The sequence below is a fragment of the Symphalangus syndactylus genome, chromosome 23 (assembly GCF_028878055.3).
Source record: "Symphalangus syndactylus isolate Jambi chromosome 23, NHGRI_mSymSyn1-v2.1_pri, whole genome shotgun sequence".
NCBI lineage: Eukaryota > Metazoa > Chordata > Mammalia > Primates > Hylobatidae > Symphalangus > Symphalangus syndactylus.
Genome location: NC_072445.2, coordinates 13,785,171 through 14,073,528, shown reverse-complemented (window position 1 = coordinate 14,073,528; position 288,358 = coordinate 13,785,171). Strand labels below are relative to the sequence as shown.

General features: G+C 45.3%; 2 protein-coding genes, 2 long non-coding RNA genes and 2 pseudogenes across 19 annotated transcripts; 4 read left to right on the top strand and 2 right to left on the bottom strand.

Annotated features, from left to right (window-relative positions):
- Positions 1 to 66,601: 66,601 nt before the first annotated feature.
- Positions 66,602 to 73,779, bottom strand: LOC129473772 (tubulin beta chain-like; annotated as a pseudogene).
- Positions 73,780 to 107,983: 34,204 nt separating this feature from the next.
- Positions 107,984 to 108,439, top strand: LOC129473335 (large ribosomal subunit protein uL14-like; annotated as a pseudogene).
- Positions 108,440 to 128,193: 19,754 nt separating this feature from the next.
- MOCS1 (molybdenum cofactor synthesis 1) lies at positions 128,194 to 168,330 on the top strand. 10 transcript variants are annotated; one of them, XM_055263312.2, is made up of 15 exons: positions 128,194 to 128,382; positions 135,227 to 135,353; positions 139,382 to 139,549; positions 149,660 to 149,824; positions 152,037 to 152,098; positions 152,465 to 152,576; positions 152,889 to 153,001; positions 153,519 to 153,629; positions 155,913 to 156,033; positions 156,596 to 156,643; positions 158,580 to 160,181; positions 165,748 to 165,874; positions 166,627 to 166,678; positions 167,203 to 167,413; positions 168,214 to 168,330. In XM_055263312.2, exons 1-11 carry the CDS (start codon positions 128,260 to 128,262, stop codon positions 159,338 to 159,340), a joined length of 1,911 nt encoding a protein of 636 aa, XP_055119287.2. In that variant the 5' UTR covers positions 128,194 to 128,259; the 3' UTR covers positions 159,341 to 160,181; positions 165,748 to 165,874; positions 166,627 to 166,678; positions 167,203 to 167,413; positions 168,214 to 168,330. The 10 variants fall into 10 exon arrangements, with proteins under 10 accessions (XP_055119287.2, XP_063488218.1, XP_055119290.2 ...); XM_063632148.1 differs by lacking the exon at positions 168,214 to 168,330 and having other exon boundaries at positions 167,200 to 167,292; XM_055263315.2 differs by lacking the exons at positions 166,627 to 166,678; positions 167,203 to 167,413 and having other exon boundaries at positions 168,217 to 168,330.
- DAAM2 (dishevelled associated activator of morphogenesis 2) lies at positions 160,798 to 274,027 on the bottom strand. 5 transcript variants are annotated; one of them, XM_055263307.2, is made up of 26 exons: positions 273,688 to 274,027; positions 208,530 to 208,753; positions 204,002 to 204,091; positions 200,544 to 200,618; positions 199,961 to 200,055; positions 197,202 to 197,535; positions 196,121 to 196,231; positions 194,619 to 194,722; positions 193,489 to 193,555; positions 191,769 to 191,886; positions 189,663 to 189,801; positions 187,334 to 187,392; positions 187,010 to 187,194; positions 186,117 to 186,416; positions 181,522 to 181,629; positions 179,183 to 179,209; positions 178,046 to 178,152; positions 176,877 to 176,961; positions 174,143 to 174,249; positions 173,867 to 173,955; positions 168,633 to 168,801; positions 168,330 to 168,437; positions 166,702 to 166,762; positions 165,414 to 165,545; positions 164,155 to 164,325; positions 160,798 to 163,811 (listed from the first exon to the last, which is right to left on the bottom strand). In XM_055263307.2, the coding sequence occupies exons 2-26, from the start codon at positions 208,695 to 208,697 to the stop codon at positions 163,587 to 163,589; spliced, it is 3,234 nt and encodes a 1,077-aa protein (XP_055119282.1). In that variant the 5' UTR covers positions 208,698 to 208,753; positions 273,688 to 274,027; the 3' UTR covers positions 160,798 to 163,586. The 5 variants fall into 5 exon arrangements, with proteins under 5 accessions (XP_055119282.1, XP_055119283.1, XP_063488217.1 ...); XM_055263308.2 differs by lacking the exon at positions 179,183 to 179,209 and having other exon boundaries at positions 273,688 to 274,025; XM_063632147.1 differs by lacking the exons at positions 179,183 to 179,209; positions 273,688 to 274,027 and adding an exon at positions 246,149 to 246,355.
- Positions 174,209 to 175,509, top strand: LOC134735674 (uncharacterized). Its single transcript, XR_010119020.1, has 2 exons — positions 174,209 to 174,284; positions 175,427 to 175,509. It is a non-coding gene; the product is annotated as an uncharacterized lncRNA (long non-coding RNA).
- LOC134735673 (uncharacterized) lies at positions 252,758 to 263,422 on the top strand. 3 transcript variants are annotated; one of them, XR_010119018.1, is made up of 5 exons: positions 252,790 to 253,029; positions 256,220 to 256,409; positions 256,696 to 256,925; positions 259,682 to 259,919; positions 262,465 to 263,422. It is a non-coding gene; the product is annotated as an uncharacterized lncRNA (long non-coding RNA). The 3 variants fall into 3 exon arrangements; XR_010119019.1 differs by lacking the exon at positions 259,682 to 259,919 and having other exon boundaries at positions 252,758 to 253,029; XR_010119017.1 differs by lacking the exons at positions 259,682 to 259,919; positions 262,465 to 263,422 and having other exon boundaries at positions 252,800 to 253,029; positions 256,696 to 258,898.
- Positions 274,028 to 288,358: the final 14,331 nt, after the last annotated feature.

Genomic DNA, 288,358 nt, shown 5'->3' with positions numbered 1-288,358 from the left:
CTCCTGTGTTCTGCCAAAGGTAATACCATGCTGTGTCTGTCTGCTCAGAGGGGCTTAGCATTCTTCAGAACTTAATTCACTTGGTTGCCTTGCAACCTCAGCTCTGAGGACTCAAAAGATAGAATTGTGTAATTACCTGGCCCTTAAGGGAGGAATGTTCTCTTCATTCTGCAGACTTTCTACTTTCTAAACAGAAGTAATACCTCACCCCAAAACATTTTCTTTCACTGAGTTTCTTTTTGACCTATGGATTACTTTGTAAGTGGGACCCTTAATTCCCAAGTATAGGATGATTTTTTAATTGCTTGCATTTCTAGCCTATTTTCATTTAATCAGAGCTCACTTTGTATAACTTGCCTCCTGAAGTTTTATTTCTACCTGACCTTTTATTTTGGCGAAAGCTCCACATTTACTTGAATATAACGTGGTATGCATTTACTGGGTGTAATGTTCTATGTATTTGTCCATATCCATTATGGTCTTCAAATCTTCAATATCTACCTTAGGGGGAAGTATATTAGTGACTTAGTATGTTTAAGAATTTCTTTCACCTTAAGCTACACATTTTGGTTTATATATCTTGATCAAGATATTACATGTATCCAAACTGAACAATTTATCATTTTGAGGGAACTATCTCTAATTTTTTGCCTCTGTATGTCACCTGACATGTTAATATAGCTATACTGTTTTTTGGTTTTGTTTTCCAACTTGTCATGTTTTGGATATCTTAGATAACTAGATTTTCTGAAGCCTGACAGTATCTTAACTAGCCCTTTGTTTGAAGTTATTACTGATACTTGGATTTAAGACTTAATTCCACATGGTCTACATTTTCTTCCCCTGCCTGCCTCCTTTGATTACATTTTTGTCCCATTTCCTTTTAATAGGTTTGAATATTCCAGTAATAGAGAAATATAGTAAACACTAATAGTATCAATACCTTAGAGCTCTATCTAAATCTAACATTTAAAGTTTGCCTCATAAGGTTATAATATCAAGATTATCTCTAGCCAGTGGGAGTCTCTGTAAGTAGATGAGATTCTGGAATCAGATTATTCACTCATCAGCTATCTATGGCAGCAAGACCACAATGCAGATGTCAAATGGAGTAATAACTCCCAGAATACTGTAGTGATCATTCTTGAATTTTGGTGCATATCAGAATCACCTGAAGAACTTGGTGAAAATATAAGTCAGACACTGTTGCTTTATCCAGCCTGGGCCTCTGCCTTATTGGTACACCAGGTGACTGCTCGGAGTCTGAGAATCTCTGTATCAAAGCATCGTGATCGAGATTTCTCCCCTGTGGAGAATGAGGATGACAGAGACGGAAGATGTACAAGTTCTCTAGCATTTGGGAGAGAAGCAATAGAATCAGGACTGAGAAGTTGGTTAACTGCCAGACTAGCACTAAAGAGAACATGGAAGCCCAGGCCAGCTACTTACAAGCTATGATGTCATTTAAAGGAGTTCTCATCTCCTACAACCAAAGTGCAGATGGTGCTGAAAGTCGAGCCTAGTTATTACTAGAAAAATTAGAGGCACAAGGAATATTAAATTGTCCTACCTGGCAAGTCTCCTAAAGTCAGGATCTGATGTGGAAGGAGTAGGGTGATATTGACATCTGGGTAGATACTCTAGATCCTTGAGTCTCCCAGAATCTACTGTTCCTCTCCCCTTAAGGATAATACAGGCTTCACCTGAGACATATGCATTATCCTCTTGAGCTATGCCCCCATCTCCCTGTGGGGCTTCCAGGACAGTGGTGGCAAGTCACAGCATGACCCAACGGGGGCAATCTTCCTGCTACAGGAGGGGAAGGGATTATTCACCAACAGATCTATGGGACCCAGCTATTCTGAGTAGGAAGAGAGACCTAGGAATGAGCCTTGAGGGTGCTGGAGCAGGGAAGGCAGAATATAAGGCCTAGACAATGGATAGCCTAACATAGGGACCCTCATGGGACTGATGGTCTAGAGAGGATACATGGAACTAGTCCTAAAATGCTGCCGGTATGGGAAACTTTAATTGACCTATACACTGTAGTAAGAATAAAGTCCTCATCCAAGTTAGTCTTAGTCCAGTGAGTCTCTGGGTCTACTCTGAACACTTCACTGGTCTCTGAATGTCTGAAATGAATGGACCTACTTAGTAAAGCCCTCAATTTGTTTCCTTTTCTGAAGACTAAGGGTTGTAATGGTTGCAAAGACCATAAAACTGCTCTAGGGCCAAGATAGTAAATCAGAATTAATATCACAACTGGGTTGGATGGTAGAGATGAATGTTCCTTAATAGTCTCAAAGGATGCAGAAGTAGTGGTCCCAATCAATCATATCCCTGTTCAGTTTACCTGCACAGCCCCTGCAAAAGTCACATGGGCTCATTGTAGATGATGATGGAAGAGAACAATGAACAATAAATGACTAGATTACTACGGTATACTGCAGAGCTCAGAGGCGGCTGGCCTGACAACCTCTTGTTCAAAGTTGATGCATTGGTTTTAGTGCCTCTGATACCAGCTGTCTTGAAAAATGCATGTATAACTTGAACAAATAGCCATTACTTGCTGTGAACAATAGGCACAATAAAAGCGTATTCTGTGATTAAGGTGCTATAAACAGGAGGGACTCCTCTCTATCTCTTTTGGGGACCACTTGGAACATGTATTTCACCTCACCACAGCTTTATGCTCTAGAATAGACTGTTACTGGAAAGGGACAGAAAGAAACTTTCCTACCATGGGAGACACAAGAACTCCACATCAAACTTAGCTATGGGTGCCACAAGGTCATTTTAGACCAACAGGTAAAAGATTGATCATGAGAGCAAGGGCAGTTGCTCCATAACACAGCCAGGCGGTGGCCTCTGTGGGATTCACTGGACATCCCTTGGTAATCCCATGACTAGCGACAATCAGGAATGTCAGCAACCATGGCCTGATAACCAGTTTGTAACCTTAGAGGGACTCAGACCCTCTAAGGACGAATGTATGGATTACCCCTCTTTGCAAGTACCCTAGACCACACAAGTAAGGGTTTAGGGTAAATGATTTCTAATATAGGTGGTTGATAAAGAATATAATATCAGCACTGACTTGTTGCAGGTTTTGGGCCTCCTAAAGCAGCAGGTACTCATCTAGTTTGGGGTATAAGACGTTTATACAATCCTCAGATTGGGTAGATGAGCAAAGTGAAACACTGGAGCAGGCCAGAGAGCCTCAACCAACATGAAATGGGGAAGCCGTAGTATGAGTGTTGCTCATCAGTGTCCCATGCTGGGCCCACAGGGCCAGGCTTGTTTCTCCGCTTCACTCGGTTACAGGATACGGGCAGCCTCAGGAACATACCTAGAACATAGGAGATTCTAACAAAGCTAGTGACCTTGTACATCCCAGGCTAGGTGATAGGTGGAAATAGCCACATGTGCCAGTTTGGGTTGCCAGAGAGTAGACATATGGATCCCAGGGTTGAAGAAGCTCTGAAGCCACGTGGAAAGCCTAAGAGGCATCCCATCAGCAGCCTTGGCCATGTCCTTACACTTATTTGCCTGATTTCCTGTCTGCTCATGTGGCCTCTCTCCTGGGACACCAAGATTGCCAGGTTATTTCTGTACTTTTTAAATAATCTGAGTGAAGTCACCTACTGCTTCTCCTTTGAAGTCAGTATTTGGTATTTTTGTCCATTCTGCAGCTCATCTCATTCGTTGGTATGGCCTGTGGTTTCCTGTTGCTATCTTCTCACCTGATAGTGGTGGTCCTATTCTTGCTACCACATGTGTTCACTCCAGTGCCCAGAGTTAGAATTCCTGGACCCATCTGCAGTGGGTCTTCCTGATCAGTGTGGGGGGAGGGGAATGACTGGTAGGTGGCTTGGGGAGCTTGTGTAAGTAGGGACTGGGGTTCATGCTTCCTCTGCCAGGACCATTCAGAATTGAGGAGTAAATAACCCAGGCACCCCGAGGGCTGGGAGGGCTGAGATAAGCACTGAATGAACTATAAGCATTGTGAACCCTGTGGAGAAACCTTAAGGCAGACTTATTGGAATCCCTGTACCACAAATGAGTGATTGGTTCTAGAGAATGATCATCAGTCTTCTGACCTCAGAGACATCCTGGTGCTATGTGTCTGAACAAGTTCACATCATAGCAGCTCTGGATTCAGGTATGTTTTAGATTTGCCTGCCTTGAGTTGTGGCTCTGGTGGCTCTAATATTTTGTACCTTTTCTGCAGCCTTGGGAGAAAAGCTGCTACTTCAGCTAGTACCATAGAACAAGGGAACTGCAGGACCTGCCTGGGAAGCCTCCAGTTTGCTCACGACATTGCCCAGTAATGTTCCACCCTGTGGACGTGTGGTCTTTGGAGACCCTCTAAATGCTTGCCAAATATACAGGGGAGTTAACCTTCTCCAGGGCAGAATTTCCCAATGAGAAAGTGGCTAGCAGATGAACTTTTTCTGACTCATTCAGGATTATTGGAGATGACTTTGGCCTCTATAAAGACTTCTGGGCAGACTGAGCAATCAGCTTGCTAGGAAGCAATGGCTCACTCAGGATACCCTTTCTCTTATTTACTATTCCTCCTTAACTTCTGCCTCTTGTTTTTGTTTGGATTCTTCACTATACTCAAATGTCAGCAAACATGTTTTTGACTCAGGATCTATATTCTAGGACACCTGGCCTGAAATAGCCTCCTATTATAACTATACTTGCCAAAATTTAGATTTTGAAATGAATCTGAATCATAGGAGATAAAAGAAACAACATGGGGGAATAGGAAAATGATGGATAGGAGGCAGGACTAACTTGCAGCTCCCACTCGGACAGAGAGCAGCATGTGGAGACTCGCATTTTGAACTTTTGTTCCAAGAACTGTCACAAGAACATACCAGGCAAGCTGAACATATCAGACAAGTCTGAAATAAACGGCTTGCCACTGCAGACTCTGAGATAGCCAAAAAACTGTGTCCAAAGTGTGAGGGGAAACATCCACCTGTGAACACACATCCTCACTGGGGAACCTGAAGGTCTAGGTCATAGGAGGAGGATTTGACCTTACCTGGAGCTGAGATGAATTTAGAGACCCTAGTGAAATATAGGGGTAAAGGAAGTAGCAGGAAGAGCCCTGTGGGCACTCTCTATCCCCAGGGAAACCATTTGACTTCGTCTTGCAGGGGTCCTTGGGGAGGGCTGCCAGTGGAATTGGGGAAAGACCACAGAGGAAGAACTTCCAGCTGAACTGGGTAACAATTTCAACTAAAGGTGAAATTTCCTGGAAAGAATTTGGGGGAGAGGGAAAGCAGGGAATATGGATACGAGCACAGAAGCTGTGGCAGGTGGGGGAGACATGAAACCTTGAAAGCCCTACTTGCTTTCTCAGCTAGGAAGCTCGTAGTCTGGGGCAAGTTCTCAGCCCTGCTCACTGGCTGCCTGGAAATAAACTCAGTGCTATTAGCGGTGGGCATAGTGGGAGTGGGACTGGCATTTCTGGCTGTGTGGGGAGCTGGGTGAGGCCTGTCACTGCTGGCTTTCCCCCACTTCCCTGGTGACCTGTATGAAGCAGCAGAGACAGCCATAATTCCTCTAGGAACATAATTTCTTTGACCTTAGAACCACCCCCCCGCCTCCCCATTCTCTGCAGCAGCAGCAGCAGCAGCAGCAGCAGCAAGCTTCACCCAACGAGAGTCTGAGGTTAGACACACCTAACCCTTGCCCCCACCTGATGGTCTTTCTCTACCAGCCCTGATAGCTAAAGACAAAGGACTTAATCTCTTGGATCCAAATGGGTAAAGAGGAAGTCAAACTGTCACTGTTTGCCAATATGATCGTATACCTAGAAACCCTAAAAATTCATCTCTAAAATGCTCCTAAAACATGATTTCAGTAAAGTTTCAGGATACAAAACTGATGTACATAAATCATTAGCACTGCTGTACACCAACAACCAAGCTGAGAAATAGATCTCAACCCCTTATACAATAGCTGCTAAAATAAAATACTTAGGAATAGAGCTAACCATGAAAGTGAAAGACCACTACAAGGAAAATTACAAAACACTGTTGAAAGAAATCATAGATGATGCAAATGGAAACACATCCCATGCTCATAGGTGGGTAGAGTCATTATTGTGAAAATGACCACACTGCCAAAAGCAATCTAAAATTCCTTGCAATTCCTATCCAAATACCACCATCATCCTTCACAGAACTAGCAAAAACAATCCTAAAATTCATATGGAACCAAAAAAGCTTGCATAGCCAAAGCAAGACTAAGCAAAACGAACAAATCTGGAGACATCACATTAACCAACTTTAGACTGTAAGGCTTATAGTCACCAAAACAGTATGATACTGGTATAAAAATAAGCACACAGACCAACAGAACAGAATAGAGAACCCAGAAATAAAGCCAAATACTTGCAGCCAACTGATCTTAGAAAAAGTAGGGAAAGGACACCCTATCCAACAAATGGTGCTGGGAAAATTGGCAAGCCACATGTGGAAGAATGAAGCTGACTCCTCATCTCTCATCTTCTACAAAAATCAACTCAAGATGGATCAAAGACTTAAATCTAAGACCTAAAACCACAAAAATTCTAGAAGATAACCTCAGAAAAACCCCTCTAGACATTTGGCTTAGGCAAAGACTTCATGACCAAAAACGCAAAAGCAAATGCAACAAAAACAAAAATATGTGACAATTAAACTAAAAAGCTTCTGCACAGCTAAAGAAATAATCAGCAGAGTAAGTGAGAATACCCACAGAGTGGGAGCAAATCTTTATATATCCAGCAAAGGACTAATGTCCAGAATCTACAAGGAATTCAAATCATCAAGAAAACACAAATCCCATCAAAAAGTGGGCTAAGGACATGAATAGGCAATTCTCAAAACACAATATACTAATGGCCAACAAACATATGAAAAAATCCTCAATATCACTAATTATCAGGGAAATGCAAATCTAAACTACAATGTGATACTGCCTTACTCCTGCATGAATGGCCGTAAAAAAAAAAAACTGGGTGCGGTGGCTCACACTTGTAATCCCAGCACTTTGGGAGGCTGAGGTGGGTAGATCACCTGAGATCAGGAGTTCGAGACCAGCCTGGCTAACATAGTGAAACCCCATCTCAACCAAAAATACGAAAATTAGCTGGGCATGGTGGCAGTTGCCTGTAGTCCCAGCTATCTGGGAGGCTGAAGCAGCAGAATCACTTGAACCCAGGAGGCGGAGGTTGCAGTGACCCGAGATCACGTCACTGCACTGCAGTCTGAGCGACAGAGTGAGACTGTCTCAAAAAAATAAAATAAAAAATGTTGGTATGGATGTGGTGAAAAGCGAACACTTCTATGTTGCTTGTGGGAATGTAAACTAGTATACCCACTGTGGAAAACAGTGTGGAGATTCCTTAAAGAACTAAAAATAGATGTATCATTTGATCCAGAAATCTCACTACAGGGTATCTACCCAGAGGAAAACTCATTATACAAAAAAACTTGCACATGCATGTTCATAACAGCACAATTCATGAATGCAAAAATATAAAACCAGCCCAAATGCACATCACCAAGTGGATAAAGAAAATGTAGTGTATATATACACCACGGAATACTACTCAGCCATAAAAAGGAATGAAATAATGGCAACTGCGGCAACCTAGATGCAATTGGAGACCATTATCCTAAGTGAAGTAACTCAGGAATGGAAAACCAGACCTATGTTCCCACTCACAAGTGGGAGCTTAGGCTATGGGGATGCAAAGGCATAAGAATGATACCATGGACTTTGGTGACTAGGGAAGGGTGGGAGGGGCATGAGGGATAAGACTCCACACTGAGTTCAGTGTATGCTGCTCAAGGGAATGGGTGCACCAAAATCTCAAATCACTAACTTATCCACTTAATACCACTTGTTCACCATAAACCTATTGAAATGATTTTAAAAAGATAAACATGACAAACTATTATACCATGGAGACAAAATCTATAATATAAATAAAAACAAAAATGGATTTTCTGTTTACAGAGCAGATGACCAAATCTCAAGGAACTGAGTTAAAGAAACTATGGGGGTTGAATTTTTGGATCCTGATTCAAAAGTAGGGGCTCCAAAGGTAGTAAAACTCCATTTTTTTAAAACCAAAACAAAAAACTGTTTATTAATGAATTGTTTAAACACAGGGGTTTGTTTATTCAAAATTGTGCTTTGAATACTTTCTATAAGAAAATTAACAGACTAAAATAATTGGATGAGCAAAATCAGATGGGGCAGTACTTGGGGTCTTACAGTATATCCTCAGGAAGATTCAAAGTAAGATTCCAGGGGTTGGGAGAAACATATAAAACTGGTAAGTAGTTAAGAGGTGACCTGTGGAATATTAGAGAAAATGCTCATTTCAAGAGTGACTCCAAGGTTCACAGAAGTGCTCAGATGATACTTATTAAAGTAAGGGGCAAGATAAGGGGAAGAAAGTTCATTCTCTTGGAGCTTGAGATTCCTTATGGGTCACTCAGGTGGAAGTAGATACTAGCAATTAGAGGTTGCATAGAAATGTAAAGATAGGGCATATGTAAGTAAGGAGGGTATATAAAATGGTTCATGATTGAGATGACCCCATGTCTTCAGACCCTGCTTTTGGGGAAAGTGATGCTGAGGCTAGCATGCAGGTAGTCTATTAGGAACACAGCAAGAGTAAGGGAGCAAGAAATAAGGAAAGACAAAGGTGCTTTGAGTTAGCCTCCACTGTGACAACTGCCTGCCTCATCCCACAGAAACTCCAGGAAAGGTCTCAAAGCTATGCAACAGGAAGAAAAGAGGAAGCATTTACCCAGAGGCTTTTTTGCCCTCCCCCCCCCCCCCCAAGATCGTGTTTTCAAGTGTGACTCCTTGGGCTTTCTGGTTTATACATGGGAGTGCAGTGCAGGTTCCCACGGGCATCTATGCAGCAATGTCAGAGGGTCCAGGAGAAGGTGCCACATGAGGAAGAGATTGGATTGCTCCTGGGTGAAACTGGTCCCAGTATGGCTCAAAGGAAAGGTGAGGTCAAAGGGTTTGATTGAAGTAGTACTTAAATGTTTCCAACACATTTGAAGGCAACATAGAAAATACAGTTGAGCCCCTGAGGAACAAGTTGCTACAAGCCTCAGAGAAGAGCTCTCAAAAAGGAAGGATTAGAAAATAAACATAGCAAAAATCAAGAGGTCAATTGTGACCAATAGATTTGAGAAGTCACTAAAGTCAGGTCCCTAGGATGAGAAAAACAAGTTTGCAAAATACTAAGTAGTAAATGAATTGTGATCTGGGTAGACCAGTGACATTAGTATTTGTATACTTCTGCCACATGTATATACAATATTGCAATATATGTTAAACATTCTCAAATGTCACAAAATAATGTTTGCAAACCTTTTTCCTCACTAATTTTAGTGCTGTGAATAAAAATGCTGTTCTAAAGTTTAAGATCCTGTAAAACAGCATTTTTGAAGATCAACTAAGTTTGTTTTGATTCTTGGTCTTAAGGGTTGTCATAGCTGAGAAATATTTTGTGAAGATTGGTAGCTCCAGATGAAAAAACTACACCATTGGCTGTTCTTATTAAATCATGAAACTCAATGTGTAGTTCCATTTTACACAAAACTGAGACTGTTCTGAAATTCCCATGGTGTCACTGTTGTTGCAAACTAATTGGAAGGTGTTGCACTTCTACGCTTTTAACCAATTAGTCCAAAACCTCCTGAAATCTTGAAAGCCACTTTCTAACCTGCTTAAAACACCTAGATCTTAACATGCAGACATGACTCTTTAGACACTGTTCTCCAGAACACAATTACAATATTGGAAACATTTGAAAATCTGCTTTTATAGTCTCTTCATAGTATGAATTTATTCTCAAAGCAGTTTTTTGCTTTATTGTCACTTTGCTTTTATCTTGAAGGGAAAGATTTCTCCAAGGGTATCCAATTGTGTTAAGGTTAGCAAACATGGAACATTTGACACTTGAAAAGATAAATGCTTAACTTGCCTTAATCTTTATTTTTGAGATAGGCCATAATGAAAAATTCTCATACCACAGATATTCATTCTAACTGCAAAGAATCGCAAGGCTTCTATGGTCTAAAAATCTTTTTTTCACTAAATTAGTCCCTTCAATGATGACATCTAGTACAATAGTACACTGTTTTCAACTTCTTCCTGGCAACTTCCTGTTTGTGAATGACACAATGGATGAATTGCACATCCTGATACATCTGTAAACTCACCCTGGTATCAATAGTGATTACTTACATTTTCCTTGAAGGGGTTATTTAATGTTGAATATGGCTCACAGAAGTAATTTTAGGTTTATATCATTTTTGAAGTAGAAACTGGCAGATATCACAAACTGAGACATGTTCAAAACATTTATACTTTCTTCCAACCGTATAGCAACCTCCCACACTATAATTTCTTCTAAACCTCATTTCTTCAAATCTTCAGTATTTGCTGTTTATCTGCCAACAGTGTTTGATACGTATGGTTCTATCGTTCCCAGTGTATTGTAGCAATTTCTATCATAGAACCAAGTGTTTCCTCAGTGGTAAACGGATCTTTGTCTTTCACTCCTCAACATATCATTGCTAAATTAGTGAAGTCTTAGAGTATTGGAGTAAGAATTACATAACTCTACAAAACACTAACAGAATTGTAGATACATGCTCTGTGTACTTAGTATGAAGTTATCAGGATTAGCAAGATGTCAGAAACATTAACATATCAAGTCATTGTGTATATACTTATGGAAGTCATTTCTATGCTAATCTAGAAAATCTTACCCTAATAGTCTCTATAATTTCAAAGAGTCCCTTGGCAGATTTATTGGGAGAGCTAATGTTTTACCTTATATGGCTATTGAAGAAAAACATACTAGAAGTAATTTGTCAGCTCTTGCTCTCAGGTGCTTATACCAGCTTCTTCAATCTGTAGTTTCACTGTAGCAGTATGTTTTTTGAGATGGGGGTCTCCATTGCCCAGGCTGGAGTGCCGTAGCATGATCATAGCTCACTGCAGCCTCAAACTCCTGGGCTGAAGTGATCCTCCCACCTCAGTCTCCCAAGTAGCTGGAACTACAGGTGCATGCCACCACACCTGGCTTCCCTGTAACAATCTTTCAATCACATGCTTTATTAGTCTGTTCTCACATTGCTGTAAAGAAATACCTGAAACTGGGTAATTTATAAAAGAGGTTTAATTGACTCACAGTTCTGCTGCAGGCTGTTCTGTAAAGGAAGTTCTGTAGAAGTAATAGTGGCTTCTACTTCTGGGGAGGCCTCAGGAAGCTTCCAATGGCAGAAGGTAAAGGTGGAGCAGACCTTACATGGTTGGAGCAGGAGCAAGAGAGGGGGGGAGGTGCTATATACATTTAGAGGACCAGATCTCATGAGAACTCACTATCACAAGGATGGTACAAAGAGGATGGTGCAACAGTTATTCCTGAGAAACTTCCCCCATGATCCAATCACCTCCCGCTAGGTTCCACCTCCAACATTAGGGATTACAATGGGACATAAGATTTGCACAGGGACACAGATCTAAACCATATTCTGCCCCTGGCCCCTCCCAAATCTCATATCCCTCTCACATTACAAAGTACAATAATCCTTTCTCAACAGTCCCCCAAAGTCTTAACTCATTCCAGCATTAACTCAGAAGTCCACAGTCCAAAGTCTCATCTGAAACAAGACAAGTCCTTTCCACCTATGAGCCTGTAAAATCAAAAACAAATCAGTTACACTCAAGATACAATGGGGGTATAGGCATTAGGTAAATACTCCAGTTCCAAAAGGGAGAAATCAGCCAAAAGGAAGGGGGTTACAGGCCCCATGCAAGTCAAACCCAGCAGGGCAGCCATTAAATCTTAAAGCTCCAAAATCTCCTTTGACTTCTTGTCCCACATCCAAGGCATGCTGGTGTAAGGAGTGGGCTCCCAAGACCTTGGACATCTCCACCCCTGTGGCTTTGCAGGTTTGATCTCTATAGCTGCTCTCATAGGTTGCTGTTGAGTATTTATGGTTTTTCCCAGCTCAGGGTGCAAGCTTTCAGTGTGGATCTATCATTCCGGGATCTGGAGGACAGTGGCCCTCTTTTTACAACTCCATTAGGCAGTACCCCAGTGGGTACTTGGGGGAAGGCGGGGCTCCAACCCCACATTTCCCCTCCAGAGTGTCCTAGTCAGATATTCATGAGGTCTCTGCTCCTGCAGCAGGCTTCTTCCTGGACATCCAGGCATTTCCATACATCCTCTGAAATCTAGGAGGAGGCTTTCAAGCCTCAACTCTTGTAGTCTGTTCACCTGCGGGCTTAACAGTACATGGAAGCCACCAAGGATTAAGGCTACAGCCTGTGAAGCAGCAGTACAAACTGTACCTGGGACCCTTTGAACCATGGCTGGGGCTGGAGCAGCTGGGACACAGGGAGCAGTGTCTGAGGACTGTGCAGGGTGACAGGGCCCTAGGTCTGGCTCAGAAAACCATTCAGTACTCCTAGGCCTCTGGGCCTATGATGGGAGGGGCTGTTGATCTTCAGAGGCAGCTGACAGTGTAGCCTGCCCCAGCCTAAGCTCTGTGTCAAATCTTGAGTCTATGTGTATTTCAAAGTCTAGTAGTTGAGGGTCAGTAACTCATATATGGAGTCTAAGAGGTAACCTCACACTTATGAGGGGAGGGGGAGTTCACTCCAAGTTCTCAGTGGAGTCTGAGACCTCACCTTCCCAAGGTGGGTGGGGAATACACTCCAAATTCTTACTACAGCAAAACATACATTTGCTTAAACTGTTTGGCATCCCTTCAAAACTACATAGCCCATTCCCTCTGAAGCCAGAGGCAGGGATCTATGCTGAAAAAAGAGCTGATATAGATTTGTTGTGGGAGGTCTGCAACAGCTGCTGTCTACAATAACACCATTAACAAAGGGTAAAAGTTTCCCCTCTGTTGCAAGATATTCACCTTGTCCCTCTAAGAAATAACTGGTTCATGGAAATCTGTTTGGAGAAATCAAGAGGTCCTGAAACCAGGAAAGAATGGCAGAGGAAGGCTCTAGGCCCAATACAGGCAAACAGGTACCCTCTTGCCCGAATACAATACCAAAGGCAAGGCACTTCCATCTTCTACTGAATTGCAAATGTTCTTTGCATATCTTAAATATACAACTTCCAGGGCTAAAGAAAAACTGTCAAATGTCTCCCAACTGGATTAGTTATATATACATTTTTAAATGTCTTCATGATTTTAAAACTTGTGGTTTCATTTTATACAATTATTCATGCATTTATATATAGCTTCAACATTGGCATTGTCATAGCTAGTGACAAGCTGAGTCACCTAAGTTTTCCAGAGCTTGTGTGCTCTTAGTCATATAACAGATATTAGTTAAATCAGATACAACTGCAGGAAACTTGAACCCAAACCACAAGGACCTTTTTTATGATACAAGTATCAGTCTTTACCCCTATTCCTCCAATGGTCATGGGTTTGTTTCCTACAATGTAACTCCATTGCTTTAAAAAACGTATAAAAGGCCTATTGTAATAACATCTAAAATTTGACTGAGACATAGGGCATACCCTCAGAAACAACTACTGAATTGGTGTTAATGTGAGAGAAACTGCTCACTTTCCTGTATTAATGTGGTTGAGACCTTAGCACAGTCTTGAACCAGCATTGATTGAGGTCTCTTCCAGTTAACATATCTTCCCCAAATGGCATTTTGTATTCAAAACTTGAGACTATACCAAAATGGAGTTTTTGTAAATACTTTCACTTAATTTGACTTTCTCTCTCCTAAGGGATGTTTTTTGAGGGAGAACTAATATCCAGGCATATGCCACATGTTCTTCATAATTCAGTCCATGCAGCATGCTGCATGACACGTGGCTAACTTTGAGCAATTAGTCACTACTGTAGTAGGGTCAAATGACAAATCCCTCCTTTATCTCTGCCATCCCCCAAGTTCCTGGGCCTATTCAGATTTGGGCATTCAGAAGAAAACACCAGAATGATGGAAGCTGTATTTAGAAAGAGAAGTCTGCAAGGAAAAAAACTATTGCAGAATTTAAAAGGGGAAGAAATACTGGCAAGAATAAGTTTGAGGTAGAACAATTTCCGAGGAGCTTCCTCCTTTCGAAGAAAGGTGAAAGGGTATCAGTGGGGAGAATGGTTAAGGTCTTACTGAACAAAAGACTTGTTTACTCTTTGAGATCTTCCTAAGTTAAGAAAGCATAGTACTTTTGATGACTTGTCAGATTCTGCTCCTTTGAAAAGACTCAAGCAGAGATTGGGCCCTCAGGATTTATGTAACAGTAAGATTTATTGCCCATTGAACAGAAAGTCAATATACCAAAACACCAAGGTTGAAGCCAAGAAAACTTAATTGTAGAGCCACTAAATGAGGTAGGTGGAAACCTCAAATCTTACCTCCCCGAGAGGTTTGGAGAATAAGGTTAAGGGATCTAGAAGGGATGGTGGGATAGATGGTGGGCTGAGGTGTGAGGGGATTGCTGATTGGCCCTAGACGTGAAAGGTAAAGTCATGGGACAGAAAGATGAAAAAATGGCATTCTTAGGCTGAGTCAGTTCCTTGGTTGGATTTTCAGATTGTCTGGCACCAGCCATCCTGCTGGAATTTGGAGGTCTGAAAAACCAAGCAGTGTTTGAGCAAAAGTCTTATTCTAGCCTGAGCAGAGATGCTCTCTATAGGAACAATGAAGAAGCAAGTGATCAGCATATTACATGATTCTCAATTGGCAACTGCAAGGAAGAGGGTCAAAATACACCAGTGTGCCCTGGTTAATGCCTAACTATAATTCTGCCTAAAGCCTGGCTTGTTAGTGTTAGCCCTGTGAAGGGTGGTCTTGGTATCCCTCAACTCACTTATTTTCTGAATCCTGAGGCAGGAATCAATAAGGAAGGATTCAGGGTCTGACTGCTGTCAGCTTCCTGCTGAATGGGATACACATGGAAGTACCATGATCAGGATTAGAGAAATGAAACTGTTTTGCAACAGCCTATAGGTACTAATGCATGCCAGGCCTGGGGCTCCCACCCTGCATAATGAAAACATTAGTCCTCTCATCTATAGTTTCAGCACAACGTTTAATGGAACACTGAATTATGAGGTAAATTATGAGCCCTATTAGTGAAAAGGAAAGCTCTAATTTCAGGAGCTCTTGTAAAACTGATAACAAGGCCTGGGGCATTCATGAGAAGTCCAGAAAATCAATCAGGTAATTCTGGGGCTTCTGGAGAGAACTGCTGTAGCCAGGTGGCCTATTGTCTAATCTTGTCCACATGGGTTTTGACTTCAGCTGAGGCATTGTATGTACACCAGTTGTATTAGCTATTGCAGACTCCACCCTGTCCTGCCAAGATAGTCAAGAGCAATCTCATCTAACAGAACCCAAGCCAATGGATTAACTTCTTTGGGTGGCTACTGCAGATGCAGTTTCATCAGCAATAATTCCTAAGGTAAGGGAGAGATTTCTAATCATATTCATGGAACACTACTCCATACCAGTGGAACAGTCCGCCCAAAGAAATACTCTGCTCCATCTTTGTACCCAGGCGAGTTCTGGCTTATGAATCTCCAAAGCAAGTATGAGGAATCTTTTAGTTCTTCTAACAAATTTCAGGGCTAGTCTAGTGCTTAGTCTCAGCAGATCTACCTATAGAAAGAAACTAGCCCAATAGGCAAGTTCCTTATATATACTAGCTGTCAATGCATTCGTAAGCCCAGGGAGGGAATTCTCTGGGAACCCCCACAAAAAATAGGCATACTGTAAGCACACAGGACCCTAGACAAGTTGTATAGGTTAAGCCTGGAGTCTTAAGCGGGGCTTTGGGGATTGGCCTAAACCAAAGATCTGTAGCCAGGGAGTTTATTTCCAAGCACAGCTTTGTAGTAAGGAACTACTGAATTTGACAAGACCCAAGGCAAGAGTTCAGAGGTATGACTGAGCAGGCCTTTAGGGGATGATAGAAATACAAGAATATGGATTACTAATATTCCTGTCAAGCTGATAGTAAACTAAACAGTGGGGAAGGCTATAAGTATTTCCTTGGCAAAATTGATCAAGGTAGTTCCAAGAAGCAAGGGCATATAATGGTGTCTTTTTTCATATAGTATTAGGTGGGTCAGAAAACAAAACAAATAGATGATTAGTGGTATCAACAGGCTTAGAACAGTTAATAACTTTGGGGTATAGAGAAAATCAACTCTTCAATAAAGGAGTTAGAAGCAATTGGAGAGAGAGTCTTGGATAGCTACCTTTACTATATAGGTCACTTGGTGGGGGTCTCTTATATTCTGTGACAAAGTTAGGAAAAGCCATGAAATTACAGGCATAACTAAAGGATTATTGTCATGAATCAAAAGATTTGGAATGATATTCAGCAGTCAGATTTCCCAAAGAGGCCAAAGTCTGGGAAATTCTAGTCATGGGGTTATCTCCTCAAGCCAGCACAAGAGTCAAGAGTGATTAAAAACCAGAATCATGTTGATCCTTTTCCAGAAAGACAAGATAAAAAATGACATGTTCAATTCTATTCAGGCTATTAATCGAAGTTCTCATATCTTGAGTAAAATAAAGATAGCTAATGTGCTGAATGATTATTATAGCTCAAATACCAAAACATAATCCATAAAAGTTCAAAAAGTAACATATTTTATTCCTAATAGCCATTTAAAAATTCAAACGAAGGGGAAAGCATAAATCCAAACAAATTCAGGGAAACTGCTGCTCAATCTCTGGTGTTTGCCTTTAAGGTAGTAAAGTATTTGACTCATCAAAGTAAAATAGCAATGTCCTCTGAAGAAAGTCATAACATATGGATGTCTAAACATAGGAATACATAAATATGTAAAATGCATAAGACTCCTGCCACCGTGATCAAAGGAATTATGAAATAAACATGCAATCTAGGCACTTAGCAAGGCAGAGATGGGTAACCTGTTTTTCCCCCCAAAGTCTAAAAATACTTTTTTTTTTTTTTTTACTTATTTTAAGTTCAGGGGTACATGTGCAGGATATGCAGGGTTTTTTTACACAGGTAAATGGGTGTCATGGGGTTTTGTTATACAGATTATTTCATCACCTAGGTAATAAGCCTAGTATCCATTATCTTTTCTGGTCCTCTCCCTCCTCCCAACCTCCACCCTCAAGTAGACTCCAGTGTATATTGTTTCCTTCTTTGTGTTCTTAAATTCTCATCACTTAGCTCCCACTTATAAGTAAGAACATGCAATATTTGGTTTTCTGTTCCTGCATTAGTTTTCTAGGGATAATAGCCTTCAGCTCCATTCATGTCCCTGCAAAGGACATGATCTCATTCTTTTTTATGGCTGCATAATATTCCATGGTGTATATTTACCATACTTCCTTCACCCAGTCTATCATTGGGCATTTAGGTTGATTCCATGTTGTATCAGTCTATCACACTGTTTGGGTAATCTATAAAGGAAAGAGGTTTAATTGACTCACAGTTCCACATGGCTGGGGAGGCCTCAGGAAACATTCACGGCAGAAGGTGAAGGAGAAGCAAGGACCTTCTTCATATGGCAGCAGGAGACAGAATGAGGAGTGAAGCGGGAAGAGCCCCTTATGAAACCATCAGATCTCATGAGAACTCACTATCAGGAGAACAGTATGGGGAAAACTGCCCCCATGATCCAGTTACCTCCACCTGGTCTCTCCCTTGACACATGAGAATTATGGGGATTATAACTTGATTTGGGTGGGGACACACAGCCCAACCATATCACATGTCTTTGGTATTGTGAATAGTGCTGCAGGGAACATGTGTGCATGTGTCTTTATGATAGAATGACTTCCATTCCTCTGCACATATACCCAGTAGTAGGATTGCTAGGTGGAATGGCAGTTCAGCTTCTAGCTCTTTGAAGAATCACCATACTGCTTTCAACAACGTTTGAACTAATTTACACTCCTACCAACATTATATAAGTGTTCCCTTTTCTCTGCAACCTCAAAAGCATCTGTTTTTTTTTTTTTTGACTTTTTAAATTAATAGCCATTTTGACTGGTGTGAGATGGTATCTCATTGTGGTTTTGATTTGCAATTCTCTAATCAGTAATATTAAGTCTTTTATGCTTGTTTGCCATGTGTGTATTTAGAAAAGTGTTCATGGCCGGGCACGGTGGCTCACGCTTGTAATCCCAGCACTTTGGGAGGCTGAGGCGGGCAGATCACGAGGTCAGGAGATCGAGACCACGGTGAAACCCCGTCTCTACCAAAAATACAAAAAAATTAGCCGGGCGTGGTGGCGGGCGCCTGTAGTCCCAGCTACTCGGAGAGGCTGAGGCAGGAGAATGGCGTGAACCCGGGAGGCGGAGCTTGCAGTGAGCCGAGATCGCACCACTGCACTCCAGCCTGGGTGACAGAGCAAGACTCCATCTCAAAAAAAAAAAAAAAAAAAAAAAAAAAAAAAAAAAAGAAAAATAGAAAAGTGTTCATGTCCTTTGCCCACTTTTAAATGAGGTTTTTTTCTTGTAAATTTAAGTTCCTTAGAGATGCTGAATGTTAGACCTTCGTCAGATGCATAGTTTACATTTTCTCCCATTCTGTAGGTTGTGTGTACTGTAATTGTTTCTTTTGCTGTACAGAAGCTATTTAGTTTAATTAGATCCCATTCGTCAATTTTTGCTTTTGTTGCAACTGTTTTTGGCATCTTCATCGTGAAATCTTTGCCTGTGCCTATATCCTGAATGGTATTGCCTAAGTTGTCTGCCAGGGTTTTTATAGTTTGGGGTTTTACATTTAAAGCTTTAATCCATCTTGAGTTGATTTTTGTATGTGGTGTAAAGAAGAGGCCCACTTTCAGTCTTCTGCATATGGCTAGTCAGTTATCCCAGCACCATTTATTGAATAGAGAATCCTTTCCCCATTGCTTGTTTTTGTCAGGCTTGTCTAAGATCAGATAGTGGTAGGTGTGTGGTCTTATTTCTGGGTTCTCTATTCTGTTCCATTGGTGTCTACGTGTCTGTTTTTGTACCAGTACCATGTTTTCGTTACTGTAGCCCTGTAGTATAGTTTGAAGCCAGGTAGCATGATGCCTCCAGCTTTGTTCTTTCGCTTAGGATTGCCTTGGCCATTCGTGCTCTTTTTTGGTTCCACATGAATTTTAAAATAGTTCTCTAGTTCTGTGAATGTCGATGGTAGTTAGATTGAAAATAGCATTAAATCTTCAAATTGCTTTGGGCAGCATGACCATTTTAACGGTATTCTTCTATCCATGAGCACTGAATGTTTTTTCCGTTTGTGTAATCTGATTTATTTGAACAGTGAGTGGTTTGTAGTTCTCCTTGTGGAGATCTTTCACCTCCTTTGTTAGCTGTATTCCTAGGTGTTTTATTATTTTTGTGGCAATCATGAATTAAAGTTTATGATTTCATTGTTTGACTGTTGTTGGTATATAAGAATGCTGCTGATTTTGGCACATTGATTTTTGTATCCTGTGACTTTGCTGAAGTTATGTATCAGCTTAAGCTTTTGGGCTGAAATGATGGGGTTTTCTAGATACAGGATCATGTCATCTGCAAAGAGGAGATAGTCTGACTTCTCTCTATTTGGATGCCTTTTATTTCTTTCTCTTGCCTGATTGCCCTGGCCAGAGTGCTAATTTGATTGGCCAAAACTTCCAATACTTCGTTGACTAGGAGTGGTGAGAGGGCATCTTTATCTTCTCAGTATTTAAGAGGAATGCTTCCAGCTTTTGTCCATTCATTATGATGTTGGCTGTAGGTTTGTCATATATGGCTGTCATTATTTTGAGGTATGTTCCTTTAATACCTAGAGAGTTCTTAACATGAAAGGGGTGTTGAATTTTATTGAAGCCTTTTCTGCATCTATTGAAATAATGTGGTTTTTGTCTTTAGTTCTGTTTATGTGATCATGTTCTCCAAGATTGAAATCAATCCAGATACTACTTTGGCTTTTCCTATGGTCTTCACAACCTACAGACCAGGAGATTCCCCCCGGGTGCCTACGCCACCAGGGCCCTGGGTTTCAAGCACAAAACTGGGTGGCAGTTTGGGCAGACACCGAGCTAGCTGCAGGAGTTTTTTTCATACCCCAGTGGTGCCTGGAACACCAGCAAGACAGAACCATTCACTCCCCGGGAAAGGGGATTGAAGCCAGGGAGCCCAGTGGTCTAGCTCAGCAGATTCCACTCCCATGGAGCCCAGCAAGCTAAGATCCACTGGCTTGAAATTCTCGCTGGCAACGCAGCAGTCTGAAGTTGTCCTGGGATGCTCGAGCTTGGTGGGGGGAGAGGTGTCAGTCATTACTGAGGCTTGAATAGGAGGTTTTCCCCTCACGGTGTAAACAAAGCTGTGGGGAAGTTCCAACTGGGTGGAGCCCTCTGCAGTTCAGCAAACCTTCTGTAGCCAGACTGCCCATCTAGATTTCTCCTCTCTGGGCAAGGCATCTCTGAAAAAAAGGCATCAGCCCCAGTCAGGGGCTTATAGATAAAACTCCCGTCTCCCTGGGACAGGGCACCTGGGGGAAGGGGTGGCTGTGGGTGCAGCTTCTTCAGACTTAAACATTCCTGACTGCCAGCTCTGTGCAGCGGATCTCCCAGCACTGCATTCAAACTCTGCTAAGGGTCAGACTGCCTCCTCAAGTGGGTTCCTGACCCCCATGTCTCCTGACTGGGAGAAACCTCCCAGCAGGGGCTCAGACACTTCATATAAGAAAGCGGCAGCTGGCATCTGGTGGGTGCCTCTCTGGGACAAAGCTTCCAAAGGAAAGAAGAGGCAGAAATCTTTGCTGTTCCGCAGCCTCTGCTGGTGATACCCAGGCAAACAGGGTCTGGAGTAGATCTCCAGCAAACTTCAGCAGACCTGCAGCAGAAGGGACTGACTATTAGAAGGAGAACTAACGTAAATGAATAGCATCAACATCAACAAAAAGGCCGTCTACTCAAACCCCATCCGAAGGTCACCAACATCAAAGACCAAAGGTAGATAAATCTATGAAGATGGGGAGAAACGAGCACAAAAAGGCTGAAAAGTCCAAAAACCAGAATGCCTCTTCTCTACCCTCAATCGTTAAGGTTGTTGACCTTTGAGTGGGTTCCTTAACAGTCTGGCAACTTTTCCATAGGGCTGCTGTATTTTCCTGGGGGTCTGTTCTAGTCCCTAGTCATCTTAGATTTTCTAGTACATAAAGGCATCACCACTGAAGGCTGTGAAACAGCAAAGATGGCAGCCTTGCCCCTTTCTCTGGGAGCTCAGGCCCGGGGGGTTACAGACCTGTTGCTGTCCCAAACACACCTGTAGGAGGTAGCTGGAGACCCTGGTTTGAAAGTCTCACCCAGCCAGGAGGAATGGGATTGGGGATTCAAGCAGTTCAGTCACACCTTCATAGAGCAACTGTGCTGTTCTGGGGTACTGCTTCCACCCCCAAGTGCCTCAGATACTCCAAAGTCCACAGACTGAAATGTCTAAGTTGCCCAAACAGCAAAGATGGCATCCCATCTCTCCCTCTGGGGGCTCCATCCCAGGGAGAATTCAAATCTCTGTCCATCAGAGAACACGGGCAGGCATGGCTGGAGGCCCCAGTTGGGAAGTCCTGCCCAGTAAGGAGGAAAGGATCAGGGATCTGCTTAAAGAAGCAGTGTCTGGCCACGTTTTGGTAGAGAGCTGTGCTGGGGGATTTCTTCCACTCCCAGTCAGTGTGGACTCTTCAAAGCCCGCAGGCTGAAACAGTTGAGTTGCCCAAACAGCAAAGATAGTGGCCTGCCCCCCGCCCTCCCCCCACCCCTGGGAACTCCATTGCATCCCAGGTAGGTGTTGTAACACCGTTGCCAGTGGCTGGCTAGAATTCCAAACCAGTAGGTCTTATCCTGTGAGGCGCCATGGAAGTAGGGCCTGCAGACCATTGCTACTCAGCCCCCTTCCTAGGGGTATGTACAGAGGTCCAACCTCCTGCCTTGCCTAAGTTGCAGTTGCCTTTGCCGGGGAGCCCAGAGCTGGAATATGTAAAGCTTCTGGGTCTCCATGTATGCCTGAGGAGCTGATCTATCAAGATTCCACACAGCTCTGCATGTCAGACCGACGGCCCTGGTGAAGTGGGTTCGTGAAGAGATCGCCTGACTCGAAAATTGCAAAAATCTGTGGGAGAAGTGTGGGTTCCCGGGGTCACACATTCACTCACTTGAGGGGAGTGTCCCTTGGCTCTGTGTCATTCCTGGGTGGGCCATCATCCTGCCCTGCTTTTCTCTATTCTCCATGGGTCGAGCTGTTTTTCTGATCAGTCCCACTGCAAGTACCTGGATGTTTCAGTTGAAGATGCCATATTTACTTGCCCCTTTTGTTCCTCTCTGTGAGAGCCACACACTGTAGCTGTTTCTAGTCAGCCATCTTGGCCCCCTCACCTAACTTCTTACATAGGATAATAGTAATGAATCCAAAAACAGTATAATCAAGGTATAAGAGGTTAGGCTATTCATTAGCAGAAAACAGATGGAAAGCTTAGGCTCTGAAGTCTGGTATTATCTAGTTGGTTGTTTTTCTTAGAAAAACTTGAGGTCAATCAGGCTTGCTCATCCATTAGGTGGTGTTTAGCAGCCTTTGGATGACTCGGCTCTGAGTGTGGGTCAGATGGGACAAGCTCTACACAGCTGTGGTAGACTCAAGCCTTAATTCCCATACGTTTCATGGAGGAGCAAGTCACCAGCAACACTTCATATGGTCCATTCTATTAGGGCTTCAGTTGATCATCAGGGTGCTGATTTCTAAACAACCTGCTAGAAGACTTATGACAGTCAAACCTAAGGATTGCACATACCTGACAGTGTCTAGCTCTTTTACACATATGCTTTTGCGGCCTTTCAGTTTAGAGGAGAAGCACGGAAAGTTTCTCCCATGTAAAATTTCAAAAGGGCTCTGTTTGGACCCAATTGTAGGGACCACTCTTACTCTGATCAGGGCAATAGGCAAAGCCTTATTCCAGGTCAGGTTGATTCCTGACAAATCTTAGCCTTTTCCAAGGTATGACTCATCTTTTCAGTGTTTCCTCTGTACCGTGGTCTTCAAGCAGTGTAGTTTCCAAGTTGTGCCAAGGTCTTCATAAACATCCTGAGTTACCTTGGCCACAAAGGCAGCACGACTGTTAGGGTAGAAATGGGCAGGCCAAACTGAGGGACAACTTTGAGTAAGCTTTAATAACTTTTTCACAAGGGAATGCTTCAATCCATCCTGAAAGTGTCTACAAACATAAGCAGATAGTTTCCCATGACCCTTAGCATCATGGTGAAGTCAACCTGCTAATCTTCAGTTGGCCTTTCATCTCATACCTGGACTCCTTGCATCAAGAGTAGAGGACTAGTTTTGAAGTTGTTTCAGGCACAAATACACTTTGAACAGCCATATTCATATGTGGGCTAAGATATTTCTGAATCCATTGGAGAGTGACATCCCAGTCATATTGATGTCATGAATGTCCCGTGCCATCTGTGAGTTGTCCAGGACTATTCTTTTATATATCTATCTGTCCTAGGTTTGTTGATTGGGGTCAACCCCAGTCAAGTGCTCTTTTCAGATCATTCAAATACAGTATATAGGTGATTCAAGGTCTATTTCAGGCATTAATAAAGTTTTAGACCTTTTCTCTTGCTGCTGTCTTTGCAACCTTGTGTGCCCAATTGTCTTTTGCAACCAAACTGTCAACTGATGCCCAAGGCAATGAACTATTGCTACTTCTTTAGGGACCAGGGCTGCCTTCAACAGTTTAAAATCCTTAGCATGTTTAATTTGTTATCAGAGGTTAAAAATCCCCTTTCCTTCCAAACGGCTCCATGAGCATGAACCACAGAAAAGGCTAATCTTGAATCAGTATAGATTGTGGCTCATGGGTCTTCATCTAGTTGAAGCACCCAGGTCAGGATGATGAGTTTGATGGCTGCTGTGAAACCTTGGTGGTTCTTAGTTTACGAGAATCTAAACAAGTCATATAGCAAAGGAAATGCAACATAGAGTAATTTATTGCAAAGGAGAAAGAATAGGTTGAAAGTTAGGTACAGAACAGATAGTATACCCTGAGATTCAGGGTAGGAAGCTCATAAGGATAAGACAGCAAAGACTGGCACTAGAGACTCCCTTTATGGGAGTCTTACATGATTATTCATAAGGGGGTGGGAAGAGCTATTGGTAAGCATGTTCTGGGTGGTTCACACACATGCAGTAGTGGTACCTGCTTGTTCAAAACATATGTCACATTAGCATCTTAAATATCCACCCAGGGGTGTGTTTTTTACTATTCAAATGAGCAAAGGGCCAGTCTGAGGACAGATAAAAATGCATGTTCTCTACAGGGGAAATTGCCTACCGGAGATAGCTGTGCTTGAATAAGCTTGACTACAATGTGAATGCTGGGGCTTATTGTGTTAACTGTACAGTAGCCATGTCCCAAGGACATGGTTACCTCCTTGACTACCCATCCTGCCTCAAGTTCATCTTTCCATCCTGACTTCCCATGAGGAAGTATTTCAGCTTCTAAAATTGGCCAATGTGTTATTGTGGCATATACAGCTTTCTGCTGTCCCTGGTCCATGAAGCTTCCATCTGAACATATCTCAATTGATCTTCAAAGGGTATGTTGGCCAAATATGGTTGGCTCAAATAAACTTGTTGCATAGTTTGTAAACAGTCACCTATAGGTTCAGATGCTATCTGCGGGAGTAAAGTAGCAGGGCTTAAGATAGAAACAGCTCTTAAAATCACATTTGGGTCATCCTGAAGGATAGCCTAGCCTTCCAGAGGTCAGACAATAGCCTCCTTTCTGTTCCAATAAAAAGTACACAGTAAAGGGTATACACTGTGGTAAGCTGGCCCAGGGTCCTCAAAGTAGATCACAGGTGACAGCAACTGCCCAAAGGCAAGATGGCCATCCCTTGGTGATGTCCAACTGCTTTTGAAAAGTAAGCAACTAGCCTCTTGGTGTTCCCCATGTCCTACATCAGCAGTCCTAAACCAACTTTGCCTTTCATATACAAAATAGGTCAAACAGCTTCCCTTCAGTCAGGGAGCAGGTTTTTCTGTCCTTGAGAGTTAAATCTAAGCTATCTAACCAAGGGCTGAGATTTGAGCCTTTTTCTTGGACGTCTTATAACCCCACTTAGCCAGAAAATTTCAGTATGGTGTTTGGATTGGAAGCCTCTCTGGTTGTGCTAGTAACTAATGTCATGAACATATTGGAGCAGAGCCCCATATATTAATTGCTAACCCTGGAGGGCCTTAGGGAAAACTTCCCCAATAGTGGTTGGAGTTTGTAAAGCCCTGGATGACAAATGACAATATTGTTTTCTCCTTAGTTATATGGATCTTCCTTCCAAATAATTCTCTGGACTCTGGACTTGGAATGCAAATGAAAGCATCTTTCATATCTAAGACTATAAACCAGCAAGGCTCACCAATTAAGGTTGTGAGTAATGTATAAGGCTGGAGACCACTGGATAAATGCCTTCTATAACTTGATGAATGACTCTCAAATCCCGAACAAACATATCTTCTTTGGTCTAGAGTTTCTGAACTGGGGGGATAGGTTATTAGACTTTGCCAGTCTCCATATAAGTTCAACATGTAGGAAAGTGGAGAGCAAATGGTGAATGGTTCATCACGCTTGTTCTCTCAAAGGGTGTTTCAGATTGGTACCATCCCTGTGTACACCTTTACCTATACTAAGGTTGTGGAGTTGGCCCTCCCTGGCCTCCCATCTGCCCATGTATCAGGATTCATCTCTTACGGCAATTCTTCAGAAATAGGCACAGGCTTTTAAGCTGCTTATAACAATGAAGCTCGCAAGGTGCAAGCTTGACGTGTGAGCATTCTGATACTCAGCCATCCCAGAGAAAATGTAACATTTGCATTCAGTTTAGTCAAGAGATAATGTCTCAAAATGGGTCATTCAGGCACATATAAGCTGTTTTTAACTGGACTTGTCCCAGTTGATCCAGGGGTTGGAGGAATGGTCTTCAGGGTCTCCCCTGAGGCCCTAGTCACTTTCATAGTTTCTGACAACAGTTTGGATATGCATGTACTTAACACCAAATAGGTGACACCAGTATCTACTAGAAAGTCCAGAAGTTGACTTTCCATGGTCATAGTGACCCAAGGTTCCATGTGGGAAATATGAAGTGTATTAGTTGGGTTGGAGGGAGATCTTGTACTGTCATTTCTAACCCTCAAAATCTTCAGCCCTCTAGACCCTTCAGCTATTTTGGGCATCTGTTGAACAGGAGACTGATTCCCCTCTTAACCCCCTACCCCCACCCCCATATTGGCCCTTTTGAGGTATAGGTAATCTTTTTTCCAATGGACCCTCCTGTCTGCAATAAACCCACTGGTTAGGACCCCCAGTGGGGTATTTCTTCTTGTGGGGAGCATGGGGCCCAGGGAGGCCTACCTTAAGGGGAATTCCTGGGGAGTACCCTCAGGGTGGTCTAGAGTTTCCTTGAGTCAGAGCAGCTACCAGCATGGTGGCTTGCTGTTGCATTTTTTCATTGTTCTGACATCGATCTTTGCTGATGAACACTTTGAAAACAATCTTCACTGATTGGGACAAAGACATGGCCAATGCTCCTTTTTGCACCTTCCTCTGAATATCAGAGGCACTTTTGCTAATAAACATCATGTTTATTATCTTAATTTTCTGGTGCCTTAGTGTCAATACCAGTATATTGCCTGAGTGCTTTAAAAAAAGTGTTCCAGGATTTCTGAAGGGCTCTACCTGGGCTCTTGTCCCACTTCTTGAAACTTAAGGCTTCTCTGCTTTGGTATTCCTTCATGGTGTCTGGCCAGAGTGAAATCATGAGCACAATAATGCCCAAGCTTATCCTACCTCCAGTGTTAACATTCTACTTAGGGTTGGCTGTGGGCACTGTGACCCGGGCAGCTGCCCACACTGGGTTACTGGGGGAATCAGCATACTAGGGGGATCTGCCTCTTCTCTAGCCTTTTCTAAGACCATTCTCTGTTCCTCAGAAGTTAAGTGTGTTTAACAAGCTTTAGACATTGATCCTGGTGGGGTTGTAAGTTGCAAAGATAAAGGAGAAATTTTTCATTTTGGATCATCCCAGTAGGTGGGCATGTCATTTTTCCAATTAAGTCAGAAGTAGATAATGAATGGATCCAAACAAGCCCTATGGATTGCCCTGTGTCAGCATCAGTCCCACTATGGGTAGCTATTAATGGGGGAATTGCCCTGCTAGAGCTAAAGTGGTGCCCTGGCCAAATTTGGTTCTCTGACAGTAGCAACAAGGGAAACCATTCCTGTAGCTCCAGGTTCCTGCCCTTTTGAAGGCAGGGAGTCTGATTCAAGTGTCTGTGGCATGGTCACATCTCTCCCATGAAGTGGGGGAGGTGAAACCCATGGCGCATTCAACTGAACTAGCCAAAGTATTGTGATCCTTCTCCTGTGATTCCACTAATACAAAATTATTTGCATTAACATTGCATTGTACCACGATTTTGCATTTTTCTGTATCAGCTTTTGTCAAAGCAACACAAAACATTGTACATAAGGGATTTCATTCCATTTTTCTTTCTTACACAACAGGTGTAACTACAAGATGGTATTATAATTAAGGAAAACATTTTCTGGCCTCTTTCCCTGTATTCTAATGAGTGCTGGGGCCAGGCTGTATTACAAAGTAAATCAGTTTCTATAGGTTTGTAGGTAAGAAATCCAATTTTGGAGGATACAGCCCAGTGGACTGCTTGGGGGGAATCAAATTAGTGTTTTCCACATCAACCAAGACAAAACTCCACTGTACACACAACAAACACGAGCTGCTCTGCTCAATGCCCGAGTTCAACCCAGCAAGGCTCACATTTGCCCCAGCTAGTACCTGACACTATTGATCCATACAAGGTGGGGGAGACATGACCCCCAGCCAGTAATCTAGCAAATGGTCACTCAGTGTGATAGAGCAAATGGCCACTCTGAGTTAGGCTACCAAGCTGCTGACTACTCCAGGGCTCACTAACTGCAAGTAGTGAGACAGAACAAGTTCCAAGTCAGGCCAACTGAGCTTTCACCAGCAACTCCTTCGGGGTTTTCATACAAACAAGACACGACGAAACATAAGGTCTCACAAGTCGGTTCCGTAATTTGATTTTGAAACTAAGACCCAGACAAGTCTAAGAGTACCTCTCCCAGAGAGGTTCCTTCCCTTTTTGGTTGGAATAAGTCCCACCCACTGACCCTCGCCCCCAACAAGACTTTTCCTAGTGATAAGGGAGGGTCAACAAGACCTCTGGAGAGGCTACAGGACCTCCAAGGAGGTAAACAAGTCAGAAGGAAAAGTAAGTTCTTCCAGGCCCAGATACCATATTTCTGCTGGAAACAAGTATATGCACCAATGCTGAGCAATGCCCAGCCAGCAGGGAAGGCTTCAGAGATAGTCCATGGCTTTAGGAGCCAGGTGACCTCTTGAGTTTGTCTCTGAGCAGACTGAAATGACAAGTAGGGAAACCGAGCCATGGACAGATTCCCACAAGGGGTCTCCTGGCTAGATTGCCACTAAATGTCATAATTGTTAACAGATTCATTGCCTGATGCCTGGCAAGTCAATATACTGAGAAATTGAGGGTTGCAGCAGTGTTTAATCACAGGGCCAGACAAAAGTGAGAGAAGGAAACCTCAAATACACCTCCCTGAGAAGTTTGGAAATAGAGCTTTTAAGGACTCTGGACAGATGGCAGACTGAGGTGTGGGGGATCACTGACTTGTCCTGAAAATGAGAAGTTAAGTCATGTGACAAGGAGATGAAGAAATGGCATCCTTGAGCTGAGTCAGTTTCTCAGGTAGTCTTCAGTCTGGTTGACACCAGATATTCTGCTGGAATTTGGGGTTCTGGAAGTAACTTAAGCAATGTTTGAGCAAAAGTCTTATTCTAGCATTAGAGAACCTATGTACAGGAACAATGGAGAAGTAAGTAGTCAGCATGCTACATGACTCAGTTGGCAACTGCAAAGAAAGTGGGTCAAAATGTGCCAATACACCTTAACACCTAACTAATTCTACCTAAAGCCTGGCTTGTGCTTCTTGTTTACCCTATGAGGGCGGTTCCATATGTTCTCTCTAGGGCCGTAATATCACCTGACAGCTCTGTGTGCTTGACATAGTATGGTATAAATTAGATAATTGGTCTTTATCCCTGTTTTCTAATATACAGGTCCTAAAACTTCTGAAGTGATGATGCTAATTACGACTAGTGTCCCCTAGATAGCTTCAGGATGGGAGCTGGTCACTGGAAAGACTAAAGCATGATTAGGAGGGTTGAGACTTGCAGCCCCACCCCCCAACCTTGGGTTGTCAGAAGAAAAGGCTAAAAGTTAAGTTGATCACCAACGGTCAAAGATGAATCAATCATGCCTATGTAATGAAACTTCCATAAAGCTCAAAAGGACAGGTTCATAGCTTCTGGATAGCTGAACACATGGATGTGCCTGGAAGGTGGCATGCTGAAGAGGCCATGGAAGCCCTGCAACCTTTCCCACATGCCTTGCCCAATGAGTCTCTTCCATCAGGCTGTTCATATGTGTGTTTTGTAATAGCCTTTATAAAAAAATGGGTAAGCATAAGTAAAGTGCTTCTCTTCTGCACATGTATCCCATAACTTAAAGTAAAAAAAAGTGCTTCTTTGAGTTCTGTGAGCCATCTAGCAAATTAAATGAACCCAAGGAGAAAGGTGTGTTGTAGAACCCTTGATATGTAGCTGGGAGTGGTATCTGCACTCCAAAAAGGGGGTCAGTGTCCTTGAGGGCTGGGGTTAAGTTTATCTGACCAGCTTGTCGCGGGACGGACTAGAATACTAACCACTGAAAGTGATTTTGTCCTGAACTTTGGCTACTTATATAACTCAAATGAGTATAAAACAGGCCTTATCAATTACTTCCTCTAATACTCACTTTTGTTCCATATGTCCAATATCTACCTCTTGAAGATAATCCCCGTGGCTCTCAAAATATGGGGCTATGTTTGGCCTTGGAGAAAGTTAGCCCTGTTTGACCTGTCCACTTCTGCTAGTTATTTCTACTGGCAGGGCACTCTTAAACTATCCTGGATGCCTTTCAGTTCTACTGATCCAAATCCAGTAAAAGCTGCAATGGGATCCCACATTGGAGTGACAAAGTTACAGCTGACTAAAATTCATTTCCCCTGTTCACGGTTTCTAAAATACAATGTTCATGTTCAAAAGAGAACCCAGCATTCATTCAATGTTATTTTGACCCCAGACTATGGGCCCGAATTTCCCTTTCTCTGGGGAATCCTATTTCAGGGACTCTTTCCCCTTTTAACCTAGAGAACAAATAGTGACATTGTAAGAAGTCCAGAGACTTCCAAATAGCTCACCCTTATCTCTCAACTCTGCACACCAAGATAAGAGGTAGCAGCTTTGCTAAGTTCCCACTGCAGATTATTGTGTTACAAATGAATCCCAGGGTAACAGGTGATTATTTGTCCTTAACCTTATTCTAAAGGGTGTTTTGCAAGAAGTTTCTCCTAAGTATAGTGGACATTCTGTGCTCGATCTAGATCCTCCAATTCCTTTTAAATTAAGGTAAAATACACATTATCTTAACCACTTTAAGAATAGTTAATTGAGTACATTCGCGTTTACAACCTCCAGAATTCTGCATCTTCCCAAACTGAAACTTATATACCCCTTTGTACCTTCCCCCGCAGCTCCTGTAAGAACCATTTTCTTTATGAATGCGACTACTGTAGGTACCTCATAAGTGGAATAATGCAGTATGTCAGTTTGTGATGGGCTTATTTTGCCTAGTGTAATGTCCTCAAGGCTCATTCACGTTGTGACATGAGCCAGTTTTCTTTTTAAGGCTGAACAATATTCCATTGTATGTGTATACACTTTGTTCATCTGAGGGACACTTGGGTCGCTTCTACCTGTTGGCTATTGAGAATAATGCTGCTAGGAACATGGATATACAAACATCTGAGGCCTTGATTTCACCTCTTTGGGGTATGTACCCAGAAGTAGAATTTCTGGTTCATATAATTCTAATTTTGATAAACTACCGGACTCTTTTTCATAGTGCCTGTACTATTGTATATTCGCACCAACAAGGCTTCCAATTTCTCCACATCCTCAGCATCCCTTATTTTGTAGGGTTTTTTCTATGGTAGCCTTCCTAATGAGTGTTAGGGGGTATTTCATTGTGGCTTGGATTTGCATTTCCCCAATGATTAGTGGTGTTGAGCATCTCTTTGTGTGCTTTTTCACCATTTGAATAGACATCCCTCAGATGAGTCCTCTGCCCACTTTTTTAGCTGCTGTTGAATTGCAAGAGTACCTGGCATATATTCTGGATATTAACCCCTTGTAAGATATGACTTGCAAATACTCTCTCCCATCCCACAGGTTGCCTCCTCACTGTATTCATTGTGATCTTTGCAGGGGCATTTGTAACTTTATAGTCCAATGTATCTGTCTTTACTTTGGCCTATGCTTTTGTCATATCCAAGAAACTATTGCCAAATTAAATGTCAAACTGGTTTTCTAAGTTCCATAGTTTTATGTAAGTCTTTGATCAGTTGACTGTTTATATATGGGATGAGCCTTATAAGGTAAAGTTCCAACTTTTCTTTTGCGTGGGGACATCTAGTTTACTCAGTACCATTTTAAGAGGCTGTTCTTTCCCCAATTGAATGGTTTTGGCATCCTTGTCTAATAACTTGACCATAATGATAGGATTTACTTCTGGAGTACTCTTCTATTCTGTTGGTCTATGACTTTATGGCAGTATCTCAGTATCTAGATTATTGTAGCCTTATAACTTTGAAGTCAGGAAGTATAAGACTTCCAACTTTCTTTTTCAAAATTGTTCTGGCTATTCTGGGTATCTTGAAATTCCATATGAATTTAGTTAAAACTTTCTATTTCTACAAAAAAAATTGAGATTATGATGGAGGTGACACTAAATTTGTAGATAAATTTGGATAGTATTGCCATTAATAACACTCCAATCCACAAACATGGAATGTCTTTGTGTCACTGTCTTTCATCAGTGTTTTGTTTTCAGTGTAAGTTTTTCACTTCCTAGGTTTATTCCTAAATATTCTCTGTGGCTATAAGTTTTCCTCTTCTTAAAATTGCTGGTGTATGGAAACACAACTAATTTTTGTTTTCACATCCTGCAACTTAACTAAATTTGCTTATTTAACAGGCTTTTTTAAACTTAATTTTAAGTTCCAGAATACAAGTATAGGACGTGGAAGTTTGTTACATAGGTAAACATGTGCCATGGTCGTTTGCTGCACAGATCAACCCATCACCTAGGTAATAAGCCCCACACGCGTTAATTATCCTGATGCTCTCCCTCTCCCTGTTCCCTGGACAGGTCCCAATGTGTGTTGTTCCCTTTCCTGTGTCCATGTGTTCATTGTTCAGGTCTCACTTATAAATGAGAACATGCAGTGTTTGGTTGTCTGCTCCTGCATTAGTTTGCTGAGAATAATAGCTTCCAACTCCATTCATGTCTGTGCAAAGGACGTTATTTCATTCCTTTTTGTGGCTGCATAGTATTCCACAATGTACATGTACCACATTTTCTTTATCTGGTCTATCACTTATGGCCATCTGGGTTGATTCCACGTCTTTGCTATTGTGAATAGTGCTGTAATGAACATACACGTACATGTGTCCTTATAATAGAATGGTTTATATCCCTTTGGGTATATGCCCAGTAATGGGATTGCTTGGTCAAATGGTATTCATTTCTAGGTCTTTGAGGAATCACCACACTGTCTTCTACAATGGTGGAGCCAATTTACATTTCCACCAACAGTGTAAAGTTCCTATTTCTCCACAGCCTAACCAGCATCTGTTGTTTCTTGACTTTTTTTATAATTGCCATTCTGGCTGGTGTGGTTTTGATTTGCATTTCTCTAATGATCAGTGATGTTGAGCTTATTTTCATGTTGGCCACAAAAATGCCGTCTTTTGAGAAGTGTCTGTTCATGTCCTTTGCCCACTTTTAGAATGGGGTTTAACAGGCATTTTTGCTGGAATCTTTAGGGTTTTCTACATGAAAGATCATGTCTGAACAGAGAATTACTTCCAATTTGGATGCCTTGTTACTATTTCTTCCCTAATTGCTCTAAGACATCCAGTACTGTGTTAAATAGAAGTGGCAAAGACAAGGTATTCTTTAGCCTTTTTCAATCTTAGATCTGAGTTTCTAGTTTCTCACCACTGAGTATGATGGCTGTGGGCTTTTCATATAAAACATTTATGTTTAAAAAGTTTCCCTCTATTCCTAGCTTGTCTTTAATTATGAACGGGTAAATTGAAGTTCTTTCTCCACATCAATTTTGCTTTTCCTCCTTCATTCTGTTGATGTGGTAGACTACATTGACTTTTCTCTTTCATATACAGAATCATCCTTGAATTCTAGGAATGGAGCCCACTTGGTCATGGTGTATGATCCTTCTAATGTGCTGTTAAATTGTTAGTATCTTGTTATAAATTTGTCTCAATATTTATCACTAATACTGGTCTGGTGTTTTTTGTCTTGCTTTAGTGTCAGGCTAATGTTGGCCTTATAGAATGTTTAGAAGTATTCCCTCTTCAATTTTCTAGAAGAGTTTTGGGAGGGTTATTAATTTTTAAATGTTTTAGAACATACCAGTGAAGCCATCTGCTCCTGGGCTTTTAATTGTTTAGAGGTTTTAAATGACTGATTAAATCTCCTTGCTGGTTATAGGCCTGTTCAGATTTTCTTTCTTAATAAGTTGGTGTGTATGTTTCTAGGAATTTATCCATCTCATCTAGGTTATCCAATCCTTTAGCATACAATTATTCCTAGTATGCTCTTAATGTTTTTTGTTTTTGTAAAGTCAATTGTAATGTTTCACCTTTCATTTCTGATCTTAGTTATTTAACTTTTAAATCTAGTTGTCGATTTTGTTTGCAAAGAACATATTTCGATTTCTCTATCTCTAATTTTTGTTTCTCTTGGTCTGCTTGCTTTTAGGTTTAATCTGTAACGTGTCTGGGTTAAGTTGTGAAGTTACGTTGTTGATTTGAGACCTGTCTTAAATGTTTACAGCTATAAATTTCCCTCTCAGCATTGCTTTCACTGCATCCCATAGGTTTTGATATATTCTCTATCTTGGTTTATCAAGATTTTCTGTCGTCCCTTGTAATTTCTTTTTTTGATTAAAGGGTGTATTATCTAATTTCTAGTTTTTCTTGTTTTCTAGTTTTATTCCATTGTGATCAGAAAAGATAATTTGTAAAATTCAATCCTCCTAAGTCTATTAAGACTTGTTTTGTGGACTAATAATATGGTCTATCCCGAAGAATGTTCCATATGCACTTGAAAAAAATGTGCATGCTGCTGTGAAGAGTGTTCTGTACATGTCTGTTGGGTACAACTTGTCTGTAGTGGTATTCAGGACCTATTTCCCTATTGGTCCTGTCTGGTTGTTATATCCAGTATTGGAAGTAGGGTGTTAATTTGTGGTTGTGAAGTTGTCTATTTCTGTAATTTTGTCAATGTTTGCTTCATATAATTAGGAGCTTTGATATGTGGTATGTTTCTCACTGTATGCACATTTACCTTTAAACATGTTAAGAGCCTCACCCCTTCTCAGGACCTTTGTTCTATTGTGCCTCTCTTCCCAGAATCTCTCATCCTCAGGAGCTCATGGGTCTGCAGCCCCCTGAATCTCATGCTACAGAACCTGCCACTGCTTTCAGGGTCTTCCAACCTGATATTCAAACTATGCTGCCACTCCTGTCAGTGCTCAGTCAAGTGACACAGAAACCAATCCTTCAGGTTTTTCACAGACAAGTCAGAACTTGGCAAGTTCCGTTCTTTACGTGCCAAGGAAGGGGCCAGGATTTGGGCAGCTTTCTTCTAACCACCCACAGATGTGGTAAAGCAAGGCTGAGCAAAAATGCTGAGTAATTTCCTATCATTGAGTGTGGTTTCTTGGGTTGAGCATGAGCTTGATTGCTGCAGCTTCTAAATTGGTTTCTAGAGTTCTCACAATGCTACTCTGACCTGTATACTTCATGTTTCCGTGATGGGGGAATAAGCCAGTGTGTTCTATTCTGCCATCTTGCTGTCACTTCCGCAATTCCTTGTTACCTTTCCTGTGTGTCTCTTCCTGTCTTTGTGTTTTTACATCCAATAGCCTGCATATGTGCCTCTTCTTGGGAGAACTGACCTCAGGAATGGGACCACCTCATCTGTAGGCAGAGAAAGCCAGACATCCCTGGGAGCTTGTCTTCCTGGAACAGTTCTTGGCCAGTGACTGGAATGAAAATTACGCCTCTGACTTTGAGTGCAGAGCCCTCCTGTGGGATCAGGCTGCAGCTGGTCTCCGGAACCTTGCCTAAATCATATCCCCACTTGATTGGCTTTCTTTTCCCTGCCTGCTTTTGTGACTTCCTTACTAGATCCTCCTGGCAACCTTTCCTTAATCATTTGTACTTATCTTCACCTCAAGGTCTGTTTCTAGGATCTGTTTTGGGGCTGTTCCTAAGACCCAAAGTACATACTGTATTTCTCAATGCAAACAGCAGCTTATAGCTTCTCAGGGTTTCAAAAAAAAAAAAAAAAGGTATTCTTTTATACATGACTTTTCATAGTAGAAAAATAGGTTTTTCCCTAAACCCCTATCTGACTTGTAGAAAAGTTTGGATATTGTAAGGAATATGGGACGGGGAGAACCAGCAAGGAGAACAAAATTATTTGATTACTGGTCCTATTGGGTCCTCGGAGAAAAGAGATGGCATAGTTAATAGGCTTAGTGTTTAATAAAGGGACACTTTAAAGAAGTAGAGGCAGGGTGAAGGAAACTAACAATGGTGAAACACCAACGGAATAGCAAAAGGAGCACTTACCATCACCAGGACCTGGAGGGGTGTACAGGAGAAGCTGTTGCTAGAACCCAGTACAAGCTTCAGCCATGGGGGCTAGATCACCAAGCAGGAACTAAAGCTTTTTTGGTAAAGGAGCACAACCCTGCCAAAGATGGCCTTATAGGGAAAGGAACAGAGGGAATAATACCCCATCCTGTTCTCCTCATCCTTGGGCTCTTGTGAGTGCCTTCTAGAGGCTGAGTCCACTAAAAGCCACAGGGCAAGTATGGAAGACACAACTGTGTCACTGAGACACCCAACAAGAACAGGCTTGCTGCCCAGGTACAGGAAGCCACTTACCCAAGGTCATGAAGCCACCAGTGACTGAGAGGTGTGGCGGCAAAAGTCCAGGTGTGTCACCCACACACAGAACAAATGGAAAATATTTGCTTTGGAGCTCTCCACCAAGCTGGCCAAAGCTTTTCTGGGCCTGCATGGCAGTCAGATAGCTTTCTCTGCTTAATCCTGCTTCTTTCCCTTCCTTTCACAGGTGTCGATACCTAATAAACACCTTGCATCCCAAACTGTTCAACCTATAACAGCAAGAGAGATGAGTGATACAATCACACAGGTTAGCCTCCTGTGTGCAGAGCAAGACAGGATGGCTCTAGGGGGAAAACACGGAATAACTCGTAAGTCTACACGTAGAGGCCACTCCCTGTGCCCAACTCTTCTAACTTGTTAAAGGAAGAGAGGAAGTTAGCCTGATGCCCTTCAATCTGAGGGCCTGGACCACTTGGGGACATATGTAGGAACCTGGGGAGCTATGATTATCAGATGTGCATGCCTGCCACATAGCAGTGTGCAAGGCTGTCTGCAAATGGCTGGTGCTGTCTCCAGCGGTCTATGTGTGTGTCGGCCCTGTGTGAGACTCCCCTGAGTGCTGTCAAGGAAAACTTTACAATGGTGCTAAATGATGCAGCTCTAATGGGATGATTAAACAGTTCAGGGACAGGAGCATCCTCCCAGGGAGAAGAGCAACAGGAGGCTCCTGAGGACACGCCTGAGTATATCACAACAGGGTTCCAGTGAAGGAAGCTGGCTAGCAGCACAGGAAGGTGGTGAATGCAACTTGTTCCAGGAGAAAGGTGACCTTGCCCTTTTTGGGGGGAACAGTTCCCTCTGCACCAAGGTGCTCTGCTCAGGGGTGGTAGGGAGCTGCTGTGCTCCTCAGGCCAGAGCTAGGGAGCTGTTGGACTGACACAAGCTTAAGGCATAGTCAGTTGTCAGTACTGTGCCATTTGTTCTGAGTCCCCTCAGGCCCTCTTGTGTAATGCCGCATTTCATCCAGATTTTCTTGGATTTAGATGATGCAATTCTTCCATATGTTAAGTTTCTCCCCATTACAGGGAGATTCCAGGACAGACTTTAGGGTGCAAGGTATTGATTAGGGGTCAATGCCTATGAAAGCAGGGAGGAAGTAGAAAAGGGAATAGAAGTTGAATAATAATGCAAACTCAACAGAGCCTCAGTTGATCCTGTGGGGAACTCTGCAGCCACTCCTGCCCTCCAGTTTTGGGCCAAAATGAGCAGGCCTCTACACCTTACCCCTCTGTCACTGGGCACAAACTTCCCGAGGGAGGGATGGACTCAAGTCCTTTCTTGGTGGATCTGGGTGGCACATCTCCATGTTTAAAACACTTTCCCAGTTCTCGCTCTGGTAGCCTATAGGATAGGGCTGCTCTCTGACCAATGTGTACAGACCCCAGACTATGGATGGAAAAGATGACAGCCCCTGAATCCCTGATAAGGTGGAATAGGAGCTACTCCTGCACGAGACAATGGGGTTCTGTGATGGATCAGAGTAGTTCCTATTAGTCTGTAAAGCACAATTTGAATTTGTTTCAGAAGTTCAGCTTGAACCTACACTCAGCCTCCTTGGCACATCCTTGGTGTCCCCTCCTCCCTAAGACAGTCAGACTCAGACTGAGGGCACATAAGCCTACTGTAGGTATCCTCCTTAGGCATGGGACTAGTGATTGCAGAGCAGGAAATACGTTAAGAATCTGGATAATTAGATATACACTAGTAACTGAGTGTCAGCAAAACTGTCATTCCCTAAAGAGAGTGCTTTCCCTCTTGGCCCCTGTTTCCCCCTCTGTGATCATCTGGATGGTGCTTCTGCTTTGGAGGAACTGGATTATGCTGTCACCCTGAGCCCTTCTGATCAGGCTGCTCTCACCATCCCCCTGCTTCCTGTCATAGCCCCACAGACAAGGAATGGCTGTGTACTGAGCTCAGGAGAAGCTGCAGTCACCTCGGAGCTCCTGTAGTCTTTCCCCAACTTCCCCCATCTGCAGACACTTATTCAAGGCTATGCTGTGTGTCGGGATGAGACTGAGGGCCTATTTGCTTTTGTCCCCAACCACCTGGTATACAGCTACATGAGCACCATGTCACTCGTCTCCTTGAGCTGCAGTCTGGAAAGATGAGGCTTGCATTACCTACTTTTGTCCAGCTATAGCTGGGAGGGTAATCAGAAATGTGCCTGGGTAACCCTAGGACTGAGCTCTAAGCCCAGAGCCAGATTTCCCCAAGAATCAGTATCCTGCCTAGCTGAGGATTCCAAGCCTCTGTGGCCTAGATATTGCCCCTGAAGCTACTATTTCACAAAACCTGCAGTTTGTTATACCATATGCCACTCTTGGGGCATAGCCCGCTGGCAGGGGCTATTTTCAGGCACACTGATGCCACGAATCATTGAGTGGCCTAAAATGCTGCTTCTAGGGCTATTTTTTCCATTCCTAGAGGCACCTATCAGTTAAGTTGGGACTGACTCCCAAATCCCCCTGCCTCTGGAGGGGCTAGAGGGAGCTGTCTGCCAACGGATGCTGCTGACACTGAGGCTGGTGGAGCTCAGCAGTCACTCAGCTCTTGGAATCTGTCAAAGGGGCCCTGATAGGGAATTGATGGCTCAGTAAAATTTGAATCATTCAAAAAATGTGGACTTCCAAAAGAGCTAACTTTGAAGCTATGGGTCAGTGATAGAAGAACTGTCTTAGTCCATCTGAGCTTCTATAACAATACCATTAACTATGTGGCTTATAAACAGAGGTCTATTTCACACAGTCCTGGAGGCTGGGAGGTCCAAGATCAATGTTCTGGCATATCTGGTATCTGGTGAGGACCTGATTCATAGATGACACTTTTTGCTGTGTCTTCAAATGACAGAAGGGGTAAGGGAGCTCTCTGGGGTCTCTTTTACAAAGGCACTAATCCCATTCATGATAATTTTACTCCCATGACCTAATCACTTCCCAAAGGCTTCACCACCTAACACTGCCTTGAGGGTTAGGATTTCAACATGAATTTGGAAGAACACAAACATTCAGACCATAGCAGGAAGCGCGAAGAATGATCAAAAACATCAATGAAGTTGTTACCACACCTGAGCCCAAAGGTATTGGGGGTGACCAGCTGGGGAGGTCACCAGAACCCAGGGAGCCAGTTCAGAAGAAAATACAGCCTTGAGTGGAACAGCGACTTTTTGCCAAGGGTACACACAGCTGGAGGTGACCCTCCTGCCCTTCCCTGCTATTCTTTCCAGTTTCCCCATGAACTGAAAACAGCCAGGAGACAGGGCAAGGAGCCCAATTGATGCCATTCACACAACTCAGCCTTCCCAGGTAGATGGAGAGTTTATCTGGAGCAAGTGGGACACATGGGTACAGAGTTTTAGCTTCCTCTTCAAGTGTGTGTATCCCTATCAAAGCTCATTCCCAAGGGCTGGCTAAAAGGCTGGTCTCTTACGTGCTTGCATTTATGTATTGCTGAATAACAAATTACCCTAAAACTTAGTGTCTTAAACATTTATGACCTGATGGTTTCTGTGGGTTGGGCATCTGGGACAGGGTATCTGAGGAGTTTCATCTGCAGGCTTGACTGGGACTGGATCATCTGCTTCCACAGTGGCTGATTCACACACTCCTAGCTCAGATGACCCAACCCATCCTGGTTTGCCCAGTATTGTTTGTTTATGGCAGCTGTGGCAAGCTACAACAGAAGAATTGACTAGTTGACAGACCACTTGGCCCTCAGATCCTGAATACTTCAGGTTTGGCACCATCTGTAATTTGCCAAACCTTGACATAGACTCACGCTGAGAATCAACTCGAGGAAAAAAAAGCTTCTTGGCCCCTACATTTGTAGCAGATGCTCTACCTTGGTGAACACACATCTGTAGGTGCCACCTCAGGACTGAGCTAAGCCTGTCCCCACAGATATTTAGGGCCAGAGTCTCAGGATCCCACCTGATTGGAGATTCCAAAGCTCTGAAGTGTGGATATCTTAACACCTATTTGAAGTGCATCACAACATGTTTATCAGTTTTGGCATTATGGGTGAGAAACTCATTTAAGTAAGACAGTATTGGTGGCCTGCCCACATCCACTCATTCTTACCACTTCAGTGCCCCCTAGCTCAATTACTGACTAACACCTATGACTCTTCACCTGAGAGCTTTCTCTAGCTATTGAAATCTAGCACATGGTAGGCCAGAAAGCTAGGGAACTAACACCACTGAGAGAAGTCCTCAGCCAGTGACTTACCAGGAGTTGATGTATGAATACCCCAGCTGCCTCTTCCTTCCATGGCAACAACTCTGTGTCCTGTAGTGGCTCTCAGAATTCCCCTGTAAAGGTGTACTCCAGTTGCCCTTGGTGGTAAGGAGCTTGCTAACACACCAATTGTTGATTATCTTTCCTTTGTCTCACTTCTTCCCTCCCTTTCCTTGGCTCCCCTCTAAATAACTTGCTCAAATCTTGAGCTTGGGGCTCCTCTGTCAAAACCCAATTTAAGACACTGGACACTCAGACTTGAGGTGGCCTGAGGAAGCCCTCGATCTGGCTTAGATAGCTGATTCCAATGGCTCACTTGGCTGCTTACTTGCTGTATGACTTTCTGGTTTGAAAGCAGGATGACTCTGCCCAATTTTCATTTATAAGATGGGAATGCCACATTCTCGATATCCTGACTGAGACTAGTAAGAAATCCCCAAGAGCTCATTTGACATGAATCCTGAGTCATCGGAATGGAATGATTAGATGGAAATCTCTGCCTTTGCCCCTAGTGTGGGCACAATAACCACCACTCTTTTGGCCTTGTGCTGTCAACAGTGTGGTCAAGAGTGCTGCCCTACAGGTGATTCAGTGGATCAAGCAAGAGTGGAAAATGAGGAAAGAGCCCCTGAAAGTGTCCTGCTCCCCGAGGAGCCTCAATGGGGTGGAGGCAGAGGCTTACTCACCTCACTGGGGCAAGTAGCTGGAACTGGTGGTATGCCATGTTCTGAATGTGTCCCCCAAACTTTCATTTGTTGGCAACTTGGTCTCCAATGTGGCAGCGTTGTGAGTTGGGACCTCTGGGAGGTGACTGAGTTGAGGTCTCAGCCCTCATGAATAGATTAATCTGTTCATGGATTAATGGATTGGGTTCTTGAGGGGAATGGGTCATGAGTGGGTCTGTCATAAGCCGGTTTGGCCTTCTCTCACAAGCCCTTTCACCATGTGATGCCTTCTGCTATGGGATGATGCAGAAAGACCTTTGCCAGATGCAGCCCCTCAGCCTTAGACTTCTCAGCTCCAGAATTGTATAAGAATTTTCTTTATAAATTATTCTAACCTTGAGTATTCTGTTACAGAAAATAGATTAAGACATAGCACATATGATGGCCCTCTTGGATTCAAGATATTAATGGGTTCAAGCGAGGTCCTTTGGGTGCCCAAGCCTGAGGGCAACTGTCTGCCAAATCTGTCAGTTTTCCATGGATGACAATGCCAAATCTGATGTTGGCCCCTAGGAACAGGCATTCCATGGAATTTCAGAACACAATACATTACAAGCCAGGAAGTGGCACAGGAAGTATCTGGAATATAATGTACCTTGACTGAATTACTGAATTGTGGGGATCTTGATTTCACTGTATCAATCGATTCACAGACAAAACTATTGTCTTGGTGCTGAAATTAACATCCCATCCCAGGGTGAGAGCGAGAGAAAGCTGTTGGGAGATAATGGTCTTTTATGATAGACAATTTCAGAGCCAACATGGGAGGCAGGCTAATACTTTCAAAGGTGGTTGGATAAGGTAACAGTCCAGATGATGATTCCAGATAGGATATAGTCCAAGAAAGACTTCTGGAGGTGAAGGTACATTAAGCAAGACAGAGATAAATGGGATTCAGGGAGAAATGTAAGCTGGCAGGAAAAGGGGCTTATAAGAAAGAGCTTAAGAAATGGAAGCTTTCGGAAGAAGCTGGATGGTCGTGGAAGCCATCATATTGCCTTCAAGTCAATCTTGGGTTAGAATTTAGCCTATTTACAAGCTAAGAGCATTTGGGCAACTTTCATGATTTCCGCCCCAATCATCAGCTTTTTAATATATAAAATGGGGATTCACAACTATTTCCTAAGGGTGCTAAGAGGACTAAAGTACCATGTTGGTAGAATGTCTAGCGCACAGTAAATGGTCACCAAGTGGTAGTCACTGTCATCCCATTCTAACCTTAAGTATTCTGTTAGTTACAGAAAATGGATGAAGACATGGCAGAAGAGGGATATAAGTTGGACTACACGGCCCAGGAACTAGAAGTTACAGGGAGACACACTGGACATTCGAAGTACTGTCTGAATAACAGTGGATGCCCTAGGAGTCGGCAGACTCTCCTGTACTGAGCAGCAGCTGCTGCAGGATCATTGCTTGGCTGGGCTGTTGTAAAGGGTTTTGAGACAGTCTTGGATGGGTAGTCAGATAAGGTTCTAAAGTCACCTCAAACCCTGTGAGGGATGTGCACTAATCTTGTTTTTCAGACCCACTAGACTTTGGGTGAACCTTGTTCTGACCAAAAACTCAGTTTTGTTTCCAAATCTCTTCTGTTAAAACCTTGTATCTCACTGCCCAATCAGGGATTTTCATTAGCAGTGAGGTGTAGATAATAGGTATGAAAAATGTTTTGACCTCCTTCAAATCTAAGAAAAATACAAATTACATTCCAGGAAATTTATTACAAATTGAGGTTCTGCACATAGCCATGCCCACCCTAGACAAGTTCTTGAACCTACGCAGATTAAATCACTGTAAATGCACCAGGAGAAGGCTTGCTATTTAACCTGCATCACAGGATGATTCTCATGTTGGAGGATTCATGAGAGGAATGGATTTGTTTTTATTAAAGTGACTAGTGAAACCATTTTCCAATTACTACTTTTATTACAAAACGAGTTATGTTCTCAGAAGAATTTCTTGGATCATTGACTAAGTATGGGGGAGAGTTCAAGGAGCTATGCAAGTCCTATAGGCCTCTCTTTTTGCCATAGGCCTTGACCTTGCCTTTATCAGCCCTGCTTTTGGGACTCTTCTGGGTGTGTGTGTGTGTGTGTGTGTGTGTATGTGTATGCATATATGTGTATATATGTATATATGTGTGTGTGTGTATGTATATATAACTGGCTACACAGAATCTGTTAGTGACCCTCCTATTTTCCTTGGACCTTTAGAGTACTCAGGGCTGACTTTTGCCAGCATTTGCATCTGATAGCTTTTTTCTGAAATTGTAAGGCAATTGACATTACCTTAGAGCTGCCCTCAATCAGTAACTGGCAAGAACATAAGTACCCCAACTTCCTCTTAAACACACACCCGACCTGGGGGAGATAATTCTGAGACATTAACTCTGCACCAGTACCTAGGGTCTCCAAAAGGAAGTAAGTTCCTGTTGCCCTTGCTCTTTGTAGCTTTATTGGCCTCCTTCCCTTCTCTGTATCACTTCCTATGTCCCTACCAGTTCCTCTGCATCTCCCAAATAAACCTGCATTGAATCCTTTGAGGAAACATAAACTAAGTCCCTGGCTGTGTCAATTCCTTATCAGCCCTATTATAGACTGTTGAATACCAGGCCCCCTTCTCTGTGCACACCTACATTTTGTCTCCAAAGATCTCAAGGAGGAGCAGTGCAGCCCTCAAACCGTGCTGTAGTGGGGTCACGGGATTTGGGACTGAGGACCTGTTCTAAGGAAAGCTGCCAAGGGTCCATTTGGCTATTTGTTGAAGACTCAAGTCCCAGAACCAGGGCACAGATTGCCGCAGGGAGCAAGGTATTCTTAATCACCTTATCCTGAAATACCTATCTTAGTCTTAGATAAATTGACTTTTCTAGATTCTTAAGATGAATCTGGCATCTGTGTCCCTGAGAAGTCCATTTGATGGGGAGCTGCTGTGTGGATGTCTGCCACTGCCCATCTGAGGAGAGTTTTCTTGTTACCAGACAGTCCTGCTTTTCCCTCTACCCACAGGATCGGTGGGGAGAGGTATTCTTGGTTAAAGGCTTAGCAAAGTTCTTGGCATCATGTGGTGGTGCAGGCCTGTAATCCCAGCTGTTCCAGAGGCTGAGATGGGAATACTGTTTGAGACCATCCTGATCAACATAGCAAGATGCTTTCTCAAAACTAAATCAAAATACAACCAAGTGAAACACTACAAGATTTGCCAGGCACAGTGGCACATGACTGTAGTCCTAGCTACTTGGGAGGCTCAGGCGGGAGGATCCTTTAAGTCCAGGAGTTCAAGTCCAGCCTGGGCAACGTGGTAAGATCCCATCTCAAAGTTTAGCAAAATCCTGCCTACTTTTACTTTATCCAAATATCAACTTGAACAAAATATGCCTACTTTTATGCAATGATTTCCCCACACCCCTACAAGGGAGGATACAACCTATTGGGAAGATTTGAGGGAAACTGAGATAACTACATCTTTGCATAGAGGTTCTTATCAATGTCTTATGGCTACTGACATTTTCATATATAAGGTACCCATTTCAGCAGTTTACTTTCTTTATTAATATTGATTCAGTTCATTATCTCTGTCCACAAACTAATTTGATCTCTTGATTCAAATTCAGAAGGCATGTTAATTGCTCCTATCTTAATAGAAGTAAAACTCCTTGAGTAGCAAAATCACAATTTCTGAGTAGGGCTCGGGTTGAAGTTCAGGCGGAAAAACCTAGGATGGCTCACTGCCACTTCAATCTGGGCCTGGCTGAGATTTCATAGTGTTGACGGATTCTCTACTTCTCCTGCCCCTCATATTTCCTTCCATGAATATACTGCAGATAACCCAAGGGTATTTAGAATGTCATTGTTTTGGTGGAGGCGGGGAAGGTGCTTGTCCCCTAGGTGATGTGATAGGCCTGTTGCACAGGGCTCCTCCCTCTGTGTATAACCACTGATGCCAGACATAGGGCAGTTCAGTGGAACTGAGCTGGTAAGAAGGAGCAGAGGAGAGTCATGAGTGATGTTCACAAGGGAAACTTTGAATTTTTAATTTGAAAATGGTGACCAGTTTTTTATAGGTAAATATCATTTACAAATTGCTGCTACTGTATTACATCCAGTGGCATCACTTTTGTATCAGTCCCATTAACTTTCTGTTCATAGGTACATGGAAGTACCGCTCCACCTCCTCCCCCTGTGGGACCTTTAATAAGAGGTGGCACTTGAGGTGCCATCATGGATAGGAAAGGAGCAAGGCAGATGGCAAGGTGGAGATATGTGGCATAGACGGGAGGTGCTAAGGGTGTGATAAGATTCCTTAAATTTAGAGCCCCTTAGGACATCTCCCTTAGTTCTTTGCCTAGATTACTAGACTCCTGTGACTTCTGTGTTTCTAATTCATCCCCAACTTAAATAACTTCACAGCAATAATTGTCATGGGAAGAAAGGAAGAAGATCAACTTTGTTGAAGGTATACCTTGAGGACCTGAGAGTAAATTATATATGGGGACAAGGAGTTTACTGTTTTGCCCTAGAAAGGAATACAGATAATTCTTGGGGCACAAGGTGAATCTTTAGCATCGATGCCGTCATATGTCCCATTTCAGTAGAGCTGTGGTGAATCTTTGTGGGACCTAGTGGGAATGGCCAACTTTTGATAGAAAAGAGAACCAGAAAGGCCGAGGTGGCAAGCTTCAATGTAAGACTATAAGCTCCCTCAAGGGCAGGACTCTCATCTTTAGTCCCTAGTGACAAGCAAGATGTTTTGATAAATGTGATCCATGTTTGTGCTCAGAAAATGCATGTTTGAATGGAGGGACTCCTGGGAGCCATCTTGGCTGCTGGAGGTGAGCTTGAGCTCATAGTTGGGCTCTGTAAATGTCAGGGTCCTTGGAGGGGAGAAGTAATTACAGTTCTGACATTTGGAGCATAAGGCAGAGCTCGTGGAAAATGCCTGGCCCAGTGAACTATTACGGAAGCTACTGAGTAGAATGGGCATCAAATTTTATTGGGAAGGTGCAGGGGGATTCTCTCATCTTCTATTTATGCTGTTTTCCTCTCAGCCTTTCCACCCCTAGGATGGACCACCACACTGCTATACCATAAATACTTGTTAAAACCATGCTCTCTTCCTTCACAGGCTGCCTTGTTTGTGAAGGAAGAGTAGGGTGAATTCAAGGAACAGAACATTCAGGGTGGTTGGAGGGAGGCATTCTAGTACAAAATAGGTGTATTAGTCAGGGTTCTCCAGAGAGACAGAACTAATAGGATATATGCATAGATGAAAGGGAGTTTATTAAGGAGGATCTACTCACACAATCACAAGGTGAAGTCCCAGGGACAGGCCATCTGCAAGTTGAACAAGGAAGCCTGTAGTGGCTCACTCCAAGTCCCAAAACATCAAAAACAGGGAAGCCAACAGTGCAGGCTTCAGTCTGTGGTCGAAGGCCCGAGACTCCCTGGCAAACCACTGGTGTCAGTCTAAAAGCCAAAGAACCTGGAGTCTGATGTTCGAGGGAAGGAAGCATCCAGCATGGGAGAAAGATGAAGGCCAGAAGACTCAGCAAGTCAACTCATTCCACCTTCTTCCACCTGCTTTTTCTAGCAGCGCTGGCAGCTGATTGGGGCCCCCCAAGACTGAGGGTGGGTCTGCCTCTCACAGTCCACTGACTCAAATGTAAATCTCCTCTGGCACTCTCACAGACACACTCAGAAACAATACTTTGCATCCTTCAAGCAAGTTGACACTTTAATATTAACCATCACAATAGGAATATTCACCTGAATGACTGTATAAAATTAATTAGGGTCACTTTTTCATTTTTTTTCTGTTGTAGCCTGTCATTTTGTATTTACAGTGTTACCTGCCTACAGCAAAGAGCTGTCTTTGCCTAGCTCCAGAAGGCTCAGGGCACTCGAGCTACCATTTTTTCTATTAGCAAGGATGAAGATGTTCCAATGTCTCTTCTGCAAGATCATCTTTGGGTAATTTACTAGATCCCTTATATAGAGACTTATCTAAAACCTCCATCCCTTCCCCACCACCAAATGAGGGACAGCTGGATAGTCTCCATCATAATCTTATCCCCAATGAGGTGGGTGGTGGTCAGAGCTGCTTTTGTGCCTGAACCAGTTTTATAACAAAAAGGAATGGACTGAAGTTGTAGTAGGAGTGAACATACTACTTCAAACCCTAGGTCCCTGATTTTTTTATTCAGAAAATAGGGACCAGTGTTAAAGCTACTTAGTCTGACATCTGGAATTCCATGAGCTACCCCAGTCTTATCAATCCTAACTCCTGATGTCTGCATGGGCTTAAGCCCTGAAATAATTTCTAGAAAGGGCTCCATCTGAAATTAAGGCAACCAAATAGTCTATATTTTGTAGGGCCGTCCTTCAGACTAGAAATGGTGGTTCTTTTAGCCAGGGTTTCTATTCCTTCTTTATACCCTCTTCCACCCCCACAGTGCTGGTATCACAGCTATACCATAAATACTTGTTAAAATTACATTAGAAATCATAAGCCAAGAAAATAGTGCATCTTAGAATTTTTTCCATTGTGGCACTTTTGTCAAAGTATGTTGAGAAGCAGGAGTCAAATCCTAACTAGTGTATCACCCAAGCCATTTCTTAAATACCATGTGACTCTCAACACATTATGGTGGTTTGTCTCCATTAGCCTCATTTGTCTCTTACTTCAGCTCTCTATCTGGGTTCTATGACTGGATCATAACTTAAAGTAGAAATGTTCCTGGGAGGGGCAAGGGATTAACCAAAACATTCTAGACATAAGGCTTTAGTTCATAGGTACGACTGTAAAGTGGAGAAATGAGGCATAGTCTAGGGCACGAATATGTGTATTTGAGGGTATGTGGGGGTACCAGAGGCTTTTCCCCCTATATACTCCTAGCTCCTGAAAAATCTATCCCCAGTGTCTGGCATTTAAAACCCAATTAACTGAATGAAATCTTACAGCATAACTGACTCCCAAGTCAGTTGCTGCTAACCATAAATAGTTGGTCAAAAAAATGAATGATCCCCCAGAAAGTGCTTTTTCTAACTCCCTACTTTCCTCCACCCTCACTGCTCTATCCCACCTTGTGCCAGTGGCCGATGTCCCCTAGATCTGGTCTTGCTGACCTGATTGAGGAGGAGTTACAGCTGTGGCAGAGTCCACCAAATTACAAGTCTATTAAAAGCATCAGTTCATCAAAATCCATGAAGTTAACTTGCTGGGTAAGGGGTCCCATTGGATTAGATTTTTAATTGGTATGAAATGCAGCCCAGAAAACTGGGGTCTTGGGGAAACTTGATTCCTCAGCCTGGCAATAATTAACCAACCTCCTCCAGACTTACTGCCCCCTGGAGTATTGGAGTTGTTAAATCACCAGGCAGGGGGAAATTCTATTATCTAGAAGCCTAACCCTTATATATTCAGTTCTCTCCTCTATCCCTTCCCATCTTACTGTTGTAAGTGAGCTATTTCTGATTCAACGCTGCCAAGGAGACTCAGATCCTATAGAACTGCAAGACCATGAGTGAATGCCTGTTCCTTTGGGTATCATCATCTCTAACTTGTTGTTTTCAGGGGCAAATACATAGGAATCTTAACGTGTTCAAACTGCTGTACCAGAATATCATAGGCAGAACGGCTTATAAATGTATTTCTCACAGTTTTTGAGGCTGGGATGTTCAAGATCAAGATAATGGTAGGGGACTACTTCCTGGTTCATAGATGATGCCTTCTCACTGTATCCTCACATGATGGAAATGGCAAGGTAGATCTCTGGGGTCTCTTTTATAAGAGCATTAATCCCATTCATGAAGGCTCCATCCTCATGACCTAATCACCTCCCAAAGGGCTCTACTTTCTAATATCACGTTGGTGATTGGGTGTCATCATACAAATTTGGGGAAAATAGATGATAGTATCCCACCCCTGGCCCTCTAAAACTTGTCCTTCTCACATTAGATATTCATCTCAATAGTGCCAAAATTCTTAACTCATTCCAGTATCAACTTCAAAATTGAAGTTCAAAGTCTCATCTAAATATTATCTAAATCAGATATGGATGAGACTCAAGGAATGATTCATCTTAGAGCAAATTGCTCTCCAGCTGTGACCTATGACATACATTATAGGTACCCAAAACACATTGGAGGGATGGACCAGAGGATAGACACTTCCATTTTAAAATAAGGAAATAGGGAAGAAAAGGGTATTGGGGCCTAAGCAAGTCCAAAGCTCAACAGGGCAAACAACAAGTCTTAAGGCTCCAGAATCTTTCTCTGACTTGATGTCCCACCTCTAGACCCACTACGTTGGGAGTTGGACCCTCAAGGCCTTCGGTGGCACCACCCTCATGACTTTGCTAGGTACAGCCCATGCCACAGCTTTCGTGGGTTATAGTGGGTGACTGGCTCTTCTAGGCTGGAATTGCACACCAGTAGCTCTACCAGTTTTGTGGTCTTAGGAATGGCTTATCCCCCATGACTCTGCTGGGCATTGCCCTGGTAGGGGCTTTCTATGACGGGCCCTACCCCACAGTTCTCTGGGGCATCCTTGGCAATCTTAGGTAGAGGCTGCCATACCTCTATAGCTTTTCCTGGTACAGTGCACACTGCACCTAGCATGGACAATGCATGTGGCCATGGAGCTCAGGGAGTGGAGCCTGTGATTTGAGGTGGTGCCACTATAGCAGCCCCTCCTTTAAAATCATCCTGGCTCATAGACCGTTGCATTCTGGGCCTGTGATTGGGTAGTACCCTGATTTCTGAATTGTCTTCAGGGCTTATCTTCCATTGCCTGGGACAAAATAAGTCCTGGCTTCTCTTTAGATTACTGACTAATCTCTTTATCAGATGGTCATCCCCTTGTTTTCTCCTAAACATGCTTTCTCATTCCTGATAATTTTCCAAACTTAAGTTCTGCTTTCCTTTTGATTACAAATTTCATCTTCAAATTGTTTCTTTGTGCATTTAAGCATTCAAGACAAGCCAAGTCACACCTTCGACACTTTGCTTAGAAATTTCTTCAGCCAAATATCCTATTTCATTGTTCACAAATTCTACCTTCTGCAAAACACTAGAAGATAAACATAATTCAGTCAAGTTCTTTGTGACTGATTGCTTTTCCTCCAGTTTCTAACATTTTCTGCATCTCATACCTCATCAAAATGGCCTTTACCATTCATATTTCTATCAGAATTCTGTTCATGAGCACATAAGTATTCTCTAAGAAGACTGAGCCTTTCTCTATAGCTCTCCTACTCTTTACAAGGCCCCACTAGAATCGCCCTTTACAGTCTGTTCATCCAATGCAGGCTTTCTCTAGCATGGACCTCAACTCTTCCTGTCTTTACCTACTATCTAGCTCCAAAGCTGCTTCCACATTTTAGGTATTTGTTGCAGGGGCACCTATCTTACTTTTCAGCACCAATTTTGGGTCTATTCAGTCTGATATAACAATACCTTAGACTAGATAGCTTATTAACAGAAATGTATTTTTCATAATTCTAGAGGCTGGGAAGTTCAAGATTAAGGCACCAGTATACTTGCTGTCTGACGTCCCATTTTTCTGGCTTATAGATATACTTTCTTGCTGGTAGAAGGGGTGAGGCAGCTGTCTGGGGCTGGGGTTCTCTTGTAAGGTCAAAAATCTCATACAGGAAGGCTACACCCTCATGACCTAATCACCTACCAAAGGCCCTACCTCCTAACAACTTATTGATAATCAGGGTTCAACATGAATTTTGGGAGGACACACAAATTCTGATCATTGAATTGCCCTTTAGACTGTCATTACAGGACTTAAGAGATTTTCTACTACCCTCTGTAAGCCTGTAAGCCAAGATTGTGGAGCAGGGTCACAAACTGTGATACAGTCATACAATTTAGAAAATAACAGAAGGCAAACTGTGTCTGCCCTACAAGGAATAAAAACATAATACAAAAATACAAACTAATAAATTGCCAGTCCATTTCTTTGCTATAACAGAATACCTGAGACTGGGTAACTTTAGAGATTTATTATAGTTTTGGAGGCTGGGAAGTCTGTCAAGGGACCACATCTGGTGAAGGCTTCTTGCTGTCTCATAATGTGGAAAGCATATGGCAAGAACATGGAAGGGAGATGGGAGGGGGGAGCATTAGGAAGGGGTCCAAACTCATCCTTTTCATCAGAAACACAATCCACTGATAACCAACTCTATTCCATTGATAACCAGCTCTATTCCATGATAATGGCATTAATGCATTCAAAAGGGCAGAGTCTTCATGACCTAATCACCTCTTAAGGGTCCCACCTCTCAGCACTGTTGCATTGGGGATTGTCTCCAACACAAACCTTGGAGGACACATTCAAATCATAGCAAGAATGGATACATGTGACAAGATAGATGAATCTCAAAACTTTTTTTTTTCCAGTAAAAGCCAGGCACGAAAGAGAAGCTGTGATTCTGTGTAAAGTTCAAGGACAGGCAAAACCTGTTGTGATAGAAATTAGAATAGGATTTGCCTATAAGGTGTCAGAATATAAAATAACTACTAAGAGTGTGAGGGAGGTTTCTTGGGTAGTAGAAATAGTCAAGTACCACATGATGTTTTGGTCAACGACGGACCAAATGAGTTGGTCCTGTAAGATTGATACCATATCTTTTTCTATGTTTAGATACATTTAAATATACAAATACTTACCATTATGCTACAATTGTCTACAATATTCAGTAATATGCTGTACAGGTTTGTAGTCCAGAGCAATAAGCTGTGTCATATAGCCTAGGTGTGTAGTAGGCTTATACCATCTAGGTTTAAGTACTCTATTTGCACAATGACTAAATCACCTAATGCATTTCTCAGAACAAATCCCCATCGTTAAGCCACACGTGGCTGTAGTTTATATATTGAGTGTTTGGTGGTTAAACAGGCACATACTGTTGTTAAAATTCATTAGGTTGTACACGGAAGACCTATGCATTTCTCTATACATAAATTTTACCCCAATAAAAGAGAATTAGACTTGAAGAGAACAAATACACATACCTCCTTTAACTCAGCAAATTCTACTGAGAATTTGTCTCATGTCATTAAGCAAGTATATAAAAACTCATTGCAGTGCTTATAATAGAAAAATATAGAAATAGAACTTAAATGCTCAGCAGTATAGTTAAATTATGGTAGCTCAAAACAGCATGCTCTATGGCCATGAAAAAATAGTGTTGAAATGTACTTTGACATGGGAAAACACAAAATGTGATGAATTATAAACATGAGAGTACAAATCCATTTTTGCAAACACTAAATATAACTGGCTTTTTTGTTTGGCTTAATTACAGGCAAAATTTATGCTTTTCTGAGTCCTATAAAGTATGTAACAGTATATGTGTTCAAATTTGTGCAACTTAAATTTCTAGTTGTATTCTTACACATCTTTAATTAGATTTGGGACAGCTCCTACCACAGTGCCCAACTCTTAGAGTGCCAATGCTCATGGTCTGTTCTGCCTCCATTTCTTTCCCTTCTACTCAGGCTCTCAATCTTGTATTCCTTTTTTCTCTCTAGAAAATCCAGGAGCTTAGTTTTTCCATATCATTGATATACTGCCACCATTTAGTCCAGAGGAAGATACCCGTTTCTTCTTTCGGGCTTGAACTTTTTAGCCTCCTAGCAGTGGTCTGCTTCCACTCACAGCAGTCTAGTCCACACTCCTAGGTTTGTGCACTCTGCTCTTTCATGAAGCTGCAGAGCGACCTGGATGGGACCTATGTACCCTTGAGAGCTTCAAGGCCCAGTTTGTTGGTGCCTTGCTCCTACTTGCAGGCCCTGGCCTCAGGTTCCAGGTGAGGCATGCACACTTTGGGCATACCAGGCTGCTTCTCAACCTCTGATTTTGGTCACATATCCACACTGTTCCAGCTGTCTTGTCTTCCTCTAGCACTGTCTTTGGGCTCACACCTTCTTTTCACCTACCTTTTATTCTAGGTATTCAGATCCTGACACTCTCAGCTCAAAGTGCTTGGCTATTTTCATATTTTGTACAAAGAGGTAGTATAGTATAGATAATAAGTTTGAATAGCCGCCCCCCAAAAGTATGTAAAAGTCCTAACCCCCAGAACCCTGTGAATATGAGCTTTTGGATATGGAATCTTTGAAAATTAGATGATATCATCCTGAATTTAGGATGGTGCCTAAATTTGATGACAAGCAGCCTTATAAGAAAAGTGAGATATCTGACACACAAAAGGCCATGTGAAGGTGGAGGCAGAGCTTGGAGTTATGCCGCAACAAGCCAGGGTATACCCGGAGTCATCAGAAGCTGGAAGAGGCAAGGAAAGAATCCTCCCTAGAGCTTTGAGGAGGCATGGCCCTGGCCATCCTTTAATCTCAGACTTCTGGCCTCAACACTGATGGAATAAATTATTTTAAGCCACCCAATTTGTGGCGATGTACTCTAACAGCCAAAATATGGAATCAACGTAAGTGTCCATAAATGGATGAATGGATAGTGTTGTATATATATACAGTAGAATCTATTAAGTCATAAAGAATGAAATTGTCATTTTTAGCAACATAGAACTGGGGGCAATTATGTTTAGTGAAATAAGCCAGGCACACACACACACACACACACACACACACAAATACTGTGTATTCTCATATGTGGAGCTAAAAAGTGATCTCATGAAGATAGAATAGATTGGTAGTTACCAGAGGCCAGGAAGGGGGAAAGTGAGATTGATTCATGGATAAAAATAAACGTTCAACTAGAAGAAATAAGATCTAGTGTTTGATCAGTAAGGTGACTGTCAATCTATTATATATTTCAAATATTGTATATTTCAAAATACAAAATAATTCAGATGCTCCTAACATAAAAAGATGAATATTTAAGTGCTAGATATCCCAATTACCCTGATTTGATCCTTACACATCATATGAATACATAAAATATCACATGTACTCCCCAAATATGTACATCTATTTGTCCATAAACAAAAAAATACCTATAACTGAATGGTGATATAACAGCCTCTGTGATAAAGCTAATATCTATTAGATACCTTTTAAAAACAGGAATGTTCAAAAGGTCAAGAACTTAACAAAATTAGAGAATAAACTCAAACATGAATTAAAAACAAATCTTCAATAAGATAAGCTAAAGTGAGATTGTTGAAATGAATAATATAATAGACACCTCTGATATGACTGATCAAAAGAAGTAAGAGGAAGAGCAAGATGGCCAAATAGAAGCCTCCACTAATCATCCTCCCTACAGGAACACCAAATGTAACATCTACATAAAAATGTACCTTCATAAGAACCAAAAACCAGGTGAGGGATCACAGTACCTGGTTTTCACTTCCTATTACTGAAAAGAGGCACTGAAGGGAATAGGAAAGACAGCCTTGAATTTCCAAGAGTAAAAGGGACTTTGTCTTGCAACGTAGATACCAGCTCAGCCACAGTAGGGAAGAGCACATAGCACCCTACATCTATACCCTGGCAGCAGCCACATGGCGTGGAGAGAGAATCTGCACTTGGGGGAGGGAGAATGCAGGATTGTGGGACTTTGCATTGGAACTCAATACTGCTGACCCCAGGCAGAACTCAGCTGGTGCCCACAGAGGGAGCATTTACCAACCTTAGCCAGAGGGGAATTAGTCATCGCAGTGGTTGCAACTTGAGTTTCAGCAAGTCTTGCTGTGGAAGGCTAAAGTCTTCGAGTTCTAAATAAACTTGAAAGGCAGCCTGGGTCACAAGGACTGCAACCCCTAGGCAATTCCTAGTGCTGTGCTGGGCTCAGAACCAGTGGACTTGGGGAGCATGTGGCCTGGTGAGATACCAGTCCAGGCAGCTAAGAAAGTGTTTGTGTCACCCTTTCTCCCAACCCCAGACAGCACAGCTCACAGCTCCAAAAGAGACTTCTTTCGCTTGAGAGGAGAAGGAAGAGTAAAGAGCATTTCATCTTGCAACCTGAATACAGCTCAGCCACAGTAGCATAAGGCACAAGGCAAAGTCATGAGGCCCCCGCCATTCTAGGCCGTAGCTCCCAGATGACATTACTAGACATACCCTGGGCCAGAAAACAACCCATCTTCTTAAAGAGAAGGGCCCAATCCTGGCAGGATTAATTATGTGCTGAGTAAAGAGCCCTTAGACCCTGAATAATCAGCCATAACCAAGTAGTACATGCTATGGGCCTTGGGTGAGACTGAGACATTTCTCTAACCATGATGGAATAAATGTAGAAATCAATTTTAGAAAGTACACAAACACATTGAAATTAAATATACTTCTGGATGACCAGTGAGTGGATAGAGATTAAGAAGAAAACTGAAGTTTCTCAAAACAAATAATGAATTGACATATCAAAACCTCTGAGACAGTGAAACTTCAGAAAGTTTATGGCTATAAACACCTACATCAAAAAAAAAAAAAAAACTCAAACTTAAAGCTGCATCTTAAAGAATGAGAAAAGCAAGAGAAAACCCAACCCAAAATTAGAAGAAATAGGGATGAGAGCAGAAATAAATGAAATTGAAACAAAACAGTATAAAAGATCAATGAAACAAAGTTGGTTTTGTGGAAAGAAACAAAATTGACAAACCTTCAGTCAGACTAAGATAAAAAGATGACCCAAATAAAATCAGATGAAAATAAAGACATCACAACTGATAGTGCAGAAATTCAAAGGATCATTAGAGGCTACTATAAGCATCTATAGTAAACTTAGAAGAAATTTATAAATCTCTAGACATATAACCTACAAAGATTGAATCATCAAGAAATCCGAAACCTGAACAAACCAATAACAAATGAGATTAAAGCTGACGTAAAGTCTTCCAACAAAGAAAAGCTTGAAACCTGATGGCTTCACTGCTGAATTTTACCAAACATTTAAAAGAAGAACTAATCAATCCTCTTCAAGCTATCCCAAAAATAGAGGGAGTATCTTCGAACTCATTCTGTGAGGCCAGAATTACCCTGACACCAAAACCAAAGATGCATCCAAAAAAAAAAAAAAAAAAAATCAATATCCCTGATGAACATTGATGCAAAAATCCTTAAAATACTACCAAACCAAATTCAACTCATCAAAAAGATCATTCCTCCTGACCAAGTGGGATTTATTCCAGAGTTGCAAGAATGGCTCAACAAATACCAATAAATGTGATACATCATGTCAACAGAATGGAGGACAAAAATCATAAAATCATTTCAATTAATGCTGGAAGAGTATTTGATTAAAATTCAACATGTCTTCCTAATAAATTCTTGAAACTGAGTATAAAAGGAATATATATCAACAAAATAAAACCTACATATGTCAGACCCACATAGCTAGTATCATACTGAATGGGGAAAAATTTAAGTGTTTCTTCTAAGATCTAGAACATGACAAAGAAGCCTATTTTCAGCACTGTTGTTCAACATAGTACTAGAAGTCCTAGCTGGAACAATTGGACAAGAGAATGAAATGAAGGGCATCCAAATTGAAAGGGAAGAAATCAAATTCTTGTTTGAAGATATCTTATTTGGAAAAACCTAAAGACTCCATCAAACTATTAGCATTGATAAATTCAGTAAAGTTGCAAGATACAAAATCAAAAATTAGTACCATTTCTATGATAGTGGCAAGTAATCTGAAAAAAAAAGTAATCCCATTTACAATAGCTAAAATAAAATTAAATGCCTAGGAATTAATTTAACCAAGGGACTGAAAGATATCTATAACTATAAAACATTGACGCAAGAAACTTGAGGACACAGGAAAGATATTTCATGTTCATGGATTAGAAGAATTAATATTGTTAATGTTCATAATACCCAAATCGATCTACAGATTCAATGCAATTCCTGTCAAAATACCAATAGTGTTCTTCACAGAAATATAAAATACAATCTTAAAATTTATACGGAATCAGAAGACACCCAGAATAGCCAAAGATATCCTGGGCAAAAAGAACAAACTTGGAGGAAAGAATCACATTATCTGACTTCAAGTTATATTACAGAGCTGTAGTAACCAAAACAGCATGGTAGTGGCATAAAAACAAACACATAGACCAATGGAACAGACTAGAGAATCCAGAAACAAATCCATATATCTACAGTGAGCTCAATTTGACAAAGGTGCCAAGAACACACATTGGGGAAAGGACAGTCTCTTCAGTAAACAGTGCTGGGAAAACTGAATATCCATACACAGAAGAATGAAACTAGACTTGTATCTCTTGCCATATACAAAGACCAAATCAAAATGTGTTAAAGACTCTAAGACCTGAAACCAAAACTAATTAAAAAAACATTTGGGAAACTCTCTAGGATATTGGATGGCTCACAGATTTATTGAGAATACCCCACAAGCACAGGCAACCAAAGCAAAAATGGACAAATGGGACCACATCAAGTTAAAGCTCTAGCATGGCAAAGGAAACAGGAGACAACCCACAGAATGGGATAAAACATTTATAAACCATCCATCCAACAAGGGATTAACAGCCAGAATATATAAGAAGCTCAAACAACTCAAAAGGGAAAAACCCTACTAATCCACTTTTAAAATGGGCAAAAGATCTGAACAGACATTTCTCAAGACATGCAAATGGGTATATGGAAAGGTGCTCGATGTAATTGATCATCAGAGAAATGCAAATCAAAACTACAATGAGATAATCTCATTGTAACTTTGTGTAGTTAAAGTGGCTTTTATTTAAAAGACAGGCATTAACAAACGCTGGCAAGGATGTGGACGAAAAGGAACCCTCGGGCACTGTTGATGGAAATTTAGATTAGTACAACCACTATGGAAAATAGCTGAGAGGTTTCCCAAACTAAAACTAGAGCTACCATATGATCCAGCAATCCCAGTGCCAGATATATATATCCAAAAGAAAGGAAATCAGTGTATTGAAGAGAGATCTGCACTATCATGTTTACTGCAGCACTGTTCACAATAGCCAAGGTTAGGAACCAACCTAAGTGTCCATCAACAGACAAATGGATAAAGAAAATGTGATACATATATACAATGGAGTACTAGTCAGCCATAAAAATGAGATCCTGTCGTTTGCAGCAACATGGTTGGAACTAGGGGTCGTTGCGTTAATGTTGTCACTTATTTATGGGAGCTAAATATTAAAACAATTGAATCATCCATGGAGACAGTAGGATGACGGTTACCAGAAGTTGAAGTATAGAAGGAGGGGGAAGCGAGGATGATTAATGGGTTTTAAAAAAATAGAATAAGGTCTAGTATTTGATAGAACAGCGGGGTGATTATGGTCAACTTGTGTACACTTTAAAATAAGTATAACTTGATTGTAACACAGGTTACATGCTTGAGGTGATGGATACCCCATTTACTGTGTGATTATGCATTGTATGCCTGTATCTAAACAGCTCATGTACCCCATAAATACATATACCTACTATGTACCACAAAAATTAAAATTTTTAAAAAGACAACATACATAAAATAGGGGACATAGTTACACAGCAGAAGATCAAAAGACAACACATAAATACCATCAATTATGTGCTGACAACTCTGCAAATTTAAACAAAAAGGGTAAATTCCTAGAAAAAGACAACTTAGAACTGATACAAAAATAAAGCTCATATTTCTATTAAAAAAGAATTGAAAAAAAATCTCTCTAATAAAAAGACCTGTGTGGTTTTACTGACAAATTCTCTCAAATTGTCAAGGAACATATTCTATCTTATAGAATATAAGGCAATAGGAAAGGAAGCAGTATTTACCAGTCCTGATGCCAAATCTAGTGAAAAACATTATGCAAAAACAAAATTGTAGGCATGTTACCCTTATAAACATAGATGCAAAAATCTTAATGTTAGTATATCAAAGTGCTTGTTGGGGATATACAAAGATCTTTTACTATCAGAAAGCTCATAAACATAATCTGCCACATCCACAGATTAACAGAAAAACCAAATATTGAGAGAATTCTCCATAGATCTCGTTTCTTCACATCTGTGAGCAGAAGCTCCCATGGCATTTATTCCAAACTAACTTTTCAAGGATCATTGTATAGAAAATAGCCTTCAAAGATAGTGTCTCCTTCTGAAGCAGATGGCAGGTTTTTTACAGTTCAATATAAATATGATGTCTCACTTCAGGGCAAATGTTAGACAGGTCTGCTTCTTAGCCCATTTTAAAAGATTCAGGATTCCTCGGCTGTGATAAAATCCCCACTACATGTGCAGCATCCACCTAGCCTTCCCTTTATTGCTTTCATGGGGCGTGAGGGGCAAAGGGAAGTGGTGTGAACATCAACATGATGTTGCCTGCTGTGGCACAATAGTCCTTTTATCTCTTACCCATGAGTCTCATGTCTTCTCCCAACATCTATAAAACTACGGCAGGCTAACTCACTAAAAGTAAAATCTCAAACTTTTCATTTCTTGACAAACTTTTCGTTTCATCTCAAAATGTATAGGATAAAGAATGTAATAATACTCTACAACTATTTGTGATAAAAGTTCTTATATAAGAAAACATTAAAAGCATTCTTTTTCAAATCAAGAGAAGAATTTTTACTATAATTCAATGTTGTATTGAAGATCCTAGCCAGTATAATAAAACAAAAATATAGGCATAAGGATTGGAAAGGATAAACTAAAACTCAAACTCAATCTACAGACAAGTTATAAGAAAAAATACACATTAAGATGGCTATAAGAATAGCATTCAGATAGTGTATTCAAATTTGGTTGTATATCCATATGCTAGTAGCAAATAATTTAAAAATAATCAAGACTGTGTTTAGAACACAAGTACAGAATATCAAGGATATAAGAATAAATGCAACAAAAAATGTAAGACCTCTATAGGAAAAAAAAGCCCTAACTCTGAAATATCAAAAATGGAGAATTATAGCATGTTTATTAAAGGCTTAATGTTTAAATTTTTATAGAACTCAATACTGTCACAAACTTTATACTTAGAATATTTACTATTCTATATATTGTCCAATAAAAGAATAGTAGGAAGGGTACATTTCTGTATCAGAAAAAAATAACTATCATGCTATATTAAATTGGTTGATATTGACAGGGGTAGACAAATTGACCAATGTGATAGAATAGGGAGCCCCAGAAACAGATCCTGAAAGTGAGATGTCATGTCATGGGTGAGGGAATTTTTTCATATAGCTGGATTATTTTAACCTTATGAGAAACAATTTAATGCCTACCTCACACCACACCCAATAATGTCACATGAATTAATAATTCACGTGTTTTCTACTGAGGGTTTAAGAAGCTTTATTTTTTGAGCCTGGGAGTTAAGAAAAACCTAAGACACAAAAATATTGACTATGAAGGAAAATTAATAAACTCCATTAAAATTCACTTTATGAGCTGTCAAAAATTAAGAGAAATTATGAATTGATATTTTTGCAACATATACTAAAAAATGTGTTCAGAATATGCAAAGAAGTCCTACAAATAAGGAGCAAATGGACAAAAGACATAAATGGGCATTTACTGAAGGTGAAACAAAACCAATAAAATGAGATTTTTATTGGTGATAAAATGCCATCTCATTGTGATCTTGACTTGCATTTTGATATCCATTCAACTGGCAAAAACTTTTAAGTCTGACAATGCCAAGAGTTGAGAAAGCTGTGATTCTGTAAGATTTCTTATATCTTATGAACAATAACTTGAGAAGATAACATTAATACCATAACTTATGAAATACTTCACGTATATATATATATACAGGACAAGAATTGTTAGATTATAAAGTGTTTTAATATTCAGCTTAAGGAGATGCCACCAAATTCTTTTCCAAATATATCTGATCTTCTCTCCTCATCAAATATACATCCTAGCCTCTTTTGCTTAGGTGGAGCCATAGGTCTAGTTTTGACCAGTGAGTTGGGAGTAGAAGTGACACGTTTCTTCCATGCCAGGGCACTGAAATGTTGATTCCAGATTCTTCAGAGCTTTTTTCCCTCTGGCAGCTGTCAACCTTTGAGACAGTGACTGTTCTGTCAGCCTAGGTCCTTGATTCAGTATAATACACGTTCTTTCCTGTTGAATACAAAGGACATACAGCATAAGTAAGAAATAAGTCTTTGTAGATTTAAGCTGCTGAGATTTTGAGGGTTGGTTTTTACTACGGAATATCATAACCTATTCTAACTGATACATACACAATAGGAGACACGGACAAAACTGTTTTAAAGCACCAGTGTTCACAATGGCTTTGGAAACAACCCAAATACCTGTCCTCTGAAGGAGGATGACTAAACTGCGGCATATTTACTCAGTAGGTTATTCAGCAGTGAGAGTAAAATAACTACAGTGACATGTAACAATACATATGAGCTTTAGCAATGTAAATGAAGTGAAAGTAAATCCAAAAGATAATTTATAAATATAATATGTATTTTCATATGTATAACAAGATGCCCTTTTCAGAAAACTAAAATTCAAATACTAAGAATACGTATAGGCATCATAAAATTATATAAAAAGGAAAGCAGAAAAGTGATAATCACAAGTTTCAGAATGATGGATCTTCCTGCCTCAGGTAACTAAGGGGGGCGTAGGATGAAAACTGCATTGTTATATGTAGGCTATTATCAAGATCTCGATTTTTGAGGAGTAGCAGAAGTATTTTATAAGTATGATATTATTAAAAATAGCTAAATGGCAGTTTATTCATGATTGAATGCTTTATGAACTAGAATCATAGCTAATTCATATTCTAAATCTACGTACCTGAGATAGTTATACATAATGACAGAACTGGTCCTATTGTCGCTATCTTTGCAGAAAGAGGAGCATATATGTGGATGGGTTCTCAGTGACCCAGAGTTCAGTTAGAATACAAATGTGCGCCTTTTACCAGCATTAAATTTTGAGAGTAGGGTGACCTGTGACCAAAAGGATCTCTTTTTGATAGTATCCAAATCTGCCTGAACACTCATATATCATATTTCTTCTATAAGGTTCTTAGTTATATAAGTTCTTAGTTAAAGGCTGAGCAGGAGGTAATTTCTGCATGAAACAGGAAAATTAATGATGTAGTAATTACTTGTTGACCATCTTACTCCTTTGTTCCTATTCTGCCAGGCATTGCTCCAAAGCCTGGGGATAGGATGGTACACCAGAGCTCTCAAGGCCAGGAAATCTGCTTGTTGGGATGTGCAGGCAAACAAAATGGGCGTCATGGAAAGTAAAGGAAGGTCCCTAATCTAGACTGCTAATGGGAGGAGAGGTGACTCCTACCACCACCACAACTGAGGCCTAAGGTACAAATAAGATCTATCCAGATAAAAGGTTGAGATGGTGGGGGATTAAGGGTGGAAGATAAAAGAAAAAGAGGGGTATCTCAGGCAGAAAGCAGTATATGCAGCTTGAGGTTGCAGCAACAACCTTGAGGAGGTTTTGGTCAACTCTAAAGTTTAGTCTGGCTGGACAGAAAAGAACAAAGAGGATAATGACAAGAGGAAATGTGAGAATAAACAGATTATGCCGGGTCTTGCATGAGTTGGATTTTAACCTGAAGGCAGTTAGTCACACTGGTGTGTGTTAATCAGAGGTGTGATGTCAGATTTGCATTTCCGAAAAGTGGCTCTGGGCTGATATGTGTAAGGAGATCACTTAGAGGGTGGAGGAGGGTTTCCACAGGAAACAGCATACTTATGGGGTTCGATTGAAGAAAGTTTAAGGAAGAGCTACTTCTAAAAGTGTAGGCAGATCAAGGCAACCACACAGGGGACAGTACAGCACCCAGGAAGTGACAAGAGCAGAGCCTTTACCACACCAAGACCAGAGGATCAAGGTAGCACAGCTGTGTACCAGGGTTTGGTGAGACCTGGAGCCAGGTAAGTGGCCACCTAACAAGCTGTGGCTCTTGAGGAATGACACTGCCAAAACCATGCCCAGAAGGAAGAGGGAGGGATACCCCAACTGCCATGTCCTTCTAACCTCTGATTTCCTGCCCATGCCTCCCATTGGCCTAACCCAACCAGAAGACTGATGGCACAGTAGCCCAGGTGATGCAATCTGTAAAGGTCAGCCTCCTGGACACAGAAGGATGTAGAGGAGAAAACGTGCACAGGAGGTTTGTTATGGACTGCATGTTTGCATCCTCCACTCCCCAATTTATATTGAAGCCCTAACCCCCAATATGATGGTATTTGGAGGTAATTGGATTTAGATGAAGTCATGAGGGTGGGACCCATGATGGGATTAATATCCTTAGAGCAAGAGAGATTAGTCTCTTCCTCCCATGGGAGGAAAAAGCAACTTTGTAAGTTAGGAAGAGGGCCCTCACCAGGAAGAAAATCTGCTAGCACCTTGACTTTGGACTTCCCAGCCTCCAGAACTGAGACATAAATGTCCATTGTTTAAGCTACCCAGTCTATAGTATTTTGTTATGCCAGCTCAAGTTGACTAAGACAAATCTCTAGTGGTAATTCCAGCATTATGGTGGGCTGAACAGGGAGATGGCATAGCAGAGAAATGGGAAGATTTGAATGAGATTTAGTAAGTCCATCCAACTAGAGGACTTGTTTCCAAGGGGTGATGAGCACAGAAGTACTACAGACATGGTCCATAGAAGGGACCTCCTTTCCCCCTCCATGTGGGAACAGGAGAGCTCAGGAATATCTACCACCCTGTAGCACCTTCACTCCTCCTTAGGAGAGTAATGGTTAATGCAGTAGGTTAGAATCTGACGTTCACAGGGCCATGCTTCTCTGATGGATAGGTACACGTGTCAGTGCTCTTAGGCAGAATGACTTTCCCTCACTCTCTTCTTTTCAACCAGCATCCACATCCTATGATGGCCTTGGCCATGCGTAGAATTAGTCAGCTGAGCCAGGGTCCCTCATATCCTCTGGCTGTATATCTCACCCAGTGATCCGGGGCATGTGCTTCTGCTCTATAGGCCAGCTTTCCCCTCTAAGGGTATAATGTTAGACTTGCAGGGTTGTAGGAGGGGAGGATGTTTGGGAATTTGATCATGGCTTAGACCCAAGTCACATTTTTTGGGCCACCAACCCCAACAATAAAGTTTATAGCTTGATCTCGACTGAGATGTCCCTCGTGTTTACCTTTCAATTAGTTCTGAGATAAGACAGGAAATAGAGAAAATGAATATCTCCAAAGACATTAGCTGTGGGTTTTCCACACATGCTATGTGATACCAGAGTCATGTCGGCTTCTGACTGAACCTCCCAGAGGTTGAACATTTGTTCAATCAGCAAATGTTCACTGATGTCCTACACAACAGGTAAGACTTCTGAATGGTAGTTGGGAAGCTGTCTTTTTATCCAAAAAGGAGAGCTACATTACTGGGGGCTGCCATTCTTTTCACAAAGTGTATCAAAGGGAAATGGTTGTGCTCCAAATCAGAGGCATGTGGTTACCAAATTATATATGACTAGAATCATAAAAGCAGCTGAGTGTTAAATACATATTTGTGTGTGTAATCACTTGGATATGCAAAGTTTACCTTATACCTGTTTTCTTTACTGCAATAGAGAGGATCTAATACAGGCCTCTATGGGGTATGGAACAGCACGGGCCCAGAGGAAGATCAACAAATAGTATAGACCAGAATGGAGAAAAAAGTCCAGTAAGGGATGCAGCAATTGATGACACAAAGTTCATGCCATGCATCTGTAGCTTGAAATAATGTTTGTAAACTTAGCTTAATAAAGTAGCCTACCAGCCACTTTAAATTTATCCATGCCTACTTGTTCCAAAAATGATTGAGTATGCATATCATAAATTATTTGCAATTTGTAACAACCATTCTCTTTATAAAGTCTAAAGATCAAGAACCCTTTTAGTATTATTTGACAATTAAAGATGTTTAGTTCAGATATCTCAGCACCAGAACCTTCTCTGTAATGAAAGATGTGTATTTCTATCCCAGAGCATCACATTTAAATATTCACAAGTAGCTGATCTATAAACACTAGGGATTAGTTACAAGAAGCTAGCAATACCAATGTCTTTGTCTTAGCATCTTTTTGTGAAGGAACTCAGACTAAGATCTGAGTGCATGTAGTTTATTTTGGATGTGATCCCAAGAAACTGGTTGGGGAGTGAGACAAGAAAGGGAGCATCCAACAAAGGCTACCTTACTCACCACTGTAGCTCCTGAAGCTTATTCCTGTTGAAGGATTCTGGGAGCCACAGTAGGAAACAAGCTTTAGAGTTATCCCACCCAAGAGGCAAGGGAGCCAACACCAACTCCCATCAGTCATTAGTTGAGGACTCCTAGTGTATGTGTTAATCAACTGTTGTAGGATAGAGGAAGTCCTCAGGCTAAGAAGCAGGTGCTGGTGAACAGGAGTCAGGCCAGCATGCCCTGAAATAGAAGGGGCCGAAGAAGCCTGGGCAGGGTACCAGCAGTGTCTGCTACACGCAACCACAGACCTTTGGCCCTCTCTACCATTATTTAGAGGGCCTGGATGGAATGAGTGCCCTGGATGACACAGAAGGGCACTGGGTGATTATATTGGACCAGACCAGCAGGAGGACATAACCCGCTGAGTATCCTGATATGAGTCAAGGACACTGCACTAGAGACTTTACGGCAAGATGTTACTGAGCATCTTACTTATATTCAAATGTATAAGAACTCAGGATTATGAAGAAACAGGAAGCTAGAGCCCTAGACACCCTGGTCTGAGCCTGGTCTCCTGTGGTCATATCTAAACAGTTCAGACCTGAGTGTCTCTTTTACAGAGGATTTCATGTGTTTGAAAGGATTCTTTCTCCTAAGCCTGTTATCTTAAAACTGTCTTGATTTCTCAAGCAAACCTCAATTCGTAATATTTGGAAGGAAGAGCCTCTTGGCTCCTTATGCACTTCACCCTCCCAGTTTCCCAATGCTGGATCCTAATCTAGAGAATCTGTTCCTTATAGTGCAAGTTAAATGAAACCAGCCTTAAAGGAATGCCCAAAGATTGGCAACAAAACAATGCTTCTCAAAGTGTGGTTCTGAGATCCGCTGCCCCAAGAGCTGGAGGAACTTGTTTAAAAGGTGGATTTGGGGACTCCATTCCACACCCATTGAATCTGAATCTGAGTCTCTGAGAGGATAGCCGCACCTATTTTTTTTAAGAAATCCCATTTTTGGCTATTGGGGCAATGTCATCTTTTCAATATGAAAAACAGCAAGTTTAACACATTACAGAAATCTCAAATGTAGGATAGAACAAAACCAAGTGTAGGGGTAGGGGAAGCAACAGCAAAAGGAAGATATGAGATGTTGCAGAAAAGATGGAGGAGGGTTCCCCTCTCCTCTGGGGATTGATTCAAACACTGATGTGGCAGTATACACCGTTGCACATAGTCAGGGATGTTAATTCTTTTTCAGGGGTAAGAAAAGGTGGGGATTAGGACATTTCTGGAGGCTTAGGGACCAAGGATGGTCTCTTTTCCCCACTTGATCCCTTTCTCTGATCTGTGATGTACTTGAAGAGCTTCTGGATGACTGTGTTGTTGACAATGCCAGTGAATGACATTTTCAGGCCACGAGATGGGACGTCAGACTGTTCTTGATGTTGTTGGAGATCCATTCCACAAAGTAGCTGCTGTTCTTATTTTGCATGTTCAGCATTTCCTCATTGACCTCCTTCATGGATATCTGACCACTGAAGACAGCAGCCATGGTGAAGTATCAGCCATGGTGGGGTTCACAGGCCACCATCATGTTCTTGGTATTGAAGACATGTTGGGTGAATTCAGACACTGTGAGAGCTCAATACTGCTGGCTTCCTGCTGGTGAGAGGGGAAGAGCCAGGCATAAAGAAATGGAGATGTGGGAAGGGGACCATGTTGACTGCCAACTTGTGGAGGCCGTCATTGAGCTAGCCAGGGAAGCAGAGGCAGGTGATGACACTGTTCATGGTGGCTGAGACGAGGGTGTTCATATCCCTGTAGGTTGGTGTGGTCCACTTCAGAGTGCAGGAGCAGATGTTATACAGGGCTTCATTATCAATGGAATATGTCTCATCAGTGTTCTCTACCAACTGATGGACAGAGAGGGTGGCACTGAGGGCTCAATCTTTGTGTCACTTTGGGTGAAGCCACTACACTGAAGATGTTCACAATGTAATCAGGGTACTCCTTGCAGATCTTGCTAATGAGAGCGCCCATTCCAGAGCCTGTGCCCCTGCCCAGTGAGTGGGTCACCTAGAAGACCTGCAGGCAGTCACAATTCTCTGCCTACTTCCATACTGAAAGAGATAAAGAAAAGAAAATTATTATGATTGCCTAGAATTGCTGTTTAAGCTGAAATAGGCTTTTGATAACAAGACCCCCCACCCCCGAAGTTGAAGTTAAAGAATATTAACTGCTTCTCTGTGAAACATTAACCATATCTCTGCTCTGCATATTTTGTAAGCTCTGTAATTTCCTGTTTTTCTTGCTGCGTAGTGCAAGGTCACAAGACAGATAAGTGCGAGCTGCCAAACATGTTTTCCTTTTCTAAGATTTAAGACCTGTCACATGATTAATGGCTTTTGTTCTCACTTCTGTAAGCCCACTTTCTGCTTCACGTTTTTCCTGCCTCGAGATGCTTAAAAGGGCCTGTCCCTCTTTGTTCAGGGCTGGGACTTTCTGGATGCGAGTCCACTGAGCTGGTGTACACCTTAATCCTCCTGTAACCCTATCGGTCTCTCCAGTTCTGATTTCCTGATACATTTTCTGGGGGCTCGTCCAGGATTGGAGATGGCAGATTTTGTCTCCTTTGCCTGTGGGATTAGAGCCCGGGCTGGGGGAGACACAAGACCCTAGGCACCAATGGGAGAACTTCAGCCCAGAGAGGAGATTGGCTCTCCCACATCCCGGTGCCCTTCCCTGACAGTGCAACAGAACCAGAATAGGGGCTGCAGGATGATTCCAGGAGCAGCATGCATTCTTCAGAACCACAGTAAGGTTTGGGGCCCCAAGACAGGACCCCTCCCATAAAGACGGAAGGGGAGACTGATTGCCTCCCAGGGTGTAACTACTAGTTTGGCCCAGAGGGGCTGAGGGCAGAGAAGGTGGCTCACCAATTTGGATGAAGCTTATACCCCCACCGACACAGGATGTGAGAGACTCGCTAAGTTGACTTAGGAAAGGAAACTAAAACTGAAGGTGGTGAGAGTGGCTCACCACCCTAATTAAGGAACAGGTACTGGGGAGTGAGGAGGTGTGTGAAAGTGTGTGAAAGAGACAGTTCCAGGAGGGACCAATGCGGGGCATGATGTGGGGAGGCACAGATCTCTTAGTGTTGACATTGTGCTCCAAAACAAGTGTGTGACTGACCAGGCCTAGGGTGATCCACATATGGTTGATAGGAGCTGCCTTATGACTGCAGCAGTTGTAACAGGAATAAGGTACTCTCCTAGCTAAGTGGTGCCTGAAACTCCCATAATAGGAACCAGTCTGGTCAGGCCAGCACAAAAGGCTGAGTGAGTGTGCATCGTAAAGGGAGGAATGGGAGGAAAATTGTCAAAACGCACTCCATTGGAGTGTATGTTAAAGAATTTTAAGAAAGGTTTTGGAGGAGATTATGGAGTTAAACTGACCCCAAAAGGTTGAGAACTCTGTGAATTAGAAGGGCCTTCTTTTAATACAGGGTGGCCAGCTGAAGGAACAATAGATAGGGAAGCAATTGGCCATGTATTTGGGTGGTAAGTGGGGTCAAGGACAGCCTTGGCATCCAGATCAATTTACATACATTGACTCCTGGTTAAACGTGGTCCAGACTTGCCCCAAATGTCTCTACAGCCTTGTTTGGCAAACTATTGTAAAGCCTTGGTGGCCTGGGCTGAGCTTAAGGTGGTAGAAAAGCCAATTATGACAGGGACCTCAGAGGAAAAGAAAAAGTAACAGGAGAGCCAGGAAAAGCCAGTCCTACAAGCACCTCCCAGAGGAAAGAGTTTCCTCCCCGTTGTGTTCCAATATACCTGTCCTTGTCAGGGCTAGGACAGGGTACACAGCAAATGGCCCTTGAGGAATCAGGCTCAGAGGAAAGCAAGTCTCAAGCATCTCCCCACAGGGGAGAGCCTGAACCCCTGCCCAAGAAAGCTAAAGAGGAAAAGCAAGGCGATGTAGCAAGCCACCTCCAGTCTGGCCACACCCAAGCCTTACAAATGCCCCTCTGTGAGACTTGAGCACAAACTTACAATGAGCAAGGCCAGGTTGGGGGAAGACCATGGATTTTCATCTACCAGCCCTTCTCTATGACAGACAACCTAAATTGGAAACAACATCCTCCCTCCCATACAGAGAAGCCCCAGGCTCTCATAGACTTGATGAGGTCCATTTTTCTGACTCATAACCCCACCTGGCCAGACTGCCAGCAGCTCCTTCTGACACTGCTTAATACAGAAGAGCACTGGAGAGTGACCCAAGCAGCTCTCCAGTGGTTAGAGAACAATGTGCCAGACGGCACAAATGATGTCCGGTGTTATGCCCAGGAGTGGTTCCCAGAGACAGATACTAACTGGGACCCAAATGAGGCAGGGGAGCTCCAACACCTGAAAAGGAACCGAGAAGCACTCTTAAATGGAATGAAAGCCGGTGGGAAGAAGGCCATGACAATAGGAAAGATTTCAGAGGTCCTACAAAAAGCTAATGAAAGCCCAAGTCAGTTCTACAAGAGGCTCTGTAAGGCATACTAGCTCTATACTCTATTTGATCCGGAGGCTGTTGAAAATCAGTACATGGTGAGTACCTCATTTGTTGTCCAGGTACAAGGTGACATTAACCTTCAAAAACTGGAAGGTTTCGCAGGCATAAATGCTACTGAGCTTATAGAGGTGGCTACCGAGGTGTATGTCAACTGTGAGCAAGAGGAAAAGGAAGCTGAGCAGAGGCTTAAGAAAAAGTCCGAGCTATTGGTGGCAGCCCTGGTTGAAAGAGAGACTGGCGTTGTGAGGGGCCACAGTCATGGTCATGGAAGAGGTCAGGCTAGACCAAGATTTGAAGGCTGGATTAGGCTGGAGAGGGATCAATGTGCACTATGCAAAAAGGACACCAGAAGGATGAATGTCCAGAAAAAGATAAAGGAAATAGCTGTGAACAGGGAATTTGGCTAGAGCCACCAGCTGCCAGCCATTGTGTTCCAAAACCAGATGCTGACCTGATCAGCCTAGCAAAGGCTGCAGGCTATGAGGACTGAGGCAGACCAGGCTCCATCTCTTCAGGCCCCCAGAGGAGCCTATGGTCTCAGTAGAGGTAGGAGACCAACAGATGGACTTTATGGTAGATACAGGAGCTGAACACTCAGTAGTGGCCTGACCCATAGGGGCACTGTCCAAGAAGTATACAACTATTATTGGGGCAACCGGAATCACTGAAAAATAGGCCTTTCTGTCAAGGAGGTGCATTACTGGAGGGTGGGAAGTCAGCATGAATTTCTATACCTCCCAAAATGCCCAGTCCCCTTGCTAGAAAGAGACTTACTCCAAAAACTACAGGCATAAATTTCCTTCAGGCCATAAGAAAACATGTCCTTAAACTTCAGTCAGCCAAAGGCTGTGGTGTTAACCCTCACACTCCCAAAGGCCCTTGATGTTTCATTGGTTATAACTTCAAGAACAGCCTGTAACCATATGATAAAATTTATCACATAAATGGGGGTACAGTAGCTTAGACCTAAAAAAAAATACATTCTTTTGTCTCCAGCTAGCACCAATAAGCCAGCCTATCTTTTCATTTCATTGGGATGAAACACAGCACACTTGGACAAGGCTCCCACAGGGGTTCAAGAATTCCCCTACGATCTTTGAAGAAGTGCTGGCATCAGATCTCAGCTTTTGTCCCACCTAATGACAAATGCATCCTGCTGCAGTGCATAGACAATCTCCTATTTGCAGCCCCAACTTGAGTGGACTGCCTACAGGGCACCAAGAAACTCCTCCACATTTTGTGGAAAGCAGAATATAAAGTATCTAAGAAAAAGGCACAAATCTGTTCAGAAGGAGTCAAATATCTAGGTTTTGAAATAAGTCATGGGAAACATGAACTTGGCAGCGAATGAAAGCGGGCTGTGTGACTTCCCATCCCAACCACCCAGCATCAAACAAATTTTTAAGAGCAGCAGGTTTTTGCTCCATTTGGATTCCAAACTTCTCACTTATGGCAAAACCCCTATATAAAGCCACAAAGTGGGGGAAAAGGGGAGCCCTCCTTTGGGAGGCTGACCAAAAAAGGCTTTTAAGAAAATCAAAAAGGCCTTGATTCAGTCCCCAGGGTTAAGACTGCCAGATCAAACCAAGCGCTTCTTTCTGTATGTCCATGAATGGAAAGGAATGGCTATAGGGGTCCTAACTCAAATTATGCAGTCATGGCATCGACCTGTGGCATACTTATCTAAACAACTAGACCCATTGGCACTAGGCTGGCCTCCTTGTTTCAAAGCTTTAGCCACCACAGCTTTGCTGGCACAAGAGGCTAACAAATTGGCCCTAGGACAAAAATTGATTATTCAAGTGCTACACACAGTTATCACCTTAATGGATCAGAGAGAACATCATTAGGTATCATCAAACCCAAGAATGACTAGATATCAAGGACCATTATGTGAAAATCCTCACATAATGACAGAGACTGTAAATACACTAAACCTAGCTACTCTGCTGCCCATAGACCAAAAGACCCCCTACCTCAGCATTACTGTGTGGGCATAGTAGATGAAGTATTCTCCAACTGAAGAGACTTAAAAGACCAGCCCCTTGGTGGCCCAGATGTTGAGTACTTCATGGATGGAAGCAGATTTGTCTCAGAAGGGGTCCGGTGAGCTGCGTATACAGTACTGACATGGGATTCAGTGGTAGAGGCACAGCCTCTACCTTCCAGGACTTCAGCTCAAAAAGCAGAACTGATAGCTTTAACAAGGGCCCTGCTGTTAGCCAAAGGAAAAGTGGTCAATATTTATACTGACTCCATGCCTTTGCCACATTACATGCCCATGGAGCTATGTATTTTTTAAAAAGCTAAGAAAAGCATAACCACAAAAAAGGACACAAACATAAACGATATAGATATAGGAGACTGAAAAAATGAATGACCTCCTGAGAGAATTAAGTATTATGACCCAGCCATCTGGGCAGAGGATGAAACATGGGGCTACTGTACCCCCATTTATGTGATAAATTTTATCATATGGTTACAGGCTGTTCTTGAAGTTATAACCAATGAAACATCAAGGGCCTTGAATTTGCTGGCCATGCAAGCCACACAGATGAGAAATGCCCTTTATCAAAACAGTTTAGCACTAAAGTACCTCCTGGCCTCAGAAGGAGGAGTATGTGGGAAGTTTAACTTAAATTGCTGTCTAGAAATTGATGATAATGGACAAGCTGTCATGGAAATAACTGCTGGGATGCAGAAATTAGCTCATGTTCCAGTCCAAACCTGGAAAGGTTGGTCTCCAGACTCCCTTTTCAGAGGATGGTTTTCATCTTTTGATGGATTTAAAACCTTAATAGGAGGGTTTATCCTTATCCTTGGCAGATGCCTAACTCTCCCTTGTCTTCTGCCTCTTCTAATCGGAAGTATACAGTTAACTACAGAAGCAATTGTGGCCAGACATACTACCACCCAAATAATGGCCTTAACTAAATATCAGCCTCTACCCAAGGAGAAATATGTGCCAACCCAGGAAGAAACAAATGATAGTGGTGCCTTCTATTAAAATCCATTTATAAAAGGCACCAAAGAGGGGAATGAAATAGAGAAAATTATTATGATTACCTAAAATTGCTGTTTAAAGTTAGGCTGAAATAGGTTTTTGGTGACCAGCATCCCCCCTCCCCCAACCCACCAACCAAAGTTGAAGTTAAAGAATATTAACTGCCTCTCTCTGAAACATTGACCATATCTCTGCTTTGCTTATTTTGTAAGTTCTGTAAGTTCCTGTTTTTCTCGCTGAGCAGCTGCAAGGTCACAACACAGATAAGCATGAGCTGCAAAACATGTTTTCATTTTCTAAGATGTAAGACCTGTCACATGATGATTAACTACTTTTGTTCTTGCTTCTGTAAGCCCGCTTCCTGCTTCACATTTTTCTCGCCTCAAACACTCAAAAGGGTCTGTCTGTCTTTGTTCGGGGCTCAGACTTTCTGGATGGGAGTCCCCTGAGCCATTGTACACCTTAATAAATCCTCCTGTAACCCTATCGGTCTCTCCAGTTCTGATTTCCCGCTACAGTACCACATCCAGGACAGAATCAACCAGCTCAGCCCCTTCTGTGTAGTGACCTTTTGGCCCAGTTGTTGCCAGCCCCAGACTGACCAGAAACAAAGTTGTCTCATCTAAAGATCTGGCCAAACGGACCTCAGCAAACACAGTCCATGGTCCCAGGTTCTAGATCCACCAGGATGGCACAAAGAACGTATTTGCCACCTGTGGCTTCATTGTAATACAAAGAGATGCAGTCCAGCTGCAGGTCACTGTCCCCATGGTAGGTGATGGGCCAATGCCATGTTCATCACGGATCACTTCCCAGAATTTGGTACTGATCTGGTTGCCACAGTGACTGGCCTGGATATGCACGATTTCCCTCATGGTTAAAATTTAATTTTTTGTTCACCTCAAGGTGTCTATGGGGCAAGAAAACATGTAATTTTTTTCTCTGCTGGTCGCAGGTTGGAAGGCTGGAATGTGCCCCAGAGGCTGGAACAGCAAGGTGAGAACACAGTGGCAGGAAGTTTGAGAGGGAGAAAGCAGCTGTACCTTTAAGAAGCAACCTAGATGATTTTAACACATGACCTACACTTGTGGTTCTCAAATTTTGCTACACATTTGAATCACTTGGAGCACTCCTGAAGCTCCCAATGTAAGGGCCACACCCAAAGCCAATTAAACCTTCTGGCTAATGTCCAGATCTCACTCCTGGATTCTGGCTTAAGACTCCCCAAGTGACTTCAGTGTTCAGCCAACTTTGAGAACTAGTGACCTATAGCTAGTAAAGATAAAGCGGTTACATGATTGACTTTGAGAACCTGGGTTTTCTGAGACATTAAAGAATTGTTAAAAACAGACCCTTGTTTCCTTCTGGCCTTAGAAATCTTAGACAAGATTTTCAATTTGCAGGTGAGGAAGCTGAGTCCTAAAAGGTAAAAATGAAGTGGACAGACAGCTAATTAAACTGATATTTCTTTTTTTATTCAATATAATAATTGTTCTTAAAAGTTTAGTGCCAATATTCAGTGTTTAAGTCATTGTCAAATGGAAAATCAGATTTATGTTACCCTAATATTCCAAGCATCTCCATTGCAAGATTTAAAAAGTATTTTTAGGCTGGGCATGGTGGCTTATTAGCCAGGCATGGCTGTGCATGCCTGTAATCCCAGCTACTCGGGAGGCTGAGGCAGAAGAATTGCTTGAACGCAGGAGGTGCAGAGGTTGCAGTGAGCCAAGATAGCACCACTGCACTCCAGCCTGGGTTGACAGAGCAAGACTCTCAAAAAATAGAGTATTTTTAAGACTTTATTCTTGTACATTTTTCTCTTAATTTCTAAAAACATTTTAATATTTCAATGTCCTGACTAATCTCCTTAAACAATAACAGAACTTTTGGCAAAAATTTGAAAAGACATATAAAATCCACAAATAAGAGTTAAGTCCTCCAAACCATAAAATAATAAAGCCACAGGCTTTTAATAATGAGCAAAATAACCACACAAAATTTTGCATATACATACGTAGTACAAGGCTGAAGTATTTTGACATTTATCTCAACATTTGCAAGTATATAAAATATTGGAAGCCCTGGCCAGGGCAATCAGGCAAGATAAAAGGCATCCAAATATAATAGGAAGAGAGAACGTCAAATTATCCCCATATGCAGATGATATTCTGTATCTAGAAAACCCCACAGTTTCAGCCCAAAAACTCCTTGAGCACATAAACAACTTTAAAGTTTTGGGATATAATATCAATGTACAGAAATCAGCGGCATTCAGTTACTCTGATAACACCCAAGCCAAGAACCAAATCAGGAATGAAATCCTGTTCGCAATTGCTACAAGGAGAATAAAATACCTAGGAAGACAGCTAGCCAGGGAGGTGAAAGAGCTCTACAATGGAGAACCACAAAACACTGTTCAAAGAAATCAGATGACACAAATTGAAGAACATGCTCAGGGACAGAAAGAATCCATATTGTTAAAATGGCCATACTGCCCAAAGCAATTTAAAGATTTGATACTATTATAAATCTACCAATGACATTCTTGACAAAACTAGAAAAAACTATTATAAAATTCGTATGGAACCAAAAAGAGCCTGAATAGTCAAGGCAGTCCTAAGCAAAAAGGACAACGCTGAAAGCATCATGCTATCTGACTTCAAACTATGCCAAGGGGCTACAGTAACCAAAACAGCATGGTACTGGTACAAAAATGGACACATAGACCAATGGAATGGAATATAGAGCCCAGAAATAAGGCCACACACCTACAACCATCTTATCTTTGACAAAACTGACAAAAACAAGCAATGGTGAAAGGACTTCCTGTTCAATAAATGATGCTGGGATAACTGGCTGGCCACATGCAGAAAATCGAAACCGAACCTCCTTCCCTACACCATATATAAAAATCAACTCCATATATAAAAACTCAAGATGGATTACAGACCTAAATGTGAAACATAAAGCTATAAAAACTCTGTGAGATAACCTAGGAGATACCACCTTGGACATAGGAATGGGCAAAGATTTCATGACAAAATGCCAAAGCAATTACAACAAAAGCAAAAATCGAGAAGTGGGTCCTAATTAAAGAACCTCTGCACAGCAAAAGAAACTGTCAACAGAGTAAGCAGGCAACCTATAGAATGGGAGAAAATATTTGCAAAGTATGCATCTGACGAAGATCTAATATCCAGAATCTACAAGGAACTTAAACATACAACCAAACAGCAAACAATCCCATTAATAAGTGGGCGAAGGAAAGAACACTTCTCAAAAGACATACATGAAGCCAACAAGCATATGAAAAACTCCGTATCACTGATCATTAGAGAAATGCAAATCAAAACCACAATGAGATACCATCTCACACCAGTCAAAATGGCTTTTTTTTTTTTTTTTTTGGTGACAGGGTCTCTGTCGCCCAGGCTGGAGTGCAGCGGCATGATCTCAGCTCACTGCAGCCTCTGCCTCCTGGATTTAAGCAATTCTCATGCCTCAGCCTCCCAAGTGGTTGGGATTACAGGCATGTGCCACCATGCCCAGCCAATTTTTGTATTTTTAGTAGAGACGGGGTTTCACCATGTTGGCCAGGCTGGTCTTGAACTCCTGACCTCAGGTGATCCACCTGCCTCGGCCTCTCAAAGTGCTGGGGTTACAGGCGTGAGCCACTGCACCCAGCCTTCAGCATGGCTATTATTAAAAAGTCAAAAAATAACAGATGCTGGTGAGGTTGCAGAGAAAAGGGACTGCTTATACACTGCTGGTGGGAGTGTAAATTAGTTCAACCATTGTGGAAAGTGGTATGGTGGTTCCTCGAAGAACTGAGGACAGAACTACCACTTGACCCAGCAATCCCATTACTGGCTGTATACTCAAAGGAATATACATTGTTCTACCATAAAGACACATGCACATGTATGTTCATTGCAGTAAAATTCACTATAGCAAAGACACGGAATCAACCTAAATGCCCATCAGTCATAGGCTAGATAAATAAAATGTGGGACATTTACACCATAGAATACTATGTAGCCATAAAAGGAGATCATGTCCTTTGCAGGAACATGGATGGAGCTGGAGGCCTTTATCCTTAGCAAGCTGACACAGGAACAGAAAACCAAATACCTCCTCTTCTCATAAGTGAGAGCTAAATCATAACATGGAAACATACAGGGGAACAACAGATACTAGGCCTATCAGAAAGGGGAGGGTAGGAGGAGAGAGGTTAAGAAAAAACAACTCATATACTATGTTTAGCATCCAGGTGATGGAATAATCTGTACCCAAAACCCCAAAGTCACAAGTTTACCTATATAACATGCACATGTGCCCATGAACCTAAAATAAGTTAAAATATTAAAAAAAAAATTACTGACTATAATGCATACATTTTGGGATTTGTATGTTTATTACCATAGCTATGTATATTTTTCCCCACATGGAAATTAAAAAACTCTAGTTCACTTTTTTTTTTTTTTGAGAAGCTCATATACAATGGAATTGTCATAAGGTAACTCTCAATAAGTTTTTGTTTGCTTCCAGGAGAACTTGCTTATAGAAAATTGTTACAGTGAAATAACCTCAGTTATTTCCCTTCACTTCAGTGCATCACATCTTACCTGCAAATGAAGATGATCCCACTCCCAGGGAGGGGTGAGACCAACTCCTCCCTACAAGCAGCACAGACATGATTCTCCTCATGTGCAATATGGCCACATTAGAAACCCAACAAAATCAGTATCATCCAATCAAATATACCAAGGAACCATACATGGGTTTTAGTATTGGTATCTTGTTTTCAACTTCAGATTTTAGAAAATTAACATGAAAGAAAAAACACCTTTTTAACAAGAAAATTACAGGCTTCTCATAGGAAACGTTCACCAAAATGTAGAGGTGATTGGGTTGTGCTGAAACCAACCATTGCTTAGTTTGATTTTTCCTGGTGCCAAGAATTGTTTGCTTCATGTATTATAAATTCTTATTTTTCTTTATGCTTCAAACCTCCCAGGAAAAAAAAGTACTCAAGGTGAATCTGTATTCTTTCCATAACACAGGATTGGCCTACCTTAAAGGAAACCCTCTCTTGGGACATTGTAGAAACACTGAAGCAGGCAGGACAAGGCATTCTTGCAAGAGTTCAGCACTTTCTGCGTAAAGTGCTGCTTTTCTGAAACCATCTCCCAATTCTGGCTCCTATACTCTACCATGCAATGAGAGGGCAGATCTTTCAGACATATGCCTGTGACTTGGAGCGGACCAGGTTGGAGACTCAGGACAGGTGGCTGGAAGCCTAGAACTATATGGCCAGTATGTGCTCCTGGTAAGATGTAAAAGTTATTCTTTCAGTTCTATGCTACTTTATTCTAGAATCTCATGTTTATTAGCTTCATTTTCCTCCTCCTCTGATTTCCTAGGCAATGGGGTCTGTGTGAACAAAGGTCCAGTCAGGAAAATAAACACTCCAGGTACTTCAAGATGGGGGATTAAACTTGGGGTGGGTCTCAGCTGCTTTGCTTCTGGGGACTTACTGTGGCGGGGGGGTAGGCGGTGGTAGGGCATGCCACCTCCTGAGGTATGCACCCAGGGCATGTACACTAGGTTTTCCATCCTAGAGATACCCAAGTTCCTGGATGCTAGCAGGAAGGGGAAGAAGAAAATCCTCCTCTCCAACTCCAGAAGAGTTCTCCTAGGCCCAGAGGCTCAAAAGCCTTGCTCTGTGTATCAGTGTCTTCTGAAGAGCAGGTCTGACCTCTCTCTCTCTGTTGAGGCTGGACAGGACTTAGACCTCAGACTACCTTTGTTACACTTTCTTCCTGAAGAAAACCTCAGACTACCTTTGTTACTTTCTTTCCAAACCAACCAAAATTGCTCCCCCAAATTACAAAGCAAAAATTCCCATCCTGTATCTATGCATGTACATAGGTACATTTGGGAGAGACAGAGTGAGGCATTGTCTGTACAATGGGCAAGGCCCAGCTCAAGCAACAACAAAAACGATACAGAAAAGATCAATATTAGTATAGGTATATATAAAAATGAAAATCTCAAACTGCCTTCCCTTATCATAGATCCGTTTACATGCCCATTTTCTTCCTATTCTCTTGACCCCCAGCACCTGAAAAAGTTAAGCGGGCCATGCTTACTAGTCCCCAAGGCCATACCTCCCAGTCCCCAAGGCCATACCTCCCAATCCCAGATGCATAGCCAAGAGGCTGAATGTTGCTTCAAGCTCCAGTACAATAAAGCCATCAGAAGCTTGGGAAGGTCCCAGGATTCAAAGAGCCATTGGCCTTTTATTAGTTATCTATTGCTATGACAGAAAATCCTTCAACATTTAACAGGTTAAAACAACAATCACTATGTACCCCATAAATATGTATAATTGTGTCCATTTAAAAAGTTTTGTTTTTTCAGTTTCTAAGGATCAGAACTTCAGGAATAGCTTAGTTTGGTCCTGGCTCCAGAGGCTGCAGTCATGCCGTTGACTGGGACCGGACCTCAAGCATCCAGGCCTGGAGGATCTGTTCCAAGCTCACTCACATGGTTGTTGTCAGGCCAATGATCCAAGAGGGAGAGAGAACCCAAAACTGAAGCTGCAGCGTCTTTTATAACCTAATTTCATAAGTGGAGTACCATCACTTCTGCTGCATATTGGGGTTGCAGAACCAACCCCTGCTACAAAGCAAGAGGGGGCTACACAAGAGCCTAAATACCAGTAAGTGGGGATCATTGAGGACCATCTTGAAAGCTGGCTGTCATGTCCTCTGATACCTCCTGCCCAGCTTTTGCAAAGAGTAATACCAGAGCAGGGAGGTCCTATTCCACTTAACAATCAGAAGTAATTGCTTTTCATTCAGTTCCTGTTCCTTATCCTCCTCCAAGGATCATTGTGAACTGAAGGGATAACTGATATTCTTGGATCCCGTGGAAATACCAGTGAATGCTATAACTATAATCATGGCAGATCAAGTGAGTACATATGTAGAATTTGGGAGTTAAGCACTATATTGGAAAGTTGAAGTCTCTGATGTAGAGCTGGTCTAGGATCATAAATTGAGTTTGGATCTTGGCCTGCATTGGAATTTTTAGGGTCAGGGGAGTCTCACTCTGGGACATTAGACTGGAAGTGGCTACACCTACAATGAGGCCTTGCAAGCTAACCTCATTCCAGATAGAGAAGGGCAGGGCTGTCATCTGGGCCACAGCAAGTGTAATTCAAAATAAGTCCTTTAATCTTTGGTGGACGTAATGGCTTTTTGCTATCACAACTCCTCCTCCCTCCTCTCAAAAAAATATATATTCTCAAATGCTGCTCAGGAATTTTTTGCTTCTCCAGGGGAGGTATAGTTCTGATGTTGCAAGCAACATAGCAGAGGAAAGGGATTTTTATGCTTCCTTTGGAGTAGTAAAATCAACCAAGGCCTAGGGAATCCAAAGGCTAAAGTAAGACGAGATTTTGCAGCATGTGGAGTAGAGGTCCTGATGTATTTCACTGGGTTTTTGAAGCATTAACTAGGGGCAGTCTAAGATACCAGAAAAAGTCAAAGGTGTTTTTCCTATTCCTTTACTCAACAATCAACACAGAATACTTCACCTCTGGTCACTACAATGTGTGGGGATTTCTCCTCACACAAAACTAGTCAATTATCCAGCAGACACAGGCTGGGTGTCCTTTAATTCAATTCTGATGCTATCTATCTGGAGATAGCATCAGACACCACAGGCTGAGGGCTCAGTCCCACAAGACTGCCCCCCACTTCAGGTATCAGCTGCAAGTAGTAGGTTGCTGCCTACACTTCTGACCAACTGGCTATGTAGCAGGAGTTCTCATAAGCCCCTCCTTGGAGTTGATTAATTTTCTAGAGTGGCTCATAGAACTCAGGGAAACACTTACATTTGCCCATTTATTTTAAAGGATATTACACAGGGTACAGGTGAACAGTCAGATGGAAGAGACACACAAGGTAAGGCATGTGGGAAGGAGCTTCCATGCCCTCTCTGGGCAACATCTTCCAGGCACCCTCATGTGTTGAGTTTAGCTATCCAAAAGATCCCTGAACTTAGTCCTTCTGGGTTGTTATGGAGGCTTCTTTGCAAAGGCACGATTTATTACATCATGGTCCATTGGTGATCAACTCAACCTTCAGCCACATTTCCCTCTCAGGAGGCTGGGGATGGAGCTAAAAGTTCCAACCCTCTAATCCTGTCATGGTCTTTCCAGTGACCAGCTCCCAACCTTGAAGCTACTTAAGTGACTCAGCCATCGGTCATCTCATTAGTATACCAAAGACGCTCCAGAAACTCTGGAGGTTCCAAGGATTTTAGAAGCTATAGATGTGTATGTATATGTCTGGAAACTGAGAAAAAGAGCTAAATATATATTTCACAGAATCACAGTTGGCTTCTACAGTTATTCAAGTTGGGCTTCTGAAAGGCTTAAGAGAATCAAATGGTAAAGTTCAATGAGGTTACTGGACTTCTGCTATGTTAAAAAATATTTTATATCAGGATAGGCTAGATTGTACTGTAGTAACACAACCCCCAAATTTTGGTGGCTCAAAGGTTTATTTCTTTCTCATGCTTCATGTCCATAAGGGATTGGCCTGAGTGTTCTGCTCATTATCACTCAGGCTGGTGAAGCATCCACCATTTTGAACTTGCCAGGTCATAATGCCCCTAACGAAAGAACACTCTGGAGAGCCTCCCACCAAAAACTAAATCCTCTGTCCCAAATAGACATTGTTTCCAGTCATTTCTGCTCATCATTTTGGACTTCATGAGTTATATGATCCAAACCAACCAGGAACCAGGAAATAGGTTGTTTTTTTTTTATTAATATGTGCCTTGAGTGAAGAAGGTGAATATTGGTGAACAGCATTGTTAAAGACCACAACTGGCATCCTATAAAAGTGAAGTCCAGATTTTCTCTTCTTTTGCTTTGTCTACTTCAGTTCGCCCAGATAGCACTGCATCTGTTAGTGTCTGTAGCTGGCAACAGCAATGTGAGGCTAGAGACGGTAATATATGCTGTGTTCTGGAAACATTATGCTTGTTTAGGAAATGCTATGGTTGTACCTAGATGGTATAGGTAGAACTGGTGCTATGACATCCATAGGTTCTATCTACCATTTATTTGGAAGACTACCCTTAGGAAAAGTGGAACAGATGAGACTCAAGGTTGGAATTTAACAGTGAAAGTGCTAAAATAATTCCATCCCCTCCAGTGGAAGACATCCCAGGATGCTGCCATTGGAGAAGGGCCCACTCTTCCAAGGCTGCCTGGTGCCAGGTACTTAGGGAGTATGAAGTCAAGCTCCTGGCAGGGAAGAGAATGCAACTCAAATGGTTCAAAGGAAGAGGACTTAATGGAAGGATTTTCAGAAGTGTGGGCAGGATTAAGAGAATCAACCAAGTTGTTGAGGCACCCAAGGCTAGCATCTGTAGGAAACTGGTAATCCCTTGAATCGTAAGAGAAAATAGTGTTATCTTAGCTCATCAGAGCTAGAACTGGGGAATAGGGGCTGCTGACCAGATCTATGCTTATTGAAGTACAGAGCCACTGCCAGAAATATGGCCCAAAGCAGGAAGGAAGCTGGAAGAGAAATAGTTCATCATCTTTTCCCACCTGTCAATCTCCTATCATTGTCTCTCATTGGCTGAACCTGTTGAGAAAGAAGCCAGCTAGGAAGGGGGCTCCAGTGATGCACTTCACAGGCACCAGCTTCCTGGACAGAGAGGTGCAGGAAATGATCTGAGAAAGATGAGTGGGGCTGGGGCTGGGGCTAGGGGAGTAAGCAGACTCAACCCAGTGAGACTGTCCCTAGCTGAGGTTGGGCAAAATAAGAAAATTACAGTGACTTTTGGCCTTTAATTTATCTAGGATTTTAATTTTCCCAAGAGAAGGGAGATTTTATTTTCTCCATGGCAGCAAAGAAAGTGTTCATTACTGGAGCTTTAAATATCTGAGAGAATTTAATAAAAGGAGAAGATTCATATGGTTTGTTTGGGACATTTTTCACACTGAGCATTCTATGTGTGCTACTTTAGGTGCCCACTGTTCTAGTGAACCGGGTTTATCCATGGCAGTCAACAATTTGAGTTAAGAAATAAAATTGATGGGTCAATATCTGACTATGAGCTTGGGCCAGATGTGTTGGTTTATCCATTTCAGAAGCTTCTAGATTAGAGCCAACAGAAGAACTGCCCATTTCTCTGGGCTCAGGAATTTATAAAAGTCAGTGGTACTAGGAAGCAGCCTTAAGTGTTTACCTTGAAGGGAGGAACTTGCCCAAGTGAAGGAGCAGGTCTCATTCCTGGTTGACTATAGCCTTGAGTGAGGACAATAAACCTGAGCTCACAGTTCTGATAAAACACAAAGCAGGTAAATGTTGATGAGGAAACACTTCCACCACTCCCACCAACCAACTCTCTCCTCCTTAATTTCTACTCAACACACAAGGAAGACCTGTTCCACCTAAAGATATTGCTGAGATGTTGGTTGGGTCTCATTTACTAGTTGATGAAGGACTAGGCCTATAAGGGGGTCCCTGATTCAGTGCACTCATTCTGTCAACTGGAATGAGAGCTCTAGGAAGTTTTTCATGATCTTTATTATTTGAATGTCTTCATCAAATTCCTTCCTGCTTGCAGTTTGAAGCTCAGCTCTCTTTAGCTAAGTATCTTGGTTTCTAATCCATGGCCTTTGAGTGTGGAGGGTAGGTAGCAAGCTGTGCCAAAACCTCAAACCCCAGCCTTGTGTTTAATTCAGAGCTCTGTATTGAAGGTTACATGTCACTGACTGCTGTGGTTTGAATGTATCCTTCAAAGTTCATGTGTGGAAACTTAATCACCAATGCAACAGTGTTGGGAGGTAGGGTATAAACAGAGGTGGCTAGGTCCTCAGGGCTCTGCCCTCATGAATAAACTAATTCCATTATCAGAGTGAGTTTCTGATAAAATGAGTTATGCCCCCTTCTCTTCCTCTCTTTCCATGTGATGCCTTCTGGCATGGTATGATGTAACAAGGAGACCCTCACCAAATGCAAACCCTCAATCTTGGACTTGCCAGCCTCTAGAACCGTAAGAAATGAGTTTCTTTTCCTAGTTACCGAACCCATAGTATTCTCTTATGGCAATACAAAATGGACTAAGACATTGATCTGTCAAGTAATAAAGAGACACTCTGAGTTCTGACTTCATTTTTTATAAATGTCTCTTGGGGAGCAGAGGACTAGACGTCCACTATTCCTTACCCAGTGAAAAGAAAAACTTTTGGTAAGAGCACTTTCCTTTTGAAGAACTCTATTCTGACTTTAATCACGCAGTTTGAGTGAGATTGTCAATCACAGTCTATAAGGTGGGCATGTGACCCAAGATAAGCCAATCAGAGCAACAGTAATGATTGGCCCTGCTTTGAGCATATGCTCATCTTTTGCCAGTGTCAGTCCTTGTTGTTAAACTGAATTCTGGTTGGAAAGAACCTTTACCTTTCCTGCAGTGAAGTTGGTAAGAGATGAGCATAAAGCAGCCAGGACCCCATCTCCCACCAGAGAGAGTCAGTCTTTCACAAGAAAGAATTTGACATTCAAAGCAATAGAAAAATTGGTGAGAATGTTCCAGAAAACATAACTGTCACTCATCCAGTCTTTCCCAGCTGTATCCATGCCCTCCCTGAGGCCAAAAACATTTCCTTTTTGTCTAGGGTAGACTTAATTGGATTTCTGTCACAAGCAACAGAGTCCTGACTGATTTAGTACAGAAGATGTGTGGTGGTTCTGGGTCCCTGGCCATCATACAACCTCTGACCTAAATCCTTCACAGTATAGATTAGGTAAAGGAATGCCACAAAGTCAACGGTGACCAAATCTCCATAAATAGCCGGGCGCGGTGGCTCACGCTTGTAATCCCAGCACTTTGGGAGGCCGAGGAGGGCAGATCACGAGGTCAGGAGATTGAGACCACGGTGAAACCCCGTCTCTACTAAAAATACAAAAAATTAGCCAGGTGTGGTGGCAGGCGCCTGTAGTCCCAGCTACTCGGAGAGGCTGAGGCAGGAGAATGGCGTGAACCTGGGAGGCGGAGCTTGCAGTGAGCCGAGATTGCGCCACTGCACTCCAGCCTGGGCGACAGAGCGAGACTCCGTCTCAAAAAAAAAAAAAAAAAAAAATCTCCATAAATAGGTCAGGTGATGCTTCCCAAAGAAGCAATGCCTATTAAAGGCATACGTTTTCAGAACCCCAAAAGCACCATGGGAGAATTTAAGGAGCTTCAAGTAACAGACAAGTAAAAATAAGGAAATTCTGCAGCATGAAAAATGTCTCACAAGCCATGTTATGGCATTTCAACTTTATCTCACAGGCGATGGGGAGCCACAGGGTCTACCATCCAAGACCCTTAACCTCTCTATTCCATCAAAACAACTAATACGCCTCAGACTGGCACTTCTTGTTTTCAGTGGTAGAAGTAGAGATTAGAAGTTAAAAATAACTGGAAGCAGAATCTGAGCTCATTGCATTGTCCTTTGAAGTCTGAGGCAAGGGAGAATGGGACAGTGCTATTCCTTGGTGATCTTGAACCAAGTTACTGCCTCCCTGACCACCAACCCTACCCCTTACTCCCCATCCCCATCTTCTTATCTGTGACATTTCCCATTCAGCCCTTAAAAAAAAAAAAAAAAAAAAAAAAAAGGTTCGTTGAGAAACCTTTGCTGACTCATGTACTAACCAACACTTCCACCTAGTGGGAACCTTTGGAAATCATCTCACAGGATCAACACCCCTCTTCCATGCCGCCCACTGCACAGATTCTATAAAAGACAGAAACGTCCCATTCTCTGCTTGGTCTCTCAGTGACTGTCTCATTGACCCCAGTCTTCCACTGCCATGCACATGAACATAGTTCCCTACATGAGAATAAGGCTTTGTAACCTGCAAGCAGTGCTCACATATCAGCCTCTGTGGCTCTCGTCTAAAACAGTACATCCGTGCTTCCTGGCTCTGTTCGTCATCTTGGTATAAACATAGGATGGCAATAGTGTCCAAACATGGCATTCCTCTGTATCTTTCGCTGTCTATTTTGAGTGGCCTTCAGCCCCCTCATATTCCTCCCTAGTAATTTTAGAAATTGCCAATGCCAGTTGACAACTCCAGTCATCTGGGTGACGGTAATGTATGCCATGTTTATTTTTTATCAACTATATGTTCACTCACTGGAATGATGTGTTCTCTTGGCATTCATCTATAAATATTACAGCTCCTTGCTTAATGAGATACCAAAGCCCATGTAAGATACTGGAGACACTGTTATCTATGCTGAAAAGGCCACCATCACCAGATGTCCTCTAGTGTCTGAGCTACTAGTGTCATTGTCAAGGGTATTGGCTATTACCATTATCAGGACATCATCCCTACCCACCGCCCCTACCGTCTCCCCTCACTATCAGCAGTTGTTATCAATTGGCTCTCTTACATATTCAATGTTCTATGAAGACAAAAGTTTTCTGCTCTACAGTCCAAAGGCTGATGAAATATTTCTACTGGAGAAAATTATCCCTACTTCTAGTTCTACTTATTTCTATATCCCAACTTCTATCCACTTTTTTCAAATCCTAGGGTCAGAAGAGCAATATTTCTATTGCAACTTTGGATGAAGTTCCACCGAAGTGAGTTGTGCTTCTTCTCTTTTCCAGTGCTTAATTCTGAGACATGGCCAGGTTTGAGGCTGGGTAGGAGAAAAACTAGAGAGCCAAGTCTCACTACTTTGTTCCTCACTTTGAGAAAAGGGCAGATGATTCAGGATCCTCTGATCTGGACTCTGGGCATCATTCTTGATGGATTTCTAGACCCAGGAATTGCCTTGGACATCATCCACTTGCTGTATGCTATGTTCAGCCTGGAACATAACTGAGGGAGGAGGATGGGGAGGGGAAGGAAGAGTGGGCAGAAGGGAGAAAGAGATAGAAACAAAAAGAATTCAGTGAAAACTCTGTGAAAATGTAGAAAGTGTCCATATTTTTCTGGTCCCTTAGTGGACATGACTTCCTGTCTTTCGTGTAATATGGAATCAAAATTATTGAAATAGACTGATTTGGTCTCCCTTTAATTGTCAGGAGTGAAAGGGTAAAGGGATGTGTTTGTTTTGCCTTGGGTCTATATTTGGTCATGAATTTTGCAAGATTGCCAAGAATTATGTTTACTCTCTCTTGTTGGCTGAAGATTTCACCCTATTTTTCTGAGAGGCTGGGCTTGTCTTTTCCACCCATCTCCTGGGGAAGAACATAGAAAAGCAGGGAGTTGAATGGCTTCTGCAGAGGCAAGACTTGAGCTGGCCTGAGAGGAGGCAATGGCTCAGGTCCACAGAAGAAGGCCTGGCTTTCAATTCTCTACTTGCATCATGGTCCGTGTGTTAAATATTGCTAAGGTGCAGACTTCATGCACCCAGCAGAGGCCCTAGGACAGAGTAGGCATGCAATAAGAGCTTGCTGAATAGAACTGAACAGACAATGTCAAGGTTATGGGGAGATACCTAGAGGGTTAATCTGGATCTTCTATGCAAAACTGTAGGAACAATGAAGGAGGAAGCTATTTAGTAGTTGAAAAGAAATAGCAGAAACTGGAAAGTGCAAATTCAAAAATAAGTCCTGCAGAGACATTTAGAATAAGTCTAAAATCTTAGTATCAGAAATTGAGAATTTGAGGAAATCTAGTTGAGCCTGCTATTATAACCAATAAAGTGGCCGCGTCTTGATCCTGCCACCAGTTTTTGGGCAACATCAGGCAAGTTTTTCTATCCTCAGGTGGCCTGATTTACATTGCCCAGGATCCTGTAAGAGTAAGGGAGGTGTCCCCTGTGGCAATGAATGGAGGGGGAAAGCATTGACTGTGACAGGAACAGGGCATAAGAATAACATGTTCTCCTTGCAGCATTTGGGAAATACAAGGAACCAGAATAAAACTGTGTCCCCAGAGTCTGGTGGAAATAGGGTTTCTTCATTTACCAGTGGACTAATACTTTTTTGAGATAAGATCTTACTCTGTTGCCCAGGCTGGAGTGCAGTGGCATGATTGCAGCTCACTAAAGCCTGACCACCATGGCTTAAGTGATCCTCCACCTCAGCTTCCCTAGTAGCTGGGACCATAGGCATGCACCACCATGCCTAATTTTTTCATTTGCGGAGATAGGGTCTTGCAATGTTGCCCAGGCTGGTCTCAAATTCCTGGGCTCAAGCGATCTACCTGCCTCAGCCTCCCAAAGTACTGGGATTATGAGCATGAGCCACAGCACCCAGCTCACCAATGAATTATTGAGTTGTATGTGCCAAACTCAATACTGACCACGGAAGATAGATGAGGAAAATGTAGTTACCGTTCTGAGAAAATTCATAATCACTCAATTGGCTCATACTTCTTTTCTCTAGAATATCCAACTCCAGCATCCCTTTTACTACAAGTTCCTGTCTCCCATTCCTTCTGCTACACCCACTCATTGATTCCTTGACCCACCACCACCACTACCCATCTCACAGCTCCCAGATTACTCAGCCTCCTTACCTCCCTACCTTCATATTTTCCTGCAAATCCATGGCCAGCTATATTCTTAGTAACTTCCTCATATCCCCGATGCCCTTGATCTTTCCAACTTGTCAAGTCCCAGTTTAAATGCAACCCATGCTTTTCATCCATTCCTTAAATATTCTTTAAATACCTGCCATGGGCCCCAGACACTCTTCTAGATGCTAAGGATACATTAGTGAGGAATAAAATTCCTCCTGGGGCTTGTGTTCTACAGGCAGTAGAAAATGTTCATATAAACAATAAATATATAGTAAAAAATATGCAATAAAATGTCATAAGGGCTACAAAAACAAAGCAGAGTAATAAGAGGGGTCAGGGAAAGACTCTTTGACCTGAATGAAGTAAAAGAGTGAGCCAGGAGAATATCTTGAATAAGAAAACTCCAAGGGCCGGGCGGCCTGTAATCCCAGCACTCTGGGAGGCTGAGTCGGGTGGATCACGAGGTCAGGAGATCGAGACCATCCTGGCTAACACGGTGAAACCCCATCTCTACTAAAAATAGGAAAAATTAGCTGGGCATGGTGGTGGGCGCCTGTATTCCCAGCTACTTGGGAGGCTGAGGCAGGAGAATGGTGTGAACCTAGGAGGTGGAGCTTGCAGTGAGCTGAGATCACGCCACTGCACTCCAGCCTGGGCGACAGAGCGAAACTCCATCTCAAAAAGACTCCAGGAAGAGAAGCCCTGAGGTGGGAATACAGTGTGGCTGTGTGAACTAACGGAGAGGAGGAGTGGTAGGAAGTGGAAATCCAGGAATGGGTGCACATAGGGCCTCATGAGCTGTATTTGAATTCTAGTGTAATGGGAAGCCATTGGAGAGGGAATATTTCAGCAGGAGTGACGTGATCACTAGAGAAAAGAGCCTCCAATGCAGGTGCTGTTGCAGAAATCCTGGGGAGAAGTGGGGGTCCATGCAAGGAGGGTGGCAGTGATGAGAAGGGCTCAGGTGCAGGACACGGACTGTAGGTAGAACCCACAGAATCTGTGAAAGAACCGGGCATGAGTCACAGGGAATCATGAGACAGAATCCAGAGTGACTCCAAAGTGAAAAGTGTTTCCATCTTAAGAGATGGGGGATTAAAGGAGTAGGTTGGCAGAGTGACAAGGAAATTAGAAGTTGTTTCCTAGACATGTTTGAGATGTCTCTTAGACAGCCAAGTAAGCTATTAAGTAGGCAGTTTAATATACAATATAAACATGGGGTGGCCAGGTGCAGTGGCTCATGCCTGTAATCCCAGCAGTTTGGGAGGCTGACACAGGTGGATCGCCTGAGGTCAGGAGTTCAAGACCAGCCTGGCAAACATGGTGAAACCCCGTCTCTACTAAAAATACAAAAATTGGCTGGGCATGGTGGTGGGCGCCTGTAATCCCAGCTACTCAGGAGGCTGAGGCAGGAGAATCGCTTGAACCCAGGAGGCGGAGCTTGCAGTGACCAACTCCAGCTACACTCCAGCCTGGGCGACAAGAGCAAAGTTCCATCTCAACAAAAAGAAAAACAAAAATGGGGTCATCAGATTACCAATAATGTCTGAAGCCACAGTGCCACAGGAGATTTTCTAAGGAGTGGGCATAAATAAAAGTGGTAGAAGAATGGAGCCCTGGGGACATCTTGATGTTTAGAGTCCAGAGGGATAGGAAAACCAGCAAGGATGTTGAGACAAAGTCACCAGAAGGATAGAAGGAAACCTAGATGAACCAACGTCCTGGAGGCGAAGGAAGGAAGCATGTCAGAAGGAGCCCTTTGACTGTCTCCATGTGCCTGGCTGTCACTAAGATGGCCCAGGGGGCCGGGGAGTGTGCTCACCCTGCATAGCCATACTTTCCATCCCAACAGGGTCTTGGGGCTGCTGGGTCCTCTGCTCAGCCTTCGCTGGGTAATTTCCTTGACCAGGTCCCACAGTATTTCTTTTGCTTTCCCCATCCCTGACCCCTTCACATCCTACAAACAGGCTTTTCCTTTGTTAGAAAATGACAGAACTTCCTTTCCTTCACATCAGAATGACTTCCATTCTCTTTTTCTGTCAGAGGAGCAGAGGTGGAGCTCTGGTTTCCTTCTCTGGGCAGAGTCCCACATTTGCCACCTGGATTCTCAGTATCCCAGACTCCCTGTGGCCAAAAACCTGCACAGATCACCAACTACTCACCCTGCCCTCAATGGGCTGCCTAGTCCTGGCCTTGGAAACAGAAAGACTGGTTCATCTCTAATGTGGACAGGCTCCTAGCTTCCTCACTTTTAATTTGCCTTCCACTTTATCAAAGTCAGATCTGGTGGTCACAGTGTTTCCCTGTTCATAGACTTCAGAGGCTTATTCTAGAGAAAGTCCACATTTATTGCAGGGCATTTAAGACCCACTGCAGTCTGACTCCTCAGTCCTCCAACTTGTCTCCTGCTGTACACCAATGCTCCACTATGTGTGGGGAACATAAACCTCCCCAAAATACTGTGTATATTCTTGGCCATAGGCCAAACTTAATCCCTATGCCTGGATTTTACTGTGAAGGCTTCAACATGTCAGCTCAAATGCTATCGCCTTTGATGTTTTCTAGACCATATCCTCCCTGCCCCAGTTCCTCTACCAATCAGAATTCATTGCTGTGTCCTCTGTCTACATACATAGACTTTGTTCCTCTATTGTTGTGCCTGTCATTACAGTGCCCTTGTCTGTCACTCACACTAGACTCACAGCTAGTTCACTAGTGGTCATGTTCACTTCTGCTTACCCCACAGGGCCTTACCCTTAAAAGGGGCTCAAAACTGGAATTGGGTTTAAGCTGGGCTGGGGGTTGGCTGCCAGTTGCAGGAGGGATTTTACAACTAAGGAAATGCTTCGAGCTGGAGCCTTAGGTACGGATGGGTCTGGAATGTTTGGTAAATAATGGGCAGGCCAGTGTGGCTGGAACTGATGGTTCTGATGATGCTAGGAAAACTAAGTTGTTGGGGTCAAGGATTTCAAAGGACACTGGTGGTCAGGCTCAAGGGTCTGGACATCATCCTTTAGGCAGTATGCTGTGTTTTCCCAAGTTCTATTTCAAATGTCTATTTTTCTGTCAGACCATTCACTGCAAGTATCTTTCCAGAAATCATGGTTCTGTGGCAAAGTGATTCTGAGTAGGGTTGTGACGTGGAGAAAGGGGTGATTGGAGAAGCATGTATGCCACCATGAGTTGTGGAGGGATATGACATTGGATGTTTGGCAGGGAGGCGTTAGTGCAATGGAGGTGAGAGAAGAGGGCCAGGACCAAGACACTCGAAGTGGGGACAGGAAGAAAGCAGCCCTGGGAAATCCTGCACTTCACAGGAAGAGGGAAGCATCAGATCCACCCCTTGGGCAGACAAATGAGAGGTCCAAGAGCCTTGAAGGGAAACGAGTTGCCTAAGCTCCAGGATTAAAACTCATTTCATAGCTCCTGGTCCAGTGCTCCTTTCCCCTCCTGTGAGTGGAATGAGAGGCTATGAGTAAGAATGGGGCTCAGGAGATCCCAGTTGAGCGCCAAGAACTCTTGTCACAGTTCTTAGTGATATGTGCAAATTTAGTGCTAAAATAACCCTGGGCCACATATACATACTAGCTTTGCCGCTAGCATCCCAATAAACAGGGGTTGACTGGCACATTCTCTCTGAGGCCTGCCTTTTCTGAGCTGGCTCTTCTGGGTACGCACCTCTCCTTTGCCATCAGAGGTGGCCTGCTCTGCTCCAGACTCCGGGCTCACTGGGTCCTAGAAAAGGGGCAGCCAGGGTGACTTTTGAATACAGTGAATTTTCCTCATTATACAATTGCATATTCTCATCACTGTAAATCCAGAGAATAAAGACAATTTGTACTGAAACAAATGACCCATGACCACAAAGGGCATCAGCACTTTTCTAAGCACAGTGCCTTACCTGGCGAGAATCCACAGCCACATGCACCTGGCCTGGATCTGCTTTCCTGTGGCTCTCCTGGGGCTTCTCCTCCCAGGAAATCCTGCTCTGGCCTGCTCATATTTCTACCAATAACTACCACAAAAAACAAAATGCAACTCTTTCTCCAAAACATGTAGTTCTGGAGTTTTAAACGTGAAGGAGTTTAAAACTGAGGCAGTTTTAATAGAAGTCAAAGAGGAACAGAATGGAAAAAGAGTGGACCAAGAGGAAAGGAAATATTAAGATAATCACTAAGAATATGTCTTCAAACGAGCCCATCGAGTATTGAACTTCTAAGATGACATACACTTAGATATATACTGTTGACATTTCTGTGCCTCAAAGATAGAGAATTTTAAAAGCTTTCAGAGATGCAAAAAATTTTTCCACAAAGGAACAAGGATCAAAAAGTCATAAGACCTCATCCAATACCGGAAGCTAAATGACAGTGGAACAATGCCCTCAAAAATCTGAGAGAAATGGCTATAGAATCCCTGGGACAAAAATATCAAATCAAGTATAAGGAAGTATAAAGATGATGTGCTGGGGTAGGTCCTTTGAGAAACATTACAAGACAGGATTATGTGTGCAAGAAATTTATTAGAGGAAACACCTGTAAAGACACGAGGCCAGGATAGGCTCAGCAAGCTGTCAGTCAGCAATAATGATCTGACCCCCTATAAAGGAGAGAGTGAAGGAAGACAGGGCGGGTGGGCATATTTAAACTGCACTGCAGTCTTAGTTAGAAAAGTCTGTGGGAAGTCTTCAAGCCCCCGGGGAGTATTGTCTCCCTGTTCAGTCTTTGGCTGGGAGTAAGCTCTCAGAAGCCCCAGTGTGGACGTGCTGATGGATTTCAGAGGCAGCATCAGAGTCTGTGGGTCAATTATATGCCCTGCAATGGAACTTCTGAGGGACACATTCTCACAGCAGCCACAGATGTCTTCTGATTTACAAAGATTCAGAAAGTTTACAACCAACTAACCTTGTGTGTTAAAAATAAAGGATATACTTCATCACAAAAGAAACACATCCCAAAAGAAGAGAGGGAAACCTGAGAAATAATAGGCACTGAGTTCACCCCAGAACAGCAAAGGAAGCTGGAAAATTATGAAAGAAAGCCTATGTAACCTCAATGCCTGGCGCAGTACCCTTCAGGTGGCACAGGCTATAAAGCATCACACTTCCTTCCACCAAGGGTTCAATCACCCCACTTGGAATTCACTACAAATAAAAGCCAAATAATCATAATCATAAAGTTTTTGTTTCTTACAGAATTTATCTGTAGAAAAGCACAGTAGTCATTTTAGTTGAAGGACACAACAACAAAAAAAACTATCCTTTTCACTTCGTTAAAGTTTAATACAGTGAGTCAGATGGGGGAAGGGGAGAAGGAAAGTGGAAAGAAGTAGCAGCTCACTAATTTTCTCATCTTTCATGACATAGGTATGTCTAAATGTGAGCAGGTTGGAATACAATTCAAGATGAGATTTGGGTGGGGACACAGAGCCAAACCATATCATTCTGCCCCTGGCCCCTCCAAATTTCATGTCCTCACATTTCAAAACCAGTCATGATTTCCCAACAGTTCCCCAAAGTCTTAACTCATTTCAGCATTAACCCAAAAGTCCGTAGTCCAAAGTCTCATCTGAGACAAGGCAAGTCCCTTCTGCCTATGAGCCTATAAAATCAAAAGCAAGTTAGTTACTTCCTAGATACAATGGGGGTACAGGTATTGGGTAAACACAAGTGTTCCAAATGGGAGAAACTGGCCAAAACAAAGAGGTTACAGGGCCCATGAAAGTCTGAAATCCAGCAGGGCAGTCAAATTTTAGAGCTCCAAAATAATCTCCTTTGACTCCAGGTCTCACATTCAGATCACGCTGATACGGGAGGGTGGGTTCCCATGGTCTTAGGCAGCTATGTCCCTGTGGCTTTGCACAGTATAGCCTCCCTCCTTGCTGCTTTCATGGGCTGGTGTTGAGTGTCTGTGGCTTTTCCAGGTTCATGGTGCAAGCTGTAGGTAGATCTACCATTCTGGGGTCTGGAGGATGGTGGCCCTCTTCTCACAGCTCCACTAGGCAGTGCCCCAGTAGGGACTCCATGTGGGAGCTCCAACCTCACATTTCCCTTCTGCACTCCCCTAGCAGAGGTTCTCCATGAGATCCCTGGCCCTGCAGCAAACTTCTGCCTGGGCACCCAGGTGTTTCCATACATCTTCTGAAATCTAGGAGGAGGTTCCCAAACTCCAATTCTTCACTTCTGTGCACCTGCAGGCTCAACATCACATGGAAGCCGCCAAGGCTTGGGAATTGCACCCTCTGAAGTCATGGCCCAAGCTCTACATTGGCCCCTTTCAGCCACAGCTGGAGTGGCTGGGATACAGGGCACCAAGTCCCTAGACTGCACATAACACAGGGACCCTGGGCCTGCCCACAATACCATTTTTCCTCCTAGACCTCCAGGTCTGTGAATGGGAGAGGCTGCAGCAAAGGTCTCTGACGTGCCCTGGAGATAGTTTCCCCATTGTCTTGGGGATTAACATTAGGCTCCTCATTACTTATGCAAGTATCTGCAGCTAGCTTGAATTTCTCCTTGGAAAATGAGATTTTGTTTTCTATCAAACTGTCAGGCTGAAAACTTTCCAAATTTTGATGCTGTTTCCCTTTTAAAACTGAATGCCTTTAACAGCACCCAAGTCACTTTTTGAATGTTTTGCTGCTTAGAAATTTCTTCTACCAGATACCCTAAATCATCTCTCTCAAGTTCAACGTTCCACAAATCTGTAGGGCAGGGGCAAAATGCTGCCAGTCTGTTTACTAAAACATAACAAGAGTCACCTTTGCTCCAGTTCCCAACAAGTTCCTCATCTCCATCTGAGACCACCTCAGCCTGGACATCATTGTCTATATCACTATCAGGATTTTGGTCAAAGCCATTCAACAAGTCTCTAAGTTCCAAACTTTCCCATATTTTCCTGTCTTCTTCTGAGCCCTCCAAACTGTTCCAACCTCTGCCTGTTGCCCAGTTCCAAAGTTGCTTCCACATTTTCAGGTATCTTTTCAGCAGCGATCCTCTACTGGTACCAATGTCCGGTATTAGCCCATTTTCATGCTGCTGATAAAGACATACTCGAGACGGGAGAAGGACAAGAGGTTTAATTGGAGTTACAGTTCCACATGGCTGAGGAGGCCTCAGAATCGTGGCAGGAGGTGAAAGGCACTTCTTACACGGCAGCAGCAAGAGAAAATGAGGAAGATGCAAAAGCGGAAACCCTTGATAAAACCATCAGATCTCATGAGACTTAGTCACTACCATGAGAACAGTATGGGGAAAACTGCCCCCATGATTCAAATCATCTCCCACCAGGTCCCTCCCACAACATGTGGGAATTATGGGAGTACAATTCAAGATGGGATTTGGGTGGAGACACAGAGCCAAACCATATCAGTGTGATTTAAATAGATGTTTATGAGTAACTTTATCTGCCTCTGAATTGTTTGTTCTTAGCCGGTTTGCTTCTGATTCCCTGCCAGTAATTCTTGGAATATGTATACAGAGGACAGTCACATGAAGAACCTTCTGGCCTGTTTTTATCTAATGCTGGTAGCAGAATCCTAAAAAATAATCACAGATTAAAGCCAAAACTCATTCCCAGATATAAGCACCAAGTAAAGTGTCATTCTAGAAAACAAAAAAACTTTAGATTATGAAGTTTTATCTATTTTGATTGCTTTGTCTGAAGGACAGAGCCATGACCAAATGATATAGAGTAGATACGGCTGTCAATCATCCAAGGGCATAAGAGGAGGAGAAGGGGCTGAACCAACACTGAATGCTATTCTTTTAGAGTAGTTGTATTGGGTTGTCTATGTATTGGGTAGGTCAGCCATGCAAGCAAATATATGAAGGCTTAGGATCAAAACCTGAGCTGTTAAGAAAAAATGCATCTATTTGAGGGGAGAAAAAAAAGGGATAGAAGGAAGGTAGGGGCTCTCAGGACTGAGAAGGGATGGTTTGGCCAGAACCTAGAGGAGACCTCTTGTGAATGCACATAGACTTCAGATTCTAGAAGCAATGATATACAGTATCCAATATCAATTTTTTTCCTTTCTGCTTTGTGACCATCTTCTATTACTCTAAAGATTTCAGTAAGATACACCATAGCCTAAGTCTAACTGTAAAAAGGAAAGATGCAGTGGCCAGACTTGGCCAAAACGAGTGTGATAAGAGCAGCAACAGCCAGTAGAAGCAATGTGTAGATAGCAGAAAATGCCTTAAAGAATTTTGGAACTGCATCATTTGTATAGGGATTCTGTGAAATTTTGTGAAGAGCAGATAACATGATTAGAAGAATGGATTTCCCATGGCCAATTGGAAAGGTTTTATACCCTTATCTCTAAAAGGGAAGGCTGGCTACTTATGAGTGGAGAAATCAGGGATATTGGGATTAAATATTTTTTCTGCAAGTAACCATTAATTTTTGCATGTAATCTTTAGCTTCTCTTGAGTTTTTAATGAGGACAGTTATAACATATACAATTAGTAAAAGCTTTGCTTTTATCTTTCCAATGTTATTTCTTTTATTTATTTTTTATTGTACTGACTAGGATTGCCAGTTCAGGGTTAAATAGTAATGGTGGTAATGGGGATCCTTATCTTGTTCCTGATTTTAAAAGAATACTCATTATGAAGTATGTTACTTCCTACGGGTTTTTGGAAGGTACACTTTGTTGGACTAAGCAGTTGCCTTGTATTCCTTGTTAGCTGAGAATTTCATAGAATGGCATCCATTGAGATATATCATTTATCTCCTTTAATCTGTTTGTACAGTTCTCTATTCTGTTCCATTGATCTCTGCCAATATCACAGACTTGATTACTATCGATATAAGGTCTTAAAGTTGGACAGACAGATTCCTTCTATTTCATTTTTTTTTAATAAAATTGAATCATTCCAATTACTTTGCCTTCCTGTCTAAATTTTGGAACAACTTTGATAGAAATTCATTTAAACCTGGGGGAATTTGTATATTAACTGTTGACATCTTCTAATGCATGAACAGTGTATCTCAATTCATTTCTTTGATTTATTTAATCAGTGTTTGTTTTCAGCATACAGAATCCTGTATATGGTTTGTTGGATATTATTTCATTACCTTCTGAGAATGTCTTGATTTACCCTTCATTCTTGAAGAATGTATTGGCTGAATGTAGAATTCTTGGCTGACAATTCTTTTCTTTCCTACTTGAAAAATATTGTGCCAGACAGTTCTTTTCTTTCATACTTGAAAAATGTGCCATTTCCTTCTGGCCTCCAGAGCTTCTCATGGGAAATCATTGCCATTGAAGTTGGTTTTCTCATATAGTTAACGTATCATTTCTCTTGCTGTTTTCAAGGGGTTTTTTTTTTTTCTCTCCTTCTATAGTTTCTGCAAGTTAGAGTATATATGACTTGGTGTTTATTTCTTTGGGTTTACCCTGTTTTGAGTTTTCTTAGCTGCTTGAATCTGTAGTTTTATGTCTTTTGCCAAATTTGAGGAGTTTGTACCAGCCATTTCTTCAAGAACATTTTCAGACTCACCTTCCTTCTCCTTTCTATTTGAGACACCAGTGATGTAAATGTTAGATTTTTTATATATATTTCCACAAATCCCTGAGGTTCTGTTAATTATTTTTGGTCTACTTTCTGTCTGTTCACACTGCATAATTTCTATCTTAAAGTTCACTGATTATTTCTTCAATTTTGCAAGAAATAATTCAGACTTCAGATTCTAGAAGCAATGATATTCAGTATCATCCCTTAAGGGTTTTTTTTCTGACTACAAAGACCCAGAAGAGATAGTTTTAAAAAACTATTTAACTAATTGTATTTTTACTTCTAAAATTGTCATTTAATTCTTATATCTTCTATGTCTTTGAGACTTTTTTTATTCATTTCAAATGTGGTCGTAATTGTACCTTGATTTTTTTTCTTTTTCTTATTTTATTTTTATTTTGAAACAGTCTCGCTCTGTTGCCCAGGTTGGAGTGCAGTGGCACGATCTCAGCTCACTGCAACCTCCGCCTTCTAGGTTCAAGCAATTCTCCTGCCTCGGCCTCCTAAGTAGCTAGGATTACAGGTGCGTACCACCATGCCCTACTAATTTTTGTATTTTTAGTAGAGATGGGGATTCACCATGTTGGTCAGACTGGTCTTGAACTCCTGACCTCAGGTGATCCACCCACCTCGGCCCCCCAAAGTGCTGGGATTACAGGTGTGAGCCACCAGGCCCGGCCTCTTCTATTTTTTTTATTGTACTAAAATACCCATAATGTAAAATTTATCATTTTAATCATTAAGTGTATAGTTCAGTGGTATTAAGTACATTCATATTGTTACACAGCTCTCATCACTATCCATCTCTTTTCAAACTCAAACTGTCTATTCCCATTAAACAATAATGTCCCATCCTCTCTCCTCCCAGCCCCTGGCAACCACCATTCTACTTTCTGTCTCCCTAGTTTTGACTACTCTACCTCGTATGTGGAATCATACAGAATTTGATATTTTTGTGACTGTAGCAAAATGTCCTTAAGGTTCATCCACATTGTAGCATGTGTTAGAATTTCCTTCTCTTTAGAGGCGGAATAATATTCCATTATATGATATACCACATTTTGCTTGTTCATCTGTTGATGGACATTTGGGTTGCATCCACATTTTAGTTATTGTGAATAATGCTGCTATGAATATGGGCGTACAGGTATCTCTCTTAGATCCTGCTTTCAGTTTTTGGGTGAAATTGCTACATCATATGGTAATTATATCTTCAATTTTTTCAGGACCCACCCTACTGGCTTTCACAGTAGTAGTACCACTTTATACTCCCACCAACAGCACATAAAGATTCTAATTTCTCCACATCCTCACCAACGCTGTTATTTTTTGTTTTTTTTTTTTTTTTTGACACTAGCCGTCCTAATGGGTGTAAGGTAGTATCTCATTGTGGTTTTAATTTTCATTTCCCTAATGTTTAGTGATGCTGATAATCTCTTTAGGTGCTTACTGGCCATTTGTATATCTTCTTTGGAGAAATGTCTATTCAAATCTTTTGCCTATTTTTAAAAATCTCGTTTTTCATTGATTTTTATGATGACTATCTTAAACTATTTGTCAGATCATTCTAACGTCTCTGTCATATTGGTATGAGCATTTATTACCTCTTCTCACTCAGCTTGAGATCTTGGTGGTTGGTATGATGAGTGATTTGTGATTGAACCCTGGAAATTTGGGGTATTATGTCATGAGAGTCTGATCTTATTTAAACTTTCTGTTCTAACTGGCTTCCTCTGACACTGCACTGATAGGGGAAGGGGGGTTCCACTGCCAGGTGGGGCTGGAAGTCCAGGTTTCCTACTTGGCCTTTATTAACACCTGAGAGAGAGAACTCCTTGTTACTGCTGGGCAGGGGTGCAAGTTCCAGCTCCCAGCTAGGCCTCCCTGGTTGAGGGAGGGATAGGAGTGTCTCATGAGTGTTCTCCAAATAGCCTCCAGTGACACCATAGGGGTGGAGGGTAGCCTCATTATGGCTGGATGGTGGCGAAAGGCCCAGCTCTCTCCATAGGCTTCCTGACACCCACCCTCCAGCAGGATGGGAGAGATGTCTTATTATTGCCAAGGGGCCATGGAAATCGAGGCTCCCACATGGGTGGAGGGTGCCTGGTACTGCCAGGAAGGATGAATGTTCTCACTTGGCCTTTTTTGATACCAGTTTTTGGAGGACAGGAGATTTTCGTGCTTCCTTACAGTCTGGCCAAGTCTCCCCACTTGGCCTCTGCTGGACTGGGGACCACCAAAACTCTGCTTTAGCCAGTGGAATGTGGGTAAATTTGATAGGAGCAGGAGATTTAAATATGTTAGCACAGTTTTGTTTAATTTTTTTTTTTTTTTTTGACATGGAGTCTTGCTGTCGCCCAGGCTGAAGTGCAGTGTCATGATCCGGGCTCAGTGCAACCTCTGCCTCCCAGGTTAAAGTGATTCTACTGCCTCAGCCTCCCAAGTAGCTGGGATTACAGGCACATGCCACTACGCCCTACTGTTTCTGTATTTTTTTAGTAGAGATGGGGTTTTGCCATTTTAACCAGGCTGGTCTCAAACTCCTGACCTCAGGTGATCTGATGCCTGCATCGGCCCCCCAGAGTGCTGGGATTACAGGTGTGAGTCACCGTGCCCGGCCTAGTTTAATCTGTTGCTTGCCTGCCATTCACTAAGGGAAGAACGTGCTCCAGGTTTAAGGACCTGAACACAACCCGCAACTTGGAGGCTGAAACCCAGATTTTAGCTTATCCCAGCTGACTCATACACCCTGCAGTAAGAAATCAATGCTTGTTTAAATGCTGAGTTTTGGTGGTCCTGAGGCCAGCAGAGGCCAAGTGGGAAGCCTTGGCCTTGATAGTGAAGCCCTTTTTCAGTGGGGCAGGGAACTATATCTGCCCGGTAACTTTACAGTATCTTTCTATTGTATGTAGAGGATGTGGATGTATAATCCTATCATAGGAGAGTAAAAAAACTGAGTCCAATGCAAGATATTACAGTTAATTACTGATCTTATCTTTATTGTCCTCCATTTAATTACTTTGGACTCTGTTGTTTTTCTAATTTCTTGAGTTGGATGATTAACTCATAAATGTTCAGACTTCTTTGAGCACATGAGGCTGTAAATTTCTCTAAAGGTAGCTTTAGCTGTACTGCATGAGTTTTGATACATAGGTTTTCAATATTATTCAGTTGAAATGCTTCTTTATATCTCTTACAATATTGTCTTTGACCCAAAAACTACATGTTTGAAAATTTCCAAATGTATTTTTATAATGTTTTTGTTACTGCTTTCTAAGTTAATTATACTGTGGTCAGATAATACAATCTGTATGATATTGATCTTTCACTATTTGTAAGGTTTGTTTTATGTCTTAATATGTGGCTAATTTTCATAAATATTCCATGTGTGAAAGAGTATATATTTTTTTAATTTGTGATATAGGGTTCATTATATGTTCATTATATCATAGTCATTATGTTAACATCTGCTAAACATTTATTAATTTTTTATTTATTTGATCTGTCAATACTAGATTGTTTTGGAGTTGCCTGGAGTTGACCTTTTCCTTGTACTTCTCTTTTTGCTTTCTATGTTTTTAGGCTGCTTTAGGCACATAATATTTAGAAATGGCACATCTTCCTTAGGAATTGAAATTTTACAACTATGGAGAAGCTCTCCTTAAAGCAAAAAAGCATTTCTAGAGGTATTTTTCGATACCTAACCAGCTTTTTAGTTAATATTTGCCTGATATTATCTTTTTTCCATTCTTCTATGTGTGACCTTTGTGTTCTTTCATGTTTGAAGTATCTCTTAATGATGGCATTGAGCTAATTTTTAAAATATAATCCAATTGGACAATCTGATCTTTCAAATGACTTAGCCCCTTTATATAATGATTATTGAATACTTATATATTTCTAGAATCTTTTTGGTGCTGCCAAAAGATATACATTTTCCCCATGTTGCAATATCTTTGAAATTAAAGTGTTTCTTACAATTCATGTTGTAGTTAGCAGCTTTTGTTTAACTTAGTAGCATGTAAAATTTAAGTACATTTTACAACTGATGTCATCCTAGATTTCTTAGATTCTAAGAAATACAATATTTACTCAGATTTTCTTAACTTTCTCTTCCCCTTCCACCCCTTTTATCTTTATTGACTTAAGGTTTTTCATTTCCTTTTTTCCCTTATACTTGGAATTTTCACATTCTGTCTGTATGGTTTTAGTGATTACTCTTAAAATTGTAGCAAGCATGCTTTAGCTAAATTCTAAAGCTAATTGGTGTCTTATTCAGATGCTTCCAGAAGCTGCCCTTGAGACAAGAACTTGAGTATAGGCATTTGGAAGTAAAATCAGGAAGCACAAGTGAATGAATGGGACAGTGAGATGGGGAAGAGAGAGAAGGCAATATAGGAAGCCCTCATGAGCAGGTGAGCGTTGTGGATAACGTGCTCAAACCCTCTGAATAAGCAAATGGAATGTGTCTGACAATTTTCCCACCAGGGGATAAGGAGGTCAGGACATTTATCTGACTCCTCTATTGGTTGAACATTATCCACGGGTGTTAACTTCCCTAAATTTCCGGGTTACAGGTGCTTAAGGCAGAGCACGTTTCTATGGTTCAGGAGAAAGACATTGGGCATAGGAGAGAGACATGTGCTTGAGCAGGAGCTGTCAGCCTGTTAAACTGTCTACTACAGTTGCAAATGAACTTGGGTGGGCAGAAAGGATACTGGGGAAACTGGTATCAACAGTGCCTGCTACGATTAGTATATTTCTAATCTCCTCCTGCCTATTGCCAAAACCTTGAACTTTTCATTTCAATTACCAATTCTACTTCATATATTAATCACTACATATTTTATTTCCACTATTTTGTATACCTCCTAAAACAATGATTATTTGTATTATTTCAAACAATGGTCATTTAGCTTTACCAATATGTTAATCAGTTTCCTTGCTCACCTTTCCTTCTTGAGAATCTCACTTCTTTTTTTGTGGGTTTAATTTTTCTTCCTTTAGTTATGTTTTCCTCACCATCTGAACTTTCTGGTTTCTAGGTTTGGATAACGAATTTGGATACTGAGACTGTAAAGTATATCATGTTATGCAAGTCTATTTCGTTCCTGCATTTTAGATAGCAAATAGCAAGTGTTTTCATAGAGTGGAATTTATGTAGTTTAACATTTTTTTTTTTCCAGAAACAGTCTGTTAGGGAATTTAGTCTTTGTCTTTGTGAAAATGACCTTTTTTCCTCAGTCCTGAATGATAGTGTGACTAGGTATAAAATTGTAGGTTCATTCTTACCTTCTCTCAGCACTTAAAAGATACAAGGGACCTCAAAATTTCATGCAAACTGGAATTAAAAGATAAAAATAAAACATTTTGTTTCTCAACATAAACTCTATCAGTTCAAGACACTTTTGAAAACAATGATACCAGCCATTTAGTCCATCCATAAAGAACTGAGGGTCTTGGGAATTTAACCATGTCAGTGCAACCTTTTTTACATTATTAGGTGAAGAAAAATGGATGTTCTTTAAAGATTTTGTAAGATGAGGGAACAAAAAGTAATCAGAAGCAGCCAAATCAGAACTGTAAGGTGGATGCCTAATTTTCCATCAAATCTCATGAAATTGCCCTTGTTTAAGAGGTATAAGCAGGAACATTGTCATAGTGAAAGACTCTCTAGCAGTCTTCCTGAGTGTTTTTCTCATAAAACTTGGCTAACTTTCTCAAAACACTCATAATAAACAGATGATATCATTCTTCAGCCCTCCAGAAAGTAAACAAGAAAAATGCCTTGAGCATTCCAAGAAGCTTTTGCCATGATCTTTGCTCTTCACTGGTCTGCTTTTGCTTTGACTGGGCCACTTCCACCTCTTGGTAGCCATTGCTTCTGATTCCACTTCAATGTGTCTAATGTATACCTACTTTTATTTATACCATTCAGGGATGTTGTGACCATAGAGCTAGGTAAAGAAAAGAGAGAAGCAGAGTCTGCCAATACCAGGCTCTTGGTAGCCATGAAAAATATGTAGTTTAGTCAAGTAGTGATGACATTAGTGAACAAAATCAGCTGAAATTTGGTTGGAGATTGTAGAATTCAGATGATTCAAATCGAGTAATAAAACTGAAAGATTACAAAAAGTATTGTGTGATGGTGTATAACTGAAACAGTAGGTACCAACCCTACCTGAAAGGTCCATAACAACAATCTAGAGATTATTAAAACTGGACCCAGTACATCCATCTGGGATGCATGAAGCCACACTTGACACAGGCAGTTCCAAGTCTGGTATCCCTGTGCCAGATGTCTCTATGTCTCTGTCCAATTGCAACTCCAACTTGCCTTGGGTGACAATCACACCATGAATTGTCTCAGTAACCTAAAATAACACTGAAGTTTAGTGGGTTAAGTGTCTTTTAACCCCAGAAATATAGAAATTATGAAGTGCATCAAACCCATGACATTAGTTTATGTTACAGTCAAGATAATCTGAGTGGTGGCTATCTAAAATGCTGGTAAAATATAATTGAATGTGGCATATTAAAGTAAATGACAAATTGGCCTGTCATTCCAAATTAAATGTGCATTGGATTTGAGGTTGGATGTATAAGAGGAAGTGACTTAACTCATAAAGAGTGTAAGGATAGTTAAAAGAACTGTAGCTGCTTAATAATGAGGGAAGGATTCGTTTGTTAGGTCATGAGTTTGTTGAGTTTAGACTTCTAATTTCTTAAAGAAAATGGAATATTAAATTTATAAATGTTAAAGTGCTTACAGAAAACTAGTCTGTTCAATTCAAGTTTACTTAACATTAATCAAAATCAAACTCCCTTAAGTAATCAGTCCAATTTAGTAAGGCTCCCTGAAAATAATTATTTTATATAAAACTTACTGGGTTTAAAACAGTATAATAAAATTTATAAGATAAATTTAGAGGTTTAGGGAAAACTGTTTACATTTATAATTTTAGTAAACAAAACTTTATTTTTATTTATTTGGGTTTGATTTTTAATCTATGTGCACAAAAGCTGCCCTTGGACTTAAAAAAATTCTCACATAGAAACTGAATCTAAGGATTCATATTCTTTACTGATGCAGTCTCTTGCTGATTTTCTCTAATCTCACTTTCTGAAATTTGTGCTGAGTATAAATTGAACCTATTCACTCTATCTCTCATGCCTCTCATTTTTTAATGTTTCCTTACCCAAAATGTAGCACAGAGAAATCACTTCTCTTCCAGTTCCCAATTCTATCTTCATCTGGATCTGATTAATCTTTCCACTGGGAATTTTTCCTTAATTTCAATGGCTCTATTTCTCATTTCACATCAGACACAAACCTTGTGTACTTTCTCAGAGCCAAACTGCCTCCCTTGTTCTCAAAATTCCTCCTATTTGCGATAACTCACTGGAGTAAACAGGCACAGTGCTGCCTCTACTCAGCTTCCCAGACTGGCTGGGGGCCTGAGATTGCACTGACCTCACATCTCACATGCCATGCCTGTCTGCAACACGTTGCTCCTCCACTTATGGACATAGGATCTGGCTTCCTGAGTGACATTAAAGGATGAATAATGCAATAATTATGAGTTAGGTCTTCATGGTGTGAAATCTGAGCAATGGGAAATGAGAAACAGGAAGGAGCCGGGCAGAGAAATTCCCCTTCTTTTCTCCCTTCTAATCAGAGGTGGTGTTTCTTTTTTAAAACTTTCCAAAAAGGTACTGTGTGCTAAGCAAATATACCTTCTATGTGACCAGCTGTGTTTCTTCATGGCTTCTCAAGAAGCAGTGGCTAGTGCAGTAATGCATCATATCACATTGCTTCACATCTTTTGTTTGCCCCACTTCCCCCTTTTCTCCCTCACATTCATGTCACTGGGCTTGTAATTTCTAAATAAAATATCTCCATCTTCATCCTTGTCTCACGCTCTGCTTTCTAGAGAACTTAAACTGAGAGAGTCTTTAACACTTTTGATTTTGAGAATTTAGACCTTCACTTATATTTAAAAAAAACTATTAATATAACTTCCAGTCAGAGACTGTAAAAGATGCTTAATGATATTGATTCCCTGTGGAATACTATGCAGTCATAAAAAAAACAAGGTCATGTTCTTTGCAGAGACATGGATGGAGCTGTAGGCCATTATCCTTAGCAAACTAACACAGGAACGGAAAACCAAACGCTGCATGTTCTCACAAGTGGGAGCTAAATGATAAGAACACACGGACACGTGGAGGGAAACAACACACACTGGGGCCTATCAAAGGATGGAGTGTGGGAGGAGAGGGGATCAGGAAAAAATAATAGGTACTAGGGTTCATACCTGGGTGAAATAATCTGTGCAAAAAACCCCATGACACAAGTTTACCTATGTAACAAATCTGCCCATGTACCACTTAAAAGTTTAAAAAATGCTTACTATCTTTTAAATTTGAGACTCTAATCCCACTTTGATATTGACAACTCTCACTCATGGCGAATTCTTTTCTTATGTGTTTTGTGATTGTGGATTGTGAATTCACCTTTAGCAGGGCTGTATTGAAGGGAACTCTGAGAAACCTTAGATAAGGTTTTTTTCCCACCAGAGAGGACTTACATTCACTTCATTACAGATATTACCAGCTTGGGAGTTCCTCAGCCACATAAGAGATATAAATGTGAAACTCTGCCTTCAGAGAGAGCAAGTGTCTGGGGGAATCCTATCCCTTTATTCAAATACAAGTAAAAACAGGCAAGCTTCCTTGATATCCCTCTTTGCTGAAGGGTTGATCTTGTTTTTAGTTGCTACCGTTCTTCTGAAAATATAGTAGTAGTTCTTTGATAGTTTTCGGCTTTATGTGCAAAGCCTCCATCATGGTCTCTGAGGTAGACAAACCTAAGGACAGTTGCAATGTGAACTGAAGAATACTTCTGGTTTTCAATTCTCTATTCATTTTTTCTCCAGGATTTATGTTATAAGCTCAGCTATGCATTTAGAAGACTATTTTCTATATTTAATCATACTTTCATGGTATTTTATAATGAAAAGATTTCTGGATTATCTAATCTGCTATAATGCTACAGCATTTATGTAATACTAGAAATGTAAGATGGGGTCTAGCTTTAATAGTAATAGCCAAAATGGACTGAGTTATTACTATTTCTCAAGTACGACTATTACCATATTAAATGAATTAACTCATCTTCTCAACTCTGTGAGATATAGGTACTACTGTCTCCACTGTGTTAGTCTGGGTCCTCCAAGACAAAGGTGACAAGACCAGAATAAATGTGCAAGTCTGTTCAGGGAAATGCCTTTGAAAAAGAAATAGGGGAAAGAGGGTAAAGGCTGGGAGAATCACTATATCATAACCCAAGATTGACTCTGAGTGAAGGAGAAAGGGAGAAAAGCCTGGGTAGAAATGTCTTAGACTACACAGCAGTTTCGGAAATGTTCAGCAAAACCTTTGGGGAGAGTCTTTGAGCCACAGTTGGTTAAGAAGGGAGTCCTGCGTCTCTCGGGAATAGATGTATCTTAGTATCCCTGCCATTTTCAGTCATTAGCGGGGAGCAGCCCAGAAGAGATGTGACTCTGGCACACATGCTATGATGGATTCCAAACTGCAGCAACTGGGACCCTTGGCTAGTTATGTGCTCTGTACTGGAAGGTCTGCCAGGTGCATTTTCATGCCACCACACCCACTCTATGCATGAGTAAACAAACACAAAGAGGTGGACCAACATGCTCAAGAACACACAGCTGGCACATAGTGGAAACCGGATTCCAACTTGGGTACTTTGACTCTGGGACACAACTTCTTAACAACTATGTCATGCTTTTTTGTTGTTCAATAAGATTTTATTGCATTGGAAATTCACATTCTTTGTACAGAAAGAATATTAAGTTAAACAATTGTGCATACAGTTTGTATTCTTTCAGGGTGAAAGTTATAAATCAATTGGATTCATGGGCCTGTACAAGAGGGAAAAGCACACTTAAAAAGGCCTTAAGGTGCTTTTTTCTTCTTTCCAGCATTCAAGATGTTGAAGCAAGGATGTGGTGGGTCCTCCGGTGCAAAATTCCGGATATCCTTGGGTCTTCTGGTAGGAGCTGTGATCAATTGTGCTGACAACACAGGAGCCAAAAACCTGTATATCATCTCCGTGAAGGGATCAAGGGATGGCTGAACAGACTTCCCACTGCTGGTGTGGGTGACACAGTGATGGCCACAGTCAAGAAAGGCAAACAAGAGCTCAGAAAAAAGGTACATCCAGCAGTGGTCATTCGACAACGAAAGTCATACCGTAGAAAAGATGGCATGTTTCTTTATTTTGAAGATAATGCAGGGCTCACAGTGAAACAATAAAGGTTAGATAAAAGGTTCTGCCATTACAGGACCAGTAGCAAAGAAGTGTGCAGACTTGTGACCTCGGGTTGCGTCCAATGCTGGCAGCATTGCATGATTCTCCAGTATATTTGTAAAAAATAAAAAAAAAAACTTTAAACAAATTAAAAAAAAAAAGGGCTTAAGGTGGGGCACTCCAAAGGCAGGGGCCTATGGATTTGCCAGTGACCTTTAAAATGTGACTGTGTTTCTGAGAGTTCAATGATTATTGATGTATATTCCCTTTCTCCTCAGTCTACTTAGTTACACATTAATATTGTTTCTTCCCTTGTAGGCTCTTTCTTTCCCTCTGCGACACAGACATCTAGCTGCCTACCCAGTATCCCGTATTCCTTCATAACTGCTAACAGCCAGTCCCCCAAAAAGCCAACAACAATAATATACCACCTACATATCCCCACCTCTCTTATTCAGGATGGCCATCTGACTAACTTCTAACTATGAGTAAAAAATGGCGGGCAGAGCTTTCAAGAAACTCTAAAAGGGGCTGACTCAACTGACCTGTGCCTTGTGTCATCAGGGTCCCAGCAAGGAAATGGATGTCACACTGAACTTAGTAAAACTTAGGATGGTTTTATATATGGGACTACTGACAAATGTGGGCAGAATATATGAAAATCATGAAGAACAGCATAGGAACACAATATTAGAGTCAGCTGAGCTGTTATCTCTAAACCTGAACAGGTAAGAAGAGAGACAGGTACGGCAGACTACCTTGAGAAGGGTGACCTTCAAGTCAAGAGATACAGCTAGCAAGAGATGACTCTTTCGAAAGGGAGTTTGGGGGAGTAGGGGGAGATATACTTCTTAGATGCAAAGTTCTACAAATTATTAAAAATGTATAAAGTTGTGTATCCATCACTGAAATGAAGAGATAGAGTATTTTTTAAGTTTTCTCATGCCCTTTATAGTCAATCCCATACCATACTACCAGCCCCTGGCAACCACTGATCTGTTTCTATCTCTACTATTTTGCCATTTCTATAACATCATGCCGCATTTTGAATCTGGCTTCTTTCACTTAGCATAATACCTCTGCATTTATGACTAGTTCATTCCTTTTTATTGTTGAGTAGTATTCCGTTGTGCCAATATACCATAACTTGTTTATCCATTCATAGTAGAACAATATTTGGATTGTTTCCAGTTTTGGGCAATTATGAATAAAGCTGTAAATATTTAGGTACAGTAGTCCCCCTTTTTTCACAGGGGATACATTCCAAGATTCCCAGTGGATGCCCAAAACTGCAGATAGTACCAAATCCTATGCCATATACTATTATTTTTTGATCTGATAACTACTATGTGACTAATGAGGAGGTAGCACAGATAGTGTGAATACACTATACGAGGGGATGATTCACATCCCAGGCAGGACTGAGCAGGACAGCAAGATATTTCACCAAGCTGACCTCAACTGCATGAAACTTAAAATTTATGAATTATTTCTGGAATTTTCTATCTATTTTCAGACTCTGGTTAACTGTACGTAACTGAAACCATGGGAAACAAGACCATGGATAAGAAGAGACTCCCGTAAAAGTTTTTGTGTGAATACAGTTTCATTTCTCATGGGCATACACTTAGCAATAGGATTACTGGGTCATACGGTAAATGTAGATTTAGCATTTTAAGAAACTGCTGAACTGTTGTCCAATGTGTCTATACCATTTTACATTCCCACCAGCAATGAATGAAAGTTTGTTACTCTGCAACATCACCAGCACTTAGTATGATCAGTTTTTAAAAATTGTCATTGTACTAGTTTGTGGTGGTATTTTATTGTGGCTTTAATTTGCATTTTCCCATTGGCAAATTATGTTGGGCATCTTTTCGTGAGCTTATTTGCTACCCGTGTCTTTGAAATAGCTGTTCAAGTCATTCATAATTGGATTGTGTTTCTATTACTTAGTTATGAGAGTTCTTTATATATTCTGGGTATTCCTGATCAGGTATATGTTTTGCAAATAGTCTCTCAATCTTTTTTTATTTTTATGGTGTTTTTCAAAGAGCAAAATAGTTAAATGTATAAAGTAAAATTTGTCAAGTTTCTTCTATGGCTCATGTTTTTTATGTCCTATCTTAGAAATCTTTGTGTAGCCCAAGGTCACAAAGATCATCCCCTATATTTTCTTGTAGAAATTTTATGGTTTTTAGACTTTTACGATTGGGTCAATAATCCATTTCAAGTTGTGTGTATATGGCACAAGACATGTGTTAACATTTGTTACCTATTATTTCATTACCATTTGTTGAAAAGACTATTGTTTCTCTGTTGAAAAGACTATTCTTTCTCTGTTGAATTCAACCTTTATTGAAAATCAGTTGACCATATAAGTGTGGGTTTATTCTATTCTGTTCCTCTGATCTATTTCTCTGTTCTTTTGCCAATTTCATGCTGTCTTCATTACTACAGCTTCATAGCAAACTTGGAAATCAAGTGGTATTCGTCCTCCAACTTTCTTCTTGTTTCTCAAAATTGTTTTGACTATTCCTGTCACTGCTTTTCCTTATAAATTTTAGAATCAGCTTTTCTGTTTCTACAAAAACCTTTCTAGGATCTGGGGATTGTGTTAAACTTATAAAAAGATGTCAATTCTTCCCAAATTGGTTTATGTTTGTTTTAGGTTTTGGGCATTTTTTGGGGTTGGGAGGGTTTGGATTTTTGTGTTTGTTTTTTTTTAACTTCAGGTGTACATGTGCAGGATGTACAGGTTTGTTACATACGTAAACTTGTGTCATGGGGGTTTGTCGTACAGATGATTTCATCACCCGGGTGTTAAGCCTAGTATCTACTAGTTAGTTTTCTTGATCTTCCCCCTCCTCCCACCCTCTTCCCTCTGATAGGCCCCAATGTGTTGTTCCCCTCTATGTGTCCATGTGTTTTCATCATTTAGCTCCTATTTATAAGTGAGAACATGTGATATTTGGTTTTCTATTCCTGCATTAGTTTGCTAAGGATAATGGCCTCCAGCCCCATCCATGTCCCTGCAAAGGACATGATCTCATTCTTTTTGGGGGCTGCATAGTATTCCATGGAGTATTTGTACCACATTTTCTTTACCCAGTTTATCATTGATAGGCATTTGGGTTGATTCCATGTCTTTGCTATTGTGAATGGTGCTGCAGTGAACATACATGTGCACAGATCTTTATAACAGAACAATGTATATTCCTTTGGGTATATACCCAGTAATGGGATTGCTGGGTTGAATGGTATTTCTGTCTTTAGGTCTCTGAAGAATCACCACACTGTCTTCCACAACGGTTCAACTAATTTACACTCCCACCAACAGTGTATAAGTGTTCCTTTGAGAATTGACAGCTTAATAATATTGAGTCTTCCAATCTAGAAGACAGTATGTCTATTTATTTAGGTCTTTGATTTCTCTCACTGTTGTAATAATTTTCAGCATAAGTCTTGCACATATTTTGATTTATCTCTAAATATTTTGTGAGCTTTTTTGGTGGTAGTATACATGGCATTTCTTTTTAAATTTAAATTTATAATTGTTCATTGCTAGTATGCAGAAATAAAATTGACTTTTGTACATTCACCTTGTGTTCTGCAACCAGGATAAGCTCAACAGTAGCTTTTATTTTATATTTTTTAGGACATCCTATGTAAATAATCATGTTGTCTGTAAACTAGTTTTATTTATTCCTTTCCAATTCATATAACTTTTTTTTTTTCTTGCCTTATTGTGCTGGCTAGACTCCCCAGTATAATGTTGAATAGAAATAGGTATTTCTCTTATATGTGTACATGACTGATATATGATAAATCTGTCTAAGCATAAAAAGCTGGCCATGCTGGCTCATGCCTGTAATCCCAGCACTTTGGGAGGCTGAGGTAGGAGGATCATTTGAGCCTAGGTGTTCAAGACCAGCCTGGGCAACATAGTGAGACCTATTCTCTACAAATAATTTTTTTAAAAAAATAGCCAGGCATGGTAGCACATGCCTGTAGTCCTAGCTACTCTGGAGGTTAGGGCAGGAGGATTGCTTGAGCCCTGGAGGTCAAGGCTGCAATGAGCCATGATTGTGCCACTGCATTCCAGCCTGGGTGACAGAGCTGAGACCCCATCTCTGAAAAATTTAATAAATAAAAAGCATAAAAGAGCTCTTTCAATATACAATAAAAAAATCAAAACAACAGAAGAGCATTTTGTCATAGTTTAATTGGAAGTTTCTTTTTCATTTCTGTTACACCTAAAGTAAAGGTGTGTTTTACTATTGAGGATGTTAGATATGATGAAATCTGATAATAGAGCAGCTACATTTCATATTCATAGACTATGATATGAACAGAGCACCTGGAGTTGTAAAATGTGGAGGCCTTGGTATTATGTTACATGTGCCTGGGGGCTTCATAATTTACACCGTTATCACTTATTTCATTTAACCAAAGATGAAATGTCAGTTTAAGCCTGCTACTTGAGATCCTGGAAAGCTAAAAATGGTTGGCTAGCCAGAGACATTTACTAAATGTTGACCATGATAAACTTGAACTGGTAACTCTCAAAAACTGTAATGGGTCTGAGGATTTACTTGCAAGCTAACAGGTTAGCCTGGCACTGTTTCATGGGTGCTTCCAGAAGACACAGAATGTCTAGGCAAAAGAAAAGGATTTTGTGACTGGTAGCACAGCAGGCAGCATAGGTTTTGTGTTTGTGTTGGTTCTTCTTGCCTACCAAGGATTGTGGGGCAAGGGCTGGGTGCAGATGGATGCTGAGCATATTACGGTTTAGGGTAACACCTAAGAAACCTCAAACTTAGGAAACTTCAATCTAAACAAGGTTTGTAAGCAAACCTGTCTAAACTTTTTCCCAGAAAGAGAGAATATCTTTATTCTGGACATCAAACTGCCCTCTGCTCAAAAGGGAGACAGTATTTCCATCCACCAATACCGTTCGTAATACAAATATCCATGAAAAGATAGCCCAGAGTGTTGTCAGTGCCTCTTCTCAGAAGATGCTATCCACAGGGAGTTTTTTTGTTTGTTTTGTTTTTTTTTCCCAACAGTAACATAGCCTCTATGGTCAACTGGGAAAAGTAATTCTGAGTAGGGCATGCCTGTCACTTAGTTTGTCCCCAGTTGTGGCAGTCTGCCCACATGTTCAATAAATCTGTTTCTTCTTTATCTAGATCTGCAGTTACACCACATCTCCCAAACTCTTTTGCAGTTAAATATGGCCACATGGCTCAGTTGGACAACAAAACAGATGGAAGTGACACTGTCATCTCCAGGCCTGGCCTATAAAATGTCCCCCACACAATCCTCTGTCTCCTCTCCTCATCCTTTTCCTGCTCTGGTTAAATGCAAAAAAAGACAAATTCCTAAAAGATGGTAGAATCATGTGATGGAAGAAGACTGGGTCTTTGAATAGTTACATGGAGCAGTGATTCTCTTTCTTCTCCCAAGGTACATAGAACTATGATGTAAATAAAAAAATCAATCAAGTTTTAGTGGTCTGACAATAAGTGTATCAATTATAGTATCTAGCATTATGTAGTCTAATACATCCGCCTTACTGCTATTCTACGCCAAACTTAAATAGCTCCCCCATTACATTTGACCTCATTTATGTTTGGTTTTGTAGCTTTCTGTTAGATGTTAACAACACCACAAATAAGAGACTTTCAACTCCATTTGCTATGAATATGGTGTAATTTGTATGATTTTTGGCAGTTCAAGATGCCACCACCCAGTGGTACACAGCAGCACTGGGGAAGCAACTAACTCTGGAAGGTGGAAGCAGGGCTAAGGGTCTTCTATTTGGCAGAGTAGGTCATTGCCACTAACATCATGTGAAGGTGGGGGGCTGGAAGATGAGCAAGGAAAACATAGCATCTGTTATATTTACTGGTATTATTATCATCTTTGAAACATCTACTGGTCCTCTCAAATACATAGGTGAGAGGTCAGCTTGATGCACAGGGGTGATTAGTCTCATTAGTGACCAAAGCAAAAGGACTCCACGAACACAGGCTACATGATCCTTCCCACAGCCCCTTGCTTCAGGGGGTCAAATCCTTCCTGCCGTCTACTTTTGCAAGTACAGTTTTATGGGAATACAGCCATGCTCATTTGGTTAGGGATTGTCTTTGGCTGCTTTCTCACTCCAACCACAGAATCAGTAGTTGCAACAGAGGCCAGATGGCTTGCCAAGCCTAAAATATTTTCTCTCTGGACCTTTATGTAAAAAGTTTGCTGACCCATGGTATAGAGACTGTTATACTCATTGTATGTATGTATAAACTGTGGCTCTGCTGATTTAGATCACTGAATTCAATTCACAGAGTATGTTAGTAGTCAAGCCAATCATTCAGTCTAGGCCTGTAGATTCCTTCTCCAACTTCTTTGCCTGCTCATTCTATAGAAATTCTACTGGGCATGATTTGAGTTGAGGGTAATAGAGTGCTTAAAGTGATGGATGGAGGAAGAAGGGAATTTGGAAAGGAGTCAATGGATTAAGATAAAATGGAATGGGTTCAGAGACTGGATGTTCACATGAACTCGGAAGGTTGGCTTCTGGGAAGCATGAGTGCATGCACATTGACAGCCAGCTAGAGAGAGCGTGAACAAGAAAACTCACAGTGGGTAAGCGTAAGACATTGCCTTTCTCCTTACAGAATGTGTACCTGGCAAGCCTCCAAATTTAGACCCATTCAATCATGTGTATCTCCTTAACCCAGAATAAGAATCTGATTAAAAAATAATAAAAAGTGGTTGGAATATACCTGTTCCTAGCATCTTCCCTTTCCATTCTTTTCTGTTCCAAGAACCTAAGTGGCCTGACACATCTTTGGAAGAAAAAGACAAGATAACAACCAAACCTTTTTGCAGAGCCCTTAGACAAAAGAAAAGTGAGATGTGGTCTCAGAGTCCTAAGGACTCCATTTTGAAGGCAAAGGGATGGCCAGTAGCCTCCAGCTTCTTTGTCCCAAAGAACCCAGCTGGACTAATATTTGTGGGAATGACACCCAGGCAGGAGAAACAGCAGGGATATGGCTCCAATTTCTGAGGCTGGTTTAGGCTTGAAGACACCTGTTGTGTTATCAATCCCACTGTAACTTGCCAAACGTGTCATGATGTCTTCATTTAGAAAATAGAACCCAGGAAGCCCTTGCTGTCACTGACTCCCTCTGAATGTTAAATGATGATGTCTTACCCTTTCCCATGTGTTTTCTCACTCACACGCTCCCTAGCTCGCAGTATCTCACTGGCTGTCTTATGTGTATGCACTCATCCTTTCTCCCTCCCCTCAAGCCAGCCTTCTGAGTTCATCTGAAAATTCAGTCCTTGAACACAGCCCATTTTATCCCAATCTATTGACTCTCTTCCAAATTCCGTTCTTCCCCCATCCATCACTTCAAGCACTCTATTACCCTCAACACACGTTGTGCCCAGTTCTCCCTATACAACACACACCTGGCAAACCTCCAACTTTGGATCAATCCAACTGTTTACCTTCCCCACTCCTACAACCCCCCTACTCAGGCTGCTGGGACTATCATAGAGCAAGGAGGATGGGAGCCACTACAAATTTCTCTCCTGCACACTCATCAGAACCTCCACTTCAGTATTATCACACCTTAACAAATCTTTCAACAGCTGCTTCTCACCATTTCCTCAGAAACTAACTATGGGTGGTCATTTATTGGTTGACTTCCCAGTATTCATTCTTCCCTTTTCTTCCCCAAAGCACCCAGATTTTCCCTCGAGGAGGTGTACCTCTTCCATTCTCAATCATGCTGTTTGGGTGGGCTTGACCTCATTCCATCTCCAGGAGTAGGCACTGATGGGCTTCAGCAAATCACCTCTCCCATTTATGTGGTCACCTGATGGGTGCATCACAGATGAGCACACCACCCAGATGGGCTGATGAGACAAAAGGAGATGACCATAAGGGCTTCTGAGAAATATACTTCCCCTGTCTTCTTCTTAAGCCCCAGAGGAGACTCTGTCTGGGTGTTGCAATGTGGGCATAATGTCTTACTGCTGGAACTCATAAGGCAGAACCAGGGGCAAGAGAATCACAGGAGCTGGAGTCCTGATATTTTGAGCTACTGGATAAAACTGTGCCAACACCCTGGTCTGCCTTTAGACTTTCAAGAATACCAGTCAATAAATCTTACTGCTTTTTAAGCCACTTTCTGTTGAGCTTTCCATGCTTGCATCCTCACTGATGCCCCCTTCCAAAATTTTACCTCTTACCCTCAAATCTTCCATTTTGCCACAGCAAATGATCTTGCCTCCCAGTTCAGGGAAGAGATGAAAGTCATCCAGCAAGAACTCTATCACCTGCTTCTCTGATACTGTTAAGTACTTCTGAATCTGAACTTGTCTTCCTCTTTCCTTAAAGCCTTTCCCCTCTACCTTCTCAGAAACTTGGCTTCTCATGTGTCTCTGCCTTTCTGCCTTCTTACCGTTGTTTTGTTTTGATACAGAGTCTCATTCTGTCACCAGGGATGGAGTGCAATGGTGCTATCTCAGCTCACTGCAACCTCTGCCTCCCAAGTTTGAGCTATTTGTGTGCCTCAGCCTCCTGAGTAGCTGGGACTACACAGGCACCTGCCACCATGCCCGGCTAATTTTTTAGTAGACATGGGGTTTTACCATGTTGGCCAGGCTGGTCTCGAACTCTTGACCTCAGGTGATCTGCCCACCTCGGCCTCCCAAAGTGCTGGAATTACAGGTGTGAGCCACCATGCCCGGCCCCTTACTGTTCTTATGGAACAGTCCATAACTGTTCTCAGCCTCACCACCTCATTTTCTTGCCTCTCTTCTGTTCTTCCCTGCCAAATTTCTTGGGGAAAAGTGTTCTACCACAGAAACTTTATCTAGGGGGCATGCTTGGGGAAGGCTCCATGGAGTGTTCAGGGTCTCTACCTAGTAGACAGTTGAACATAGAAGGGGGAGCTCAAAACAGAAGCCTTGGGTGGAAGACAGATTGGGGTATCACTGGCATTTGTTATCATGGAAGCCACTAAAGTTGAGGCTGCCTAGTGAGTGTGGGGAGTATGAATAGAAGAAGGCTCAGGTGGAGCTTTGGGGGACATGGGACACTTAAAGGGGAAGTGAAAAAAGGCATCTCTGAATGGCAGAAAGCTTAATGGAAAGGGGAAATCTAGGAGAAAAGGCTGTCCTGGGAGCAAAGAGAAGCGTGCTCCAAAGAGGTGATGGTTGGTCAACTGCTACCTAGAGGTCAAGTATGACTGGGAAAAATCACTGGATTTGACAGTATGGGGAATTTCAGGGTGACAGGGCCAGAAGCTAGCTTTCAGTGGGTAGGAGAAAAGATTCAAGCTAAGAAAGAAGAGGTGGGAGCCACTGTAGACTTTTTCTTCCTTTCCAACTATCTTCGTTTAGATTTTCTCCACAAGCAGACCCTAGACCAGTACTTGGGTACAGCTAATTTAATTGGGAAGTAAACCACAAAATTCCAAGTTGAAGTGTAGGGTAAGAGAGATAGGAAGAAAGAAAAGGCAGTGAAACAGGGCACTTACAGGCAAGACTCATGTGCACAAACAACTGAGGCACAGCTCTTCTGGGGCTCCCAGGAAACTGTGAGCCAGGACTCAATAGTTCCCATGGACCACATATTCACTGACTCCCATGCCTTGTTGACAGACGGCTGTGGCTGGAGCGTCCTTCCCAACAATACTCATCCCCTCACAGTTTGCCCAGCAAGCTCCTGTGGCTCTGAGAACACCCTCAGTGCAGGTGGGAAGAGTTCCGCACGCTGGAGCTATCCGCACAACTGCCTTGAACTCTGGAAAGCTCAGGAAGTGTGGGGTAGGGCATCAGCCTGGTGTCTGCCACAGGCTGGACCCCTTAACTACTTCACCAAGTCACATGGCTAAGGTCACAGCAGGGGACCTTTCGAAATGTAACTCAAGGTAGGCATGATAGAGACGTTAGCATAATGAGCGGATGATAATGCAATGTACTCACAGGACATTAAGTCTCACAGAAATTGGAGAGGTCCAATTTAGCAATAGATAACTTTTCTCAGCCCCACATTCTCTTCCTGAAATGGGAGCTAGAATTAAGGGCAGGAGCGGGCAGAGGTGCAGATTTTATCACCGTGCTCCACCCTTTGACCCTTTGTTTCGAAAGCATAAGAAGGTATGTAGTCAGCACCTTGTTAGGTCATGTTTCGTTCCTTTCTACAACTGCACTCTGTACACTATGTTAAAATAGAGAACCCAGTGACTTGACTTTTCTTGCTTATATTAGGTTGGTGCAGAATTAATTGCAGTTCTTGTCACTGAAAGTGGCAAAAAGCCACAGTTACTTTTGTAGCAACCTAATATCTGTACCATCATTGTTCCTCAACGTTTATTGATCATGCACCATACACCAGGAGTTGAAGAAAACATTTGCCCTAAAGGTGAGCAATGAACCTTAGACCCAGTCAGGAAATGGTGATTATTGTATAGGAGTGCAGCAGCACAGTCCTGCAATGAGCATGGAAACAGCAGACAAGAACTCCTCCACCCTCCCTCCCTACACCCATCCCTTTCTCCAGAGGTCAAAGGTAGAAGAAAAACAACGTGTGGCTGGGGAAGGAGTGAAATGGAGAGCACGGGAAGAGGCTGGCAGTACTAAACACTGAGCTGAAGCTTGGTAGCATTGTGGATCTCCTGAGCACAGTCTCCAGCTGCACTGTGAGGTCTTCCTTCTTTTGTAATGCAGAGGCAGAACGGTGAGAACACATCTCAGCCAGGGACCTTCCGAATACACACTCTGGGGGAGGAGGAACAGCAAAAACTGGGAGAGCTGGGCAACCTAGGGGTAGACTCTTAGGAAGAGTGATCCCTATGGTGGCTGACTAACAAGCCAGCTGAACAACTGCACACCTGCAATCCTGGGTTTGATCTCACCTTTGATATCCTTGCCTGATCACCAGTCTCCTCACACATTTCTAAGAGCCCTCCTTGTGTCTGAAAAAGAAAAAAGTTCTGCGTTAGTAACAACACGTGGAGAAGCATGCATACATACGATGTTTCAAATCCTAGGAAACAAGAAAGGAGAATTAAATGCATTTAGGAGGAAGTGACTGTAAACTGTTTTAGGAGTGGAATGGAAGGTTTTACCAGACCTAAAGTCTGTGATTAGAGTTGGAGTAAACATTTTAGTTACTGTCAAACTGTCACACTCATGACTGAGACGGTACCACTCACTGCTCAAAGTCATGCATCTCTCCTTCCTTAATTCTCCAATGGCAGCCCCTCCTCCTGTTCATCTCTCTTTCTCCAAGGAGCTAACATATAGCCTTTACTCAGGTGTTGCCTTTGTGTCTTTGCCTAGCTTCTCCCTAGGCTTACCTGTTCTGCTCCTAGTTTTCTAAGTCCCCTGCCTGCCTTCATGAAGAAAGCCAAACTGCAGCTCTAGGAAATTATCCTTGATTGATTAGCAAAATGAGATGGGACTGTGCAAAATGTTATTTAGAGAAACAAATTATTTATCCTTGCTCTTTGACTCCTCAGAGATGGAGAACAGTTTTTACCCTCTATTAGCTCATTTGAGGTCTCTATTACTTTTTTTTTTTTTTTTTTTTTTTTTTTTGAGACAGAGTCTCGCTCTGTCACCCAGGCTGGAGTGCAGTGGCTCTATTACTTTTTATATTCTCTCTGGTTTCTGATTCCCACATAGGAAATGTCCATTTTTATAACTCACAGGCTTGAAATTACAGAGCTCTTCTCTTAGAGGCCATCCTGGCCCTCCCTAGGTGCCGACTGTGTGTTATAGGGATGTCACTAAGGGGTCTGGTGGTGCCCGACAGGGATGTTAATGAAAGCCCAAAAGACTGACAGCAGACAGACTCATGTCAGAGGTAGGATGGGGCGACTGAAAGGCCAGGCCCAGATGTACTTACTTAGAGAATACAGAAAGAAGCCAGTGGCCAGGACACAGCAGCAAGGTCAGCAGCCAGCTCCGATAAGGACCTTGATGCATTCAGGCTGCTATTTAAAAACAAACAAATAAACCCTTAGAATGGGTAACTTATAAACAATGGAAGGTTATGGCTCACAATTCTGAAGGCTAAGATGCCCAAGATCAAGCTGCCACTAGATCCGGTGTCTGAGAGCCTGTTCCTCATAGCTCAAATGATGGAAGAGCAAAAGGGCATCTCTATCCTCTTTTTATAAAGAGCTAATCCCGTTCATAAGAGAGGAGGCTTCATGACTCAGTCCTTTCCTAGATGCCTCCCCTCTACCACTGAACTGGGGATTTCATTTCAACATATGAAATTTGAGGAAACACAAACATTCCCACCATAGCAGTAGGTGACAATACTAAGCATTCCAATATGCCAGGCATAGCTCTGAGACTAAATGCTGACTTATCTGACCTTCATGTACCCATAGAAAGTTGATACCATTGGCCCCTTCTAATTATGAAGAAACTGAGGCACAAGGGGACATGACTTGCTAAGGTCACACAGCTGGTAAGTGCTAGAGACAGGATCTAACCCCAGGCATCCTAGCTCCAAAGCCCATGCTCATAACCACTGGACTATACTCCCCTTCCATCTTGAGAGGTCTGTGGGCTCCCTGGTCCACAAGCCTTCACCAGGAGTCAGAGGCCTCTTAAGCCTTCTGAAAGCACAAGTCATTCCCTTCCATGGCCCCACCTTATACACATCAGGCCAGTCCAGTCTTTGTACTCCTGTAACCTATGTATGTGCTGCAGAACTCCTCCCCTGAGCTAGGCGTGTCTTATCTTGTTTAGGGTGTTCAAGTATACGGTGTAATTGCTGAGGGGCTCTGCATAGGTAGGACACCACCCCCATGCTCTGATAGTACAGCCTGGTCCAATGTAACTTTCTAGCACTCAGAGCTGTTGACGCAGACCAAGAGTCAGTTGCTCAGATGTTTTCTAGAGTCATGGCAGCAAGCCCCCAGGCTCACTGTGCACCATGCCTGTATTTGACCTTGTTCTAGAAAGGATTTAAAACAGACCATGCATGGAATAAGTTTATTCACACTCACAAAATTGAGTTTATAATTTTTCCATAAAATACTCTTTAATAAATGGTTTTATAAAATACTATTTCCATATTAACTGTCTACTAAATTACCACTTGGAAGCGATATTTAAATAAATTTAATCATAGGCACAGATTGGTCCAACTCTTACTACTTTTTAATTGATCTTGGCTTTTGTGCCAGTCAATGTCCTGTCAGGACCACACTCAAGTTGGGAGTTTAATAAAGTAATATTTATAAAGGTCTGGGCTGGGTGCAAGGAAACCTCGAGAGAAAGTGTGGTATTCTGGAGCTAGTGGTGTGGGTTTGGTGTGTACTGAGGGGAGTGGTGGAGGGTGTCCCACTTCTAGACCTGAAGAAGCATGAGGAAGAGAACTACCTGGGGAGGATCACCCTCAGAAGCTATAACTGCAGTTGAGGGACACAGCTGTCCCAAGGCAGCCACTAAGGGAAGCAGCCAAAGGCCTGGTACCCTCACACACTCTTCTCCCTCTCTCTGGTCTCCTGCCAGGGCTCCTACTGGACAAGCCCCATCAGAACCAGATGGGGAGGGTCATCCCTGCAGGTCAGCCTTCTGAGGCCAGAGCAAGGTGCAGAAGATGGAGGGGAGGCCTGGTGGTGCAAATGGAAGACATCCCCATGTCAAAAGCAAAATCTCTGATTACTTCCTTAGGATCAGTGTTTCATGGCTTGATGTGGCTAGTAGGGACTGTTCCAATCTACCAAACTTCAACTGACATGAGGAGGGAACAAAGCTGTAAAATATGCTTCTCCTTCCTGGAGAGGTAACTAGAACTAGAAAAGAAAAGTATGTAATCTTCTCAGTAATGAAACAGAGTTTATCTTGATTACCCTTGGCCCAATTCTATATTACCTCAAGTCTATTATCCCTTATGTGTAATTCCAAAATTAAACTACTTCTGTACACTGAAAATTTTTCCATACTTCATCTGTCAACAAAACATGGCCGTGTGATGTGAACTATTTATAACTATTACCCTACTTCATGTGAATATTTTCTTGCAGAAAAATTGCTTGGTTACTGGGGGCTTTCCTAGCCCCTGTCTTATGTTCTATATTCATGTGCTTTTACATATACATACAAAATGTATATAATGTACAGTGTATGACATTTCAAACCCCAAACACTCCTAAATTCCAAATCTATCTGGCCCCTCAGCCTTCAGAAAAGAGACTTTGAACTTATGTTCTGATTCACATCAACTCCATAATATTCTTTAGAAGAGGGATAGGGACCACCACGCCTGGCTAATTTTTGTATTAGTAGAGACAGGGTTTCACCATGTTGGCCAGGCTGGTCTCGAACCCCTGACCTCAAGTGATCCACCCAACTTGGCCTCCCAAAGTGCTGGGATTACAGGCATGAGCCACTGGGAGGCTGAGGCAGGAGAATCACTTGAACACAGGAGGTGGAGGTTTCAGCGAGCCGAGGTTGTGACGTTGCACTCAAGCCTGGGCTGATAAGGGCAAAACTCTGTCTCAAAAAAAAAAAAAAAAAAAAGCGGGGGGTGTCCAGCATGGTGGCTTTCGCCTGTAATCCCAGCACTTTGGGAGGCCAAGGCAGGCAGATCACCTTAGGTCAGGAGTTCAAGACCAGCCTGGCCAACATGGTGAAACCCCATGTCTACAAAAAATACAAAAAAATTAGCTGGGTGTGGTGGCAGGCACCTGTAATCCCAGCTACAGCTACTCGGGAGGCTGAGGCCGAGGCAGGAGGATCGCTTGAACCCGGGAGGTAGAGGTTGCAGTGAACCAAGATGATGCCATTGTACTCCAGCCTGGGCGACAAAAGCGAGACGACTCCTCAAAAAAAAAAAAAAAAAAGAGAGAAAAAAAAAGATAGGGAAAGTTATGTTTTACATTTATGATTGATAGACTTTTTCTACTTAGAATGTGGCTTTATAAATTGAACTTTACAACATGTAAAGTTCTTTTTAACTCAAGCTTAGTTTTTTAAGTATTCCTCTGCGCCTTTTGAATATTATGAGATTGTGGAAGACAATCAAGTATAGTACAGGATTGTAGGAAGAAAGAAAGGGGAAGCCAAAGGGACACTCAGAATGTACTAAAGGGACTGTTTGCAGGGATGTGGTCAGAGTCAAGGACACAGAAAGGATAGGGCTTCAGAGCATGGATTTGGGAGATGGACATGTTAACCCCCCTGGTTCTCAGCTTCACCCCTTATCAGCTATGCATCACTGGGCTGGTTACTTCACCTCTTTGTGCTTCATCTTATATTTTAATAATATAGTAAAATCCTCTCTAATTGATTTCTCGAAACCACCACCCTGTGAAGTAGATAAGACAGGCAGTTTCCTCTCTGACATATGATGAAACCAGAGAAATGAAGTAATTGGCCCAAGGTTAAGCAGGGAATTTGTGCGAAGTGAGGACTGGCAGTCAGATTGCCCCCACTGCTGAGCCAGGGCTCTTTCCAAGCCACCGCCTGCCTTACTCACAGAGGCTTGCCCTTCACTGACTGCCCCAGGAGGGAGCATGTCAGGTGGCATTCTCAGCTGGGCCAATTCTCGTGAGCATGAGGACTTCTGAGGCATTTCTAAAAATGTCAGCCTTTGATACTTCTTGTTTTATATGTCCACTCCAATAATTGCCCCAACTCAATTTAACAAACAGCCACTGCATAATCCAGACAGTACAACTTGATCTTGCTTGCAGAGGAATTAGGCCTTTCAGATATTGGAGTTATTTGTTACAACAGTACAATCTAGCCTAGGCTTACTGACGCAGCTGTCTTAGTCTGTTTTGTACCTCTGTAGAAGGAATACCTGAGGCTGGGCAATTGATAAGAGGTTTATTTATCTCATTACAAGAAGCATGACATTAGCATCTGCTCAGCCTCTGGTGAGGGCTTTTGTGCTCTGTCAAGATATGGTGGAGAAGATCAAAGGGGAAGCTAGCATCAGTACAAAAGGGCCAAACTGGACAAGTGTCCTGGCTTTATAACAACGCACTTTCATGGGAACTAATCCATTCCCCTGGGAATTTGCTCACTAGCATGAGAACAGCACAAAGCCATTCATGAGGGATCTACCCCCATGACCCACACCTCCCACCACTGCCACACTGGGGATCAAATTTCAACATGAGATTTGGTGGAGACAAACAAACCATATCCAAACCATAACAGCCATCTTACTGACAGGCAAATCAAGGATGTGGAATCTGCCATTTAATGTACTTATTGTGAGCCTATTGTGCATTAAATACCATGCTAGGTGCTATGATTACAGATGATTTAGATTTGACACCAGCCCTCAGAGGGTTTATAGTGCAGAAGGCATATAAATAAATGATGTCACTCATTGTAATTGCCGCTATTAACAAAGGGGGTACTATGGAAGCGAGGAGTCCATGAATCCTGTATCAGGGAACCAGCAAGAAATGGCATACTCAGCTAAAATTTTTGAAGGGATATTTTAATAAAGTTTTAATAAAAAGTAACTGCTGCTGTTTATCATTAAGAGAGACTATTTTGGAGGTGTGGGCAAGGTTAAGGTAGGTAGGGTGGGGGGCAACAGGAATGCTGAGGCATCCAAGGACAATCAGCAGAGGAAAGCCAATCTTACCCCAGTCTGAAATGAAGAAACAAGTGTTACCGGACTAAGTGGGAGGTGGAATCATGGCAGAGGGGCCAGATGACACCAACTACAGCTGTAGCCAGAGCAAAATGGGGTGGTGGGGGAGGCCGCGGTGGATCAGGAAGAATAGATATTCCAGCTTTTCTCTCCTCCTGCCCTCTGATCTCCTGCCATGCTCCCTGTTGGCAAGATCCACCTGGAAACCAGAGGTCAGGGCATCTGGATGATGCCATCAATGCAGTTGGTAGAAGTCAACCTCCTGGTCCTCAGAGCAGGGTGGAGAAGGATCTGGAGGGGCAAATAAAGACTATCCTGAATGAGGTCCTCAAAAGAGAAATGATAGGAATAGTTAATACAATATTTTTTGAAACTTTATTGCTCCATTAAAATGCTTAAAATTGCAAGAAGAGTCCACAGTTACTGATAGAATAGGGGATAGGTTTGAATGAATATTCAGATGACTGGACACTTGAGGCTCCTATTAGAAGAAACAATGGACATATGGCTGGAAATCACATCCTGGATCTTTTTTTGAGGGGGAGCTGGGAGATGAAAGTCAAGTGCGGAGAAAATGGGTGGGGAATGAGTAGAAACATATCTTCCTGTCAGCCGGAGACCAGATCACTTGAGATAAATTGTAAGGTGGGAATTGCATCATATTTTTCTGACCTAGTCTCAAAAGCCATGCAGTATCACTTTCACACTGTTACAAACAAGTTACAAACTGACCCAGATGCAAAGGAAGGAAAGTCAATTCCACCCCTACTGGAGAAAGCAAAGTTCTATCATAGTGCTGAATAATACAGTAGCCAGTAGCCACACATGGCTGTTTACACTTCAATTAATGACAATTTAATAAAATTAGAAATCCAATTCTCAGTCACACTAGCCACATTTCATGTGTTCAATAGCTATGTCAGGACACGCAATATCTCCATTATTGCAGAAGTTTCTATTGGACAACACAGCTCTAGAACACACGAGACAGGAAATATTGTTGCAGCCGTCTTGCAAATACAGTCTGCCACCAGGACCTAGGCAAACCAAATTGTATTAGAGAAGATGGTGCAGTGGCTCACAAGACATTGTGTACAAGGGTTGGCAATAACTGCTGCTGTTTATCATTAAGAGAGTACTTGGGTTAAAGTCTCAAAGAGAGGATGTATATGCCTAGGGGGCTAAAACTAGGGCCAATAGGAGGGTATCACAAAAGAGAGATTTCTAGGACAGTATGTTCCATGAAGCTCTTTGAGTATGTGACAAAAAGCCACCACTCTCCAGGAAAAAAAAAAAACAAAACATACAGTATTATTCATTCAAGTTCAGGGGTCTATAGAACCCTCCAAATCAATCCATGGACTTACCACATCAGAGCCCTACTGCGGGCTGTGAGCCCTTGAAAGTATTTCCTTATTCCCAGCCATTAGCAGAGGATTTGGCCCTGATGACACTTAGTCACCGTATGTTGGCAGAAAGGGGCACTTTTTTGCTGAATACAAGTAAGAACTTTAATAGGCGGGGAGACATTTAAGTGGACCAGACAACATCGGGAAGCCAGAAAGTTTCCCAGCACTAGAAGAGTCCAATTAGATGTATAATAATATGGAGAGGATTTCAGCCTTCAAACAGAACTGAGTAAGCCTTAGGTCTTGCCTTGGAGACCCAAGTTCTATAAAAGATGACAGTAAAGCCCAAGTGAAGGGATGATCACATACAATTTGTATGATGAGGGTGGAATCTAGAGAGGCTCCATGGAGCTGGTGACATTCTTGGATCAAGTTCATATGTCAGATGGCTTCTTCCCTGAGGTTGAGTCCTCTCTAGAAGGCTCTTCAAGCCCCATACCTACCAAAAAAAAAGTTTTTATCCTTCTCTCTCCCATACCCAGTTTCCCTGATAAATCCAGACATATCTAAACTTAGCGGTGGACAGAGCTTGAACAGTCCTCAGTTGGTCTTCAGGCCCCTTGCAAACAGACCTCTGGCATACTTGTCGCATCCGTTTCAAACATACCCCAGATACACTTTCATCCCCCACAATGTATTTTCTGAATTTTGAGTATCATTGTGAGAAACTCACATTGAATCTAAGGCTAAAATCATCTCAGCTTTTCTGACAGTCTCACTGCATTTGTAAAAGTCAGTTATATTCAGTTATTCTTTCCTCTCCCACTATTCGGTCAATTCTTCAAGATCAGGAGCTATATTCCCACTTCCTAAGCATACACTTGGCAGCTGTATGTTCCAGCCGGTGTTTTATTCTTGCAATTCCACAGGGATAGGGTTTTGGATACAACAGGCTGGTTTGAGCATAATTATTCTTAGTACATAAGCTCATTATTGTGTGTGTTATCCAAAATCTTAAAGGACTACGGCACTCTGTTTTTTATAGAGAGGAAGAGGCACACCCCACCATTCCCAACACATACTGAATCTTGACTGAATGACTGTAGAAAGCAGATTGCCCTGGGTTTGAAACCCACTATCAGCTGTGTGACTTCGAGAAAATTACCTGGTCTCTCTAAGCCTCAGTGTCCTCAGTTGCAAAATGGACATTCTATTCATACCAGGATTGTTTTAAATAACATTTAAACATGGTGCCTGGTGTATAAGAAGCATTTCAAAAATGTTGTCCACTCATTCTGTGACTTCTCATATACTCTTTTTTTTTTTTTCTCATGGAGAAGGCAAGACTGTTAATATCCTTTTGGGGCACAACTGGAGAAGTGCATCTTGAAAGACCTAACTGACTGTTTTACAACCACAATCTGCACTATGGTGCACTGAGTGACGTGAGTCATGCAAGTGTAGGATCGATCTTTTTATTTAGAATGTTGATATTTCACGGACTTTTGAAATTTTATTACTATTTTTTGAAATATTACATTAAAAAATTACTTACTTTGATAACCGGAGTTTTCCTGGCACCCTCTTAAATTTTACACCCAAGGCAGTGCCTCATTCGTTTGGCCCTTGTCCTGTCCTGCCCTACTGTCACACCACGACCTAAATCTGAGACTAGAGCAGCCAGAAAAACTGGAAGGAAAAGAACCCCGTTCCCTACCTGAGTTTACCCTTCTGCCGAGAGTGCTACCCCGGCCCAGGAAAGTGGGCACAGGGAGCGTACTACAGCTCCCACAAGGCCACGCGGGACTGCGTCCTCGCCTATTGGCTGCGCGGGTCCCGCCCTCCCCCTGCCCCTCCCCGCCCTTGCTGGGATGACCCTAGGGGGTGAGTGCCCGGCCAGTGTGCTCTGGAAGCGGGCTCAGGTTCTGCTCGGATCAGGATTCATGGCGGCGCGGCCACTGTCCCGGATGCTGCGGCGGCTCCTGAGGTCCAGCGCCCGGAGCTGCAGCTCAGGGGCTCCGGTGACACAACCCCGCCCCGGGGAGTCCGCGCGAGCTGCCTCGGAGGTGAGCCCACCCCATCTGCGTCCACAGCTTCCCCGGGCAGGAGTGGCCCGGGCACACTGCCCTGTTCCCCCAGTAGCTCCCGGCCTATCTGCTTGACCGCTTCTGGGAGGGACGCCTTGGCACTCCTCAGTGGTGCAATGTTCCCCAGATGGACCGCCCGGTCTCACCCGCTAGCCCAGCGGGAGAGGCTCCTGGGAGTCCTGCTTCAGAACCTCCCTGCCCCCCAGCCACGCCACCCCTTCCAGCCCTGAGCTTGGCCAGAAATTGGGGTAAGCAGAGGACTGGGACTTTGAGTCCAGTGAGGTGTCTTCTTAGTAGCCTTCAGCCTTGCCTTGCACCCACTCTCTTTCTTAAACATTTTCCCTCCCTATCCCCAGAGCTCAGAGATCAGGTGTCCCTGTGACACCTGCTTCATAGTGTGACTGACTAAACGTGTCACCTCGGTGTCACCAACGGTGAGTTGTTAGTGTAGTCCCAGGGCTCTGTAACCCATCCTTTGCTGACTCTCCTTGTCTTTTTTATTAACCTTGGGAGGGTTCAGCCTTATCCTAGAGCAGAACAGGGCAGGACGTGGCCTCTTCCAGGTGAGAAATTAATTCCTCTGTCTTCAGGGTTTTGGGTAGGATCCCTCAGTCCTTGCCAGCACCCCTCAGAGTGTTTCAAGTCATGAAAAGTTTTAGGTTTTGGTTGTTCTGCTCAGGTGGTTAGGGAATAATTTGGGGGGAAAAGCACCTCTTTTCATTTAGTGAAACCTCTTTTCGGTACCTATCTAGGCACTTTGTCCCCCCGTCTCCCAGAACTAGGCTTCCTGTCCTGGGATTCATAAGATCACTGCCCCCTCCTCCCCTATATTGCTCAATGACTTCCGCCAAATTTGCTTTCCCCAAATCTAAGCCCCTCTGGGATCCTCGGATAAGCAGGCCCATGGTTGGGAAGTGAGGACTTTTTAGGATCCTCGAACTCTGAACATCATTGAGGAAGAGATAGGAAAGCAAAGATGGCTGAGAGAGCTTTAAAGAATTCAAGAAAAGGGACGTTTCTTCTCCACCCCCCCACCCCCCACCCCCCACCCCCCAGTTTATTTTGTACTGGCCTTTCATGAGAGAACCCGTGTTGAGCGACTCACATGTGGAAGCATTTAGTCCTCACTAAGCCATGTGAGGTGAGCAGAGTTTGTATGTTCAGATGAGGGGGCTAATCGAAGTTAACTTTCCTCCAGTCGCAGAGCTGTAAAGTAGAGGGCAGGCACTCAACTCTGCTTTTCCATCCTCCCTGTGTGGAGGCCAGGGAGGGAGCCTGCTCCTAACCATCCCTTTACACTGTGAAGGGAGGGGCAATGTGGCAAAAAGGAGAACATAGACCCTGGGGCAGCCCCATACCTTATTAGGGATTCACCAAGTCCACTTACCTCTGTGTCTGTTTTCTCATCTGCAAAGTGAGAATAAAAGTGCCTATTTCATAGGATGTCACAGGGATTAAAAGAGTTAACATATGTTAACGTATATACTTAGAACAAAGCTTAGCCCATGTAAGTGCTGTGTTATGTAAATGTTGGTGGTAATTACTATTATCCATGCTGCCACTGGCACATGCTGTGTCCTGTGAGTCCCCTCCCATCTGGACTTGTTGGATAGCTATTCTGTCAACTCACATTGAATCCTGGACATCTCATTAGGATTATCTTCAGCAGACCGGGAGTTCCTGAGGGCTGTGTGCACCTCCGCCTTTCTATCCCCACAAGCCCTTAACATAGGGTTGTGCAGGCAGTGGATTCAGCCAATAATTGCAGCTGCTTGAAACTTTAACTAGTGAGGAGTCACGTGGCGTAGTAGACCACACCGGACAGGGAGTCCCATGTTTTCACCCGCCAGTTTTGCCTCTAATTTCACCTGGCTCCTGGGGCTGTCACTTCCCTTAGCTTCATGTTTATAAAATGAGAGGGCTGGGCCAGCCCATCATAAGATGGGGGAGGGCACAGAAACCTGTCTTGAGGAGACTCTAAGGGGAGGTGAGTCTGGAAATGGATATGTTCTGCTTATCTCCAGAGCTTGCCAGTTGGGGTGGGGACACCTTGAACCCCTTCTTGCAGGGTCTGTCCCCCCCAACACGCCCACACAGGGCTCTGGCAGTCTGGTTTGCGATGGGAGGTGCTTGGAGAGCTAGGATGGAAGGCCACTGGGCATTGTTTGTGTGGCAGGGTGAGGGTGTGAGGCAGAGAAGTGAGGTGTAAGTGGGAGCTGGCTGTGAGGATTGCGGAAAGGGGGTTGTGGGCTGAGTCCAAGAACAGGTCGAGTAGCTTCTACATATGGAAAGGGGTAGTGTGTGGGTCAATGGGGAGGTGGGTGGGGGAGACACAGCAACCTGCCAGCCTGTGTCTGGGGTGGCCCAGACAATCTTTGCAGGGTTCAGCCTAGCCTGGGAGTGCTGCATCCCTCTTTCTCCCTCTGAGGCTCCATACAGGCTTTGTTGGGCGACAGTGAAGCCTGGTGCCTGCAGCGGGGGAAGCAGGGAGGGTGAGTGTAGGCAAGGCAAAGGCACCCGTCTGTTCAGGGGGCCAGAAAAAACAAATGCTGCCTAGGGGTTAGGCTGCAAGGAAGTGGGTGTGGGTGAAGGTAGGAGCACAGCAGGGCCTAGTGAGGGAGAATGAGGGGGAGGAGGGAAAGAGGGCTTTCAGGGGGTCATCTTGACTTCCAATCTGCCCAGCTCCTCAAAATCCATGTTTCAGTGAAATGTGACTCTCCTTGTCAGAAGCCATAGGTATAAAGACCTCACACTTAGGGCGGGAATAAGGGGAGGGGGAAGGAGAATCAAGCTAGGCTAGGCTTTTTGCTGGGTCCTCTCATTTAAAAGAGATTAATTTTAAGAGACCCTTAGTATACATCATCCCAATAGCAGGGTAAATCAGGGCCAGTGATACTTAGATTTGGAATGTGCTTTTTTTTCTCCTGAATAACCCTGCTGCTCTGTTTAGACTTTGGAGCTATTTGAGGGCTAGCCTTTAGAAGTCAAATCAGATGCCTAAGATGAGTGACTAGTAGAGGAAGGCACCTTGAGGGCAGGGTCCCGCTTTAACTCCTTTGTCCCACCCTTCCCCACCCCCTTCACCCCAATCTGCATTGGGTAGACATGAGATGACCAGTAGTGTCTGGCAGGCTGCCTAGTGCCTGCTGATGCACACCAGTATTGGTGGTCCTGGGGATGCTCAGACCCCACTTGGGTGGTGTGGCAGCAGCTTTGAAACCCCGCCTCTGGCCATCTGCTGTTAGTAGGGTTGGAAGGCCAGGGTCTTGGGAGGGAAGGGAAGCTGACAAACTAGAAAAACGGATCACAGCACACAACAGTGTTCCTCCATGGATCACTGATTGAAAACCTCTGTGCCAGGAACTCCTCCAGTTGAGTTAGGTTGGATTATTATTTCCACTGCATAGATGAGGAAACTAAGGTTTCAAGAATTTAGGTGACTTGCTCAACAGCTAGAGCCAGGCTTGTAATATAGGCTCACCTACTCCAAATCCTGTTCTCAGAACCACAACTTGCCCTCGGTTAAAATAGCACCTGGCAGTTGGTGTCACTAGGCCGATGGTTCTCAGCCCTGGCTGCACAGCTGAGGCACTAGATTGAGCTAGAATCTTTGGGACAGGGCTCTGTCACCAGTCCTTCTTGAAGCTCCTTGAGTGATTTTGATGTGCTGCCAGGGTTTCGAACCACTATACCAGGTTAAACCATTTTGACAGTAGAGACCAGACAGGAAATGATTACCCCCATGTAACTGGCTTTTGCATATACGACCTTTCTGTTTACATCAGGGACAGGACTATTTGTTCATGTGATTCAAAATGTACCAACATCCTGTGCTAGACACTGGGGATACTAAATCAGTCAGAATGACTTCTCACAGAGAGGAAACAGCCCGGGCCAGCTTAGGACCCTGGGAATATGATCTGTTGAGGGCTTCCTACTACTTCTGCCATGTCCCAGCCCTCCTGAGCAAGCAGGGTTGCTGTCTACTCTGTCCTATAATTCCCTGTGAATCTTGGGCTCCTTTGGCTAGTGCTGATATTTTTTTCCTCCAGGAGATTTAAGGGACAGGGAAAAAAGTAGAATGAAAGTAGGGCATGCAGTGTTAGAGGAGAGAAGATGCAGGAATGGGGCTCGTTAATATCTAAATAATGAGTTTGCATTGCTGGCAGGGTGAGAGCGTGTGTGTTTAGGAGGCTGGGTTCCGAACGGGTGGTGCAGTCTGCATAAGTCTAGATAAGGTCACAAAAGTTCTTAAAAGTGAAATCTGACCACCCTCTCCCATTGCCAGAACAAAAGCACCAAATTCCATTCTTTTTTTTTTTTTTTTTTTTTTTTTTTTTTTGAGAGAGTCTAGCTCTGTTGCCCAGGCTGGAGTACAGTGGTGTGATCTTGGCTGACTGCCACATCTGCCTTCTGGGTTCAAGCAATTCTCTTGCCTCAGCCTCCCGAGTAGCTGGGATTATAGACTCGCGCCACCACAGCCAGCTAACTTTTGTATTTTTTAGTAGAGACGGGGTTTCGCCATGTTGCCCAGGCTGGTCTCGCATTCCTGCCCTCAAGTGATCTGCCACCCTCGGCCTCCCAAAGTGCTGGGATTCCAGGGGTGAACCACCACATCCGGCCCCTAATTCCATTCTTGATTGCTCCATCACACTGCTTGCTCTCAGGTTTCTGCTGAATCATGTTCCTTGGTCCTCTCAACTTCCAATTCTTTGATTTATCTTGACTCCTCCCCCATCCAGCCACCCCATCCCCCCAACATGTTAAGACTGGGTTGAGGGGGGTATCTTGGCAAGTGAAGAGACAGAATCTGGGGTGACTAACATGACTGAATTGCAAATAGCTGTTGATGAAAAAGAGGGCACAGCACTGCAATACATCCAGATTCCCAGGTATCTCATCTGGACTCTGGTGGCTGATGGGATTCTTGATTATGGAGTGCCCCCTGCCCCACCCCACCCCTGAGGCTGTCTGTGGAAAGGCAATGGGGTGAGTTTGAGTTTTCTCTGTCACACCGCAGGGAGGGAGGAAGTGACTGTTGTGATTATAGCAGACTGCAATTAGAGAAGTGACTGCTGCTTACTCCCCACAGGATGGTGAGCAGGGCTTCTCAGAGGAGGTGGGAAATTCTCCCGTGGTGGGTAGAGTGAGGAATGTTTTATGGGCCTAGAAAATTGAGAGCAGCCTCACACACACTCTTATGTCTCTTATCTTCGAACCACTGGCTCTTGACCCAGTCAAGGGCTGCCAATGAGAATTACCTGGAGAGATTGAAAACATAACAGCTTCAGAGATCCAGATTTAGTTGGTCTCCACTGGAATCTTTTTTTAAAGTTCTCCAGATGGTTCTAATGTGCAGGTGGAGCTGAGGAACTTACTGAAGCAAATGCTTCTTCCTCCTAATGTAGGCATAGTTGCGCTAGACCTTTGGAGGGCCTGAGGCCTTCTGCTCTCCATCATAATTTTAAGTGTTCACCTACCATCTTCTGATACCACCACTACCACCCAACCCCTGTCTTTACTCCTAGCAAGACAACCTTAGCCTGTAGCTGTATTCTTATTTTACAACTGGGAAAGCAGGCCTGGAGAAGTTAAGGGACTTTCACAGTGTGCCAGGTCATACCTGCTGCAGAAACCAGGGGTTCTTATTCCCATTCCAGAGCCTTGTCTGTAGATCTCATGCGTGACTTCCAGGGTCATGATTTTTTTGTCTGAAATATTCTAGAGAAGTGACTTCTACCCACCCTAGTTGTCATCCTCCCTATCTTCTTGGACTCTCTCTGTGTGATAGAAGGGAGTAATTTAGAATCTGGAATGAGGGTTGGGCGCGGTGGCTCACGCCTGTAATCCCAGCACCTTGGGGGGCCAAGGCAGGTGGATCACGAGGTCAGGAGATCGAGACCATCCTGGCTAACACAGCGAAACCCCGTCTCTACTAAAAACATAAAAAATTAGCTGGGTGCAGTGGCGGGTGCCTGTAGTCCCAGCTACTTGGGAGGCTGAGGCAGGAGAATGGCATGAACCCAGGAGGCAGAGTTTGCAGTGGGCCAAGATCGCGCCACTGCACTCCAGCCTGGGCAAAAGAGCGAGACTCCATCTCAGAAAAAAAAGAACCTGGAATCAGAAGACCTGGATTTGAATCCTGCTTCTGCCGAGGGTGTTCTTGGACCCCATCCAAGCCTTAGTTATAATAATCCCTTGTGGAGTGGGTGTGGGAAAGAAACAGAACGTTCTTTGGAAACTTTAAGATGCTTGGTAAATGTTACTTCCTTGGAGCAATTATCTCATCAGCATCTATCGGGACCCAGGTTGTACTCTCCAAGGACCAATACATCAGGGGGAGACAGATCAGACTAGATCAGACTTGTACATGGGAAAGGGTGAAGCTGGCTCCCTCCTTTCTCTCTGCAGGACGGGTTTGGGCCTTGCTTGTGGCCTTCAGCAGTCTCTTCTCATTTGTGCCCGAGACCATGGGTGCACAATCCTTTTTTTTGGCACTGGCTAGAGTGAAGAATAAGGGCCAATAGATTCCCCCACACCCTTGCCTCCACCTTGCTGCCCAGCCAGAAATCCTCCCAGCAGAGATCACCACCCGCCCTCGACCCCGGAGCTGAATACTTAAGGGGTGGGTCTTTCCCATCAAGCTCATTTCTCAATGAGAGGGACAATCCCGGCTTCCCCAACATTGCAGAGCCCAAACATGTGGAAGAGTTGGAAGCTCCGTACAGATGTCAGAGTAAGGGAAGGGGCAGGCGGTTCTCCTTGTGCCTCTTCCCAGCCCGGTAGCAGGGGCCCATGCTTCCTCCCTGGCCTGTCCTTGCAGGAGCTGTCCAGGCGGAGGCAGTTCCTGAGGGAGCATGCGGCCCCCTTCTCCGCCTTCCTCACAGACACCTTCGGCCGGCAGCACAGCTACCTGCGGATCTCACTCACGGAGAAGTGCAACCTCAGATGTGAGTCACCTTCCTGGGCCCGCTCTGGGCTGGTGTCCGTCTGCTGAAGCAGCCTCTGAAATCTCCCTGTGCCTGGAAATCCTCCTGAGTCCTCCAGTTCTGCTTTCTCACTTCCTTACCCCTACCCCTTGCTTACCAGGCCAGGTAGGCTTCAGGGACAAGATAGGGGTCAAGGCTGAGTTGTATGATTGTAGAAGCTGTGTCCTACTTGGGATTAGATTTGAAAACATAAATGCAGTTGAATTTAGAATTAAGATTGGGTCCTGGACCTGTCAGTCTTCAGGGGTCCTTCCTCCTGTTTCCCTGTAGATTCCGAAGTCCAGGACGTGGCCAGGGGTGGGGTGGTGAACATTATAAACCTGAAGTAGACAGCCATGCCCATGCCAGCACTGCTGACTCTGGAGGTGCCCCAGTCCTCTGACAAATCAGCTGGGGCCAGGCTAATAACAAAGAGGCCTCATTTCATAATCCTCGCAAAGAGTGCTCTGGATCTGTAGCCACTGCTGGAGGGACTTCCAAAGTTGATCTTCCTTCCCCTCTTTTCCTTCCTTCCGCCTCTCCTCCCTCCCCGCTTCCCCCTAGTCCCTCCCCCCTCCTCTCCCCCTCGTCCCTCCCCCCTCCTCTCCCCCTCGTCCCTCCCCCCTCCTCTCCCCCTCGTCCCTCCCCCCTCCTCTCCCCCTCGTCCCTCCCCCCCCCCTCCCCCTCGTCCCTCCCCCCCCTCTCCCCCTCGTCCCTCCCCCCTCCTCTCCCCCTCGTCCCTCCCCCCTCCTCTCCCCCTCGTCCCTCCCCCCTCCTCTCCCCCTCGTCCCTCCCCCCTCCTCTCCCCCTCGTCCCTCCCCCCTCTTCTCCCCCTCGTCCCTCCCCCCTCCTCTCCCCCTCGTCCCTCCCCCCTCCTCTCCCCCTCGTCCCTCCCCCCTCCTCTCCCCCTCGTCCCTCCCCCCTCCTCTCCCCCTCGTCCCTCCCCCCTCCTCTCCCCCTCGTCCCTCCCCCCTCCTCTCCCCCTCGTCCCTCCCCCCTCCTCTCCCCCTCGTCCCTCCCCCCTCCTCTCCCCCTCGTCCCTCCCCCCTCCTCTCCCCCTCGTCCCTCCCCCCTCCTCTCCCCCTCGTCCCTCCCCCCTCCTCTCCCCCTCGTCCCTCCCCCCTCCTCTCCCCCTCGTCCCTCCCCCCTCCTCTCCCCCTCGTCCCTCCCCCCTCCTCTCCCCCTCGTCCCTCCCCCCTCCTCTCCCCCTCATCCCTCCTTCCCCCCTCCTCTCCCCCTTCCCTCTTCCTCTCCCCCTTCCTCTCCCCCTTCCTCTCCCCCTTCCCTCTTCCTCTCCCCCTTCCTCTCCCCCTTCCTCTCCCCCTTCCTCTCCCCCTCCCTTCCTTCCCCCTTCCTCTCCCCCTCCCTTCCTTCCCCCTTCCTTCCTTCCTTCCCCCTTCCTCTCCCCCTTCCTTCCTTCCCCCTTCCTCTCCCCCTTCCTTCCTTCCCCCTTCCTCTCCCCCTTCCTCTCCCCCTTCCTTCCTTCCTTCCTTCCCCCTTCCTCTCCCCCTTCCTTCCTTCCCCCTCCCCTGCTTCCCCCTTCCTTCCTTCCCCCTCCCCTGCTTCCCCCTTCCTTCCTTCCCCCTCCCCTGCTTCCCCCTCCTCCCCCTCCTCTCCCCCCTCTCCCCCTCCCCCTTCCCCCCTGTCCTGCCCATTCCCCCTTCTCCCCCTCTCCCCCCTCTCCCCCCCTCCCCCCATTCCTCCTCTCCCCCCCTTCCCCCCATTCCTCCTCTCCCCCCTCCCCCCATTCTTCCTCTCCCCCCTCCCCCATTCCTCCTCTCCCCCCTCCCCCATTCCTCCTCTCCCCCCTCCCCCATTCCTCCTCTCCCCCCTCCCCCATTCCTCCTCTCCCCCCTCCCCCCATTCCTCCTCTCCCCCCTCCCCCTTATCCCCATTCTCCCCACCTCCCCCTTCTCCCCATTCTCCCCCCTCTCCCCATCTCCCCCAGTCCCCCCTCCCCCTTCCCCCCTCACCCCCCTCTCCCCCTTCCCCTCTCCCCCCTCTCCCCTTTCCCCTCTCCCCCCTCTCCCCTTCTACCGCTTCCCCCATCCCCCTTCTCCCCCCAACCCCCCTCATCCCCCCTTCTCCCCCCAACCTCCCTCATCCCCCCTTCTCCCCCCAACCTCCCTCATCCCTTCTCCCCCCAACCTCCCTCATCCCCCCTTCTCCCCCCAAGCCCCCTCATCCCCTCTTCTCCCCCCAAACCCCTCATGCCCCCTTCTCCCCAACCCCCCTCATCCCCCCTTCTCCCCCCAAACCCCTCATGCCCCCTTCTCCCCCAACCCCCCACATCCCCCCTCATCCCCCCTCATCCCCCCTCATCCCCCCTTCTCCCCATCCTCCCTCATCCCCCCTCATCCCCCCTCATCCCCCCTTCTCCCCATCCCCCCTTATCCCCCTTCTCCCCATCCCCCCTTCTCCCCATCCCCCCTCATCCCCCCTCATCCCCCCTCATCCCCCCTCCTCCCCATCCCCCTCATCCCCCTCATCCCCCCTTCTCCCCCTTCTCCCCATCCCCCTCCTCCCCCTCCTCCCCCTTCTCCCCCTCCTCCCCCTCCTCCCCCTCCTCCCATCCCCCTCCCCCTCCTCCCCATCCCCCCATCCCCCTCCCCCTCCTCCCCATCCCCCCATCCCCCTCCCCCCATCCCCCTCATCCCCCCTTCTCCCCATCCCTCTCATCCCCCCTTCTCCCCATCCCTCTCATCCCCCCTTCTCCCCATCCCTCTCATCCCCCTCTTCTCCCCCACCCCCCTTCTCCCCCACCCCCCTTCTCCCCATCCCTCTCATCCCCCCTTCTCCCCCTTCTCCCCCTTCCTCTCATCCCCCTCTTCTCCCCCACCCCCCTTCTCCCCATCCCTCTCATCCCCCCTTCTCCCCCTTCTCCCCTTTCCTCCCCCTTCCCCCTCCTCCCCCTTCCTCCTCCTTCCCCCTCCTTCCCCCTCCTCCTCCTTCCCCCTCCTTCCCCCTCCTCCTCCTTCCCCCTCCTTCCCCCTCCTCCTCCTTCCCCCTCCTTCCCCCTCCTCCTCCTTCCCCCTCCTTCCCCCTCCTTCCCCCTCCTCCTCCTCTCCCCCTTCCCCCTCCTTCTCCTCTCCCCCTTCCCCCTCCTTCCCCCTCCTCCTCCTCTCCCCCTTCCCCCTCCTCCCCCTTCCCCCTTCCCCCTCATCCCCCTCCTCTCCCCCTTCCCCCTCATCCCCCTCCTCTCCCCCTTCCCCCTCATCCCCCTCCTCTCCCCCTTCCCCCTCATCCCCCTCCTCTCCCCCTTCCCCCTCATCCCCCTCCTCTCCCCCTTCCCCCTCATCCCCCTCCTCTCCCCCTTCCCCCTCATCCCCCTCCTCTCCCCCTTCCCCCTCATCCCCCTCCTCTCCCCCTTCCCTCTCATCCCCCTCCTCTCCCCCTTCCCCCTTCCCCCTCATCCCCCTCCTCTCCCCCTTCCCCCTCATCCCCCTCCTCTCCCCCTTCCCCCTCATCCCCCTCCTCTCCCCCTTCCCCCTCATCCCCCTCCTCTCCCCCTCCCCTCCTCCCCCCTCCCCTCCTGCCCCCCTCTCCCCCCCTCCCCTCTCCCCCCTCCCCTCCTCCCCTCCTCCCCTCTCCCCCCTTCCCTCCTCCCCTCTCCTCCCTCTCCCCCTTTCCCCTCCTCCCCTCTCCTCCCTCTCCCCCATCCAGGAGGAATGCCCCTGCCCAGGTGCCCTCAGCCCAGGAAGTCAGGCCAGGCTCTGCCCTCAGCCTGCTTCATCTCTAACCCATGCCCTTGGCCTCCCACTGGGGGATGTTTTGGCCAGATTGTGTGTGTTGGGCATAGGGAAAGGTGTTAACGTTTCAGAAATGAGAAAGGTGAGGCCTGGGGAGATGCTGGCCTGGGGTTTTCCACCTCAGGTTTAGTGAGGTCTCTGCTCACATCCAGATGGGTTTGAGAATCCTTTGGCCTGATGGAGAGTTGGGGAGTGGAGGCGTCATGGGGCTTTGGCCGTGCCTGTTTCCTCCCTCCACATTCCCATTCATCCTTCCCTCAGGTCAGTATTGCATGCCTGAGGAGGGCGTCCTGCTGACCCCCAAAGCCAACCTGCTGACCACAGAGGAGATCCTGACCCTCGCCCAGCTCTTTGTGAAGGAAGGCGTCGACAAGATCCGGCTCACAGGTGGAGAGCCGCTCATCCGGCCAGACGTGGTGGACATTGTGGGTGAGTTGGACGAAAGTCATCGCCACTTCTCCCAGCGCCACCTCATCCGGCTGGACACTGATGCCGATGTTAACATTGGCAGCTGACATTCATTTAGCACATGACACTCTCTTGGTCCTACAACACCTGCTGAGACAGGTGCTATTATTCTTCCCATTTTTGATGAGAAAATGAGGCTTAGGTTGGATAACTTGCCCAAGGTCATGAAGCTCGCACATGCCAGACCTCAGTAGCTTGCTGTCACATTGAGACCAAGGTCCTCTCCAAGAGGCCCACGTGACCTGGCTCTTGCTGACCTCCAAAACCCTTGCAGGTTTCTCCACCTTCCCCCTCCTTCCCATTCACATGGCCGGACCTTGACACGTGCTGTTCCCTTTGCTAGGAGCTCAGGGCGCTCTCCTCGACCTCATTCAGGTCTCTGTTCACATGTCATCTCAGCAAGGCCTTCCTCGACCATCCTGTCTAAAGTGCATCTTCATGTACTCACACCAGCCACTCTTTCCCAGAAATTGGCAAGTTATAGCAGCCAAATCTGGGCCAACATGTGTTTTTGTCTAACTTGCAAACTGAGTGTTGTTTGTTTGTTTGTTTTTGAGATAGAGTCTCGCTCTGTCGCCCAGGCTAGAGTGCAGTGGCACGATCTCGGCTCACTGCAACCTCCACCTCCCAGGTTCAAGTGACTCTCCTTCCTCAGCCTCCCGAGTAGCTGGGATTACAGGCACACACCGCTATGCCTGGCTAATTTTTGTGTTTTTAGCAGAGATGGGGTTTCACTATGTTGGCTAAGCTGGTCTTGAAACCCTGACCTCAAGTGATCCATGCCCCTCGGGCTCCCAAAATGCTGAGATTACAGGCGTGAGCCACTGCATCGTGCCGTGGTTTTTATATTCCTAAATAATGGGGAAAAAAAATCAAAAGAATAACATTTTCTACCACACGAAAATTATAAAATCCTAAATGTTCAGTGTCTATTAATGGAGTTTTATTGGCATATAGCCATGCCCATTCATTTACATATTGCCCATGGCTGCTTTGGCAGAGTTGCATGATGATTACAAAGACTGTGTTGCAAAGCTGGCCAGCCAAGTAGAAAATATTTACTGTCTGGACTTCCACAGAAAAAGTGTGGTAACCCCTGCCCTACCCACTTACCCTACTTCATTTTGCTTCATAGCATTTATCTCATCCTGGCACTGTGTGATCGGGTTGTGTGTTTGATTTCTTTAATTGTCTGTCTCCCCATTCATTGGTGTGAAAGCTCTCGCGTTGCTGGAGCAGGTTTTGTTTTTGGCATCCAGTACCGTGCCTGACACATGGTTGATGCTCCCTGAGATTCACTGAATGAATGGAGACTGGGTCAGAGTACAGTCTCTGCAGTACGGCATACTCCTATTTGAGTCTCCACCATGCCTCTTAAAAGCAGTGTACCTTGGGCAACTTTTAAAATCTGTTCTAAGCCTTGAGGCAGTGTTAGTACCTACCTCATAGGGTTGACCTGAGGAGGGAATGAGAATGAAATGCCCAGTCTGTGGCAAGTGCTCTGTAAAGGTAGCTCTAAAGGGCCTCTTGCCATGAGCTTCTAAACCCCAAGATCAGCAAAGAGACCTTTGCTCATGTAATTATAGGTGATGAAATCGGGGCTATGAGGTTCCACGTTCTTGATTGCTGCTCCGTCCAGCTGCTTTGGACAGGAACCCCCCCGCCACCCCTCAGCTCTCTGGCTCAGTAATTGTTCACTGGAGTACCCTCTTATGTGCCTCCTACTGTGCTGGGCACATGAAGATGAATGAGCACCAGCCCTGCTGTTGAGGACCCATGGCCCACTGGAGGAAGCAGCTGCTGTATAAGGGGAGCCTAGGTGCTGTGAGAGTCCCAAGGAGGGGCCCGGGTCCCCCTGACAGCCCTCTTCTCCCTCCTGCCCCATGGCCAGCTCCCTTCAGCCCCGACTGGTCACTTGGCCTGGGAACCTCCGTCATCTTGTGCTGGCTGAGCTGGCCCAGGCAAGCTGATGCCATGTTCCAGGCAGCTCCTCAGGGCTAAAAGGCAGGCTGGCTACCAGGAAAGGGCTGAACCTGCTGAACCAGCTGCTTGCCAGGTCCAGCCCCCTCATCCAGGCCACTTCCTCTGTCTGGCACCCGCGGGCATGGGCTACCTTGTGCCAGGACCTGTGAGAGAGCAGAGGGGTTGAGGATCACTCACTGGTCAGGGAGGTACAGGATGGCTGAGCACCGGTATGAGGACTTGGGGCTCTCCCCGGAAACCCCAGCATGCACAGTGGGAAGAATGGGAGCCAGGAAAGTTGGTAGCTCTGTCCCCATTCTGCCACTCTCTGGCTGGGTGAACTTGTGCAGGTTCCTTCCCCACCCCAGGGCCTCAGTTTCCTCAGTTGTGGTTGAGCCACTTTAAGGATGTTTTCTGCTGTGATATTCTGTGGTTATTGGTCCTGGCTGATGGAATGAGATGGGCAAGGGGTGATCGCCACGTGGATGCTAGTTAGGATAAGGCCCTGCCTGCAGTGACCTGCTTCTGAGGATTTACCTTCTGCCTCCCAGGAGGTGGGGGTAGGTGAAACACCTCCCCCTGCCCCTTCCCCAGTGCTTCAAAAAGAATGGCGGCTGCACCCGCTGACTTCCTGTGGCGCTGTGCCTGTGAGCACTCTGACATCTCTCAGGGGCTAGCCTCTGATCTTCCCCAGAGGAGCTGCTTCAGAGCAAAGCAGCCTTGAAGGGCAGGGCAGATGGGTGCTGGTGGAGGAGGGAGGGACAGGGGAAGAGAGGGAACAGAAGTCAGGGCCAGGATGTTCCAGAACGCTTGTGCCTACCCTCTCACGTGAGAGTTTTAAGGGGCTCCCACCTGGAGGCAGAGCAAAAGGATTGCAGGTTACAGTTTCTGCTGAGCCTGAGGTCCCATTCACCTCAGGCCCATGTCTGAAGCTCTGTCAGCCTTTGAGAGGTGCTGTAGAATGCCCCACGGGAAGGGTTTGGGCTCTTCAGCTCTCTCTGGCTCCCTCTGCCAACTCCTTGCCTCTCCAGCACTTCTCCACCCTGCTTCATGTGTAGACAAAGTCCCATGCCCCTTCTTTTCAGTTGAGATGGGTTTAAAGCATTATCTTGGTGCAAAAGTTATGGTGGGTTTTGCCATGAATAGCATGTCCCATAGAGCATGGGTGTCCTATCTTTTGGCTTCCCTGGGCCACAGTGGAAGAATTGTCTGAGGCCACACATAAAATACACGAACACTAATGACAGCTGATGAGCTAAAAATTTACCAAAAAATCTAATGTTTTAAGAAAATTTACAAATTTGTGTTGGGCCACATTCAAAGCCGTCCTAGGCCACGTGCAGCCCGTAGGGCACAGGTTGGACAAGCTTGCCATAGAGCTTCCCAGGATGATGGAATGTTCTGCATCTGTGTTGTCTGATACAGTAGCCACTCGTAGCTCTTGAGGGCCTGACATGTGGCTAATGTAACTGAGAAACTGAATTTGTGTTTTATGACTTTTTCATTCATTTAAGTAGCCTCATGTGGCCAGCAGCTGCCGTGTTGGACCGTGAAAGTTAGGGTCTTCCAAAGGAAGGAAGAAGGAACTAAGTGCACAAGTACTGTGAGAGCGTTGGAGGAGTTTGCAGGGCCCTTGTTTTCCATCCTAACTTCCCGAACGACTGGCCACTGCCAGATGAGCTGGACTTAGCTTAAGAATCACTCCTTGGGGAACAGCAGACACTGGGACCTACTTGAGGGTGGAGGGTGGGAAAAGGGAGAGGATCAGAAAAAATAGCTATTGAGTACTAGGCTTAGTACCTGGATGACGAAGTAATCTGTACAATAAAACCCCGTGACACAAGTTAACCCATGTAACAAACCTGCACATGTACCCCTGAACGTAAAAAAAAAAGTTGAAAAAAAAAATCACTCATTGCTGCAGCTTCTTCCTTTCCTTTTTCTTTCCTTCCTTCTTTCCTTCCCTTCCTCACTCCCTCCATTCCTTCCTGCCTTTCTTGTAGAGTATAGCTTGATTTCACAGCTTAAAGCCCATGAGAGGCTTAATGTAACGGAAAGCCAGTGACAGATTGTGAAAAGGGGTAAAGCATTTTGTTTTATTTTTGATGGGCTCCAGTTGCATAGAATTAGGTTAAATCATAATCCTTGGTTCATGAGATATTCTCATCATTGATCCGTGTATGACTCGCTTTACTTTATTCATGTTAATAATTCCTAAGGAAACCCACTATACCACCAATTTTTTGGCAATAAGTTTTTTTTTTTTGTTTTTTTTTTTTTTTTTTAGACAAAGTCTTGCTCTGTTGCCCAGGCTGGAGTGCAGTGACGTGATCTGAGCTCACTGCAACCTCCGCCTCCCGGGTTCACACCATTCTCCCGCCTCAGCCTCCCAAGTAGCTGGGACTACAGGCACCCGCCACGATGCCCGGCTAATTTTTTCTATTTTTAGTAGAGACGGGGTTTCACCATGTTAGCCAGGATGATCTTGATCTCCTGACCTCGTGATCCACCCGCCTCGGCCTCCCAAAGTGCTGGGGTTACAGGCGTGAGCCACCACGCCTGGCCATTTGGCAATAACTTTTAACTACCTATGGGGCCTTCCCTATCCTGTACCCTGCCCCCACCCCACTGCCTCCTAAGGTAAACGTTCCTCAGTTTTCTATTTATCACTTCCTTGCTGCCCTGTTCCCCCGTCCTTTTTTTTTTTGGAGACTGGATCTAGCTCTGTTGCCTGGGCTGGAGTACAGAGTGGCACGACAGCTCACTGCAGCCTCAACCTCCTGGGTTCAAGCGATCCTCCCACCTCAGCCTCTAGAGTAGTTGGGACTACAGGCGCACACCACCACACCCAGCTAATTTTTGTATTTTTTGTAGAGACAGTGTTTTGCCATGTTACCCAGGCTGGTCTTGCACTCCTGGGCTCAAGTGATCCTCCTGCCCTGGCCTCCCAAAGTGCTGGGATTACAGGCATGAGCCACCACACCTGGCCTATTCCCTTGCTTTTTAAAAAGTAGATATAGGCCGGGCGCGGTGGCTCACGCTTGTAATCCCAGCACTTTGGGAGGCTGAGGCGGGCGGATCACGAGGTCAGGAGATCGAGACCACAGTGAAACCCCGTCTCTACTAAAAATACAAAAAAATTAGCCGGGAGTGGTGGCGGGCGCCTCTAGTCCCAGCTACTCAGAGAGGCTGAGGCAGGAGAATGGCGTGAACCCGGGAGGCGGAGCTTGCAGTGAGCCGAGATCGCGCCACTGCACTCCAGCCTGGGCGACAGAGCGAGACTCCGTCTCAAAAAAAAAAAAAAAAAGTAGATATAGCAGGCCAGGCGCGGTGGCTCACGCCTGTAATCCCAGCACTTTGGGAGTCCGAGGCGGACGGATCACGAGGTCAGGAGATCGAGACCATCCTGGCTAACACGGTGAAACCCCGTCTCCACTAAAAATACAAAAAATTAGCTGGGCGAGGTGGCGGGCGCCTGTAGTCCCAGCTACGTGGGAGGCTGAGGCAGGAGAATGGCGTAATCCCGGGGAGTGGAGCCTGCAGTGAGCCGAGATCGCGCCACTGCACTCCAGCCTGGGTGAAAGAGCGAGTGACTCCGTCTCAAAAAAAAAAAAAAAAAAGAAAAAGAAAAAAAAATTAGATATAGCGTTTTGAAGTTTGTAAGTGTCATGCTCTGTGTAGTCTTTCAGGGCTTATTGTTTTTGACTCAAGTAAAATGCATAATGTTATACAGAGTTGTAGTTCTTTTTTCCTCTGTGGTCTACTGTTACATTATGTGAATGTACTCTATTTTCTCCTTTTAGTGAGCGTTTGAGTTGGTTCCAGCTTTTTTGTTGTGGACGGTGCCGCTTTGAACATTCTTGTTTTCATTAACGTATCTTGGTGTACGATTTATCTAGTGGTGGAACTGCCAGATCATGAAATAGGTGAATGTTTAACTCTGGAAAACAATGTGGCATTACTTAATAACCTGGTTGTGCCAAATACACTTTCACCAGTGCTATGTAAAAGATCCTGCCAAATGACCTCCCAACACTCAGTATTATTCTTGATATTTGCCAGTTGAACAAGTGTAAAATTATATTTCATTGTGGTCTTAATTTGTATTTTCGTGTTTAAGAATGAAGTTGGCATCTCTTCACATGTTAATTAGCTATACATAAATATAAAATATTTTTACTGTGTAATTCCTGGTCATGTCTTTTGCCCATTTTTCTATTTGATTCTTTGTCCTTTCATATTTATTTGGTACAGGTTCTTTGTATATGTTGCAAATATCTCCTCCCAATCTGAAAAAACAAGTTACACCATGTGTAATGATTGTTTTTGATCAGTAGCAGTTCTTGAATTTATCAGTTTTTTTCTTTTATGGTTAGTGTTTTCATATCTTGTTAATGAAACACCTAACCCCAGATCAGATCACCTACCTTTGTTCTTCACTAAAGATTTTAAATTTTGCATATAGGTCCTTAGTTCATCTGTAGATGATTTTTGGGAATTCAATGTAATTTTTTTCCATATGGATAGCCATTTTTTTCTAGTTCTTTATATTGAACAATCCTTACTTCCTCCATAAATCTGCCATTCTGTAAGTATTGATCTGTTTCAGGTTCTACTTTGTTCTGTTGGTCCATTTGTTAGTCTCTGTGCCAATATCAACTGTCTTAATCACTGTAGCTTCATCAGTCAATTATCTGGTAGGGCAAGTTCTTTTTATTCTTTTTCAGCAGTGTTTTACATATACTAAGGCTTGGCCATGTAAATTTTAAAATCAGCTTATCAAGTGTTTTTTTTGGTTGTTGCTGTTTTTATTTTTTATTTTTTTTATTTTATTTATTTATATTTTTTTGAGACAGTCTCACTCTGTCATCCAGGCTGGAGTGCAATGACACGATCTCGGCTCACTGCCACCTTCACCTCCCGGGTTCAAGCGATTCTCCTGCTCTGGCTTCCCAAGCAGCTGGGATTACAGGCATGTGCCACCACCATACCTGGCTAATTTTTGTATTTTTGGTAGAAACAGGGTTTTACCACGTTGGGCAGGTTGGTCTCGAACTCCTGACCTCAGTGATCCATCTGCCTTGGCCTCCCAAAGTGCTGGGATTACAGGCATCAGCCACCGTTCCCGGCCTCCAGTTGACTTTTAAGCTAGTTCTTTGGGCAGTTGCCGCTGATTTCTTCAGTAAGGAGATAATCAGTGATGGTGCTGAGATCTCAGTGGGCAAGGGAAAGAATACAGCTTAACCTGCTTCATTTTCCTTTATCTACTCACATTCTTTGCTCATCTTCATCCCCTAACTCATACCATTTCAGAACAACTAGCCTTCTTAAGGACTTAGATTGTTAAGTTCTTAGATTCCTAGATTGTGTTCCTCCAGGGTTGATTTGGCAGAAATGAACAACCACTGCTAATTTTCCTTATTGGCAGAGCCAGAGTGAAACTTTCCTTTTTCAAACAGCTCTTATTTGTAAAATTTATTTATTTATTTTTTTACAAAAGTAATTTATGTTTATTTCAGAAAAGCAGAAAGAATGTCGTTACTGCCTGTTTGTAACCACTGTTGACGTTTTGGTTTGATGACCCGCCTGCCATTTTTTCTCTGCATCTTGTGTTTACTATTTTTTGTGTTTACTGCATCTCTTGTTACTGTTCTCTCTACGTAATATAGTGCGTGCATTTCCCTACACCCTAATGTATGATTTTACAGAGTCATTTTGGGTTGCATAGTGTTCCATCATCCAGAGAAAACATAATTTAACCAGTTTGCTATTGTTGGCTCTCTAGATTATTTCCCACTTCCCTTAATTATGCATTCCTCCGTGATGAACATCCTTGTAGGCAAATGTTATTCACATCCATGATTATTTCCTTAAATTCTTAGTGGAATTTCAGGTCAAAGGCTTTAAAAGTTCATGTACAACTTCTCTCCAGAAAGATTATATGATTTTATTCTTACACCATGAATGTGTGCATTCCCATGCACCGCTACCTTAAACTGATGATGAATTTTGTAATATTCTGCCTTTTCTAATATTTGGCATCACTTGAGCACTTTACTCTTGGTTTCCTGTCTCTTGCAGCACTGAGCTGGGTCTTCATAGAGACATATGTTTACATAGCTTCTTGGAAACAACTGGTCTGGTGGCTGGAAGGGTGTAGTCAGTGGCACTGTCCATGTAGCAAAGATCAGCTAAAATTCAGGGGGAGGGGTGTATATGTGTGACACCCACATTATAAAAACGTGTTCATTATAGAAAGAAATTTTACCTATAAGTAAATATAAAAATCACCTATGATCCTACTGATCAAAGTTTAACTACTGTGTACATTTTGATAGCTTATCTTTTCTCTAGATCTTCTTGGATTTGAATGTGAGCAGGTATGTTTCTTCAGACTCATTCTTTTCATTCTTTGGTCTTTTGTATCCAGCTCTTCAAGAATGCCTTTGCTGAATTTTCCAGTTTGCTCATTCATTCCTGTGTCCATTCTGCTTCTCAAGTTTTTTCTTTTTGTAACTATATATTGTTTAATTTTCAAGAGCCCTAATTAGGGTTTTTTCTTGGTTTATCTTCAAGATTGAATATGTATCCCAATGAGGATATTCCCTCTGCTTTTTAAAAGAATTGTCTTCTGTTATCACTGTTCCTTCTCCTCCTCCTTTCATTCTTCTATTTGGGGAACTAGTTATCTTTCTTTCATGCTTCTTCCTTAAATGTTTGTCGATTCTTGGTGATGTACTCATCTTAGTGCCTGAGGTCTCTGTTGGCCTGCCTGGCAATGTTGTTTGTGTTTCTGTGGGTTGCTCCAAGGTTGTGGAGAAAGGGGTGTGAGGTACTGCTGAGTGCCACCGGGACTCAGGCCTTGCCCCCAAAATGGTTTGGCTGTGTCCCCACCCAAATCTCTTCTTGAATTGTAGTTCCCATAATCCCCACGTGTCATGGGAGGGACCCAGTAGGAGGTAATTTAATAATGGAGGTGGTTACCCTTATGCTGTTCTCATGATAGTGAGTTTTGACGAGATCTGATGATTTTTATAAGGGCCTTTTCCTGTTTTGCTCAACATTTCTTGCTGCCGCCATGTGAAGAAGGACGTGTTTGCTTCCTCTTCTGCCATGATTGTAAGTTTCCTGAGGCCTCTCTAACCATGCTGAACTGTGAGTCAATGAAACCTCTTTTCTTTCTAAATTACCCAGTCTCAGGTATTTCTTTATCAGCAGCGTGAGAAGGAAATAATACAGCCCCATGGCTGGCTTAAGTGTCTGCACTGGTGCTCTGTCCTTGAGGCAAATGCTTCTGCTGCCTTCCCCTGCCAACAGGGAAGGATGAGGCCAACCTGTCCAACTCCTTCAAATATAACTCCCCTCTTACACAACCTCCCTGACGTGCAGTAGGACCCCTCTACTCCTGTACATGTGACTACTAAGCTGCGTGCACACTAGTCTCTCCCTGTTTTTACAGAACCTTCTCCTGGGTGCACTTTGAGCTGTAGTCTCTATCCGTCTGATCGGTCCCATCTGCTTTCTCTCTTTCAGTACTTATTTACCTTTCTGGGCTATCTACGGCATTCTTTCTTACCTTCCAATGCTATTATGGATTTTTAAAATCCTTCCATTATTTCTAGGGATATTTGGTAGAATGGAGCTGTCAAATAGCACTTAATTCAAACACTTTTATGTTTCCATTATACAGAGTATCAAGACCTGTGTAGTACTTGGTTGTTAAGAGCAGAGTCCTGAGTCAAGCACACATGGATTTAAATGCCAACTCTTCTTACTGTGTGACATTAAGCAATTTTCATAATCTTTCAGAGCACCTCTTTCCTTATCTACTAAATGAGATAATTGTTATTGTGAGGCTTCAAGGAGCTAAATATATGCAAAGCCCTCAGTAGATCACCTAGCACAGAGCACTCAATGCTTAATATTTTGGTTATTTTTGTCAGTTTTGATTCTTAGCTTTCTTTTTAAGTTAGGCCTGGTTAATATAGGTCTGCAGAGAGCCTCTTTTCCATCCATCTTGTCTGGACAAAGGGTTTTGCCTTCCAGCCCTTTGCCCGGCCTCACCAAGAACAAGCAAGCAGTCTGACCCCCTTTCTGTTGTCCTTACAGCCCAGCTCCAGCGGCTGGAAGGGCTGAGGACCATAGGTGTTACCACCAACGGCATCAACCTGGCCCGGCTGCTGCCCCAGCTTCAGAAGGCTGGTCTCAGTGCCATCAACATCAGCCTGGACACCCTGGTGCCTGCCAAGTTTGAGTTCATCGTCCGCAGGAAAGGTGAGCAGATGTGGATGGGGTGGGTGTGCCTCCCAGGGCCTGCACATAGCTGGGGAGGGCGTGGCCATTGTTGAGCGAGGGGCCTGGTCACTTCCTCTTGGTGTCTGGGCTATCAGTAAGTCAAAGCACTTATTTCTCACCCCTCATCCTTGCCAAATGTATGTCAGGGACTTTGGGGGTCAGACACTAATGACCTAGGGTGACCAACCTCCCCACCACCCCAGCCCCAGTTTGCCCAGGACTTGAGGGGGTTTTAGAATGAATGACTTGAAGTTTTGAAACCAAGACAGTCTGTGGCAAACTGGGCTGAGTTGGTCATTCTACGATGAGCTCTGAAGAAACATGGGACAGGCCAGGGTGGAAGTAGCCGCCCTGGGATGCCAGGGTCTGGGTGTATGCTGCCAGGTGGGGTCCCCCAGCAGGCCCCCATGGTTGTCCCTGTGCCCTCCTGTGCACCCCCTACTGCAAGCACACCCATACCTTCCACTAACCTGCCTCAGGAGGCCCAAGGTAGACAGGTGGAGCCAGCCTCGAGCTGTGGGTCGCAGTAGACCAGTGCCTGGCTTCCCCTTGGCATGGACCTCATGTTGGGGCAAAGGTTCTTCAGGTTTGGATACCCTTTGATATGTGGGAGAGGGTACATGACTGAGCACTCTGGAGGATCAGAGGGATGGCAGGGAGACCCAGATCTCCTTCCTCTTCCTTGGAAGCAGCTTCAAGATCAGCCCCACCACCTTCTTTCCTTCCTTTTCTTAAATGGGGTGTGATGCCTTGCTTAATACCCTCCATGTGCTGAGGAAGCACTTATGGTGTCTCCTTCCTCTATGGAGGCCTGCTTCAGGTGCTGTGGAGGGGACAGAAGACACATAAGACATTTCCTTGGCCTTACAGGCTGCTAAGGGCCAAAAGATGTCATTCCATGGGACAGGCTTTGCTTGTCTTGTGGTATTGATTAAAGCATTACAGAGAGGAAGAAAGAACTCTTAGCAGGAGAGAACTAGGAGGGCTTCAAGAAGGATGCATGTATGCTGGCCTTGAGGGGCAGGAGGGTTTGAATCAATGGCATATACTCTGAGGGGGGACAGGAGTACAGAACCTGCAAGGGCTCTACGGTGGGAAAGTAGGAGGTGGATCTGTGGGCTGTACTGCCCGCATACACGTTCTCCCTTTTTGTCTCTCATTTCCTGGCACGTGGATTGGAGACATTGGATCTTCCCTCCCATTCATACTCTTTTGTCCACCACCTGCCTTTGGAGGGGAGTGTTTTACAGAAAAGAAAACTTATAGTTCTAGGTTATCCTAGCAGCATTATTTTTTTCAAAGCTACACATTTTTCCCTTTACCCTCTCACTGAGCAGTCTGAAAATGCTGCAAAGAAACCATGGAGGCCATTTCTAGGCACCCTATCTCACAGGTGACCACCCAGGCTATGCAGGCTGGGGGTGCTGGAGGGGGCCAGGATGCAGTAGGTGATCAAGTGATTGGATGCATGAGGGAACTGGGCAGTGAGAAGTCCACCTGGGGTCGCACTGACTGTGGTTAATGATTGTTGAGACAATAATTGCTTACCAGCCCTGGAACAGCACCTGTGCGTAGTAGGTGCTCAGAGAGTATGTGTTGAGTGAATAATTGATGGACTGTTGAAGAAAAAACACTGAAGTGGGAGTGGAAAACCTGCATTCTGAAAGATGGAGCCATGGGGCTTTGAGCAGAGCATTGCCTCACTCTGGGTCTTGGTTTCCTCCTGTAGACAACAAGAGGGTTCAACTAGATCCAGGGTCAGCATGCTATGGCCCACAGGCCACATCTAGCCCCCTGCCTGTTTTCATGTAGCCTTTGAGCCAAGAATGCATTTTACAGATAATGTTCCCTATCATTAACTGATTTTGAATGTTAACTATGAACTCCATTTAAGCAAAATATTGTCCCTGCAAAAAGAATTGCATTATTGTATCCCATTTGTAGATCTGTTTTACAAAACACTGTAGTCAGTTATTACTACTACATTTTGAATTTAGCCAACACTTTGTGCCATACTTACACAGATCCTCAATTTTGGCTCTTGGCTTGCAAAGCCTACAATATTACTCTGGCCTGTTTTAGAAAACGTTTGCCCGTCTCCAGACTAGATGGGCTCTGGTGCTTTTCTGTGGGGGTGTGGGGGAAGAAGAGAGAGGACAGAAGTTCCTGGATCCTCGTTTCTCCCTCCCAGGCTTCCACAAGGTCATGGAGGGCATCCACAAGGCCATCGAGCTGGGCTACAACCCTGTGAAGGTGAGGCCGTGCCCCTGCTGTAGATTCCCGACTTCCCTCCACACTGCCCTGGCCTTCCCCTCACTGCCCTGGCCTTCCCCTCACTGCCCCTTGGCCCACTTGAGAGCCCTCAGCTCTGGCCAGCATGGCTGAAGTATGTGCACCCTCCCACCTCTTTTCTCCCTGCTGGTCCAGCCCCGCCCACCCTCGAGAGAAACGAGAAAATCAGTGACCCCAAGGAAATCCCGTAACTTAGAGAACTGAGTGGGAGAAGCAAGGAGTGGGTCCCTGAATGGAAGGCCTCAATGAGTGCCAGGCCCCCAAGGGTCATCTCCACAAAAGAATGCAGGGGGCACAGCCCTCATGGTCCCGTTGTCCCCCGGCCAGGTGAACTGTGTGGTGATGCGAGGCCTTAACGAGGATGAACTCCTGGACTTTGCGGCCTTGACCGAGGGCCTCCCCCTGGACGTGCGCTTCATAGAGTACATGCCCTTTGATGGTCAGTGATCAGGGACGGGTTGAGGGAGGGAAGAAGGGATTGGGCCTGCAGGTCGCGTGGGGTGGCTCACTCACTGGGTATGGCTGACCTCAGGGGCAGTGAGTCTAGGATTATGATGGGCTGTTGGTGGCTTCTCGGAGTCCACTGTGGATGTGATTCAATCCACCAGTTTTAGGCAGGGCTCCCGTCCCTCCCATCCAAGAGGGTGGAGAACTGATTGCTATGCTATGGCAGGGGATGGACTCAAAGACCCCGGGGCCCCTTCAACTCTGATTCAGAAGCTCCCCTTGCCTTCCCCCAACCCGAATACAGGCAACAAGTGGAACTTCAAGAAGATGGTCAGCTATAAGGAGATGCTAGACACTGTCCGGCAGCAGTGGCCTGAGCTGGAGAAGCTGCCAGAGGAGGAATCCAGCACAGCCAAGGTTGGGGAGCAGGAGGGTGTGGGGCAGGCCTGGAGGAAGGTCATGCCTCCACCCTAGGATGGAGAGCTAGCAGGGGGCTGCACTGTGGTGGGGATGCTGTGATGTGGGATGGTACCATTTAAGCAGGAAGCATCAGTGCTATCACAACCACCTCCCTGTTTCATGGATGAAGATGTGGGCTCGGCTAGGGTGGGGGGCTCAGTAACATGTCAGAGGACACACTCCAGGAGGTGGCAGAGAGGGGTGCTCATCCCTCTTCCACACAGACTTTTCTAAACATGCTGCCCACAGGTCCCTGCCTTAGCAGCTTTTATCTAGGGCAAGCCAGGCATAGGTCAACCCATGGGTCATCCATCCTACCAGAGTCTTCTATCACCTGAGGGCCTTGAGTGGAGCTTCACATGGGGTCCTCTGGGAGAGAGTTGAGGAGTGGAGGTTCTGATGTCATGGAGTGAGAGACTGGGCTCAGTAGCCCATCCCCTCCACTGCCCTTTTGCTCCCACTCTCCCCTGCCCAGGCCTTTAAAATCCCTGGCTTCCAAGGCCAGATCAGCTTCATCACATCCATGTCTGAGCATTTCTGTGGGACCTGCAACCGCCTGCGAATCACAGCTGATGGGAACCTCAAGGTGAGCATCCCCTCCTCCACGGGGACCCCTTGCCATCTCTGTGTTCTCATGTCTCCTCCCACCTTTGCACCCTGATTGGAGAGGAGGCTGGCAGGGCACAGTGTGGGGGGAGGTGGTTGGTGCAATAATGTCAGGTTTGGAGGCATGATGGGAGCAGCAGGTGAGGGTGAACTCATGGCCCCTCTGGAAATGTCACCCTGATTCCTTCCTTCCTTCTGTGGGGCCCTGAAGTAGCTTCTGGTTTATTGGAAGCTCCTTTCCAGCTCTCATGGAACTGCAGGATCAATGTGCATTTTGCCTGGCCCCCACCATGGTTAGCCCCTTCCACCAGGCCAGGGGCTCAGCTCTGAAACCAGAAATGGATGTTACTCATATCTAACAAGCATGTCCTGTGCATTTGGCCCTGTGGGGGATGTCGGGACCCCTTCTCGTCAGGGCTATGCAGACTCACAGGCAAGACCAAACAGAGGCAATGTGTGGCAGCACCAGAGTCCTTGCCACACGCGTGGCTGGATAGGCTGTGAGGGTGCGGGGCATCAAGAGCACTACACACCTCAGCAAGCCTTGAAGAATGGGTGGAGCAGAAGTGGGGAGGGGAGGGTGCACACATAGGGTTCATACTGGTTGGGCGGACTAGGGCAGATTAAAGTCAGCTATGGGAAGACTACATTGTAGAGGGCTTTGGTTCAGAATGTGTTCTGTGGACAATAGTGTGCTGAGTAAGGTTCCTGAACAGGGGAGACATCCCCCGTGTATGTTTTATAAGCCGCAGGCTGGGTGTGATGACAAGAAGACCAATTAGGTGGCCATTCAATGGTTCTCCAAATATGTTAGAGTATGAATTGAAGGGAAGGAAGACTCAGAGAGCTTGGTAATGTTTGTGGAAGGAGGGGAGGAAGGCATCAAGGTAGCTGGAAGGCCTTGGGATCTTTTACAATTGTGGCAGGGTGACGATGGTGGGTTGGGTTTAGATGCATCCAGTTTGAATCCAAAGGAACCATCCAGCAGGTTGCTGAAAAGCTTGGGGGTTTTTCTGGGCTGGAGATACGGAATTGACTTGGACTAGAGGTGGTATCTGTATCTGTGAGGTCTTGGCAGGAAATGGAAGGTGGGATTCTGAAGAGAATGTAATGAAGAAGCTATTTATAACATATAAGATTAAGGAAACCAATAAAGGATATTGAGGTACTTGGGCCCAGCAGCAGCAAAGTGCTGTTCCCACTTAGGAAGGACAAGGGGGAGGCATTGATGTCACTGGGGCCCAGGAAGGGCTGGAGCCTTAGAATAGAGGCCACCTCATTGGCACCTGAGCTATGCAGAGAAGCAGCTGCTGCCAGATACATCAAAGCAGGGAGGAAGCAGGGGATAAATGCCTCAAGATTGTTTCTTTCCCTTTGCCCATTGATCTCCCAGGCAGGAGCCAGCTGGGGGGCGTTGGTGGGGTGGGTGGGGGGGGCGCACCAGGTGAAGTCCACAGGAGGAACCTCTTTGTTGCAGAGAAGGGAACCTGGAGACTGGTTGGGGAGCGAGGCATGAGGAATAATGGGCACGCTGAAGCAGTTAGACCTGTCCTAGATTTCACTGGTATCTTCTCCGGTGGTCTCTGCCCGCAGAAGCTTCTCATTCTTCTTTCTCTGTGGCCACGGTGCCTTGTGCAGAGCTGGCACAGAGTGGATGCTTCATAAGTTTTGGTGGAAGGATGGTAGGTATATTGATTTCTGGGGCTGTCTCATCCATCCCTCTTACAGAAGCTGAGAAGCATTGAGTGAAGTTTGACCTTAAGTTGTCATGCCCAGCAGCCCTCAGCTGAAGCTTCCAAGCAGTGATCACAGACTCAGATAGGTACAGGGCAGGCAGGTGATGTCCACAAGGGACTTGGAGGGGCTGAGGTGAAATGGGATGTGTGTGCCACAGCAGGGGTAGGAGACTTCCAGGACACACACAGCTCCAACTGGTTGGGGGCCATTCTTATGGTGATAAAGTGGCCATTCCAGCAAGTGTCTCAGAAGGTACAGATCTGGATTTTTGCATGCTATCTCTGTTGGCATCTACTTAGTTTTTTAAAAATACACTGAGGGAAGTATGACTGTAACTCACATATAGGTATTGGGAAGTCGAATTTTGCATCTTGCTCTTCTAGCCTCTCTGACCTCCCTACAGCACCTGTGTCTCTCACTGCTGGAGGCCCTGCCATGGGAGGCCCAGGGAAGGAGTTAGCTTCTCACAGGCCAGGAGGCCAAGGCTCAGGGGTAAGGAAGGCATATTGTCCTCACCCACATGTAGGTCTGCCTCTTTGGAAACTCTGAGGTATCCCTGCGGGATCACCTGCGAGCTGGGGCCTCCGAGCAGGAGCTGCTGAGAATCATTGGGGCTGCCGTGGGCAGGAAGAAGCGGCAGCATGCAGGTAAGGGCAGGGTGGGGAGGGCTGGCCTGGATGGTGAGTGGGCCTTGTCACCGGGAGGGAGGTGTGGAGTCGTGAGGTGAGATGACCAAGGAACACCTGGGGGGGATGCTGGCAAGAGTCCGCATCACCCCCACTACCACTCAATCCTGTTGGCCCTCTGGACTCAGGGTACAGTGATGCTTCTCCTTCCATGGGGAAATGTCATAGCAGAGGCTGCATAAGAGAGGGGACCCCAAATTCTCTTGGGCTGTTTTACTGGGTGGGGAGAAGGGGGTGTCATTGCTTCTTTCTCATCCCACACGTGGCCTTCTGTTTAGGGAGGGCAGGGTCCTGATATCCACAGACTGTTCTTTGGGCTCAGCCTTGAGCGACCTCGCAGTGCACATGTGGGGGCCTTTTGTCAGGGCACATATAGCTGAGTGCATGTGCTCTGGGGCTGTCAAGCGCATTTGTTTCAGTGAACTCTCCTCTCCCCGCCCTCTCTCTCTCCCCCTCCCCTGCTTTACTCTCCCTCTCCCCATCCCTTGCTTTCCTCTCCCTCCCCATCTTTCCCTCACCCCAGGCATGTTCAGTATTTCCCAGATGAAGAACCGGCCCATGATCCTCATCGGTGGGTGACCCATCAGTACGTAACCACTCACCCTTGTCATTTGGGGGTCCCGTGGGGTGGGAGCCGTGCCATAGGCACCCCCAGCTCCTGCATTTCATGCTGATTTGTCATCCTTGTTTTTCTTCTATTCCTCCTTCATCTCTTCTTAACCTTCAAGGTTTTACTGTTTCTTCCCCTACTGTTCATGATCCCCCTTACTATACCTGCCACAGAAATGATCCTTCTATCTCACCAAACATCGGAGCAGGGGGATGGTCTGCCAGATTTAATGATCACTAAGTTAGTGGCTCCCTAAGAATTGAAATCCTGGTTAAAACAGAGGCTTCCTCGGCTCTAAAATCTCCCATTTGGATAATGTGACAGGTGTCCTCTGTAGTACACACTGATCCATGCACAGTGTATCTGGACCATTAGCCCCCACTGGTGGATGTGTGGCCACACATCTGTGCTGGGAAGATCTTGAGGCAGCAAGTTAATAATGTTACTCACATGTAACATGATGTAATGATGGCCAAGACCTCAACTTCCCAATTCCTTGACTCTCAGGAACATCTGCATAGGATGTATCATTGTGTGTGTAGGATGCTTCAAACAATAGCCCCCTGGTTTTAAGTCCTTATGTGGTCTCCTACCCCTGGGGGCTGGGCTGGTCACTGAGGAGCTGTAGGGTGGCTGTTGCCCCTCTGTCACGGTGCCCAGATTACAGCAGGTGAGGCCTTGACCCTTTGCTCACAGTCAGTTCTGAGCCCCCTGAACTGTGCCACTAGGAAAGAAAAAGCAGGGGGAAAAAAAAAGATGAGAGGAAAGATCCTTTCTTTAGAGGTTGGAGCAGAGTGAGCTCAGTGGCCCAGAGGAAGGCAGGCTAGAGACAGCCCAAGGACCATCTTTGCCCACTGGCTGCCTGGGAAAGCAAAGGTAGCTCACCACTGGGAAGAAGACTCTCATCTCCTCTCCTCCCACTCCCAGCATCCAAGTCCTCTTGTTGGGCCCTGACCCATGCTGAGGCACCTTCATGGCCTTGATGGCATCTCCCCAGAAGGGAGGCTGCCCCTCTGACCTTGACAAGTCTGGGTCTTAGAGTAGGATGCGAAGTGGGAAGCTGGGGGAGCATTTGCTTCATACTTTCAGAGATATTGAGTAACCAGTCTGCTTTCTATACAACCAAGAGTTGCCTAGGACAGGGCCTCTCAGAATTTCATGTGCATGGGAAGCACTGGGGATTTTTTGTCCTTTTGGATTGATTTGGAAGGTCTAGGGTGGGATTCTGCATCTCTTGTGAGTTCTTAGGTGGTGCTGGTGCTGTTGGTGCTGCTAGTCCATAAGCCAACCACCCTTTGAGTAACAAGAGCCTGCACCGTTCCCTAGGTCCTCTGCACCATCTGAATTAGCCTGTCAGTTTGTATGTGCTTTTGATGTGCTTCAGGGGACTTGAAAAACATTTAAGTAGATCACATATTCCCGTTATTATCTTGCCTGTAAACTAAGTGGTTATATTAACTCTTCATGGAGAATGTGAAGATAAAAATAAGTATAATTGGTAATTTAGAGTGAGACCTAGCTCTAGTTTTAAGAAAATGAAGGGACATTCAGAGGTAATGTGATCCAGGCCTCAGGTTGGTGCTGCTTGAGAGAACTTGGGAATTGAGAAGGTTTTCATGAGGAGGGAACCCTGTGCCACGGTGGCACAGCAGTTTCTAGGAGGGCTGTTACCCTGTGCATCACTGGGTGAGAAGGGCTGTGAACTTGGACTCTGGGTGCCATCTCTCTGTGGATCTTCTGCTTTGTCTTGTCCCACTGCGCTTTTTGTTCTTCATTCCTCTTTCCCTGGCGTGAAAGAGAAGTTGAGGTGGGATAGGGAGAGGGTTGGGGAGTAGAGGTGGGAAAAATAATTGCCTTTTGGACTTAGTCTTTCTTCTCTTTTCTTCTTGCCTTGCAGAGTTATTTTTGATGTTCCACGATTCCCCACCAGGCAATCCAAGCATTTCCTCCTGGGACCCCCTCCATGTTCAGGGTCTAAGACCCAGAATGAGTTTCTCCAGCCAGATGGCCACTTTATGGAAAGGATACAGAGTCCCCCAGACCCCTCCTCTAGCTCAGCAGCGGCTGGGGTCTGGCTCCTTTCAGAGACACTACACTTCCCATGCAGACTCAGATGCCAACTCAAAGTGCCTTAGCCCAGGTTCCTGGGCTCCTGCTGCCCCCTCAGGACCCCAGCTAACCTCAGAACAACTAACTCATGTGAACTCGGAAGGACGGGCAGCTATGGTAGATGTGGGCAGGAAGCCAGACACAGAGCGGGTGGCTGTGGCTTCAGCCGTGGTCCTCCTGGGACCCGTAGCCTTCAAGCTTGTCCAGCAGAACCAGCTCAAGAAAGGAGATGCCCTGGTGGTGGCCCAGCTGGCTGGAGTCCAGGCAGCCAAGGTGACCAGCCAGCTGATCCCTCTGTGCCACCACGTGGCCCTGAGCCACATCCAGGTGCAGCTGGAGCTGGACAGCACGCACCATGCCGTGAAGATCCAGGCATCTTGCCGGGCTCGGGGCCCCACCGGGGTGGAGATGGAGGCCCTGACCTCTGCTGCAGTGGCCGCCCTCACCCTGTATGACATGTGCAAGGCTGTCAGCAGGGACATCGTGTTGGAGGAGATCAAGCTCATTAGCAAGACTGGCGGTCAGCGCGGGGACTTCCATCGGGCTTAGCACCTGCCCTTCTCACCCATGGCCCACTCAGGCCTGGAGCTGGGATGCAATGTAGGCTGAGGGAAAGACGTCAGGTTCCTTTAATCACAGTCACTGTTTACCTTGAGCAGTAAACCCGAAGTCAGCCTGCTCTACTACTAACAAGCCTGCTGCTAGATGATCTCTAATGACCAATGGGGCTTCCTTTCTATAGGGAGGATACCAGCAGGCCCTTAAGCCTTCCAGGACACTAAGGTCATGGGAGCGGGACTGCAACAAGCAATGCCAGATAACTGAGAAATCATGTTCTTTGTGGACTATTTCGGACAACCAGGCTCTGACAGTCCAGCCCGGAACTTTTCCTTCTCATTTTGGGTTTTCTCTTCTCCTACTTTCCTGGGGAGAGATTAAGGGTTCATTAAGCAGAGGAGCCCACTTTGAGGAGAGCAAAGCACAAGCTTGCCTGAAGAATGGATCCCAACTTCTCCCCAGCAGCTCTGCCTCCCTAAGTAAGTCTGTGAAGCCACAGCCCTGCCCTGTCCTGACTTCATCTCTCCTGCCCAAGTCTGTGTCCCATCAGACTTGCAGCCTTTCAGCTTAACAGTTGCCTAGTCCTGCCGGCCCCTTTTCTTCAGGCCCCCCTCCTCCGAAACAGGATGTGCACACGTGGGCCATAGCCCTAAGGACTCCTGCCGGACCACACGGCCCACACCTGGCCCCGTTCACGGCTGTTCCACCCACCCCTCTTTATTCCGGAGCATATTCGGGAAAGAAGAGTTGATGATAGATTGCCTTCGCCCTCACAGCGCACAAATAAAGCTACGATGCCAACTTTGCAGATGCAAGAATGAAGACACTGTGGGTAGGGCACTGGGCTGCTGCAGTTTCATAGGGAAGGCTGCACCTATCAACCCTATCCCAAGACACATTCCCCTGAGGGAAGAAGAGGAGGGACCTGGAAAGGCCTAAGGGCATAGTCTCTGTATAGCCCCACTATGGGAGAATAAAGTAGAGTAGGGGGTATAGAAATGCACCATCTAAGGGAAATTTTTTGTCAGGTGGTGGCCAGGGGTGTTCAAAGCTGATTGCTTGCATCACCAGCTATTAGAGGTCAGAGAGGGCAATTAGAGGCCCCTGGCTCTTGCATCCCACACACACAGTTCTGGCCTGCTGGGCTCTCTAACTAACTAACTTGGATGCCTTTGAGTCCTCTGGTGCCCCCTGCCTGCCTCCCCTCTGCCCTATGCCAAGGTGTGCTGGCAAATATTTAACAACCAGCTCTCTGGAAAAGAATTTCTGTGATACAAATACTCCCATGTTGAATAATTTCAAGCTACCAGTATGTCACATGGCTTGCAAAATTCCTGAAAATGCAAACAATTGGTTCTCACAGAGCTGGTACAAGCTGGCTCCAGCACACCACTCTCAGCCCACCCCAGATCCCCTCATAGGAAGAAGGCACAAGTTTAAAGGCAGACTGGGTAGGGATGGTATGAATTTAATATTTTTTAGTATTACAATATATTCTTATAAAAAAGGTGCAAGTGAAAAAGGACACTGTAGATTTTGTCCATTAGCCTCATTTGTCATCTGAGGCAGCTGGTGAGAACAGCCTTGGCATGAAGGCATCCCTGGTAGTGGTCAGGGAAGATAGTCACAGCTCCCCAGTTGGTGGAAATGGGATGGGAGTAGGGAGAGGCTGGACCAGACCCTTCCCTATTCACCTGGAGAATTTTCTCCCACTGCCCTAAACACTTTATTTCCATCGCAGGGGAGAAAGGCTGCTGAGAAGGTTGTGTTAGGTTGACGATGAATTTTACATTGGCCACAAAATTAGCTGGAGAAACTTATCTAAAGGTGGCAGAAGTGGTGGGGAGGGCATGAAAAAAGCAAGACCAAGAAACATTGAGGCTAAAACATGTAACATATTAAGGACCAGCTCAGCCACCCCGACTGGGCACCAGCCCCTTCTTACTCAGTTGAGTATGAGTCCGTGGTCCAAGGCACTGTTGGAGATCTGGCTACAGTGGCATCTAGCACCAGAGCCACTGGCCAGATCTAGAAAATAAATAGAAAAATACCTTTTAGAGAAGGCTGGGCTCTGGAACAACGTATTTGTGTCCTCTGTCAAGAGTTGAACCAAATTCTGCTTTTCTGAAGATCAAGTGTGTCTTGAACAGCTTCCTTTTCTTTCCAGGTGCGTACCCAGTCTTCCGTGGTGGGTGGGAATGCCAGACATGCTTGTGGAGCCCTCCCCTGTTCCCTGCCCGAGGGGGTTAGGTTGACATCAGCCTGGTCAGTTTGGGAGAGGACCTTTAGAGGCCTCACCCACAACCTCCCATCTTCCCCAATGCTTGTCTTGCAGTGGGAGCTCTTGGGGCTGCAGATGGGTATAGCCAAACTCTCTGCAGCCGTTCTGCCTGGAAGCCTTCATCTTGCCCTCACCTGGGTTCCAGGATGGCCTCTTCACACCTGTGTCAGTCAGGCTTGCACTTGCTCACATCCCTCCCACCAGAACACACACGCCGCCCGCCCCCTCAAACCAACGCACATGCTGGGCTCACCAACCCTGTGTTTCTTCCCCCTGCAGCTACTACAGCCCCAGCCCCAGAAGTTGGACGCAAGTGAAAGGCAGAAGATAGGCAGCTGAGAGTAGGCCCAGCTCACCGGTCTCCACTGGCAATAACCCTGAGCCGGGGATTAGGTTGGAAAGTGAGAAACACGGGGAAGGGCAGAAGGGCCAAGAGCTGGTTGGGCCAGTCTCAAAGAGGATGAAAGGCCAACTCGGAGTGTGGTATTGAATAAGAGCCTTGATGGAGTTTTAGAAAGATTTTGTCTAGATACAGCCATCCCATCCACGAAGGCCAGCATGAGATGGACAAAATGGAAGGTAGGAGTGGATGGGAGGACCAGAAGGAGCCCCTCGCAAGTCGGGCTGAAGAACCAAATTGGGTACCAGAAGTGGGGTGGCCCCCCTCTCAGCCTTCCTCCTTGGCACCTTCAGGTGATGTGCTCCCCAGAGGATGTCAGCCTTCCTCCTCCATCCCCATCTCCCCAGTTTCCCTTGCCTGCTCTGCTGTTTGCCCCATCCGAACGCCTGAGAGGAGGGGCCACCCTTAGAGACAGCATGTTAATGTGGAGGGCAGCTCTGGCCCTCAGACCTCTCAGGAACCAACTCTCCAATGCCAGTGGACACATGGTTCCAAGTGGCCACCTGCAGGCTGGACAGAGGCCGCTGTGGCTTCTGCCTTGAGGCTAGTGTTAGAGAAGGGGTGGGAGGGCCTGAGCGATTTATATGAAGTAGAGAGCTGTGGGATGGAGCTAAGCATTCAAGTGCTGCCCTCTGCTGAGGGGCTATAGGGGACTCCAAGGCAACATTTGAGGTCACTGTCTGGCTTCACAACAATGGCCAGGTGTCCAGGAGATGGGGACATGGGAGATGCCCAAAAGGCATGAGGTGTGGTGATGAATGAGGTCTGTCTTGAGCCCCTCGCCAGATTCATCAAGCACCTGGTAGTGAGCCATAGCTGTGGAAACCCAAGGTGAGTCTTCTAGGACTGTGGATTAGTAGACAGGATGGAGGTGACGGTAGAGAAGGAAGGGAAAGATACTTAAGACATGCAGGGAGAGGCCAGAGGACTTGTGACATGGGAAACAGACACTGCTACTCTGTCCTGATGGCATTGGTCCCTGCATCATCCTTCCAACATTGACTATTTTCTGGAACCTACCAGAGCTGATCTACCTAGAATATATAATGCCTCCTCTGTTTCCATTCAAGAGGAAAGTTTGCCCCCAGGTCAATGTTCTGTTGAGTCTCCCCTTGAGAGACGGGAGTCTGGATTCCCTCACCAGATTCCCTCTCAGGGGCTCCCTCCATCATTACTCCCCGTGCTACACAGGAAATCTGGACAAGGCTGTGGACCTCTCCAGTCTATATCTGGAACTGTTCTGTGCCAGCACATGGGTGCCCATGGTAGGGGATGGGGAGCAGGGCCCCTGAGGCCCTCCAGGGATGTCCAACTCAGCCTCAGAATAATCCCTGGGGCCAGGGCACAGAAGGAATCGTGTGAAGGGGAGATGAGAGGAGCCCCTTAAGGTAAGCGTGGGGAGACACCTGGTCCAGCCACACACAGCCCCCCATCCCAGGACCCAGCCCAGGGCTCTAAACCAAGCACCAAATGGTTTAAATATCACCACCTCCTCCACTCAGCCCCATTCTCACCCATCCCTGTCTCCCGGCCTCCTGTGTGGCTAGTTCCCCAGGTCAATAATTTAGCCGGTTTATTGCCCGCTCCCGGGTGACTTCCAGGGCCTGGCTCCCTGATCGCTTGCGGCTGCGCTTGAGCTTGCATAAGTCCTTGTCGAAGACCTCCCCAGAGCGCAGGGCTGACACCAGGTCATCAAACTCGCCTCCCTCCTCCAGTGAGCTGCCCGCAGCCAGGACCTTCCGCTGCCGCTGCCACCGCTCACGTTCCCTCTGCTCCTTCAGCTGCAGGTGGGGGGCCAGAGATAGGAACCCTCTCAGGGAGAGGCGCTGAAGCCAGGGCAGCCCCCCCAGCCCTGGGCTAACTCCTAGGCCGTGGTCATGCTGCCTGCCTGTATCTGTTGGCCCCACTTTCCTCCTGCCTAGGACATACAGGCTCCCCGTTTCACACCACCCTCTTCCCTCAGGCTGGGAAGAAGTTTCTCTTTCCTGGGGCTGACATCCACCCCCTATGGTGTTCCTCAGTTCCTCAGTCCCTGCCCTCCCCCCACACACCCCAGTTTGGGGGTGTTCTCCCCAAGTAGCACCCCTGTCTCCCCTCAGTCCCAGGCCTGGCACGGCCCCTCACCATGGCTTCCATGCGCGCCCGCCGCTCCTCTTCCTCCTTCCTCCTCCTCATGGCCTCTAGATCCTGCCGGGCCTCTGAGAAGGCCTGCAAGAAGGTATCAAAGATGCCAAAGAATTCGTCTGGCTGCATCTTGCTGTCATGCTCCCCGAAGTGCATCAAGGCCTTGGCAAACTGTCAAGGGAGAGAACAGGATTGGTGGAGAGTGCCCTGGAGCATGCTGGGCTCAGCCCCTGAGGTTAGCTTGGTTCTAGCCAGAGCAGAGCCCAGTGCAAGGCTGGGGACTGTTGGCACAGGGGGCAGGGCTGGAAGAGGTGAGAAGACGCCCCCATCATCATCGGGATCAGAGACAAGGCTAAGGAGAGGCAGGTAAAGAGTTGGGCTCACTCACAGTCCACCTTAGAGCCACCCCTGGGTCTGGAAGGGGTAGGCATGCGATCAGGGGTATAGACTTTGGGAAGCCCTTCCTGAGGTCAGGAAGAGCCTGTCAGAACTCAGAATTTCAGAGATCCTCTAGTTATCAGGTTAATAACCCCTCTGTGCCTCAGCTTTCTCCTCTGTCAAATGGGAATAATAGAATCTACATCATAGTGGTGTTGGGGGGTTAGATGAGTTGGTGGCTATAAAACAGTGGCTATACTTATATATGCCAGGCACTGTTCTGACTTACTGAGAGCTACCATTGTTAATTCAACCCACTCAGTGTCCTCTAAGAAAGATCTCACTACTCAAAGTGTGCTTCATGGACTAGCAGCAGGTTCACCTCCTGTTAGAAATGCAGAATCTCAGACCCCAGGCCTCCTAAATGAGAATCCATGTTTTAATAAGACCCCCATACATGAGGTCTATGGGCACATTAGTGTGAGAAGCAGATAGAGAGGCATAGTAATCATGTCCACCGCTGAGCTGTGGTGTCAGATTCTATCACTTACAGCTGGGCAATCTTGGGCAAGTTACTTAGCATCTCTGATTTTAGCGTTCATATCTGTCAAATGGGAAATAACCTTTCAACAAACCCATGAGGTAGGTGGTGACAAATCATTAAAATACTTAACATGGTGCCTGATATCTGATAAATGGACCATGATCTTTGCGGTATGTGGTTATCATTGCTTGTCTTGTTAAGAGTGAGGAAATGGTTTTCTCTCAAAGCTCTGTAACTCTGGGTTTGTCCCTCCTGGGCTGTCTATGGTAGGAATGGGTGAAGGAGCTTGTTTAGATAAGGCTGGGTTGGCAAGCAGTGGGGGTTGGGGCACTCTTACCTTGTCCCTGGCCTCATTTAACTGGTCCTCCAGCTCGGAGAAGCTGAAGCTGGACACCGTGATGAAGTCGCTCATGACGGGGACAAACTTGTCACTGGGCTCCCGTACCTGGCGCCTCTGATATTCCAGCTCCTGAGGAGGGTGGGTGAAGTGCTGCTTAGACTGGTGCCAAGATGAGAGTCAGGGGTGCAGGGATCACCACATCTCCCCTCCTTGTCACTCACAGGACATTGAGCCCTTTGGAAGAGGGAATACCCTGCGTCTCAAAGTTCTAAGGATGGCAAAGACTATGAGCATTAGCAGCCAGCCCACCCTGCCATCTTTCTTTCTCTAGAGCACTGAGACCCAACGTGTGACCTGGGGCCAGCAGCAGCACCTGGGAAATTATGAGAAATACAGACTCTCAGACCCACAGGATCAGAAGCTGCATTTTAACAAGACTCATCTTTACAAGACTCCAGGTGACTCATGCACAAATTAAAGAGACATTTTTCTAAAGCTTCCAGCTGATTCAGAGGCTGCTGGTCCATGTACCACACTTTGAGTAGCACTTAACAGGACTATAAAATTGTAAATTTGGAAATCATCTTCCCCCACCATAGTGGCAACAAAATGTTCTTTGTCATCCTTAATCTCAGTCTCTAAAGTCCATTCTCCCCTTACCCACTGCCTGTCTCCACAGTGAAGACGGGAAGGGTCTCTTGTTCCTAGGTGTGGGGAACAAGACTTAGAGACATCCCCATACTGGGCCAGTCTGGCTCACTTCCCCATTCCTCTACTGGTGTTTTCTGGAAGGCTAGAGCCAGAGATAGTATCAGCCGAGAAGCCATCAGAACAGAAATGGTGGGAATAAGAGACCTGGGTCCTCCACTGGCCCAGGAAACAGGCAGAAAGACATAAGGAAGAATCTTCTGGGGACATCGGTCCCGCTGCCACATTGTGTGCTTCCTGCCCCTAGCTGGCAGTCACGGGATGAGGATTCTCTTTCCCATGCACTTGAATCCAATGTAGGCATGGGTCAGATGTATGGTTTATTCCACTCCACTGCCAAATAGACACCGAATTAGACAGTAACATGGGTATAGTCTTAGATAACCCCCTTTAAAAGGCTCAAACTTAAGCCCCAGTAATCCAGTTATCCTTTGGAAGGGCTGACCCTGTGCTAGAAGCTGTACTGTACCCATTGTGCCTGTTGTTTTTTGCCCCTGTGTAGGAGCTTAGGGTGCAGTGACGAACAGTGTTTGCCTATAGCAGCCCTCACCCAGGTAGGCATTGACGAGGTACTCACCACCTCCACCGCTCTCAGGCCCCTCCTGAGGTTGCCCACCTCTTTCTCCAGCTCTGCTAGGCTGTGAGGAGACACAGAGGGAAGGGAATGAGGACCATCAGCTCCCGCCTTGAGGTGCTAAAGCTGGTTCAGGGAGAGGGCAGAGCCAAGCACAGTGGCCTGGGTTCCAGCCCTGGTGTGGCCATTGATGTTGGCCCTGACAAAGCACCTCCCCTTCATGCCTCTGTCTGTGCATCCATAAATTAACAAGGTGAAACCTGCATTCTATAGATCTTTCCAGGTCAGAAATGTCATGCTGCAATAGCAGAAGATTTCCAACCTGTGGCCTCTGACTTAGACCTATTTATTTTTATTACTACCAGGTAATGCTTATAAACTCTTTATGTGATCCTGCAGGCAATAGCATTCGATACCAGTGAGCTATTTACCACTATGTTTCTAGTTTTCCTGGAGATGACATCTATCAGCCTAGATGTTCATGTCTGATTTCTTGCCTAGCAGATGCTGTTGGTGCCCCACCCACATTTCCTTGGCCCATCCACTGTAGGGCATGGCCCCAACTCTTCCAACTGTATGCACACTCTTTTTGAGACCAACTGTACCTGTAGCCAGAGAGTTATTCCCTGCCCCTGCAGAGCTCCTCGGCCAATTACTGAGAGGAGATGCTCTCTGATTGCCCCAGCAACCTTGCCCTTTGGGTGGGAAAACTGAAGTAAGTATTCCACACCGTTTCCCAGAATTCCTCATGGGGTTAAGCACCAATTGCCTGTGAGTGGTAACTGGCTTAATAATGTTTGTTACTGGCATTCTTTCTATCTCTGGCTCACTTCCCCATTCTTCTACTGGCATTTTCTGGAAGCATCTCTGAAATAAGGATTTAAGAGCAAATTGTCTTTGGTTTTCCCAGAAGCAGACCCTGAGACATGGCCCATTCCTACTCAGCCTGAGGCAGGATAGGTAGTCAAGGAAGTGAGCACTTCTCGGAACACAGCAGCTGTGGTGGTGCCCATGCAGTCAACACAATAAACCTCAGCATTCGCATTGTAATTGAGCTCATTCAAGCAAAGCTATCTGCAGTAGGGACTTTCCCCTCTAGAAAGCATGCACATTTTGATTTTACCTATCCTCAAACTGGCCCTTTGCTCATTATATACTAGTAAGAAAACATACCCCTAGGTGGAGATTTAAGATGCTAATGAGACGTGCGATGTATGAAAAAGCACTCACAGCTACTACACATGTGCACCCAGAGGACCACTCAGAGCTTGCTTCCTAATAACACCTCTTCCCACCTCTTTATGAATAATCGTGTAAATGTCCCATAATGGGAGTCTTCCTAGTGCCAGTCTTGGCTGTCTCATCCTTACAAGCAGCCTGCCCTGAATCCTCTCTCTCTGAGGGTGTACTGTCTATTCTGCACCTAACTTACAAGATATTCTTCTTCTTTTGCAATACATTGTTCTATGCTAAACCCCCTTTGCTGTGTGTCTGTTTAAATTCTTTTGAACTCAGAAGAACCGAGGTCTCACACAAGCCATCATCAAGCCCAGAGTAGACCCCAAAAGAGGAAAGTAAGACAAGAATGAGGGTCATCATGGGAAGAAGGAAGTCTTGGAGAGAACCCTCACTTGACTTTGGCAGCTTCTGGAAGATGCTGCAGCTCTGAAGGCATGTTCAGAATATCAGGAAAATGCTTCTCCAGGATCATGATCAGGTAATGGAGCAGAGAGATGTTTCTGTGGACAAAAGTCAGGTCAGTGGTAAGTGACAGAGGAAACTGGGCACGAAGGTCAGAGGGAAACTAGGATGGAGTGTTAAGAGAAAGGGGTGATGAGTCTTAGGATGTTCCCATCCTAATAGAGGGAGGATGTGAGAGGCCAGGGTAGGGTGAGATAGATACCAAGGAAGTGGCCGGGAAGGGAGGTCCTCACCTGTCGATGCTGGACTTGGTGTCAGCGATCTTGTTGAGGCTGGCCACCCGGAACCCGTAGGCGCCCCCACGCTGCCCTTTGTTCATGAAGTTGCCTATGGCCAGGATGACCTCTAGCATCTGTCTTAGACGCTTGCTGCGGACCAGCTCCCGGGAGGCCAACAGGATGGCTGGGAGAGGAGGCACAGGTCAGAGCCCTGCATGGGCTAGGCAGGGCAGCAGTTCCCATTGCACCCCAGGAAGATGCCACCGCAAAGTTCAGAAAAGGGGCTGTCTCTCAGTGAGGCAGAGATTATACCCACTTCTCAGCAGACCCATCGATTTCACATTCACCCACCTCCAGGGGAAGCAGACACATTCACCAAGGCCAATTCACCAGACACCCCATTTGTAGGACATGCCAGCTCTTCTCAAGAAGACAATTTCAGAAGATCTTTTCTTACATGTATTTAAAGATTATTAAGAAGGCCAGGTGCGGTCGCTCACACCTCTAATCCCAGCACTTTGGGAGGCCGAGGCGGGGAGAGCCCTTGAGGTCAGGAGTTCAAGACCAGCCTGGCCAACATGGTGAAACCTCGTCTCTACTAAAAATACAAAAAAATTAGTCAGGTGTGGTGGCGTATGCCTATAATCCCAGCTGCTTGGGAAGCCAAAGCAAAAGAGTCACTTGAACCCAGGAGGCTGAGGCTGCAGTGAGCCAAGATTGCATCACTGCCTGGCACTCCAGCCTGGGCAACAGCATGAGACTCTGTATCAAAAAGAAAAAAGAAAAAAAGATTATTCAGATATTCTTTCCATGAATATACTCATGAATATGACACTTCTACTTTTCTAAACCTAGCACTTCAGCATTTTACCTATTATGGGATTGCTTCTGCCTGTCTTGAAATGCTATATTCTATTGGTTTTTTGGAAAGAAAAAAAGATCATCAATTAATTAACATATCCTCAATTATAATATTCTATTATTTTTGTTCTATAAAATAATGGCATGCTTTTCAGTTGATAGTGTCTAAGATTTGATGAAATAAGCTACTTGACATCCTGTTGAATGTCATTTTTAAGATTTTTCCAACCTTTGGGCATCTTAACCATTTTCCCCCAATGCTCTAAATGATATATTTGCTAGAAATACAAACTAAGCTAACAGTAACCAAAACTTCAATAATTCATTCTGCTGTGTATGCTCTGGCCCTTCCTCAGCTATGATGTCTTTATGGTGGGTGCACAGAAGGGGGACACAAATCCTAAACTGAGATTCTGTCTACTAGTTATGGAATATGATTTTTGAATATTCAGTGTGGCAACAAAAAGACCGGATTATCCTGTGATCTATGGCTTATGCCAAACTGAACCTTCTTTAAGATGCTGCCAGGAAGATAAAATGAAAACGACTTTGCTAAAAGTTTGTAGAAAGCTTCGAACACAGTTAGAAATAAGTAACTGTTAAAAAGAAGCTATACCAGCACTTTGGGAGGCTGAGGCAGGCAGATCACCTGAGGTCAGGAGTTCGAGACCAGCCTGGGCAACACGGTGAAACCCTGTCTCTACTAAAAATACAAAAATCAGCCAGGCGTGATGGTGCACACCTGTAATCCCAGTTACTTGGGAAGCTGAGACAGGAGAACTGCTTGAACCCAGGAGACACAGGTTGCAGTGAGCCGAGATCACACCACTGCACTCCAGCCTGGATGACAGAGTGAGGCTCCGTCTCAAAATAAATAAATAAATAAATAAATACAAAAGTTATAAAAATGAATAGTAAGATTTGTCAGTAGCTTTTAAGTTGAACACGTACATACTCTATAACCTAAAAGCCACATTATTCTTGGTGGGTTGTTTGTAGGTTTTTAAAATTCCAAATAGAATGGGTAAATTATGGTGTATTCATATAATGGAATAAAATGCAGAACTGAAAATGAATAACCCACTGCTACATGTAACAGTAGGGACAACTCACAACCATAATGTTGAGCAAAAGTCACCAGCATAAAATTATTCATACTATCATTCCTTTCATATAAAGTTCAAAACAGGCCAAGCGTGGTAGCTCATGCCTACAATCCCAGCACTTTGGGAGGCCAAGGTGGGCAGATCACTTGGGCCCAGGAGTTTGAGACTAGCCCAGGCAACATGGTGAAACCCTGTCTCTACAAAAATACAAAAATTAGCCAGGCTGGCGGCATGTGCCTGTAGTGCCAGCTGTTTGGGAGGCTGAGATGGGAGGATACCTTGAGCCCAGGAGGCAGAAGTTGCAGTGAGCCAAGATCACACCATTGCACTCCAGCCTGGGTGACAGGGCAGGACCCTGTCTCGAAAATAAGTAAAAATTTAAAAAATAAAGTTTAAAAACGATAAAACTAATCTAGCAGTCAAGATGGGTTTGAGCTTTAGAGAGGAGGGAGGGGGGTAAAGTTTGGGAGGGGGACATGAAGAAGGCTCTAGGGGGTTGGAAGCTGTATTTCTTGACCTGGGTGTTGATTACACATGTGGTTCCCTTTTTTAATTCCTCAAGTAGGACTCTTATGATTTGTGTACTTTTCTATATGCATGTTATGTTTCAAAAAAAGTTTATTTAAAAAGAATACTTGGGAAAGTTTCTGGCAATTTATATTGGTTGGGATGTTTTTTCTAAGGTTTATATGCTATTTGGAAAATCTGCAAAGGAATCCTCCTAAAAATGCTAAAATGTTGGCAAAACAGAAAATGACAAGAGTTCAAAGGAAATCAGTGTAAATGGGAAAACGCCCAGATGCAGTTCTGACATTTGAGATATAGTCACAAGAATAATATATTCATGAATATATTCATAAGAATATTACATTTGCAACCATATTCATCTTGACTATATTCGGTGAATGTATTTATAATAAGAATCGGTAAATGTGGTATATTCAGCAATAAATATATTCATAAGAAGAATATATTCAAGAATTATAAGTTCATGAATATATTCATAGAAGAACTGGTAAATTTGTCAAATTTGGTGAACTGGCTTTTGGCAAATGGACTCAGAGCCCCTGCTGGGGTAGGAGGGGAGGTGTCAACAGCTCATCACCTAGCTGGGAAAGGCTAAATCTTAGCTCTTCCAGGAATACTTCCTGGGAGAACTGGAAGGAAGAATAAGAATCCCATCTTTGCACAATCTTCTTTTCTCCACTTACAGTGACACACACTGATCTGATTCTATAATACACAACTTTAGGCATATCTTTCCTATCTAGCTCTTAGAGGAAAGAGACCTATGTCTGGACTATACAAGGACAGCAGCCATTGCTATACAGAGCAATTATTATAGAGCAGAGCTATAGAAGAGTAGATTTCCCCAGCAGATCTTGCTATCCCAAACACATCTTACTCGGCTTAGCTTGATATCAAATGGAGACTCCTTTCCTGAGTATCCACTGACTGATTCTTTTTTTTTTTTTTTTTTTTTTTTTTGAGATGGAGTCTCGCTCTGTTGCCCAGGCTGGAATGCAGTGGCGCCATGTCGGCTCACTGCAAGCTCCACCTCCTGAGTTTATGCCATTTTCCTGTCTCAGCCTCCTGAATAGCTGGGACTACAGGTGCCCACCACCACGCCCAGCTAATTTTTTTGTATTTTTTTTTAGTAGAGACGAGGTTTCACCATGTTAGCCAGAGTAGTCTCGATCTCCTGACCTTGTGATCCGCCCGCCTTGGCCTCCCAAAGTGCTGGTATTATAGGCGTCAGCCACCGCACCCAGCCTCCACTGACTAATTCTTAGGCTCCTGGGAGCAGGAAACTGCCTGAGATTAAACCTTTCTGGTGGCTAAGCTACTCTGGTTCCAAATCTCCAAATGGCAATTGCTCACATTTGTTCCACTGACCCAAGACATAGAAAGAGTTGTGCACACAGGTCTTGGGCTGAACCCATTACTTGTGCTGCATGCTCCAAAGGCAGTCTGCAGCAGGATGAAAGAAAGTTGTGAAGAAGATAAGGATTCACCCATCACCATGGCAGGAGATATGGCCAGACCTTAGAAATAGAGAGTCACTGCTGCTCTCTTTCCCTCTTGACTGATTATCTATGCTTACCACCTGCAGGTCCCTTGCTGTGTGTGTAGTGTGAGGGGGAACAAGATCTGATTACAGAAAATGTCTGCCTTAGCTCTGCACGCTCCACCCTATCCACAGACTCTCCCTGAAGCATCTCAATGGATTTCAGGAAGGGCTGCTCTCTGGACTGGGCATCTCAGGGAGTACTGACTGGCCCTGGTGTCCAGCAGGGGGTGCCCATGCTCTGTTCTGCCCCCAGCCTGGTAACCTCAACATCCTGGAAACAGGCTTTCTTGCTCCACTCTGCTGACCGCGTCCTCCCCACAAATGAGCCTCCCAGCCTCTCCTGCTTATTGCCTCCTGGATCCGCATGTCTCTGCCCACCGTCCTGACCTCCTGCCTCTCCCGACAACTCCACGCCCCTCTCTACTCTGCCATCAGCACAGGCAGCCCCTGGGGAGTACTACGGGACAAGAGGGAAGGGACTGATTTTGAAGATCAGCATCTGCATTCCTACCCTGGTTCCACCACTCACCAGTGTCATAGGCTCGGGACATTAACATAGCCCCACTTTAGAAAGGAGAGAATGGAGGCACACGGAAATTAATAATAGCACCCACCCGTGGGATTGCTGTGATGACCAAATGAGGACCAACCAAGCAGAGTGCTTCACACAGAGCTTGGCGCATGGTTCTCATTGAACTACAAATTTCTCATCTGGAAATGGCCTGTGTTGGAGGTGTTCCTGACTCAGAAAATCAGATGCCTCTAGAAATCAGCTTGTGCAATTTCCTACTTTCTGAATGGCTCACACTTAAACTAATGTGCCCAGAAGTCTTCTATGAGCCTAGTACCTCTCAAGTAGGGTAAAGACTGATGAGCTCAGTCCCAGCCAGGCACTGTTGTAGGTGTGGCTATTATTATCTTTTCTACCTTTCCATCCCATGCTGGGGCAGATGTCAACAGACACCCCACCTTGGAGAGCTTGCATGCTGAGGCATAAGGAACATGTCACATGGTTGGTGCATGAGCTAATATAAGCAAGTGCATATTTTTATAATAATCACCATTTTACATTTTGTCTTTGACTTTTTGCTTTTGTTTTTGGGTTGAGAATAAGAAAGGGGTTTCCCTCTGCCCCTGTTCACTGGCTCCCACCCACCCTGCCTTTTTCAGATGCCTCTCCACTCTAAGCCTCCCGCAACCCTCAGCCCTACCTTCCACTTTGGGCTTTGCCTCAGCCAGCCGCTCCTGGAATTTCTTCTTGAAGAAGAGGGCTTGCAGTCGCTGCTGGTAGTGGTCGATCCTGTAGACAAGGTGAGCCATATCTTGAGGTATCCCACCCCTATCCTGGCCAGCCCTAGCTCCCGGAGCCAGCTCCAGCCTTCTCTCAAGCCTGCCCACCTCCATCCCCTTCCTCTTGGCAAAGCCCCACCTGCCCCACCTGCCAGAACCCCACCTGCTCGAATCCCCGCCATGCCCACGGCCCCAACCTGCTCATTTCATAGAGGAAGCGGTCAGCACGGGCCATCCGCTCGATTTCATGCTTGTGCTCCTCCAGGAGGTCAATGTCACTCTTCTCTGGGATGAACTTGAGGAGCTGCAAAGAGCAGGCGCAAGTCACACAAGCAACTGGTGAGCAGCAGACATGGGGTGCCGGGTGTGAGAAGCTGTACTGACTTGGGTCAAGATGGGGAGGGTGCCTTGAAAGAGAGAGGCACCCTCGTGTGGACAGATTTGTTTCATCTGCCTGAAGGGGATGACAGGGCACCCAGCTCTGAAATTCTTTTTTCTTTTTTAAAATTAAATCTAATTTAAAAATTACCGGGAGCTGGGGCTGGCTGGTATTTCTTTTAAAATACTGATATAGAGTATTTCTTTCTTTTTTTTCTTTTTTAAATAGGGTCTCACTCTGTCACTCAGGCTAGAATGCAGTGGTATGATCATAGCTCACTGCAGCCGTGACCACCTGGGCTGAAGCAATCCTCCCACCTCAGGTCCTAAGTAGGTGGGAATATAGGCATGTAGCACATACTGGGTTAATTTTTTTTATTTTTTTTATTTTGTAAAGACAGGACCTCACTATGTAGTCCTGGCTGGTCTTTACCTCCCGAGCTCAAGCAATCCTCTCACTTCAGCCTCCAAAAGTGCTGAGATTATAGGTAGGAGCCACCACATCTGGCCTAAAGTACACTATTCTTCAATGTACAGCTCAATGATTTTTCTTTCCTTTTAAACAGACTTGAGGTATAATCTACATAAAATAAAATGCACCCATTTTAAATGTGCAGTTCAGTGATTTTTGTCAAATCTCCATCCATTGAATCATCATTCAGATTAAGATAGAGAACATTTCCATCCCCCAGGAAAGTTATTTTGCGTCACTTCAGTAAGCCATTCAAGTGAATATAGGCTCTCAACTGAATTCTAGGACCTTAGCCAGATTTGCCTGTCCTTGAACTCATGCTGTATGCTCTCTTTTATGTCTGACTTCTCCCCAGCATAATGTCTAAGGTTCATCCATGTCATAGTAGTTTATTTATTGCTGCGTAGGATTCTACTGTATGAATATACCACAGTCTACTTATTCACTTTCCTATTGATGGACAGTTGGGTTGTTCACAGTTCAGGGAATTTATAAATAAAGTTGCTATAAATAGAGTTGGCCCCTGAATAACACAGGGTTGAACTGTGCAGGACCACTTGTATGTGGATTTTCTTCCGCCTCTGCCGTCCCTGAGACAGCAAGACCAACCATTCCTCTTCCTCCTCCTCAGGGTGAAGACAATGAGGATGAAGACCTTTATGATGATCCACCTCCACTCAATGAACAGTATCTTTTAATGATTTTCTTTTTTTTTTTCTGATGGAGTCTCACTCTGTTGCCCAGGCTGGAGTGCAATGGCACCATCTCAGCTCACTGCAACCTCTGCCTCCTGGGTTCAAGTGATTCTCCTTCCTCAGCCTCCCAAGTAGCTGGGACTACAGGCATGCGCCATCATGCCTGGCTAATTTTTGTATTTTTAGTAAAGATGGGGTCTCACCATGCTGGCCAGGCTGGTCTTGAACTCCTGACCTCAAGTAATTTGTCCGCCTCAGCCTCCCAAAATGCTGGGATTACAGGCATGAGCCACCGTGCCCGGACTTCCTTCTAATAATTTTCTTAATAACTTTTACTTTTCTCTAGCTTACTGTGTTGTAAAAATACAGCATATAATACATATAACATAAAAATATGTGTTAATTGGTTGTTTATCTTATCAGTAAGGCTTCTGGTCAACAGTAGGCAATTAGCGGCTAAGTTATTGGGAAGTCAAAAGTTATATGTGGATTTTTGACTGCGTGGAGGGTCAATGCCTCCAGCCCCCACATTATTAAGGGTCAACTATATTCTTGTGTATTTATTTTAGTCAGTATTTGTACTCGTTTCCCTGGAGTTATACCTAAGAGTGGGATTACTAGGCAATGGGTGGGTGTATGTTTAGCTGTGGAGTGCACTTCCAAGTAGTTTTCCAAAATAATTGTGCCAAATGAGAATTCCAATTGCTTCACATCCTCGCCAGCACATGGCATTGTCAGTCTTTTTAATTTTAGCTACTCTAGTGGGTGTGTGGTGCCCCCTTATTGTGGTTGACTGTATTTCTCTGATAACTAATCATATTGAACACCTTTTCATAGGCTTATTGTCTATTTGGAAATCCTCTTTCATGAAGCACCAAGTCTTTTGCTCATTTTTAAGTTGATTTCATCATTTTCTCATTGATTTGTAGAGTTCTTTGTTCCGAATATGATCTTTGTTATATGTATGTATAGCAAATACCTTCTTCTAAAGTTTGCCTTCTTTTCACTCAGTAACCATGCCCTTGATGAACAGAAGTTCTTAATTGTAATGAAGTCAATTTGATGATGTTTCTTTGTGTGTGTGTGTTTTCTAGGTTTCCCAAAGGATCCAAAAAACTGAGAGGGAAGAGATTTGGGGAAGATATGACTATTCCTCATCTGACTTTGCCTTGGAGTCAGATGGGAGAATGACTCCTGAGAACACTTAGCCTTTTCCAGCTTTCCCCGAGAAAGGCTGGCCCTGGGAGGCTTCTATAAACCTTCTCCCTAACTCTTCCAGCCTGATTTCTCCTTGACCCAAGAATTGCAGCCTCTCTGGAGGCTGTTGGGAAGGAGCATGGCTGCCCCCTGGGTTCAGTTCCCCTTCCTTCCCACGAGGGTCCTCACCTGCTCCAGCATGTCCTTAGCGAGGTCCTCCTGCTCATCCATCTTCAAGATGGCCTGCCGGATCTCCTCGTTAGAAAGCTTCAACCTAAGGCAAAACCCCACCTCAATCCAGGACAGCCCTCAAACCTTCTTCTCCAAAAGGTACCATCTCCGCCTTCCCTTATTCCCTAACAGGACTTGGGAATATATTTAATAGTATTCCCCCCTCACCTCTTCTACAAAGCCTTCTTAGACTAGACTAGTATGATTCAGTCCATAAACTTGATAATGAGCATTTTAGTGTCAAAATAGAGACGCGAGGGTCTCTGTTCTCTTGATAATCCATCAGAGCTGATGGGGCATTTGGGAGTAAAAGAGATGTCTTCAATGTAGACCAAAGGGACAGGGCAAAGGGTTCCTGATCCTTCTCCTCCTCCTCATGCTTAAAAAATGCACAGCATCTCCACGGGAGGACAGGATTATCGGCAAGCCACTAAGAGGGCAATTTCCTGCTGCCTTCATTCTCAGAACACAGAATTGCTCTCAGTCTTCTGACAGTGCCTCAGCTCCCACACAGCTGTCCCAATCAGTCTTGCTGTCTGGGAGAGGGAGAAGCCACACACCCCCATAGCCCTTCCCTATCCCCTCCACATGCACCCCCATTAGGAACCCTGGGGATTCAGAACTCTTTCCACCATCAAGTGGGGGAAACTGAGGCCGGGGGCTTGTGAGAAGAAAGGGAGGAGGATGTCTCAGAGGCAGCTGGGGCAGCACTAAGAATAGTATGGGAGGTGGTGCCCTCTGACCCTGGCTCAGGCAGTAGGCCCCCCATACAGAAGCTGTGCTGTTAGCGCAGATACTGCCCTGTTTGTTCTGCAGCCGCGGGAAATGCTTAGGGGCTGAGATCATGCTGCTCCATGGCCTGAGCCAAGCGAGGCCCTCCGTGGGCTTAGAGCAACTCAGCTGCCAGACGCTGACCAGGCTGGGCAAGGGCCTCGTGACTGGGCAGCTTCCTGCCTGCAGAGCCCCAAACTGCTGTTCAAGGCAGGTTCCCAGGAGACAGTTCCAGATCAATGCCTGCCCCTCCCAGGGGACAGCAGAGAGGGAGAGGCCCGAGACTGCCACCACTCCGTTCCTCCACCCCCTTTGTCCCCCAGGCATCCAACTCAACCACCTTCTTTTGCACATACTTGGAAAGAAGGATGATGCAGTTTTGGGCCCTCCGGCCATCAATGACCGACAGCTCTTTGACCTTGCGGGAAGCCAGGTAGATGTCCTCAGTGGAGCCCAGCTCTTTCTGCAACCAACAAATCAAGTGGACAGTTGAGGTGTGTGTTCTCCAATCCTCCTCTTACCCACCCCACAAGAGCCACCTCCTACCAATCCAGGAATGCTCCTGGTGTGAGGGGAAGGGGGAAGAAAAAGACAGGAGAGAGAGGAGGGTGGCTAATAGCTAACTTTAAGAGAAGGTATCTGGGACTTTTCCATAGGTTCCAATGGGTTGGGGAAGGACACTGAGGAGCCCCCCTATTTTTTTTTTTTTTAGAATTTTTTTTTTTGTTTCAGAAATTACCCACTCTGGGCAACGAGGGAAGGGGCTATGCCAGTTGGTCAGGGTATGACTGATCCCCGTGGCTTTGGGCAATGTGACATAACCTACCATGTCTCCCACACCCACTCCCACTGCCCAACCCAGAGACCCTCCTCAGGCTTATGCTGAGAAGCTGGTTGCAAACCCCCCTAGGGAACAGTTGCTGACTCCTAGGGACTTCAGGCACAGCCCAAGGTGCCCAGGGTAGAGAGCATCCACAAGTTCAGAGGAATGGAAACTGAGGCAGAACTCTCTCCTCTGAGTCCCAGCAGGCAGATTCCAGAGAAATCATTGATCCCACCCCACTCCTTCTCTTGGGCCCCTGGCGAAGTAGACAGGAGGCTGTCTAGTGTGCTGTTCTTCCTCTGGGAGGTCCCTCTTGCACAACTTCAGGGGCCGCCTTGCATGGTTATCTTTGTGAATTGTGTCATGCCTACCCTATGTGTCCTTACGGGAAAGGCTCTCCTTTGGCCTGGTGGGTAAGACAGTAGACCTAGAAGCCTTCTCCTCATTCCAGGAGACATTGACCTCCACTGCTGCCAGGGGTCTATTTGATTACCTCCCTCTGCTACATTTCTTCTTTCTCTTTGGGGGCCCTCTCCCATACCACCCTGTATGAATGGGGAATAAGGTAGAAAGTGGAATGGACAAGTCCTCTCTGTCAGGCCCAGTACAGAGCAGCAGCCCAGGACAGCAGGTAAAAGTTGGAGTGGTTAGAGCCCCGAGAGTAACTCACCTGCTGAGAAGGATTAGTTATCAGCTCCTAGGCAGCAGCCACAGCCAACAGAGAATTAAACATGCAAAACATTAGCCAAGACATCTGGGGACCCAGAAATAGCATGACAGACACGGGGATCCCTCAGCATCTACACTGTCCACTTCGTCCCAGTGAGACCCGTGGTTGTAGACAGGCACCTGTAAGTGGCACTAGACAGGAGCTGCTTCTAGCAGACATGCACTCACGGAGAAGCCAAACAAAGCGGAGATCAGGCAGCTTCTCCCATCTGCCCAGTGGGACCACCACTCCCCAGTCAGGGCAGACCAAACCCCTGAGTTCTCCCACCCCAGGCTTTGCTGCCTCTTCTTCCTTTCCCTCTGCTGAAAACCTGCAGAGAGGGTAGAGGACATTCCTCCATCCTGGGATGAGTTCACCTTTCCAAATAGGGAAGGAGTCACAAATGAATTCCATCTGGAAGCTCCAGAAAGTTGTGTTATTGAGGCAGAGAAAAGCAAGTGTCCTTGAATTTGCTCACTGCCCCTGATCTGTCCTTTGATGTGCAAGAGGAACTGAAGAGGCACAGCCCACACCTTTGTTTTCCCTGACGCTGATGGAGTGGAAGCTACCAACTCAAAACCCGCATGGGGCATACAGAAGACCATGACTCCCAGGACCTCCCCTGCCCCACAACCAACTGAGAGAAGAGGCAACAAGGTTAATACGGCCTCCTGCTGCTGGGATTTCAGTCCCAGAGACTAGATGAGGAGAGGCAGGTGACTGGACTGTGTGGGCTCAGAGAGGTGAGGGGGACAGGACAGGGGGTCTTTCAGTCTTAACTCTTCTCAACTCACCAAGCTGGGAGGCCCCAGACCCAGTTTGTACAAAATCCATAACCTTCTTTCCTGACTGGCCCCATCCCAGCCTCACCTCAGGGCCCTGGAGCCTGGGTAGGCTGAGCCAGAGCCCTGTCCTGCAGAAAGACTCTCAAATGAGGAGGTGGCCTGCGATCACCAAGCCTGGTACACTTGCCACACACTCCTCTGTCCTCAGCCCCACTCGTGGAGAATTGGTTCCCAGGAGCCAGTGCTCATGAGAGCCCTTCCTTTCAGCTCCAGCAGCCTTAGCTGCCAGCCTGACATGGGCATGGGGTTAAAAATGTCTCCTGGAATTAGGAGTAGAGAATCCGATGCTGTGGGCACCCACATTTAAATTAAATAAACAATCATCTGGCCAGAGCCCTAGGAGCAGCTGCATGTGTCCTCGGTCATCCACAGATCGGGGCTGGGCAGAAAGTGAGCTAGGGCACCCTCTCCAGCTCAGTGGGGAGCCAGGCCACAACAGCCAGCCATTGCCAGGACCCACTCATTGGCACCCAGGGAAACCCTCAAGACTGAGGTCCTAGGCTAAGTAAAGAAAACAAGGAAGATGGTAGCCCAGCCCCAAGAGGGAGAAGTCCTTCTGGGGCGGGCCAGAGAGAAAGCAATTCCCTGAGGCTTCTAAGCTGGTCATTCCCCAAATGGACTTAGAGGGAAGGCCCCCAGCTGCTAGTTACCATGCGGATTCCTGGGCTCCAACTCATCTCCTGAATCACATTCGAGGATGAGGTCTGAGAAGCAACCCTTTTGGCAATCCCCACAGGTACTTGGCACAGTTTCAGATTCCCACCTCAGGAAACACCCTGTGCTCTGCCCCAACTCACCCCCTACTTTCTCTGTGACTGGAAGACCAGACTGCTGGCAGCCACCTGCACATAGAGCCTTGAGATATATATCCAAGGCCTCCCTGGACCTTCCCAGGCCCAGCCCCAGCATCAGCCTCAGCCCCCTGAGTGATGTGGAGCAGCACCTTCTGCCTTCCTTTCAAGGCAACATCCCCTGCTCAGTCTCACAGAGGTGTTGACAGACAAAATGTGGTGGAAAAGTGGTTTGAGAAGTTATTATGCCTTCTAAGCCTAGTCCCTAAATCCTGGGCCAAAGACAGCAAGGGTCCACAGTGGTCAGGCCTTGTGACTCTACCTCCGATGCTCCAGGATGGAAGAGAGAAATGGACAAAACACCATTTCAATAATTGGTGTATAAATATGAACGATAATACAAGGATGTTTCCCCCTATGGTCTGTGCACCTCTACTTCATACCTGCATCCTCAGCAAGAATAAAATCATCACCTCATAAAGAATAAAATCATTCAGTATACATGTGAGGAAGGAAGGAAAGAAGGAAGGGAAGGGGAAGAGGGAGGAAGGGAAGGAAGGAAAGGAAAGGAAAGGCAGGCAGGCAGGCAGGCAGAAAGAAAAGGAGAAGCTGAGGTTTGGGTTCAAGGGTATGGTCCAAGAGGCCAGAGGGTATAGGGTCTTACCTGGTGCCTCTGGTAGGCTGAAAACATTTTTTCAAAATCCTCTAGGTCCAGAATCCGAAATACCTGCATGTCATCAATCTCATTCCATACGGTGCCAGGGACACGCTCCTAAGATTCAGGGTAGGGAGAAGATCCCATGGTTGGCCCAACTCCGTCGTGAAGATGCCCCATGCCTCCCTGACCCCACTTATCTCCCAACTGCACATACTAAGATGACCAGGATTTCAGACCTTCAGAAGAGAGTCGGTTGCTCCCCTCAACCTCCAACTCTCTTGAATACTCTGCTCCAGGGTAAAGGCCAGAGACAACCCCCTTCTCCTCCCTTGTGCATAGAGCCACATGTAAGCATGTTCTAGAAATCACGGGGGGTGCTGACGGGATGGGTAGGCAGTAGGAGAGGGGGTGCACTTCACTTTTTCCAAAAGCAAAGTCAGAAGCTGCACTCTCAGGGTACTTCACACAGGCCGGGTGCCTGGGAGTCACTCCTGTCCTTGGCTGTCATCATTGGAAGATTAAAGCCATACGAATTTGGGATCCTCAAAGCTGCAGCACGGACTGTATTTATGTATCTCAGATGGTTGTTTTCTTTCCCAAGGGTCTCCCTCCCACTTTCCCAGATTCTCAGAAAGTGGACAAATACCAAAGTTTGGGACCTGGCACCTGTAGTGACACTGCTGAGACCAGCAAGACTCTGCCACAATTTCCCTTTGCTCAGACCCAGGGAAGGTGTTACTATCCTTTACAACTGGGATATGTCCAGGGTTTTACATTCCAGGGTCTCTCCATTTAGGCCTTGCCCCATCTCTGTGTAGGACCCTTGCACTAGGGTCTGGAAAGGAGCTGTCAAGCAAAACAACAACAAAAAACAGCCCTGGCAGTCTCCTAGCACCCTGCTGATGGCCCAGAGCACAGCCAGCCAAGCTCCTGACAGGGCGTTCCAACCCTCCCCTCTCAGGAATCCCCACCTCATCTAGAGCTTTGCTGTCCTTCAGCACAGAATCTCTCTGCCTTCCTCTACCTAGAGCGCAGCCGGGGAACCTTGTTTAACGCCTCCTCTTCCTCTTCCTCCCTACAACTCCCCCTCAGAAAGACTTGGAGAGAGAAACATACCTTTCACTCACTGTTATTTTCTTAAACTCTGGAAAGGGGAGGCTAGGCCAGAGTCAGGGGGTGGGGACATTCCTGTGGCCTTCTGAAGGCCAGGGACCCTCTTGTGGAATGCCGGCTGGGAAGCTTGGAGCAGCAAGGGATACAGGCAGCTGGCCAACCCCAACACAGATGCATTCTTTTCATGGCAGAAACCACCACTGTGTATGAGTGTGTATGTGTGTGTGTGTGTGTGTGTGTGTGCACGCGCACACACACTCACAGAAGCAAACGTGGGATAGGGGAAGGGACTAGGAGAGGAGTCGGGCTTCTAGAAACGGGTGTGGGAGGTAGAGAGATGAGAAGGGAATGGAATCAGGGAAGGCAGGGACGGAGCTGGCTGAAGCAGTGTGCAGCCAGAGTCTAATCTGCAGGGAGGCCTCCCTCTGCAGCTAGGACAAACGTGGAGGTAGGGGAGAGAGAAGCCTGCAGAGGTAAAGCTTCCCATCCTTCTCTATTCTTGGTGAGGCCAGGGTGAGAAGAAACAGGCTGGAGCGAGAGAGCTGGCTGCTTCACACTGGAAGAATTTCCCATGAGACAGCTGACTAAGCTCGGGCTCTTTCTCTCACTTCTTCCCAAACACTGCTCAGCCCACCCCCAGCTTCCAGCATCTGCCAGAAGGACTTGAGGCTCTTCGAGGAGGTATAACTGAGGTCTGGAGCCAGAGAGCGGTCAGTCTGTTCCTCATATTCCCTACATGTTGACACTCACCACGTCGCCCTGATGTGCCCACCTTGCATAATTCTCAAATTTAATTTTCCCACCACTCTGGCCAAGAGCCCATCATCTCTAGTCTAGACTCCTGGGACTTCTGCCTGCTGGAGATATCCTTCACATGCCAGGGAAAGGTTTCTCAAAAGCATGTTTCGTTATGTTTCCCCTGTGGTGCACTGCCTTTGGGGTCAGGCGGGCCTAGCTGGCTGACGCTCCCAGCCCTGCCATTTTGTGGGACTGTGGGAAGATGGAGGGATGAGATTTTTCTCCCATGTCACATAAAAGGAAACTGAGTCTCCATGATGTTTTTTTACCTCACCGAGTAGATGTGAGAATTAAGTGAGATAACATACTTCAAACATACATGGTAGGGCCACTAATAATAATCTATTAATTATATGAAGACTTTCTATATGTCAGTCACTGTTCCAAGTACTTTGTATGTAGGAAGTCAACTAATCCTCACAGCAATCTCTTTTTTTTTCGAGACGGAGTCTTGTTCTGTTGCCCAGGCTGGAGTGCAGCATGTGGCAGTGCAATCTTGGCTCACTACAACCTCCGCCCCCTAGGTTTAATTCTCTTGCCTCAGCCTCCAGAGTAGCTGGGATTACAGGCGTGCACCACCACACCCGGTTAATTTTTGTATTTTTAGTAAAGATGGGGTTTCACCATGTTGGCCAGGCTGGTCTCAAACTCCTGACCTTGTGATCTGCCCGCCTTGGCCTCCCCAAGTGCTGGGATTACAGGCGTGAGCCACCGCACCCGGCTGCAATCTCTGGAGATGGACATTATTATTGACCCACTTACAGATCAGGAACCTGAAGTCCAAATGATTCCATAACCTGCCCGTCACACAATTAAAAGCTTGGCATCGGGGTGATAAGTTCTCAAATGTTATTCAAAGGCCTTTCACCTTGCCCTACTTCTCCAAATGTCCCCCACTGTGTATTCCAACAAACCCATACTCTCCAGTCTAGAAATGAAACTCTGGCCTGCTCTGGGGTCCTGGGCAATCTGTATAGACCTTACTATTACTGGACCCAGAGAAACTCCTGAGCACACAGCTTCATATGATGAAAATGTTGCAAAAATATTACTTGCTTTGGCTGTCTTCCTTCATCATTGATGTGCATAACTTTTTATTACATCTTTAAAATCTTACGTTATAAATCGTGACAATACGAAACAGAATGTTATTTCTCTTTTTACCACAATACAAAATGTTATTTTCTGACCGTGAACAATGAACCTTTCTGCACGTTCTGCAGAGCAGTTGGCCTACTCATGTGCAGTTTGTCTTTCTGGCTCACTTCATGGCCACAGAGCACCCACAGGGCACAACTGTGCAGTGCACCTGTCACCAGCCTCAACAATCTTGCTTTGAATGCTGCTAACAGGTGGCTCTAAAGCTTAAGTAACTCAGATTGGAGATGTCATCAGAGGCCCAGGAAACTACAAATGGGCTGTGTTCATGCTTCGTCTTTCCACTTAGATTATAAAGCCAGAGGCGGAGGGAATTTTCGAGATCATCTCACACGTGAGCAAACTGAGTTACAGACAAGTTGAGTGATTTACAGAAGTTGTACTGCTAACGCTACACCTGGTTTGCTTAGAACCTCACCCTGAACTCATCCCAGGCTCTCTAGGTGTTTCTTTGAACACGCTTCCTAATTTGGCAGATCCTAAGCCCTGAGAGGACAATGTCATTGTATTACTATCCGTCATAGCCTCCAGCACAAAGCTTTACAAAAGCAGACCTCAGATTGACAGGCTAGCTGGTCTACCATTAGGAGAAGACCCCTAGCAGATAGCTGACCACCTACTTAGCAATCTCACATCTCTTCCCACTTGACTCCGCATTTGAGCTCACTGAAGCTCAAACACAATGGTACAGTTATGAGTTCCCCAAGAGCTAGTCCAACAGGCCCATAGGATAAAGGTCAGTGTGGAATCCATTCATCCCAGCTCCAAATCCCAGTGAGCCAACCTAACTGAAACCAGTTACCATGCAGGTCTTTACCTCAAGGACAAAGCTCCTAGTCCTCCTAATAGGACTTGCCATTGTGCAGAACCAGAGGCAGGCCTTGGTCCAGGCTAGAACTGGCCTTCGATTGCTAGAGGTCTAATGCAACCAAGGGCGTCTCTACTCTGTGCTCATGAGAGTCCCACAGAGGAATCAACCCCTACCTGTGGTTCTGGGATTGGTGATTATTAGTGGATAATACTCATGAGGATCTCTCACTGCTGGTCCAGACATGAGGCCAGTGTGTGCAGCTTCCTCCAGGAAGATGCCAAAATAGCTATGTCTTGCCATCAAACTCTTTAGTCCTTTGTATACATTACCCTGATCTTTACCAAAACCTAGATGCTGGCCCAAGCTCTTTGCTTATTTTTCCATCCTTTCCTTCAAATGGACCCTGTCTTTGAATTCTACTCAGTGTTTGTCTTGCCTGTGACTCCATTAACCCTGGGCAAACACAAATTCCATTTGTAGATGACTTTGTCAACGTGAGCATTGCCCCATGTCAAGCGTCTCTCCCAGGGTAGGTGTTCTCTCCGTGGACCGTGAGCTGCCTGGCACAGCAAACCCACTTTGTACATCCACATGACTGCCCTTACCCCTAACCAAAGAAACGACGTGGAGTGGAGATCTGCAGACAAGGGGTGGGCGGTCCCTGAGGCTGACTGCCCTGCTGTAGAAGAATGGGCCCGCCAGCCCCTTCCCAGATGCTCACCTCATTCAGCTTCACCCAGTTGAAGGACTTCAGCGGGTGAGAAGGCTGGGGGACACGCTTTTTCCTGAGTGGGACGTCACTGCTGGGGTAGGGGTCCTGAGGGAGGGGCAGGCCCATGCCGAGGCAAGGTGGGGCACCTGGGGGAGTCGGGGGTCCCCCGGGAGGAAGGGGTGGTGGTGGGGGAGGGGGAAAACAGGCGAAGGGCAGAGGAGGAGGGGGTGGAGGCAGGTCATTGGTTGTCATTGAGGAAGACAAGGTGAGTGGGCCCCCAGGGGGTGGTGGGGAAGATACAGGGCCTGTCTGTGAGGAAACAGAAAAATTGCAAGGACAAAGCCATCAGCACTGATGCCATTCAGGTCTCCCACCATGATTCCTCTCCTTACTCGTAGTTTCTTTCTATACTAGATCCCAAATCCTACCCTTACCTTCTACACACATTTGGCCCCATTTTCTCTCTCTGCATCCAAACATCTAACACACGCAAACACACACACACCACCACCACAGACAGACACAAGTCATGCACACGGGCACTGGACAATCAGAGTTATAGCCATCACAATGCAACAGCAGGATCGATCTATGCAGTTGTGTAGGTTACTGACTGCACAAGGTCTCCAGCTGAGAGAGGGAAGTGGATCCAATTCCAGCTGCCCTCTGCTGTCCAAGTGTGCTTCCTGGGACAGTGTCGCCCAAAGGAAGGGATATTATTTTTCTAACACAAAGGTGCCACCTGTACAGCCTCAAGGGTCTCTTCTATCCTGGCCCGAGGTCTCCATCTCTCTTCTCCCTCATGCTGGGGTCCCTTGGCCTCTCCCACACCTGCTCTGCCCACTCTGTCCTGAAGCCCAGGGTCTTGGCTCAACTATGTAAAGGGGGAGATGCTTGCGTACTGAGAGTTCACTGAGCTGGGCTACCAGCTCTGCCACTTGTCCCCGAGCCTGGCGCAGCTCCTGGGACTCCCGGGCCAGCTTGTCCTTCATTTTGTTCAGTGTCCGCATCATCTCTTCCTTCTCCAATGTCTTTGTCTCGCATTCCCGCTCCTTCCTCTCCAGACGGCTCACAAGCTCCATATGTTCTGGAATGGGGGTGGGACGGGAGAGGAAACAGGAGAGAATGTGAGTAATGTGGCCCCCTGCCTGGAAGGACATGGAGTTATGGGCTGGGCAGGGGAAGGGCACGTGGAGTGGGCAGCAGGCTTAAGCAGAGCCCCTCACCTTTCCGGAACTTCTCTGCCTGGTCTCGCCACTGTTTCACTTCATTCTCGTTGATGAGCCTGGCAGGGCACAGAGGGAGGGGCAATGTGACTGTTGACCATTGACTCACAGCTTCCCAGGAGGCATCATCTCTCTACCCTCCAGGTGGGGACCCTGGTCTCCAATCTGTCCAGCCACATCAACAGGGCTAGGATTTAGACTTCCCAGGTGTCTCTCCAGGTCCCCTGCCCCGTTCACCTTATGTGTCTATGGAGGCCGTGAGAGAAAAGACCTTTAGACACCTTATAACCCGGCCCCTCTGTGACACAGCTGGAGCTACTGAGGCTCAGAGAACGGGGATAGGGCAAGAGCTAATTAATGGGAGAACTAGGACTGAACCTCAGGCTCCCAAGAGTTGTATCATGACTTACACCTCCTTGTAAAAATAGGTTTTACCTTTCAAAGAGATCAAACTGTTGGCCCTACCATGGTCCAGGTTCCCAAAGACCAATGTGTAAGAGCGAGAAACATCACCCACACCAGCCATACAGACTGAGTGTGTTCCGGGTGACACATAGGACAGCCTTGTTCATGCCAAGCTCTTGAAACTGTGTTCAAATTTAGCTTTTACCTTGACACCAAGGCCTAACAGAGGTGAAATCCCAAAGCAAGATCCCAAGAATCCTTTCCTTTATAAATCTGAGAATGTAGAAGGGTTAGAGCCATGACTTTTGGCCTCTTCAACCACATCAAGGACATAGAGAACAGAGTATGGAGAGGGAGGGTATTTCGTGAAGACATTTCTTTGAAGAGGGCCACTGCTGTTATCCCCAAGATGCTACCTCCTTCACCACCAGCCAGGGGAGGGGTGTCTTCGGGCCTTCCCCAAGAGTTTTGACTCATGTTCCCTGAAGTTGGGAGGGAGGCAGGGTAGACTGGGGCCCTACTTGGAGCCAAGCAAAGCCCTCGGAGCAAAAGAAGGAGAACACTGCTGTGCGGGGCCCTCCCAGCACTCCTAGAGTTTGTTGGCACAAGAGATTGCGTGAGTGTTGCCCATGGGTCAGATATAAGCCTCATGGAGGAACTGGGGTGCAGCTATTACAGTCCTGTGCAATGCAAGGGGAGCTATTTCCACCTGAGCAAAAAGTGGGAACATCCACGCCATAAGTCTACAGGCAGTGGACTGCCAGGGAACCAGGGGCTGATGGAAGGGCTGGAAGGAGCCAGCCAGCTGGAACAAAAATCTTGCATGGCCAGTGAGCTGGGTTTTGTAGTGAGAGGCACCCAGCAAGGAACTTCTGAAGATTCCAGGAACACACTGACGTCTTTACCCATATGCCAAAAAGGCGAGGGAGCAGGGAGCCTGTTTACTAAATTATCTTATCAAGTAAGACCTTTTCCCTTTTTCCTTCCTGTCCCCAGGCTGCCTCTTCAGAGGGTTAGTAGCAAGAATAGCTGGAAAATAATTGTGTACTTGGCTTTGGAATGCAACATAATGAATCACTGAGAGCCAATTTATCTCCTTAAGGGCAAGTGGCTCAAACTCATACTGAAAGTTAAGTAAAAGCTTAAAATTAAAAATTACTATGTTAATGTAAGGCCTTATTATTAATCGATGTAAATTTAAATTTGTTTCTCTGTGTTTCTCTATCCAAGGTCAATGGTAAACCTTTACCATAAAATATGGTAAACCAGAAGGCCTTAGGCTCTGAGAACCTTATCCAGCAACCTCATGATCAAATGGTCATGCTCTATGTCGGTGGTCAGCAAACTTTCTACAAAGGGCCAAAGTAAATATTTTAGATTTTACACACCACGCACAGTCTCTGTCACTTATACTTGTGTGTGGGTGTTGTTTAAAATGTAAAAATTATTAGTTCATGGGCCATACACAATAAGCTGGAGGACTGGAGTCAGCCCATGTACCCATAGTTTGCTGACTCTTGTTCTATGTTAATGTGTTTAAATTCCCCATCTATCCAACCCATGCAGTGGATCGTGGAGAGTTGAGAACATGCCCAATCCACCTATGCTGGCGTCCAAGAGAGTAATCACTAGCCACGTGTCATGTGGCTATTTAAATTTAAATGAAACAACCTTTAAGATTCAGTTCCGTGGTCATACTAGCCGTGTGTCAAATACTCCATAACCACATTTGGCTGCCACATTGAATAGTAGCGAAATGGCACTTTTTTCATTAGCTTAGAGAGTTATGTTGGAAAATGCTGCCCAAGACTCATTTGGGGATGACTGGGTTGTGAAAGGGAGCTGAGGTTTCGCTGGTGAGACCAGAGTGGGAGAGAGATGAGGAAGGTGGAGGAAGACAGGGCAAAGGCTGGCCACTGCTCACATGTTGACGATGTTCTTGACGTTGAAGTTCTCCAAGGGAGCCAGGTCAGGGTCCACACCCCGCTCATCCTGGAGGACAATCTGCTGGAGGATGCGGTCCAGGAGCTGCCACTGCTGGAAGTAGCCACCATTCCGTTTGTCTGAGGGATGACAGGTATCATATCTTTCCTGAGCCCTGTAGTCCGCTAGGGCCCCACACTAGAGTCACTGCCTGGGCTCTGGCTGGTGAGGCATGCCCTTCTCCACCCATGGTAAGCTCCCAGTCTAGAAGAAGAGGCAATGCCATTGCTGATAATGGCAACTCACTGATTCAGTCATCTCTTGATTATTGGCAACTAGACTTCTGCAGATGTGTCAGCCACCTCCCCAATATATTTCTCTACTCCCTGAAATACTTTCTGGCTGCCTTTCTTCCTTGTTTGGACCCTGGGCATACTATGCCCAGGAAATGCAGATTGCTTTTTACATTATCTGTAAAAACCACCTGCTCCAAAATATTACATGCTGAGTAATGAAGTCTCCAGGGAAGTTTTTTTTTAAAAAAAGATTTTAGGATTATCCACATTATTACTCTACAGAGAAAGATGAAGGGAAACTGATTATGGGTGTGCACTGAGAGTCATAATGTGTTAGAGAAGTGCTTAATGGAATTCGAGAAAATTTCTTGTGGAAGTGACCTTGAACTATGAAGGTAAAGGCATAGTGTGTTGTGTGTGATCTCATAGAGTCTCACTCTCATCCCCTCTAATGAGAGTCATTGGGCTGGACATGGACTTCCTTTTAATGTAATAACCACAAACTCTCTTTCCTTAGTCCTTGATCCCTAGCACTTTAGTGACCATCATAAAAAGCCAACAAGTTCAATCCTGACATCAAAGCAAACCACAATGCCTACAAGGTAGAATATCGAGTCTGCAAAGCCCCATTTTGAGGCAGAGTAGAAGAACTCATTCACATTGCCCATGGAACAGGAAACACAGGAATCCCTGGGAGCACAAGTCAGGTTTCCCAGAGATTTCTATGCCCTCCATGAAGATCTTCTGAGCTTTGGAGAACTGATAGCTTCTTAATTCAGGTCACTGCATCTATCCTGTCCACCAGTCTACTGACACATGCATTGCAAAGTGGTATCATTTACCATCTACCTTTCACCCAGCAAAATCGTGTAAAGCCAGGTCACTAGCTCACAGAGGCAGAACATGTTTCATCTCAACCCTTGACCCCGCAGAAACCAAAATTCTTTCTATATGTAAATATCTCACTGAGCCTCAGGTTCATTCACTATTCAAATGGACATAATAATGTGTATTCCTTAGGTCATTCTAAGGTTCAGAGATGATGTGCTAAAGGACGTCACATCATGCCTGGCCCAGGGTTGGCACACAATACGTCACAGTTGTCATCACTGTCACTATGATTGCTGACACCACCAACATCAACCATTATGGTGGGCCACACTGGTTTTCAAAATATTCTCTTTTGTGAAGAGCTTAAGTATCAAGGGGTACAGTTAAAGCTCATTTCAAATTGCATTCTGGAGTGGCTATTAGCAATTATGTACAATTTATTCAATCACTGTGCACACCTGGATCTTAAGAACTTAGCCATCTGCTCACATAGATGCTGACATTTGGTATTTGTAGGCAGAAGCTGGGGCAAGAGTGCAAGAATGGAAGCCAACAAGGACTAGATGAAGGAGTTGATAAATCCTTAAGGAAAAAAACAACTGTGTTCATTCCACATCTGTGCTACTCCCCCAAGCACAAAACTTTTTGGAACTCCCCAACATGACTGATCTCTCCCCCATCATGAGCTGAAAGCTGAGCTATTTAATTGTGCAATGATCAAGCTACTGTTTTTGGAGTAGGATGTTGGAGTTGCTCATGGCCAAGTCTCCAGCTCCTTCCCCAGATGACAGTGGAGACCTGACCCCAAGGAGGGAAGGAAAAGCAGGAGCCTCCATCATGGGGCCTGGCCTCCCAAAAGCAAGTGCACAGGGAGACATGGTCAGACTCCCCAATCCAGGGAGGTCCCAAAGTCTTGTCTAAACCTGCCCCAAGTCAAGGCTCAGGCCAGCCGAGGGAAGCAGCAAGTGCAGGGTACTTACAGGGCATCTGCAGGCAGTGGTGCAGCACAGAGAGCAGGCAGGGGTAGGCCTCTGTGTACTTCAGCTTCTTGTGGATCAGCTCAAACATCTGGGAAGCACTCTTGGTGTCGATGTGGACCTGGGAGAGAAGGGGGCGCAGTGACTGGGGGGTAGACAGCAGAGGAAGTCAGCAGGGGAGAGAAGACCCTGCTTCCATCCACTACGCCCTGTCTCATAGGAGAGGTTTTCTTCCCCTGCCTCTGGCCCATGCTTAAAAAGAGAGAGGCAAAAGGAAGAGGCAGATAGTCAATTCTATAAACTAGTGTTTCTCAGTCTCGGCACTGTTGGCATCTTGGGTCAGATAATTACTCATTGTGGGGGCTGCCCTGTGCATTGTAGGTTGTGTATCAGCACCCCCTCACACAAGTCAAAATGTTCCCGGGGGGGGGAGGAGAGCAAAATTGTCCCTGCTTCAGAACTACTGATCCAAACTCAGGGAAGGCAGCAGGGGCATAGAAGATTCAAAGTAGCATGTGGCGCAGGTTCACCACCTGGGCTCAAACCCCAGATCTACGCTTTAGTTGTGTGATGACAGGCAAGCTGCTTATCCCCTCTAACCTCTGTTTCTGTACCTATAAATCCAGGGCTTTTGTGAAAATATAATGGATGCACTCAGTGACTGTAAAGCACCACCCAAAAGTAGCTTTCTATTTGGATAGGGATTTTATAATACAATAAAGCAGAATTGTGTGCTTGCAGGGTTGCTGAGGTTAAAATGAAAATAAAATTTAGTTTGCTAAGCATGATCTGGTTAGGGATGGGGAGAGGGGACTCAGGAAGTTGCTGGAAGGCAGGGGAAAAGTCAGCCCAGGAAAGGTATTTGAGACTAATCACATACAATAACTTGCTCCCTTTCCTTTGGGGGTTTCAGTCTCCTCCTAGGCCGATGCCTTCCCAGGGGAGGCTTCCACAGCCAGCATACTACCAAGGCTCTGGAAGCGAGATGTGATGGTTCATTTTAGGTGTCAACTTGACGGGATCAAGGGATACTCAGATAGCTGGTAAAGAATTCTTTCTGGGTGTGTCTGTGAGGGTGTTTCCCAAAGAGACTGGCATTTGAATCAGAGGACTGGGTAAGGAAGATCCCACACCAGCTCCACCACAGCACAGGGCCTGGAGAAATGGCTGTGGGGCCACCTAGAACCCTACTACCATACTGCAATCACTCCACCCTGTGGGCTCCTCACCATCCAATCAGCTTAGGGTCTGGAGAGAACAAAAAGGCCAAGGAAAGGTGAATTTTGTCTTCTGGAGCCAGGACACCCTTCTTTTCCTGCCCTTGGACATCAGAACAGCAGGCTCTCCAGCTTTTGGATTCCAGAACTTGCTCCAGTGGCCCCTTATGTTCTCAGGCCCTTGGACTTGGACTGAGCCATGCTACTGGCTTCCCTGTTTCTCCATGCAATAACTCTGGCCTGTCATGGGACTTCTCAGCCTCCATAGTTGTATGAGCCAATTCACCTAATAAATGCCCTCTCATCTGCCTATCTCTATATATGTATCCTATTGGTTGTGTTTCTATGGAGAACTATGACTGATCACAGGACCTGGCCATGGGGGTGCCCACCAGGGAACCAGCCCACACCAGCCCTGCCACAGCACAGGGTCTAGAAAAGTGGCTGTGGGGCCACCAGGAACCCTACTACCCCATTGCAATCGCTCCACCCTGCCGGCTCCTCACCATGTCAAACCTCCTGGCTAGCTCCAGGTCATCCTCATTCCGCACCATCTCGAAGAAGTCTAAATGTCTAGACAGAATGGGGAGACAGCGAGAGTAGACATTACAGCCAGGACACACCCTTGGTTGAGGGTTACAACCCCTTCGAGCCCCCCACTGCCTAAATCTGAAAGCTTCATTCAAGCAAGGTGAAGGCAAAATGGGAAAGAAGCCACTGTTTGTAGGACACCCATTGTCTGCCCTTTATAAGATCCCATGACCTTCCTTCAGGGAGGCCAATCCAGGATCCCTTCACCTTAGAATGGGCTTCTATACTTCGGCACTACTGACATTTTGGGCTCGCTTATGTTTGGTTGTGGGAGGCTGATCTGTGGGGATGTTTAGCAGCATCCCCAGCCTCTACCCACTAGATGCCAGCAGCACCCCCTAGTGTGACAACCAAGAATGTAATGTCTGCAGGCATCGCCCAATGTCTCTCAGTTGAGGACATCAGCCCTGTGACTATTTTCCCCAGTACTTTCATAGGGTCTCCAAGTCAGCCCTCAAAATTAATCTCTCCCTCATTTTCTATCCTCATGCACACATCCACTCATTCCACCTCAAAAGGATCCATCCTCTGTCCCTTAAAAGCTAGTGTAATAACATAGCCTAAACTAATGGGACAGAACCAGAGAGGCCTCACTGGTATCACATGGGAACATAATTGTGCCCTTGGATCAACAAGGGCTTTATAGCAAGCATTTTGGGTAGGACATTTCTTTGTTGAGCAGGAAGGTACTGCGGGACATTTAGCATTCCTGGCCCCCAACAACCAATACCAGTATTGCCCACCATCAACCAGTTTGAAAACCAAAGAATACCCTCATATATTTCCACCTGCCTCCCAGGGGGCAGTACTGCAATGGTTGAGGGCTACTGGGTTCACCTGTCTATAACATCAGAGATGAGACAAGCAGGTCAGCAAAGAGGACAGGCAAGGGCACCCCTTCCCCCGACAGAGCTGATTCTGAATCTACGCTGGGAATGGCAGCTGGTCTCCAGAGGGAAGGGCAGCCGTCACAAAGGTCCCAACCATCCCCATCTGAGGCACTGTCCCCACAGGTTTGCAATGGAGACGGGTGCTTGGACCTTACTTGTCCAGGATGGCATTTTCATGTTGCCGGAGCTTGTCAATCACAGGCTGTATCCCCAGCATCAGGAATTCATACCGTAGATGTAGGCGGAACTCCAGATTATCCTGGGGGTCACCAAGGGAGGGCCAGACTCATTGGCAGATCTCAATTTCCACAACATCCCCAGTGGAGCCCTCATCACCACCCTAGCCACAGACCCAACACATCTCCCACAGCTAACTCACCTGGAGCTGCTTCAAGTCCCAGAGTTCCAAGAAAGAATGGAGACCTTATTTCTTAGTTTAAAGCAAGCCCACTGCCCAGCTTCTTTTAGGTCTCCTGCCCCACTTCCTTCAAGCCCCTTGCCAGTTCTAGCCTTCAGCACCAAAGAGCAGTGTTGTAGAGTGACATGGAGCACAAGCTTTGGAATCAAACAGACCTTGGATCTGGTTTTGTGACCTTGGGAAAACTTTTAGTTTCCCCATTTGTGAAATGGTCATAGCATAACTAATCTACAGGGATGGGACCTATTATAATTACCTGATGAGGTGTGCTTACCAGCTAATCAGAGCACATGCCAGCCATGAGAATGTGGTACCAACAAAGGTGATGTTAGCATCTGAGGGGCAGATTATTCCCCCAACCGGCCTTCCCTAACCCAGGGCATAAGGACAAATTGTTTTTTAAAAACAAACAAAAACAAAGTATGCTGGTGGAAAAGGGGGGAAAGTAAATATCATTAAATTGCTCCCTTTGCCCCTTCTGTCCTTCAGGTTAACCTTGACCAGGGCATCTGATTGCCTTAGAATTTGGAACGTTCACCTGCTCTTCAAGTTCTTCTACTGTTGCTTTTTTTTTCTCCTTTCTTTGAGATGGAGTTTTGCTCTTGTCCCCTAGGCTAGAGTGCAATGGTGCAATCTCGGCTCACTGCAACCTCCGTCTCCCAGGTTCAAGTGATTCTCCTGCCTCAGCCTCCCAAGTAGCTGGGATTACAGGTGCCCGCCACCACACTCAGCTAATTTTTATATTTTTTTAGTGGAGAGGGGGTTTCACCCTGTTGACCAGACTGGTCTCAAACTCCTGACCTCAGGTGATCCACCCACCTAGGCCTCTCAAAGTGCTGGGATTACAGGCGTGAGCCACCACGCCCAGCCTGTTGCTATTTTTATACATCAAGAATCCCATTCTGACCCCAAAGGAAGGAAAACCAGAAGGCACACCTAACAGAAGGCACTAGAAGAACATGACCAGCCAACCAGAAAACAGTCCAGAAACAGCTCTCCACAAACAAGGGCCCAAAGTCGCCCTCCTCTCACCAGTGATTCTCCGCCACCCTGAGCCATCAGCAGCCAGCTCAGCTCTGGGTCTGTCCACAGTGCATTATGCTACCTATGTAGGCAACTCCCCAGGAGCCCTCCCAGGTTTAATGGCAAAAACAATTACTGGGGAAGCAACACACTCACACACTCTACCCCAGGTCCAGAAAGTCAGGGAACAGCAAGGGCAAGGAGAAGGCACCCCACCTCTCCAGCTCCAGCATTGAGGACAGCATTGATGAAGGACATGATGGCTGTTTTCAGATTCACTTCATCCCGGTACCGGCCCAGACTTCGGTCTAGCTCGTTCAGCAGGGTCTAGGTGGAAATGCAGGACACAGCAGGAAGAGAGGGCTGAGTCCCCAACAGGTGTGGCCTTTGCACCTTTACTCCTGTCGCCTCCAGTACCTAGAATGCCCCATCTGCTCTCTCCCCCCAATCAGGTCTGTCCAATTTACTCTGGGCTGCCCCAAACCTCACCTCTGCCTGGAAAATCCCCTTGCCTCTCCTCACCTAGTGGCAGTGCTGCCTCACTTCCTCTCCACTCAGCCTTTGGGGCTTGGTCTACATGGTTGAGCAGTGCTTCAGTGCTGCTTTATCATCGTGCTCCAGCTGTTTACAGCTCATATGTATTCCCTGCCTAGCTCCTTTATGGTATGGACACTGCTTTTATCCCTTTCCATCTTCTGCAAAGAGTCAGGACCCAGTTTTTGGCAATAAACCACAGGGTTTGTAACATCGGTTCATGTCTCTGTGGACTTACTCTGTGCCAGCACTGTGCTAAGACACTTCATATTTCATTGATACTTTTCTGGGCAGGTCAGGGAAAGAAAAGAGAATAGCATGGCTGAAGCTCCCAGGGATGGTCCCAGTGTCCCACATTAGGCACTGGCCCAAGTACAGCACCTAAAATCTCGATCTCGGCAATTGCATTCAATTCAATAATTCTTGACTGAGCCCCTATCATGAGCCAGGTGTTGAGGTTGGAGATGCAGAGCCGCAAAAATAATGCAGGCCAATATTCCAGCTTCCAGGAACCCACTGACTAATAAGGAGGACAAGTCCATTTCCCAGCCAAATTCATAACTCCTAAGGCCCTGCATGTGTTTTTATGCAAGCCTTCCAGGTCCCAGTACTCTTCACCTGTTACCTTCCAGGAGCAGGCATGCAGACCACATTACCTTCTTTTTCCCCCAGTTTCTGCTGCAAGGAATCTTCAGGCTCTCACTCACATGTGACATCCTCTGCCCCACCCACCTGGCATCCCGCCTCCAGCCAGGCCCCTCACCTGGAAGCGGGTTCGCTCTGCTGCGTACACCTGGTAGTGCAGCATGGCCTGCAGCACCTTCTTGTGGCCGCCAGGCACGAGGCACACAGCACCCAGGATCTCCAGCACAGCCACCTTGGTCTTGCTGTTCTCTGTGCGTAGGCTCTGGGCTATGGTGCTAATGGCCTCAGGCTGTGCCAGCACATGTGCCCGCCCCTGGGAGTTGTTCATCAATGCTTTGATGCAGCCAATGAGTGAGGTGTGGATGCGGCTCTCACAGGTGGCGTGGTCCATGCTCCGGAGGAAATTTAGCAGACAGGTCAAGCCCTCCAGCTCAATGAAGCGGGTCACAAACCTACAAATCAGAGCCATTAACAAATATATATTTGCATATGATTCTGTGTACACTATGCAAATAGTTACCCCCTTCCCTGTGTACCACCATGCACCTTGTCCCACCTACAGTAGCCACTTGGTTTACTCGTAGTTTATCTAAAGCACTGAAATCCTATCATCTTCACAAAAGACTTGTGTCTTATTTGCATTTTAAATACTGTGTATTTGCATATCATTGTCAGTTGCATAGCTAAAATGGTATGAATGTGAAGGGGATGATCATGATAACTATCAGAGCTGTTAAACCTGAACACTCCTCTCCAGTGAGGATGGAGATTAAGAGAATTACAGTCAGATAGCAAAGAGGGCTTCCAGATAGGAAGGCCATCAGAATCATCAAGTCATGGGGTTAAGCCTAGGGAAGCTGCATTTCAAGGGATCCTAAAGAAAATAGCAGAGTTATCTATCTTGAATGTTAGAAAAAAAAACAACATTAAAACCCATTTAGCTCAGGGGTTCTCAATTTGGAGTCTGTGTTCTGCTGAAGAATCTATGGATAGCATTCACAGATCCAAGGACTTGGGTGGGAAAAGAAAATTACATTTTTATTTTTGGTAACTTCTAATTAAAATTTAGCATTTTCCTCAATGATGAATGTCAGCAATAAATGACAGTAGTATTAGCATAATCTATGACTTTGTCACCCCAAGAAATCACAGCTATTTTCATACCAAATTACAGTTGTACCAGGTGTCTCAAAATACCATTTACACTCCTCAGTACTTCAAAATTATGATGGTTATCAGACTCCCAGCTAGCTCTTGCTATTTAAGGTGTAAAGAAGCACAATTCATTGCTATCTCATTTTTATTATTTGTAGCTGTATTTTCATTGATTTGTTATTCCTTTTTATCTATTATTTAAAACATCATTTCTGAGAAGCAGTCCATAAGTTTCACCTGGGTGCCGGATGTCCACGGCACGCCCACACACACAGGTACCCTTGATTTACTAAAATAATTAATGATCTAAGAAAATTATTATAAATAACATTACTTATCCCAAGTGTATTTGTGTCTATGTTATTGTACAAATACGCCTAGAAAATAAAAGAATGTGCTCTCAAACTAAGTTGTTAACAATAGGTATTTTTTACTTTTTTCTATTATATGCTTTTCTGCATTCCATAAAATTTCCACAACGACAGTGTGTAACTTTTGTTATCAGAATATTATTAAGGGAAATTACAATAAATTGGGGTAGGAGACAAACCTGGCAACTTCTCCTCAACCCCTTTATTTCCTGACTAGCTCATCCTTTCCTCTATCCCCTTCCCATTCCAGAACCCCACCACTACCAGAATGACAAGAGACAATTAGGATGCTCCCATTCTTCTTGAGGCTGTTTCTAGTCTCCTGGGGAGAGAGCTCAGCTCAGACAACATACACACCCCCACACAATGGATGGCTAGCTTTTCGCCAGGGGAAGGGTGGAGGGTGGCTCCCGATTGTTTGCTCATTTCTATGGTGTAAATACTCCCAGCATAGCCAATTTCAAGCTACAGATGTGATGTCATTGAATGCAGAGTTGGGGAGAGATGCATATTTCATAGTGTTTCCATGCACATACAATGCATGTAAACTCAAAAGTATACCTTATAGTCAAATGTAGAAAAATAATTCGGTAATTTGGGAATGAAGAGTTTCAAGTATTTATTACCTTTGTTTTGATATAGCTTATTGAATCTTAAATTTATATAATTGAAATCTTAATCATAGCTACGTTTAACAACCGGCTTACAAAATTGCTGAAAATTTGACAGTTGGCATTCGCCAGCTGGTACGAGCCAGTTCCAGCACACCACAGGGCAGACCCAAACAAAAGGAGACCCACTTTGGGCCCCACACATTGTGGCCTGGGAAGGCAAAGGGGTCCTCCTATGGCTCCAGGACTTCTACCCCCTTTTCCATGCCTGCGTTGCTCCCATTCTAGATGGCAAATCCCATCCAGAGACACCACACCGCTCCCTAGTGGTTGGAGTACTTCTCTACCCGCGCGTCCCTCCTTTCCTGGATGGGGCACTCACCCTGCCCCCTCATCCTCAGAAGGCTCTTTCTTTTGTACCTTGTCCATTTGGTCACCCTCCTATTCTACCCCCTTACCAAAAATAAATCAATACATTTTAAAAAGCACTCGCCCTCGATTCCTCTTTACAGAGCTCCTCCGGACCTGAGGTTTATCCCACTTTCCCAGGTTTCTCTCCCCTCCTCCCAAGCCCTGGCAGCCTCCCAGGAGAGGAGTAGGGGCTGGGAAGTGAAGTCAGGTGAGGCGGAGTTGGCCAGGAGGACCGGCATGGGAGCAGAGCACTGCACAGGGCTTCGGGAAGGCAAGGAGACCAACTGTGAAGGGACTCGGCAGGAAGCAAGAGGGGGAAACTGAATTACCTCATAGGCTGTGTCCGGAGGGCCGTCTTCAGGTCTTCCACAACTTGGTTCCTCATCTCCGTCTCCTCCTCATCAAACGCGTACAGACTCTGCATCTGAGGGCCACCAGGTAGAAGGAGGCAGAAGTCACGCTGGGCTGCCTGTCCCCCAACCCCCTGCACTCCAGCTCAGGTGTGACCCAGGGGCCATGCTCGCCTCAGAAAGGGTGAGGACTCAGGGAATGGTTTACTGAGACTGAGTGTCGGCCCCTGGGAAGACCTAGGTTCTGGGCTGGGACTTCACTTTTCTCATCTGTGAAATGGGGAGAATTATTGGCCCGGTTTATTTCCCAAGTTTGTGTGATGCCCAAATGGATTTTAAAAAGTTTAAATGGTTGGGAGACTCTGAGATTGCCCAGAGGAGGGGTGGATTACCTTAAAATTTCATGAATAACTGGAAAGCTGCTGAACTCCAGTGAGTGGGCAGTGGGGCGCTGAGGAGCAGTAAAAGGCAGTTTCGTGTGTTGGGGGTAGGGGCTGGGGGGATCACTCTCTGCTGTAGACTTTCCAGGTAGGGGCAGAGCAGGAGAGGGGCAGCCACTCACCGCAGCCATGGAGTTGATACGGTCGATGTAATAGTCAGGCCAGCTGGTCGCCAGCTTGTTGGGGTCCTCCTGCTCCTGAAACAAGTAAAAGGACAGCATGGACCGACAGGCAAGACAGGCCCGTGGCCTGAGATCCTGAGCTTCATTCAGTGTCAGCAGAGGTATTCATTTCCCAGCTCTGCCCATGTGGGGCGGGTTGGAGGAAATTACACGCTCTCCCAGGCTTCCATTTCTCCCTTGGTGAAATACGGATGATGAACATTGACTCTCATGGCCAGCCACGAGGCAGAAACTATGCAGGTGTGTGCACTTTCAGTGAGCAACATGCACCATTTTTTAAAAATTCTTTTCTCTTGTTCCGTTTGCTCAGCTTGTATTTAATGAAACATAATTTCCTGGCTGTTGAATCTAATTCAAATTTATGTTTATTTTTATACATCTTTTTACTTTTTCTGATAATCTCATTCTCATATTTTACAAAAGTATTGGTCTGTGACAATTTGGAAATTTAAAAACTTAGTTTTTCAGGTAGTTCTAGAACACTAATAGAAAACACTTGGCACATAGTAGGCACTCACCAAATAGTAACTTCAGAAAAATAGAGAAATTTCCAAGGCCTTGGGCTTTGAAAAGACTCAGGAGACCCCCTTAGGCCTGTGATTTAATTCCTGGCAAACTCCTGAATGAGGGGGATGTACAGCAGGGAGGCAGAGCCCAGATCCGAGGACCTTTGGCCCAGTGCTCAGCCCTCAAGAGACAGGCTTGACTCTTCCCCAAGTATGGGCAAGAATGATGGGAGTTAAAGAAATATTAATGTTGACTGAAAATCCAGCCTTCTCCAGCCAAATGGATCTTCTTCTGGGCCTCACACCTGTCCTGCTCATTCCTGTTCCTGTGCCCCAGGTCACTTTGGAGGCTCTTCCCCATCTGCTTTCTCCACTCTCCTGCTTCCAAATCGGCATGAAAACTTAACCTCCTCCAGACCCTCCCTGACAAAACACCTCTCTGCCAGCTGCCAGCGGGCCCTGCAGCTCTCAGCTCCATCCACTCGATGTTTTCTATTTTGTTTCACAAAATACAAATCTTAGACCAGTAGAAAAGCTGCTTTGTTTGGGTCTTTATGACTTCACATGGTTAAATGTTAAATTTAATCATGGTTACACGTGTTAAATTCTCCATGACTGAAGGCCAAACATTCCGCCTTCTGCCTTGGGGAGGGGAATCAGCACCAAAAACAATTGCGTCGGCAAACACACCCTTTCCTGCACTTGCTGGCTCATCATTTACCCATGCCATATGCACTGAATTGGGACCTACTAGATGCCGATCACCGTGCTGAACTCTGAAAGTACAGAGTAAAGAGTCATGGTCTCTGCCTTCCATGTAACAGTCCAGTGCCAGAGAAAGGGTGGTAAATGTTCTATGGTAAAGCCACCCATAGCAGACCTTAGGGGGTGATCCATCCAACACAGAAGGCTATAGGGGGTTGGCATGAGTGGTCTAAGAACACTGGGCTATTAAAGAGCATTACAGCTGAGACAGGTGGGGAGGGTGTTATAGACAGAGGAAGTGACATGTGGGAAGGTGTGAAAGTGTGTGGGGAAATTACAATTTGGTTTGGAAGGCAGTGAGAGATGCCTTCTATTTTAACAAATTATTTTTTTTTTTTTTTTTTTTTTTTTGAGATGGAGTTTTGCTCGTGTTGCCCAGGCTGGAGTGCAATGGCATGATCTCAGCTAACCACAATCTCCACCTCCCAGGTTCAAGTGATTCTCCTGCCTCAGCCTCCCGAGTAGCTGGGATTACAGGCATGTGCCACCGCACCTGGTTAGTTTTGTATTTTTTTAGTAGAGATGGGGTTTCTCCATGTTGGTCAGGCTGGTCTCAAACTCCCAACCTCAGATGATCCGGCCACCTTGGCCTCCCAAAGTGCTGGGATTACAGGCGTGAGCCACCGTGCCTGGCTTTTTTTTTTTTTTTTTTAGCAGCTGTAGAAGAGATCAACTTAAGGGAACTCCATAGTAAATCAATTTGGAAAATGGAGAATCATGAGATATGATTAATTACGCCTGAAATTTCTTTCCTTCCTTCCTTCTTTCCATAATTTGAGCTTTTTAAAGACCTGCTTTTCTCACAATGAGATGCATAAACACAGAGCGTTATATTCTGCAGGTGCTTAATAAGCATACATTGAGTATACTAGACAATGGCTTATAGTGTGCGCAGCCCATGCCTCTTGTCACAGGTCCTCAGCCTCTAGCACTATTTTCCTCAGCAGTCTCGGGTTCTAGCAATGGGCAGCCACTTGCTATAATGGACTGGGTGGGCTATGGGTGAGTTTTGCCTCTCTAGGCCTTCTTGGCCTCATCTGTAGAATAAAGAATGAGACTGCATCGACACTGTGTTGTTTTCCAAGTTCCTGCAACTCTGAAATGGTGTATATTTGAATCCTCCAATGTTACAAGGTCAGTCTCGCTCAGTGTGGAGACCTGGGAATGGGATAAAGGTCTTCAGCAGGAGGAGTAAGAGAAGAGCTATGAGTGGGCACAGGAGCACAGAGGAGACATGGCTCAGACTCCGCCCAGACCCTCCTGCATCCTCCCAGGAGGGAGGGAGCCTAAGCCTCAGGCGTGGGAATAGCCAGGCTCTGGTCCCCAAACACCAAAGCAATGGAGGAGGGCAGAATAACAAGTTTTAGACTTGGGACTCAAGTCTGAAAACGGGGAGGGTGGAGGGGAGAGGAGGAAAGTAGACCATGAAAAGAAAATTCAGGAGTAGAAGAAACAGACTAAAATAGAAAGGGGGCAAGAGAGAGACATAGAGACAGGAGCAAGCTGAAGAAACACGGAGATGGAGACAGCAGAGAGAAGAATGCACAGCCGCTGGGAAAGCAGAAGGGAGGAGATCAAGTCGAATTAAGCCGGACTAGAGCTCAGCATACCCCTTTCTAGGGAGGGCCATAGCAGGAGGCTAACAGCATCTTTTAATGAGCAAGAAGAGAGGGAGGATATGCTGAGGAGAACATGGACGGATGTGTGAGCCCTAGCCTGGGACAGAGTGGAGGCTAAAGATCCAAAAGAGGACATCCCTGCCCCCCAAACTGATTTCTTATAGCAAAGCTGCTCCAGGTATGGTCCATGGTGCCCACCCTCCCTGCCTGGGAGCAGGCATGAGAGAGTCCAGACTCTGCTTCTTTGTCTCCCTCCCAGCCAGCCCCAGTCCTGGGATGCAGCAGGTCCTGCTTTAAGCGTTTTTGAAAAAGAGAATCCTATTTCTTTGAGTGTAAGCTCCAGGAGAGCAGAATTTCCTTTTTCTATTTTATTCACTGTTGTTCCTCCAACACCTAGAACGGTGCTGGCACGTAATAAACATCAGGTGAATGCATGAGCAGGCAAGGCAGCAAGAGCCACCCCATGCCATGAACCCTGAGATGTGGCCAGAGGGGTCAGAGAGGGCACCTTCTTCTTGCTGCAGTAGATCTGCCATTTCTTCTCAGGGGGCAGTGCAAACATAGCCTCTCGGTTTTTGTCAGTGAGATCCAATTCATCCTGCAAAGACAATAAGAAAAAATATATCCAACACTAGGGATGGTTGAGATTAGAACAGTCAGCCCTGCAGGAAATTACAATTCCCCCAAATCAGTTCCTCAGCCTACTATCTTCCTCCTGAAGAGCATCAAAGATATGATAGGGCATTTCTTTTTCTATGAGACATACAGCCCCATCCCCTTGCCTCAACCAACCCTATGTGTCTTCTATTGCACTCCCTTTACCTCCTGTCCACCCCCAACCTTGTCTCTGCAAATCACCCTCCTGCTTCAGATCACCCTGTTCCCTGCCCATCCCCTGCATTGCTTTGCTAGCTCCTGATCCTCTTGCCCCGGGGTTTCTTGTCTTCCATCCCTTGTCATTCTTAAGCTGTGGACACCAGAATACAAAGCCTAACAAAGAAGGGCATTGTCTGCAGATCTAGTTCTGCCTCTCTCAGATTCTTGCCCCATCCTTCTCGTCTACCTGCCCTTCGAATCTCTCCCCTAGACATTCTTTGGCTCCCCCAAACTCAGCATGGGCCCCAGCACAGGCTGGAGAGAGCTGGTGAGGACAAGGGGTTGATCAGAGTAGGATGGGCGAGCCATGCCCAGGGAGGCATTGATCTGCTTCCGAGGAAGGTAGTGCCTGCTGGAGGCAGCCCCTCCCACTGCAGGACCACCGAGAGAAGGTGTGGGGCTCCATCAGGCTAGTCCAAACTTTCCAGGGAGCTAACTAGAACTTTATGAGGTCATATTTGGGGTAACTCCATAGGTATGTTAGGGTGAATGTGAAGGTTTTGCTGTGCTAGACGGCCCCTGAAAAGCTCTCTTTTTGAAGCTGCCTCTCCTGTCATTCATGAGCAATGCCGGGGCTAATCAAAGGACTAGTTAATGGGCCATGGAGAACATAGTGTGCTTTTTTAAAATCAAAAGCAAAACTTGCATTAAGCATAAATTAAGCATAATGAAGCATAATATTACTAATCTTTATATTTTCAAATACAATAAACAGTGAAAACAATATCTAAGGAAGTATAATAGTCTTAAATTTTGATATCTGTAATCTTTTCCCTATACTTCTATTCAAGGGAGAATATTAAGACTTTATTCTCTCACCTAGATCAGAACTGCCTAATAGAAAGATAACATAGGCAACATATATTTTCAATTTTTTCTAGTCACATTAAAAAATTTAAAAGAAATAGGTGAAGTCAATTTTAATAGTACATTTTAAACCAGTAAATCTTAAGATATAATCATTTAAACATATAATCATGTAGAAAATTAATAATGAGATATTTTACATTCCTTTTTTCACACTAAGTCTTCAAAATCTGGTGTGCATTTTACAGTTACAGTTCATCACAATTCAGATGAGCCAGTAGCCCCACATGGCCAGGGACTGCCATTCAGACAGCACAGACAAGGATTATTTGAAATATTACCCATCAGTTCACCTGCCTCTGGAACTAAAGACCCTTGCAGATTTAATCCCAAACAAAAGTTCTTCCCTAGAACTGCTCTCTATATAGCCCAGGAAGTTATTTGTCAAAATTCCCAGAACCCTGTTTGAGGTTTCTTTCCCACGATCAAAATCAGAAATAAAAGAAAAAGGAGAGTTATGTGCACCTTACATTTCCCAGCACAAACTCTGCACCTCTTTAACCTCTGTGCCTTTGTTTCCACAGTGAGTCCTACCTGGACAGGCCTCTGCACCCACTCACACTAGACGGATCTGGTCTAATTCCTAGGGCACAGTGTCAGCCTCCTCCCGCAAGTCTTCAGTAGACCTTCCCAGGTAAGAAGAATCTCTCCCTTCCTGAACTACAGAGCAGTTCCACGTGAGCTTGTATTCAGATTACTGATGCACTTGTCTTTTCCAGCCAGTGGTCTCTATGCCTCAAATCAATGGTAGTTTTGCTCAGCCTAGGCAGCATATGACTGACTGCTGACTGCTCGCTCCTTATTAAACCTCACTTCCCTGGTTTCTTTAGCAACCACCCTCCTGAGCAGTCTCTCCTGCTTCACCCTATGTTCCTGCATGGGCTTCCCTGATGACTTATCCTCTTCTCTCCTACCTTTAAATGTAGAAGTCCCTCAGGACACCATCCTCCCTCCCCTGTTCCCCAGGACTCCGTAATTATCTCAAATTCTCTCAAACTTGTACCCCTAGGCCAACAGTTTCTTGAGCTCCAGACCCTGGGGCCCAACTGTCTCCGGTACATCTGATGTACTTACGTAGAGTTACTATGTCCCAGGCACTGTTCTAAGTGTGTAATGTTTATTCATAAATAAATAACAGCGTATAACAACTCATTTTACAGATAAGGAAACTGATGTACAGAAAGAATGTGTGAATTGAGCTCATCACCCCAGCCCCCTCAACTTGAATCTCCTCCAGTATATCCTATCCTGTCCAGGGCCCCAACATCCATCCAACACTTCATGTCAGAAACCAGGGTGTTCTTTGATTCCTACTCACTCTTTGATCCTACCAAGTCTTATTATCTTTCCTCCTAAACAGCTCTTGAATCTGTCCACTTCTCTCCATCCTCACCGCTAATACTTTAGTCTAACGCACCCTTCTCTCTAACCTGTGGGATTAGGAGGCAAAAGTCTCCAAATGGTCAACCCAGAACCCTTCTTTAGCAGAGCACCTTGCGTGGTCTTTTGGAAAAGCAGATCAGATCACCTCAAATCCCGGCTTAAAATCTTCCATGGCTTTCCACTGCCCTTAGAGTTTAATCCAAAAACTTTAGTTCTGGTCTTCATTGTGTACCCCAGAAGGACCCAGCTCCTTTCTGACTTGAGACTCACATATGCTGTTTCTTCTGCAGGAGACCCTCTGTCATTGTCCCGAAACTCATTCACTGATCTAATCATCTCAGTGGAAATGTCACTGCTCACAGAGGCCATTGTGACTTCTCCCAGTCTAGAATACAGCTCCCTGCTAGACACTCCCATGCCCCCACCTCCCGAATGCTCCCTGTCCTAGCACTCATCATACTTGTCACTGCTCCTCAAGATCAGTCTTCCCTACTAGGCTTTCACATTCTTGGAGGCAGGGGAGGTCTCTGGTGGCTCATCACTACATCCCTAAGACCCCCATACAGCCCAGCACCCAGCAGTCTCTCCAAGAAATATTGTTCACTTGTTTGAGAGATACCTGATGCTATTCTTCTTGCAGACAAGACTTGTCTGACTCACCCTTGTTATTGCTAAAGTGCCATGCAAGGGTCCCTGTCCTGAAGATGCTCAGTAAATATCTGTTAAATAAAAGAGCCAAAGAAAGGAACACTGCCCATCATGTCCTTCTTTCAAAACTCACTCTACTCAAGAAAATATCCCTAACACTAATCAGGCTCCAGATATTATTCTACACTAGCAAACGCTTTGTCCCCCACCACTTGCCCCATCCAGAGGAAAGCTAAAAATCGGGAAACAATGAGTTTTCCTAAACCTGATGTGACAAGGAAGCTGGACAACTTTCTCATATAACCTGCATAATCTCATCTGACAGGGACCCTGTTACTTAAAGAGCTGGATTGGCTTAACCAGGTATATCTATTAGCAAATACAAGTATAAAACCACATTCTAACCACATGGCCTTGTTTTTTACTGGCTTACTAATGGCCCACCACAGAATGAGTGACCAAGAGCTAATGGTAGATGAACATGTACTTATGGCTCTTCACCAGGCCTGGGACCTCCCTTGTTGTGCAGACTTTGTCTCACCGCCAGACCTCCAAAGAGAGAAGGAATCGTGCTTCTTTCCTAGCCTATTTGTGGCCAGGGTATAAAGCTGCACACACAGGGGCTTCTCACAAGGGCAGTCTGAAGGCTGGTCTTGGCGGGCATTGCAGAATCAGCACAGGCTGGTCTGGGTGTGAATGGCAGAGCTTCCGCCTGCCCCTTGCTAAGCACAGCATATAATCATCCCAGGCCTGAACTGGGACCCCAGGCATGACATAGGCATTTCTACCTCCAGATTCCTAGCCAATCATCCCCTGTTCCGAGGTGCACAGTGTCTGCCCACAGAATCCCACTCTGTCCCTTCTTTGTGCCTCGGACATTAAAAGATCCCAGGGAAATTCCAAGGAGCAGAAGAGAGAAAGGCGTCAAATGTTCTGGTGTTCTTTGAGATGTCTCACCATCTTATTTTGCAAAACCCAGAGCTGCCCCTTCCTATGCTAACCTAATTACTGCACCATGTGGTCTACAATCCAATGCAGAGAGGAGGTAGGACCATTCTTCTGGGGACACACTTTACGCTGTCCATCCCAGCGCAAGACTCTGGTTCCCCAACATAGCTGAGGTGTCCTGGGGGCCTACCTCCTCCCAAGAGGAGTTTTGAGAGATGGAGACCCCAGCACAGGGGCCCTGCCCTGTGTCCAGCTCTGCCTCTCCATCCACCCTCTTCCTCATTGTCACTGTCTCTCCCCACCCTCTCACTGACCACCAGCTCTGCAAAGCGGATGTTGAGCTCCTCTGCGTTTGGGATGGGGCTGGAGAACTCCATGAACTGCAGAGGGTGATTGTCCCGGAGGTTGATTTCTGGGATGTCACTGCCCCCGAAGCAGCACAGGAAGCCCAGGCCATGGCGGCTCCTCTTGCGGGGGGCCATGGTCACTGCAGGCCAAGGGGCGTCAGCAGGCAGATGCCCTAGGTCCTCATTGTGATCTGGACAGGTGGAGAGAACACAGGGTGGTCAGGCATACAGTCAGATAGGCCAGGGCAGAGGTCACTCTGCCTTCATAACCTCTGTCCCACAGGCTGCTGGGAGCCCTCAACCCAATAGCAAAGCCCCACCCACCCCGCTGCTGCCCTTCCTCCCACAGCATCCCTCTGTTCCCTCCAGCTCTTCCCACCTGGAGGCATTTATATATCCTCCCCACCGTGTCCTCTGAGTGTTACCTGCCAAGACAGTTTCATATTCCCCTTCCTTGCCCTCAGAGAAGGACAAAGGCCGGGGTCACTGAATGTGACTTCCATGTGGCCAGAGCTGACTTTCCATAAATGTGCGGACAGGATCCTATTCCCTGTCTTCTGTAAGATCAGCTTCCAGCAAAGGCTCACTTACTCACTTGATTCATTTCTGGGTCTGGGGATAACTGATTTAAAGGCATGGACCAATGGGGAGGAAAGGGTTGAAGAAGGCTGGCGGAGGGAACACTGAGCTAATGATGTGGCATAGCTCCTAGTGCCCGGGTCTCCAGAGCAGGAGAAGACGGAAGACCACAGAGGCTTGTACAGTTTTCTGCTAAGTTTTCTGTACAGGCATGTTTGGATGAATGTGAAATAGCAACAGGCAGTGGTTCACTGATCCTTCTAGAAGGAGGCGGCCAGTTGTCCTCAGAGAGTTACCCAGGGGAGTCAGAGTGAAGCCTGGGTACAGAAGTAGGACTGATCATTGGAATGGTATTTGACATCTGCTCAAATTTTCGGAAGAAATCTGCTCAGTTTTTCTTTTCATACCAACCGACCACAGAGAACACTGTTCTGTCCAGAGACCAGAACTGAGGGACATTTAACAGCCGAGTAGTCATCGGAACAGAAAGGGTTAAGGCTTTGGCTCACCACTAGGAAAGCCTAGGTCAATGATGACCAGCTTGAGAAAGAATACTACCCCTGTCATTGGTGCCACATGGCCTCTACATCAATTCAACCCAACAACCGGTACTCATGCCTCCTGAGAGGCAGAACCATCCTCAACCACTGGTTCTTGACAACCTAGGGGGTTTCAGTAGAGAGACCATAGCTTATGCACCAAACTGCTACCCAGCCAGATTCTCCCCATCCCATATTATAGATCTTAATTTTTTGGCCATAAATATGGAATTCTGTTTTTATTCCTGTTGAGTATCATTGGTTTGCAGTCAAGATATTTTAGAATTCTGATTCTTAATTATTTCTCCTGGACTCAGATTAGTAACAGATTAGAATGCCTCTGTAGTCATCACGCACATCGTTGCTAAAAATGTTGACCACATCAAGGACACAGACCCTAATGACACAAAAACCTGATCTGGGAATGCCAGGGAACTTTCATCAATACTCTCAGGGGACAGTCCTTCAACCAGCTCTAAATCTATGTAACTATGCTCTCATCTAGCCCTCTTTTCTATAAAGTCAACATGAGAGATTTCCCCTAAAGCCCTGTAGAACTCAAGATATGCTAAATCTATGACACTCCTTTGAACCAAGCTCTAGAATCTTATCAAAAGAGAGAACAAGATAAATGTGGCATAATTTGTTCCTAGTGAACTCAGGGTAACTTCTAGAGAACACTGCTTCATTTCCTAAGTCCTAGCTAATAACTTAGTATAATCTCATCTGGCCTCTCATACATCATGCTCTATTTTAACTGTCATTCTAGAATTTTTTACCAGCTCCATTTTCTCTTTCTTTATAAACTTTGTGACAGAATTTTTAATAGGCCCAGAAAAGCCTCAAATAACACATTATGGAAGATTGCCCTTGTATTACTGGTTATCTTTTTGCTACTGGCTCTCACAAATACAGTGAGGGCTCCTGGAGGGCAGGAGCTGTGTCTCCTGCTTCTTTGACAGCCATCCCCATTTCTATAGCCAATAAAAGCCTTGTGCTTCATGGGGGTTCAATAAATATTTCTTGACCATTTGGGAAATGACCTAGTCTCATGGAAAAGGAGGAAAGAGGGGTCCTTATTAATCAGTCGAAAAATATTGATGGAAATCTTGACTACTAGCAATTAATAAGCAATCAAGAACCTTTGTAAGGAAAAAGAGAACTGTCCTAGAGGCTGAGGGTAGAAGCAGCCAGCAGGCTAGCACAGCAATCCAGGGACATGGCAGCAAAGACTTGGAGTAGGTTAGCATTAGAGTAAAACAGAGAGGAAGGGGGACTTTGGGGTTCCCCTGGGACTTGACAGCCAATGGCAAAGAGTTGGTAAGACAAAGCCCTGGTATCTGACCATTAGGGTTAGTAAAGCACCAACTCTGCAGGCAGGTAGGGGTGGAATCCCTGGGGTCGCCTGTCCATTGTCAAAGTGTGGGATGATCACATGGAATACAGACCAGATCCTCCTGGTTCCACCAGCCTCCAGAACGCAGCGGCAGCTAGCAAGCAAGACTGCTTTGTTCAGGGCACAAGGCATGGGAAGGGAGCTCCGAGAGGCAGCTGGGAGGCTGGGATGACAGCACCACGGGGTTCTAGGGAGGGACAAGGAGAACCTGTGACCCCTCTTCCTGCCTTTACTTCCCCAGCCTCCTGTTCCCTAGTCTCTTACCTTTCTTGGCTCTACTAGAGGAATCAGGCATGGGGGCAGGGGTGGCATATAGCTGGTGCACCTTGGCACAGTCTTACACCAGTTGTTTATAGCCATGATTGCTCTGACTGGCCAGAGCCTGTGCCATACCTGTTGTTAAATATTAGAGCATCTCCCCTGAGTATGTGGAGTGAGGCACAGTGGCCCTCAGGAGAGGAGAAGTAGACATAGACCCTGCGAACAGGAAGTATCATCCCCCGAGAGAAGGACCTCATGCATTCGAGGGCAGCTGCATATGTGTCTTTTTGAGGGGCTGCGTATGTGACAGCTCCCAAGTATGTTTATGTTCCTGAGGACAACACCCTCCCAACCAAACCCTAAGTCTTTCCTTGCCTCCCTTTCTTAAGGCCCCAGCTGAACATCCAAGACTAAAATCACAGGCTCTCTGTCGAAAGAGGCCTCAGAAATCATGTCACTTCATGGTAGAGATGCAAAAATGGAGGTCCAAAGAGGAACTGTCTTATCTGAGGTCACAGGCCTAGGAACAGAGCTGGGATGAAAACCTAGGTCTCCAGCAGCCAGGCTGTGGTCTGGTCACTGCCCCAGCAGACCTTGTCTTCCCCATCAATGGGCCTTTTTTCTTACCTTGCCTTCAGCTCCCCCACAGCCACGGCCTCCCTTCGCTAGAGCAGATCAATCTCTACAGCTTAGTTTAGAAATTCCTCTAGAGAGCAGGAGAGGTTTATAGAGGCTCCAAAGGCCGCCTCCTTTTCCTCGTCAATAGGAGCTGCTTCCATCATCTGAACCCTAATTCCTCACCCGCTCCTGCTCTGACACCTCTTTCACTCCAGCTTCCTAGTGGCAGGGCAGGGTGGGGAGCAGAGGCTTTGAAGTCAGGAGACTGGGATTCCCCCAACTTTGTTTTCTCAGCTGGTGCCTGTGAGTACTCTTCACCTCTGGAAGCCCCAGGTTCCTCATCTGTGACACCCTGATCACAGGGTCTTCCTCACTGGGTTTCAGTGAGGAGTATAGGAAGTAACAGAAGTGAAATGTCTGGAGCACACTGGGCGACACTAGAGGAAGCGCCACCCTGCAATGGGCCTCCATTCCCATCATCGCCAGCAAGGTGAGACTCGCCCTGCCCAGAGCCTGCAAGCCTCAGCGCTTCTCCAGGCGACGATGGGGTGACCGAGGCCTGGCATTCTGGGAATGTGCCTGGCCATATTTATGAAGTCACCCAGCTCTGCCTTCCTCTAGGCCAGGGGAGCTGTGCTTTTCCCTGGGCTCTGAGCTATCTCTAGGTAGAAAGATAAGCAAATCTTCATCACTGGCCCTGGACAGGGAGAGGAGAAGGTGAAGTGGCCACAGGAATTCATTTCTCAAAACCTCTTTAGAAGAGGAACAATGAGGTTTCCACCTCGGAGGAGAATTTGAGAAGCAATTTGGAGAAAAGGGGATGCAAAGACAGAAGGAAACCCAGTGGACTTGAACTCAGACCAGAGAGATTTCAACTGCCCCCACCTCCACCCACTTTTCTCTCCATGAAAACTTCCCCAGCGCCAGCAGCTCCGTGCCCTCCACATCCTGTCTTCTTGCTCCCTCCCCTCTTCCTGTAGGGACAAGGTCTCCTCAGGACTGTTAGTCCCCAAGCACAGACCAACTGGCCTAAGACACCAAACCGTAGGTCACAGCCAGTTAAGCAATGCTTCTCGTGACTCCAGCCTGACTGCACCCATCATTGTCACAGTCCCTCTACATCGTAGTGAAAGCACATTGCCTGTCCCAGTTGTCACTCACCAGCGGGGGTTCAGCAGGCCATGGTGTTAGTCTCTCTGGGCCTCAGTTTCCTTTCTGTGCAATGGCAGGGTTTGACTAAAGACCTCCAAGGACTTTACCAGCTCTGACCTTTCATACTGCCTGCGCAATCCTATTCCCAAAGGCTTCCCAAGAGGCTGTCCTCTGCCTGTACTGAGCACTTCCCCCACATTGCTCTCCGAGCCAAGAAGGACTTCCTATCCTACCACTTGAGCTGATTCCTTCCATTTGGTTGGTAAAGATGCAATCCTAGCCCTTACCCTCAAACCCTGACCCCTAGCCACTGCACACACCAGCTTTTACATTTCAGGACTTCAAAAGCCCCATATCATCAGTGTTTATCCCTCAGTCTTACATAGAAGCAGAATAATATTAACACTTGAGACTTTCCTATGTGCCAGACACTGGCTATGTCGACATTTTATTCCCTCAACAACTCTCTGAGATAATTGGCTTCATTTTATAGAACTTATGGAGAAAAAAAACAAAAATGCAACAACAAAAACAAAAGCCACAAAAACTGTGGTTCAGAGTGGTTAAGTAGCTTGCCTAAGGTCACACAGCTAGTTAGGGACATAGCTAGGATTCAAACCCAGGACTGTCTGACTCTAAAGCGGTAAGCCACTAAGCCATAAGGCACATGTCCAGAAAGTATCCTAAGCTCAGATCTGCTCAGAGTTTTCTCAAGTGTTACACAGATTCATATTCAATAATTCATGATTCTGCATTTCCTGTGAGCGGGCCAGGTGTTCTCACAGCTGGGCAATCTCATTTCAGCTTCACAGTGACCTTGTAAGGTGGTTATTATTATCCCCTCTTCCAGATAAAAATACCGAGGCTTCAGGAGCTGTTAAATGGCTTGGTCTATGACACCCAGCTGCTAAGAGATAGAGCTAGGACTCACAAGTAAGTATTCTTACTCTAAGCCTAGAGGTCTTGTCACAGAACCAAAGCTGACTCATGAGCCCCTCCTCTAGCTCTTGGGGACAATGCTATTGCTTTGGGACATTCAAATTGCCTCCTATCAAACTGCCTCCTTTCCTACCTTCAGACACAGGGGTAACAGGACAAGGACATGGTATTGACTATCCCTGGTCACTTCCAAGGTACCTACTGAGAACCAGGTACTATACTGATAATTTTCTGCATTATCTCATTTATTCTCCCAACCCTACAATGACATCTTGATCTCTTCTTACTGATGATGACATTAAGAGTCTCAAAGGTCAGGCAAGTTGCCCAAAGACCAAGTTTTAGAAGTGAATGGGCTGGGTTTGAGGACAGTAGTGTCTCATTCAAACAAATGTGCTTTTGACCAGCTTCTAGCCATATGTTGAACACTGACCTGTGATGAGGACCCAGGAGTAAACAAGGTGTGATCCCTTTCCTAAAGGTCTCCTTCTGGTGGGGGAGCAAGGGGAGTCCAGGCAGTGACAACGAAGAGAGTTAGAGAGCGAGGTGTTTGGGCAGCCCTGAGAAAGGGGACCTGGTCCAGCCTGGGGGGTGGAGGGTAAAAGGGAAGTCAGGGCAGGCTTCCAGGAGGAGCAGACATTGAGCCAGCCTTGAAAGAGAGGAGAGAATCAAGGAAGGGTGCAAGGAGGGGGAGAGGGCACTCCAGGCAAGGAAAATGGCATAAGCAGAGGCACAGAAGGAAGAGCACGGCATGTGTGAGCCCAGAGTCCTGACCAGTGGCTTCATCCTTTGGTGGCTAAATCAACAGGCAAAGCAAATGGAAAGGGTATGCGAGTACCCTGGTTTGATGGCAGAGCTGTGGGCATCCTGGGGAGCCTGTTCCTTTGCCCTCCTCTCCCCATCAAGTCCCCTGGGGCTGGGGCTCTGGCTGGGAATGGGGCTCAGAGCTTCCCAGAGCTGCTGCATGGAACATAAGGAATGTAAACAATTTCCTGCTCCACAGGCGGACATTGCTCCCTATACGCTGACCCTCCACGTGCCATGTGCTGCTGGGAGTCACCCAGGAAATGGCCCCAGGCCCAGCTTGGGGCCTGGCTCCCAAAGGAAGAATCTATGCTTTTCCATCCCGTGTCCCAAGTGACACTACCAGACTCTCTGCCCACCCATCTCCCCACTGCCCACCTATACCACACCTGCTTCCATCCCAAGCCTCTGCAGACCATGTCCTCAAGCTGGTGGACAGCAAGCAGACCTGGGGATTCCTCTTAGCTCTAATCCATCCACTTCCTCCCTGAAGCTGTTGAATTACCATCACCCAAGTCTACCCTACACGCTCGGTTGAATTCTGTTCAATTGCCATCAACTCTAACCAGGTGGCTTCAAACAAGTTACTTGGCCTCTCTGAGCCTCAGTTTCTCCAGCCATAAAACAGGGGGAATATAATAGTACATAATTCATAGGGTTGTCAGGAGGATTCAATTAGTTAATATTTGTAAAGCATTTGGAACAGAGCCTAGTAAAAGTAAAGACTATTAATAGCTACACAGATAAGCGGCTGTTCTACTTGTGAAGATACCTGAATGTTGATGGTATTACAGAGTTTTCTTTCTGTCATTTCATTAGTTTTACATATGACTATAGGGCTTGGCAGATATTACAGAGGCCACGTTCAGCCCACAGACTGTTTTTGTAAATACAGTTTTACTAGAAGAGTCATGCACATTCATTTAAGAATTGTCTACGGCTACTACCATGCAAGAGACCGTATGGCCCACAAAGCCAAAAACACTTACTATCAGGCCCGTTATAGAAAGACTGCCAACTCCTGGATTACTGGATTGATTCCTATGCAACTGACAATATCCAATTATTTATAGCTCATAAAAACACCCATTTCATATGATTCCACTTAATATATCGTACTGGCTCCTCACTTGTACTATCTGACCCATTGAGAGTGTTGCCCTCTAAATCCAGTGATTCCAACCATAATAAAGATATAATTATTTATTGAGCACCTACCATGTTCGAGGTTTATCTCAAACTTTCATCTTCCCTTTTTACAGACGAAGAAACTTGAGGCGCAGAAGGATGTAGGTGTGAACCTAGGAACTCAAACCAGGTCTCCAGACACCACTGCTGCCCTGAACAATCTGACTGACTTGTACTGTGAGCCTCGGGCAGGGCTGGGGGAGAGACAAGGAGCACTTTCAAAAATAAGCACATGCTCTTTCCACGATTGGGGGAGCTATTCTTAGCAGCCACCTAAATTACGGTTTCCCCCTATGCTCTGGAAAAGGCAAAGAAAGCAAAAGCAAATTATCTCAGCCTCTGAGTCCCCTCTGTGCAGGCCTCGGGGTGGGAGACACAGGGAGGCATCGCCGAGACCCGAGAAGAGGAAGGAGAGAAAGGAACGTCTTTCCGGAAAAGTGAAACTGAAAATCCCTCAGAGTGGCATTTCCCAAACTTGGGGATGAGGGTGGGAGTTGAGGATTTTCCAACTGTTTTTCTCATTTTGAGAAATGATAAAGAGAATAAAGGTTTCTTTGACTCACTAGGGCCCTAAACAAGCAGATGATAGTTCTCCAAGGTCATGGTCAAATATTCATTCATTCATTCATTCATTCATTTATCCATTCATCCACCCACCCACCCTCCGAGTAAATGCCATGTATAAAGCAATGTTCTGGGTGTCTTAGATGAGCCTGACATCAGATCCTAGGATGTAAGGGAGGCAAGGAGGTATGGCTCCAGGCCCTGGGACTGTAGGTGGGGAAGAGTGACTTCTGGCTGGAAGGATCTGGAACATTCACCAGAGGAAGTGTGAACGAAGCTGGGCCTCAGAAGAAGAGAGGGCATCAGCACATGTCAGGGGCTCGGGGGGTGTCCAGGAAAGCATTCTCAACAAGTGGCATTCCAGAGTGAGACTCTGGCACCAATGACAGCCCAAATGAATGAGAAGCTCTACGAGGGTGGTTCCCACTGCACCTCTCAGGGCTCAAAGAGGTGCAGTGGGAACCAAAACTACAGCCAGAAAAAGGAGGGCCTTGAGTGCCAGGGGAAGAAGGAAGAAGCCATTAGAGAGTGTGTGGCTTGCTGCTGATGAGTTCCTTGGCTTACGGTAGAGAGACTTTGTGAGGTCTGAGATTAGAAGAGGCATTTCTGGTGGCACTGTATGGGGTGGGAAGACAGGAGGGAGAAGTGGAAGAGGGGAAGAGTTAGGAGGCAAGCCTGTGTGTCTGGGTAGAAGGGAATGAGACCCTGAACCGCCAAGAATAGAGAGGAAGGGGTGGATGCTGGTGGTGCCATGGAGGGGTGCCGGCACGCGAGTGAGAGGATGAGGGGCTGGATGCACAGAGCAAGGACCTGGGCTATGAACCTGGGGAGCATGGAGAGCTCTCTGGGCAACAGCTATGAAGTGAAAGAGAAGGAATTTTAGTGCCCATGTCTCTGCTACCCATTAGCCCCGTAAGTCTGGGGTTCCTGGCCAAAGGGAAATCACCCTACACAGAAGAACCCAAGGCCTCGCCTCCTCTGCTTCCAGACGCCAAGCCCCTCCTCTGGCTCACACAGATGGGGCTGCTGTTACTGAAAGGCGCGGGGAAAGGAGCCTCCAGCTTTCTTCTGTGCCCCACTCCCAGCTCTCCCACCAGAGCAACCCATCACTGAGGCCTCAGCACCGTTCCATAGCCTAGGACTGCGAGAAGCCCCCACTGGCTGCTATTCCTGATCCTCTCTCCCAGGGTCCCAGCACAAAAAGCATTCTGTCACGCTTGAGGGAAGGACCTCGAGGTTCTGTCAGGCCAACTCTGCCCTAGAAACCCAGCGGGGCCTGTGCACATGGCCCCACCTGGCCCCCGGACTGCGCCTTCTGCAGTAGAAGGTGACCTTCCTGCCTTTCTACCAGAAAGGCCCCTGCTCCTGCCTCAGGACCCACAGGCACAGTCCATCTCCTCAGGGAGGGCAGACTGGGATGGGGCAGTAACTAGGGGGTAGGATGGGAGCTGAGCTGGCCCCTGAAAGGCAAATGTGGTTGAAAATGTAGATCCAGGGTGACTCCTTTCCTCCTCCTAAATGTTGTGTGTACAATTTCACCACTTCATTCATTCTTTCAAACAAATATTTGTTGGGCCCCTAAGTACTGTGCTAAGAGCTGTAAAAATGCAAAATAAGCATGAGTTCAGTTTGGTTGGGAAGAGAGACAAATAAATATAATAAAGTGTGGATGTGGGGCGACAGAGCGAGACTCCATCTCAAAAAAAAAAAAAAGTGTGGATGTGGTTATGATAAGGGAAGTACAAAGGTTTGAATCTGAGGAATGTCTGCAGAACTATATCCCAGTGGGGGGTTCTAGTCCACCCTAAACCTTCTACTCATAAACCTGGTTTAGAGGAGGCATCACAGAGTAGAATGAGAGCCGGGAATACTCAGAGATGCTACCAAAGATGAAGAACAGAAGTCCAAGCTAGGGTTATTGATGCCATAGGAGATTGAAAACACCTTGGGCAAGAGAACATAAGTACTTTGGGCCTTGCCAGTAAATGAGCCAGTCAAACTACATATTGTCTAGGAGTTTCTTCTACCCCTGTCACTAGGATCTGTGCCAGACAGTATATGAGGTGTTAAATGATGCTGTTTGAATTGAATCCTATCCCATGAGCTCCCTTTAGTTCATCATTCACTCATTTGCTCATTCATTCATCTGACCACCACTGATTTTTAGCACCTACTCTATGCCCCGCATTGCTCTTGGGGCTGGGCACATGCAGGTAAACACATCAGACACAGCTCCTGCCCTCACAGAACTATAGTCTCCCGAGCTCAGAGTCCCTTTTGTCCTTTGTCTTCAATCCCTAATGCCCCATCCTGTGAATGATTCTCACCACCTTTTTCTAAAATGCCTTGGATGCATTTGTTTCATTCCCAGACACCAGGCTCCAGACCAGCCCCACGTGATCTCGTGCTGAAACCAGTGCCAACCTCTCTCATTTCCCCCTTTCCTAGCCACCCTGCAAACAGCTCTCTGAATGATGTGCTTCTCGAGTTATTCTGCATTCCTGGGTTCAGCTGAATTGACAGCAGCCTAGGGCCCTGGGTGGATAAGAACAGGGCACTCACAGCCTAGGTCATACTCCAGAAATTTATTAGAGGCAGATGAGATGGCAAAGAGGACTAGGAATGGGAGCCATGTAATGGAGTTTTCAGGACAAAGCATCAGGAGGGATGTGGATTGAGTGGGGTCCAGGAGGTACCCTGAGTCTTTGTGCACTGGACAAGCCAGTATAGGAGATGCCCACCAAAGACGGGAGGAGGGAGGGAGGAGGAGAGAGAAGACAGGAATGCATGTCTTCAACTCTCTGGGTGAAGAGGTGGGGAGTGGTATGTGTGTGTGGTATGTATTTATGTGCGTATGTGGTATGGTGTATGTTTATGTATGTGTAGGTAGCATATGTGTGGTATGTGTACTTGGTGTATGTGCATGTGTGGTATATGTGTATGTGGTGTGGTACATATATTTGTGGTATGTGTGCGGTGTGTGTGTGTGGTGTGTGTAGGTGGGGAATGTGTATGTGCGTATTGTGGTATGGTGGGTATATGTGTGGTATGTGAGGTGTAGTGTGTATATGTGATGTGTGGTGTGTGTGGTATGTGTGATGTGTATGTGATGTGTGCATGCATGTATAAGTGGTGTGTGTGGTGTGTGTATGTTTAGGTTGTACATGTGTGGTGTGTTTAATATGTGTGTGTATATGTGGTATGGTGTATGTGTGGTGTGTATGTGTAGTATGTGTGTGGCGTGTGTGGTGGGGTAGGTGTGTGTGATGTGTATAGGCAGTATATGTGCACGTGTGGTGTGATATGGTATGCATGTGTGATGTGTGTGGGGTGTGTGTGGTTACATAGTATGTGTGTAGATAGGGTATGTGTATGTGTGGTGTGTGTGGCATATGTGTATGTGTGGTGTGTAAGAGGTATATGTTCATGTGTGGTGTGTGTGTGTAGATGGGGTTTATATGTGTGTGGTATGTGTCTGAGGTGTGTGTATGTGTGGTGTGATATTGTATGTGTATGTGTATTTGTGGTATGTTTGTGTAGTGTGTGGTGTGTACGTAGATGGGATGTGTGTATGTGGTGTATGTGTGGTGTGTATGCGGCACGTGTGTGGGTGGCATATGTGTTGGTGTGTAGGTGGTATATGTTCATAGGTGGTATATGTATAGATGGGATTTATGTGCATGTGGTATGTGTCTGTGGTGTGTGTGTACGTATGGTGTGATATGGTATGGATATTTGTGGTATGTTTGTGTAGCGTGTTGGTATGTATGTAGATGGGATGTGTGTGGTGTGTGTATTGGATGTATGGTGTATGTGGTGTGTGTGTGTTCAGATGTGGTATGTATGGTGTGTGCATATACGTATGGTGTGCGTGTGGTGTACGTAGGGTACGTGTAGTATGTGTGTAGCATGTATGTAACTGGGGTATGTGTATGTTTGGTGTGCGTGTAGGTGGCATATGTACATGTGTGGTGTGTGTATATGTGTATGTGTGGTGTGATATGGTATGTATGTGTGATGTGTGTGGTGTGTGTGGTGTGTGTGTAGGTGGTGTGTGTATGTGTATGTGTATGTATGTGTGTATATATGTATGTTTGGTACGTGTCTATATGTATCTGTGCTGTGCTGTGTGTGTTGTGTAGTATGTGTATGTGTGGTGCATATGTGTGGTGTGTGTGTAGGTGGTGTATGTGTATGTGCATGTGTGGTGTGTGTACATGTGTATGTATGGTGTGTGTGTGACGTGTATTGTGGTGTATATATGTGGTATGTGTATGGCATTTGTCGGGGTGGGATATGGGGATATGGGTATGTGTGGGGTGTGTGTGTGTGGTATGTGTATATGTGGTGTTTATGTGTGGAATGTGTGTAGATGGGGTTTGTGTACATGTGGTGTGTGTGTTGTACGTGTGGTGTGTGTGGTGTATGTAGGGGGTGTGTGCAGGTTGTGTGTGGTGTGTGTATGTGTATGTGTGGTCTATGTGGTATGTGCATGCTGTGTGTGTGCCGTGTGTGTAGATGGGGTTTGTTTGTGTGGTATATGTGTGGTGTGGTGTATATGTGTAGTGTGTGCAGTGTGTGTGATGTGTGTATGTGTGGCAGGGTATGTTTAGGTGGTGTGTGTGTATGCGTGATGAGTGTATATGTGAATGTGGGGTGTGTATGTGATGTGTGTGGTGTGTGTGTGATGTGTGTGTGGTGTGTGGTATGTGTGTGGTGTGCCTATGTCTGGTTAATACATATGGTATATGTGTGATGTGTGTGTAGATGGGGTTTGTGCATGTGTGGTATGTGATATGTATGGGATGTGTATGTGTGGTGTATACACATGGTATCTGTGTGATATCTGTGTGTATAGCTGGGGTTTGTGTATGTGTGGTGTGTGTGATATGCGTGTAATGTAGTATGTGGATGTGTGGATGTGTGTGTAGATGGTTTATGTGCATGTGTGGTGTATGTGTGTGGTGTATGTAGTGTATGTGTAGATGCGGTTTGGGTACATGTGGTGTGTGTGTATGGTGTATATGTGTGGTATATGTATGTGTGGTAAGGGTGTAGGTGATGTATATGTGCATGTGTGGTGTATGTATACGTGTGTCGGGGGTGTGTATGTGTGGTGTGTGTAGTGTGTGTGATGGGGTTTGTGTACATGTGGTGTGTGTATGGTGTATACGTGTGGTGTGTGTGGTGTATGTATGTGTGGTGGGGGCGTAGGTGATGTATGTGTGCATGTATGGTATGCATACATGTGTGTTCATCTCCAAAAAGCAAACACACATGCTTGTACCGACTTCCACATCTAAGTAGAAAGAGCACCCAGGCAACTCCCCGAAGTATATGAGCAGAGGAGACAGTAAGATCACTGGGAATCAGCCCCCGTGCCAGTTTCTGATCAGCCCACTCTTCGTTTGTAAGGGAGTTGCCCAAGCATAGTATTTAGGAAACGTGACTATTGAGAAGGCGATGTCTTTTCTTCTTTTTCCCATGAACCACACTATGGCCTGGGAGCACAGACCCATTCAAAGGATGCTTACATCCGCCATAGACCGGAGACTGAGTATCCACACATGCATCTCGTTTAATCTTACCACAACCCAGAGAGGTCAGAATTTTTGACCGATGAGGACCCTGAGGTTCAAAACCAAGAGACGGTGCCCAAACTAGGGCTCTTCCTGAAACACAGTATCGCATTCCAACCCAGCTTCGATTTAGCTCTGGGTGGTGTGTGTGTGTGTGTGTGTGTGTGTGTGTGTGTGTGTGTGTAACTGGGTTTCCCTTGGGAGTATATTACAATGGGGCATACCTCCCCTCAACCCCCCGCCTCTGCTATTTGAAATCATGGTGGTAGGTTTTAGCTGCATCCCCATTGAGCTTGAAATAGAAAAAGCAAGTTGCTGACAATAATGTATCCCAAACTATTCCATGCTCCACACTTTAAAACATAAATATTTCACACATTTCTAGAAAAGAGAATACTAGTATTTATTAAAAGCTAGGCTAGGCTCAAAACTTTACACCTATTATTTGAGTATGCTAGCATCCTGCGAAAGCAGGAATATGATCTCCATTTTTACATATAGGGAAATTAAAGCTCAGAGAAGATCAGTAACTTGCCCAAGTTAATAAAGTTGGTAAAACACGTGACCTCAGTCTGACTGATTCCAACATTCAGATACAGCCTTCCCACTGCAAGCAGAACCAGCTCGTAAATGGCAGCATTACACCACAGGCATCCCCACAGCCCTACCACCTCCTATGGTGCACTTCCCATCTCTTCCCCATCTCCCCATCCCAGCTCACAGGAAAGAACTCAGTGCTTGCATGACGAAACCCTGTCCCTAATCACAGACAGCAATTGGGCCCCATCGTCTCACCACACACTTAGTCACAGAAAGGTCCAGGCTGTCCCACCTTCAGGATTGGCCTCTTGGGCATGCGAGCTGGGCACACTCAGAAGGGCCCTGCGCTTGCTTTAAAGCTCTGCTGTTGCCGTCTTGAAACTTCTAATAATTTTTGAACAAGGAGTCCCGCATTTTCATTTTGTGCTGGGCCCGCAAATCATGCAGCTGGCCCTGCCCATCTTCTCCAGCAGCCAGCGCAGGCAGCCTTTCCCAGGAAGAGCAGCCTGGCTGGCCACTCCCTGTGTGTTTCCAAAAATGTCACCCACAGTCCCTGAATGGTCAGGACTGAACAGAGACAAGTTACTTTAATCTGGGGTGGCTTCCTGTTCAAGTGGCATTGATCTACATCTCAGTAACTGCTGGACTACTCCCCACCCTGATCTTTCTTCACCATCGCACCCCACTCCTCCACTCCACACTCCCTGCTTTCCGGCCACGTTGTCCCACTCATTCCTCCTTAAATGCACCATTGCTCAAGGGACTGAAATTCTTAGAGGGCAGGGACATTTTTATCTCCAACTCCCCCACAGTGCTCTTTCCATACACACAGCAGGAACTTGGTAAGAGCTAAAGGATTAAATGAATTGCTACAATGTTATCTGTCAATTTAAAAAATAAAGTTTTTAAAAATTGGTATGATAAAAAATAAATTGCTATATTTCCTGAATTCTTGACCCTATCAATTATAAGACATATCATCAATGTGATGACGTGACATTAAGCATACACGAAGCTTGTACATCCTTCTGAAATTAAATAAATAATAAAAGCAGGAGACTATTTTAGCTTTGAAACATAGTAAAGAATAGACTTGCTCGTTCCACATGTGGATTCTCAACATTATCCCTCAGCCCAATCTCATGCCCACCTCCCCTGCTTCCTCCCCCTCTTCTCTCATCCATCCCCACTGCAGATCCCACCTTCCCCAAGCAGCCTTCCTAACCACTCCAATCTACCTGCATTCTCCTAAATAAAGTCAAAGCAGTTTTTGTCTGCTGTTTATAGGACACGTCATTATATACTTCATTATATATGTTATTTAATATCATATTCATTGATTTTATTTTTATTTATTTTTTTGAGACGGAGTCTCTGTCTGTTGCCCCTGCTGGAGTAAAACGGCACAGTCTCGGCTCACTGCAACCTCCGCCTCCCGGATTCAAGCGATTCTCCTGCCTCAGCCTCCCAAGTAGCTGGGTTTACAGGCATGCACCACCACGCCTGGCAAATTTTTTGTGTTTTTAGTAGAGATGGGATTTCACCATGTTGGCCAGGCTGGTCTCCAACTCCTGACCTCAAGTGATCTACCTGCCTTGGCCTCCCAAAGTACTAGGATTACACGCATGAGCCACCTCGCCTGGCCACGTTTATGTTTTTTATACCAATTAACTTCTCCCCCATCTAGACTCTGAGTCCATGAGAATAGTCCCTGGCACAGTGGAATGTGTGCAGCAGGTCCTCAGTCCTCCGTGAGCTCTTCTGAAGGAACGACATCTAACAGAGGCAGAGTGAAGAAAGTGGTTAACACCCCAGGAATGAACCTTCATGGCCCACCCAATGACTCAGGTCCTTCAATCCGTGAAGGCATCCAGGCCTTGGCCAGGCACCCTCAACAGGTGTCTCAAGTGACCCTCAGCAAGTGGCAAAGGAATGCTTCTTTACAAACCTGCATGGTTAAATCAGGTCTTGAAATTCTCAGATAAATGCAGGATGTTTTCATTTGTTTGTTTCATTTCTGTTTTTAATTTCCCCCTCCTCCGTGTCAACAAAAGGCATCTTGCATGTAAAAGGTATGAGATATTTTTTATCTCTGTGCTTTAAGGGATGCTTTCTCTGACGGAAATGAGACTCTGGCTCCAGGACTTCAGGCTACAGAAGCTGAGATTTCCTCTGAGAACACAGGCCAATCCTCAAGCCCTGAGAACAGTCCTTGAATGGATTCCCCATTTCTAAATTGCCTTTTTTCAACCCAGACATCCTTGCAAGCTCTACCCCGATTATTGCCACTGAAGGGATCCCCCTCCTCAGTGCTCAGTGTTGAAGCCACTTACCCACCTCATCCTGGAAAGTGCCTGTGTGTCGCCTTTTTCCATCCTGTCACTCCTTCAGAAGCCTTTTCTCAGTTCTCCCTCCTCAAAGTTGTGAACGATGTGAAATCTGATCCACCTGCCCTGAGAACTCCAAGCTCTCTCTAGCCTCTTTGATTCAGCCAAAGCCACTCAGGTCAGAGCTCCTCCCAGGAATCCCTCCATGTAGAGGCCCTCCCTCTGGAGCCCCTCCCCCTAGGATTCCCTCCCCAACCCTTCCCCAAGGAGTTCCCTCCACCCTGGAACCCCTCTTCCCAGAGCCCCTCCCCCTGGAACCCTGCCCCTGGAGCTTCTCCCCATGGAACCCTCCCCGTGGGACCCCTACCCCCAGAGCCCCTCCTCCTGGAGCCCCTCCCCGGAACCTCAGCTGGAACACCTTCCTGCTGGAAGCCTTCCGGCCACCCTTCCTCCTCCTTAGCATCCTGTGTTTCTCCAATAATTAAACATTAGGCAGATCTATTGTTTCCAGAATTATAGCTACTCTCCCTGGGCTGTGATCTTCTTAGGTCAGGGACAGTGTCGCACAGTGTAATGGGAACCCTGGTGCTCAGCACAGAGCCTGGCACACAGTAGGTAGACCAGGGCTTTGCCAAGGTGCAGACCCTGGATTGTCTGGCCTTCTCCTGTATCCTCTCCCCTCCAAAACTCCCCTCCATCTCCTTCCTTCAGACTAATTCAGCAATGGTCACTCCAAAATTCTCCTTTCCCTCATCTGCAGCTCCATATTTCCAACGATCTACATTTCTAACCAGATGTGCCGATGCTGGTGCCACCAACTTCCCCTACAACTGACCTCTCCTTTCCTTCCCCCTTTGGACCACCCTGAACTTCAAAGCCAGAGAAGCATCTTTAACTCTTTCTTTGTCTTAAATACTGCTATATACCAGGTATTTTATATGTACTATCTCACTTAATTCTCACAAGAACTCCGAAATGTGGGCATTAACATCCCAATTTTAAGGATAAGGAAACCAATGTTCAGTGAAGTGAAGCAACCTTCCCAAGGTCACAAGCACAAACTGACTGAGCCAGGATTAGAGGCAGGTTCTGACCTAGCTGTCTTATTTATTTATTTATTTATTTATTTGAGATGTTGTCTCACTCTATTGCCCAGGCTGGAGTGCTGTGGTGGGATCTCTCACTGCAACCTCCACCTCCCAGACTCAAGCGATCCTCCTGCCTCAGCCTCCCAAGTAGCTGGGGCTATAGCCATGCACCACCACACCTGGCTAATGTTTGGATTTTGTATAGAGACAGGGTTTCACCATGTTGCCCAGGCTGGTATCAAACTCCTGGCCTCCAGTGATCTGCCTGCCTCAGCTTTCCAAAGTGCTGGGATTATGAGCGTGAGCCGCTGCAACTGGCCATGACCCAGCTGTCTTAAACTCCCATTCTTCTCCCCCAACACCCAGGTACTCCTGCACCCACACACAGTTCTCTATTTTATAGATTATCCAGTCTTCATATCCAGTCTACTGGGTTTTACTTAGAAATGCTTCCTGTATCAAGTCCGTGCTCACCTGTGTGAACACTGGGCTCCCCTCACTGGCCTCTGGGAGGCTGGCTGTGTAGAGCCTCCCTGCGATTTGCTGGCAGTGTGGACTCACCTCATACTTGCTCTGTGAGCTGCACATGCTCTAAACTTGGAACCATTTATCTCAGGCATTGTCCCTTCTTGCCAGCTTGGCTGACCTCCAGCCCAGGCTGAGGCTGACCCCTTTCTTCTGGACTCCATCTGCACCCTTCTCATTCTTCCTTTTGGCTTCAGGTCCTGAGCTTGGTTCTCAGGTCAGAACCACTCAACAGACTACCTGCTTAAACAATATCCTGAGTTTCCCAGCTCTCTTCTCTCAATTTAATTCCTGTTTTTTCCACTTTCAACAGAACATCTCAAACTAAGTGCACATTTTGAGTCTACCTAGTGCACTTACGAAAGATGCAGATTCCAGGGCCCTGCCCTCAGAGTTTCTAAGTAAACAGATCTTGGGGGAAGACCTAGGAATCTGCATTTTGACAAGTTTCCCCAGGTGATTTGGATGCAGGCAGTTTAATTTACTGCCGTTTCTCTTTCCTCTTTTTTGCCAGAATTTTTACAAACCTTTTAACAATTCACACTTTCTATCCAAAGTTATGAGCGGATCCCTCAGGTTTTCCTGCCTGGCTGCAAAGTAGAATCATGGGGCATTTAAAAAAAAAAAAAAAACGATGCCTAGCCTAGACCCAACCTGAACCAATTAAAACAATCTCTGTGGGAGGAGAGAGAGGGGGAGCCACTCGGGTGAGCAGTTCATCGTGGTTTGCCCAAGATCACCCTAGCTTTAAAACTGAAAGTCCCGGCCAGGCACAGTGGCTCATGCCTGTAATCCCAGCACTTTGGGAGGCCGAGGTGGGTGGATCACTTGAGGTCAGGAGTTCGAGACCAGCCTGGCCAACAAGGTGAAACCCTGTCTCTACTAAAAATACAAAAATTAGCTAGGTGTGATAGTGTGTACCTGTAATCTCAGCTACTCAGGAGGCGGAGGTAGGAGAATCACTCGAACACAGGAGATGGAGCTTGTAGTGAGCCAAGACTGCACCACCGCACTTCAGCCTGGGTGACAGAGCAAGACTCCCTCTCAAAAAATAAAAAGAAAAAAGAAAAAAGAAAGTCCCAAATCACAGGAACCTTCTCAGTCTCAGGCAAACTGGGACGGTTGGTCACTCTTCTGGGCTCTGACAGTTGTAAAATCTCTCCAGGTGACACTAATTTGTAGGCAAGTTTACCAAACACTGGACTACATCCAGGTCAGGCAAGGCCTCAACCAACCAGCCCACTCTCCCTACAATTCCCAAAAGTCAGAGCTCACCTGCATTTTGTTTTCATTGAGCACTGGTTATCTTAAAATTTGTCCCTGGGCCAGCAGCATCAGCATCACCTGGGAATTTGTTTGAAAAGGTGGCACCATCTTCAATAATAATAATAATCCACATCTACAATTTATCCACATTTCTTCTATGGGCCATGCACCTCCTTGGGTGCCTTATGTGTCCTCCTTCAACTCACGAGAAAAACGTGAGGTCATTATTACTGCGATCTCTAGTTGACAAATGAAGACATTGGGCCCCAGAGAGGCTGAGGGAACCAGGTGAGGTCTGCTAGTTGCTGGCAACACTGTGCCTAGAGCCCAGACATGCTTAACTCAACAGCCCCATGCTACTCCCTCACCTGCAGATCTGCTGCAAATCCCTACCAGAAGGCATCCACGTGGACTGACTTGAGTGAAGTGGTGATTAGGGAATTATCTATCAGCCATGGGCTGGTGGTACAGGTGGTTTGAGGCTGGGAGGTCCATCCCACAGGGAGATGATCAGCGGGGGCCTGTTTTGATTCTGATGCAGCAAACATTTACTGACCACCAACTAACTAACTGGCTTGAATATGCCATCTCATTAAATTCAGCAATAACTCTAAAATGTATGGCATTGGGGTTTTGTAAGGGCCATACATAAAAGTTTCCCCTTCATGCTCAAGTTCAGGACCAATTGAGAAATAGACACATGAAGCCCCTGATAAAGGTCAAAATAGCAGCCATTTCTTTTTTTCTTTTTCTTTTTTTTTTGAGATGGAGTTTCGCTCTTGCTGCCCAGGCTGGAGTGCAATGGCGCAATCTCAGCTCACCACAACCTCTGCCTCCCAGGTTCAAGCGATTCTCCTGTCTCAGCCTCCCGAGTAGCTGGGATTACAGGCGCATGCCACCACGCCTGGCTAATTTTTGTATTTTTAGTAGAGACGGGGTTTCATCATATTGGTCAGCACTTTGGGAGGCTGAGGTGGGCGGATCACCTGAGGTCAGGAGTTCGAGAATAGCAGCTATGTTTATGATAGAGCTGTTGGGAGGATGTGGCTTTACTGGCCAAATGCACTCCTAATATTCCACCCATGAATGAGGCCAATTCACACATCCAATCACTGGCATAGGATAGGGACCATGGACCTCCCCATAGGAGCAAGCTCCTGACCCCACTGACAAGATGCACCCACCCTGCAGGTGGCAGATCCAAGAGAGACGGGGAGGCAGTTGGCAGGCCCAGCTCATACTTCTTCTAGAGTCACCAGTTGGAGATGCCTTGGCTCTTCCCCTGAGGAAGTGATAGGGAGGGAGAAGACTGATAGTGGGCAGCAGGGTTCTCCACCCACATGCACATCAGAGCTACTCATGCCCCAGGCCCACTCCCAGAGATGTTGACTTAGTCTGGGAAGGGAGGGAGTGGGCATTAATATTTTGTAAAATTCCCCAGGTGATGCTAAGGTGCTGAGTATTGACAGCCACTCACAGATCTTCTCTTGGAAACCAGAAACCAGGGCAGTGCCTCTAGAAGAATTGGAATGGTTCCTATTTGACAACCATGGAAACAAGTGCTCAGGAAACTTGAGTATCTTGCCCTAAGTCCAGAGCTAGTAAATAGAATAGTAAGGATGAGTAACGGCAGTTAACAAATGGGCTTTCTCCCAATTTAGGGTGGACTTGGAGGTTTGCGGCCAGGTTGAAGCCAGATCAGCCAAACCAGCCATTCTCAAGCTTTATCCTGCATCAGAATTTCGTGGAGGGCTTGTTAAAATGCAGATTGCCGGGCCCCACCCCAGAGTTTCTGATCTAGAGAGAAGGCTCTGTAGCTGTGAGAAGAGAAGACAATGGAGCTTTGGAGTTAGGCATACCTGGGTTCTAGGTACAGCTTTGCCACCAACTAACAATACGACCTTGCCTGGTTTACTTGACCTCTCATGGGCTCAGTGTCTTCATTTGTCAACTAGAGATCACAGTAATAATGACCTCGCGTTTTTCTTGTGAGTTGAAGAAGGACACATAAGGTACCCAGGGTGGTGCAGGGCCATAGTAGAAATGTGGATAAACTGTAGATGTCATTTTTGCTGCTTTTATTTAGGGATGCCTTCTTTAAGAAGGCTGGAAGGCTGGAGGAGGTTTTAGATGCAGGCAAGAATACCGAGAGATAGAACACCAAAGTATGAATGAACTAAGTCTTAAAGGATGCAGCGATGTGAGCCAAAATGGAGCCAAAGCCAGTGCACAGAACTGAGAATGAGGGAATCTTCTGCACAAGGGGGAGGTCTGCTGTGAATCTGGCCGGCAGAGGGGCTGGGATTTAAAGTCACCCAAAATAGAACTTCCTTCTCTCCAAGCTTGCAATCCATGTTTCCCCTCCTCCCCTTTTCTCTGGACCACACTCCACATGCCTGTGTCCAGACTCATTTGTTAGAATTGCCCCCACACCACCCCACCCCCAACCCTGCCCTAGGGATTCAAGGAATCTTAGCAATGTCTCCAAGTTCTGGAGGAAAGGAAGCAGAATATAAGGGGGAAGCCCTCTCTGGGCCTGTGTCTTTGTATGACTTCCCTCAGTTCCCCAGCCTCCCCTTCTCCCAAGACAGGGCCCTTCCAAGTCAGCATCGGCCTGGCCATCTCATTAGGGTAGGCACCAAGAGGGGCACCAACAGCCTTCTTCCAACCACTCAACCACAGAGTCCTCTCTGCATCTTTGCCAACCCGTGCCCCTGTCTCTTTCATAGCTACGCTCAATGCGCAAACCCTCAAGCCTTCCCTGATGAATCTCACTGGATGACAAGAGTTTCTTCCTCCATATATTTGTTCATTCATTCAGCCACTCATTCCACAAATGTTCTCTGAGCACCAAATCTGTGACCTGGCACCAATACGAAAAAAGACACAGTCCCTGCTCTCCTGCAGGCTAAAGAAGAGAGCACTAGATTTGGAGTCCAGAGTTGGGAGCTCACATTGTCATAAGGAAAAAATAGAGCCCCAGCTCATGTTCATCAAGTCTCTTCTAACATGGGAAGAGATCTCCCAGCCGCTGATGAGACACAGTCAAATCTTCCTGCTCTCTCTCTTGCACACAGAAAATACAAAAAATAAAACATATTGTATCAGACATGGATAACACACTTCATGACTCCATGCTGTTCTCCACCCTGCAGACTTTAGAAATTTGTCTTGAGTCTCAATGCATGCCATCTTCAGTCACTACCTGGACCCCTATGTCCAGCATCTTAGCTTAATGACTACGTCAACCAGCATTTCTTGGCCTGTTCAGATGTGCCAGGCACCGGAGATAAAGAGATGAACAAAATACATTCTTGAGCACCTGCAGCTCACAGTCCAGTGGGACAGTCATGCACATAAAGAGACAGTCATGACACAATGTGGGAAGCGCACAGTGACCCAAGTAAGACATTGTGGTGTGGGTGGAGAGAGGCACCTAATACAGCTGGCTATTGACAAGGAGGACACCAGGGAAGGCTTTCCGGAGAAGACAATGCCAGAGCTCAGTCTTAAGGGAAAGTGAGTGTGAAACTGAGCCTGTGCATTGGCTTGACTCCTGCCACTTCAGGTCACTTTAATCACCTCTCATTGATTTTGCTCCCTTCCTTTCCCTGCCCTCCATCTCAGAATTCCCAGGGCATTGGAGCTTTGGGAAATGTGAATCCAAATGCATGTGGTGTGATTATGGCTGGATTTTCTCCTTCCTCTTATATAGAGTTAATGTAACACTAATAGCATGATGCTGATTATGTAATAAAAGCTTAAAACACAAAGTGAGAGTTAATTTCCCCCTGACTATTTTTAGGTGGTGCCCAGATACCTCCTTCGCCTTTCAACTCCAGTGCAAGTGAAGCCAGAGCTGAGTTTTCAAATGTCGCACACGATCCTCAACAGCTACTAGCAGACAAAAAAGGGCAGGGCTTTGGCCAACTAGAGCACTGAGAGTCAGGGCTGTACCAGGCTCGGCAAACAGGAGCTACAGCTGCAAATCAAAGGCCTCTTTCACTAGGGAAGCAGAGTGGAGTTGAAGGATGTCCACATCACACTTTTTCTCCAGTGCAGTCACACAAACAGTTAGTGAAAAATCATAGTCAAAATGAGCGAAAAAAGAAGGATGTAGGTAGTCACATGGATACAAATAGGGGAATTTGAAAACCAACAAGCCCCTCTCTAAATCTGAAATGAGATATCCTATGACAATATAAGAGGTATGCCCTTATATTTACCCCTGGTGGAGCCAACTGAAACCCATCCCCATTTCTCTGGGGGATGTTGTATATTATTCAAAGAGCTACATCACATGTCACTGAGTGCTAAAGAACCATTACCCGAAGACTCATTTCTGAGAAGCAGCAAAAGCCTCAGGCATACGACGGGGTCAAGAATCCAGAATTTTTAGATTCTAAACTTGGCTCTGCCACTAACAAGCTGCAAGACTTTGGGAAACTTGCTTGACTTCTCTAAGCCTTGTGTCCTTCATCTGTAGAGAATATGACAGGACCTAACCCCAAGGTAGTGGTGAGCACTGAGTGAGAATTCAGGCATAGCACTGCTTGTCAGATACAGAGGATTTCACAAGGAAAATATTTAAAATATTTCCCAACATATTTGCCTCTGGAAAATGCCAGTGTTTTATTTTTTTCCCTTTTCTTTCTTTTCTTGTACACTTCTAATATCAGAGCTAAGCCAGGACCTTGTTTTCCCTGGGAAAAGAAGACTGATAGCTTCCAGAACAAAATGGTGCATAGAGGGAGGAACATTTGATACGAGGTAATGTCGTCTCCTCTAGACAGGACAGGGCAATAGAAAACCTTTATAGGCCATGTATGGTAGCTCAAGCCTGTAATCCCAGCATTTTGGGAGGCTGAAGCAGGCGGATCACTTGAGGTCAGGAGTTCGAGACCAGCCTGGCCAACATGGTGAAACTATGTCTCTAATAAAAATATGAAAAACCTTAGCCAGGTGTGGTGGTACACACTCATAATCTCAGCTACTTGGGAGGCTGAGGCAGAAGAATCGCTTGAACCTGGGAGGCAGAGGTTGCAGTGAGTTGAGATCACACCACTGCATTCCAGCCTGGGCGAAAGAGCGAGACTCCCATCAGGAAGGAAGGAAGGAGGGAAGGAGGGAGGGAGGGAGCAAAGCAAAGCAAAAGAAAAGGACAAGAAAGGAAAAGGAAAATGAAAAGGAAAGAAAGGAAAAGAAAAAAGAAAAGAAAAGAAAAAATCTTTCCAGTACTAGGAGGAAAAGAAAGTAAATGCCCAGGATTCCACTTCCTTCCCCACCTCCAGAGAAGAGAGGAGGGTGGTGGTTTGCAGTGTCATTAGAAATAACTCAATGACTTGAAGAATTTCAGAATGGGGTGCAGGATTGGGGAAAGGTCATGTGGAGAAACTCTGCCTAAACCCAGCTCTGAGCAAACATGGCTGGTGACAGCTGAGGAAGTTACCTGGGGGCTGCCCTCGAGCCCACCCATTTAGAACCCTCACGTCCCAGAGCAGCCACTGGACACCTGGGCCCTCCAGGGGTGGGTGGACATCCTGGAAGAGCCAGGAGCCTCAGGAAGCCCCAGGCTTCAGCAGTGGGTGCCAAGTCTACCCTCAGAGGCCCTGGGGACCGGACCAGACCTGGCCCCTTCAATGGAGTTCAGCACAGAGGCCTAAGCATCAGTGAGAGCAAGGTACAGCTCCGTGGAGATCTGCAGAAACCCTGCAGCCCCCAGGCCTTTCCCTGGTCACCAGGAAAATACTGGAGCTTCCCCAGGAAGCCAGACCATTCAGGGGAGGGGCACTGGGAGCTGCCCTCACAGGAAGTTTGAATTTTGACTTGATGGGACCTTGCTCCAAAGCAACTTATTTAAATCAGAGACTAAAGTACCTTTATTTTTCACACTAAGTTTTTCATTGAAAATTATCCATTATAAGAATCAATTACTTTTTCCTGCACAGCTGAGTGTCATTATTCATTTTCGCCGCCCAGTTTAGTAAGCCTTCAATAAATATGAGCTGCTATTATGTCATCATCATCACCACCACCACTAAGTGGGTTATTCCCAGATAGACAAAAGGAAGAGAAGAAGAGGACAAGGGCAAAAAATAGTCCCACTTTTGTTTCAGATCTGAGTCCTCAGAGGGCTCAGGGAGGCTGGCTGGCATAGGAGGAGAGCGGAGAAGGGGAGCCTCTGGGACCCCCTCACTGGGGAGTTCATCCTCTCCTTATTCAACGCAAACTAGTCAAGCCCCACTTTCTCTCAGGTTTAACTGCAACTGACCTGTCGGCCCCTCTACCCTTTCCTCACCAAGGGAGCTGCAGAGGAGTGAGCACCAGTGCACCTGCCTCCCTAGTGTACCTGTCCCCTCAGTCCACCTGTTCCCCTAGTGCACCTACTCCCTCAGTACACCTGTCCCTGAAGTGTACCTGCACCCCCAATGCACCTGTCCCCCCAATATACCTGTCCCCCCAGTATACCTGCCTCCCCAGTGCACATACCCCCCCCAGTGCACCTACCCCTCAGTGCCCCGGTCCCTCGCGCTACATCTGCCCCTTCGGTGCACCTGCCCCCCAGTGCACCTGCCCCCTCAGTACACCTGCCTCCCCACTGCTCCTGTCCCCACAGTGCACCTGCCCCCTAGTGCACCTGTCCCTCAGCGTGCCTGCCCCCAAGGCCACGGACCTGGACTGTTCAGCTGGGGTCTTACAAGCCTCCTGACCTTCCCACCCATTTACTGTCTTTGTGGCCCTGGCAGTAACACACAGAGGTTAAGAGCCAGAACTCAGGAGGTAGACTTCCTGGGTGCAAATCCTAGAGCTGCTCATCTGCTGTGTCATCTTTGGCAAGTTACTTAACCTCCCTGTGCCTCAGTTCCCCCATGTGAAAATGAGAATAATAATAGTAATCTGCCTCAAAGATTGTGAGGATTAATTGTGGGGATTAATTTAGTAAGTCAGGTACAGTGATTAGGGTAGCACCAGGCACCTATTCAGCACTAAGTGTGAATAACTCACACCCTCTCAATGAGGTCTTTCAAGGGCATCTGAAGTAGCAGTCCCGCTCCCAGCACCTCCCATCTCCCTTCCCTTCATTTTCCACGTAGACTTATCACCATCTGAGAGACTATACATCCCATGTATTCATTATCCCTCCCACAAGAATGTACATTCCATGGGGCATTTTTGTCTATCATTCATTGCTGTATCCGCAGTGGCTAGAATTATTACCTGGTGCATCATAGGCCCTTGTAATAAAGAAGGAATATAAGAAACTTACTGCGTAGACTTAAGGCAAGTTGCATAACTCCCCACCTGCCTTAGTTTACTCATCTGAGAAATGGAGATGATGCTCACACCCTCACAATGATGTGAAGATTAAATGAGGCAACATTTGTAAATATGCCCACTCCAGTCATTGGTACATGGTCGACCTGAGAGGACCAGTCTCTGCCTGACGGAGGAAGGGCCTGAAATGGTTAATCCCTGACTCTCCTCCCTCATGCAAAGCTGGTCTGGGCTGCAGGGCCACTGGCAGCTATCCAGGTGGAGGCTAAATGTCAGAGGTGTGTGCCTGCAGAGCTACCCTGGTCCTGATGCAGTCTTGACCCAGGCAGCTGGAGCCCCTCTCCACCCCCTCCTGCTAAGCAATGTTGCCTGGGCCTGGAGCATTTGGGAGTGCAGGAGCTGAGCGGTGGGAACCTCCGCAGGCCTGGGTCCCACGCCACATCCTGGCCTTGGGGGAGGTGGGCCCAAGGCCTGGACTTGCTTCCCAGCTATTCCCAGGCGGCCCGCTCTCCTGCTGGCCCAGCTGCGCTGCCTGAGCCGGAGGGCTGCAGGGCTAGGTCTGTCTGTCAGCATCTCTTGTCCCCACTCACGACGAAGACGTGGGCCTCAGCACAAGCACAGTCTGGACTCAGAGCCCCACTCTGTCAGCCCTGAAGCCCACCTGCCTCCCTCCCTGGGAGGGAGTGTGTGGAATGACAGTCACAGAGGACTCACCAGAGCCCAGTGACTCCAGACAGTGGCTTCCCAGATTTCTCCAATTTCTCACAATGCCCCAGCTTTTCAGCAACTTCTCTGAGAGTCATGCCTCTCCATGACGGACCCAGAAAGAGACGGAAATAGATAGACACAGGCTTCAGTGTGAATGCTGAAGATGAAATAAATGCAGTCCAGCATTGTCCCATGGTCATCCGTTCCACAACCATCTATGAACCCCCACTCTGGGCCAGACACTGTGCACTGTAGGATGCAGCAGTGAATAAAACACAGACCTGATCATCAAAAAGCTCCCAGTCAGAAAGGGGGTACAACTGTGAGCAGGCCGGGATAGTGGGCAGAAGTGGCCGGGGTAGTGGGCAGAAGTATCTTGGTGGAGCTGCACAGGGAATGACGCGAGTATGGATGAAGGGTCTCTTACTCAGCATGGGGAAGGAGGGAGCATGAGAAATCCAGAAGGGTGGTACCAAGGTGCTTCTGGCCAGCAACAACTTGGGGGAGAATAGAGGAGCTAATGAATGGAGAAATGATATTTCACACCAAGGGGCTGGCTCAGAACGGCTCTGGGAAGGGTGCCAGCTTCAGCTCCCATCCTCCCAATCTTCAAGCACTTTTACCAGAAACTAAGCCCTCTGAGGGCAGGGACCAGGTTCAGTCTGCATCCCTAGAATGAGGACAGGCATATATGGCAGGCACTGAGTAGAAATGTCTGAGTGTGCCAATGAATAAACAAACCCCTGAAGGTAAGATCACTACTGACCCAGGGACATGTTGCTTTTTTGTTATCCCACAGACATTAACATAAATTTCTATTGCCCAACTTCCTCTTGGTAAGTGTAAGAACCTTCACAGGCTATAAACTCTCCAACTGGTACCAAACGAGGTATCACTCAGCCTCCAACACAGGCCTCTTTAGAAGGAAGCAATCATGGGGTTCTGTCCATCACCCTGAGTGCTGCCAGCCTCCCCATCAATGGTCACCACAGTCACACTCCTTTGGTACACCCTGGGAAAAGCCACAAAAATCACACACCACTGAGGATAATGGCCAGAAAGTCGCTGCCAATGTTTGTGGCTCGGTATTTACAGAAAAACAGGATCATTCTGTGCTTGCTACCCACAACCAGTCATAGGCACATGTGCAGGCCCATCCACACATCCTGTGTGGAACACGCAGCCTGTTCCCCAGGCCCCTGCCATCAGCAAAAGTATACAAGGAAGAGATGCCAACTGGATTTATCTGTTTAAACAGCATCCCATGAAGCTGGTCCCTGGGTGAATTATCCAAACAGTAACCATTCTTGCCTCCTTCTTAAAGAAAAACTGTAGACAGCATAAATTCTCCTTGCATCTCTGCTATTCATTCATGCAGCCAATATTTAATAAGGACCTGCTATGCGTTAGCCCCTGCTAGTGGAACTGTGCTATGGTTTGCATGTCTGCGTTCCCTCCAAAATGCATATGTTGAAACCTAATCTTTGTTGTAATAATATTAAGGGTGGGGCCTTTTGGGAGGTGATTAAGTCATGACGGCTCTACCTTCATGAATGGATTAGTGCATTATAAAAGGGTGGGAGGCAGAGGTGGGCAGATCACAAGGTCAGGAGATCGACACCATTCAGGCCAACATGGTGAAACCCAATCTCTACCAAAAATACAAAAATTAGCCGGGCATGGTGGCATGCACCTGTAGTCCCAGCTACCCGGGAGGCTGAGGCAGGAGAATCGCTTGAACCCGGGAGGCGGAGGCTGCAGTGAGCTGAGATCGCACCATTGCACTCCAGCCTGGCGACAGAGCAAGAATCCGTCTCAAAAAAAAAAAAAAAGAAAAGACCGAGGGGGCTGGAGGGAATTAACTTAGGCCCTTTTAGCCCTTCCATTCCTTCTGTCATGTAAGGACACAGCGTTCTTCCCCTCCAGAGGAAGGGAAGGAACACAGACATGCAAACCATAGCATAGTTCCACTGGCAGGGGCTAACGCAAAGTAGGTCCTTATTAAACATTGGCTGCATGAATGAATAGCAAAAATGCAAGGAGTACCTATGCTCTTTACAGTTTTTCATTAAGAAGCAACAAACCACCACCTCAGGAGCAGAGGGCAGCCCTCTTCACCAGACACCAACTCTGCTGGCACCTTGATCTTGCACTTCCCAAAGTCCAGAACCATGAGAAATGTTGTTTAGGTTTATAAATTACCCAGTGTGTGGAATAGTGGCACAAATGGACTAAGACATACTAGAAATGCAAAACTGAACCAGTCAGAGCTTTGCATTCTGGAAGCTAATAGTCCAGCGAGAGTCAGAGAGAACAGTGGTTTTCAAACATTGTGCTCAGTGCTTCATCAGGGACAGGCCTGTGGGAGCAGAGGTGAGAGGGAACCCTACTACCTGAAATTGGTGGGGAGGAGGAGCGGTTAGACAGACTTTACAGGTGCGGTGGTTTTTGGACTGAGTCTCGAAGGACAGCGAGGCGTTCCCCAGGTATGAGCCTTCAGGTAGTGCGGAGGGCAGGAGTTAGAAGTGTGAGCGGCAGAGCAGGCAGAGCTTGGGCAGCTGGCAAGGAGATGACCCGAGAAGAAGTCCAGGGCTCAGACATGAAGGGACTATACCCCTTGAATTCTGCAACTGGGTTTGGGATTTTCCGGATTCCCCCTTGGTCCATTAAGAGAATCCATTCTCAGACCAAGGGGGTCAAGGGGTACCACGCTTCACACAAAGACAGAGACCCTGAAGAGTAAGCCAGGCATGAGGACCCCAAGGAAAAGAGTTGGGGAGAATCCTCCAGCCACTGCTTCTGAAGCCCAGGCCCCCGCATCCTACCGGGCCCGGGGGCACCTCCATGAGCCCAAACACACACACACAGCCAAGGCGTGAGTGAGGGCCACCATTCCCTGGGGTGACCAAGCATCATTCCACAAACCCAGACCCAACAATCAGACTCTGAAAAAGACTACCCCTCCCTTCAGCTCCTGGATAGCTGTGCCTTCCCCTCTTGAGATGTCACACTCCCCGCCTGTGTGTGAATGGACTCAACTCCTCCTTTCTCCGCCGTGATCTGCAGGAGACCTCTCATACAGCTGCTGGCGTGCACAAGATGTTGAGAATGAAGGGGACTACCATTTCAAGATCCTTTTACAGGCGAGAAAGCTGAGGCCCAAGAAGCAGGCTACTTGCCTCAGGATCCACAGCAAACTCATGCCACAGCCATGTCTAGAACCCAATTATCGAATTCACAGCACAGAACTCTTCTCTCCCGCTATAGAACAGTCGCAGACAAATCCTGCTTTGCTTCCTGGTTTCCCCTGAGTTTCTACTGAAGTGGAAACAACAACTACAAAAATGCAATATAAAAACGAAAATTAAAAATTCCAAAAATCTTAGCCAAGATTCATTCATGAATATTTCCCCGAAATATTGTGAGCCCCGCTAGGATCCAAGCTGCACAGTCTCTCTCTTTAAATATTCCCAAATACTCCAGGAAACTGATTCCCAACTTCTCCTGATTTCCTCACCTCAGATTTTCTCTTTGAAGCCTGAAGCGTACTTAGAAACTTCTCTTTAAAAAGAGGTGTTCCTGACAGTCATTCCAAGAGATTTGGATTTGCCAGGCTGAAGTTACAGATATCTGTGACTATGCATACTAATTATTATTATTTGCCTACCATTAGTATGCCTTTTCACATTTCACATCTGAGTTTTTATGTACATTTTTCTTAATTTTTGTGTGCAAACAGTCCTAACATGAAGTGAAAAAAATCACTGGCAAAAGGAGAAAAGCAAACAAACCAGCCTGGTGTCCATGGATTCGAGAATTTCAGGAGGGTCAGGAGGCAAATTAGATGTGTTCTCCAGGAAAGGGGAGCTATTGAGCGTATCAGCTACACAAATGATCACCTGAGGATTCCACTGGAAATGAAAAAGAGAGAAAGAGAAGGAGTCGAGAGTCCCCCAAAACCCTAAGTGGCTTCTCCCCAGCTTTAGAACACCACAGGGAGGCTCACCTTTTAAGAGACTTGCTTTCCTAGAATAGCCCCAGCCCCTCGCTCTGGGATTGTGCTGTGAATGACAAAGTACTCACGGCGGGGAGCCCAGAGGGTTCCAGCAGGTAAGGAGAAGACCCTCAAAAGTAAAATAAAATAAAAAATCGGCTACTAACTGGCAGTTATTTGAACTAGTTATACCAGAGACCAGGAGCAGACAGTACAATCGCTTCTTCCCCAGGGCTCTTCTCCTGAGCCGAGCAGACGCCAGTCGTGTGTTTATCATTTCTCCCCACTATCTTTTAAGGCAGCCACATCCCAAGCCAGCAGGCAGAAGCTGGACCAAGACACATGTCCAGTGGGGATGGAGGCCAGGTTCACCGCACCAGGCATGAAATACGCCTTATCTCATATTTGCCAACACACCTGCACCATGGGGACACACAAAATGTGAACCTCATCCCCATTTCCCATTAGAAATTGGAGGTTCACAAAGCCCAAATAATGTGTGCTGGGCCATTTAGCAATGATAGAGCAGGACTGGGTCTCCCTCCTATTCCATTCTACCCAAGAGGTACCAGGACCACTGCATGTAGTGTACAGGCTGTGAACTGCAAGAGAATCCCACAGCCAAGGAGATACATGAGCCCACCCTGCCTGTAGGGCTTGTACACCTGGGAAAGAGTACACTCAGTACACTCAGATATCGGGGTGCAGAAAGCCAGTCCCACTTATGCTCCCTCCACTCCCCTCCATTCCCACCTGCCCAATCACAGCCATGGTGGGAGCAGGGGAAGGGCATATCTTATCCCTGGTACAACAGAGAGAGTGTGTGATCAGGTGAGAGGGTGATTCTGTGTGTGAATGCACAGCCAGGCTGAGGAAAGTGTCCCCCAACACACGCATGCTGGCAGAGCTGGGCTACTTTACAAGAGTATGCTTAACTATGTTTCCTTCAAGAAACAAAGGCCCCCCCACCCCCCCAACCTTGTTTTTTTGTTTGTTTGTTTGTTTTTTAAACAGAGTCTCGCTCTGTCACCCGGCTGGAGTGCAGTGGCGCAATCTCAGCTCGCTGCAACCTCCACCTCCTGGGTGCAAGCATTATTCTGCCTCAGCCTCCTGAGTAGCTGAGACTACAGGCGCACACCACCATGCCTGGCTAATTTTTGTATTTTTAGTAGAGAGAGAGTTTCCCCATGTTGGCCAGGCTGGTTTCAGATTCCTGACCTCAGGTGATCTTCCCACCTTGGCCTCCCAAAGTGCTGAGATTACAGGCGTGAGCCACCACACCCAGCCTGACAAAGACCCTTCTTAAATTCGCACCCAGGCCCTGCATGGCTAAGCAGCCTCTCTGATCAGGCTCCCCCTTGGCAGCTGGCAGGTCAGCTACCTGGGCCCCTCTGAAGCCACCCCAGGTCACCTCTCATCATTCTCCTCCAGGAGCTAGACAGTTGGGATAACCTGGCTCTGGAGAGGAAGACTGGCAAGTCCCAAGAAAGTCTTTGTGTCTCCCCCTGCTATTCTCATCCAGCTGGCCTTTCCCCCATGGCCCTCACCCATAAATAAATCACCCTCAGGGTGTGATTGGCCCGCACCCTGGAGGGGGAAAGAGGAACAGAAATTTCCATGTTCTGGACCTTGCCTGGAGCTGGCTTCCCAACCACGTGACTTCCGTGGCACCTGCTCTTGCTGGGAAGGCACCAGTGGGTCCTCTCCAGCTCAAACATCTGCCTCCCTCAGTTGTCCTGCCTGCAGGAGCTGGCCAGCTTCTCCTGCATGCTATGCTGACACGAAGTTCTCTGTCCTGAATTGGCAGAACCACCTCTGTCAGGGATGTGGGGTTTGTTTTCTTAATTAACTGAAAATGCTAACATGGGAGCCCGGGAGCTGGCAGGGGCCTGGCCTTCAACGGCTGCTAGAAAAAATTCTTGCTTTGAAATCTGGATCTCTAATGCCCCACATGGGATGTCAAAACAAACAGGGACACTTGATCCTGGAGCACAGGGCCTGGGGCAGGTTCAGGTTACAGGGCCAGAGATGGATTTAGCTACAGGATGCCACAGCAACCAACAGGTTACCAGATCCTGATTTCCCAAAATGGTACAGCTAGACACCAAGATGCCCGCTGCTGGGGCACGGGCTCTAGGGGGATGGGGAGAGGTCATTGGGATTTATGCCAGCAATACTTCCTGAGTGCCTACTGCCCAGCAGGCACGGAGCTGGGGGCAGGGGAGGCTGCAGAGATAGCCAAGTTCTATTGACTCCTGCGCTCGAAGGGATAAAATTAGGAACAAATTACTAATGTGTAGCACAGAAGGCCCCCAGAGCAGAAATATTTACTATCAAGACCTTTGCAGATAGTGTTCACTGACTCCTAATGTACAAGACAGAAAAAGGTAGAGTGGAGTCTGCAGAAAAGATGACCAGAATGACCACCCAGAGCCCAGCTGAGGGACGGTAACCAGAGAGTGGAGATACAATGGAGCATCATTCAAAAGCAGAGATGAGAGAAGACCCAAAACTCCAGCAGGGGAAGGAGGGAAAGGAGGTGGAAGAGGATGGAGAGGCAGGGGTCCTGAGTCTCCTGCCTCCAGCCTCCTAGACTGGCAGGACATCCGATCCAGAAGGGATACTGATTGCCCAGCCCCATCTAAGGGCCAAGGCGCCAGGCTAGCATGATACAGCCCTGGATGCCCCCAGGGTGGTGAGGCCCAAGTCACATGCACAGTTCTCTACACCAGGGATCATGCGATGGCCTTCTCACCTAGCAGCTGGGCCTCAGGAGAGGTCAGAAGTTCTGAATGACCAGAAAACATCCCTCTTCGGGAGGAAGTCACACAGTGTTCCAGGGAGGCCCCACGCTTCCCCTTCCCAGCACAAGTCGTCCCATCTGCAAAGGCCCAGAAAGGAGCAAGTTTGCTGGAGGTCAGAGATGCTATGTCAGAGCAGAGCATACCAATCTGAACTCAAGAGCCTTCCTTTTTCCTGACTTGCCTGTTCCTCTCTGAGTCTCTGGCCTAGGTCCATCCTGAGCTTGGAGACCAGGAGGTTGGAAGATTCAGAACCCCCAAGCTGCTTTGCCCCAACCTAAACCTCTCAGTTTTCTTCACCCCCCAGGAGAGGGGGATGTTGAACCATTTCCTCTTGGGACACCCATACTGCACATCTCCCTTCCTGCAGTAGAATCGGTCGATGTAGCCTTCCTTAATCTTTGGGCCTTTGAAGCACACAGTGTAGAGCCCAGTTTGAGAAACAAAGCATTAAAAGTTAAAAACCATCATTTTAGGAAACCACTCGGTGCCAACTTGCACAGAAACACAAACCTGGGGACTAAAATCGCATGCCAATAGTAGGTTATATGGTGGTCATTCAGATGATTCAGAATAAATGCCTTCAATTTTTAGAGTATCATTATTAAAATGAAAACAAAGAAACATTTCTCAAGGAAAAGCACATTCTCAAGCAGAGTCTCAGACCTCGGAGAAAACAATCACACAATGTTCCCAGGGGTCTCTGGGGCCCAGTGTGAAGGGCTCTGGCTGGGGGTGAGGACCCAGGCTATGAAGTTAGGCTGCCCTGGACCCTTCCCTGTCCCAGCTGTGTCCTGAGTGCCCTCCACAATGGCTGTCACACAGTAGGCCAGCAATTTGACTTTGTTGAACACACAAATGAATGAATGGTTAGATGAATTAAGAGGTCCATCCTGGCTTCGCCATTTACCAGCCCTGCATCTTTAAGGAAAGGTCCTTAATCTCTGAGCCTTAGTTTCTTCATCTGTGAAATCTACAAAATTAGTCACAAGTCAATAAACTACTGCAAGAATTAAAGGAGATGCAAAGCCTTTAGCAGAGTGATTGGTGCATTCAAGGTACAGAATAAATGTTTTTGTTACTTTTCAAAAATGGCTTTAATCTCACATCCAAAATATCTTTCCAGCTCTACACACCTTCCCAATTCCATCATGCCATATTATATTTTGGTAAATCCCCAGCACAAAGCTTGGCACAAGTAGGAACACAGAAAACATCTGTTGAAGCGTAATTTAGCAGAAAGTGTCTCTGATCTGGAAACCCTGGCCTCGGGTGAGTGCCAGGGGCTGAGGCTTCTAGCACTTCCTGCCTCCTCCATGGGAAGCCACCTCTTTGTAACAGACCCCGGCCCTCCAAACTGTACCTGAGCGTTCAAGGCCAGGAAGCTCACCTGTGTCCATGCCACAGGGAATGGGGCAGGGGGGCATTTGCTCTGCAGAGGGTGGGGATGCTGGCTGAGCCCATCCCCCTGCTGCATAGACTTCTCCTCCCATTCCTTCTCACTCCAGCTCCGGGGAGCGTGGGCCTCCCCCCAGGCAGCGTTCCCAGGCTTCAGCAGTAACAGGCCCTCCATTCTTCTCTGCCCTTGGCAGACCTGCCTCCTCCCACTAAGACACCGTCTGCTGCTGCTCATGGGCAGCTGCCTCAATCCAAGGAGACAACGCAGACTTCTTGGGGCCCAGGCCTGGTCTGTCCCCTGACCCTATAGGAAGAAGAGGAATTGGTCCTCTGCTGAGACAGACTCACAGGGTCACTCATTTCACCCTCAGGCTGCAAATGTCACTGGTCTCTGGCATCTTCACAAATAGCACTCACTGACCACACTTTGTTTTTCCCAAATGAGGGAGAAATCTGACATCTGCCCCTCCCGGATCTTCACTCCTTGGGCCAGGCTCCAGCTACGTTCAGATGTCAACCCCCAGAGCTCCCTGCCTCAAGCTTAACAACCACCAGGAGAAGGTGGGGAGGTTATCCCCAAGTTCAAGACTCGCTACCCACTGGGGATCCCAGTCCCCACCTCTGTCTCCTCCTCCTCCCATTTGCCCATCAGATACTATTGGCAAGAGTCACCAGAACTCAACGCAAAATCTGCAATCCGCAATCCAAGGAAGAGGATGTAACGCGGCTTTCTTTCACTTACCAAGTTTATCCAGCTATTTTCCAACTTTCTTTTTAGGGATCCTGAGCTCAGTCCTCAAGAATTATCTTCTGATGTCCCAGAGCTGGGTGCTGGGAGCCCAGGGCCAGAGCAGAGGGCTGCAGACAGGGAGTCCTTCTGTGGGCATGGATTCCTGGGGTGGGGTGTGCTTGATTTGAAGCAGTGCCCCCTCCTCTGGAGGCTTCAGTACTAAAATCCAGCCCAGGAGTGTCCCAGCCACAGCCCAGCAAGGTATCCAGCAAGGGAGGCAGGGCCACTTTCAGGAGCAGAATGTGTGGCTGTCTTTCTTAAAGGGACAGCCTGCCCCAAGAGCCCGAGGTGGGTGGAAATGCTAGAAAGGAAGGAGCAAGGGAGGATGAGCTAGCATCCTCTAGGGAAAAAATCTGAACACACACCAGTCTGTGACTCGGCACTAGCCTCATCCTGTGGTATGACAAGCTTTTCCACTTTCCTGATGTGGAACATGGAGGCAGAAAGACCCTTCCCCAGGGGAAGGTGTCCTCCTGTAGCTCCAACTCTAGGGCTGAACTCACCCAGAGGGTGTTGCAATAACCCATACGAAATATTAATTATTTACTATGTACATAGCACTTTCCTAAGTGCTTTGCATGAAGAAAATGATGTAGTCCCAATAGGAACTTTAGGAGGTAGGTATTGTGATTATTATTCCCATTTTACAGATGAGGAAACTGAGGCCTGGAGATAGTAAATTGCCAAGGTCTTACAGGTAACATGTGAAAACGTTAGGATTTGAACAAAACTGATTCTACTGGAGCTCAACCACTCATCTTCCACCAACCTTGTCCGGAGGGTAGATTTCTTTTTTCATCTTTATAGTTTTTTGTATTTTCCACATTCTAAAATAAGCGTTATTCTGTATAAAGAGAAAAAAAATAAAGATCCCACTTTCTATCTCTCATTCCAATATTTCAACCAAGACGAGACTAGAGCGAGAAGATAAATGTATTCTACATGGAAGCTCTAAGAGGAAGGAGAGTAGCAAAATTAACAGGACAGTGCAGCAAGGCTATGATTAAATCTATTTGAGTTAAGTTTTGCCTATTATAGATCCACAGGCAGGTTTTAAATCAAATTAAAGCAACAGCTTCTTCTTTCAGCCAAAAACTGAAATAAAAAGTTTCTTAAAACCTGGTAATTGAAAAATTCAGTGAAGTCCAGGCTCCTCATAGATTATCCAAGACCTTTCCTAATTTGATCACCAGCTCCCTCCGCAGCTTCCCCCACATGGTCCCACCCACCCCACCCAGCCACCAGGCCAGATTACCAGAGGTTTCCATAAGCCTCTCCAGCACGCTGCCACTCGCTCAGGCTAGGATGCCCATTCCCTCCGCCTGTGCAGTCTTTGCCATCTTTCCAGACCAGGTTCAACGGTCAGTGCTGCTATAGAGTCTTCCACCCCCACGAGCAGTGTGTTGAACGTTAAAAACTCCTTCCTCTGTGCTCCCACAATGTGTGTGTCCTCTCAAAATTCATAGGTTGAAGCAGAATTCCCTATCTGGTGCTATGTGTAGGCGGGGACTTCGGGATATGATTAGGTCATGAGGGTGGAGCTCCCCTGAACAGGATTCATGCCCTTATAAAAGAGACCCCAGAGAGCTGTCTCATCCCATCTGCCACGTGAGGACACAGTGAGAAGGCTGAACCACCAGACGTCAAATCTGCCGGTGCCTGGATCTTGACTTTCTGGCCTCCAGAACTGTGAGAGATAAGTGTTTGCTGTGTAAGTCACCCAATCTATGGTATTCTGTTAGAGCAGCTTGAACTAAGACATCATCCAAAGTCTATTGTTAGAGGTGGAATCACATTGTATGCTAATTAACTGAGCACCTTTTTTTCACTTTTCTGTCCCTAGCACCTAGCACTAAAATCTTGTGGAATCAGGCAGCTCATGATAGTAATTCTTATTGTTTGAGAGTGTGTTTAGTTTTGCGGGCACTTCCTCATGAGTTACCTCAATTGAACTTCACAACAATGAATAGGCATTAGATGTGCCAAATGTTAGTACTGGAGGAGGTAAGTAGCATTTGAGGTCCTTGTAACTCTGCCCTTTGAAGACTAGGTTTGCCCAGATGGACCTGAAGGACTGACCAGGCTCCCCAAGCCCATTTTCACTTGGGCCAGACTCTACCCCGTCCCTGCCTTCCACAGGCCTCCCCACGCTCCAACCTAACATCCTCTTGTCCTCAGCTTCCCTCCAGCCAAGCAGAAAGCCAGTGGGCATAGAGATGATGATGCTGCTCACCAGCTGGGGTGTAGCCCGCATTCTCTGTGAGCTAGCGCATGCAGAATGGCCAAAGCACTGATGAGGGGCCACATTTTCAAATAAGAACCCAGAACAATTCTGCCAGTTTTGTGGAGGAAAACCCTGTTACACATCCCTGAGGCTGTACCCCCTGGCACTGGCATCACTGAGAGAGGGTGTGGAACAAAGGCACACAGAATGTCAGAGCCAGAAGGAACCTTAGAAATCACATCGTTCAACCCCACTCTAGACAGGGAAATGAGGGCCCAGACTCGGGAGGGACTTGTCAGAAACACAGTGACTCAGTAGCAAAAAACACAAAGCAACAGCTGGCTCCTGAGCCCTTTCGGATGATTCCGATCCAAGCAAGAAAAAGGAACCTAAAGAATTTATACTAAAAGGAGGTCACAAAGGCCAAATTAATTGCAAGGCATTCTTCAATTACACAGCACACAAATGGGCTTTAAATGCAACATCACACACAGAAAACATGTTATAAAGAAAACAATACAGAAGAATAACAGGACGATGTTCAGTAACAGTGTTCAAATTTAGTCACCCTGGAGGCCAGGCCATGCTACAACCCATGTTCTTCCATGACCTCCCCTAGGAATGAATTGAGCAGGTAGAGCTAAGTCTAACACTATTTCTGCATTGTGTTAGTAGAATGCATTAACCCCAAAATACCACAGATCAATAATTTCTTTCATCCTCAGATAAAATAATTTATAGTTGTTCTAGTTGTTGGTGCTTAGTCAAATATTGTTGGTCCCTACCCTGATTACACACAGAGGATTGTACTTCCTGGGTCCTTGTGTTGGGTGGGGCCGTGTGGCTAATTTTGGCCCATTTGCTGAAAATAGAAGGTGAGTGTCATAAGGGTTAATTTTATGTGTCAACTTGGCCATGGGACCAGGTATTTGGTCAAACACCAGTATAAAGGATACTGTGAAGTTTTTTTTTTTTTTTTTTTTTTTGAGATGGAGTTTCACTCTGTTGCCCAGGCTGGAGTGCAGTGGCACGATCTCAGCTCACTACAGCCTCCACCTCCCAGCTTCAAGCGATTCTCCTGCCTCAGCCTCCCAAGTAGCTAGGACTACAGGCATGTGCTACCATGCCTGACTAATTTTTGTATTTTTAGTAGAGCTGGGAATTCACCATGTTGGCCAGACTGGTCTGAAACTCCTGACCTCAGGTGATCCACCCACCTCGGCCTCCCAAAGTGTTGGGATTACAGGCGTGAGCCACCATGCCCAGATTTTTTTTTTTAAACGTGAGATGAACACTTAAATCAGTAGACCCTGAGTAAAGCAGATTACCCTCCATAACGTGGGTAGGCCTCATTTGATCAGTTGGAGGCCTTCAGAGAAAATGATCAAGGTCCCCCAATGAAGGGAACTCTACCCCCCAGACTGCCTTCAGTCTTGAGCTGCAACATCAGCTCTTTCCTGGGCCTCCAGCCTGCTGGCCTACCCTGCAGATTTTTGACTTGTCAGTCCCATAACCATGGGAGCCCATTCCTTAAAACAAATCCAGATATATGTGGAGAGAGATCCTATTGGTTCTGTTTCACTGTAGAACGCTGATGAACACAAGCATCATTAGTGGTCTAGAGCTTTTAATTGTGAGGACCAGACTCCCTTTTCCTTTAGAACAGCAACGGTCAACATTGAAGTCAGGGCCTGTTCTGCCAGTCTCAGTTCCTGAGGGACTAAAACAAGCAGAGACCCTCTGTTGATCCACTACCGACAGATAACATGAGGAAGAAATACACCTTTGTAAGGTGTATTAAGTCACTGAAATTTGGAGATTGTGTGTTATTACGCATAATCTTTTACTGACTGAAGCGCTCATTGTTTATCTTAGATTTAAGACATTAGGGGGCAAGGAGAGAAACCCAGAAAAGTAATAGAACCATAAAAGGATTTTGATCCTGGCCTCCCAGAAAGACTCCTAGACACATGGCCCTTCCTCCAGCTGCATAGTTTCCCTGTTGTCTGTGTTGGAATCCTGAGAGTCTTAACCCAGAATCCAACCACGGTTGTGTAAGTGCATCTAAGGTACGATCTCACTGCTGAAACTTCCCTAGAAAATGTTCAGAGCTCTGCAGAGGAATCTGACCTGGGCCTAGGATGGGAAGCACTCCAAAGAACAAAAGTTTCCACTACGGCAACAAGAATGTTAAACACGATTTTGAAAAAGTTCTCAGTAAAAGAAATGTGATGATGAGTATTTATAAGCCAAAAACCAAAGGCCATTCCCTAGTTCCTGTGAGGTTTCCTGCCACACGGGGAGGGTTAACAGGACTAGAGACGGTACTGGAAACAGACCTGGATGTCCTTGGCTCCACTGCAGATGGGTTAAGTGTGGACCCTTTGAGAAAAAGCAGTCACAAAGTGTTGATGATTCTCCTCCAAGGATCAAGGGTGATCCAGAGGCTGCTGGGACTCCTCCATACCTTTCTTCTTAATGAATACATCCAGGCCCCTGAACTTAAATACTGAGATAAAGTGTGGGGTAGAATAAGATATAATGTTCTTGAACTATTACAGGAGCTACTTAGCTTAGACCAGCAGCTCTCAAAACTGGGGGTGGCTACCCATCACACCCCCCGCCCCCAGAGACATTTGGCAATGTCTGGAGAAGTTTTATGGTTCTCGTAACTAGTAAATGTTACTGAGATCTACTGGGTAGGGGCTAGGGGTGTTAATAAGCCTCCTGTAATACAAAAGATAGCCCCCCACAACCAAGAATTATGTGGCCTAGTATCAAGGTTGAGAACCTGTGGCTGCCATCAAATCCCTAGTTATGAGGGTGTGAAGGTTTAGAACAAGAGCAGGAGGAACATTTATAAAGCAATATGCCCCATTGCAAAAAAAAATACATTGCAGTCAAACTGTGGGACCTCAGATCAGCAGTATCAGCATTACCTGTGAACATGTTAGAAATGCGCAGCCTTGGGCTCTGCCCCAGACTCCTGGATCAAATTCTTTCTCAAGTATTTATTAGAAAAAATATGATGTGTGATTCATATACCTATAGAGAAAAACCAAAGCTGACTATCACTAAAGCATCCTGAGAGGTAGCACAGTTCATGTCAGTAGGAAAAATAAATCTTCATTGCTACTCTCTTCTCCCTATGAGGGAGGAATCCAGCATGAGAATTAGGGTAGAAGGTCCATTCTTTAGAAGTTGTCTTTGGATCTGCAAAGTGAACTGAGGAGCAAAGTTGAGGAGTGGGGCTGGAGAGTAAAGACAGCTGAATTACTCAACATAATAAAGAGGGGGACCTGTTTGAGTGAGTTGCTGGTGAGCACCAAGGGAGAGAGGAGGAAGACCAAATGACGTAACCTTTGGCCAATCTCTTTTAGAATAAGCTTATCCAGTATTCAATTCTAAATTGTTGTAATACAAATACCCTTGGTCTCCCCAGACCTCCTTAAAGTTCACCGCATTCACGAAGCCTTGTGTAAATGGTGTGTGTGTGTGTGTGTGTGTGTGTGTGTAAACCAGGGGTATGGGAGTAATTCCACATCTGGGTCAACACAGTGCAGGAGAGTTCGTGGTTTGCAATGAGAGTTAATGTTTCCTGTGAGCTTACTATGTGCAAGGCACTGTTTAAGTATTTAATACTTAACAGACACAGTCTCATTGAATGCTCACAGCTGCCCTATGGGGAATACCATTGTTATTTCATATTAGGGATAAGAGGTCTGCAGCAGAGGGAATTTATGCCACTCGCTCAGGGACACCCATACAATGAATGAGCCTTAGAGACAGAATTGAAATCTCAGCACTCTGGCTCTAGAGTTCATGTTAATTTTTGGGCCACCATGCTTGTCACCTAGGGATAGTTAATAATCTTAACGAATTCAATGGAAATAGGAACTCAGAGCCAGAGGTGATGTGAAAAATATAAGCCACCACCACTTATTTTGGAATCTCCAGACCAGCAGTTCCCAGGCATCAGTGTGCACCAGGATCACCATGTGAGCTTGATAAGACACAAACCGCTGGGCTGAACCCCTAGAGCTTGATCCAGAAGCCTTGGGCAGAGCCCAGGGATGTGCAGTTCTAACAAGTTCAAAGGTGATTCTGATACTGCTGGTCTAAGGTCCCACAATTTGAGAACCACTGCCCTCTGTTTGTGGCAGTGAGATTCAGCTAATTTATTCTGAATCTCAAAGACAGGGCTCCTTGGGTGACATGTGGTCACAATATCAATGACTGAGTGGTTCTGAATTGAATCAGGCTAATACTGAAGAGAATGGAGGAGGAGAGGGATGAGTATCCAGTGGAATTCAACCTGGAAAACTTCCTGGAGGAAAAGCCACGTGGTGAGAACAGATGCTGAGGTTACTTATTTCCTCAAATCTCCTTGATACACACTCCATATAGCAGGGCTCAGGCATTTGAGTCCCATAGAAATGGTGGAAGGGTACCCCTTGTTCTTTGGTGAGTCAATCCAGAAAGGCTTAGCAGAAAGTGAAGAATCGGAAGACATTCTCTTCCATGGAACTAGAAGCTGCCTAGGACAGTGGTTAGGAGAAAGATGAACACATTTAAATTGCAGCTCTGCTGCTGTGCCACATGGATCTTACTCCAGATCCTTAGCTGTTCTAAACTTTAGTTTCCAAATCTGTAAAACAGACAATCAGTTGTATGTGAAGTGCTCACCACAGTGCTCACCCAACGCCAACGCCAACCCCAACAAAGGCATCAGAGCTCCATCTGTGGCCGGGGAAACCAAGCCAAGGTCAAAGGGGAGGCTGGTTTTGTTACTGCTCCCAACCCACATAGGAGCTGGGAGGTTGAGGTTTAGATGTTCTTCATCTTCTATCATTTAAAACAGGGTGTCCAATCTTTTGGCTTTGCTGGGCCACACTGGAAGAAGAATCGTCTTGGGCCACACATAAAATACACTAGCATGAACGATAGCTGATGAGCAAAAAAAAAAAAAAAGAAAAAGAAAAATTAAATTAAAAAAATAAAACCTTGCAAAAATCTCATAACGTTTTAAGAAATTTTATGAATTTTTGTTGGCCCTCATTCAAAGCCATCCTGGGCCGCATGCAGCCCATGGGCCAAAGGTTGAACAAGCTTGATTTAAAAGATCCTCCATCCCACAGGGTATCAGCTGGTCTTTTAGGGCCCCTTTCCCCCAGTTCTCAGTTTCTTCTCTACCAAACAGTGGCCATGACCCTTTTCCACACCTCACTGGACTTATCTCCTCATTTACAAAGTTGGTAATACTAAGCAGAAGATAAAACCACAATACAAAACCATCTAACATCTGCACATATAATATGTACTCAACCACGCTTTTACAATGTATGTGGAGAGAAAAGACTGGAAACATTAATTGCCAAATGTTAAGCGAACTGGGAAGGCAGATTCTCCAAGTGTTGTTTGTGGCCAGGTGGGAAGCTGCGGGAAAGGGGGCAGAGGAACAGAAAGATCAAAGTCTCTTTTCAGTGCTCTGTGATGGGTTCATAAACTAATTTTATTTTTGTCTTCTGCTTCTACATATTTTGTATAATAAATCCATGTTTCTTTTATAATAAAGGAGAGAAACTTTTTTTTTAAAAAAAAAAAGCAACTTCATATCCTCCTAAAGCTTTTCTTGATTATAACCCACTCCACACGCACTCTGCTCACTCAGCTCACGTGCTTCCTTCTTGGCGCCTGTCCTGTTTCTAGCCTATGAATTTGCATAACGCAGCCATAAGAGGTTGCTTTCTAAATGCTTTCGAGCAGATTTCCTATTCGTTTACCTTAGATCTTCTGGTAAGCTGAGCTGCCCCAAAGTGGAAGGAGATGCTTCTGCCTAGTGGAAGAGCAGCCAGACTCATCGCCTGTGATTCACCCCCACCCCAAAAACTCACTAGAGGGCTCTTCATACGGTAAGTGGTCCATGCCAAAAGGAACCGCACAGAAAGTGGCCTGTAGGTGAGGAGAACTGTGTACACACACACACACACACACACACACACACACACACACACAATCTGCCTCTTCTTTCCTTCTCTCTCCAGAGGAAAATGTCATCCGGTTAGTGCCCTCAGATGAACTGGGAAGGCAAGCTCCCCGGTTGTGGTTTGTGAGGGGTGGGTGGCTGGGGAGGGGAGGTGTCAGGGAGAGCCAATCCACTTCCACCTGGCACTGAAATCTACACTTATTTTCCTGGACTGGACTCCGATCCCCTTTCCCAATGTGAGGAATCGTGCTTTCTTGGTGACACACACTTTCCCCCAAGAATGCTTGGCTTTTCAATGAGGAATTCTTGTATATTTGGGATTCTTGGAAACAGGACAAAGACTAATGAATTGCTGGCTCTATCGTAGGTTTGGAAACCCTCTAGAACTCACAGGAGCTGGAGGAGGACAGAGGCAGGCAGGAAAAGGGAGTTGAGGGTATGTTTGCAACAGAGGGGAGGGTGGCAGGATTGAGATGTCAGATTAAATTGTTCGAGTTACAGGCACTCCAAAAGCTACCTGCTGACCCCACAGTCAGAGGTCACCATCCGCACTAAGAATAGAAGGCTGACAGGGGCAGGGTGGGGAGGCAGGGGATACTGAGTGTTTGTGGAGGCTAGAGAGTTATAACGAAGCAGAATTCAGGTACAGTAGATTGTCAAGTTCATCATGAAGTGAAATGGCTGAGGGACGGTACAGAAAGCACAGGTCTTAGGGTCAGGCACACTTTACTTGCAATCCCCTCTGTGCCACAAACTAGATGGGCAACTTCAGGAAAGTTGACTAAATTCTCAGAACCTCAGTTTCCTCTTCTATAAAATGGGATAATACCCACTTTGCAGAGATGTTAGAATGAGATGTGTTGAAATAGGCAAGGGCTTAGCCCAGTGTCTGGCACCTAGTGGACCCTCCATACATAGTAGGTATTATTTAGAGAATTTGAATTTGAAGAGTAGGAGTGTATAAAGCCCTTCGTAGGAGAACAGCTGCAGAAGGTCTGACCGCCATGGGTCTGGCCAGGGAGTGGGAAGACCTAGCTCCTGGGGTCCACAGCAACTAGGCTTATATTCCCCCTCCTAACACGCTCTTTGGGGGCCTCTGTTAGTTCTGGCAGGTTTGGGCTATGCACCCTGCCCTATGCCCCAGATGCAAATCCTCTGTAGCCTCAGTGCTTAAGTCCAAGGAGTAAACGTGTGGGTTCCAGGTCACCAGAATGAAATCACAGAGGGTCTACAGGTGCCCTGCATCCTCAGTTCGCTCAGTTATCAGGAAGGGGACTGGCTTCTCAGTAAACATTAGGCAAACTATCCAACCCTGGTGTCTAAGGAGCTCCATGAGTTCTCAAGCCACCCTGGAGAAAGCCAGGGGCTGAGTTCCTGCCACCCTCCTCAGATTCCCCTGCCAACATCCCCTGCCAAGAGCTCTAGTAACCTGGGCAAACAGACCAGGGCCCCCAGGGTGTTCTCAGCCTAACAGACAAGGCCAAACCCAGACATAAAAGACTTCAAAATACAGAAAAACAAGGGAGAAAGAAAACAGTTTTCTTTCAAAGGAGCTTATATATGCAGAGGGATCATGAGGTGATTTAAGGAATCCACATTCCATGGGGTCAATCCAGGCAGACGTTCCAGAGAGGAGGGTGCCGGGTGGGGTTGCCATTTGGTGTTGCCCACGAGCTCTCCCCAAAAGTCCCCTCTTTCACTCTGTGGCCTGCCTGAAGAAGAACAGACACTTTGTCCTGAAACAGTCAATGTACATAACCCCTCCATCGCAGGGATGCTCAGGGTGGCTCTAGTTACAGCAATAAGGGTTTAACGACTGGAGTGCTTGCAATGGCGAAGGCAGAGAGAAAACAAAACAACATCCACATGAGGTTTTCATTTTCTTTAGCCACGTGAGAATGGCCCTGAAGATCCAGCTATAAATACCCAGCTGCCATTGCCACAAGATGGAAAATCACACACACACACACTCTTCAGTTTACAGGCTTACAAATGCAAATCAAAGTTTCTAAGAATATCTTTCTTGAGAAGAGACAATGCTGGACCCCTTGTGCCAAATGCCTTGTCAGGAGGCCTCCTCAAACATATCTGAGGACTTGGCAAGGAGCGTTCCCACAGCCATCATCAGGGTGGAATGAGGAGCTGCCTCCACAAGACCCAGGCCAAGCCAAAGCCCACCAGCGGCCACAAACTGGGCTGAGTGGAAGGGTTTTAGATCCCTTCCCTTAGGGTGTAATAAAGAACAGCCTGCTTTACCCAGGACATTTTAGATTGGGTTCCCTAGAAGCAGAGACTCGGACAGGATGGGTGTATGTTTGATTTGGTGAAACTGAGCTCTCAGGAAGAACCAGAAAGGGAATGAAGGAAATAGGAAAAGGCAGGGGAGGGATCTGGGAAAGAATGCGGTTTCGGGTGAGGTCTAACTTCAGCCTTATGCTGTGAGGAACTCTGAAGGGTGACTTGAACCGAGACACATTTGTCCCCCTAAGGGGCAAAGAAATGGGGCTTTTCCCCTTTCCTAGTGAGTCATTGGTCACAGGATGCAGGGGAGAGGTGGGCTGGGGTGGGGCAGGTGGGTATAACTTCCAGGTACCTCTGGGTAGAGGGAGATGGACAACCCAAGGGCAGTCCACACAGGCGTGAACCGTTAGCTGGAGCACTCACAGCAACCGGGGATCTGGGCAGCGCACCAGTAGTATTTTCTACAGATTCTGCCATACCAAGTGGCTTGTTGCTTAGAATTTGTTTTTTCTATTGATTACATAGGTTTTTGTTTGTTTTTATTTTGTTTTACCTGGGAAGATTTTAGAATCAGCCTGCTGAAGAGAGAAACAAAGGTTTGATCGATGTGACACATGATGCTCATTGTTCACCTAATGTCTGGTCTCTTCTTCTTTCTTCCTATGAATGGGTCCCTGCTTTTGTTTGCAGCAGCAACATACCCAATTAGAAAATGTTCAGCTTCCCCCCAGACTCCATTGCAGTTAGGGACCTCTATTCAACGGAATTTCGATGTGTATGGACAGGACTTTCAGAAAGCTTATTAAAGAGACTAGAAGTAGCTGGCATGCACTTTTTATGCATTGTCATTTTCTTTCTTCCTGCCTGGAATGCAGATTGAAGATGGAGGTGATGCAGCCACATTGTAACCATGAGGCAATGAGCACAAAGACAAAGGTTCCATTCTAAAGAAGGCTGAAGGAGAGAGAGAGAGAGGGAGCCTGGGTCCCTGATGGCACTGTGGAACCACCCTACCAACTCTGGAGTGTGTCTGCTGAACTGGTGGTGTAAGAAAAATAACCCCAGGTGACAGAACAACTCTAGCCAGGTTTCTGTTCCATGTGGCTATAGCTGAATATAAATTCCGATACAAACCTCAAAACACTCGTTCTGTGGGGTATACCATGGAAAAAGTCCCTTTAGATAAATTGAGAAGTGCTAGTTTAGACATCGTAAAACTAGGGTGTTTTTTGTTTTTGTTTTTTTTACTGCAGTGCTTCTCTGAGCATTGTGGCTCTCTAGGGGGAAAAGTAGGGGAGATGGAAATGGGCTGCTTAAACTTCTTTAACCACAGAACTTTCTTTTTCCCTAGGACAACCATTGTGAGAACTTAGTGTTCTATCAAAGGCAGTCTGGGAAATGCTACAATAGATGACCTCTTCAGATTTCTTTCCTCCTGAACATTTCACCATTACCTGGCTAGAAGAAAACGAGCAGATAGCCAGGTCTATAAGCAGCCCTGGCACGTGACTTTAATGAGACATGAATGAGAGCCAAAGAACTGAGGCCTGTGAGGTTGGTCAGGGAAGAGCAATGAACTAGGTAAATTAAACTCAGGGAGGTGCCAAGTCCCCTGAAATTTTGGAGTGCCCACTCCCCCATTCCCTTTCTACTAAGTCGTGAGTCTGGCAGAGGCTGTGGCCCTCTGGGTCCACAGCTCCTGCCAAGTGGTCTCTCCTGCACAGCTCCAGCAGGCAGAGCTCTGACGACACCACTCTTTGCTCTCACACCTTCAGGTGGAGGAGCACTAACAGCTTCCTGGTGCTGCTCCTTCCCGAGGGCGTCACCATCTCTCTACTCCCTCCTCTGTAAATAGCCTTCTCATTAAACTCTTATCCATCAAACCCTTTTGGGAGTGCCCACTGCTTCCTGCCTGGAGCCTGACTGACAGAGACAACAATACACATTTCTTAGAGCAACCATGCTCCCACGATTTGCTCAAACAAGTCCCAATTTCATGATTTTTGTCTTTTAATTAAGGTGAATTATACAATGTAGAAATAAGCAGGATGCAGAGAGGAAAGCCACCCCCAACTTTAGTCCCCAGTGCAAGCACCATGCCGACCCGATAAGGGGTTCACTGCTGCTGAACTGAGAGTTAAGGTTCACGGATTGAGTCAAGGACAAAGGCCATATAACAAGGACAAGGGCCCTCAGGGCCAACACAGTGTATGTCACTTGGATTGGGCTCAGACCAGATTTCAAGGGAAGGAAGCTATCATAAAAAGTAAGGGACATGAAAGAGCTGAATCGAGTGCATTTCAATAAGACGCCAGAGAAGAAGTCAGCATGGCTTCATTGTCAAGTAAAAGAAAGCGAAGCAACTCCCAGTGGTGGGTACTTTCCCACCTCAGGCTGGGGTGTTCGCAAAAGGAACAGAGCAATGGCTGTATATGAATGAAAATCAGAAGGGAAGGAGGACTTCATGGAGACGAGGCAGTGATGGTGGAGAGAGGGAAATTCTTTCACCCTGTGGCAATGAGAAGCACTTGACATTATCTGGTCCCATGTCCTTATCAAAAGGACAGCCTGTGGTCACTTTCTAGCACTTGCAAGAAATCCCAGTAGCTCTCAAGGAAGGGATGGGAGAAAGAAGGCTCCAGCAATTTGCTGTGTGGGAATAAGCCAGAGAGTTGCTGTTTGGTTTCTTTTAGGTTGCTGCAAAAGTAATCATGGTTTTTGCCATAACTTTTGGACCGACCTATATTACTATGACCCTATTTGGCATCTCCACCAGTATATCAAAATATGATCCCAACAAATCCGCAAATTAGAAAAAAAAAGTCAAAAACAGTGATTACCATGTGCACATGAGATATAGATGTTTGGAGAACAGCCTATTTGGAGATGTCACATCTACCTGAAATTTTCCAGGTGGACCTACAGCCAATAGGAGACAGCTTCCTGTTCACTCTTCAGCATAACTACTTACCAATGGTCAAAGGAGATGAACTAGGAGTCTGTGCCGAGTTTTTTAAATTAGCTTTGCTTAAACCAAAAAATATTTTAGATATCTAAAAAATATAAATAATAAAATAGGCTTGGTGCAGTGGCTCAAGCCTATAATCCCAGCACTTTGGGAGGCCAAGGTGGGCGGGTCACTTGAGGTCAGGAGTTTGAGACCAGCCTGGCCAACATGGCAAAACCCCATCTCTAGCAAAAATACAAAAATTAGCCAGGCATAGTTGTGCTCGCCTGTAATCCCAGCTACTCAGGAGGCTGAGGTGGGAGAATCACTTGAACCCAGGAGGCAGAGGTTGCAGTGAAAGGAGGTCACGCCATTGCACTCCAGTCTGGGTGACAGAGTAAGACTCTGTCTCAAAAATAAAATAAACATTTGTATACCCACCCTTTGGTCTAAGAAATAAAATATTACAGATATAAATGGAGCCCCTACGTGCATCTCCCCTGGTCTGCCTTACTGCCTTTCCTACAAGGAGCCACTTCTCTGAATTTCATGGTTGTTCACAAACATAATTTTATGCTTTAATTATACATATAATATGTATACTTAATATTGTTTCCACTTCATATCGTTTGAGATTATATATCACTAGTATCTGTCTTTAACAATGTCTAGCACCCTTTCTTTTTTTTGCTGTGTTCTATAGTATTCCACTGTAAGTATGTGTGTATCCAATTATTTAACCAGTCTTCTGGTTGATAATAGGTATATGGGTTGCTTTTTAGCTCTTAAAAACCATGCTGTAGTGAATATTCCTGAACATACCTTCTTTCCATATGTATTAGACTTTGTCTGGACTTATCTAGAGTGAAATTGCTGGGTCTTAGGGTAAGTGCATCTTCAGTTTTACCAGATAGTGTTAAATTGCCCTTTGAAGTGTTCCTATCAGTTTAATTCCACCCTTAGTGAAGAGGAGTTATTTTTGGCTCCACATCCAGTATGATGAGCATGATTTTTTTTTTTTTGCCAATCTGATGAGTATAAAACAGTCTCCTTGTGATTTTAATTTATGTATTTCCCTGATTCCAAGTAAGGTTAAGCATCTTTTCATATGTTTATGATTCTATGGCATCATTTTAATGTTAGCATTATGTTTACATGCTTTAAAAAACTAAAGGATTTTTTATTTTAATCCTCATTGGAAAACTTGCAGAGGAACGAAGGGTTGAGGATGGAGGCAGAGGGAAGACTTCCTTTTGCATCCTGGCTATGAGACAGGGATTTTTTTTTAAATAAGCCGTAATATTAGAGATAAATCACATGAAGCAGAAATTCCAGCCATTCCTGGGCAATGTGGGGAATGCATTTTTTAGACCTTGTTGTCATTGTCTAGGAGCAGCTCTGAATGATTTCATCGTACCCTTCACCTGCAAGGCACATAGCTATATGGGTATAGCAGATAGGCTGGAGGAACCATAGGAACCATTTGTCCATCTTCCTACTGCAAGAAGCACCATATACTGATCATATCAGAAGATGAAATGGCTCCTCTAATAACAGATACCTGGAAGGAGACTCCACAATGTCCTTCAACTCTCAAATACTCTGAAATGAGAAAGAGGCATCCTAAGGTATTTTTCAAGTATCTTTTTACATGCTGAGCAAGACGGACTTCTTTAATTTCCATCCACTTTGAGCATCTCCCTCTTATAGCAATAATCTTCACTTCTAGATCCTTCTCCCATGACATTGCTGAGTACCTTGAGGACTCATCTATATGTCCCCTATCTCTGGCTCAAGGATGGTGGCAAAATAGATCAACTAGTTTGGAAATGCTTGAGAGTAGGGACCACATGTTATTCAACTTCAAAGTTTCAGGAGGCATTTGATTTATGTTTCTTAAGGGAAGGAAATTCTTCCACACTGAATTTTCTCTGAGCTTTAAGAACAGAGTAATGATAGAAATAAACAAGCCAGTCTCTTTCAGGTTATAAAAGATACCTTAAAAATACCTTAGGGGCCGGGCGTGGTGGCTTACTCCTGTAATCCCAGCACTTTGGGAGGCCGAGGCGGGTGGATCACAAGGTCAGGAGATGGAGACCATCCTGGCCAACATGGTGAAACCCCGTCTCTACTAAAATACAAAAAATTAGCCAGGTGTGGCAGTGGGTGCCTGTAGTCTCAGCTACTCTAGAGGCTGAGGCAGGGAAATCACTTGAACCCAGGAGGCAGAGGTTGCAGTGACCTGAGATCACACCACTGCACTCCAGCCTGGGCAACAGAGCAAGACTCTGTCTCAAAAAAAAAAAAAAAAAAAAAAAAGTACCTTAGGATACTTCTTACCCATGAAACCTTCCCTAACTTCCCCCAACTCAAAATGATCTTTCCTCATCCATGTGTTGCAGTAACACCATATAGTATAATACCTAGCATTCCAATGGAAAGAAAACTACGTGGCAAATAATAATAGTTATGGAGTACATACTATGTTCCAGGCACTGTTCTAAGTATTTTACATATATTAATTTTATCCTCATTTGGGAGTAGGTATCATTACCATCACCATTTTACAGATGAGGAAACTGAGGCTCGGTTTCCAAGACTATACTCCTAGCAAGTGGTGAAATTTGAATTTGGGTCCCACTAGTCTGACTCCCGGAATCTGCACTAGAAATCACCGCGCTATACCAAAACTTCTGGAAACACACAAGCCCTTAGATGCTTCTTGCTGTCGTTCTGGTGAAAATGCAGCTGTGGGCTTAATAAGAAATTAATTATCCTTTGCATCCTTATCTTGGAAACCCACATCAAATCCTTAAGGCCTTGGAGGAATTTGCTGATTCCTTTCTTATTAATAAAAATTCCCAGTCACAGGGGTTTGCCTCATATGCAGTCACCTCACTTTAACAGACTGGAGCTCTGGAGGTGCGTGGGAATTTTGCTCACCAGACTTCACTCCACAACACCTGACTCAGCACACAGTGTCTCATACCAGGCAGCTTCCCAGATATTTGCTGAATGACCACAAGCATTAACAAATAAGACTTACACAGCACTTTGCAGTGTGCCAGGCACTTTTCACACACTTTACACCATTCCAGCTCACTTCAGTCTGGTACCACCAGTATTACTGTCATTTCCATTTCACACATGACTAAAACTGAGGCTCGGAAATGCTCAGAAGCTCATCGAAGGCGGTGCAGCTAATTAGTGGAAGGCTGGAATTCAAACCGAAGTCCTGACACCAAGTCCCATGATACCACATCTTTTGTTACTAATTAAGTTGATCCCTTTTATTCTTTGTCCTTTGTATGTGTATGTGCGCATGCATGCATACACACACACACAGAGAGAGAGAACTGACCTCTCTTTCTGGACCAGTGGAATAGGCATCAGCTCAGAAAAAAAGGAAAGAATCTAAACCAAGTTCTTGTTTATGGACTATGAATGAATGAGTGAGCTAGTGACTGAGTAAATGAATACACACATGGATAATTGATAGATACAGTCAATAAGTATCCCCTGAGCGCTAACTCTGTGTCTGCCACCAGACACTGTAAACACTGCAGTGACTTAGGCACAGTCCTAGCCTTCTAGGAGTATCAAATCTGTTGACAGAAGAGTCTCAATAGCAACTGAATCTGAGAAAAGAAGCTCACCTTGTCAGAGCCCCATTTGAACAGGAAATGGTGTGGAAAGGGGAAGAAAACAGCCAGGCTCTGCCAGACTCTTCCCATAAACAGAGGAGGCTGGGGAGGATGCCACATCAGGCCAAACTCCAGACAGACAGTGCTCTGAAAGAGTTAAAAACAACCCACACAGCCCCACTGACCAGGACAGCAATGCCCACACAGACTTCCAGAAGGTGAGCATTGTCCCAGGCTGCCCAGGGCAGTCTCAGTCTGTTACTATTCCCTCCAGTGTCCCATCCAGTTAATGCCCCTTTCACTCTTGAGAGTCCTGGTTTAGAAAGTAAATTATATGGTCGCCTTTGCCTTCCAGGAAATTCATGACTCTCCAGCAGCCCCTGGGCAGGAAAACAATTTGGCTTCCCAAGGTCACTGAGTTGCTTGTGTCTGCTCCTCTTTACAGGACTTCTCCTCACAGACCCCACCCCACAGCCTGCACAGGTTCTGGGGGGACAGCACCCAACTCTGTGTCTGTGTTTCCTTCCAGTGTTAGCACTGAGGCTCAAGTGAGTCACCATGGGATCCCGTATGCATGAGCTTCAGATGCAGGCATCCCTGTTTTATATCCTCACTCTGACAGTTTCTGCTTCTAACATCACTCAAGTTTCCTCATCTGAGCCTCAGTCTCCTCATCTGTGAAAAGGCAGTGATACTCCCACGCCCCATCTCATGGGATTGCTGTGAAGATTTGGTGAAACAGTGTAAGTGAAAACCCCTGACACGGTGCCTGCTTCTTAGAGTACTATCTACCCCAGCAGACTTTCTAGAACATGTGAACTCTCAGCTAGAAAGAGCCTGGGAACTGTGAACGTCCCAGGAACCCCCGTATATCACTGTCAACCCTCTGCACTATTGAGTTGGAACAGCTTCTTCATCTGTCAAGAATATGCAAAACATGGCACAACTCCTTTATAAAACTTTGGCCATACCTCCTAAAGCTGGACATATGCATGCTGAATGCTCTCGCAATTCTACTCCCAGGAACATACCAAAAGAAATGCATTCATGTGTTCACCTAAAAGTGCACAAATGTTCACAGCAAGACTACTCACAACAGCCCCAGACTTGACACCACCCAAATGCCCATCGACAGAAAAATGGAAAAAGTAAAGTGTGTTATATTCACATAATGGACTACTACACAACAATGAGAATGAATGATCTACACAACAATATGCTGAGCAAATGAAGCTGACACAAATAAGCACCCACCGTATGATTCCATTTATATGAAGTGCAGGAAAAGGCCAAATTAATCTATAGTGCTAGAAGTCAGGATCATGGAAGGGTAGTAACCAGAGAGGTGCACGAGGGGGCTTCTTGGGCAGGACTGGGGTGGTGGATGTTCAGTTTATGGAAATATATTGAGCTACATCCTCAAAAATTGTGTATTTTTTCTGATTTATGTTGGTCTTCAATAAAAAAAACAAAATAAAAATTTTTAATGGAGAGTATATTTCTTTCTTTGGTAGAGTTGAGTGGACTAGGTAGGCAGTAGACAGCAAAAGGCACTGGGATGTATTATTTAATAAATGTTTGTTGAGCCCTAACTCTGTGCCAGACACTATGCAGGATGCTGGGGAAACAGCTAATGAGATGCGGTCTCTGTTCTCTACTATCTTCACCACCACCACCACCATCATCATCTTCATCCTCACTAACATTTCTTAGGGCTTGCTATGTGCCAGACATGATGTCAAGGACTTTTCTTTTTTCTAACCAAGTAATGTATTAACTTTACCTCCAAAACAATCTGCTTTGCAGATGAGGAAACTAAGGCACAGAAAGATAAAGTAACTTGTGCAAGGTCACACAGCTAGCAAGAAGTGGAGCCAGAATCAGAATCCAGGCCATCTGAATCCAGGGCCTGTGCTCTGAAAAACAGCCTTATGCTGCCTCTAACAGTTGAGAAACCTGGTCTGTTTATCAGCTGTCAGCCTCAGCTTCCATTTAGGCAGCCACAGACATCAATAACATTACCTCTGTTCAGGGCAGCGAGGATGGTAACTTATTGACTTTGTGTCTTGGAAGGGCCGAGCAGTTCCTAACTCTATCTCTGGGCAGCTGCTAGTGCAATGCTTCCTGGTGGGGAACAGTCTGATTAATACACTGACAGAGATTACAAAAGAAATAGAGAGTTATAATGGCCGGATCCTTCTGCAGCCCAAAGTCCACAGAAACTCTGAATTTGTTTCAAAATAACTTCAGAGCTGCCTCTGGCACTGTGAAAATATTGATGTATCTCCCCACTGACCTGGAATTACTTTCTCCCCTCCCTGCCCTGGTCAAGGGAACTTGGAGGCAGAGGGCTGTGGTGTCTGGGAGGAAACAAGGAAGGGAGTGTTGACACTGACCCCCCAGGAATGTGGTCAGACATGAGCTGTGAGTCTGGATCCCAGAGTCTGGCAGATCAAGCATTCATCACACAGGCAAGCTTTGCTTTGGCATTCAGGATGGACAACGGGTGTACATAACCTGAAAGGCGGAATGTTCAAAGCACAGCACCAAAGACCGCCTGTGCTTGGGACAAAGGAGCAAGAAACAAACACCCATCGGGAGGAATCAGATTTGGCAGACAGCCATGCAGGCATGACATGAATAAGCACACAGGCAGGATGGCAGCTCCCAGTGGGCCAGCAGGGTCCCTTGGGACCACCACCCTTCATACTGCAGAAGCACAGGTAAGGTAGAGAGGAATTCCCAAAGGTGAACTTGTCCAGCCATTTGTCTCCAGGCAGGTCGGCAACAAGGCCATCTCATTATGCTTCCACCCAGATACATCCACGCCCCTCAGATTAGCATGGGGTTGGGGAACAAAAGCAAATTTGCCAATAAAAGTCAAGACATTCACTCGGTCTGCCCAGTTTTGATACAACTCTATTTGTAGAGAAATCAGTTGAGGGTCACCTAAAAACCACACAAAGCACGGGGGGAAAATGTACTTTTTCATATCCTGACATAGCTACCAACAATTACCTAGAAAGTAATGGACTCCTCTAAAACAATTTCATATAAAATTGCTAAAACTTGTAGCATTTTTCCAGGTGCTGTGCCAGGGACTTAACATGCATCTTCCCATTTAATTGTCTCAACAACCCCATGAGGAAGGAAATGTTATTATCTTCATTTGACAGATAAGAAAACTGAAGCCCAGACAAGGTTCATAACTTGTTGGGCAAGTTATTAAATGGCAAAGTAGGTAGGGTTTCTCCTTGGGAGGCAGACTCTGGGATGGAGTACAGTGGGCAGCAGGCTTGTTAGGAAGGGCTCCTCGAGTCAAGTCCTCCAGGCAGGAGGCCTAGTTGGAGGCAGCACCGGGCAGACGGAGAAATGGAGCTGTGATGTAGCCTCAGCTAAGGCCTCCGCCAAACCCACAGGGAGCCCTGAAGCTGGCACGCCCTTTAGAATTGTCCCACATTGCGGCAGAGGGGCCAGGTAGTCACAGCTCCCCACCATCATTGGTTTCAGGGTGACCCAGGAGAGGAGCATGGGCAAGAGTGCCTGACACAGCAAGTCTCTCTAGCAGGGGCTGTTCCAAAAAGGCTAACCATGTCCAGCACTCCCTGCAGTTGGGGACTCAGTCCTCAAGGGGGTCAGAGAGCACAGCCCAGTGTCCACTACACAGGGATGTGGACCCAGCCAGGCAAGTTGAGTGCAGGGCCCACATGCTTGGCCACTATACTATGCTGCCTGATTTGCTCCATCAAAACTGTTCTCCAATCTCATTGATCAGCCCGCTATGTTTCCTGCATATTCAGTAGTTAAGGAGGTCCAAGGAGGTAAGCCTAACTCTGATGAGCAGGAAGGGCAGTCACAGGGGCCTGATGCTTGACAACTACCGCAGGCCCAGGAGACACAAGGAGGCCACGCACACCAGGTAGTCACACCCCAGGGTGGTCAGCAGGCTGTGTATATCCAGCACGCAGCCTGAGAGCCAAAGCAAAGCTTGCCTGGGTGAAGGATGATGCTTGATCTAGCAGCTTAGGGACCCAAACCAGTGATCATCCAGAATGAAACCACACTTACTAGCTGACTGATGACAAAATGAACACCTCACCGGGAACAATGTGATCCCAAATATGTAAAGCTGTGTAAATCTAGGCATAAAGACGTCAGAAAAAATAAAAATGAGTTACATCCAGTGTAGGGATGACCTTGACATATGGTCAAGGGAAAGAAAAGTATGCTATGGAGTAACATGTACTACGAGATTCCCTTTCAGTGAAAAATACTCAGGCAAAACACCTCCATCCTGTATACACCAGTAGGTATTTGTATGGACAAATGAAGTTACAGCAGGATATATTACTAGGCTATTAACGTAAATTACCAGGGTGTAGAGGGGGGTGAATACATTTCTACTTGTCTTTATGTATCTTTGCATGGTATTAATTCACTTGCTTAAGCAAGAAAGAATTACCTTTATAATATGGAAAAATCAAATGAAGAATATATTTTTAAAAATGACCTGCCTAGTGTCATGTGCATAGTGAAGCATATAGATAAATAGTATTTCATTTCCTCTCCTCCTGCCCCTCTTAGGAGGCAGCTCCCAGTCGTTCATTTGGGGATAATTAAAAGAAATATGTAACTCAAGGTGAAGAGTTTTCTGTGCCCTCCCCTTCCCCATCAGAATAGAACTTCATTTTGCATTATTCCACATACGATACATATCTGCCACCAAAATAAGCCTGCCACTAAAGCCTATAAAAATTATGCAACACATTCTTAGTCAAACAGCAAAACTGTGCATTATTTGTTTGCTGTTATTTGTGGCCATATTTCTATTACGGTGCTAACGAAACAGCCAAATCCCAATTCTCTTGGCACATACCAAACCAATTCCCAATTATCTTGGCACATATTCATGAAAAGCCTAAAGCCAAAACCCGACTTTTCACCACATCTGCTGACAAGGAATCAAAGAGTTGGTTTTAAGTTTCTTCCATCTTTCCCTGTCCGTGGCTACCCCCTAAAAGTGTTCCAGAGGGTCAGGAGCCACCAAAGGATGGGGAGATGAGGACACAAAGCATCCACATAGTCGATAAACTGGGTAGCTCCTATCCCTCTGGTTATGGAGATTAGGACTTGCAAGCCCATCCCACCTGGGCAAGTCCTACTCATTCCTCAAACTCAGACATGACTGCCTTGGATTAAGGGCCTAATTGACACGGTTTGGCTTCCAGGCATTGATTCTATAACGCAATTTGACTTTTATGAGCTGCAAACATGTAGAAAGCATGAAGAAGACTTGGTCCTTCCTCAACGGTAATGCAATGTGTTCAATGTGATAACAGAGTTGTGTGCCAGGTTCATGGGAATAAGGAGGAAAAGGGGCTTGGAATGAGCCTTGCAGAGGGAATTTGAGAAAAAAAAAGGGACACCTGAGCAGGCCTTGGAGGATGAGTAGATCAGGAAGACCAGGATTGAGGCAAGGACTTCCAGGTGAAAACAACTATGTATACACGTGCACTGTTCTTGAGACTAGATTTGGTGCAATAAAACTTAAGTTAACCCTTGAGGACTGATGGGGATTGCTGGTCAACACAGCAACTGGTCATACAAAAGCACCTCACTCACACCTCCTGGGGCCTGATCTGTGTTGTCTTAAAAAGACACCTTTTATCTCAGAAATCTCACATTAGTCTTTCTTCACACAAGCTTACTGACTGCTTATTTTTTCCTACCTCATCCCTTGATCTACCTTGTGATATTGGATTTAGATTTTGACTTTTGTCTAATTAGTTCTCTATGTGGCTAATTGCTAGTAACTACAGCAACCACCATAGCTATAGCTGATGTTACTCTCTGCCAGGGGCTGACAACCCTCACAGTCATCCTATGAGGGAGGTATTTTATTATCATCCCCACTTTTCAGATGAGAAAACTGAGAATCAGAAAGGTGAAACAATTTGCAAGCTCTTTTAATAGGTAAGTGTTCCAGGAATCACACATAGGTTTATCTGATTCTAGAACCCATACTCTTAATGACCATGCAGTAATGACCTTCCCTAAGCTACTATACTTGCTCTGTTCATGTCTGGGATCCAGAGCGGGAGCCAGCAAACCTTTTCTGTGAAATGCTAGATGGTAAATGTTTTCAGCTTTGTAGGCCACACAGTCTCTGTCACATCTACTCGACTCTGCCATTGCAGCACGAAAGCAGCCATAGGCAAAGCACAAATGAACAGACATGGCTGTGTTCCAATAAAACTTTATCTATAAATCAAGATGACAAGCGGGGTTTCACTGTTGAAATTGACAACTTCTAATCTACAGTATCTTGTTCATTTGTTCATCTACCCAATGCTTATTGAGCACTTACCTTGTAGCTGGCACTGTCCTAGGCTCCAGGGATACAGGGAGAACTATACAAAGTCCGCACCCTCATAGGGTTTAAATCCTAGCAAAGTCTTGGCTGTTTCTTTTTCCCATGCCTGGTACCCTGGGTCCTAACTTTGGTGCTTTTCACTCCTCTTAGACCGGTGATTCTCAGCTTAGACTTCAGAATACCTGGGAAGCTTACAGAACTATGGACGCCTAGGTTCCATTCCCAGGGAGTCTAATTAAATTGATCTGGGGTGGGCCCAAGTACTGATACTTTTACAAACTCCCCCAAGTGGTTCTAATGTGCAGCCAGGGTTGAGACCCACTGCTTGGGGAATAGTTTGTTTTCTGTTTATTCCGCTTACTTAATGTGTGAAATATGGTAAGTTTTTTAAGTCCTCAGAATTTGGGCTGTGAAATGTGGTTAATACCAATCTCATATGATTGTCAATGATGTTTAAATGAGACAATGTACCTTTCAAATGGTACAATATTACATAAAGTACTGCTGTCATTGTGACATCATTACTAGATTTTAATGTTAGGTACTGCCTCAATGATTTCTGTCCTCAGTTTTGACCTTGATTCTCAGGACTGTGTTTGAGCTTTTTAAACAAGCTCTATGGAGAGCTCACTAAATAGCCCAAATTCACGGGTGAGTGAGCTAGTGGCCTTTCCTTTATTCCAATAGAGGGTCACATGGGGCTGCCATTTGGTTGGCATGGGGAGCACTGTTCTGTGCCCCACTTTTGTATAAAGGATCTCCATCTCCAGGCTGAGATATCTGACCTCTGAGCACAGTTGTTAATCCTTGAATAAGTGGCTTATTTACTTTGACCTGTGGACAAATGTCTAAACCTATGTACTTTCATGAACTTAGAACTGGAGAGGGGAATGGCATTAACATTTTACTGAGCAGTTTGCTAGCTTCTTCCCATACGTTATTCCATTTCATTTTCAGAACAACCCTAGGGAATGAGAATAGTTATTGTTCTCATTTAACAGATAAAGAAGACTCAGAGAGGTTAGCAAGCTTGTGACCTGGTGGTGCCAGAACTCAAATCTCTGTCTGCTTGATTCTAAAGCTCTTCCTTGGAACCATAGGATGTACCACAAATAATTCAGCTCCTCTTCGGCCAGGATTGAAAGACATCAAACTGCCTAAAGTTCATTTTTTTTACAGATTCTTTTTTTTCTTTTTTTTTGGAGGGGGAACCCAGAAAGAAACCCATAACACCTATTAATAACCAAAGTCTGATAAGCCTTGGCCAGTGCTAGCATAATGCTGCACAGGTTCCAAGAACAGGCACTTACTTCCTCCCCCCACAGCATCTTGACTGTGCAGTTTTAGAACCTCATAATGAAACAAAAAACAAACCAAAAAATGTGGAGAGAGTTGGAGAAATAGATGCTGCCAAGAGTGAGGAATTCACTGACCCCCGCTCTGGGCCATCTCAAGAGAAGCTGGCCACTGGTTGAGCCTCTTAAAAGCTTAAAAGTCATCCCAGGCCATGGTTAAAGAGGGAGCTTGAACAAAACAAAAACAAATGTGATCTTCAAAGTCTTAAATGTCAACTTGAAGGATAACTTACAAGCTTTGAGATGGGCCAAGAGGACCTGCAGCTGCTCTCTAACATCAGATGCTCCTTTGTTCCTTTGGAGCAGTCACTCCCTTGGATAATGTATCAATCAGGGTTCAGGGGGCAGCTTCCCACCCCGTACCCACTGAAGATGTTTGCAATGACTAAAGCTTTCATTCTTTACAACCCATCAGATTCCCCCATTACTCTGACCTGAGCACCCTTGACAAGGAGTGGCTCCCTACCTGCTCTCTGACCTCACGCTTGTCCTTCAAGATTCAACTGGTCCTTGACCCTCCTGCCCTGCCCACACCTCCCTACCTTTCCCTCCCCACCATACTTATACAACCTGCTCTTCTGTCCTTCTCCCTCCCTAGAGAGCACAAACACAAGAGTGATTTCTAGGCCAGACATCCAGGATCCCTGGTTTCTCCTCCCACCCCTCAGGATAATGGACCAGGGATGCTCATGGAAAATCTTCACTGGTCACCTTTTCTACAGGAAGGAAGTAAGTGTGATCAGAGCCCTAGAAACTCCACCCACTGGCCTTCAATCATGGAAAATGTGTAGCTAGATTTGGGGAGAGGTTCTTTTCAAGCAATACTGGCTCGTGATGGCTGAAAAATTGAAAAATAAAAATACAGCACTCCCTTTATTAAGGGTCTTACAACATTCTGAGCTCTGTTCTTAGTTCTTGTGCATAAATGTTGTTTTCATCATAACCTGGGGACGGAAATACTATCCTTATTTTACAGATGAGGAAGCTGAAGCTCAGAAGGAATAAGTCATGTAGCCCATGTTACTAATTCGTATATAGGTCACAGTTCTCTCTCTCCAGGCAGCTGATCAGAAATCTGCACTCTTTCCATTGTGTCGGGCTGCCTCTCAAGTCCAGGACTGAATGACACAGGATCCTTGACACAGAGTCTCTGGCTGTTGAGATCTAGAGGGTCATCTGCTATCAAAGCCAAGGATATCCTTCAACTTGTTCTTTCTGTCAGCTGTGTTTGCCCTCTGGATCTTCAAGGATGTCTTGGAATGCATCCCATCTAATTAATCTAATCTCAAAGATGACCAAAGAGCTGCCAGAAGATTGAACTGATAGAATGAGCCATGAGAAGGCTTCAATGCCAGCCTAGGCATCCATGGCCTGGGAATTCACCCCAGCCATGGTGAAATGTCTCCTAGTACAAGCCCTGAAGCATCAGGACTCCACTGATCCCACACGTAGCACTCCCAGAAACCCCACATGTAGAAAGAGTTGAAAGCCCACTTCTTGCCCCTCACCTGTCCCTGAGGCGTCATATGCTGGGATAAGAGTATTTCTGGGAATCCTGCTCCCAGGGGTCCCTTCTGTCCCTGGGTAGTCTTCTATGTTTAAATAATGGAAATGAATGAGAACATTTAAACTTGTTACTTCCATTGGCTCTACTAAAATCAAATAAGAAAGCCTCATCTTTCATTATCTCTATGCCTTCTCTACTGCCTGTACTTACCCTTTATCTTCATTTTTTACACCTGGATCCAAAGCTATTTAGTAATGGGGAGTTTAACCTGTTTTGCATCAAAAACTTTGGAGACAGCTGGGAAAGAAGACTGGGGAGAGAACATGTTCTCACAGCAAGCAGTAGTATTTCAACTTCCTCCACACTCACCAAAAGCAAAATCATTTACAGGCCTTCCTATTGGTCCTGCCTGCACAGACTCCGCCTTCTTGAGCCCCTGAGTCTCTAAGTTCTAATGCCCAGGAGAATGTTCTCTCCTCTTTTTGTCCTGATGGGGGCACGAGTATTCCCTCAGCATCCGAGGTGCTGGAGGAAAAGCTCTGAAAACTCAGCTGGGAGTTAGGAGCCAGAGTTTGCAACTACCAGGGAGCAAGACAATAATAGCACAGTTGTTTGCATAAAGGAAGAAATGGGGGTTAGATGGAGTTCCCAGCACAGATGAAGAAATAGACCGTTTATCCTCTCATGCCTAAGGCCATGGCCATCACCACACAGTCATGTATGTGTAAATACACGCAGGCACGTGCATCTCATGGGGACCAGTGACTCCTGTTTACGTGCACCCTTGTTTACATTGTCTATGAGATGATTTCCCCCTCTTCATTACACTTCAGTTGCCAACGTACTCCTGAAGTTAAATGAGTCTGTTTCTGACATTGCTGCCTGCTCCATCTTTTATGGGGCTTCCCTGGGGGTCAATTTATATAATTTCTAAAATCCTTCCTGAATCTTAACTTCCTGTGGGTCTGTTTTTACATCCAGATTTCCTCCCTATCCCTTCATTCTCTCATTTTTCTAGGACATAGGGAGAGTCCAGTAATCTTCCTCCCACCCAAACATTGTAGGTTGGCTCTATTGCAAAATACAAAACCAGAGACCTGGCTAGCTCAAAGCTGAAAATTCAGGCTGTCTGTGGTCACTCGTTTGTGGAACCCAGCTATTGACAGGCAGTGCCTGGCACTGTGCTACCCGGGGCTGAGGGATCCATACAGCCCACTGCTACTTTTCTCCCCTCCTCTCCGTAGAGCACACTTTCCGCCCTAGGGAAAATCCATCCCCCGCTTCAGCTGGCTTTGCAAAGAAACTCGGGAAACTAACACCAAACTCAGAAGGGGGAAAACACAAGACTTTGAACTTTTTAAAGATGGCAAGCTGCTTTCATTCCCACATGGGCATCAAGGAAAACCTAAGAGGACTCTTTTCCGGAGAGGTGTGATTTTCCTCTAACCCTCCGAGAAACGTTCCAAATCCACTCCAAAACTGTGGAGAAGTGGCCGAGGCAGAGAGAGAAGAGTTAAATCAAGCCCAGACCTCAGCAATCTGTGTTCAATTTTGATAAAAATCTCTCTCCCTCTCCCCCACCGCCCCCCTTCCTCCACCCCACAACTCAGACACGTCTCTTTATGTTAGGAGCTTGCATCTTGTTTGGGGCACCACACGCGGCACTCCCAGAGAACCTGGCACGTACCTCACCGTGGCCATGTGGCAGAACCATCCATCCCACTCCCAAGCTACGGCTGGACACAGGGCCACAGCGTCCTGGCCATCACCACCACCTCCCCCTCTTCCTTCTCATGCTCTTCACAAAATTACCTGCCACCAGACCAAGTCCCTCATTCCCTGGTTAAGTCAGAGTCCCGACGCCTGGTAAGGTCAGGGCATGAGGTTGGTTTGCGACCGCAGGTGCTGAGAGCCCCAGAGTCCGGGGACCCCTTTCCTGAGATGCTCCTTCCCCCGCCCAGGGTCCCACTGCCACTGAGAACAAGAACCTCACGGCTGCCCTGCCCGCTGGCCAGAGGCCAGGCCTGCAAGTGGGAGCTGGGGGCTTGTGAAGACTTCAGCCCAGCCAAGTGAATGTTCAAGCCGAACCCGGAAAAGCCACCACCAAAAAGTTGTCAGTTTTGCAGGGGTATCTTCTGTGTTTGTCCACTTGTGACAACCAGGAGTCAGGTTTCAAAGCCGCAAGAAAACATTTTTTAAAAGTTTTCCAAAGACATTTCCTATGTCCAGATGTGCCAGTACAGACACACGCAATCACACTCATACACACACACACACACACACACAGAGGCCCTGGGAGCCCACTCCGGGGTCGGCGGCTCCTGCAAACGCTCCGGAGAAACAAAACCGCCAGCCTGCGGAGCCGCTGCCTCCCCAAGCCCGCGGAGCCGCTGCCTCCCCAAGCCCCGCGGGGCACGCTAAAGAAAGCAGAGGGGAGAGAAGTGTGGGAGCCCAGCGGAGAGGGCTCCCCGCGGCCCCGGCCCCAAGACGGGGAGCGCCAGGACCGGCTGCACTTACTCCGAGGACCCCAGGGCGCCCGGCTCCCGCAGCCCGAGGTCCGGCGCCGCCGCCTGCGCTCCGCTCTCTCCTGCGTGCTCCGCGCTGTTCCCGGGAAGCCGCGGCTGCCGCCCCTCCAGGCCCGGCCTCGCGCCCGTCCGCCCGCCCCGCTCTGACGTCAGGCGTCTTGGAGCGGGATATTTATGGCAAGGATACTCTGAATTTTCCCTAGGTAGAGTTCTGATTGCAGTTTCTTGGGATTTGTAATTTTCACACTTTCAGACCGAACGGAGGCGGGGGGAGGGCGCCGCCGGCAGGGCGAGGCGTACAATGAGGGTAGCTGTTCCCCACTTTGGCAGGGAGCCTTCTCAGGGCCCCTTCTGTTTTGGAAACATGGAAGGGTCAAGGAGGCAAAAGTGGCCACCTGGGCGGCGGGTTTCTCCCCGGCTCCTCCTCTGGGCTACGGGCAAAAGGCCTGGTCTGAGGCCGGCTCGGAGGTGGAGGCCAAGGAATCCCCTGTCCCTTCCCAAAGTGTCCCTGCACTGGACAATGTGTCCCAAGGGGTGCTGGGCAAGACGGGAGCGAAATCAGGCACAACAGAACAGCTAATTAGGAGCCCTGGTCCACGCCCTAACAACTTTTCCATTTCTTTTTTGGGAGTGTATATATATATTTTTTAAGTTTATTTTTATTAAATTATGTTCCACACTCCCTGCCTCTGTATAGCTTTTCCAACTCAGTGCCAGTCAATTCATCTTACTTCATTGCTTATATGCATAGTTTGAGCAGTTTACAATAGCTCTTATTCATACTTTTAAAATTTGCTTTTAGTTTTTTTTTTTTCTTTTTTTTAATGCGATTGTGGTCTGTCTACTTGACTGAACTAGCGATTGCTTTGGTCAAGAGCAATTGTCCTCTCTGGGATTGGCAACAACCTCATGGGGAGTATTTGATCTTCTCTGTTTCCTATTTCCCCCAGCTCCCTCTGCAAGCAAATGGTGCCCCCATTGGGTGATGACCTGTATAGAGTTTTCGGGGTGTTCAGTGGTTGTTCTAGGTTTGTGGTTGTCTGTTTCTCCACCTAGCCAAAGGGGCTTAGGGAAATGGTTTGGTTTAAGGGCCACCCTTCCAGAGAAAAAAAGAGAATGTAATGCATGATCTTCCAGAGGTAAAAAAAAAAAAAAAAAAAAAGAGAATGTAGTGCGTTATCCTTCATGGTTCCCAAGGACTGGAGAATGTAATGAACTTAAAATGATACACGTGAGATGCAAAATACTTATATGGTTAGACAACGTAAGTGTTTAGGTATTCATCTCGCCATGAATGGCAGGGGGCACGGATAACTGCAAATCATCATTAAAACACAACTATAGTGAACTTTCCATTAGCCCAAACTGGTAGAGGCGGGGGTGTGTTTTAACCACAGTTAGAGTGCAGCAGGGACTCAAGGACTTGGAATGTGTTTACCTCTTTGGCAGCAGCTGGTTAGAGCTGATTGCCAGAAGGAGCCAAGTCTTGGGGTTGGGCCTCTCGGTAGAGGCCACGCTGTTTTGACCCAAGCCACCGAGGGCCCTGCAGCAGGCAGCTGCTGTTTGGTCACTGTGGGATTGCTCTCCCTGGCATCACACCCCACTTTTACCTCCTTCCGTTCCCTCTCTCTTATCAAGGCTCCACTGGCAAGGTGAGCTCTGTTCTTCAGCAGACCCTGCAAATAGGTTTCCAGAAGCCATTGACAAACCCGTTCTCCCTTGCCTTTCTCAACTAAAGAAGCTGTAAATCTACAATATTCGCCATCCCAGACTCCCTGGTAGCTCACAATTGCTCTGAGACCCAGTTCTGACCAGTGAGATTGTAATGCAGAAGACAGAGGATGCCTTCCACAAACTCTCTTTAAGAGAAGGTCAGATTTGGCCAGGCATGGTGGCTCTTGCCTGTATTCCCAGCACTTTGGGAGGCTGAGGCAGGCGGATCACGAGGTCAGGAGATCGAGACCATCCTGGCTAACACAGTGAAACCTCGTCTCTACTAAAAAATACAAAAAAATTAGCCAGGCGTGGTGGCTGGCACCTGTAGTCCCAGCTACTTCGGAGGCTGAGGCAGGAGAATGGCATGAACCAGGGAGGTAGAGATTGCACCACTGCACTCCAGCCTGGGTGACAGAGCAAGACTCCGTCTCAAAAATAATAATAATAATAAAAGAGAAGGTCAGATTCATATAACATTCCCCTTGACATTCCCTAATCCTCCTTCCCTATTTCTTCTCTCCTGGAGCATTTATATGATGCCTGGAGATGCAGTATCCATCTTGCTACCTTGAGAACAAAAGCTACTCTCTTAAGGGTGGTGGAGCAGGAAGCTAAAAGGAGCCAAGAAGCTAAAAGGAGCCAAGGCCGTGGATACCATCCGTAAGTGGCTATACCTTCCTCTTTTTGTTAAGTGAGAAAAATAAACCCCTATGTGTTTAAGTTATATAATTGAGTTTTCTATTCTTTATAGGCAAATATAATCTTACCTACTATACTTTTATCAATCCACCTAAATATAATACTGGATAATTACTGAGCATTGGCTTACAGATATGATAATAATTTTTGCATGATGCCTTGCACTTTAACATAATTCTTTTTTTAATTTTCTTTTTTCGTTGTTTTTGTTTTTCGAGACAGAGTCTCGCTCTGTCACCAGGCTGCAGTGCAGTGGCGCCATCTCAGCACACTGCAACCTCCACCTCCTGGGTTCAAGCGATTCTCCTGCCTCAGCCTCCCGAGTAGCTAGAACTACAGGCGCGCATCAACACACCCAGCTAATATTTGTATTTTTAGTGGAGACAAGGTTTCACCATGTTGGCCAGGATGGTCTTGATCTCTTGACCTGGTGATCTGCCTGCCTCGGCCTCCAAAGTGCTGGGATTACAGGCATGAGCAGTATCTATGAGAACCTGTCTATGAAATTGATACTGGGTAACTTCATTTCAGGCAAAGTGAGAGAAAGGATAAAATTAAAGATGAGATTGGATAAAAGAGGGAGTCAGAGAATTAAAGATAGGGCCAGGCAGAGGTTGCAGTGAGCCATGGTCAGGCCACTGCACTCTAGCCAGGGTGACAGAGTGAGACCCTGTCTCAAAAACAAACCAGGCCGGGCATGATGGCTCACTCCTGTAATCTCAGCACTTTGGGAGGCTGAGGTGGGCACATCACTTGAGGTCAGGAGTTCGAGACCAGCCTAGCTGACATGGTGAAACCCCATCTCTACTAAAAAATAATAATAACAATACAAAAATTAGCCAGGCATGGTAGCACGTGCCTATAATCGCAGCTACTGGGGAGGCTGAGGCAGGAGAATCACTTGAGCCCAGGAGGCAGAGGTTGCAGTGAGCCGAGATCACACCCCTGCACTCCAGCCTGGGTGACAGAGAGAGACTCCATCTCAAAAAAATAAATAAATAAATAAATAAAAACACAAAAAAAGATAGGGCCAGAGACTCAGAGGTGGCAGGTTGGGGACATGACAAGGACAGAAACAGGGGAAGTGCGGCTGAGGAGCAAGCATTCTAGGTCCGGGAGTGAGGAGTCTCTCCATCCTTGCCCAAGTGTTTTGGAGGCAGGGTCTCTCTCTGTCACCCAGGCTGGAGTGCAGTGGCACGATGATAGCTCACTACAGCCTCGAACTACTGGGCTCAAGGGATTTTCCCACCTCAGCCTTCCCAGTAGCTGGGACTGCAGGTGCATGCCACTAGGCCTTGCTAATCTTTTTTTTTTTTTGTAGCGATGGAGTCTTGCTGTGTTTCCCAAGCTAATCTCAAATTCCTGGTCTCAAGCAAGTCTCTCAACTTGAGAGGCCAAAGCTCTGAGATTACAGGTGTGAGCCATTGCGCCTGGCCCCCAAACATTCTTAATTAGGTTCTACTGGGATGAGGAGCAAGTGAAATTCATAAAATATGTGGCTCTCAGTGTGAGGAGCTGTTTTTGAGGTTGGCGAGCCCTGAAGAGTCCATGAAGTAGTAGGGCCGCTCGAAGATCATCCGATTCACTACCTACCCCCAGCCCTGTCACTCACAGGGTCCTAATGTGGGAGTCTCTCCTATTCTCAAGATCCCCAAGAAAGGGGTTTCATCCTTCTTCACCTGCATATTCTAGGAATGTTCCTGGAACATACAGTGAGGCCCTGTGTAGCACACTACTCATCTGGAGAATTGTACCTGCTTGACGAAAGATTCTCAAATAGCACATTATGGTTGGCCTGGCTTCCAAAGCTCACTATATACTTCCAAGGCCCAGCCTATCATGGTAAGAAGCAGGCTTCACAAAAGTCACTTGCTCACTCTCCAGGGGTAGAGATCCTAGTCTGGTACTGCATGGACCACGATAGCACTCCGTAAAGACTTTCTGAAGAATAAATGAAGGCCCCATGAATATGTCATCTAATCAATATGTGACTCTCTGCAAATAACATATACCTTTCTCTGATTTACTGTTGTGGACTACAGCAAGTGTTTGAACCAAAGACGTTGGTTAAATCCCCAGCCCTGCCTCTCACTGCTGTGCAACCTCAGCATGGCAGGAAACTTTCTCAAGCTTAGTTTTTGTGATGGTTAACTTCATGTGTCAACTTGGCTGTGCCACAGTGCCCAGATATTTGATCAAGCATTATTCTGGATACTTCTGTGAAGGTGGTTTTGGATGAGATTACTATTTAAATTGGTGGACTTTGAGTAAAGCTGATTACCCTCCATAATGTAGGTAGGCCTCATGCAATCAACTGAAATTCTTAATAGAACAAAGACTGACCCCCACCCCCCAAGAGGGAACTGTGGCAGCAGACTGCCTCAGGACTCCAACTGCAACGCTTCCCTGGGTCTCCAGCCTGCTGGTCTACCCCTGCTGGTCTACCCTCCAGATTTTAGACTACCAGGCCTCCATAATTACATAAGCCAATTCTTTAAAATCAATCTCTCTCTCTCTCTCAGTATTCATATACTACATCCTGTTGGTTGTTTCTCTGAATCTCCTATTAGTAGGAGAATCCTAAAAAATACAGTGTTCTTCAACAACAACATGGGATGAAAATTATTCCACCCCAAAGTATTGTTGTAAAGTTCAAATGAAGCAAAATAAATGGAAAGCCTCTACCTCAATAAGTCCTTTTAAAACTCGGAAGGAAAATTATGCCTCAAAATTTCAAAGTCTTTTTCATCCTACCACTTATGTGGTCAGTATCAATCTGCTGGCTCTTAGACTCTGTTCAGGGAGGGTCAAACTTTGTTATCAGGTGTGCTGTTAACGCCTAGAAGGCAGAAGCAACTTGTCCTGAACTGGACCCCATTCAGCACAGACACATCACACATCAGGTATTTTGATCATGAGCCTGATCCTGGGGCCTATCCTGCTTCTGTCACTTCTGGTAAGGGATACAACCTCCATTGTTCAGGACAGGACTCCTGGACTTCTATTATCTCACAGTAACTTCCAAGGATACAGCTAAAGAGAGAAAAAGCCCGTGGCTACCACAATTTCTTCCTGAAAGTATGTACTTATCAATAGAACATGAACTGCATGTCCCAACAACTTGAAGATATTTCAGGTCCTCATTGTCATGTGGTAGAAATGACCCCAGAATATAGCATGAGAAAAACCTGGTTTCTAATTCCAGCTCTGGCTCTTGTAAGTAAGAGCATCATTTCACTTCTCTGCAAAATTCAGACTAATAGAAGGATCAATCCCATGGTGCGAGAGTAAGGATTAAATTGCAGAATATTTGTACCTTACAGATGACCACTGTTCTCATATGCCTTTTCTTCTCTTTGCCCTCTTTCCTACCTCTGTACTCACTCCCTCCACCCAACACACGCAGCTCCTCTGTTAGTTAATTTTAAGAATGTACTCAACGTTAATGTCCAGGTTTCTGGCATCTAGCTCTCTGCAAACCTCTTTGCCTGGAGTTAAGAAATCTCCCCTGGCTCAGACATGAGCACAGCAGATAGGCAGCAATCAGAAAATTGCCCCCATAAAGGCCATCTCCTCCCAAGGAGCAGGACTGCATTTTTGAGACGCCTTCTCAGGTTGTTTGCAGCAGCTTTGAGGGTCGGCTCTGCTGCCTTGCCTACGTCAAAACCCCAAGTGTTTAACCACAAGACACACAATTCCAGGACATAGTGGCGGCGGCCCTCCACCCCCGCAGAGAGGCAGGCCATGCGTATGTCTAATCTGGCATGTGGCCTCCCTCAAAGGCCAGCAAAGCAACTCTGGCCCACTGCACCACACCTGGCCAAATTGAGAGGGACTATTGCACAGTGAGTAGAGTGCCAAAGTGGGTGGGAAATGGGGTGGAATTCTTTTCTGACCATCATCCTGCCAATCTGTGATCAGAGCCCAAGGTCCCCAGTCTGCAAAGGCCATTCCTGGTAATAGCCACCACCACTTTTGGTATTTCTGGAGCCAGGGTACTTGCACTGTCATGATCACATACAAAACTTCCATTATACCCCATTTTCAGTAGCTCAAAATTCTTTGAAAAATAATGCTCAGGGCCAAGTATCCCAGTTAGCTTCAGGGTAAAATTATATTTTGGAATATTTAAAAGAAATAAGTTTCCCCAGGTGATCTATATTGGGGGTGATGATGGGCCTCACACACACACACGTACACACACACACATACACATTTTTCTCCATTGAAAAATAGTTTGAGACTGCTTACAATGTTCAGGATGTGTGACTTTGAACTGGCATATGGATGCGTGTGCAACTGAGCAAAGACTCAGGGACATCAGGAGAAGCGTGACACATTTCATCATTCAGCGGTTTTGTCTTTTAAAGGAAAATAGTTTAAAAATGGTAAAGTGATAATGTTAAGAATCTGTTCTTAATTACCACTCAGTAACTTGGCAATCTGTTTTATCCCATTCATTTCTTTCAGAAAGTTCTTAGCAACTCGTCTCTTAAGCTATGTGTACACAATCACACTCACAGATATAAAGAAAAAGAAAACTCACCCTGGTTGCCCTTCGAAAGAGCACAGGACATTTGCACATTTAATTTGCATACACATTCTGTATGCCAAATATTTATAAGCACAGATTTTCACACACTGGCAGGTTTCACAAGCACCCAATAGGCTTGTCTGACTATTGCATGTCGGTGGTTTGGGACCCCAGTGTGGAGACCTTTCTTACTTTCTTTAAAAGAAGAAGTAAAGAAACCCTCCACTAACACTTTTGCTCATTCGGTCCTGCTAGGTGCCAGGCACTTTCATAAAGCCTGGAGATATAAGATGAATAAGACGAGGTTCCTCTCCACAAGGAATTCATAGTCTAGTGGAGGGACTACACCGTTAAGCTTTACCACAATCAAGTTTTAAAAAAAGAAAAAACATAAAAACACATGCAACTTTCAGAATTCCCAAGATTAGGAGTAGGTGAAGGACAATAACATGTTGTCTCCCTTAGGCGAGTTTTCTGGATGAAGAAGAATATACCTTTCCTTTCCGCTGGTACCTTCCAGGCTAATATTTCCAAAATACCTCCTATAGAATGCTAATCCTTTGAAACAGTTTTCAAAAAAGGTAAGGAAGGGGTCCTCATGGTCAAATAATTTTATAAAATCTATAGTCTATATGCCCTACTTGTAACTTCATAGTTCGTATTAACATACTGAAGAATTTGAGAATTCCTATAGCAAAAGAGATCTGCCTACCTTTGCTTACCACAGTGTTTATTCCCCAAAGTTATTTTTTCCTAGGTCCCATTTTTCACGTAATATCTATGAATATCCCATAGCTTTAAGAAACAGTGTTTAGTCTGAAAGGGACCAGAAGAAGTCTCTAAAAATAAACACAACTGTAATAGAATCCCAAATGGGAAGTTTTAATGGGGCAACAAGATACAATAGATAAGAAATTCTAAAATAATGTTTCGGAGTAAGAAGCAGATTTTCAAAAGGAAATATTTGGGAACCAGTTTTATGCCTTCAAAAATCCCTTCCTACAAGGAGTTTATAAAAAGAATTGGAAGTGTGGGGGTCGAGAAAGAATGTTATGAGGAGGATTTCTTTGAGAGAACTGTACTGAATTTTTTCCCCATTCCCACATTGAGGAGAGCTTCAGGGAGATGACTCAAGGACCTCACTAAGTGCTCCCTAAAGTTGGAAATTATGGACAGTGTTGGACTCCAGCCTGGAAATCTAGAAGACAAGAGACACAGATGGTGGATTGATTTGGTGGTGGATTAAAAAAGAGTAGTTGCTTTGTTGGGAAGGCTGGTACTCCTTGAGCTTGCCAGGACAAGGATTAATGCATGTTTCCTGAGGACCATATGTGGGCCACATGAAGAGAAAGTGAGCCAGGAACTATTTTCAAGATCTTTTCCGAAAGGACTACCTGAAAAAATTATGGGACCGTGATGTTGAGAGTTAGTGTGAAGTGGACCATTGAAAAACCCAGCCAAGTAAGAAAGAAGCAGCTAAAGGAAGAGAATACACAGCCAATGTCATAGGGGTTTCAGTTAGAAGGGCCCAACTGAATAGGCTCTCAAGAACCCACCAAAGAGCTCACAGAAGAAAGAGTCTAATAAAGCCATTTTACAAGTGTACCAGTCAAGTAACTGGTAGTCAAGTAACTACTTTCCTGTGGAAGGAAGAACTTTTAGCTATGGCTTAGGTAAGGAGATCAACAAAGCTTATACCCCCTAAAGCAACTATAAATCTAGATACAATTAACCAAAACAACCATTTCAGCACGCTGGAAATCAATCAAAGGCATATAATAATCTGAGAAGTATTTATACTTTAAAAACTGCTAAACTTTAGGTAAGAATAGTGGAAATCTTTGGTGTTCTAGCCTGTGACTGAGTCAAATTATTGGCTGACCACCATACTAGGCAGATACAAAGATGACCCTTAGAAAGGCAATCTTATAAATAAAAATTTGAATATTAAAAACAAAATTGAGCTGAGACATAATTGTTCACATGCTGCAGATTTCACTGACTCAGCCCAGGCAAGTTATAAAACAAATGAATGAAACAGCAACCTTCAGGGAGAGAAATATCAGAATCCAGAGCTGTCGTAACAGATTATCCCAAATGTCTAGTTTTCAACAAAAGAATTCCAAGACACACAAATAGTAAAGTGTGATTTATATGCAAAAAAAATTAAATCAATACAAACTGTCCTGAGTGTCCTCAAATGCTGGCTTTAGAAAACAAAGACTTACGCCGGGCACAGTGGCTCACACCTGTAATCCCAGCACTTTGGGAGGCCGAGGCGGGTGGATCATGAGGTCAGGAGATTGAGACTATCCTGACTAACATGGTGAAACCCCATATCTACTAAAAATACAAAAAATTAGCCAGGCATGGTGGCAGGTGCCTGTAGTCCCAGCTACTCAGGAGGCTGAGGCAGGAGAACGGTGTGAACCCGGGAGCCGGAGCTTGCAGTGAGCCGAGAGTGCGCCACTGCACTCCAACCTGGGTAACAGAGTGAGACTCCGTCTCAAAAAAAAAAAAAACAAAACAAAACAAAAAACAAAGACGTCATAGCAGTTACTATAAATATGTTTAAAGAACTAAAGAAAGCAATGTTTAAAGAATGAAAACAAAGAGGAGCAATAATCAACAAGTAGAGATTCTAAATTAGGACACAGAAATTATTTTAAAAGAAACTAATAAAAATTATGGAGTTGAAAAATAGAGCTAAAATAAAATTTACTAAAGGGTCCCAGTAGAAAATTCAAAATGGCAGAAGACAGAATCACTGAACTTGAGGATGGATCAATAGAAATTACCAATCTGAAGAACAAGGAAGAAAAAAATGAAGAAAAATAAATGGACAATCACAGACCAGACCTGTGGAACAACATAAATTGTGCCAAAATATATGTAATGGGAGTCCCAGGAGATATCAAATAGAAAGAGTCAGTGAAAACATTTGAAGACATAGTGGCATAAAATTTCCAAAGTTTGATGAAAATCTTTAATCTACTAATCCAGGAAGCTCAACAAACTCTAAGTGGGATAAATAAAAAATTTAGACCTAGACATACCATAAACTCTTGAAAGACAAAGAGAAAATCTTGAAAGAAGCAAAAGAAAGATAATTCATCATGCACAAGAAGCATCAGTATGATTAATGGCTGACTTTTCGTCTGAAACAATGGAGGCCAGAAGGCAGAGAAATGACATTCAAAGTGCTGAAAGGAAAATATTGTTAACCAATAATTCTACATCCAGCAAAACTGTTCTTCAAAAATTTAGGCAAAATACACCAAAACATAGCTAAAAATAAACATAAAACAAAATGGTACCCTTAAATTTTTATTTAATACACAAAGCAAGCAGTCAAGGAGGAATAGGAGACATGGGAAAAAATAGCAAAATGGCAAATGTAAATCCAACTATAAAAATAAGTACATTAAGTATAAATGGTCTAAAAAAACAAGAGGCAGAGATTTTTAGATTGTATTTTAAAAGCAGGAATCAATTATATGCCACCTGTGAGGAACATATCTCAGGTTCAAAGTCACAAGTAAGTTGAAAGCAAAAGAATAGAAAAAGATGTATAATGCAAACATATCCATAAGAGAACTGAAGTGGCTGTATTATTATCAAACAAAATAGACTTCGAAACTCAAAATAGTTTCAGAGACAAAGAAGGATATTTCACAATTTAAAAAATGGTCAATACATCAAGAAGATGTAACAAATAACAGAATCCCCAAAATTCATAAAGTAAAAACTGATAGAATTGAAAGGAGAAATAGTGAATTCAACAATAGAAGTTGAAGAATTCAATATCTGACTCTTAATAATTGATCAAGTTCTAGACGATAAATCATCAAGGATTTAGAAGACTTGAACAATTCTATCACCAACCTGACACAACTAACATTTTGTGTATGTGTGTGTGTGCTCCTGTACACTATGCTTTGACTGTATCCCCTCCAAAATTCGGATGTTACCAAAGTGGTAGTATTAAGAGACAAGACATTTAAGAGGTAATTAGGCCATGAGGGATCCTCCCTCATGAAGGGGATTAAGGCCTTTATAAAGGAGGCCATATGCAACATTTGGCTAGCTTGCCCTTCACCTTCTGCCATGTGAAGGCATTTCTCCCTTTTAGTTCTCAGACAATCAAACCTTCTGGTACCTTGATCTTGGACTTCCCAGCCTTCAAAACTATGAGAAAATAAATTTCTCTTCTTTATAAATTTCTCAGGTATAGTCACATGCTGCATAATGACATTTCAGTCAGCAATGGACTGCATATATGACAGTGGTCTCATAAAATTATAATACCATATTTTTGCTGTATACTTTCAATGTTTAGACTTGTTTAGATACACAAAAATTTTCATTTTATTACAATTGCCTACATTATTCAATACAGTAACATGCTGTACAGGTTTGTAGCCTAGGAGCAATAGGCTATACCATATAGCATAGGTGTATAGTAGGCTATACCACCTAGGTTTATATAAGTACATTCTAGGGTGTTGGCATAATGACAAAATCACCCAATGATGCATTTCTCAGAACATATCCTTGTCATTAAGTGATGTATGACTATATTCTGTTATAGCAGCACCAATGGATTGATGGGTGTGTGTGTGTGTGTGTGTGTGTATGTGTGTGTGTTTTGTGGCCTAGTATATGGTATTTCCTGAAGGATGTTTCAGATGTGCTTGAAAACCATATGTATTCTGTAGCCATTGGATGACCATTTTATCATTACGAAACATCTTCTTTGTCTCTAATACTATTTCTAGTCTAGCACACCTGGAACATTCTTCAGGAGAAAAACCATATACTAGGTCATAAAACAGGTCTCAATAAATTTTAAAGGATTTGAATCATAAACTGACCACAAAGGAATTAAATTATAAAACAACAACAAAAAGAAATTTGGGAAATCTTCAATTATTTGGAAATTAAACAATATACTTCTAAATGTTCATGGATTAAAACACTCAATATTGTTACAATGCCATTTCTTCCCAGATTGATCTATAGACTCAGTGCACATCCTATAAAAATCTCAACAGAGTTTTTTGGTTGTTTTTGTGTTTTAGCAAAGAAAGAATTAGCAAATTTATTGAAAATTTATATAGAAATGCAAATGATACAGAATAAGGAAAATGAATTTGAAAATAAGGGACAAACTTGGAAGATTTATACTATGTGATTTCATAACTTACTATAAAGCCACAATAATCAACACAGTGTGGTGTTTGGCATATAAGAATGACCATATAGAATCTACACATGATCTATATTATAGATCACTGGAACAGAATTAAAGTTTAGAAATAAAACTTTACATTTCTGTACAATTGATTTTTGACAGTTCTATTGGAAAATGATAGTTTTTCAACAAAGAGTTCTGAGACTATTGGAAACCCACATGAAAAAAAATTAACTCAGATAGATCATAGTCTTAAATGAAAGAAATAAAACTATAAAACTTCTTAGAATAAAAACAGGAGAAAAATCTTTGTGACCTTGGACTTAGCAAAGAATTCTTAGATATGACACTAAAAGCACACTTCATAAAAGAAAAAATTAATAAACTAGACTTCATCAAAATTTAAAATTTTTCCATTTCATGAGACACTGAAAATGGAAAGACAATAAAAATAAAAAGGCAAGCCATATATGGATTAAATATTTTCAAATTTTTTATCTGATAAAAGACTTGTATCCAGAAATATAAAGAACTCTTACAACTCAATAAGAAGACAAACAACCCAATTTGAAAATGGGTGAAAGGTTTGAATAGACATTTCACCAGAAAATTTACACAAATGGCTAATAAGTATATGAAGAGATCCTCAACATCATTATCAGGGAAATGCAAATTAAAACAACAATAAGATACCACTACACACCCACTAGAATGACTGCAATAAAAAGACAGACAATAATAAGTGTTGGTAAGGATATGGAGAAACTGGAACCTTCATACATTGCTAATGAAAATATAAAAACAGTTTGGATGTTTCTTAAAATCTTAAATACAAACTTATCATTTAACCCAGAAATTCCTCTTCTAGGAACAAACTGAAGAGACATAAAAAGAGATACCCACTCAAAAACATGTATGTGAATGTTCCTTAGAGCACTGTTCGTAATAGCCAAAAACTGAAAATAATCTAAGTGTCTATCAGCTGGTGAAGGAACAAATAAGACGTGGTATATCCATATAATAGAACATTATTTAGCAATAAAAAGCAAATTTCTGGTTAATTTTGTAGTGACAGGGTTTTGCCATGTTGCCCAGGCTAGTCTCCTGAGCTCATGTGGTTCATCCACCTTGACCTCCCTAAGTGCTGAGATTACAGGTTTGAGCCACTGTGCCTAGCTAGACATGGTCTATTGATGTTTGGTGAGCAGTACTAAGTTCCTGGAACAGAAAGGTGAAAAGTCTTCAAGGCTATATAATACAGTGGTTAAGACTAGGGATTCTAGAGTCAGACTGCACTAATACCTAGACTGAAATTTAAGTCCCATCCTTTTTAACATGTGTTAGTTGGGCATGTCATGTATAATTTAACCTCTCCAAGAGGGGATAATAAAATTTATCTATTAATTATAACCACTAATAGGTATAATAGTTATCTAACAGTTACACCGACCTTATAAGATTGGTGTAAAGATCGAACAAGTCAGCTGGGCGTGGTGGCTCACACCTGTAATCTTAGCACTTTGGGAGGCCGAGGCAGGTGGATCACTTGAGGTCAGGAGTTCAAGACAAGCCTGGCCAACATGGTGAAACCTCATCTCTACTAAAAATACAAAAAAATTAGTCAGGCATGGTGGTGGGTGCCTGTAATCCTAGCTACTTGGGAGGCTGAGGCAGGAGAATCACTTGAACCTGTGAGGCAGAGGTTGCAGTGAGCCTAGCTCATGCCACTGCACTCCAGCCTGGGCAACAGAGCGAGACTCCATCTTAAAAAAAAAAAAAAGATCAAATGAGTTACATGTGTAAGAACAGGGCTGAGGCACAAAGTGGGGACTCAACAAATGATTCGCTTTTCTTACAGATGACAAAAATGCAGATGTCACTGGATTTGGATAGGAAGAGATTGTGCATGAGGCTCATGAGAGGACTGTCGATTCAATATGGAAGTCGGACTCTATATGCCTCTGACTTGAGGTACAGCAGAAGAGGAGCAAACCTAGCATGTGTTTAAGTGACCACTCTGCCATTTCAATCTGTGAGACCTGGGGCAAGTCATGCACCATCTCTGGGCCTCTGTTATCTCAGGTGTAAAACAATAGGGCTGATCTCCATGATTTCCTGGGCCTCTCCCATCTCTGACAGTCTAAGACTGTATGTTGACTCCGAACAGCCATTTGATGTGTGTCCCTCCCCCCCTGCAGCCATGAGAGCTCACCTATAATCCCAGCAGAGAGAGCATCAGCCAAATCTCTGCAGCTTTTTGCACCAGAAGTGGGTCCAGCAAAGACCTGAAAGGGGTTTTTAGTATTTAGTAAAGCCCTGGCAATAGTTCCCACACATACAACAAAACTATTTTAAGCCCTGGCCTTTTGAAGAGTGGGTGGATTTTAAGACAAACTGACTAATGAGGTATATGTTAGCATTGCCACAAAAGCAAAACAGTCAGATTTCCCAACACAACGCCAAGTTTGGGCTTGGAATTTGGAGGATTAGATGGGAAGCCCCATGGTCGTTCCATTTCTC

Bases quoted from the DNA above. Each gene is read 5' to 3' on its own strand.
- MOCS1 (XM_055263315.2), top strand. From the start codon at position 128,260: ATGGCGGCGCGGCCACTGTCCCGGATGCTGCGGCGGCTCCTGAGGTCC. The intron at 135,354-139,381 runs GTGAGTCACCTT...TCCTTCCCTCAG, and splicing joins GGAGAAGTGCAACCTCAGAT to GTCAGTATTGCATGCCTGAG. The intron at 152,577-152,888 runs GTCAGTGATCAG...ACCCGAATACAG, and splicing joins AGAGTACATGCCCTTTGATG to GCAACAAGTGGAACTTCAAG.
- DAAM2 (XM_063632147.1), bottom strand. The intron at 197,536-199,960 runs GTAATTCAGTTT...TCTGATTTGTAG, and splicing joins CTCCGGACACAGCCTATGAG to GTTTGTGACCCGCTTCATTG. The intron at 186,417-187,009 runs GTACGCAAGCAT...GTTTCCTCACAG, and splicing joins CCCAGCTCAGTGAACTCTCA to ACAGGCCCTGTATCTTCCCC.